The sequence below is a fragment of the Syngnathus acus genome, chromosome 5 (assembly GCF_901709675.1).
Source record: "Syngnathus acus chromosome 5, fSynAcu1.2, whole genome shotgun sequence".
Taxonomy (NCBI): Eukaryota; Metazoa; Chordata; class Actinopteri; order Syngnathiformes; family Syngnathidae; genus Syngnathus; species Syngnathus acus.
Window position 1 is genome coordinate 658,021 of NC_051091.1, and position 275,035 is coordinate 933,055.

Consider the following 275,035-nt stretch of genomic DNA (forward strand, 5'->3'; position numbering starts at 1 on the left):
TGTCGGTTTCAAAAGTAGATACAAACAGGAAACACGGCAAAATGGTTCTTTCTCTGAGGTGAACCAACAGCCCTCGCCGATTTCATTTTGGAAATAGGGCTCAGCTCCTTCATTGATCTCCCAAGTGCTAAAGAAGGGATACTATCTATCAATGTATGGAGGAACCATGACAGTCTGTCCTTACTGATAAGACAACGTAGATGATCAATCATTGGTTGAGAGGAATCAATCGAATTGATCAAGCATATGATGAACTTTTGCAATTAGTTGTGATCTGAGGACCATTCTTTCGTACTTGCTTGTTAACAATGCATATTTCATATCATTCATTCAAGTCAAAGAAGTCATTTGTACATTTCCAAACATCATTGTGCACGGATGAGTCATCATTTAATACCATATCATCTCATATAATCATTTAAATATAAAATAACTGATGACTATCTGAGGACAGTAATGTGGACAAGCAGCTTTCAGTTACGTCTTGTTCTTAATTCCTCTTCACACAGGCTGAAGTCAGCTCTGCTCAGCTCAGCTGACTGACCTCCCTGCCGACCCTTTTGGAACAAATTTGGCTGACATGTTGATCAGATCGTCATGTTACTGCAGCTCACAATGAGAAATGCCTCTACATTTCCTTCGTTTCACAAACATTGTTTGAAACAAAAAGCTCTTATCAGACCTGTGTATTATGGAACGTGTTAATTGGACACCCAAAAAATACATGTATTGTGCATCTCGCCGCTGCGCTGCTGTTAAAACAAGATAAGAACCTGCATGAGCAAATCGGACGGAACAATTGTTTAGAAAGGTGTTTTTCGATTTCTGCTCGTGCTAAATCATACCGTTGCTGATGTGACTAACCTGACTGACCGAGGTGGGTGTCATTCATCAATCGGGACTCTTTTTCCACATTCTCTTTTCCAACTTTGTCGTGATCTCGATGCCTTATTGAGCCAGAATACATTTTCAGTGGCAGGACTATACGCCATTTAAAAAAAAAAAGGGGGGGGGCGGCACAAAGAGAAAACAAAAGCTCAACAGCAGCAGCAGCAGCAGCAACAACAAGTCCTAATAATCCAGTGCATGCTTTTGACAGAAACAAAAGGAAGGAAAAGCAATAACAAAAGACAATAATGGGCCCAACCCAAATAACAGCAACAACCCCAGCTCGCTCAGAAGTGCTTTTGAAGGGGAACAGCAGTAGCAATTGGAGGCCATCATCAGCTGGTGATGTGACAAACGCCGGCCACACCTTGAGCATTTTGTTTGATCCCTTTGTGTAAAGTGTCGTGACCCGTCGGTGACTCCATCAAGTTGCTGATCCTTTATGCTTTGTCCTTTTCTTATTTCATTGGGTCATAAGCCTGATTGCGTAACTTGCCATATAGGCTTGGAATAAATGGTTGCATATTTGTCTGTGTACATCATTAATCACTAAGAACAAAACATTATTAGAAGTCATTTCAGCAAATGTGTTATTATTGTTGTAAAATGCGCTTTATAAATAACGTTGCATTGCATTGGATTGCATTGCATTGCAATGTATTGGATTGGATTGGATTGGATTGTACACCTTACACCTTCTGTATATACGACTGGCACCAATCAGATTTTGCACCTTCTGTGTATACGAATAGCAATAGACAAAGAATTGAAAACACATTTTCAAAGAAATACAATCTATGAGTCATGTAAATAATGTCCTTTTTTGGCAAAGTGGTGACAGAAACAGTAGAACTAGTATGATGTTGGCTTGTTTCCTCCAGCAAAGGTTAAGAAAATAATGAGTCACACTGTGGCAAGTCAGACTGTCTACTTTGAATCAAATGACCAAGTATGTTTGTTTAATTCTTTGTGGTGCTTTTAATGCCTGCTGTCAACTCAGCCAGCAACACCCCAAAAAATGAAGAAAATCACATCATACAAAACCAATGTTATTCAGTGAATCTAACGCCCGACACCCCATTGATATACAGTACACACATTTGGTAGCTTTTGCAAATGAGGCTCTGCAATATGAAAAATACCATTTTTCAACTTGTTGAATTGATGCCAGACAAAGAGAGTATGTGTGCGTGTGTGTGTGTGTGTGTTGCCTTATTCAAGGGCACCATGACAGTTGCTTGGAAGCAATTTTTTCTCATTCATTGCAGGATTCAAACCTTGACTTTTAGAGACAACGACAAGTCATTATGGACGGAATGTTCCAAGCAACTTTGGTACAAAACCTCACTCGCTAAGGGGAAGCCTCTCCACAGCCCACCCACACTAACGGTGCAATAAGAGCATGTTACAATGCTAACACACGCTCAATATTTAGAAACAAGCTTCTGCCATCAACCACAACAGGAGCAGTGAAATAACCATTTGTCTTTCTGGTCTTGGCCGCTTTGTTTTTGTGCATTTTAGCTCAAACCTTTTAGAAAGTGGAAGAATATTGCCATAGGGCATGTTACTGACTCTTTCAAGCACGCAATGAATATCATATCCTGTCCGCCAATGGGACAGGAAACAGACAGTCACTGCGTTCGTTGTCTGCCTGGCTCTGCCAGGGCCACGGGTCAGGTTTGTCAGGTGAAGGTCAAGCAGGTGAGACAGACAAGGGAACAAAGAGTTTAGAACACGTGCGCGCACACACACACACACACACACACAGCCTGCCCCCTTCCCCATCCCGTCTGCCTTCCCCATTTCACTGAACAATCACCAACAGGAACAGGAACGGGAAGTGATGCAGAAAGGAGGTTCAGCTAACTCGGGCACAATTCCTTTGGACGGACGGACGGACGGACGGGTCCATGAGCCAAGTAAAGGTGGGAAAGACAGGTGTGGCCATTAGACTGAAAACAAGATGTATTATGAGTGGTGCTGGTCAAATATTTATATATATACTATTTCAATATTTGATTTGATTCTAAAAGGGATACTGATCATAAAACTGATACTGGTCTTGTTTTATAATGTCTGAAAAAGAATAACATCAATCTATATGTACAATATATAGAGAACAGCATAGCTCCCAAGGGCAACATGAGTACCTGATGTAGGTCAAGTTTTGCTCTCCTAAGTTTTTCCAAACATTTGGCAAGAATCAACTCATGTAATTATGACATGATCCCATTCAATTGCGGGTTTGCTTATAGAAAACACGTACACACCAACTCGGCGGCAAGCGTTGGTTCATAACTTTTGAATCTTCAGATTTCGTCCTGCTTCGGGTGGGGCAATTAATAGCACGGTTCTCTTTGATGACATAATGGACAATTGTGCCCACAATGACGATGATTACCTGCCACGATGGCTGTAAAGGCACCACCCTGTGCATGTTCAAACCTGCTTCCTTGTTTTTTGGCTCCAGGGCTAGTGTCACCTTTTCCGAGTCTTCTTTGAGAATGTGAGCTTGTTGTGTGGCATTGAGAGTCAGTCAGCCATCCATAGCAGCCCTCGTAGCACAAAGCCAAGCATCTGGCGCTTGACAACCATGCCCGATGAGGGACGCGAGCTTCCATAAGCTGCTGCTGCTGCTGCTGCTGCTGCTGCTGCAGCAGAAAGCCTGAAAGGAGACACCATGGCCTCTGCCACTGAGGCTCCTTGCTTCTTTTCTTTCTTTGCACTTGCAGACTCTTGTCTGTCCTCGCTAGCTTATTTCTATCACAGTGTTGCTTTTGAGAACCGTGTGTGTGTGTGGGGGGGGGGGGGGGGGGGGGGGGGGTTAGGCCTGTGTTGTAAGTTATTAATCAACTCCACTCATGGATGACCTCCCTGACACAGTTCACCCAAATGTGAGGTCTGCATCTGCAAAAACAAGAACAGTGACAACTTAACTTGATGCTGCTGCCGTGGCTCTGCTGATATTTTTGTCCACAATTGCAAACTAAATTTTAAATGATATGTGCGTGTGTGCGTGCGTGCGCTGCAACACTGATAGGCCAGCATGCTGCTTTGCTTTAAATAGTAGTTACAGCAAGCATGTGTTTTTATATGATAACGTTATTGCAATAATTCCAACGACAATACAATACAATACAATACAATACAATACAATACAATACATCATTGTTTATATAGCACTTTCACAACAGCTGTCGCTGTAAAGCAAGAATGGGAAAGAATTCACTTTCAAAGCTTCAACAATCGTTTATTGAATGCTGTTTCAAGAAAAGATGATGTAACACGTGACCCTGTTCCAACTTTTTTGGAACGTGTTGCAGCCCAAACATTCTGTTCATGGTTATTTGCTAAAGAACAATCAAGTTGATCAGTTTGAACATTAAATACCTTGTCCTTGTAGTGTGTTCTATTGAATATAGTTTGAAAATCATTACATTCTGTTCTTATTTACAGTGAACACAAGATCCCAACTTAACTGGAATTGTGCTTGTAAATCCAATGTACAAATTGAAAACAAACTTTCCATTTCCTCCTAAATGAGTAGCCTATCACCCATTCATCAATGCCAGGCAGGCTTTTTATACATGTTGGAAAGATCTGTTGCTATTTCAGAATCTGATGTTGGTCATTATTGAGAGTATTGACTGAAACATACTATGTGTGCATAGAAAATAAACTAAGTAACGATTTTAATTCAAAACCCGGGGGTCCTGCTCGTTAAAACGTTTTACTAGGACGGACGGAACTCTATCATGCATCTTTTTTTATTGGGTTAAATGTAGTACTGACCTCCTACAAGGAGTGGCGCTGTTCTGAAACTGAGCTGTCTTTCGATAAGCAACGGAAGTTCAAGCCCGCCATTGACCACAACGCGTGTGATTCGAACAAGGAGCAAGGCCAGTAATCTTCGTCTAACTACTGTTGGAAACGCTGTGGAAGAATGGCGTACCGAGGCCAAGGACAGAAGATTCAGAAGGTTATGGTTCAGCCCATTGTATCCTTTCCCCTTCTTTTTTTTTGGGTGAATGACACGGAACTCCCTCTTTTGTTTTAGCTTTAGCAATTAAGCTAACGCTTTGGTGGGAGATAGCCGACGTTAACCATTCTATTATTTTGCTGCATATTTTAAGGTGGATGGCCTCAGAACCTTTATTGTTGTTATAACATTCAGCTTTTGTAGTGTATTTGGTATACATTAGCATCTTGTAGAATTTCGGATTGCTGACAACTAAAATTGTATGCTCAAATAAATTCGTCTAGTTTTATGTATCCAAATGTAATGTAGTGCATAAATGCTAATCGAGTAGATAGATTGTTCACAACATTGAATGCATGTTTTGAATATATTCGATTGTTCTGCTCTCTGTGATTAATTTGTATCACTCTACTAGTCAGTCAATTCTTTGACCACAACAATCAGAACTTAATCTTCCGATATCTCCAAAATGTAAGTATTTAACCGTTTTCTTGCTCGTCTGTTGGTGGTTTGTGTGAGATTACAATTTGTTTTCATTCATTCACAGCGCTCAAGGATCCAGGTGTGGTTGTATGAGCAGGTCAACATCAGAATAGAGGGTTGTATCATTGTAAGTGCCCCTTCCAACTTTATATACTGCTGCAAGAATTAGGGCTCTGCAATATTAAAAAGATATTGTGTTTCTTATCTGGAAGGGAAATGATTTCGAGTCATAGAGTTAAAATCGTATTTATTTTTCATAATTGAAATGCTGCTATTTGAAAGTGTATTTCCAATGGGGAAAAAAATGGGCATAAAATCAAGCTTCAACTGTATTTGTAATGGCCAATATTTCCGTTCTTAAAATAAAGTACAAATGTACATTGGGTTTTATTTAAAATGTGGAAGAAATGCCACAGTTGCCAACAAAAGACTCTATTTTTGACTGCAGTTTTTGAATGTTCTGTTTGATATGTTTAGGGTTTTGATGAGTACATGAACTTGGTTCTTGAGGATTCTGAGGAGGTCCATATGAAGACAAGGAACAGGAAGCCACTGGGTAAGAGGTTACTTTATTGTCTTAAGGGGGTATCTCATTCAGGGATGGAGGTTTGCATATGTATGCACTTGCAAACCTTCACAGCTCAGTGAGATATCTATATATATATTTTAACGTATGTATAAATGTTTCTTGGATTCTTTTTTTTCTTTTTTCTTTCACTATCAGGGTAGGGAAGTATTAACCATATCCGAAATACAATATTTCCACGATTTGAACCACATGATGCAATTATTACAATGTGTGTTTGGTCAATCATTTCATCATGTGTTCCTGCTCAGCAGTGCAGTGTCATCGTCCATTTAGTTCACAATGCTGTGTTCCACTGAAACAGGCGGAAAGTATTGCATATATCACCTCGCTTGACTTTTCTGATCCACATCTATCTTTCTTTCTGCCTCTTCCAGGAAGGATCATGTTGAAAGGAGATAACATTACCTTGCTGCAGAGTGTGTCCAAGTGACATCAGCACACCCCAACCATTCATGATGAATAACAAATGTTTTTGTTTCCTTTGTTCTAAACCTTTATTGTGACATGTTTATGGGAATTGCCCATTTCTACAACAAATGTTCATTTTGAAAATAAAGTTTTTCTTTGTCATAATTATCTTGGAATTTCTAGATGTCCCCTAATCATTTGGGTCATTGGGTTAGATTGCCATCTTGTGGCAGACAACCGCAATGCATCGAGTATGTAGGTCAACCCACTAGATGAGCAGCTAATCTAGTCCAAACAAATTGCTATGAATTGCATTGGGATTATTTTGTTGCTGCTCTAAAATGGATGATTTTATATTAAAGGGAGGGGCGGTTGTGGTCATGAAGGTGCTATTTGGACTTGAATTTATACACCTTTTTCTACAACTCCGGGGATTATTATTATTTTTTCTCCAATGTTGGTGATCTGGCAGATAATAGGTAAAATGATCTGACCTGTCTGATTAATTATTATTATTTACAATATAAGTAGAATGTCCAAAGTGGAGTCCCCCAAAATTGAATACGGCTTTCTTTCTTTCGCACTAGTGTAGTGTCGTGCAGTGTGTGTCCCTGTTCGGTTGCCTGGGAAGCCCCTAGTACGGAGTGGAGCTGCCAACGCCCGACGCAAAAACACCATTGGGAGATACGGTGAGGAAAAAGTCACCAATATAGACATATTTGACTCTTTCCTTGGATTAACTTGATATTGTTTGAATGATTGTGTTGACGTGAAATTATTAAACGGTGGGAAATATCAGTTGCATCGCTTTGAGATTAGCCCCTTGCTTTGGCTAGCAAGCTAATTTGCGTGAGCACTCGCTAGCGAAGTAAAATGCATCCGTTTCGCCTTTCAACTACTGCAACAGCATTATAACGACTGTACGCGATTTTACATGTGCTTGAATATGTAGTGTCAATTATTTTTTAAATATTGACAGCAAACCGGCCATTTGCACAGAAGCCTATGAAGCCGTTTTATCAGCCGACGCTAGCCTAGGATGTCGTCATTGTGAAACGTTAGAAAGATTTCATCGGAAAGATTGCAGACACGGGGCGTTGAAAATGATAGTCATCGGTTAATCAGTGCGATGCTTCTTCGATTGTATGTATATCAGCCGATGGGGAAGTGAAGTGGGGGTGGGGGCAGATTGAGGCCACACAAGCTTCTGAGGCTAAGCTAAGCTAACCGTTCTCTGTGATCCTTCGCTTGTCGTTTCGTCGTAAACATGGGACATACTGTTTCTTCCCCGAGTCCGCCACAGATTGCATTTGCAATCTGCCTGTGGTGCACATTTCTATTCTTTGATTAGGGATTATTTAGTAGCATAACATTGAGAACTCAAAAGGGTCTGCTTTCAGGGTACTTGGTTGCATTCGTATAGAATAGCTATATAAAAATGAGTCCAGTCTTAGTACTGGGGCTCGGTGCTCTTCCCAAATGGTGTTTGCTCTGGCATGCGCTGATGCACATTACGCACTGCCTTCAGTTTGTTGCTATTACAATTGCACATTCATTTTTTGTTTTTGCTCTTCTAGGTATTGAATGATTTGTGAAGAATGCAGACCATCAAGTGTGTTGTAGTTGGGGATGGCGCAGTGGGTAAAACCTGCCTGCTCATCTCGTACACCACAAACAAATTTCCCTCTGAATATGTCCCTACAGTAAGTATTTGGGAATATGAAAAGTCAATGATTGAATTAACAACACCCGATCAAAATTCTGCTTGATCGTAACCGTTTATTTCTTGGTGAATCTGTGGTTATAAAGTATGCGTGTACTTTAGGATGTGGGAAACAAATGGGTCAATTTCTTTCCATCTTTCTTTTGTAGGTGTTTGATAATTATGCTGTGACTGTAATGATTGGAGGCGAGCCCTACACACTGGGCTTATTTGATACCGCAGGTATGCATTGAAATCATATTTGTTCATCCAGAGAATTTACATTTATTTCTTTAATTTGTATTTGGAAACAGTCTAGTGCAATGTGTAAGGCGTGTTGCAAGAGTCGCGTATGATCTGGTTACATGTCAAATTTGTAGCAAAGGTCTGGAAAGTAATGCATACAGTACAGTACATCAATGAACACAAAGATTATGAGTACCATGTACCTGTTTCCTGTGTGTGGTTCACTCAAACCGCTTCACACAAATGTAGTCCAATATTGGGTCCCGCAAGTCTCCATATTTGGTGTGCTTTTTCCAGGTCAGGAAGACTATGACAGGTTAAGACCTCTGAGTTATCCCCAGACAGATGTGTTCCTTGTGTGTTTCTCCGTTGTGTCCCCCTCATCATTTGAAAACGTAAAAGAAAAGGCAAGTTCCTTCCGCCGCCGTCTTATGGCTGCTATATTGATCATGTGTCAACCTTAATTAGCTAAGAATGTCTTGTTCATACGACAAAAAGAGCCATCCAGTTTCAAGTCCGGATGGGATCAAAATGACATTTTGTGTTGCCAGCTAGATAAACAATTGCCTTTGTGTATGCAGTGGGTTCCAGAGATCACACACCATTGTCCAAAGACCCCCTTCCTGCTAGTCGGCACCCAGATTGATTTACGGGATGACCCCTCAACTATAGAGAAGCTGGCAAAGAACAAGCAAAAACCTATTACTCCGGAGACAGCAGAGAAGCTTGCGAGAGACCTCAAGGCTGTGAAATATGTGGAGTGCTCAGCCCTCACACAGGTAATGTATTCTTGATACCTACGTACACTTTTGAACATTCATAATCCACGCCTAGCAAGAAAATGGAGGGGGGAAAAAAGTGCATGTCGAAATCCCAGCTCAGCGTTTGCACACAATGCCTGAATGGCTTTTTCTTGCATTCTGATCCCCCTCGCCCGCCGTTTTTATCGAAATAGAATCAGTACTCCTCTCTTGAGGTTTTGCCAAATTTGATTGACAACAACGATGACAACAAAAAGATTAGTAAACATGTTTTTAAATCAAAATGCGAGTGCATCAAATCAAACGGAGCCGTCATCAAGATAATGCAATGCATCATGGGCACTGGAGTATAGGAAAATACAAACTTCAACTTAGCTGGTAACAAAACAACCGAGAAGGCCTGGAAAAATCAAACTTTTACATTACAAGTGGTGAAATATGCATTCAAACATGGTAATTGAGCAGCAGAGAGAGAGAGTTTGGAGTGAGTGAGTGAGTGAGTGAGTGAGTGAGTGAGTGAGTGAGTGAGTGAGTGAGTGAGTGAGTGAGTGAGGAAACTTCAGAGTGATCCTAACTTTGGGTCTTTGGAAAAAGAAAAAAAACACTGTTAAAATGTTGCTGCTCAAATGAAGCCTTTGATTTGCAAAACTGCTCCACAAGGGGAAAAAAAATCTCGTCTTGAGCACGAAATCTCTATTGGCACGACCTTTGTCAGTATGCCTCTTTACTGCATTTTAAACACAGAGTATTTGTGGAAATGTACATGGATATTGTCAATATTTGGTTTGAAGTTATTCCTGAAATTGATTGATGGAAACGACTTCACTACTGGACTACGGAATCCTTGTTGGCTGTTTCTTGGGTTTATCTTATGTCCTGGGCTCCTTCAAGGAAGAAAACAAAGATTTGACACAACTCTGCTCTGTGACTATAAATTGGATGGATCATTTGCCTATAAAGTTGTGCTAAGTACACATCTGCATAGCATAGTATCCTAATGAGCATGGGGGTGAAAGCATGGTGCCTGCCGCACCCCCCAATTTGAGAAGGACTCTTCTTCTACTCACACATCTTCTGGTGGTGTAGTTTAAGAAGGAAAGGCAAAGTTGTTGGTATTGTGATTTCCAACAACCTCACTCCAACAATACAGCGGCATGCATTTTGGCCCTGCCACACTCCTTCCTTCCTCCCTCCCTCCCTCCCTCCCTCCCTCCCTCCCTCCCTCCCTCCCTTCCTTCCTTCCTCCCTTCCTTCCTTCCTTCCTTCCTTCCTTCCTTCCTTCCTTCCTTCCTTCAGTCCTCATCTTTGAATGAGTCGTCGTAGTAAAGTTCAAGTCTTTTGGTTTGTGCATGTACCTAAGTCAAACGTTGGCTTCTTTTGTCATGTTCATCCTGCCTGTCCTCTCTTTCCACACCTTTGTGCGCTAACTGAGATATTGTTGTCTTCCCTCTCTTGCCACTGTAGCGAGGGCTGAAGAATGTATTTGATGAAGCTATCCTAGCCGCCCTAGAACCTCCTGAGCTGCAGAGACAAAGAAAATGCTGCATATTTTAAACAATGTGCAAGTGCTACGACTTATGTTGACTGCTAATTGTAGGAATTTCTCCTCTAGAAACTTCTTTAAACCCATTTGCATATTCATATTTACTACCCAGTTCAAAGGCTGTATTGACAATGCTTCACTGCTAATGGTCATTCTTTCTGTCTTTCACTGGTTTATGTTACAAAAGTTGAATACGGACGGCCGCTTCATTCACAGTAGCAATGGGACGTGTGAACGAACCCCTGTTAGCGGCAGCTTGACCACTTGAAATGGAACTAAAACGGACGACATGTCAAATCCCAAACGTACTCGTCGGAATGCTCGCTCGCTCGCCCAGACCGCTCTTGTAAACGGGCCTGGCTGTAGTTTCTGGTAGTACTGAGGGCTAAATCAAGTCACAGCGCCACTTGTGGAAGCCCACCATTCTGCAACACAGCATGAATTACTGTTGGTTTTATGAGAGAGAGACTAGCAGAATATATGTTAGCAGCCAAATTTGACCAGATGGTGATTATTTTTGACAAGAGCTATAATCGGCCCATTTCATCGTCAGAACGATTAAAAAGTCCGGCCCTTATTAAAGTGAACCTATAGCAGGAATTTGGGATGCATCCTTTCCCCGTAGTCGTTGACACAATGACGTTGTGGACGAAACTTGCCATGACTTTGTACTTAATACAATCCTTGAAAAATGTAAAGAAGCATCAAAAATGATATCTTGAGCGCAAGAGGACGTTATGTCTTTTTTTTTCAGGACAAGAGTAGGGAAATTATATCCACGCTATCATATTGAGCTGGTCTATGATGTGTTTCCTTTTGAACACAAAGGCAAAACAATGTGACCTCGAGAGGTAACCAACATTCCCCGTCTGTAACTGGTGACATGAAAATAGTATGGTCGCAACAAAGCAAAGGCATGAGGCACTTACACCCAACACAATCTATCATTACGTGTGGATGTTAGCGTTTTGCAACAGCAAAGTATACTCCACTCAGAATTGGGCCGCAAAAACACCCAACTGTGGCGTCCGTCATGGCTTCCAAAATATCTGTTCACATCAAAAGCCAAGAGAAAGAAAGTGCGTCGGACACAAGCCACATTTGCTGCAAACAAAGGGATAGATAGGAGTGCAAATTAAAACAAGAAAGAACCCATTTCTGCATGATCAAACTATTGACAGCTAATGGATGGAGTCATCAAAGAGAGCTATTGTTTAAATGGTCCAAAACCTGATTTCAGCCTCCAAACAGTCATTATTCGTGAAGTTCTCTAGTGCTTATTGTAAGCAGACTGATTCTAAGAAGACATTGGCAAACATCACCTTTTACTTTGGCAAACAACAGACAGGTTAGGTGCAAAATCAAATGTTATCCTATTAATAATCAATAGCATAGTCAGTTCTAAAAATATTTGATAGTGACAGCCCCAGTCAGAATGACGACGACGTATTTCACCAGCATGTATAACAAAATGTGCAATAGCACAAAACACTGATCGTACATTGTATCGATCAGTAAATGGAAAGACACCTATTTAGATACTCAATCATCTGATTTCAGCCTCTCCGAGGAAAGTGTTGTGTTAAATTCAAACAGGAAGTTTGTAGAGCCCTGTTTTTATTTTGGAACACATTGATGGACATCTTTCCCTTTTTCACTTATGTTCCAGACCAAACCAGTAACTGTCTCGTGAAAAAAGTACATATATGTCGGATTGTTGGATCGAATAATCAACTACAAAAGTTCAACAATGACAGCCCTATTTGTATTTATGATATCATATCTAATTCACATGTCACTTTACATTATGATACTTATCATTCTTAATATTTTTTTTCTTATAGCAGTGGGATATTCTGGAAACTCAGACAAATACAGCGAATCAAACATTGATAGAAACCTCAAAAGGACTTTTTTTTTATTGTTATGGCCCAGACAGAAAACGGGAAGAATGCAAAGAAAGCATTGACAGTCCAAAACAGTGACACTATGCCCATGCCATGGTGAATGTATGTAAACGTTTGACCAGGACCATCTGAAACTATTCTGCAAACCTTTGCATTGCTTTTTGTTGTAACGTAAAGATGTTATTACAGTTGTGTGGAACGAAAAAAACAACAACAACCCAACATATAATAAAATACAAATGATCTACACTTTCTCTGCGCCCATCTTTTTCTGGAGTTTACCGAAACATAATAAATCAAATCTTCTCATGGCGCGTCTAATGGTGTCAAGTATCTGTTTATGGTGCAAATGGAATTGAACTTGAATTCCATACATGGCTAATCAACAAGGGGAAGATGCTTCGACGGTCTGTGATTGCGTTACTTGTCTAAAATATGGTGTTTTTTTTGTTTTTTTCCCTCCCTCCACTTTCTTGTGTTCAATTTGATTTGCCCTGTTTGTGCTGTTGACCTGACACAGTCATGAAAAGAAAAGTTGGCTCCACAAATCCAACATTGCTGTCTGTTGTCACCTTTCTTCAAATGAGTCACCTTATTGTCACCTCGTTTTAGTTTTGAAAACATGCCAGGATGTTTTAGCTAGCCCACTTCATTTTCCTTTGTTTGTCCTCTGCATGTTTGCACTTCCCCCTTATTTAGCCTGTGTATTTGTTTTTGTTCACAGAAAGGCCTAAAGAATGTGTTTGATGAGGCGATATTGGCTGCATTGGAGCCCCCAGAGCCCAAGAAGAAGCGCAAATGTGTGCTGCTATGAAAAGCCCATCGTTTTCAAAGCATACATGTCTAACACGTACTTTTGCATAATACATATTGCCCACCCCACCCCGCCCAACCACCTTTCCATGACTCTGCTAAGGCTGATAGACCTCCAAAGGCACGACTAGAACGATTCCGGCCGACCCAAGTTTAACTGTCTTTGCAATAAGGAGCTTCACCCCTAAGTGGTCTGATTTGGGGGTCGCAGCTTATGCAGCAGGCTTTGCACAGACTGATGGGGATTCAGATAGCCAGCTTATGTACGTGTAGAATTATTCAGCTTTTCAGTAGATTTGTCCAAATGCAACCAGTGTTGTGGCCTGATCTCTCTCTCACTCGCTATTAAATGCCCTGCCCAAGCGCGTTCCGGTAGTTGTCTTCAGCCATGGTGGAGTCCCGCCCCCGGCCAGCCCTTCCTAATTGTCTCGGCACCACCAGAAAAAAGGCTCTCCTTGGTATTCCCTTTGCGGTTACTGGTTGTTTTGGTTTTGTTTGACAACCCCCCCCCCCCCCAACACTTGATAGTTTGACTAATATTTATTACTTGTTCCACACATTTAACCACTAAGGGGACTGTCGGCAATGCAGTCAGTAGTCCGCTCCGAAGTTGAATTCAACGATGTTATCTCACATTATTCACTTTATTTATCTTGAGTTGTTTACGGCGAGGAGACGACTGGTTGAAATCTTGCCACATGAATTTGCCCTTAAATGCAGGGAACTTGAACAGTGTTATGAAACGTGCTCCTCATGCATTTTAGAGTGCAGCGAGAGCTTTCGCCCATGGCGGGCGCTGTAACTGTCACCTCCCACTTGAAATCAAATCCTCCCTCCCTCCCTCCCTCCCTCCCTCCCTCCCCCCCCTCACGTACACAGGATGAACAAAAACGAGAGGTTCTTTCCGCCAACTCCAGCCTTTGAGATGCGGCTTGCCGAGTGTCTGCTTCCAATGTTACCTTCCTTCTGGTGTGGCGTTTGCTATTTAGTCTCCAACATTCCAAAACACAAACATGTGAATTGAATTGAAGACTCTAAATTGCCCGCCCGCAAGATGAATGAACGCGCGTGTGAATAGTGGCATGTAGTCAGTCCAGAGTCCGATGAGCTAAACGCAAAATGGATGATGCTCAACCCTCTAAACTGGCGGTGGGTGAGATGGCAGGCGTTCTATTTTTAGCCCGATATTTTCACCACTTTTGTTAATAGCACACATTTTGTCTCCCATCCATCCCCTCCCTATTGTTTTACTTCTAAATAATATAAACATTATACCTGCCATTCCATAAGCAAGAAAACACTGCTTGGTTTTGCCCAGTAACACCTTTTCGGGCAGAGAGACTGTTTGATTAGGTTGGTGGCTTCGAGTTGGGTTGAAATACATACAGCCCATGTCAGTATCATTACTATAACCTGTTGTTTTGGTGAAAAACCAAATGCTTTTGTCAAAGGTCTTCATTCTTTGTATGATGCATTCTTAAAATTATTAAACTTATACCTTAATTGCCTTTACCACTTTCACTGTCACTCATTGTTGTTACAAAACACCTCAGTCATTGAAGAGCTTTGAATTTGCTCAGTTCAAGGTTTAACAGACCACAAGGTGGCACTGTTTGGCCAAAGACAACCATTGATACCTGAGGCCTGTGCTCTGGTTTTCTGCACAAGCCAGTGGGTGAATTACCAAAGTACAGATAGTGTATTGCTCGACGTAAGTCGGGTTATTTAGCAATGGTAGCCTAGCGAGCCAAAGCCGCTTTGGTTGCGCACCAAAGAAATGGGTCAGGACAACCCGCCCTCGAACTGCGCAATCGAATTTGTTTTTTTGCTGTGACTGAGTATTGTTTGTGAGCAACGTCTTCAATCCCGGCCGGGGTCTGAATGTATGCTGATTCAAATGATGCCATCATTAACAAGGTCACGAGGACATGTGGTCAGAAAGTGGCATGCATGCATGCATGCATGCATGCAGCCGCGTTGAAAGAACAACATCCTCCCGGTGACCTCACTCGCTCTTTCACGGCTCATTCTTCTATTCGACATTTGGTAGTGGACCATTAAAGCCGGACGGAGCAAGTAAGTGGCATTAGCACGGCTTTCAGGCCCGCTGTCTCAAGAAGAAAGTTTCCTCGGAAGACGTCCAATGAGCGCTAATGTGATGGGCTTCCTGTGCCTCGCTCGCTCGCTCGCTCGCTCGCAGCCTGCAGATTACTGCTTTACTATCGACGTCCAACAGAAAGCATTAGTTTGGGGGATACCTCGCTCTGTTGACGGATCATCTGTGCGGGTGGGAAGAGGAAAATACTGTACTTTGGCCCACGGACAACGTTTTCCGCCAATAGGCCTGCTCAGCAGAGTTGAGCCAAATGAATACATTTAGGCATTAAAAAAAAAAAGAAAATCTTTTTTTTAAGGGGGGGGGGGGTGCATCCAGGTTCGATTGGCCCTTCCTGTCATTCCTTAATCACGTTAAGCATCTTATTGAATTTCCACGCTTTCTCACACGGCGCTAAATGTTTTGTATGGATTTTCATCAGAGGCGATGGAGTGAGAGCTTTTGTTAGCAAACTTTCTGAGGGATGAAGAAGAACCCAAGGGCTACAACGGAGGAACAAACAATGCACAATGGCCAGTGTACAAGAGGACAATGGCCAGGCCTTCCTTCAATTCTTTTTTCTCCTCCTTTAAAGCACACTTGAGTTTTGTGTATTCTTTCCATCAAATCCCTGATGCACCCAGCAGGCTAGCTTCAGTGAAGGCTTTTTGAAATTCCCCCTTCTTTTTGTAGCATAGCGTCATCTGTTGTAGTGTCTTGTTCATTTTGCTCTTTTACTGCACCAAATAAGTGTGATTTTTGGCCTCCTGGTACCTCCTCCCCTAGCACCCTAGTGCCTTTATGTGCTTCGACTGTTGTAAGCAACCCCCTGAGGGCAAGCATAACAACAATGTGGCCAGCGATGAAAACAAGTTTGACTCCCCTGCCCTCTAGCGTGGCTTGACTTTTCAGACCGCACGTCCTCCCTCCCTCCCTCCCTCCCTCGTGTTGCCGAATGTGCTTGTTGTTCCTCACCTCGCAAATCTCTCCTCCGCCGGCTCAAACTCCGCAGGACCGGCCGAAAGGAAACCTCAACCTCGGAACCGCAAGCGTTCACCCACCCCTCACCCTTGTGTTGATATTTCCATGATGAGTCCAACCTGTCCAATCAGAGCACCGACTGGCCTTGAACTGAAACCGTATCCATCTTAACCATCCGAGGAAGCCAGCGGGAGGGAACGCAGGCTGCTGCGTTAATTGCATACGCCCGGCCGGGCCTTGTAGTGTACCGAGTCCAATGCATTTAGCGTTTCTAATTGGGGCGGAATTTCTGTGTTTATGTTGGCGCTGGTTGCCAGAGATGGACCCCTCCAGACAGTCACACTAAAGCACCATGGAGGAAGAAACCCAAGCTCGAGTCCTTTGAGCCACAGCCGGGAGCCGGCCGCGAGGAAACCAAGAAAAAGCCGTTTACGCTCGCTCATTGTTTTTAGCATTGAGATGGAAAACCTCCACTGGCCTTCCCTGCGGCTTTAAGCGTCAATTCACGTGACGTGTCAAAAGCGTTTTCGAGGTAAACTTGCTCAGTTGTTGCGAGCGTACCTCTCGCCCCAGCACTGTGCACCTCTTGCATCACATGAAATCCAAAACCATGGAAAGATTACAGCACATCGAAAACATACACACACACACACAGACGCAGAGTAATTGTTTTCTCTTCTCATTCCTTCTCCTGTTGTCTGCTTACGCCCAATTGTGTCAGTTGGAACCGGCGGGTGCCGTCAATTGTTCTGTCCCGAGGAGCTTTGTTGTTAGGTACTACATTTTCACACATAACTTGCGCCTTTGCCATCAGAAAACTAAATGAGGACAATGAATGATTTTTATTTTCATCTGTGGTGGCGTACCAAAAACCACCGATCCTATTACATTCTCCAAAAATCGCCATGACTGAGCCTTTTTCTCATCCAACTGGTTTTTAGATTCTCAGAACTGCGTACACGTATGAAGATGTAGCTGCTCCACTGATCATTATAGTATGTCTGGCAACGGCAGCAGTCGGGTGAGTCCAAACCCCCCCCGTGAATTAAATTGGCCGATTGGAAGACGAGACGGTAAAAATTATTCATCGTAGTAAAGTCAAGAAGTCGACTAATTGGTCGGACTCCATCACCCAGACTTAAGTTGCAGACTTTGTTTTCTGAATTTGTTCCACAACCTTGTCAGCAGCTGCTCAGCGAAATGTATACAACATTTATTAATTTACTGCAGACCCGCACAGGACTTTACAACTTTTCTTTTTTTACACACAGACTGGTGAGATGTGTCCAGGTGGACATTTTTTTTCTTTTTCTTTCCCCCAAGCATCAGCCAGTTTGCGATGCTCTTTTCCACTGCGGCGAAGCAGACGCAACCCGCAGCCTCAAAGCCACTGACAGATAAATGGAGGTACAGTCACCATACACGAGTGCATGCTATATGCACGGAACAAATGTTTATTGGCTGGCAGCTGCAGACTCGCTCACATTTTGTTAGTGTGATTGGACAGCCGAGAGGTTCTGACAGCATGTTGGCATCCGCTGCTGTGGCCCCGGGTGACGGCGACATACCTGTGGCTGCTGCCTTGTGTACTCGGCGGGGCACGTGGTGACCATTAAGCAAACACAGCAGCGGCGGCGGCAGCAGCAGAAGCAGCTGAAGCCTGGAAGAGGCGGCTTGTGCTTGTCGCTTGCCAGCTGCTGACTCACCCAACATGTCCTCAGCAATAAGAGAACACTCGCGATGTACTTGACGACTCTCATTTTTGCGAAGAATTAATTTGTGAGATTTTGTTTTTTTTTCTTCTTCCATCAAGAAATAGCTCACAAGGTGTACTGGAAGCAAACGGTATCTGGAATGTTTTTGTCAAAACACTCCCAAGGATCAGGAATTCTACTAGAGGCTCCTGCAGATGAGCCACTGCTTTTCTCCAGAGCCACTGCAACTAAAATACGGAGTCCCCATAAAGACAATAAAAGCAACGATTCCATTTTTGCTGGCAGTGGCAGCACTTACAAATTGTTAAATTCGACTTGCCAATCACTGAGCGTATCAGTTATCAGCCGCCGGACTTTGAGAACCCTTCATTCACGAATCTCCTTAATTAGCATTGATGTTAAACATGGTGCTCAAAATTGTCATCATGAAGCCAAGAGGTTATTTGGATTCCAGCAATATTTTCCCACTATTTGTTTTTTTGTAGCTGTCACTATTTGAACGTTGTAGAGCTCACAGTCCCTCGTTGGTTTATCTTAAAGAACATCTTTTAAAAACGCCACAGTCGGCAGCACATTTATTCAGTGGCCCGTTGATGTCTCTCCGAGGGCCCTTTGGAAGAGACACGTGTTTATAATCAGGCTGGTTGCGCCTGGCCTTGCATCAAATGTTCAGCAGCGTTCCTTCTGGGAACTGAGGCAGGCAGGCCCCACTTTACGGACGGGGGTAGCGAGCGGCTCACGTCAGCTGTAAATTGTCTTTTAAAAAGGAAGAGAAGGAAGGAGTTCATCACATTGAATTGAAATGAAAATGGATCACAAAGAAAAGAGGTGATATCATACATAAACCGCACTCTAAAGTTCCCGTGTAATAGTATATAAATATCAATAATGCTCAAATGGAGCAAGTCAAAAGTACATATTTGTTGTGAACAAGCCAAAATGACGAGCAATGCCTCTGCGGTGTGTAGGCTGGCACTGGGCTGCCTTTCCCACACCCTCCTTGTTACTCAGCAGCCCAATTAAAGCTGATTTAAGGCTTCTTCACCTGTGTGTCTGTCCATTGGCAAAGCCTCCCCCGGGGGCGTCGCGCCGAGTGTCAGTGATGATGCCTTGATGAGATAATGACACACACACACACACACAGCCATGGGTCTTAGCTGCAGTCACCACCTATGATTGGATGATTGTCTAAGATGGGACCTTGTCACCCTGACAGTCGGATCACTTTGAAGAATGAAGGGTGGTAATGATCATTTAACATGGCTCTGATAACTCAGGTTACAAATGGCATGCTTTGTATTTTCACATGCAGGATGATAACATATCAATTGACGCCGTGCATTTGCAAACAATGCTAGTTAGTATTGCAGGTGCACCTAAAGTTGCGACCAGTGAGTCCAGACAAAAAATTGTCCATTAGCAGAAAAAAATGGCTTCTGCTTTTTGTTTCCGTTGGGTGTTCAAATCAATCGATTGCATTATTAAATGCGCCGGGATGCCAGCGGTTAATAAACCTCAATCACCCTTGGTTCATTCACTCACTCTCTCTCTCGGGTCCCAGAAAAGTCGACGTGTGGAGCGACGCTAAGGTGGGCCGTCGAGGATTCCGAACCCTCTGACATTGGCGGCGAGCGGAGTCGGCGGCTACCAGGCATCGGTCGCTTCCAATCATCGTCACGTCCCACTCTCCGGTTTCACCTCTTGGTGGAGCTCCCTCTGATTCTCATTAACTCGTGTGTTTTGGTCTTCTCCTTCTGCTGGAATGCAAAGGCTTCCTACCCTTGCAACTGCTCAAATCAGAGGGCGAGGGCAGGCAAGGGCAGGCAAGGGCAGGCAAGGGCAGGCAAGGGCAGGCAAGGGCAGGCAAGGGCAGGCAAGGGCAGAGGATCATGTTGTTTTTTTTTGTCTCGGTCTTCTTTTTGATGGGCAATTGACTTTGGGAATACAAGGGGAGTCAGTAAGAGCTGCCGGGCCCGCTTCTGTTGCTCTCATCTTCTACGATGCCTGCACACTGAGTTTGGCTTGGCCGGCGTGGCCGCACTCGATGGTTTATGCATATTAAGCGGTGGCGGATGATGTGCCATGAGGTTCCTCTCGCACTCAATATGTCTGCGCGGTAGTGACAGCAAAGAGGTTCCCAGTCCCGCTTTTCCAAGTGTTTCGCTCCATGTCTTGAGATTGGAAACGAGGACATTTTCAAAGCGGGCCAACACCGCAGTTTGAGAAAACGAAAAAGAAATAAAGCCGCTCCCCGAAAAAGGCGCTAACAGAGTTTGTTTTAATTGGCTTCTACTTTTCATTTAGACGTGTCATCAATTTTCCAGTCTTTTTTCCTTCACTTGCACCCATTACTGTCTTAGAATTTTCTTGTCTACTAAAGCATTTTTCAAGTTAATTACAATACCAGGCAACACAGTAGAGTGGTGGTTAGCATGTCGGCCTCAGTTGAGAAGATCTGCACAGGCCTTCCTTCATGGAGTGGAGTGGAGTGGAGTGTTCTCCTCGGGCTTGCGTGGGTTTTTCTCCGCATTCCTTGCACATTCCAAAAAGATATATGTTCCATTCATCAGATTCTAAATTGGGCGTAAAGGCTCATTTGTCTTTGTCCTATGATTAGCTGGTGACGATTGTGCTGATGCAATAGCACCTTTCTCTCGCCCATTGTCGGCTCGGATCGTCTTCAGCGCAACCCCGACACTGAATTCGGACAAGAAGCTGTATGAAATGGATGGATGGATTTTTGTCCAGTCCAGGGCTAACCCTGCCTCTATAGCCAAGCATCAGCCTGGCTCCAGATCACACAAATGATGACATGTCAGATGGATGGATGGATGGCTGGATGGATGGATGGATGGATGGATGGATGGATGGCTAATTCAAGCCAAGTAGATGATTTAAACGGAGGTGTGTTGATTTGCGGGTCTGCAAAAACTGCCCTTGCCGTACACAGACGCTCACAATCTTGTGTCCGCAGCGCATGTTCATCAATTAACGAGGCACTTATTCAAAAACAAACAACATCAGCTTCTCCTGAAAGGTCCAGTCAAAACAAGCGGCAAAGGCCGGCTTGTCCCACTCTGCTCCGCTCCGCTCCTGCTAATCAAAGCCAGATGTCTAGCCCGAAAACTATTTGTGCAGCCCCGTCCCCCTATTTCTGCAATGGCTGCCTCCCTACTTCTCTTCTCCCCCAGCTCCCTCCCCTTTCCTGTCTGAGACGGCCGGTGTTGGGCGCTGGTGATTTGGCTCTCTTGTCTGCTCTGCTCTGCTCTGCTGGCTGTCCTGCTTTTTTCTTCATCATTCCAGACCACCTCTCCCTCTTAAGCACTTTCCTGCTGCTGAGATTGTTTCCAGTCTCCTAGTTTTCATTGCGTTAAGCACACTCAAGTCTGGCATGATAAGATGCAAACAAGCATGTGATGTGATGTGATGTGATCCTGGTTTTGCCCTGCCTCTCATCCAAGGTCAGCTGTGAAAGGCCCAGTTTACCCGGATCCCTTGAAAATAGATGGTTGCATGGACAAGACCAACGCAAAATACGCTCTTTAGAAAACAAATGCTAGGGCTTACTGCGGAGAGTAGATTGGAAACTTGATTTCTTGCAGCCTTCAAACCTTTTTTCTGTCCTAAATCAAATGATCTGGACCTCTATGGTTCACTTTTTTTTTGAATCTCACCAAAATGTCCCACATCAAACCATACGACCTGTAACTTCCCCTACTGGTCACCAAAAATGATTTTAGTTTCTTGACTTTTTGTACAAGTCTGTCAAATGATCAATAAGCCAAATAGTCTTCACAGTCCCTACCAACGGATCTTTTGTATCTCCACAATCAGCTTCCTGTCAACCTGCGCTGACTCCCAATCTCTGATGGTGAAACATTACACCTCCTCAGCATAGTAGTGCCTCTTGCGGAACCACTTCCACTCGGCCCGTATGATGTCTAGCTTATTTTGTGAAAAGAAAAGACCAAAAAAAGAACGCTCCTCGGCCTGCTATGTCAAGCTAAGCGGACTAACTCTCTGTTTACTTTAGCACAAGCCGTGTCGCCTCAGTTCCACTCTCCGGAGAAGGCAATCTGGCAGCTGTCATCAGGCCACTCTGGGGGTTTTGGCGGAGTCGGGCCGAGCGAGCGAGCGAGCGCCAATGCTAATTTGCTTTTCCATCTTGAGGCTGAGAGAAAACACTTGCTTGAGATGCAAAACAACCCAAGCCGAGCAGAGACTCGCCTGCGCTGTCCCGCCGCAACTTTTGGCCTATTTGAAAGTGAGCCGTAAATAGCCCCCAGTGTTGTTGCTGCAGCTCAGGCGCACATCTCTCTCCATGGCTAAATGGCTCCTTGGAGAGCAACAATCCATGTTCACGTGGCTGTGTGTTTGAAGCGGGACTTGTGACTGCCACTAATTTGCTGGCTCCTTGCCCCATTTGTACTTATATGGCCCATGTGTGGTATTATAGAATTAGCTGCCAGTTGATTTAATAGAAAGTTTAACAAGTCACATTTATTTACTGTGCAGATGCATGAAATGTTTCCCCCTGTTCTTTAGAAACATCATTGCGGATTTGCATCATTTAGAATCAATCAATATAGTTTGCTATCTCATACAGTATGGAGCTGATCTGTGTGCTGTACCGGCCCTTTTCACTCATTGATTTTCATGCATAAATATAAAAGGAAAACGGATATGACGCAGACGCCAAAAAAGGGAAAAAAAACCAACTCAATTTTATTTTTTTTATTTTGAAATAAAATCATCGAGATCCAAATACATTTGAAATATATGGATCTGGATTCAGATGATTTTATTTTGTGCAATCACTTGACAAAAGATGGGTAAGTTCAACACACCATTTTTCAACCTAAAGACCCGCCCGTGCACGCTAGGCCCATTGAGCACGGTGTGAGTGCAAATGGTTGTCCGTACGTGCCCTGCGATTGGCTGGCATCCGATTGAAGGAAGATGATTGAATGAAAGTAAGTGGAGTGGAGGAACATATTTCAGGACCTATGAGGAGAAGAAGCCAGACTTGGATGCTTGACCTTTTGGGCGGGCGGGCGGGCGGGCGGCCGCGCGTGAATGCTGCTTTACTGCCTCACCATGACTGCATGCAGAGATGGAGGAAGGGGCAAGAGGATTCTTCAAAAAGGGCTTTGTGTGTGTGTGTGTGTGTGTGTGTCTTGGAGGGGGGGGGGGGGGGGACAGTTGTGGGAAGGAAAAGACTCTCATTGCAAGGGATCAGCTTGTGTAAACATTCAGGTTAATGAAGCTCAGTGGGCCTAATCCTCAAGCCTCTTTCTCACTCTTCCTTCACCCCGGCCTCAAACCCTGCCGAATCCTCAAGCGTAATCTCTTGCAGGAGTGGGCGCTGTCAATCAAAAGGACCTCAGGGAAGGACACTGCGCATGTGAGTCCACGTGCAGTTACGGTTGCGTTGCCGAGAGGCCGGCCGGCACCAACCACCAAAGTGGCCGAGCTACCTGGGCTGCTTCAAAGCAGATGAAGCTCTGGATGCAGACACGGGCTTGAGGATAATCACCAACACATGGGAAGTGGAAAAGGGGATGAAAGTGATGGCAGTGGGGGCCCATTGTAAGCTTTGCAAACACTGACATTGGAGTGTGTTGTTATGCTCTGCAACCTCTGCAACTGCATGTACGTACGTATGCGGTACACTCACCTGACAACTGATGCCAATGATCAACGTCCATATGAATGGCCCTAGGTGAAAATCAATCTAGTCCTGCGAAGTCTTCAACATTTGATTTGAAGCCATCAATTGCGCAGCAGCTCAGCTCATTAATAGCCAGCACGTGATGCATTCATGTCATGGCTGTAAATACAATCCTTCATTTGTTTGTTTTAAATGTGGCCTTAAACTTCCTCATTCTACCTTCTAAGTGAGAGCGCAGATATGTCCGGCTTGTCTTTGGGAGTTTTTCCGACGCTTCCAAGTGCACAGTAACCAGAGCTATGTTTTGGTTTGTCCTAAAAGCCTGCTGGTGTAGAAAAAGTTAGAAAGCAGACAGACGGGCTTTTGCTACCACAGACGTTCATTTGTCTTTGTCATATAAAGGTAGAGCTGACCAACTCGGCGCTGAAACGCAAGAGCGAGCAGGTGATGAGGTCACGATGAGGCCGTGGATCGTTTTGGCTTTTTCACATTTTTTGGAGGTCACAGTATTTACTTTTTGCAAAACCTGCAATGATAAATTCATTTCAGATTATTTTCTCCCCAAAATTAGGTGGATCAGGTTTGAAGTTTGACTTTGAGCATCGTTTCAGCTCTATTGTCCGTTTAAACTACCGACATGGGCAATTCTACATCTTTTTAGGGAGCATGTCAATTAGTTTGTATTTTTGCAATTCATGGTGACGGTGGAGTAAACCACTTTGAATTTACTTCACTTTTCTGATGACTTCAAATAGCGTGCGACAATTTTCCCCATGTTTTGGACCACTTGACTTGGCCCAAAGATGCATAAATAGCACACGGCCACTTTGTTCTCTGGGAGTTGTTGCAAGGTGCCAGTTGAGTGACTTTCCGACTTGCGTGTGTATGGACAAACGTCAACAATAGAACGGGGGACGGAAGTCAACATGGGCACGTTTGTGCGTTGCTAAAGGGAGGAATGTTTAACAATAGCAGTGAAGAGGTCATTTTCAAAGGGCAGCCGTGGATGGCATGACTAATGGTGGCAGGATTCATTTACGCTCCATATCAGGTCTTTGCTGCCTTTCCACTTTTCTCACATGTCTCCTTTTTCCGTGCTGCTGCTTTTTAGTCTGAATGTTTGGCTCCAGTTTTATGACGCTTGAGTTGACAATGATGATTTATGTGCTACTACGCTTTATTTCTTCTCGTAAATCAATTTGCGGCAGCCACGCCCCTCGTGACCTCAATGGCGACGCCTTAATGTCGTACAGTAGAAGTTCAGTCTACATGCGTTGAATCAAAGCGACTTGACCTGAGGGAAAGAAAAACAAATCAGTACAGGGAATTTGAGCATTGAAAATGTTCCCGAGCAAGTTATGAATACAATGATACAATGTACAATGTTTAAATACAATATTTCTGTTTTCTTGCTTCGGGAAAAATAATCCTATGATAAAGTCAAATGATAGAGTTGACAACTTCTTTTAATCTTGCCATGATTTTGAAGTGCTGACTTAGAAGTGTTCATTCTGCTTGTGTTTGTCGTAACCTTGAGTTGGATGGTCCACCTGAGAGTGGAAAGGACGTGGTGGACATCAAAGCAACTTTCTGGAAGCAGTTTGCAGAGGCAACCCGAGCTGCAGCTTTCACAACATAAAGACACACACAGCCTCCGTAAAATGTCTCCGGAGTGTGGTAGGCAGGGTGAGAAAAACAATCGGAATCATTGCGAGTGTGCTCGCAAAACAAACTAGGCTCAAGGCACAACAGCATGCACACCACAGAAATCAGTCAGCACGAATATAAACATGATGCTAGCCGTCATCCCTTTCTTTATCTGATGCGTTGACATTTCTGGGATTCAAGTTAGCCCTTTGCCTGACTCCAAGTCTTTTTATTAGGAACACAGGCATATTTATGTATCGCTATCATTATTATTATTATTATTATTATTATAAAACACACATGTTTTTGTCCCCCGGCATGTCAAGCTTCAGTGCACACAGCTGTTTCTCCTCAACTCAAAACTGTGTTTTTCTTTTCTTAAGAGGTGCTTTTGCACAATGCCATTCCTCCCCAAGGACCCTTCTACAACTAACTATAGAATATGTGTGTGTGTGTGTGTGTGTGTGTGTGTGTGTGTGTGTGTGTGTGTGTGTGTGTGTGTGCGTGTGTGTGCGTGCGTGTGTGTGTGTACATGTATATGAATATGTGTATATATATTTTTTATATTTTATATATATATATATATTCTATATATGTATGTTTTGGCAGTAAAATTCGAATCCTCACATTAGTTTTTTTCCCAAGCAGTTTTCCATTCAATTCCCACGAGAACACAGTTTGATGACAGACTGCTAAAGTTCTAATGAATCCAGACAAGACAGCGAATACTTAAGTGTCTTTCAACTATGCTACACAGCCATAAATTAGTGTAATCTTTCACATTTGAGCAGCCATCACTTGTAATATGTAATTATGATTGAATATGCATGTGGAAGAGGAACTGATCGGTCACACCAATAGTGGGCTGAAGGAATTACTGGTTAGGATCAAAAACATATTTGAAATAGATACGACTTCCTCCCGGTGCTTGAATTCTACTGGGAAGATTTACGTGCTGTATTTTGGTCGATCATTCATCACACGCGCGCACGCACACACACGCACACACAACCCCCCCACGCAAGAAGAATGTGGAGGGGTTGCTAATAACCTGCTAGTGGAAGCCTGATCAATAGTACGACTCAAGTTTCTCGGCTACATAAGAGAAAGTGCAGCAACAGCAGCGGCAGCGGCAGCAGCAGCAGCAGCAACAGCAGCTGTTTGGAAGTAAAAAAATAGTTGCATTGTGAGATTTCACACATGGGTTACAAAGTCTTTTTTCTCGCATTCCTTTTGATAATTTCTTTGGAGAGACCGTTTGATAATCTTGGCAATGAATGAGCGTGACAGAGAAAAACTTGTTTCTGTGCATGATTTTGAGATAAAGCCATGAGGTTGAAATCAAGCCAAAATGTTGATTTGGCCAATCTTCGAAATATCAATAATTAGACAGTCAACATGAACCTTGAATCATTTTTAGGTCAAGTTTTACGTCACATTCAACTTCTATGGAAAATAGCTTTTGAAATGGCTTGTACAAGGTTTGTCAGAAAAGCTCGGAGACCGCTGTCACAAAATATCATTTTTAGAACCCGCACTGCAAATCGTAAACAGCATTTTCCGTTTTCTCCAGAATTCATAACATTCGTCCAAAACGTCCGCCGGTTTCGAGTTATCTTCTTGCCCGTAAACGATTCCAGCCACACCGGCGCACGATGTGGCGTCTCGTCTCCCACATCAAGACGGAGACTAGCGAAAACATTTTCTCCCAAATTCAAACCATACACCTCAAGCTGCGTTCAGAAGCAGAAAACATGATTCACACACTAAGACACGCAGCCGTCTGCGTTTGCCGATCCCTCAAGGCCCATTACGGTCAACCCCCGAGCCCAAAAGAGCCGCACATTCTCCGCAGCCTTCTCCGAGCGTCATTGGGAAAACTGCTCCTATTTGTCCAAATCACAGTGCGGCTCAGCACGGGCTACGCTGGAAGGAGTGGATGGATGGTGGTGTTCAGCCAGATCGCAATCGGGCCAACTTGACAGCACGTGCAAAGCAGATGGATGCATTTGGTTGCCACTTGTTAAAAACACTCAGCGGCCTCCATCGGCCGCTCGCTCGTCTTTCGTCGATACGGCTAATTGAAAGAACAGCGTCTCTTAAAAGCTTCTTTACTTGTCAGATAATGAAGTAGGGAATGTGTTTCCCCATCACACCTATGAATTATTGATAAGGATTGGGAGTTCCTTCATAATCCATACATCTCCCATCTGGACAAAACTCCATTTTTGTCAAGACCCCTGAGTCAGTGTCATAAATAGTAGGCTGCACAAAAATAAATCTCAGAGCAATGCCCAAAAGTTGCATTTTGGCCTCGTTACGGGGCTTTTTTGCGGATTCGATGACAGTACTCAGTGGCAAAGCCTTCGGTGTCTATTTGTTTGGGATGACAAAGCCTCAAGGAGCCGTGCAATTTGTCAATGTTGATTTGAAGCAGGCGTTTGGAGTCAATTCCAGGAATTTGGATCAAATCAGCCCCATTTTGAAGCATGTGTACAAGATGCCACCAAATTGCTTTTCTATTTTGCCAATGCATCGAATGTAGGCAAAGCATTGCGTCAGTGGCTGTGAGCAAAAGTTCATGGATTTATGTTTTGCTATTTTTCCCACTTGTGTTTATTGTCCTTTGTCTGTGCAAAAACAAGGTCTTGTTCCAGTTAGATGCGGTTGTGCGTCTGTGTTGTTCCAGCACTGGTCTATCCACCGTTGGTGTTTTTTTCCCGCCCCCCCGCATTTCCCTCTCTCAGAAACAAAGAGAAAAGAGAGAACAAATGTGCACGAGGAGCTCAGTAAGTTGATTCAACGTAGAGCAAAGTATTTGGTGAGTTTTGAACAACTCAGCCCAGATGATGATGATGCATGTTGATGTGCTCTGGCCATTGCTTGAAAGTGTCTCTCAAGCTTTAGCCATCTTAGCATGGGATCAAACTCTAGCTGGGGGCTGGCAATGGAGATTAGAAAGTGCTGTGTGCCAGGCTCACTCACACACATTTTCAGCTTGTTTCATTTCACACTCAACTACTTGTCATTGGAAAGTACATTTTCCAAAATATGCCCGAGACAATCTGGCCCTAGTGTGTTATGGTCGCTGAGTATTATATGATCCAAGGTTAACACAAAGTGGTGTTATGGTGACATTAGTTCTCAAGCCAGTGATAGATAGATAGATAGATAGATAGATAGATAGATAGATAGATAGATAGATAGATAGATAGATAGATAGATAGATAGATAGATAGATAGATAGATAGATAGATAGATAGATAGATAGATAGATAGATAGATAGATAGATAGATAGATAGATAGATAGATAGATAGATAGATAGGAGCAGTATTGTGTTGTTGTGTCTCTTTGCTCCCTTGGACAAGTTCTCTTTTGGCGCAGGGTGGGAGGAGTTTTCACACACTTTTCGACGACAAGACAATATGCAACAAGGTGAGGCCACCGTGAAAATCCAACGCCTGGAGCCACGAAGCAAAGCCAGAGAGGAAATGAACACGCTGCTGCTGCTGCTTCTGCTGCTGCTGCTGTTGCTGCTGCTGCTGCTTTTGCTGTCCCCCCCCCCCCGCCTTCACCTGTAGCACACTTCCACGCCTGCACCCCCACCCCCTCTCTTTTCTCACTCATTTACTCGCTCACTCAGCCACCCCAGGCATCAGGTGGATAATCCCAAAAGGTCACCGATGGTCTCCCTTCTCTCACCCCTCCCTTCTATTTTTTTGTTGAGGAAAAAAAGGCAAGAAAATGAGAAGCAAAGCCCCGGGGAAGTTTCACTCATGTACGCACAGGCTAATAAAGTGTGGGAGGTAAACAGGGACTTTCCTTTCTTCATTCACCTGATTTTTGCTAGCAATATTATTATTATTATATATTTATATATATGTATATTTTTTTAAATTGTCTGGATTGTTATTTTTTTTCAACATACTTTCTAGTAAGTGAATCAATCCCTCACTGTTTGAGACCCCTAAAATTGTTTGCACCAAAATTCACGATGCTTGCAAAACTTGGTGAGGTTTCGGCGTGTCCCCCAAAGGCGATTCGTTCATGTGAACATTGAATATAATTGCTGTCTGAGAAATTTCCCAGAACACACTGTGCTGGGACATCATGTGAGCAAATAAAAATGTCTTCACAAGTGGTGAAGCGGCATCGACTGCAGAGCAGGGTACACAAATCCATAAGCCCGTGTTCTGGTGAAGGACAAACATATTGGTGTGTTTGCCAAGGTAATGAATGTTGATTTCTCTTCAGGGTTCGTTGAGGCTTGCAAATGTTGGACAAGTTTGAAGTGTCTTGGTTCTTAAACGAGTTTTCTTTTCTGATTTCCGCCCTCTGGGATGAATTCTCCAGCGGTGCCGTCTCATTCGACGCTGGGCGCACAATGAATCCATCCATCCATCCATCCATCCATCCATCCATCCATCCATCCATCCATCCATCCATCCATCCATCCATCCATCCATCCATCCATCCATCCATCCATCCATCCATCCATCCATCCATCCATCCATCCATCCATCCATCCAGTGGGTTGTTTGATTTGTGTTCTTTAGACAAATGAGACAAATGAAGACGAGTAGCGGTTCTCTTTTGAAACCAAATCTGTGATTTGTCTCCAGCCGCTAAACTGATCTGGACAAGTTGACCTCTAAAAGCAGCTTTTAACTCAGCAGCCAAGTCATCCATTTGCCGTCCTCTCTGGCTATCGGCTTACGCCCTTTCCATTGAAATAATTGATTTCCACAGGTCACCGCTCCAGTTTTGTGTGGGAGGCCTGGGAGTTCAAAGGTCAAGGGCAGGTCGCCCTCCCCCCGCCTATTTCATTGCGGGCTCGATCGATATGCGCCGCCGAGCAGATGGGTAAACCGGCCGAGGCAATTCATCGTATTGGCGCTTACTAATGACAATTAAGACATCCTTATGTACATTTGTTTCCTTTGCATACATAATACTTTATACGGTACATTTTTCTTAAATGTATGTTTCTAATACGTATGGCGTGTCTGTCTTCATATACTTGTGCAACTCATATTCCCCAAATACACCCACTCGTATAGCTATGTGCAGGTACGTATATGTATGTCTATACATTGGAATTTATTGTTCAGTGAGGCACCTGTTGCCTTCTCCTTGAAAACAATAACCCAAAAGACGAAAAGGCACCAAGTTGGATTTAGAAGCCACACAGTGAACTTTTGAAGCCTCTCTCTCTCGGTCATGGGAGCGCAGCTCGGCATTATGCAGCAATGACCTCATATGCTCTGAAGCTGACAAAACAGGCTTGAACAGACTTTAATGACGCACAAGTGTAACGTCACATGTGTATCTTTACGGTGAAAGTGCAGCAGCATAGTATGTGCTCATGAGATGTTTGTCATTAAACGTCGGTCGCTGGCGGGCGGGCGGGCGCTTAAGAAAAGCGGGAATCCCCCTCGTCTGATTGCTTTGCTCGCTTGCGTTAGCGCCAGCCACAACAGCGGCTTGCAGTGTCTCCTTTCACCGCTACACTGGTGTGATTGCGTTTGACAATACTTTGGATTTCAAATCACGTCACCGCAAAGATGATGGAAATTAAAGGGGAAAAAAGATGCAGAACAAAATTTGGGGGAGATGCCATGATGAGATGCATGCAGGCACTTACTTTGGGGTTTTTTCCCCCCACATATCATCAACAGCACTTTGGATGTCCAGGCAAAATGGGGTGATGATGAAGATGAACACGTAAAAGGGGAAGGGAGCTGCCTCACATTTACTTTTATTTTGAAACTGACCAAAATATAGGGAGTGTGATTGGGTGCCCAACATGAGGGAGGGAGAAAAAAAATGCTTTAGAAAAGGATTTCATGAAGTACGCAGGAAACATTTACTTTCATTTTTCCAAACATTGCAAAGCATCAATCAGCAGCATGATCTGACATCCAAGCAAAAGCTTGGCAGGCAGGCAGGCAGGCAGGCAGGCAGGCAGGCAGGCAGGCAGGCAGGCAGGCAGGCAGGCAGGCAGGCAGGCAGGCAGGCAGGCAGGCAGGCAGGCAGGCAGGCAGGCAGGCAGGCAGGCAGACAGGCAGGCAGACAGGCAGGCAGACAGACAGGTGGTCATGGGAACAACACACTGCACGAAATGGATTCAAATCTTTTGATGCCCGCAAGCTTTCCCTGCTCAAGAAGGCACATGTCCGCCCGCGCCTGCCCTTAAGGGACTCCAAATGACTCAGACATGAAACCAAGTTGAACTTTGAAAATGGCTTTTCCTGAGAGGGCAAACAAGATGTGTTTATACGACGCCATGTTAAACATCACGCAGGAAGAACTTGAATACTTTCTTTTTTTTGGTTTTCAATAAGTCACAAAGGTCAACAGGGTGAATGAACTTTTGTCATTCATCAAGCTGCTTCCTGTTCCACACCTCACAAATGAATCATCTTTCAATTTTGCACGCCGCTCGCACTCATTTGACACTTTCCAGCAGACGTTCAGCAGTAAATGAGCCACACAATCTGCACATTAGAAAGTAAAAGATGGAGAGAAAACACATTTTACAACTATTAGCGTAATTGCCGGCCTATTTTTAAAGCCTGACAGCCGTCATTTGGACTCACGCTCTACCCTGTCTGTCTGTCTGTCTGTCTGTCTGTCTTAGCAATGGGAAAAAAGCGCGAGCCGAGTTGACTGAAAGGTCAACGTGTGAAAATATAATTAGGGGTAATTAATTCTTCTCACAGGGGAAGTCCTCAGCGTTCTTGTTTGTCAGTCGACAGGCGATGATTGATGTGCGGCTAAATCGTTTTGCGCTGACTGACACACTAATCCCTCAATTTGAATCTTAACTTGAATCAGCGACTGCATCTTAGATAACTCAGTTGCGATTTCAATTTGGATTTTGGGGGATTTGAAAGTATTTTCCCTGCAGGAAATAACAAACTAACTAACTATACATCTTTTTCAACTTTGTGTGGGAAATAGTAGATGTACGTTGTAGAAAACAACCTACCCACGGCGAGTGGCATCAGCCACCACTGATGATGATGATGATGATGATGATGATGGGCCCCCACCGAGAAAACACGCCTCATTGTGAACAATACAATAGCGCTTGTTGTTGTGAAGCTATTTCACCCCTGCCCATGAGTCAGAGCAACCCAATACTCTCGACACACCTCGTCTTTGTCAGCGGCAGAGAACGTGCCCGTGTTGTACGTCCCCTCGTATTCCAGCCTGCCGTGGGAACGCGCTAAAAAGCCCACAAGTGAACTTATCTCTCACCTCGGGGAGCCAAAGGGCCGCCGAGTGTGTTTTGGCGTGTCGGTTTTGGAGCGCCGCCCCGGTTTCAAAAGGCCGAAAGAAATTCTCCCAGGAGCTCATCCATCATACAAGCGAGGCAGCCTGGCTGAGTTTTTTTTTTTGCATTCAAAAGAGGGATGATCAATCACAGGGCCAAAGCTCTAATCTTCAACCGGAAGAATCTTCACAGCGCATGACCAAACAAAAAGTATCCCTAGATTACACACTACTGTCACAAACGTACTTATTCAGTCAGCCACCTCTGGCAATTCACCCCGCTTGCAGAATGCACAGCATCAACTGCACAGCACCATCTCCAGGCCGAGGAGCATCTTCAGTGTCACATCCAACATTTGACTTCCGTTCTGTCCTTTCAACATGCAGGCTAGTCGCTAACCTGTGCTTTACACAATCAGGATTTTCAAAAAAGAAAAATACGGGGAGGAAGAAACATCTTCCAGTCCGATCCAGTCGATCAGATCTGGGTCAAGTCATTTTTCTCTGTAAAGGCAGCTTCATTGGAATCCGCAGCAGGTTTTTTGCTCTTTAGTCCCTTCCCAACTGCAAAGTGAGTTACACACGAAGCAGGAATGCTTGCCGAGGTTCACGCAGCCACTGCGCGCACTGGCAGACGACATGAGAAAAGGCACAGAGAAACGTTAATACCTGCCCCGAGGATGTTCAATTGGATATTTCCGCGCCCGCCAAACATTCCTTGAAATGTTTATTGCCCCCGGATTACACTTCCTGCATCGGCTGAGAAAGGTGTCAAGCGGGCCGTCCAAAGACTTTCTCACGCTTCACACTTGCTTTACTACGGATGTCAAAACTCACTTTTCTGCTCATTTCGCAGCCGTTCCGATCGCTGATAATAACTTGATCTGGGACAGTATTGGAAACAAATATTGCCCAAGCGCTGTCAGACAGGTACTAACTCAACTTTTGAGCTTGTATTCTGCAAGAATAAGAAGTTGATGGGAAGGTGAGGTGAGGTGAGGTGAGGTGAGGTTGAGCGACAAATCGCACAAACAAGTGAGATGAGAGAAATGTTTTCTGCTGTGTGTTTTCCAGTCTCATATTTAACAGCCGTGGTTGGGATGCACCGTGTCGCGTCGCGTCCCTTTAATATCGCGTAAAATGGAGAAACATTCGTAATATTAGGCCGTATATCAAAGCGACCGACCGGGCAGCGGCCGGGCAGCGGCCGGGCAGCGGCCGGGCAGCGGCCGGGCAGCGGCCGGGCAGCGGCCGGGCAGCGGCCGGGCAGCGGCCGGGCAGCGGCCGGGCAGCGGCCGGGCAGCGGCCGGGCAGCGGCCGGGCAGCGGCCGGGCAGCTCCCGCACCGCGAGCTGCTGAGCTTTCACCCGCCCTGAACATCTGTTGTAATTTCTCTCAAATTGAACTTTTATTAGCTGGTCATTAAAGCTGCTGCGGTGGCGGCGATGGCGAAACCAGATGGCTTCTTGCTGACCTTACAACTACTTCTTTTTTTTTTACGGCTCGGGTGAAAATTGAAGCAAAGGAAGCCGTGCGCTTTATAAAATGAAGGCAATCATTTCCACATTCCAGAGACACGCTGGGCACAGAGTGTAATGCAGAGTAGGGTCTGGTCTGCAACTCAACCTTACTGATCTATTTATGTTCCATAACCAATATGCATGTCATATAGATTTCTTTCTTTTGCTCCTATTTGGACTGGAGACTTGCACAAGCGATACCATGACCCAAAATGACTGACTTCCTTGTTACTGACTTTGGAAATCCTTTATTTGTCTCGTGGCATCTAACTTCCCCTCGCGTTTGTTTCTATGCTCTGGCCCTCCCTTTGCCAAGTGAGCGCTGCCGTGTCACTCGGCCTCGTAACAATTAGGTGAGCTCAGCGCAACATGCTTGGCTTTAAACTTGTGGCATCTTAACACACAATAAATGTAAAGAGAGTGTGTGCGTGCGTGTGTGTGTTTGGAAAGGAAAATGGAGTTGACACGTGGTGTGTCAGCCCAAGTGGCTGCCAGCTGCCCGGATGATGGACAGATGGCCGATGGGAGGAAGAGCGAGACAATAGCGGCTTTTATTTCTCCTGCGCACATTCCACCGTGGGCCTGCGCGCTCTGCACCGACTGCCTCGGTGTCTGGGTCGCGGTACTTCCCCCGGTTTGGCGTCATTTTGTGCACGACTTCTGGAAAACATGTCGTGTGCAAGTCAAGAGATTTCCGCTTGAGCATCTCTTCAAAGGTGCTATTGTGAGGGCCATGGCATGTTTCCAATCATATTTTCAAGTGACCTTTTGAGTGTCAATGTCCCATCTCCGTTGTGCCTTTCTTCACTTAGTGGAGGGCCAAACTAGGACTGAACAATCAATCAAATTCAAATGGATGTCACAATGAATGCAATTCTCAAAACCCAAATGCTTGCCATTCATCTGTCAGTATTGTCCGATTTGTACTTTGCCATCATCTATATTTGATTTGATTTCATCATTATATTTTATTTGCTGAATATTTGTGTCTATCTTTTCTCATTGGCAGCTGCTACAACTACAGATGAAGGAAAAGCATGAAAAATCACCAACTCAAATGTTAAGCCAAAGTGCCAATTGCTAATTTGTGCTGACTCTTACTAAAAGACAAGGATGATATTTCACAAGCATTTCCTTACCACTCATTTGCTCCCCTTTCCTCTTTATTTTCAGCCGAATGCGATATCCCGCCGAAGATGTGCCGCAGCGTGGACCCCCCCGCCCGGGTGCAGGGATGTTAGCCATCCTGTTGTCCCTCTTCTGCTTCCTGGTGAGTGCTAGCAGGTCCAACACACTGGTGCTCATGTTACACAAAATGGCACATCCACGCTACTGGACAAACAAGGCCGAGGGGCCGATGGGCCGAGGGGCCGATGGGCCGATGGGCCGAGGGGCCGATGGGCCAAGGGGCCGATGGGCCGATGGGCCGAGGGGCCGATGGGCCGAGGGGCCGATGGGCCAAGGGGCCGATGGGCCGATGGGCCGAGGGGCCGATGGGCCGAGGGGCCGATGGGCCGAGGGGCCGATGGGCCGAGGGGCCGATGGGCCGTGTCACGCCTCCTCACAATCATGACAGACAGTAGTGGACGAGCTTTTCAGATCTCTGCTTGATGAGCAGTGTGTGTGTGTGTGTGTGTGTGTGTGTGTGTGTGTGTGTGTGTGTGTGTGTGTGTGCACGCGCGACCTGTTTTGGTAACCTCCAGGCGTGTTTGACATCTCCTCACATGTATGCAGGTGATGAGCTCCAGGCTCTCCCTTTCAATTAAATGCAAATTGGTGAAGCATTCAATCAGTCATATCAATGTCCAATTATTTGACACTTTTCAACGGCAATATTTTGTGACAAGAAAGTTTAGGAGGTGAAACTAAAATCTAAACAAACACGCATAGCGACACACAAGGCTTTTGGAATATGATGTCAAATAGCAAAATGAAGAGAATAGAGCACGACAAGATTTAAGCATATCATATCCAATGCCAATTTGATCAGAAATGACAGCACGATTAGACAACAACAGAAATGACAGCAGGTTCAAGCAAAATGTGGCATTTCACAGATTCCGGTGCTTTATAGCATTAGGACCTTTTCATGACGACAACATCGAGAAATAGCAAACAAACGATGCAGCAGTAACAGTAACAATAACAGTTTATTTCAAATCACAGAGACAACAACACTTTTTTAGAAAAACACAACATTCCGAGTGCAAACTACATAACCTTTATAAAAAAAATAGAATTACTTTCATTTGAAAGAAATTACAGCACTTTGATAGAAAACTATTTTCATCAAAGACATTCAAGAGTATTTATAACAAGAGAACGCTTTTAATCATTATCAATGGATTAAATAAACACACACACATACAAGAGACCTTTTGATAGTGTAGTTGACACTTCCATTCCATTGCCAGCACGCGCACACATTGCTCACAGTTATTTATCACAAACTAACAAATCATTCCATCTGGCGTGTGGACGGAGAGCTTTTTGTTTGTGTAAACAAGCAGCTGAAGAGCTCTTAACCAAACAAAGATCCCAAACAAAGATTGGAGAAGAAAAGAAAAAGTGTGGCGAGGATGAGGAGGAGGAGGAGGAGGAGGATGGTGCGCGCGCGCGCACTGAGAGAGAGAGGGAGGGAGGAGCAGCGAGATAAGTGCGTGCGTGCATTTACTTAACGAGACTTCCCTGTCTCTGCCAAAGCAAATACGCTTCATGCACGCACGCACGCACGCATGCATGCAAGCTGCGGTACAAGGAACACTCGGCTGAGGAGTGCGCGCAAGACTGCCACAAATTGCAGCCGGGCGGTTGTAGTTGTTGTTCTTGTTGTTGCTTGTTAAAGCTGTTTTTTGTTTTTTTTGCACATGGATATTCGGATTTGCTCCCCACGACCTCCTCGCGCAAAATGATGGTAAGCAAGCGGCCAAACCATTAATGAATGCTTATTCATGTTTAAGTGTTGACGAAAGACAATGTAAAGACCCCTTCATACTCCTAGATTTACTTTTTCTAGTGTTGCAGTGTGTCTTCCACCAAATGTAAAGGCGACATCATATTTCCACAATTACTACATCATCTTACCTTTGAGCGACATTTCATTGTGGATGTTATTCATTTTCATGTAAACTATCAAATTAATAATAATAATAATAATGATAATAGTAATAATGGTGAATATTATGGTTATTGTTCTGCGTATATATATATATATATATACAGTATATATATATATATATATATATATATATATATAAATGCTTACAAATGTTTAGGTTACTGTAATGGCATCATAATGAAACATCAATGGCATCATTTATATTAACACCTTTTATCGTTATAAATCAGAATGTTAAAAAAGACACAATATTACAATTCAGAACAATGAGCACAAATAACAAAATAGAAAAACTGATTGTGTTCAAAGGTGAAAATGATGCGGGTGGTTTTCTGGGGCAAAAAACATACAAGCGACTTTTTAATGAAAAACGTTGTAAAAGACAGCTTTCTTTCTAGATATTTTAATTTTTCTTTTTGTTATTTTTGTTTTCTAAACAACGTGCTGTGTGTGTGTGTGTGTGCGTGTGCGTGTGCGTGTGTGTGTGTGTGTGTGTGTGTGTGTGTGTGTGTGTGTGTGTGTGTGTGTGTGTGTAAAACGTTTGTGTAAGCATACATTTATGTAAACATTTGAATCTACTTATCGGTTAAAAGGCACTATATCAATTTATATGAATGAATGTTTTGACCCTGTTTTTGCCCTCTCCCACCCCCAATTAATTTTTATTTAATGACTATGTGTTTGGCCAAAGTGCTGATACAGACTCATTGTAATAATCCAGTCCGTATCAAGGGCGGTTAATTTAAGGCCCATATGAGCCACCACCAGAGCATTTGCTCTGAGCGTAAGAAACCTCAGAAGAATACAAAACACAACCCAAACACATACATTCGTTTTTGGAGGAGTGTGTGTGTGTGTGTGTGTGTGTGTGTGTGTGTGTGTGTGTGTGTGTTCACGTGTTGAAAAACTGGACCGACCAACATTTGGCCACACAGAAAATTGCACTCAGACTCATACTTGACACCCGTCCGCTTCCATGCACCGATCTTTATTTAATTAGCAGAGCGTCACTAAGCGTTTTTGTATCTCAACTCCGCAGTAGCTCACTCGCTCTTTATCTTTATGCACTTTACAATTTATCGATATGCATTCACTCATAAGTGTCATTCTAAGTATTAATATTACATTTATTAAGATTGTGGCTTGAAATGTTTTTGTCATCTGCACAGAAATGTTTTAAAAGCAACATACAAGTAGGAGATGTAGTATCTTATAATGAGAATAATACTGAGTACTGACTGATGTAATAACATTTATTTCATAATGTGTTGAACCTTTTTCAGTAGGCTGGGCTGTTTCTATTAGTACTTGATTTGCCTTATTTTACGGCACAAGGGAGACATTGTGTTATTAGGAACTTTTTTTTGAGTGTGATAGAAAATTGGGTGTTAAAAGCTCTTTTTTAATGCAGATGCTGCATTTATTCCATGTTAATCGCTGCCCAACAAAAACCATGTATCTCAATTCTTCAAAACCAAAATATATTTCATAGCCGTGCAAAAAAAACAACAACATACAAAACGTGAAGCTATAATGATGTTGTTTATCTAGCGAATCGAGAGGAGTTTTTCCAAGTTTCAAAAGGAAGCAATTATACAACGGCAGTTGAGCATTTACTTTATTCGATATCGCCGAGTTTCACACGCTCTTATGCACTGGAAGAATGGCAAGGTGACGCTTTTCCCCCACTACTTCTTGTATTTCTGCACACTCATAGGACAACTTTGTCATCCAACTACTATACGAATGAGGCAACACTGTGCACTAGTGCACTTCCTTTATTAGTAGTGAAGTACGAAAAATGTCGTATTAATCATATAGTGCTCATTTTTGTGAATACGAGTGTACTAGTGCATGGACCTTCAACTAATATATACACGAGGTAAATGCTCAAATGGCTTTCCATAAGCGTTTAGGATCACGTTCATCTCGCTGTGACACATGCTCAAACATGAAATCTCCTTGTATACCCCCTTCACATCGTGGTGTGTGTGTGTGTGTGTGTGTGTGTGTGTGTGTAAGGGGGTGCAAGGTGTGCAAATACCAAAGGTGTTAGTCTACCCACTGGCTGCTGTTTGATTTAATGCTGTGGTTTGTCTCCTAATAACATCGTCAGGCCTCAAGTTTATGGAGTCTGTAGTGGGACCCCCCTCCCTCCACCGACCTCCCAGCAATCAGCCAGCTCCGAGCCACACACACACACACCACCTCACCTTGCGCCCCGAAACCCTCCATAAGCCTTCATGGTTCTTATTACTGTCTCTAATAAATTGTGAATAAGCCCCGAAAAAGTCTGCTGCTCTGAGAATTCCCCATCCTGTAAGACATCCCGTCCGTCACCCCAGCAGCTTTAGCCCCCCCCCCCAAGAAAACACAAATTAATTCCAAAGCCCTCTGTAAGCCAACCCTTTGTGGAATGATAAATATTTTCATAGGGAGCTCGTGCTTCCTCATTTCTTTTACATCTCACTTTGCAAATATGACTTGCCGCGTGGAATCGGCGTGACTCATTGCTGTGCATCATACGCTCGCTCGCTCCTCGTTCCCTCTCCCTCCAATCATACGCCATGGTACCTTGAATTATCAATGGCCTAAATTCAGTCATTTTGTTATGAGCATGGTAATGGAATGAAGATACGCATGTATATACGTACATACACAGGTCCCTAATCACTGTATAGGGAGAGAAGTGAGAATTCCCTGTACAGTTCAGTTCAGTAATAAGTCAACAAAAAAAGAGTGTGCTTTTGGAACACTTGTCTTCTATCTCTCTATCTCTCTATCTATCTGTCTATCTATCTATACAGCGCATTGAGAGCCATTCCCAACACAGCCCTGGTGTTAGGGAACACTTCACAGTCGCTCTGTCAGCTCCGACTCTAAATGTGTGAAACGTGTCGTAAAGAGATGACATGTCAGCCGCAGAGCACACTGATTCATGTCTTGTATTTAAGTAAGCAGGGCTGATTCTATAAAAGTGGTAAACGATACACAGCAATTGCACTTAAGATAATATTTGGGGAAAGCATGATGGCTTTTTCAATTCTTTAGCCGTTTCTCATTTACCTGGATGGATAACGCTACGATGCCCTTGCAAATTTGCTTTGATTTATTTGTGCTATTCATTGGCCAATGATAATATGTCGGTCTCAATTGCTATTGTCTAAACACTTTCAGAGGAATTTTGTTATGGTGAACTCTTTAGTTAACAAATCAAGTCAAAAAAAAGTGTTGTATTGAGCCACTTTTTGTTCATGAATTTGTTTGACAAGCGCCCCGCCCCCTCTGATCCACATTGCAGCACCTCCTTTGCATACAAACATTCCCCCCCCCCCCACCCGCATGCACAGATAATAATCTTTACTTTCCACTGAAACGTAATAAGAGGCTGTGGCTGGGGGATTATTTTTTTAGGTGTCTGAATTTTGCTTCAGCGTTTTTTTTTCCTCAACCGTTTTTCCTTCTTGGATTTTATAGACTCACGCATATATGCATGTACTTATTAAATTTTGCTCCACCAGTGTGTTTTCTCTGATCATAAATTGTTGGTACACGAGCTGCTTGTATGATATCATGCGCATAAAAGTCTGAATGGGTCACTACTTACTGGCTCTCTTGAATGAATGAATGAGCGTCAATTAGAAGTTTTGAAAAATAAATGTTCTTGATTACAGACACATTTTGAACATTTTATCGCATTTTTCTGATCAGGAAAATTGATTCATCAATAACTTTTTGAGTATTATTCTGCGTCGTGTATGGCATTTAGAACATCTAATGCCGTTACACGTTTTACTGCAATTTGCCAAATCCTTGACGGCCAATGCAGTGTGTGTGTGTGGGGGGGTGTGTGTGTGGGTGTGTGCATGCGGCTAAGTGAATTCAGGAAAGCGTGCAAGTGTGCGTGCGACCTCCGTCTCTCTCCATCTGAGTGCACCAGATGTTGCTCACCTGTGAGTGGGACCACCATCTGACTGGACTGGACGGGTGGGAGGGGGCGCTGGGGCTGCCAGCTGGTCTGGTACCATTATCACTTAGCCCCTATTTCAGGGATCCTTGTCATGAATGAAACCTGGAAATCAGTTTAAGGGCTTTGTTTGGACGTAGTTTTTTGCCAAGGAACCATATTGGAATGAGTTGAGAATCTTCATCTCCACAAAAGTAGTGCCTGCCTGCCTGCCTGCCTGCCTGCCTGCCTGCCTGCCTGCCTGCCTGCCTGCCTGCCTGCCTGCCTGCCTGCCTGCCTGCCTGCCTGCCTGCCTGCCTGCCTGCCTGCCTGCCTGCCTGCCTGCCTGCCTGCCTGCCTGCCTACCTGCCTGCCTGACCGCCCGCCCGCCCGCCCGCCCGCCCGCCCGCCTGCCTGCCTGCCTGCCTGCCTGCCTCTTATGAGCCTTTTTATTGGGGTGGCGTTTTCTTGCAGATTTTCACGCTGGACTTGTTTATCTTGCTTCAACAGGATTTGATCTTGATTTTTCATCCCTTTGTGATTTGAATTGTTATTACTTGTATTTGTAAAGCAATGTGGATTTGCCTTATTGTGTATAAACGTTGCCTGTAGTGCCAGTTAGCGATTTGATGACTTCAGTTCGAAGGAGACAAAGCAGGCCTAAGTAGAAATGGTGTGAGATAAATTTACACCGGGTTTGTAGCAGGTTCAGCACTCTCCGAAGATTTATTGAATCCAGTCCAAGTTGGGCCATCTTTCCGAAAGCATCTGTCGCCGCGGTGAAAGGCATTAGCGAGCCTCCCTCCCCCCTCTCCCCGCTTGGATAGCTCGAGGAAAAATTTGCGAGTCGAGGGATTTGTCGCCTCTTCAGCTGGTTGCTCAAGTTTTCCTTCATTGCGGGTTGATGTCAATAAACCTTCTGGCTGTTGCATTGCACGAAAAATGCTGCAATGGACCTCAAGTGTCGATGGAACAAAGAATGATGGAACTCCATCATTTAGTAGGATTTAGAACAAAAATACAATTACGCCATTAAACACAAGAGGAACAAGTTACAGCTGTTTTTCTAAGGTTAATGGCTGTGTTGTAAAAGTCTGGAACTCCAGACAACACTGTGCATTTCCATGATATTTGACCAATTCATCATTTTACAAGAGATCAATTCACGATACAAGAATATAAAATTCCAGCAACAACTCGGACCTTAAAAAACCACTTAGTTGTTGGGTGCTGGATGCACAAAGAAAACAGTGGGCAGCAGCAGCTGTTCCACAAGGGACTAGCACACTTGTGTTACCCCTTGTTCTTTGTCTTTCTTTTATCAGGCAAATAAAGAGGCTCTGTGCATGCTGGGGAACACACACACACACGCACACGGGCGCACACACACACACACACACCTCCCCAATGCAGCCCACCCGTAGGGCGGTGTGTCCAAATGGAGGCTTCCAGGTGGGCTTCCATATGGCACAAGCACGGCCCGGCGGGTTCACCTTGTCAGGCCGCTGATGGAGACTTTTCAATAAAAAAGGTCAAAGTATCGATGGGGTCACTGAGGCGTATAGCCGTTTGGAGAGCTGACTCAGCACACGCACGCACGCACGCACGCTCACACATGCACAAACCAAGTAAACACAGTAAAAGATGAATGAAGAATGACTCCGCACAAGAGACTTGGCTGACTAAAATGATGAACTTTTAAGGCTCGCAGCTGAGCAGTGAAAAAAGTAAGTACGTGATTCGTCAGTCAGCTGGGAACGCCTCCAACATATAATAAATTCGCTCATTTAAAATAAAGTTGACGTTTAGATGGCAATGAGCAAGTTCTTCCCAAGCAGGTGCTCTTGAAATGTTACCACATATCAAATCAATTATCCTGGATGAAATGATCCATTGCAGGAGACTTTTTTTTTTCTCGTTACATGTTTTAATAACGAAAGATAGTACCGACATGGTAAAAGATAAATGAAACCTTGTTTTATGTGCACGTAGTCATTCATCTTTAGCCTAATAGCATACTTACCCAAGTCAAATCCATCCGTCCATCCAAATCTAACAAGGCAAGAAAAATCCCTATGTAAGAGCAAAAGCGTGAGACTCAGGTGAACTATTGTGGGACTTGACCTTGTGCCCCCCTCCTTCCCCCATGACCTGGCCATAGCCCTGCTGGGTTTGTTTTAGCTTGAGTTTCATCCTTCTGCCTGCCACGTCTCAGCTGAGCTTCCACTTGTCCTCCCTCCGGTGTTCCGCCGTTCCCATGGTTTCTCGCAGGACTCGCCCTTAAGCAGGAAATGTCTTTTGTGTGTGTCTGTCAATGTAGAGTGTGTGTGTGTGTGTGTGTGTGCGTGCGCATGTGTTACAAAGCGGTGCAGCTGATGTCAAGAGGTTTCTGAGCAGACGTCCCTTACACTTTGACATGTGCAGGGGTCCTGGTCATTTCTCAGAGATTGATGGTTCAAAATGTTCAGATTGACTTTTTGCGCTCTTTCAACAGGAGCCGTGCTAACAGGAGGAAGAAGTGGACCAGGCTATCTCTTTAGACAACAGGTGAGACCTTGCTTGACAAGTTGGAGGCGACAGTAGCAGTTCATTTGTGCCTCCCAATGTACCAGAACAATTTTTTAAAATTTTCTTTTTACAAACTTCATTATTTGAGTTACCCATATTTAATTCGAGTTGCTGATGGTCTAAGAGTGCACTTGCTTGACTTGTGTGCGGGCAGCGTGTGACTACCCTGTTGTCGCAAATGGATGGATGGAATATTGATCTATTTGTTGATTCCTTTGTATATTAGTTTATTTTTGCATTGATCATGTGAACTTAATCCTGGTGTCTTTTGCAGGGCTTCTCATTGTTGAGTGGAAACTCCTTCAAAGCCTCAAGTGGTGAGATTTCTATCAAGTTCATTTCTGTCTCCAACCTCTTTATCATAGCATGGCATGGCGGCAAAGTTTGTCGATCGTCTCGATCCCAATCTTGAGGTTTGACTTCCAATTTCTCCAGCTTGACTTTTATGGGGGACGGCATGATGGCGGCGTACGGACAAACCCAGTACAGCCCCAGCCTCCAAGCTGCCGGAGCCTACAGCCCTTACACGCATCACACGCAAGGCTACACGGTGCCATCCTACAGTGAGTGAAGCTTTCAGGCAAAACAAAATACCCGAGCTGAACTTCAAGCTTGAAATCAAAATGGAATCACCGTCTTCTGAATTGCCTTCAACAGAAAGTCGTCAAGTTCTCTCTTTTGTTGTGTGCGCACAGACATCAAGACAGAGGAGGGCCTGAGCCAGTCGCCAGGCCAGACGGGGCTTTTGGGCTACTCCAACTTCAGCAGCGCCCCCGCCACTCAGAGCATCTACGGCTACTCGCACACGCACGGTGAGCATGCACGCTTCCTCGCTGGCTGCATCAAGCCATCGTCCGAGCTGGAAGTGGTCGCCATGAGCGGCTTTGCTTTGCTTTGGAAACAGCCTCCGTCTCCCTCCTCACCTCTTGTCCCGGTTCGCGTGACCTCCCGGCGGCCGGTCGGCCTCCCACACCTGTTCCCCATTAGCTGCGGTCTGGACTCTTGGCGTCAAACATCTCCATGTCCCCCCCCCTCCCGGCCATACTGAGCCCACCTCCTCCTTTCTCAGGGTCAATCCACGCCCCCGTTGTCCCGCTCAGGCCAACAGCACAACAGGCATGGCGAGGACGGAGGAAGGGAAAGTGAGAAAACAGACAGAGAGGGAAAGGACTGGATGGAGTGAGTGAGTGAGTGAGTGAGTGAGTGAGTGAGTGAGTGAGTGAGTGAGTGAGTGAGTGAGTGAGTGAGTGAGTGAGTGAGTGAGTGAGCGAGCGAAACAAAAGAGCTTCAAGAGGCTCCCATCAAAATGTCGCTCGCATACGCCCTGAGCCCCGAGACTTTGAAAGCAGTGTGAAATTGACCTTATGTGTGACAAGGGGCGTAGCAACAAAAGCGACAAGATGATGACTTCGATTGAGTCATTGCTGGATGACATTTCCTTCCATTGGTCCGTTCATTTTGACTTTGCTTTTTTTCTTTTATGAGTGGCCAACCACCGGCAATTTGCTTTGCCGCGACTCCAAATGCGAATGGATGGTTTGGCAACGTTGCAGATGTTACGGCCATTTGATGAATTTGCATGACTGAAATGTCATATGGCCACATTTGTCCTTTTCCACGTCTCTTTCCTTTTCTTTTGTGGAGGAGACACATGTCAGACATTATGCAGGAATGTAAATATTTCTGTAAACACACAGACGGCACAAAGCCTGCAATGCAAGCACGTTGCCTTCCAAAGCAGCAAGAGACACCAACAAACAAAAATGATGTGTGTGAATATTTGATTGTGTTAATGAACAACATGGTCGTAAAATGCCTGAAATGTTTGCGGGGTGTCTGAAGTTGTCCTTATGGGACTCATTTCTTTTATGTGTTTACGCTTTTTTTGCTCCAAATCTTTTTGGAAGATTGTTGAGGGACTTCCAGTGACTCATTGTTTGGTAGTCATTTGTGAATTATTAAAGCGAGAGTCAGGATTTGAACGAGGGCTGGTGTTGTTAGTATTGCATCCTAAATGGATCGCTATGAGGGAAGACCACCACTAAGTTGAAATTATTTCCAACAAAGATGCCGACAGTCGGGGCCGATTTCCCGGCCCGGCCCGGCCCGGCCTGCCTTTGAGCTTGCAAAACAAAGCCAGCTGCTGTCATAAATCCTCCAAAGTGGCTCCCTGGCTCTCTCACCGTGTGAATCGACACACCTCCCATCACAACGCGCCAGGGTGTACACAAACAAATTCTTTCCATGTGCGGAGGTGAGAAGATTGCAAGAGATACAATCCATCTGAGAAGCGGGAGAGAAAATGAGCTGGGAGCGAGGAACACCTTCCTGCCCTGCCCTGCCCTGACTTGATTAGAGAAGCACCTGCGTGGTTATTGTTGCGTGTCAAACATAAATCACTCAAGAAACTTTTCCCCCCACACCATCAATGTTATAAATGATTACTGATCACAATCTTCATTTGAAACTTGGGTGGTTTCTCAGGTGGAGGCATTTCCCCGGGCATTTTCCAAGGCGGCCACGCCATCTCCACCTCTACGCCATTCAACCCCACGCAGCAAGTGAGTGTGTCCTCCATCTGTCCTCAAATGTCATTTTCCAAAATGTCAAAGCTGGGACGAATCATTTTGCAGTCGATTGTACCTGTTGCAAATAGACGAGATACACGCGACTGTAATTTTCAGGTTCTATGGCCAGTCATCATGTTTATTGACTGGGAGGTTTAATGGAAGATTCTTCGAAACAAATGGTCTTCCTCAAATGGAAAAAGATATCATTTTATCACCCACTTTTAACATGGTGCGTGTTTGTGTGTGTTAATGCTTGGCAGGAGTTTTCAGCGTATTCCAACTACAGTCAGAGTCAATACTCGCCGTATTACAACTCGCATCACTACAACAGCCCGTACCTGAGCAGCAGCAGCAACATCAGCCCCGCCTCCATCAGCACCCCGTTAGCCTATCAGCATCTGGAGCACAGTGTCATGTTACCCAATCACAGCCCAGAGTCTCACACGGGTACGTACGTGTGCTGCAATATACTATGCAATGATACGTATGTATGAAGTGCCTCAGTAGTGTGTCAAGTGAAACTTAGACAAGCCCAATTTGATTTCCCTAACTTTTAGGAGGTATTGCATGTCAGTGTGTTTTGTGTCCTAGGAGAATACCAGCCACCGCCTAGCCCCCCCACTCCAGGTAAAGAGGAGAGCGAGAGGGGCACCGTGTCCATGCGGAGGGGCTCCGACGCCAAGTTGAGGGGGAGGAAAAAAGTCACTGACCCGGCGCCACCTTTGGATGCTGACATTGAGGTAAACATCTTGCAACCAACCAACTGACCTACCTGCCATCTGTCCGTCCGTCCATCCATCCATTCATGCGCAATAAGCCTGGTTGATTTTGAATAATCTGTCAAAACAGATGTCTGAGGAACACGAGGGGGGGGGGGGGTGCTTTTGTTTTTGCCTTTCCCCACACAGTGCACTCTGTTCTTCTGAGGTTAATGCTACAACGTGTGTTATTTCACTGCAGCGGGTGTTTATCTGGGACCTGGATGAAACCATCATTATTTTCCACTCGCTCCTCACGGGGACCTTCTCCTCAAGATTTGGCAAGGTACCATCACAACACCCACCTCTTTAACCAACCCCAGCTCCCTTTTCAAACTTTCCTTCACTGACATTCACATGTGAAATATTTCAGCGACAGTTAGTTGTTGACAGCCCCCCCCCCCCCCAACTGTTAAAAACAATTGCTTATGTGCAGGTGTACAACTAATGATAATCCAAAAAGAGTTTCATAAAATCGAAAACTTACCCATAAATATCAATAAATAGATCAATAAATAAATAAATAGGAGTAGCGAATGTTGGCTATATGAATATCCTGCAGTGGACATTTGTGAAGCGTTTCACACGCTGGCTGGCTGGCTGGCTGGCTGCTTTGCGTTGTTTCTTTTCATAACGCAGCTTGTTTAGCTACGCCGGCTTCCTGCAGTATGATTGACAGCCGGCAGGACGTTTGACATAACACGGGAGCGACCGAGGGGGTGCGGACAGTGGTGCGTTTCTTGCTTTTGGCCCCAAATCTGGTGTTTTGAATTCTCACGGTCCCCGTGCAGCTCGACGCAAGGCTGACGGGAGTTTGACAGCCGGCTCGGTCGGTAATGGCCTCATGCTGCATGCTGTTATTATTATTCTTTTTTCCTCTTCCGTTTTTTTTTTTTTTGTTCCACCTCACCAAACCTTCGGTAGAGCAGCAGAAGAACAAAAAATGGCCTGCAGAGTGTTGAAATGTGACTCGTATTCCAAAAATTCCTGATTAATTCCCAGAGCCCAAAGCCGTCTCCACTGGAACCTGCACCAAAGCCTACTTGGACTCAAGTCAAAACTTTAACGGCAATGTCACTCGGTTGAGCCCCCCCCAAAATGCATCCGTGTACTTGTCAGACATTTGTTAGTTAGTCTCCATGAAGCAGGAGGTATGATAAGAAATCACGAGCTCAACTCCACTCAATTACAATTTGAAAACCAATCACAGCTGGAAAAAAGTTGATTGTAAATAAATAAATATGATCAAATTGAAAACAAATCAACTTTTCCAATGTCTAAAACTACAAAGAGGTGTTTTTTTCAGCAAATAGAAATGAAAGTTCTTACAAATGGAAAAAGAAATAAACATACCTTGTTTTTCTCTGAATGCCATTTCATCTTTTAGCCACAACCCCCTGTGTGTGAGTTTTTTCAAATCTTTCTTCTTCGGGATTATCAAAGAAAGGCTTTTATATGTGTGACAGGGTGATTACGGATAATTATTCCAATGATTAGAGAAGAGGAGCAATCCCTTGTTAATCCTTCAGCTCCGCCTCCTTCAATCCTTGCATTCATCTCTTCTTCTTCTTCTGCATTGTGATGTGCCCTCCCTTAACATTATTTCCATCATTGCCTCTTCATTTGTACATACAGAAGGGCTTATTTTCTAATTGGGTAATTCTTTCTGAGACTTGGCTTGTGAATGTGCTAATCTGGCGTTCACCTTTTGCCCCCGCCCGCCCTGCCCTGCCCTGCCCTGCCCTGCCCCACCCTGCAAGTGCGCCGCACATCTGCGCTCACAACTACTTTTGTCATCTCGGGTGACGACGCGCCCACGCAGCTTTCTGGAGTCAATTTTGCTGTTGTACAAAGTACATGGCCATATTTTACTACGCTTGGCAAACTGTCAATTTGTTGATACCATTTCAGTTCATTTGTCCAAAAATGCTTCCTGCAAATTGACAAAAATGGAGTCAAGTGTACGTCATTGGGAATAGTGTGTAAAACATAAATTGAGATAGCATTGATAAATGGGCAATGTTTAAAGGTGTAAATGAATTCATCCAGGCGCGTCGAGATAACGATAAGAATCAGAGAAGCGTTGAAGCAGATTCACACCTGCCGGTTGACATTCAGCCAATCGACAACAGACCCGACAGAATTTGCGCTCGGAGCGGTGCAGGCAGCCTGCACCGACAAAGCCGGCCGGGAACATTTGTCAAGATGAATGATTGCTCATCCAATCAGATTGAGACCACGAGCGTCGGAATAATGCCAAGGCTGTCAGTCTGCAGATTTATTTGTCATTAAAGAGTGCAGGTGGTTCTGTTTTTTTTTTTTTTTGCAGAAGTGAATCCTCCCCGTCATTTAGCTGCTTGTTGGCTTCCTTCTGATCTGGTTGCAGGATTCTTCCAAAGCGGTTTCACTGGGATTGTGGATGGAGGAGATGATCTTCAATCTGGCCGACTCGCGACTCTTCTTCAACGATTTGGAGGCAAGTTGGGAAGCTTTTCTAAAGAATCACCTGAAATAAATACCTCCAGAAAAGCATTTTTAAAATGATCATCAATGCAAACTTTATTGATCATGTTGCATAGTTAATGTTAATAAAATGTTCATTTAATAATAGTAACAAAATGAATTAAAACGGCATGTACAATCATGAATATTAAATATAATGATAACAAAAGCACATTTAAAGAAAAGTGCATTTCACGTAAGTGTGGAAGGTTGCCCCCCTCTAGTGGTACACAGCTGCACTGAAAAAAATAGACTTGTTTTTATATTTGACAAGCTTTCCATTTTCCTTCATTGTACGTCTACTGATTATTTTAAAATGTTATTTGACAAGATTAGAAAACATGAGACGATTGAGTCCCCATAGAAAACAAGTCACTATTTATTATTTTATTCCTCCTTTTGGATTTGATTGATGCAAATACACATTTTCTTTTCTGAACATCTCATAGTATTGCTGTATAAGCACATTAACCCGTAAACATTGCTCATCACTGTCAATCAAAACTGCAGCAAGTTTTGTTACGTTTAGCATGAGCCGCTAAGCTTCTACCTGTAAAACAATGAATGACTTCATACACATTCAGGTCATGAATGAAGTGTATGAGTGACAGGAACATGAGTGGAGAAGTGACTGAAGGGACGGACGGGAAAGGAGCCAACTAAGCCATTTGCGAACCCGTTCTTCTTTTTTCTCATTGTTTTCAGGCTTGACTTAAATCTCTTAATCAGTAGCAGCAGCAGCAGCAAGTGCCTTTAAGGTGCAATTAGCTGGTCTCTGCCTTGTCAGCGCTCGCAGGCTCATAATCGGGCTGTCACCTGCCGTTTGGCCTGACATTCAGACAAAAATCTTGAATTCAGTTTCAAAGATAAAAGATATGCAATTGAACAATTCTAAATTGCCCTCAATCCAAATGAAAGACAAATACCATATCAAAGAACTTGAAAATTCCCGAAAAGACACAAAGCAACAACTTCAAATGAGAGAACATTCCCGACGAAAAGACACAAAGCAACAACTTCAAATGAGAGAACATTCCCGATTTTTGTTTTGTTTTGTATGCTTGGCTCCAATGAGCATTTCAATTACTAAATGATCAGGCAGGCGAAGGCAAACGAAAGGGGGCGGGATCACTACCACTTAGAGTGGCTGTTGCGTCTCCACTTTCCTGTGTAGTACGTGGAAACGGTAGCGACAGTGCAGACGGGGGTCTCCGCATGGTGGGCGGCAATTCAGTGCCTTGGAGACTTGAGGTATACGTGCAGTGAAGATGAGGTAACGTCTGTCGGCCCACAGTCCCAACCAGCCATGTTAGCGTGTTTGCCAATCAATCACATTCAGCAAATGGATTGTATTTTTACTCAAATGAAAAAAAACTAAATTGCCTTCATATGTGACAATGTCTTCTTAGTGTCAAGGAAAATGAGCTGCCGAACAACAAGACAACCAGAAGAAATAGCTGTTTTGTCTCCTTGGAGTTTGGAGGAAAAGAAATTGAATCAGCATTGTGCTTTTATTGAGATAATATATAGTAAGAAGAATCATTTTTCTTTCCACATTTGTAGGAATGTGACCAGGTTCATATTGATGACGTGGCGTCGGACGACAACGGTCAGGACCTGAGGTATGGACATTTTGTTTATTTCTCTCCACTTATGACTCATTGCCGTTGAGCCTGAAATGAGCTCTTCATTTGCGTCCCCATATGGAACTATGAGGAACTTGCACACGTTTTTTCATCTGTATCAGAGACTATTTGTCACCATCCGTCTCCGTTGGGTTCCTTGTTTTACTGTTGCCATGGTTTGTGTTGGCGTCGCCCCTCCCCTCCCCTCCTGTGTCTGCTCACAATCTATGTAATTGCCGTCACTTGCCTCTCGTTACCTGTCTTGTATTTAAGTCCCGTGTGCGTGTCGCTCCCCGTCGGATTGTTCTCGTCTCTAGTCTCCAGTCTGTTCTGTTCTGTTCTGTTCTGTTCTGTTCTGTTCTGTTCTGGTCTTGTCCCTAGTCGAGCCTCTCGTCTATCTTTTGAGTTCCCGCAATAAACCAAGCTGGTCCAAGCTGCATTCACTTTATGACACTTCAGGATCAGTCTGTGTTAAACATTGCAGTGAAGAAGCAGCAGCAGCAGCAGCAGCAATTATGAATTATTTGTCTCACTTGCCGTTGGAGCGCTATTTATATGAAGTGGCCGGTTCGCATTGCAGCACATACAATTTCACGACGGACGGCTTCCAGAGCCCGGCGGGGGCCGGCTCCCTGTGTCTGGGCTCGGGAGTCCACGGAGGGGTGGACTGGATGAGGAAGCTGGCCTTCCGATACCGGCGCGTCAAGGAGATTTACAACACGTACAAGAATAATGTTGGCGGTAAGGTGTTTGCTTGACTTTGGAATCATTGACATCCACTACGGCTTGGAAAGGCAACGATGACGAATGTCCACAGCCCCACCTTCTCATATTGATGCTTGTACGGTGGTCAGGTTTGCTAGGCAGTCCCAAGCGGGAGGAGTGGCTCCAGCTGAGGCGGGAGATGGAGGTCCTCACCGACCTGTGGCTCACCCAAGCGCTCAAAGCTCTGGCCCTCATCAGCACCAGGTCACTTCACGAACTTTGCCTTTTGACATTGAGTAAAAACGACTTTGAAAGCCTAACCCTAGTTTGAAAGCCCAACCCTAGTAGGAAACCCGAAGCCTATGTATAGGTCAAAGGTCACCTTAATGATGAATTATTTCTCTTTGGTGATGTTTTATATTGAATCTTTATTTCTAATGCAGACTCTGAATTAAATGGAGTAAATGTGCTCTCAGGCCCAACTGCGTGAATGTCTTGGTGACCACCACCCAACTGGTCCCAGCCCTTTCCAAAGTGCTACTGTACGGTTTGGGGGCCGCCTTTCCCATCGAGAACATCTACAGCGCCACCAAGATCGGTGAGTCGAACAAATGCATCCTCGTTGTTTTCTTTTCTTCAAGTGATGACGACGTCTTATTTTGGCAGGCAAGGAGAGCTGCTTCGACCGTATTTCTCAGAGGTTTGGCAGGAGAGCCGTCTACGTGGTGGTTGGAGACGGAACCGAAGAGGAGACGGTGGCCAAGAAGGTGAGGCTCATTCAAATGTGGCACGGAAAGGAATTATAGAAATGATAAAAATGCAATTGGATGACATTGAACCTAGTGGATACATGAGAACGCTTCCTTTGTGCGTCCTTAGAAGAATATGCCATTCTGGAGGGTGTCTTGCCGGGCCGACCTGGAGGCTCTGAGCCACGCACTGGAGCTGGACTACCTGTAGGGGGCGGGCGTCAAACCTCCGGTACAACCAACACCAGAAACTCTTGAACTCTTGAACCAAATAAGACTGATGATTCCCAGTCAGTGGTGCTGAGTCAAGTTGACGGTTGGTAGTGACCAAAACACGTGGCTAGAGGACCAAAGCTTAGCGCTAACCCCAGGGAACTTCTGCAAATGCCTTTTTTTCCTTCTTCGGTGTCTCTTTAATTCAATTCATTTCGGATAATGTCTCTGAATTGGATTTTTCATTCAAAGACAGATAGATAGATAGATAGATAGATAGATAGATAGATAGATAGATAGATAGATAGATAGATAGATAGATAGATAGAGTTTGGGTTGGGGCAGGGGACAGCATTTATAGAGGCTATGAAAAATACAAGCGGTTGATTAAATGTGAGCTATTTATTGTCCGTCATGAAATTGCCGACAAAGAAAAGTGAAGGGAGGAGATATTTCTTCTGCTTCCTTGTTCTGGGATGTAAATGTTTTGAACCCTCCTTTTGTCTCCTTAATGGCCTCTTGTGTAAATTCGACAGACTGTTACGTTCGCCGCATGTGCCTGTCAGCTTAGCTATGATGATGTGTATATAATGCTTTGTGCTCCTTTTGTTTTGACACAAATAGACACATTAAAAAATAAGTTAATTGCACCGTATGAGGACACTCTTCCTTTCGCACCTCAACACAGAGGCAACCATGGAATGGCCGAAACAGGAACCTGTAAAAGCTGCATTTAAACATGTTGAACCTACTTTAAATAATATACTCGTTGAATTTGCCCTTGAGGGGTGACAACTTTATACAGTACAATAATATTGATAATCCATTTTCAAAATTAGGATGCGTTTTCATTACATTTTTATAACAATAAGATACAAAAATATCAGTAAAGGAAACATTCCTGATTTCTACGTCTTGTAAATATGAGTAATATGCCGCTAATTAAATTGGATTCATGGTTTTGAGACTGAATAAATAACAGAAATAAAAAAATGAATTGGATTTCCATACCGTGCTATAAATGATTAAATGCACAAAATAGTGAAGTAGTGTACATATACGACACGTATGTATCTTGATGTCACAGCTTGTCAGTTTAAAAAAGGCTACGTTGTAATTTTGCGAGTGTACAACGGCCGCATTCACATTTGACGGTAAATCAATAAGCATGTTGATTTAAAGAGGGCGGATGGAGATCATCTTGAATCCTCTGACGGTGGACTTGTTGGAGAGGGTCAGCAAAGCCTGAAGCATCTTAGTTCCTGTCATGCTGGGGACAAAGGCGATGCGTTGCTTTCCACTTCCGCCGGGACGCAGCGCGAACATTCTGAAAAACAAGAACAAGATCTCTTGAAATATATCAATCATGTAGTGTTGACTTTAAATTGGATTGAAACTCGTGGCCATAATCAAAGAAAGTATCATTTTATGCTGCTTCACTTGACCCGTCAAAAACTTCACGTGAAAATGTCAAATCACCTGAAGTGGCTGTGGCCTTGGAGGAGGCTGGCGCCGGACACACTCAGCACTCCGCTTACGGGATGCGAGAACGGGTTAGTGAAGGTCACGTTGGCAATCTGCTCCTGGTGCAGCACCAAGTTGTCTTCATCCTCAACCTGAAACAAGAAGCAGCATTAAAGATCATTTCTTAAATACAAATTGTGTGTGTGTGTGTGTGTGCGTGCGTGCGTGCGTGCGTGCGTGCGTGTACCTGAATGATGAGCTCTGGAGTGGCCACATTGAACTCCTCGAAGGCCAGCAGGCGCTCGTGAGTGGCCATGTCCTCCAACACGGCCGCCAGGTTGACCAGGTCGTCCCCTACCGCGTCCTCGTATTGGTCCGGAAGAATTTGCTGCTTAAGGACCTTCACTGGACACACACACAGACGTTCACCGTGAATGATCGAGCCGGTGTTGAAATGATTCAAGAAGTGTCTGGCCTACCTTCCAGGGGGCCCAAGTGTACCACACTCTGGTTTTCCCAGAAAGTGTCTGCAGGGCTGTTGTTGTATTCTTTGATCTGCGCGTTGATGTGGACCTTGAGCATTTTGGCCACGGGCTGCCTGTTGATGACCTTCAGGGTAATGTGGATGACCGCACCAGCCACGGGGGTTTTATCCAGGGTCAGGATGGCAACCAGCTTGCCTGTTAGAAGGAAGATGAAGCCAAGTTGGAGACTTGATTTGGGTGACGGTTCTTCTTACCTGTGCCTCGTCTCAGCGTGGAGCTCTCTGAGCGGCAGGAACTGTTAGAGGAGAGTGTTGAATAGGGGCCTGTTTTGGGAGGAGGAAAAAAGGTGTTTAATATGCAATAAAGGTCTTCAAATCCACAAAAGATAACAATCAGGAATATACTATGGCTTCAATGAAGATGAATGATTCCAAGGGGAAAAGATGCTCGCTACCAAAAGCGGCCTAATGAATAATCCGACGTAGCTTGGCAGATCAAGGCTGAGGATCCGGATCTTACTTTTGCTGTTTTTATATTCCGGGGTGATGTTGTGCAGCCTGGGGTAACCCACGGCTTTGGTACAGATGAGCGGCCCCACTCGCTCCGTGTCCACGCTGCGGCTCAGCACGCGGCCCTGGCTCACCACGCACGTGTGGACGTCGGCGTTCACCTCGGCGTAAACGAAAGGGATGTCGTAGAAGAGATCCACACGGCGCTCCTTGATGGCCTTGACGGGAGCCGGGCCGCAGCAGAACACGCCTGATCCGAAGAGAAAAAGACATGCTCGTCTTTCAGACTTACTTGTGGGAGGTTAGGGCTCGGAGTCTGTGCTATTTTGCTCACCTCTGCTCCTGTGCTGCGGGGTGGGATCCAGAGCCTGCCAGCCGTCCATGTCGCCGCCCAAATCCCGTCGAGTCATCCAGCACTCCACCCACACGTGAAAGTTCCTGTTTGAGGATTGCTCGACGTCAGTGTGTCGAGAAGGTTAGCAAGTCCTTTGTTTAACGACTGCAATATGTCTGATCAATTGTGGAAATGATCTTTTGCCTCGAATGAAACCATTCACCAATAAAGTGACTGCAAACAAAATCCATCATAATAGCTACAAATAAACAACATGGATTTCTCGTAGTCTTTGGGATTCGACTTGATCGAAACAAAGCAATGAAAAGAGAATTCAAGTAAAGCATGAAATGATTTTGTGCTGCTTTCTATGTTTTGCTCTGCGGGATCGTTTGCATGATTTAGTTGAGACTTGAACGATGTGCGTTTGCTTTTGTTGGTGACAAACGCGGAAGGAGAAGGCTCGCTCATCAGTGGTGCTGCAAACGTTACTGACCATATTGAGTCTTTGGTGCTCTTCAGCTTCTTTCCCGTCTCGCTGTAGAACTCCTCGATAACCAGGTTGCCATTGGTATCATGAGCCGAGTTGAAGTTGGTGACGACGCGGCACGGGATTCCAAGGACGCGCATGACTGAAACGACGAGAACGTGGCCATGAAAAAAGTTGCATCGTGGACCGCGTGAGTAAATCATCACCTGTGCACATGACGGCGGCGAACACCCAGCACTGGCCGTACTTGACGGGTCGGTACCCGGACTGAGCCCAGGTCCTCAGGATGTCTCCGCTACCTGTCCACTTGGACGCGTGTACCCCGCCGCTGAAGTCGCCTGACCAGTTGCCTTTCAGCACACCGCGGTCATCCTCGCAGTTGATCTGAGTTGATGAAAGGTCAAAGACACTTGAGGAAGGTCGGGGAGAAGCGGCAAGCAATGTAGGAAGTCCATTTGATTTGCTTTTATTCTAGCTGCTGAGTCTACCCTAAATATCCTTTGTCATTCCTTCTCCTTCTTATTGCCACGAGTTTTCTAAAATACACTGGTTTTTCTTTTTAGTAAGATGGCTGACGTTAGCTGAGCAGGTCGAAACATGTTCTTTCTTTTCCCATAGCTGCTGCGCATCCCCTCGTACTGAAACAGGATTACTTTCCCTTGATTTGTCACATCTTTTCTTCTGGATTTTTGTTCTGCTACTCCGAAATCCATCCATTCATTCATTCATTCATTCATCCAGTCATTCATCATCAATGAACTCATGATACATTAAAAAGAGAAGCTGCTGCACCTACCCTAAGGTGACATTTTCAAGAATTGGTTTTACTGAGTTGACTTTATTTTTTCGACCCTCTGTATGGTGGTTTTGTCACGGTCCGTCTCCGTTGGGTTCCTTGTTTTACTGTTGCCATGGTTTGTGTTGGCGTCGCCCCTCCCCTCCCCTCCCCTGCCCGCCCCTCTCCTCCCCTCCTGTGTCTGCTCACAATCTATGTAATCGCCGTCAGCTGCCTCTCGTTCCCTGTCATGTATTTAAGTCCAGTCTGCGCTGCGCGTCCCTCCGTCGGATTGTTCTCATCTCTCGTCTCGTCTCGTCTGTCGGCGGCTTTCTTGTCTTTAGCTTGTCTTTCTGTTCAGTTATTCTCGTCCCTAGTCGAGCGTCTTCTAGTCTGTCTGTCTTTTGAGTTCCCTCAATAAAGCAAGCTGGTCCAAGCTGCATTTGGTGGCCCAGCTCTATTCCCTTCATGACAGGTTTTATATTTGATCTATATGTGTATAACATTGCTGAAGTGCGCAGGTTTGAAGATGTTTTTCTTCATTTTTCTCCTTTCTCCCTTAAGTTTCTTATGAACGCTTAACCTTATTTTCAGGAGTGACTATCCTGAAAGACATTGTGCATCTATTTCTTTCTGCTTTGTGCCTGCCACTTGCTTCACTTCCTGGCTTGCATTTAAATGAGTTGAATTCTTATTTTTTTTATGCTCAGCAGGTTTCTCCAGCACGCATTGTTGATCTCAAGCAGACGGCACGGCGTTCCCGCTTAATGGGCTAGCTACAGTGGTGTCGTCACTCTAGGTGAGTGAGTGAGTGAAAGGGCATACCCGGTCGGCGGGGGTGTCGCTGGATGATTCATTGTTTGCTCACCATGGCTGAAACTACTCGGCTGATGTAGACTGGGTTGTTGCGGTGCAGGTAATCCGCCCTCTTATTGCGTTGGTGCTGAGGGCTGATATTGAGCAAGTTGAGACACGCTTCCAGGACATCTGGCTCAAACTGCACACACAAAGAAAGACAAAGACTGACATTTGCCCCATACACGCGTGACGTCACGAGTGCACTTTTTTGTCTTCATACCAGGTCCATGGACCAGGGTCTGGACACGACGTTGCTAGCCGTCCCCATGAAGAGCAAACTTGAGTCATTCTGGACGTATTCCTCCCTCTGGTCCTCGAAGGGAATGTACACGCTGTCAGCTGGGAAGATGGGGAAACATTTATTTATTTATTTATTCATTTATTGATATAAAATTACAAGTCATTTATTTGATGTGCTTTGTGGAAAACAATATGTAAAAAACTATCCATATATATCCATACATGCAGGACTGTCTCAGAAAATTAGAATATTGTGATAAAGTTCTTTTAAGTTTAAGGTAAAGTTTTCTTAAGCTGCTTAAGCCATAATCAGCAATATTAAAATAATAAGACTAGCAATATTTCAGTTGATTTGTAATGAATCCAGAATGTATGACATTTTTGTTTTTTTTAATCGCATTACAGAAAATAAAGAACTCTATCACAATATTCTAATTTTCTGAGACAGTCCTGTACATTACAATTAAAAAATAACTGCTATTATTTATTGAAAAAAGATTCAACTGTATAATATAAAAATAAATAATTCAACAATTAGCATGTTTTAGCATCATGATCATGGTGTGTCTAAGACTTTATCTTACTCGTGCAAATTAACAGTAGGGGTGTGATTATTCTGCCAATTCTGATACCCATCATAGATGAGTGAGATTGGCCGATACCTATTCTGATCATATCGATTAGTAGCACATTTTCAAATGTTCGAGCTGCTTGTAAAAACAGTACATTGTCAAATAGACAACGGATGAAATGCCCAAACTTATATTAGGATTCAATGACAGCTTTGGTCTGTCTAATGTATCTACCGTATTTGTTTATTGACCATCATAGTATTATGAGCAAAATGAAAGCTCAAGTGTGACTCACCATGACACCAGGGGTTGCAGAGCAGAATGAATTGGCCCAAAGCGCGTAATTTCACCTTTTTTTGGGCAAACCCCAACACTTTGAAAGTGTAGCAGCCCACCGAGGCCGAGGCAGGGGCGCAGATGAACACCGATGGGTTGCTCACGTCCAGGCTCTCGGGGTCCATAAAGGCCACCCAACGAGATGAAGAAATGTTTTTAGACAGAGTGACGGGCATGGTCACATACAGGCGGCCTGAGGAGAGAAAGTCAATATTGGTTTCAAAAATAACAACAGATTGCATAGCGTTTTTCTACACATAAGTACTTCAATGCATGCACATGTATTTAAGTGCCATGCAATATGAGATGCTTTTTATCTTTGCCTCATTCAAATATAACGCTGAAGGGGATGGATGGATGGATGGATGGATGGATGGACGGACGGACGGATGGACGGATGGGCAGACAGACAGACCGACAGACAGACCTACCAAGCATGACTTTGATCCTCAGCGTGTCGGTGCGGGAGTTGAAAGGGCAATCATTCATAGGCAGGCTGACTCTGAACGGCGAGCCCCTTCGGAGTACCAGAGCTTTGGAGTGGCAGAAGCCGGCCGTCCGGTGGCGTTCCAGGTTCTCCTCCATTTCCAAGTCAACTTGTTTCATGTCCAAATCTGCAGGTAGACACAGGCAATTGAGTATTTCTGCGTTTACAGAAGACAGACTAAGAGATAATCTGACGTTAGTCTCGACGCCAAACACTTTAAATGCCTTTGTCACACCCACAGACAGCATTCCATTCAGTCCAAATTGGAAACACATTGTGTGTATCTGTCGTTTCCAAACAAAACATAGACTGTAACACGTTGGCGCACACGCCTCTAAATTCCCGGAGGGCAACATCAACCACTCACTGGCATGTGTGACTAATCTCACTCACCCAACTTTGCCATATTTCCAGCCAATAATTTATGACGACAACAAACAAGATTTTCCAGCTGCTTTTGCGTCCCACGCTCTTTCTCAAGCACTGCCGCCAATTCATCAGACCTAATCTGACCCACACCCTTTTATTTTGCGCAATCACTTACTTTTTAGAAACGTTCATATATGAAATCTTTTTTGTACAACCATATGTATTGAGTATGCAGTTTTTTTGTTTTTGATTTGAAAAAATGTCTCAACTTTGAAACACATTTTTTCCTATTTTTGTTAGGAAATACAATTTTGCTTTGAGATTTTGTAATACATACTGTCGTTGTGTTGAACCCACATAGCATATCATTTGCATGTGGTGTGAAGTGTACTGTATGTCTTTTTTCTTTTTAAATTACAATCCTTTTTTGACTTTATGTCTTGTTTCTGCAGCTTACCAAATATGGAAATCCATGTGTAATAATTGTGTGTGAAGCACTGTAGAAGTTTGACTTTTGGACTCAACAGTCATCTCACTACCTTTTATGTTTAGGTGGTACACAGAAGTGCTGCTTTCGAGAAAGCCAACAGGCAACCAAAGGCTTAGTGCTTTTATTTATTGTGTGGCATTCATACGTATCACATCAATTACGTATATACATCTTCAATTCATAAATGGCACCGCATCGTGTCCTGCGTAAGTCACGTAAAATGTTCACTTTGGAACAGCTGTCCTGGACTTGTTGTAGATCAAAAAATCCCAGATGTCGTGCCACACGTTGCTGTCGCGGTAGAGGTAGTTCATAGATGACTGCAGCGACGGCTGCAAGGTGTGCGGGTGGTACTCGAAAAGCCACAAGACCACCCCCCACACCAGGGTGGCAAAAAGCGGGAAGGGGTCTCGTTTAGGCTGCGGGATCACTCCTTTTTCCACGGCCAGACGCCAAAGGGCCGACAGGATTCGGGACAGCAAGTACATGTTGATCTGGAACCACAGCAGACCGACCGGATGGAGCAAATCTCTTGGTGTTTGTCTTCTCTTAAATACACGAGTATATTCTGGGCCAAGCGTCAATAGTCAAGTTTGACATCGTTTTGGATTTATGACAGGGTTAAGCGTGGCTAGGTATTCTAGAATTATAAAGTCAAGTGTGGGTAGTTTACTTAGTTCAAACATCACCTGATAAGAATAGTTAATAAAGGCGTTTTGATGGCTGGAAGAAACTGATTAACTTGAGATCATCTCCTACGGGGACAGATTGTGTCCACATTCTTCTGTAATACAATACTTTGAGAACAAATCAAGAGGAATGACAAAAGGCCAGTCGTACCTGACTGTTGATGTTGTTGTTGTCACCAAACACCAACCATCCTCCGACGCATGCGGCCAGGAAGGAGTGAGACTGCAAACTGCGGCCCTGGAATTTCTGCTGCAAGGCCTGCAGTCCCTTGTACGTCAACACAAAGTACGCCAGGTTGCGCGAGTGCGTGTAGGTGGCCTTCCAAATGGCTCGGAATTTCTCCGCCAAACTGTTAGAGGAGAGACAGCAACAGAAAAACAATCACTTGGACTTATGGGGGGGAAAAAAAAAAAGAGAGAAAAGCAAGAAAAAAACTTTTGAATTGGAACCAACAGATGTGCATACTAAAACCAAAATAAGAGCTGCATGCCTGACATGGGGATGAAATATAAATGGAGTGCCCCGTTTCAATGTTCAACTTTGACTCAATTAACTCCATTGTAACACTTTGGGAATATGTTGCTGGAAATGGCAACATTCAACAGCCACACTATTTTCAGTTCATCAAGTGACTTTGGTTGCTGCTGAAGCGAATGATCCACTTTCCTTCGATAAGATGAATTTTTCATGGGATGCCTTAATCCTCTGTAGCAAACACCTGAATTCAGTGATTATTAGGACGTGGAGACCAATGCATTTCATAATGATTTTATATGTGCATTGATGCAAAGCAATACTCTTGATGAATAAATAGCTGTGGTAATAAATCATCATTCATTCAGTGTACAATTTGATTATGCACAACTGGCTGGATCAGTCTTGATTCCAAATAACTGCTTACCTTCCACTCCGGAATAAAAAAGTCATGACAAATGCATGTGGTGCTCTGATTTTAGCTCCATATCTGGGACACACAAATTGGAGACAAATGAAGAACAACTATGACATCACTCGACCGAGCAGCACACAAGTAGTTTGAGGTACAAACTCACACGGCACCATTTCGGAAGCCTTTGAGAATAGCCAGAGCTGCTTTGTATTTTTCTTGTTGCAAAAGGTGATTGACGGTATAAAGTAAAGTTTTAAGCATCTCTGACACCGCCATGACTCTTTATTGACAAGTCTTGTTGGGGGTACATCAATTCACGTTGCACAAGTACAACGAAGGGCGTCACTCTCAAATGATGCCGTCGTGAAACAAATCAAAACAAAACAAAAATCCCGTAACATGCTGACGCGCTCATGATCGTATTTAATCGTAGTCATGTCAAATGTGACTGTGAAAAGTTGAAAATTGTTTTCTTTAGTAATATAGAGTTACATCATTCGGAGTTACAGCCTAAAGTCGTTCCATCGTCGTTATACAATGCCCCGTCTACGTGGTGGATAAATATGAAGTGGATCATAAAATCATTTGCTTGAGATGCAACAGTTTGAGTGATCACAGCTAATCATAGCAATTTAGAGGTTTGTCAAATTATTTTAATGAGTGAGTTCAAACTTATCAGCCACAACAAAGTACACGTCAGTTTCAAATGGCTATTTAAAAAAACAACTTTTGATTGACGTCAGCAGAGTGGAACGGTGTTTGTAGTGGTGTACTGTAGAAATACATCCCACTATACTAAAGTCATATCATTTACCTGATGGTCGGCAAAATATCTCATAAAAGCCGCACAGGCCTACCTAATATTATAGCCATGACAAAATCAAGCATCACGCACAGTGATCATTTGCAACGTTGAAGTTTTGGGAATGTATCGGTAAATTGTAATGACTTTCCCCCCCTCCTTCCTTATTCTAAATAAGACTTGCAAACAGCGTGTCAGATTGATCCTCAAAGGGGAAATAAAGCCTCAATAATGATCATATCTGACGCCCTATAAAACTAGGGCCATCCGTTTTACTTCCAGGTACCAATCACAAAGAGAAATCACTATTTGTGTGAATTTAAACGAGTGTATTTCAATTCCATTAGTCACTTAACACATTAAATACTCATGGTTCCGCTTCTTATCTACCGAAGATCATTTTGTAGACACAAGACTTTGCTACCACTCAGTGGGAATAGAACATTATCTTACAAATTGCAACACACAGGATTGTTCCCACTTCATCAGTAACATTTTTTTTCCAACCAATTACTATTTGTTATTCATCCACAGATTACAAAAGGACCCCCCTCCCCCCCAAGGTCCAACGTATTTACATTACATTGGAAGTGTCCCTTATTTGAGGGACGTTTGGTCCTATGAAATTAAAACGACAACTATATGCAACACATTGGAGAGTGAAGTGCGCACTAAGTAAGTGGAAACATATCCCGTAAAGTGATCAGAAATGATTGTTGGTAGAGTTACAAAACTACTGCACTTTAAAAAAATACAAGATCTCTCTGGGACAATCACACGGCCTTTGCCACTCACAGTTCACGTGCAAACTACGTTCAAGAAAGTGAGCAACTCAAAAGTGACACTTTAGGAAAATGGTGAAGAAAGGAAGTGTGCGTGCTACATCTCAGTCAGTCCAGTCACAACACTTTTGCAGAGATTAAAGAAGAAACCAAATATCATCTGGATTTCAAATCTATTTCACACGTGCACAGGTTGTGATTTCAGATTAGATGCAGAGAGGAGATGGAGAAGGTCTCAAACAGCTCTTGAAGCAGCTGTGATTGCATACGGTCGATGTGGCGTGGGGATAAAAGCAGGTGCTGGCTGTAGAGACGCAAGGAGAAAGGTGCAGCGTGCTGTGGTTACTCCTGCCCGAAACCTTCAGTCTCTTCGATGGCGAGCATGAGCTTCTCCTTAAGTTGCTCGTAGCTCTTGTACGGAGGCAGGTCCAGACGATTAAAGCTTGGCAGAACAATAGAGAGACAAAAATAACTGAAATGGTCGTTGGAATGAGGCCATGAGGAAGAAACAATGAAGTCCCTCACTGGCTGTAATTCACGACGACTCATTATGTACTTTTAAGTAAGAAGGACGAAGAATGGCCTATTGCTACTTTTTGGTACTACTACTTTAGTATTGAAACCCAGCTAAAACAAGCTATGTACATTATGATGTTTAGTATTCAAAGTGTTTTTTTAATGTCAGATGGCCGGCCGGGGTAAGAAGTTAGAATGCCCCAGGTCACAATTGGTCATCATAATCATTTATCTGATTTTGATCGGAAATGGTGGGTGGGGACCCTAAAACCAAATGATCAGGATGTAAATAAGAAGTAAACTGGACGTACCATGTGTGGCTTCGCGGAAGCCAGTTCTCTTTTCCCACCTTTTCAATGCAGAACTTCTGCGGGCCGTTGCTTCCTTCATTTATTCATTAAAAAAAGAATGAGGGGGGGGGGAATGTCAATGAGGCAAAGCAAATTACGGTGTGATTAACAAGGAAATTGCGACCAAGTACCCATGAGGTCAGCAAAGCCGCCGAGGGGAAGGCGACATGTTCCCGTTACAAACTGCAGCAGTCGCATCCTCTTCTCATTGTCCATCTCCTTTGCAAACTGCAAACAGACACGTTGTTGTGTGTTTGTCTGCTGATAAAAACACGTCCACTCCAATTTGAGCTGAGCACACAACCGACCTGCCAGAACCAACATATTTGCTTGCTTGTCCGAGCGTAATTCTTGTAGATGGTGTTCCTCTGCCAGTCCACCAGGTCAATCTCCTGCATGCCACACAGCATCACCTAAAGATAGCAAGCAAGTGAGCAAGACCTTGTGGGATTTCGTGAGCCCTCAACTGCGGCGAGATTCACAAGTACCTCTAGCTCCTTCGCGTCAAAGTATTGAAGGTACTGCTGCGGCAGAACTTCGTTGAAGCCCTCAAAGAAGGCCTGGGTCTGCTCCTCCACACCTCTGGACAGCCTCCACTCGGCCACCAACCTGACATCAGCGCATGAAGTCAGGGTGTGCTGCCCGCCAATCAGTGTGTTTGGAGTGAGAAAATGGCACCTGATGTACTCCTCCTTGTTTTCCTCAGTCACTTGAACGTTGCCACCATCCGGTTTGAGCTCGTGCGTGGTCACCTCTCCCAGGATCTCTTTGTCGACGGAGAAGAACATCTCCAGACCGCACTCTTCTATGTTGTTATCCCTTAGAAAGGCCACAGTTCCTAACATTAGCTAGCATATTAGAACAAAATCCAACGATGCAAAATGTAAACTAAACAAAGCTGTCAAGTATTCAAAGTTAAAGACTCCAACCGACTTGATCCATATAAGAGAGTTGTAAAACTCGGGATCCACAGACTCCAAGTCTTTGAGGGCCAGAGGCTTGTTCAGGATGCGCTTGTAGAAGGGCAACGAGAAACCCGTGTCGATGAACTTGCCATGGAACAAAGCCTAAGATGGAAGAAAACGCGGAGGAGGAAAGTGACTTTAGAAATCATTTGGACTGGTTCAAAAAAGCAGTTTCAGTTTGGACTGAGTTCTCCAAGATTCAAAAACATGTGTGATAGGTCCACTGACGACGACAAAGTTACCACAGGAGTGAAACACAAATGGTCGTTTATTTACGATCGATAATCAGGCTGTCTGTCCCGATATATCACAAATTGCTGTTGTTTTTTTTCTTCCTTTTGTCAATGGCTGCCTGTCCCTGCTTCAGAGTAACAGGACACTGAGCTGCAGTTACCATGGCGATCAAGCGCCCGATGAACTTGAAGTACTTGAGGTGGTCCGGGTTGATGTAGGAGGCGGGGTTGATTTGCAGACAGTAGTTATCCTTGCCGGCATACTCGAAAAGGCAGTACATGGGGTTGAGCACTTCATGAGAGAGCAAGAAAAACCATTCCCTGCAAGGCAAGAATCGATACAACAGAAAGTAAGCAATGCGCTACACCAAGACGAAAAAAAACATCGTTACCTGGCTACACCGCCATAGTCCAAACCTTCCTCCCCAGGAAAAATGATATACAGTCTCCGTCTCAGATCTTGAGGGTGGAAGCTCATGATCTTTGGAAGAAACGGTTCAATCATGATTACAAGAAGTCATGGAGGTTTGGTTTGGTTTGGTTTCATTACCTGTTGGAATGAGTCCTCAAACAAGGTTTTCCTGGACACAGAAATCTTAATGTACTGAGGCATTGACAGTTGCTGTGTGGGAATAAGAATACAAAAATAAAAAGGATACATAACATCAAATCACCCTTGGATAATTCACTCATCATGGAAAAAAGGAGTTTTTGAATTCCTTTTTCTTTTCTTTCCATCAACTCAGCAAATAAGGTATCTGACTTGAGATGGTGTGTCTTTTTTTTAGAGAAGAATATCGCGCTGCCCTTTGCATCAATAAAGCTGCCTTGCCAAATGAGTTTCAATTCCAATGCAAATAAAATCTGCCTCTCTTACCTGACACCAGAACCTGAAGTATTGCACTTTGGCTTTGAAATCCCTGACGTAGGTAATCTGCGGTCCGTTTTCACTGTTCAAACACAACAGCAACTATTTGAGCCCGAGAAAGGCATCTACGACTCCTTAAGCGACAACTCACAGCGAGGATTTGCCCGTGCGAGGGTCAATGTAGGTGGTGGTTCGCCTGTTGTGATCCACAAAGTAAGGGATGCCGTCCACGGTGAACCTCATCTCCCAGCCCTCGGGCAAAGGCTTGTCATTCAGCAGCCTGAAAAAGCATCAAAACAACATTTCAAATATCACTGAATAGGATTCAGTCAACGTCATTTCCTTTCAATTATTTCTTATTGGCCAATCAAAAATCCAAATGACAGAAAATGTATCTGTAAAATGCAACATGATAAAAAAAGAAAGAAAAAGTTGCCCAAAAAATCTTTCCTGCTTTGAAAGGAAATATAAGAGCAAAGTATGACAATAGCGCCCCTTGTAGGTAAGAATAGACCAATACAAAAGCAACAACCCAGCAACTCAAGTGCTACAGAAGATTTCATGTGCAAATTCCTGTTATGTCGCCACCGTATTGATGGAACTGAGGACGCCACATACATACATAGAGGTAAGAAGGATTGTATAACGGTATATACTATCAATGTTATGCTACTAAGGATTTTTTTCTGTGAAAGTCACTTTGGACTTTTCTTTGGCTGCAACGTTTGCCATGATGCCATACCGTTTACCGGCGGTTCCAATATTGCATCGCAGCAAAACTGGTGAGCCACTCATTCAAGGTATCTCCCAATCCCTGCCCACAGTTTGCCCACATCCCTATGCTGAAATCATGCACACCCACCCTTGTGTCCTGGGATCTTCCCATTGGGTCGTTCGGGTCGGGTGATGGACAAAATACACCCTGCCATTTGTGTCCGTTCTCTTTTCTGTGATCACAAGAAGGAGAAAATGTATTCTAAGTGATTTTCTAACCAAACTAGCGCGATACGAAATGGGTGGTATTTACCCCAGCCACGTGGCAGAGGACCCAGTGGATCAAACTCTTTGTTAGAGGTGGCCGCCAACTGGTCCTGAATCTGAAATCACCTTTAATATCACAACTCCTTCAAATTGGGCTTTTGATGGTAAAGGGCGCTCTCCTTCTCACCCCGTAGATGAACCTCTGGTTGAACTGCTGCATGGCTCCCTGCAGCTGACTGCGCTGATGCTGCCACTCCTCGTAGTTGCGTACGGACTCCTGCGTGGGGCGCTGCCAAGTGGTGGTCCTGGTGATGTGGTCGACAAAGTAGACGCGGCCCATGGGATCTACCCTGCGCTCCCACCTGTGCGCACGTTTGCTCGAATGACATTGCTTGAATCAAAGTGCTACAAGTCAAATACACTGGCATCTTCATTGAGCAGTGTAAGCTTCAAGTTCACGTTTTCCATGCAGTGTTCCTAAGTGTGCTTTTTCAACATGTGACGAGTTGAAATCGAGTAGACTGCATCGTTTGCAAATGAGTACTCTGATCACTATTATGACTGACTACTCTGTGGACTCTTTCTCTTGCATCATGGTGAATTTAGCTGCTGCGGGACAAATCCTCTTATGTTATTGTAGTATGGCAAACTTGTTTGTTTTACTCATGAGCAGGAGTACAGCCTTACCCTGTAGGCAGCGACTCTGGCCGTTCCCAGGTTGTTCTCTTCTCAATGTGATCTACAAAGTACATGCGTCCATTCTGGGTCATTCGCTGCTCCCAACTGTACTGAACAAAATGAGACATGTCAGTATGTCAAGCCTAATTGTGAAACTCAAAGGAGAGCATCCCTCATATTTTGTGAGTAGTAGATGTGAGATGTCTGTACCCTTGCGGCAAGGGGCCGCTGCTCATAGGCGAGACTCTCGGAGCGGCTGCGGAAGGTGCTGCCAGGGCCGCTGGCGTGGGGCCACTCTCCGCCGGGGGCCTGGCTATAGCTCCGGCTGACCCAGAATCCACCTGCTGATCCAAACCCCCACTGGTGGATGCCTGGGAGGAGGCGTCGGTTGCCGGACCCTCGCTCATCTCGCTAGGAGAGGAGCTGCTGGAGGAAGCTGGAAAGGTCAGCAGTAAACACTTAGAGCCGCTTTAAAAAATTGAAATGAACAAAGAAGCTGAATGGATGGAGTTCTCGTACTACTTGGTGAGATGGCAGGTCTACCAGGTGCAGAAGAAGGCCGGGCCAATCGAGAGCGAAAAGACCCGCCGGGTCCGCCTGGAGAACGGCAAGGGGAGTTTGCGCCATTGACAGTGCGAGCATCGGGCACGATGACCCACTCATCCAAGTCGCTGGAGGGCGACGCGTCTCTGCTTGCCCTGCAAAATTTGGATGTTTCGATGAGGGTTGGTTATTTGTTTCATGATGTCAAATATGACATCTTTCCCATTGCTTGTGTCATTGGGTCCGATAAGTGTCAAATCAAACAACCGTATCTTCCAAGCAAAAGTCTTCAGTTAAAGTTGACCCCCACCTGTTGCCATTTGGTCTGGCGCCATCTTTTAGGATAGAAGCTGGAAGGAAAAGAAAGGAGACATGATTTAAAACGGAATTCCATCACACTGATAGCTTTTTCTAATATCAGTCAATTTAGCTTCGCAAGAGCGGCAGAACACGCAGTACTGCAAGCCCAATCATCAAATGTTATACTCCACTCCAATCTCCATACACAGCAGTGGACACGTTTTCATGAATGAAAATTGCACTGTGCTCGCGGTAGAAGAATCCTTTCACCATGGTCTCTCTCTGCTGCGGAAAAGGCTTCCGGGTCCACATGCATGCCATCCAGACAGACAGACAGGTCGCCGACGATATCTCGGGAATCTCTGTCAGAACACAGCTGCAGTGTCTGGACCACCTCGCACACTGAGGACCACAGAAACACAACACACGCCTTACTGTGTTTCTTCCAATTATTTTCGTCTTATTACACACTCGGTCGACAGTATATGTCGTCTTCCTGAATGGGCCGGTGGTGTGCGGATTGCTTGTACATTTAGCACATGTAAAATGATAAGCCTTGCTTTAAAAGACAATAACTGTGTACCGTGTAAACTGTAGATGAACGAATACAATACAAAATACTAACTTTTCTCATTTTCCTGACAAAAAAACAAAACAAAAACATAAACTGGGCTAGTTAGTGAAAAAGGAACCATTTACCTTCCCCCCTTTCAGGTAGGACCAAAGCATTCGAAAATATTACCCGACCAAGCAAAGTAGGTGCCATTTGCGTCATGAGTGTGCAAATCCTCTGGCAAAGTTTGAACGCAAGCTGCTGTGTCAACATCGAAAACCACGCTTGATAGATCCCGGTTCAGATAGGTCTGAGCTCATCCCTCACACCTTGGAGGGGAAATACCAACTCCAATGCGCCAATTAATAGCGGGCGCTCACATTTCAGCTCGTTGGCCTTCAGGGTGTCACAGATCTCCAGCGTAGCCATTCCCAACAAGATGTCCGCCTTCAGTGTCTGGTGGCTCCACACGCGGAATATCAGCTTGCTGACAGGTGTCACGATACTGCCAGCAAAGCAGAGACCAGTTAAGTCCAGGCATGAAGTCTGAAGAAGAAAGTGACTAAAAAGGCAGGGTTAAAAGAAACGGCTATCCTACTACTTACACGGTGACAGCCTGCTTCCATTTCGGACTATGCGTATTGTTGCACTTTTCTGTCCGCTTTGATTGGCCGTCCACGGCTACCTCTACGTACGGACTGGGACCGAACCAGTTCTTTTTGTTTTCCTTGAGTTTGGCAGAAAGCACTGAAAAGGGGTACCAAACATCACATTGATATTCGTGCAGAGTTTCTGATAAGCGGCACATAGAGTGGTGTCGTGAGATACGCATTCACAATCTTCAAATGTCAAATCATCTTTTTCGGTCTACATGTGGAGGTACACAATTTGTATCTTTATGTGAGAGCAAGAATTCATGACCCTTGGAATGTTGTTGACAAAAGCTTAGCACGAAAATGTAATTAAAAAACCTGAGAATGTTTTCAAATGTAAAAAAAAAGAAAAAAAATCCACAATATGATACCTGTGACTTGTAATTGGGCCTTCATAGTTCATCCATAACACTGTGAAGAACCAGGAACTGTAACGTAAGATTGAAATGCAGCGTTATTGATGCAAACTGCTTCAAGAGTCATTTGCATGCTCGCCGCTCGCACTTCAAATGTTGCAATATAGTTTGCAAGTGAAAGATTTACATTTGCACAACCTTTTATGCTAACCCTTATAACGTTAGCAATGACATTAAATAAACCTACACTACCCAGACAGTTTTATTGCCTATATGTGGCAAAGGATGAGGTGCTACCACAGAGAACAAACACGAGCTGTAGGAGCACTATTTGGCAAGGGAACAGTTCATTTGGTGCTTACACAGCTAAGAAAATCATTACTCACCAGTGATGTAACAATATAGAAACACTTGTGAGCTCTCATGATGTGAGGGTGTTGTTTTTGCATCCTAACTTTTCAGCTAATAAATGACGACATGCAAAATGGGAAAATGTGTGATCCAGTGGATGTCATGTGTGTGAAAGGGAACCTCGACACAACATGCGACCAGCTCATGACACTGCCTTTACATTAGGTTATGCAATGACGTGGTTGGTTAAGCTTGGCTATTTGGAGGAGTGTGGGAGTCGCTTCTGCACAATAGAAAATCCCACCCTGAGCTAAAGCTACAATGCTCATCTTTTTTTCTCATTAATTAAGAGCAAACAACGACTGTGTTATATTTTGCCCCTTTACGTCTGCTGCCTACTTGGCAGATTAACAAGCTAGTTAACACACAGGCATATCGACGTCAATAATAATAATAATAAATGTTTTAATTATTATGACAGCTGCTTAAATATGAAGAAAAATAGATTCAACATGTTGAAAGAAAGTTTCAACGCCCGTGAATGTACCGTTCAAGATTATTAAACAATCATTAAATGCAGGATTAATGCTAAAGTCGACCCGGCCGGCGCTCCGGGATTTTCGTCAAGGAAATTTGGAACTCTAACCGGCACCACAGCATACCTGACACGGGCAGGCGATAAAGGGACACGGGGCTAGTAGCGTCGTGTCGGGGTTATTGTCACGTTATTGTTGCGGTCTGTATGCCATCATTGCAGACGGTTCCGAGGCTCGCATAGCTAGCAAGAATAGCCATGGTAGCTTTTCCGGTGCAAGATTTTCAAAACAAAAGTAAAAAGCGACTAATTCTCTGGAGGTTTGGTTTGAGCTGTTAGTAAGGGCTGAAACAATATAGTAAAATTAATACTTTATACTTTTTATCCGTCAAAAGGAGATTCGACAATCGCAAAATCGTGAAAGACAAGTCATGTCTTTTCTTTTGAAGGCTGTTTTGGTTTGACGTCATCTTGCAAAAAGCCGAATAAAACCAAAATCGCAACCGCGCATTTAATGCTCTACCCTCTCCCAGTCTGTTAAATTGTATCACACTTTAATTTATTTCCATTTCTATCATAATACAGTGGCATTTCTCGAAGGGCTAACGCGGAAGTACCACGTGTGACGTCATCTCGAGGGGGCGGTTCCTCACGGTTTGCCTGTCAGCTGATAGCATCGTGCAACGCTTCCCCGTGTTTATTATTCGTTTTAACAAACTTTTCAACACTTCCAGTTGAATGAAGATGTTGTCTCGTTTGCTGAAGGAGCACCAGGCGAAGCAAAACGAGCGGAGGGAGCAGCAGGGTGAGCAGAGCTTTCCCGACCATTCTTGAGCCGACTGGCCACTATGCTAATAACAAACAAAAAAAAGTCAACGCCGAATATTTGTGTGCGATGAGCAATATGTTTAGCACTACAGTCCACAACGCCTTGTCACTTCTAGTGATGTGTTTGAACGTTTTTACGTTCAATCAGAACGACGTAGACGTGAAGCCATTAACGCAGCTACCTGCCTTACGGAAGCTCTGGTGGACCATCTCAACGTTGGGTAAGGACGTCTTCATTTATTGCAGGTTTCATATTTATAAATTACAGTCAAAAAGAAGCCTAAATGCAACAGCATGTAAGTGGTGAAAAACGCAAGATACCCTTTGTTTTCCTCCTTTATGATGTAACTTGACAATATGACACTTTACCTAGACAATAAGCATCAAAACGATTGGAAATGTGACTAAATCCACTTTACCATCACACTAACCTTGATCAAGTTTTTTTTTTTTTTTTTTAACCAAGGTGCTTCTTGTTTTCAGCGTGGCCCAGGCGTACGTCAACCAACGCAAGCTCGACCACGAGGTGAAAACTCTCCAAGTTCAGGCTGGTCAGTTTTCCAAGCAGACTGCACAATGGATTAGCATGGTAGAGGGCTTCAATCAGGCCCTGAAGGTAAGTTAGATAACATGTCCTAACAGATGTGACTATAATGAATCAAACTGACTTTATTTATCTTGTAACCCTTTGAGTCTCAAAGACATTTAACCATGGTAAGTTTTTTTTTTTTTGGCATAGTAGGTGACACCATAACAACAGTTAGAGGAGCAATTAGCGTTCTCTCGCTAGTAACTCGGCGATAGTTAGCAGTTCAAAGGCAGCCCCGTGGGTTAAGGTTGTAGTCCCTGGAGGTGGACAAAAAGTTCAAATGAAAGTATAAGATTTGATTGCGAATTGCAGCCACTGTTGGAGGAAATCAACTCTCTTGATTTGAAACTAGGAAATTGGTGATGTGGAGAACTGGGCCCGCAGCATTGAGATGGACATGAGGACCATCGCCACAGCTCTGGAGTACGTGCACAAGGGTCAGCTTCAGTCAGCCCCCTCGTAGATGCTTCGGCAGACGGGTAGCAATGCTACGAAGAACCATAAAATAACTAAAGAGGATACGGAGCACAAAATGTGAAGCCTGGCGGCTTGCTTTATTACACTTTTGCAGCAGTGCAAAATATGTCAGCTCACACGGATGTTTGCTTATTTGTAAAGTTGATGTGTGCACTACTACTTATGTAAAACAGTTTCATCTCTGGAACCATACATGTCAGTAATAATGTTTATTAACAGTGTCCAATGTGTGTCAAGATAGATCTTTTATTCATAAAGAAAAGACCATCGTGAAATAAAATGTGTTGTTGTCTTTCACCCAACAATAATCAAAAGATAAAATTCCTAGCAGGAAGAAGCTCCACCCAGCAATGAAAAAATGGCATAGCGTCACGCTCATGGTCTAAAACACCAAAGAGAAATATTTGCTTGGAGATCAAACTTTGCGGAATGTTGAAAAGAAAGTTATGCCAGCTGCCTCTCAAATCTGTTAAAGCAGTGGAACACGGGATGTAGAATAATAAGCTCTTACACAACAGAGGAGTGACGTGTTTCCATTCTTGGGAGAGAGTTTTGTTTGGTTTGAAATGAAACTTCACATGACTTTGTACTTGTGGCAGAATATCTCCCATTGAAGCAATTCCACTCCACCTTAGCCGTGATCCAAATGAAGCAAAGCGCTGTTGTTTTCTAATCATCAACAATTAAGCTTCAACATTCCGCAAACAAACGTGCCACTCAACGTCGGGCACATGTTTTAATCTTACAAAAGGCTTTTTACACATGGGATTGCGATGACTAACGCGCTTAAATAAAAGCCCCTTTTGGATTTGTGCATATTAAAAGAACACTTACTTAACTGATTCCAGAATAATTTGAAAGTAGGTACTAATGCAATACTGTACAGCAATGAGAAGCTGGTTTATCGAAATGACTTTTTTTGGGTTTTTTTTGTTTCTTTCTTCACATTTTGCTATATTTCTCTTCAAAGGGCACTTGTGCACAAAGCAAATGCCTCGATGGATTTGGGATTAGCAATTGTGGACTTGTCTTAAGGGATAAACTAGCAGCAGCGCGAGTGAAAGCCTCTTTTTGAGCGGCCTCCTTGACTTGAGTTGCATGTGAGCATAAACTGAGGTACAAGGATAACCTGTACACATCCATCACGTCCCCAAACAGGAAAAAGGTAGGTTGAAAGACATTTGAATCATTGATATTATTTGTTTCACTTTCTTTTCTCCTTATTAATCTTAGATTCCCAGTTCTGCTATTACCATGGCTGCAGAAAATTGTTCAATTTCACTGACTTAGTTCTCTTTCGCTCAGGGATGCTACTGACACATAGTGACACGTGAAATCATTCAATGCTAAATGGCAGAAGGGATAAAATGATCCTGTGTGTCTCCTTTTTATGACATTGTTGGTGGTGTGTCAAGGTATGAGATTTTTGCAACATAAAACATGCGTTATGGCTATTAGAGTGTTATCTGTCATGCGTCAACACTTGTCATTTTTTATTGTTCTCATTTTGAATTGTTGTTCAGCTAAATGTTGTTTCATTGGTCATTCTTGGATGAGCTAAAACAAACAAATTCAATGTAAAAGTCTGTCGATAAAGAGTAAGAATTCAAATTTTAATTGCATCATTTAGAATTTGCTTCATTAACTGATTACTTCACAAATCGAATGAATACATACATGCTGAATTTATATGTGTAGTTGCTCCCATTTAGTATTCAACGTACTTCATATTAGTTCAAATATTTGATATTCTCGGTTAGCAATTACTGACATTCATTGGACACATTCATTGAAATCAGAAAATGATGGACCAATATGTACATTTTTAATTAACTGGTTTTCAAAGGGCATACAAATGCTGCAAATATGACAGAACTCTACAACTATTACTCATTGAATGCTCAGTGGGATGGATTAAAAAACAAATAAGCCAATAGCGAGGACTGCGAGCTCGAGTTTGCCGAGCCCAGGGTTCCGAGAAGGTCATGTCAATTTGAACAAGACATTGTTGAAAATGTCACCGTTTAAGCTGTCGGAATATAGAATGATGGTTATTTGTAAGGCTGGAAAATAATTGGCTGCCAGCAGCTGGTAAGCAGCTCTGTTACTACATGTCCACTTGCAAACAATGCAAATGCCTAAAGTAAGACGATTCAGTAAAGATTGCTCATGTGACCCCAAGCAGCAAAATACTATCAGCGAAAATAATGCTGCTACAGTCAGACTTTGACCCATTGCCGATTGAACGTCTGATTTTTGCCACGTTTCATTGTTTCACATAATATTGGATCGCAGGTGACGACCAAGGCCACTTCAGCGCCTGGAGGCAGAACAAACATGGAGTTGGTTTATGCGCTTTTAGGGTAAGGAATACTACATGAGCATCCTGAAATGTGGCTCGCTCAAACGTTTTCAGTATGAAATCGATAACTAGCTAATGATGTAAGTGCAGCCTGGGATGTGCAATGAAAATGTGCCATTCACTAGGGACAACGCTTGGCTGTACATCAGCGGCACCTTTGCCGTGTTGTGGATGGCCGCGTGGCTGTACAGAGACAGCCTGGAAATGGAAGAGGTAGCCAACAAATACGTCTTTGTGAGCGGCTGCGACTCGGGCTTCGGAAACCTGCTGTGCAAAAAGCTGGAACGAAAGGGCTTCCGCGTGCTGGCCGGCTGCCTCACCCAAAAAGGAGCCGAGGAGCTGAAGAAGATGACGGGGCCCTACTTGAAGACGGTGCTGCTGGATGTGACCAGTCAGGACAGCATCCAGAAAGCCATGGAGTGGACCAAGAAGGAGGTTGGCGACAGTGGTGAGTCATTTGACTGCTCACATCAACTTGCGCAGGAATAGACATAGTACGTATGATGCCATTTCCCCCGTGCGCGAGGCCTGTGGGGTATCGTGAACAACGCCGGGCGTTCTCTGCCCATGGGCCCCAGCGAGTGGATGAAAGTGGAGGACTTCCACAGCACGCTCAAGGTCAACATGAACGGCACGATCGGCATGACCGTCACCTTCCTGCCTCTGGTCAAGAAAGCCGCTGGGCGCATTGTCAACGTGGCATCTGTGCTGGGCCGGGTAGCGGCAAACGGCGGCGGCTACTGCATCTCCAAGTTTGCTGTGGAGTCCTTTTCCGATTGCCTGAGGTAAGAAGGCCCAATCGCTGCGTGCCTTGGCTTCACCATCATGGAGCCAGCCATCTGGGACATGGTATGCACTCTTTCATTCTTTGTGGACAGTCTGAGAGCTCTTCCCATTTTCAATCAACAACGGAGGTTATTTTATTATGAGGCCACATCTTTTTGCATGCCAAACATCAGATAAACCTGACCAATCAAAGACGGTATTATCAAATGAGTTTGTGGAGCCCACATTTTCTTTTGGATCTACTACGCCTTGAATTGATTGATGTCTTTCTACACTGCACAGGAGAGACATCAACTACTTTGGGGTGAAGGTGTGCATCATTGAGCCAGGTTTCTTCAAGACAGCCGTGACCAGCTTGGAGCCCATCGAAAGGGAACTGCACCGCTTGTGGAACCAGCTCAGCCCTGAAGTGCAAGCCAGCTATGGGGACAAATACCTGGACAAGTGTGAGTGGTAAAGGTCACCGATGAAGCAATAGTTCTTACCTGTTAGGATGTCACTTACAAGTCGAATACGACTGACTCACTGACATTGCAGACATTAGGATCCAGCGCTTCATCATGAACGCCATCTGTGACTCGGATTTGACCAAGGTGACGAGCTGCATGGAGCACGCGCTGACCGCCGTCTACCCTCGGACCCGCTACAGCGCCGGGTGGGACGCCAAGCTTCTGTGGATCCCGCTATCCTACATGCCGTCCTGCGTGGTGGATATGGGACTCAAGCTTGTTCTGCCCCGTCCGTCTAAGAGCGTGTGACTGGACAGCCAATAGCGTGAGTCATTCTCCCTGTGAAAAAATGGATCGTTGTCCAGAATCACTTGGTCTATCATTACAAAGGGGCATCATGTCCCTCATAGAACTTACTCATCTAATGTGCCTTTTGCCATCAAATGTGGCTTCTTTATGTGAACAACAAAAGGATACAGTTTTCAATAAAAGTGCTGGATGTTCAACTCGCCATTTTCAGAAATGGGCAAATCTGCTTGGTTCTTTCATTTCACTCACACTACTATTTGTATAGAAACAAAGAAGTACTTACCTTATTTCTTATCTTATATGACGTACTAGTATGAAATAACAACAACGACATGGCCTTTTCGAAGATATCTCCAAGCTACTGCATCGTACTGTTAGTAATAATGAACGTGACGGACGGCTATTTTCTTTTTTGACTGAGAGAAATGAAGAAAACAGCAAGCAGCAGTATCATGTCACGTCCAAAGCGCTTGTGCTACTTGACGCTGTGTGATAGATAGCATCATGAATGATGCAACCAACGCTTGAAAGTTCTGCATTGTTTTACTTTTCGACAGTATGATGTCATTATGTTTTTTAGTGAGCAAATTGGCTGTGTTGCATTATTGATGCTGTATCGTGATGACCTCTTGTGCCGCCTGCTCAGGTTTCAGTCAGAAAAAGAAAACAGGCAGAAGTTTTGCCATTCGATACTCCACGAGAGAGAAGGACTGTCGGATATTGGACACCTTTTCTTTTTTGGGGAAAAGAAAATCAACTCGTTTTCTGTAGTCATTCTTAATCCAAACTCTACTCAAATAACATGAGATACATTATATTAGATAAGCATTTCATTTATAGGATTATCATCATTATTATGATTCTTATTTTCTGTTTACAAAATGATACAAATTGGTCATTTGGTTTTAATGTAATTTCTTGCAACCTCAGGTTTTTCACACTCTTGACTTCACACTTTGACAGTTTTTTCTCCATTTTTAAATATTTCTTTCTTTTTCATGACTTTTTGGAGATATATTTATACATATATATTTTTTTTCTACATGTCTTCTCGACATCAGCCAGATGGCGCTGTACGTCTATCAAAAGGATAATAACTGCGACTAAAAAAAAGATTGAAATAACATTTGAAGAAAAATAGAACATGAAATAGAAAAATAATTGTATTTCAATTTTTCTTTCCCAAACTTCCTTCAGAAACAAATTAGCTACTGTGAGGCATTCTTTGGTTAATGGTAGTTGTTTGGTAATAATGCTAGAATGGCTCCCAAAACTTACTAGTGTTAGGTCGTTTTGCTTTGACAAGATCAATTGCTGTCAATCGTTGATCATAGTCTTTAGTTATTAAATGAGTCCAGTGTTGGAGGGCCCCTGTCCAGCCTGTTTTCTGTGCATCCCCACAGCAATACACCTTTTTCAAATCATCCGGGTTTTTATCAGGCTTTTCGAGAGCTTGCTGACCTGATCATTTGAATCAGGTGTGTTGGAATAGGGCACCATCTCTTATTGTTCCGGCTGCCATCATTGGCGCAAAGAATGAGACAAAGGGAAACTGCTAGGGTAGAACATTTTATTCCAATGGACGTGTTAGGAGTTCTTCAATTTCTCTTTTCAGCCCATGATCTGAAAGAAAAAAAGAAAAAAGAATCATCATTATGGTCAACCAAAACCTAAACTGATGCTTAAAGACCACTTAGCATTACGGCACGATAAGGAGTTCATCAGGGTTAATTGACACAACAGATTGAGGAATGGAATACTGACGCCGTTCATCCAGCCGATGTAGTCGGACACGCGGGTGAAGACAGTGGGCTTCCTGTAAGCGTTGCAGCCGGACGACGACACGAAGCTGGTCACGCCGTGCACCACCCACCTGCCGTTCACGCTGCAGTTCAGAGGGCCGCCGGAGTCACCCTGAATACAGAAACACAAGAAAACCAAATGGATTGCATTTCAAATCAATTCCCCCCCCCCCTGAAATCAAGTGAAATGCCATTCACAGTTTGTGCGGATAAGCAATTTGGAAAAAGATGGATGGATGGATGGATGGATGGATGGATGGATGGATGGATGGATGGATATACTGTTCACAGACACAGACTCAGCTCCTGAGTAAGCCTCAGAATGGTCTTGTTATGTATATGCCTGCGAGTATGAATAGCTCGACGTTTGTTTGTCCACAATTTTGGTTGAAATACGTATATGTTGTTAAAATGCTGAAAATTCGACATGAATCTAGTGGACCTTAAGGCAACCGTTGTTTTAAATACGCATGGCTTTTTTAGTCATCGATGTAAACATGTCACTGATATTGGGTCAGAATTGGAAGGAAGGAAAGAAAACGCAGGTTTTACGTCTTTGTTTGATACAGTCGGTGTTTACTTGGGTTCTGTGAATAATAAATACGTCGAGTCTTGTCACCTGGCAACCGGAGTCACTGCCTCCACCGGCACAGACCATGGAGTTCTTGACCGTGCTGCCCCACCATCCATAGCTGGAGCACGTCTTGTGGTCCACCACAGGGAGGGAGGCTTGCTTCAGCTGGGCAGACAGCTGACCTCCAGCTACACCGCACAGTGGGAACACATTATTTCAGTCATGTGATGTCACTGGGATTTAGTGGCAAATCAGAAAATACAAGTACTGTTGTATCAAGTGAACTATTTCCCAACAGCATGAATGTTTCTAGGCAGTACCAAATGGTACTGCTTAAGGCCCATTGAGGAGCAATCTTGACAGAAACATCTTGGAAACTATTACTAGTACTATTGTAAGAAGTCCTGTTCTCAACCTTTCGCTCGCTCGCTCGCTCGCTACTCACTCTGGGTGCGTCCCCATCCGGTGATGTAACAGGCGTTGTTGTGGGGCAGGATCTGACCAGAGGGAGGGAGGGCACCGAGCTGGACGTAAGTATTGAGGCTTGCCTCAGAAGACAGATGCAGCAGAGCGATGTCAAACCTAATTGAGAGGAGAGCAAGGAGAGACAATGTTGCAGCGTGAGAAGCTTCAAGACCCGTTTTGGAGGAGTGCAGAAAAATGAGCATCGCTGACCCTCCGGAAACGCTGTTGGGGTTCCACCTGGGGTGAAGGTGGACGCGACTCACGCTCATGTACTGCTCTCTGCCCTCGTGGCTGTTGATGTTGTGGTCTCCCAGAACCACACGCCAAGTCCTGGAACTGTGGCGGTGCATACATTTGATTCGTATTGTTGGAGCTGGAAAACATTTTTGCTTTCGCACCCACCGGTCGACGCAGTGAGCGGCGGTCATCACCCAGCCTCTCTTAATCAGAGTTCCTCCACACGTGTGGTAGAAGTTGCTGCCAGATTTGTACTGAAGAGAGATCTACGTAATGCAACGCAAAAGGTACACGTGAAAGGTTACAAAATGTTCTCGACATGTCGGTGGGGAAGAAAATCACGAAACAACACACATTTCATCTCTAAACTACATGGGATTCTTTTGTATTTCATTTGACTGTGACCTTTAGGTTATTTTAAAACACATGGCTGTCAATGCATGCCAAATCATAATGAGACCTATTTGAGTCATGTAGTTCATTTGTCTCTCAGTTTTCCAGTTGTCAAATTTCAAAAACATTTTGATTTCGTTTTATTGTTGCATTGAAGTTGCTTGCAAGCACATACGCGATGTTATATTCTGACGTTGTTATTTCCAAAGATTTGTTATGTTGACATTTTTAGTAACTGAACATCAACATGTTTTCTCTTTTTCTTTTAAGCATGTATACATTTGTTCAAGCAGTTATGTTTCATCTCTTGTTGTCTTGTTTATTTTGGAGTTATCTATTTTGGCTTTCTATTGTAAAATTTGAATTGTGAGCCAAAAGTTGCCAGTATAAGAAATATGAAATAAAAATAGGAGCGCTGGCATCGAACCCTGTGGCACACGGCACAGCAAAGCAAATAGTTGTCATTCATTTGATCTGCGTAGCAGTACATACACATACTAAAATCAAAGTAGGACAGGATAAAATACAAAGAGTCAATTACCTGCCAGGGCCAAGAATTGGCTCTGGCCACCTCGCCTCCTACGACTCTCTCTTGGGCTTCGTCATCCTCCAAGAACCTGGGCTGGGGCTCCAGCTCAGCCAGCACTGAGGATTCATCAAGCAGTCAGTCATGAGGCATCAAATGGGAAAAAGCAGACAAATCTTACCCAGTGCGGCCAGAGTGGTCAGCAACACAAACCTCAACATGTCTGCGGTTGCCCAAAAAAAGGTGCTGCACTTGCTTTTTGGGGGCCTTTTATATCCACTGGACGTCAACGTGACATGCTCAATGCCACCTGTGCAGATCACACACTTATCACCATACGGCCGGAACAATCATTTGTAGAAATGCTGACTTGGCGAACAATCCAGTTTCTTTTTCCATGAAGATTCCTGTGTAACTCCTGCTTTTACACTTGTGTTTTTTTTTAAATCTTTTTTTTTAATGGATCTTAACTGAACAGGGTAAACTTCACATGGATCAGACGGTTAATCGGGTACATCGGCTCAATTAAATAGAAGAAAAAGTCTGCCATTCAAAAGATGAATGTATGATCAATACAATATCTTGTCGATGTAACATGGAGTGAGTGCTAATCCAATATTCCATCCCATTTGTGTTTTGTTTTTTTACGCTAACTGCATTCAATGCAGTATCTTCAGTTGTTTTTCTGTAGTTTCCGTCTCGTATCGATTTTTGTGAGCACTGGAGAGATTACTGAAATGATTATTGCCTGGCCAAGTTTAGGCAAAACTTTTCCACTTGCCGCTGACGTTTGATAAACAGTGTTACATAATAGCAGTGGCGTGTCATCAGGACCTTCAAAGCCTCTGCAGGCCCAAACACGAGCACAAGCACAGACCTACATTTACTACCTAAATGAAATGGCTTTTCATTTATTTCCAACAGTCTTTTGTCTTGAATTTTATAGCGTGTGTCTTGGCCGCACAGCTTCCAGTCATTGGCCATGCTCACATTATTTCACCCAACGCCTTCACATAACCCAAATCGCACGCATGCACGCAGGCAGGCAGGCAGGCGGGCGGGCTCAGGCAGGCAGGCAGGCAGGCAGGCAGGCAGGCAGGTAGGCAGGCAGGCAGGCAGGCAGGCAGGCAGGCAGGCAGGCAGGCAGGCAGGCAGGCAGGCAGGCAGGCAGGCAGGCAGGCAGGCAGGCAGGCAGGCAGGCAGGCAGGCAGGCAGGCAGGCAGGCAGGCAGCCTCGCAGGCAGGCAGCCTCGCAGGCAGGCAGGCAGGCAGGCAGGCAGGCAGGCAGGCAGGCAGGCAGGCAGGCAGGCAGGCAGGCAGGCAGGCAGGCAGGCAGGCAGGCAGGCAGCCTCGCAGGCAGCCTCGCAGGCAGGCAGGCAGGCAGGCAGGCAGGCAGGCAGGCAGGCAGGCAGGCAGGCAGGCAGGCAGGCAGGCAGGCAGGCAGGCAGCCACGCAGGCAGCCACGCAGGCAGCCACGCAGGCAGCCACGCAGGCAGCCACGCAGGCAGCCACGCAGGCAGCCACGCAGGCATTCTTCTTTTAGCCAATCTGATTTCAGATTGACTGATGAACGCCTTTTTGCAGGCCTGGTAACAAGTGGCTTTCTCAGTCCTCTAAACAGTTCAGCGAAGTTTACTTTCTAATTAGTTGAGCTCTATGCGCGTCACGGCTTTATTTCTGATAGAGGACGATGTCGGACCATGATTGAAAATTCACTTTCAAGGTGCACGTTTGAAAAAAAAAAAAAACTGGACATAATGAGGCTAGGCCTGACCATCACTGCTGAGTCGCTTGTTTCGATTCAGATTTTTTTTTGTGTGCACACTTTCAAAGTAGTTATGCATGAGTGGAAGCCTCTGCTTTCGCATCTTTGTGACATTGACATTTTTAAATGGATTGTGAACTGCTTTATTGTAGTGTAGAGCTTTGTACTCGTTGAGGTTTGGAATATGAAGACGAAATCTTGGAGCCATTCCTCCTGTGTGCAAGAACCCTTGGGAATAAATTCTCTACTTTTGAAGCCTAAACAAGAAAGACGCCATCGCTCAAAGTGATATGAATGACCTTTATTTTGAACAACAACAGTTGATGCTCTGCTTCTTGGACTTCTGCTTTTGTTTACATCATGATCTGTGAACGAAACAAAAAGGAGAAATATTGCAGGGAAATGAAGATGATGTCAAATCAATGACGGAAGGAAGCGACGTCACCCACTGAGTCCATCCATTCGATGTAGGCGGAAACGCGAGTGAAGACGGTGGGCTTCCTGAGAGCGTTGCATCCGTAGCCGGACACAAAGCTGGCGATACCGTGTACGTAGTATTTTCCACTCACCAGGCAGTTGAGAGGGCCGCCGGAGTCGCCCTGAAGTGAAGCCACAATGACGTTTGTTTTTCTCACCTTAGTTTTAGTCATCTTAGTCTTTGTAACATTTTTTTTCTGGAGGTCACTCACGTTGCATCCGGACTCAGAAGCACCACCGGCACACACCATGGTGGTCTTGATGCTGCTGCCCCACCAGCTGGAGCTTGTACAGGTCTCGCGGCCCACCAAGGGAAGGTGGGCTTGTTTCAGTTGCGGGGACAGGTTGCCGCCGGCTGGGAACAAAATCACCGAGCGTGGGCACAAAAGCGCCAAGAAGTAGGCCAATGAAGCAGCAACTCACTGGAGGTGCGTCCCCATCCGGTGATGTAGCAACGGTTGTTGTGGGGCAGGATCTGTTGGGAAGGGGGCAGGGAGCCCAGCTGCACGTAGGAGTTGAGGGAGGCCTCGCCAGACAGGCGCAGCAGGGCGATGTCGTAGCTGTGTCAGGATAGGAATGGATACTCGATAGTCTATACATTTCTTTAGTGATCTATTTTTGTGCTAGACTAGAGGGTTACATCATAAGGTCATTCTCAAAGTGGGCTATCTGAAGTGGTATGTGAAAAAAATATATCATATATATGAATCATATCATATACGTATATTAATGATGTGATGTATATAATATAAAGTATTTCACTTTTTAAATCATTTCTGAAGTGCTATGTGAAAAAATATAGTTCTGTTGTATTTCACTTTTTAAAGAATTGCAAGAACAGTTTGCGTTCCAACTTTGACATGAAACTATTAAGTCGAGGCGGACCTAATGTTGTGACAGGTGAGTTTCTCCGCCTGGAAGACTTTTAGGGTTCTGACGGTGATGGAATAAAATCGACATGTCGTGTAAAAGTGTCCTCACCCGCCAACCACGTTGTTAGAATTCCATCTGGGATGGACGTAAACACGGCTGACGCTCATGACCTGCTCCCTGCCGCTGTTGCTGTTCAGGTCGTGCTCGCCAAGAACCACACGCCACGTCCTTTGTCTAAAGACAGACAAATACAGGGAGGAACTCAACAACACAGTAAACGCACACGCCAAATAGGGAATTCAGAAAGAGAAACAAAAATGGATAGATCAATAAATCAATCCGATCGATTTGATACGTATTAAAAAAAACAATCAAATGAAGTCATCCCGATACCTGTCCACGCAGTGAGCAGCGGTCATGACCCAGCCTCTCTCAATGAGCGTTCCCCCGCAGGTGTGGTAGAATCTGCTGCCAGATTTGTACTGAAGAGAAATCTGGGAAACACAATATAGTAGGTGGACACAAGCCGTAGCTGCAGAATTGGACCAATTCAGCTCCTGCCTGCGTTGTTTACCTGCCAGGGCCAGGAGTTGGGCCGTGCCACCTCGCCTCCTACCACCCTCTCCGAGGTGTCCTCCAGATACCTGGGCTGGGGCTCCAGCTCAGCCAGCACTGTTGGAGAAAGAACATTTGCCTTTCATTTGGGAATTGAGAGAAGAATGCACTGCGGTTCTTTGACTTTCACAAAGCTTAAAATGAGTGACAAGGTGACAGTATAAGCAGCCTGATGGGGAGAGAGGATCAATAAGGAACATTTCCATAGTGTGTGTGTGATGTCACTCGCTTACCCAGGGCTGTCAAAGTTGTCAAGACCAAAAACCTCAACATGTCTGCAAAGTGTCACCGACGTTTCTGCGGCTGTTTTCCTGCTTCTTTTATACCTACCACTTCTCGACCTTCCCTTTTTTTTTTCATGCACAGATGAGTGTGTGTGTGGCTGTGCAAGTGTGCATGTGCGCTGCCCAGCTATGCACCTGTTGACTATCCCACAGCGCCTTATCAGAGTCGGTAAGGGCTCAAAATTGAGGAATGACACGTAGACTGGATCCGAATCATGACATGATCGTGGTTGTTTCAAGACAAGTAGGAGAAAAATATTTGCACAAGGATGCTGTTCTCCTGATTTCACTTGCATGAAATCAAATCATCAAGATGAAGCAAAAGAGTAAACGTTCAACTTGAGTATGTTTTCTGAAATGTCTTGTGTGTAAAATTCAAGTCACTTTACAGGATAGATTTTGTTGCTTTCATTTTTATGGGAAAAGTCAAGTCGAGTGAAATGAAGCGTGCTCATTTATTTTGGACTTAACTCATGCGCTAATCTTCCAAATAAAGACCACTTTTACTTTCACCTCTGGGGTTAACATGATGAAATGGCGTGCAAGCGTTTGGTTAATATTTACAACACAGCCCTCCCTCATGAGTTTTGCTTGAAAGTGACGAGCATGAGAAGATAAGCAGGGGAAAACGTGGCTGGCCGCCGGTGTCATCTCAGAATACTGTGTGGAGCTGAGCGACAATTTACGTATGTATTATTTGCATCACTACATAGCAGCTGACCAGCTGAAGTCATTTTGTTACCCGTGAGAAGATTTTCTTCCTTGGAGAAAATGGATGCTGCCCCCCCCCCCCGCTAATCCCAACTATTTGTCTACGAGCAATTACAAAAAGTCAATTGTCCATAATGTGTTCCCTTTTCAACAGCCGTTAAGTTTTAATGTCAAAAAGCAAAAGAGTCTCCATAATGACTCCAGCGTGAGAAGTGGCTCCGAGAAGATTTCTCCCAAACTGCTTTTGAATGGTGGCTGGATTAACACATGATGTTTTCACAGCAAAGATAATTGTGTATTAAAGTCAAAAGTTGTGCCGATAATTTCAACAATAGATTTCCGATCAAGCTCCCTAATGTGTGTGGGTGTGTGTGTGTGTTGAACAGAAGACTCTTAATTAAGCAGGAAGTCATTAAAAGGGAATGGATTTGGGATTACTTCCTTATCGGGCCATTTACCAATTATATCCGGCCTGCGTGTTAATTGAACAGGCCTCGAGATGGGAACGAGGATTAAACGTCGCGCCAGTTCTTCATCGACGGGGGACATCTTGTCCACGTCTGGAGTCTCAACCGCTATCGCCGCAGCAACGTCAGATCAAAGTCAGCCAGTGTTGGGGGGATACGTGTTCATTAAAGATGTTTGCGCTTGATACCGCCTTGGTAATGAACGCCACAGTTAGTTCCCATGAAAATGTCACACCAACACCAAGCAGAGGTTGAAAAAAAGAAACCTAACAATGAAACAAAACCTAGTAATGTTGACATGACTATTCCTAGCAATGTTGTCATATTTCTGTCTTATATACGTATGTTTGACTGTTTGCGGGCTGTTAGCCATGAAAACATTCTATTTTGCCACCAAAACCAAATCTCTGTCAGTCATCATCCATCCATTGCATATTATGTTTGCAAATACGTGTGGAAATGGATCTACCGGCTTTTCCGCAAGATTTAATTGCGATTAAACCGCAGTGAAAACAATCAATGTAACCACCGACACCAACATCATCACTTCTCTCGCTCTCTCGCACATTTCTCTCTTTACATCTCCACCTTTGCTCTCGCATTTCCCTCTTGGCTCTTCTTTAAGTCGCCACTACATCTTTGCTGTAAAGGTCCTGTAAAGGTTGAGGGCTTGTGTGGGGAATGCACGCGCACACGCATCTGGGTCGCGGGAAAGATGATATGCTGTGGCCACAAGTGTGTGATTGATTGGAGTGCTGTAGCGGTCATCCATCTTTGGGTTGGAAGAAGCAGCTGCCGCTGCCGCTGCCGCCGCCGCTGGCGCTGCTGCTGGCGCTGCTGCTGCCGCTGCTTTCACTTCATCGTGCACTTTTGCGCTCTCTGGCTTGTGGTGTGGCTTTCCGACTGCAGGAACCAATTCCACAACTTCCCTATGTACCACGGGAGTTTGTGTAAAAAAGAACGACCTGGTTTGAGAGGTTCTACAAGGGTATTGTCCGAGTCAATAGGATCTATTTGAGTGAAGTTAGAACTTTTGAGGGGGTGGCTGCAGGGTGCACGCTCTTCTGAGCATTTTCAGGGATGAAGACATTGAGAACAAGGAAAGAGCACAGTTTTGGATTGATCAACAATTTGTATACATACAAAGTCAATTTGACATTCAAATTTGCACTGTCTGAAAGTAAGCATGTGTTTTCTTCTTCCTGCATCTACGGTATGATGTAATGTGTCAATCACACTGCTGCCAGCCAGACAGCTTCACTGCTGTGTGGAATGTGACTGTCATGCATGACTACTGGCTCTATTACAAGTGCAAGAAGAACATTCATTTCGAATTTCAACACATCATGTGGCAAGTGTCATTTGATGGACAGAAATGTGTGTCCTGGCTGTTCAGCACAATATGCTTTAGGCCACAAAAAGTCGGACATCCAGAGTGAAAGAACTGCTGTGTAGAATCTGTTTTGCAAGCGTTCATTGATTCGGGCGCTTGAGTGGTTGGTTAGAATTTACAAATTGTTATTTAAAACGTTACCTATATGCTTGTGGTGTTTAGAACTTCAACAGCAATAACATTTAATATACCTGAAAAGGCCCAAAAATGCTGGCTTTAAAAACAACCCAACTTGTGTTGGACTGAGCTAGGAAGTTGGATCAATTTGACCTAAAATTGACCCAATTTCATGAGCGGTACCATGGACAGCTCATCTCTCCTGAGCCTCCCTCCCTCCCATTTGGTTGTCACCATTTACAATGATTGGCCTCACCTGCTCCCAGTTTGTTAGCAGCCCGGCCCGGCCTGGCCCGGCTCGGCCCGGCTCGGCGTGCCCTGCTTTCTGTGTCGTCCTTTTCTGGACACTTTGTTTTTGTGTGTTCTTATCTCTCTCAAAGGGGAGAAGGAAGAAGAAGAAAAAAAAAAAAAGAGTCAGGGCAAATTCCACAGCAGGCCGCACCACGGTCTTGTTTGTGGGTTTTGGCAAGCCATGGAAGCACTCAACGGTGTAGGAAAGTGAGTGTCTTTCTTTTATTCACATATGCAATTCCATCATGCATGTGATTACTATTAGTATTGTTAGCAAATAAACACTTACTCAGAAGTTAGATTTTCTGTCAAACTTGAAGATTTTGCCACCCACAGACATAACTCAGAACAGATGAAAACCATTTCTACTCTTTACATGGACTATGTTTCCCCTCTGTGATATTGTTGTGTTATGGCCTATTCCCTGAGTTGGGCCATACAAATATTTCGCAATATTTATACGTCACTTTTTTAGTAACAGAAGACATCTGGAATGTTCTTGTATCCCATCCAACTGTGAAGATGGGTGAGATACAAAACAGTGCAGAATTGTTGTTGCAAAACCTCACATTTCCTCAAACAAAGTTTGAACAGAAGACATCTGGAATGGATGGGATGGGATACAATACAGTGCAAAATTGTTGTTGCAAAACTCTGCAAGTTTATTCGAGTAATATGCTTGAGTATTGTATTGAAATCATTAAAAAACATCATAAAAATATATCTAGTGTGCGATAATATATCATAGTAGATCATAAGTCTCCTATCTTATCCCTGATGAATGATTTTTTTTTTAACCCAGCCAGCCTTATTTCAGTGGGTTTAAAAACAAATAGTAAATTGGGACCCTTCATGTTTGAGTCTTTATGTCAAAAGCACCCTGAATGAATTTATAGTAAGTGTCCCTGTAAAGCACTTTTTATGGGCAGCTATGAAAAGTTACTGCCATCTATTTCATTTTCAAATGACCTTTTCAATGGAAAGCTAATTCCTTTCATGTCATACCGCTCCACATATCTGGAATATGCAGGGGCAGCATGCCATCATGTGCTTGGCTTTTCTCTGCAAGTACAATCAGAAGAAAGAACAAAAGAAATCAAGGGAAGGGAAGAGAAGAGAAAGGGGAGACGGATGTGAATATTTAATTGGCTTTTATGCAAAATAAGGCATTAAGATTAATTTCTCCCGGAGTCAGACGTTAAATGGGGACGACCGGCAACAAAATGGACAAGAAAATAGGAGAGAGGAAATTTGTCAATGGATTCATGCATCAGCAGTGCTTTTTTACATTGTTGATTCTTCCAAGGGAATTAAGGGAGAAGCTGTTTTGTCGCCCAACGAGTGAAAGACCCGTTTGTATGATGAGCAGTCACCTGCTAGTATAAGACTGCACCCCAGAAGATGAAGCCGGCATAAATAGGGGAGCTACACAACTAAACCTATACATAGATGAACTGAAGAAGCCTTTTGGATAAGAGGTGAAACTTTTTCAATCACCCCCCAAAAAAAGTCCATTTTTGCATTGACCCGAGCCACCACGGACGCTTGTGTCCATAAAGAGCAAATCCTTGAAGAACCTGAGAGAATTGTTAGCAGTCGTGCAGAATGAATAAGTGTCCATCCATTTTTCTGCACAAAAGCTCCCTTTGAGATAAGCCCAACTGCTAATAGGGAGACAGACAGACGCCCCTCCTTTGACAGCCTCTTTGTCCTTCATTTGCGCTGATACCAAAGTAGCTTGCAGTCAAAATAGAATGAATTGGGCCCAATGGCGTCAAGCGCTGAGCAGGAGCAGGCAGCACCCGCCCCGTCACACTTGATAGCCAAAGTAAAAAAAGGTTGTTTTTAAAAAGGGAAACTTCCTCCGAGAACAACAGCGATAGCGGGGCTGCTGAATATGGCAAAGTGTAATATTTCTCAAAGTGTGTTGTTTTGCTGTCAGGCGCCCTTGACTGCTAATGATCATGGCCCACTCAGGTAGTATGCAGTTGTCTGGCCGCATTCGAAGATCTAATGACCATCTGTCTGGTGAGACCTTGTCCGTCACCTTTTGATTATCTGATGAGGTCATTTTTGGGACAGGAGCCAGGACAACAGGTGGAGGAATGCAGCAGCTTCTGGGCTGTGTCAGCCCGGTGCACAGCCCGGTGCACCCCCGCCTGCCCTCACAAATGACTTCTGCATTCCCTGCCAGTTTCCTCCCCAAATTGATGGCAATTGAGGTGAGTCAAAGTCCATCTGCGCGGAGCCAAGAAATGGAGGCTTAGCGCTGGTCGGCATTGTTATTCAAATGAAATATCAAAGGTGACAGATTCTTGAAAAACAGGAAGAAATTCGAATTTTCTATGCAAACACGTTAGAGTGAAAAATACTTGATTTTTAAAAAAAACCGAGAAGCCAGTCTGAATTCAAAGTCGTGTTGGCAGTGTCAGAGTTTAAGGTTCTTTACGCAGATTTTTTCAAAGAGAATTTTCCTCCTCTTAAATGGAATGCTAATAAAGCCACAATGTCAGTGTTACTCTGGCTTTAGTGCTTTATAGAGGAAAAAGCCTTCTATTTTTACACTACCCGTACTCCATAATGAATTAAGTACATTAGCACAAGTACTACCATGAAATAACTTTCTTTTTTTCCCCTCAAAAATGCTGTGCTTTCCGAATCATTTTTATATTAGCAACCTGCTTGAATAAAAATGTGCTCATTAAGCTGAACCAAACGATCAAAGGTGGCAATGAAAAAAACAAACAAATCAATACTTTAAAATGTCCTATTTTTATTTCTCCTCATAAAATGTATATCCAGCGTGTGTCCCAGACACATGGTGCTTAGTCAGAATTAGCATGGCCCGGGGAACAGAACATTGCTCATCTACACGGCAAGTGCTAATCGATACAAGAAGCAGACTGTGCGGATGGATGACTGTCTTGTTGTTACACTGTGGCAAATGGCAATTATGGATGGAATTAGGAACAATTTCACGGGTGAACCCCTCTTGCCACTTTGGCAAATGTGTCTGCCATGACAGATCTGGCAGCGGCGTCACTGGCTCCACTCATTCCAGATATAATGACATCCATTTCACGATAGCATAGGTTGGAATGTCATAACCCCTCATTCTGAGTGAAGCCAGCAAAAGAACAAATATCAGAAATATATCAGATGATCCTAATTGAGCCTGTGGTGTGATGAGTGATTTCTGCCTCCACAATCTGCCCAGATAACCTACCTGTTCAGTAGCTGTCACGACGAACAAAAAATGAAATTGTTTTGTTGCTTTCATGATTTGGGTTAAAAAAAAATGGATGGATGGATGGATGAACGGATGGACAGACTGTACAAAACAAAATCCACAAAATAGTGGGATCGTGAACCTTGATGGAGGGGACGTTACTGTACTTGGGAATTTGGGCAATTCATTCAAATTTACTGTTTAACAACACTATGCAGTATGTCAAATTTTATGTTTCAGAATTGCCACGGAAGATGAATGAATGAACTTTACATTTCGTTCAAGGGACAAAGGGAGAATTTACTGCCATCTACTGGTGAATGCAATGACCCAAGTTCCAAGGGCATGCATTTTGAAACATTTAGGTCGCTTCACCATCAAGAAAGTTCAACTCATGTTAACCATGAAGAAAGCTAAACTTATGCTTGGTAATGTGTATTGCATTCCCTGTAAATGACATCGCTGGTGGAAACCATCAGTTTCTCATCAGAGACTCCCCCCCAAAAAAGGCATTTATGAAACCATTAACATTTCATTGTCAGAGACTATTTCTAACAATTTAGCTTGCTCACTATTTGTATAAATATTTCAAAATATGTGTGAACTGACCAGTAGTGTATTTTTATTTATTTATTTAAATATGAAATTTACTAATTGGTGACATGGGAGATTTTGGCCGGTCGCCAGTGCTGTATGGCTTAAAATGGGTTATTTGTGCCTTATCCAAATTGTATTCAGTAGTATGCTAGTCGTCACACATGCAATGGAAGAAATCCCCCTCTTCTTTCCATTGATCAGAGACCACGTCGTCACAGCAGCCTCCGAGGTTGCCTGGGAAGAAGCGGACTGTTTCCTTCCAGCTCTCTGTCTTTTTCTTCCACCATCACCACCAGCAGCAGCAGCAGCAACAGGAGCAGCAGCAGCAGGAGCAGCAGCAGCAGCAGCCTGCCAGGTGCACATCTCCTCCTTATCCTCCTCCTCCGGGAATCTTTGCATTCAAAGCGGACTGATTAGCTGCATTGTGGAAGGCGGAGAAGGAGGGGAGGATGCCAGAAAGCGAGCCGAGCCAAAGCCGATGGTGTGACAGCTCGTCATGATGCAGCTGTTTCGAGAGCCGGGCTGCTTTTGCCACTAAAAAAAGAAAGAAAGAAAAAAAAAAAAAACCATCTCTCCAAATTCCATGATTCAAATCTCCGGGACGTGTCTGGATTACTATTGAGGATCGTTGCGAGACGACAGCGCCTCTTTCTTTTTGGGTTTGGCGAGGTAACTTGCTGAAGTACGAGCCGCGCCGCGCCGCGCCGGCTTTTGTCACTGATGCCAGCCCAGCTCAGCTCAGCCTCGGCACTTTTACTCCTCCAGCGTGGTTCGGATCGAGGGCGTGAACTTGCACACTCGGAACGTTCAGTCAGTCGTCCTTAAAGAAGGCTTGTGATCTCTAAACAAGGCTTGAGCTGTCATTTCTTTTCCAATCCTATCGAAGCACGCATCAGTCTAGTCCAGTCCAGTCCAGTCCAGCATGGCTCTCAAAACGGACTCTGAGGACCTGGACTACGCGAGACCGCCCCCCATCGAAGTGTTCGCCAGTCGCTCCACGCTGCACGGCATCTCGCACATGTTCACGTACGAGCGCATGTGCGTCAAGCGCAGCCTGTGGATCCTCTTCTTCCTGGGCTCCGTGGGCGTGCTGGCGCTGGTGTGCGTGGACCGCGTGCACTTGTACTTCCAGTACCCGCACATCACCAAGCTGGACGAGGTGGCCGCGCCGCTCATGGAGTTCCCCGCGGTCACCTTCTGCAACCTGAACGCTTTCCGCTTCAGTCGGGTGACGCGCAACGATCTGTACCACGCCGGCGAGCTGCTGGCCTTGCTCAACGGCAGGTGCGTAAGTGCCAGGAGAGGAGCGCACAGGAGAGGAGCGCTTGGCGTGCACAGGAGAGGAGCGCTTGGCATGCCAGGAGCGCTTGGCATGCACAGGGCTTATTTGCCTTGACGTTTACTGTCAAACACGGAGCTTGTTTAACACCGTTTAGCCACCTCAGGGAAGTCAACTCCTAACGCAACACCACCGTCTATGTTTAGAAGCCTTCAGAGAACCTGCAAATTCAAATAAATGAGTGTATTTAACAACCCCGGCAAATTGAAACAAGTGAAAAATCTACAAAGCGATGACAAATTAATGAGGCCATTATCGCTGCTCTCCAACACTGTCGGGGTGTCTCCTGAATGCACGCTCAAGCAAATACAAATTGCAATCTATGTACATACCTACGGATATATGAAAATGATGTCGAAAGGGACTAGCAGCCTTCGAACTGCAACACATGCCCTTTGACCTCTCTTCTCTTCAAATATATTGTAACAGCTTGCATTTTGACTCCAGATGTTTCTATGGAGTACTTGCCAATCTATAACGCAGTGGTGATCAACAGGTGGCCCGCGGGCCGAATCTGGCCCGCCGCCAAGTCAACCAATCCGGCCCGGGACTGGATTGCATAAGTATGAGAATGACAAAGAGGTTTAAGAACATACCTTTTTAAAATCCATACATTTTCCATATCTCTCATATATGATCATGCATAATCGGTTTGTCCCTTTGCATCCATTTCCATAGCCTGTTAGTGTACGTCGATGCAGCTCTGGTAAGCAGAATGGAGCTGAAAGCTGCCTATGGTCATGCGTGCGTAGCCTGTTCTTCATCCCCTTCTTCTTCTTCTTCTTCCCACCTCACCTCCAGCCATTTGTCTAGTGCCGAGCAGATCAAAACAAATCGGAGCCACACACACACACACCAAGGTTTTACCTTCAGGGGAAGCCCATCTGTGGGAATTTATTTTTAAAGCACCAAATCTCAACAAAGGTTATCTCAGGATGCATTTTTGCCACCCACTGTTTGAAGCCTTGCTTCTTCTTCTAGTCCAGACTGCCATCAGACAGAACCAAAGCACAGTGACTGCGGAAGTCTTTGGGATCAAGTAGATAGCGTCACATTTTCTGGAGTAGAGGCTAGTTAGATCGAGTGCAGGGCGCCGCCAAAGCCGAGCAATCCAATTTGGATCCGTACCAAAATGTACATTTTCATAGGTGCCTGCATTTTTAACATCAATATTCATGTAGGTGGAATGAAAAGAAAATGCAAATGAAAGCACAAGCAGGATAAAAAAAAGAAAAAAAAGTCTGCTATCAGTTATTGATCTGCGCTTTCATCCAGATCAGCTCAGCGATACAAAGCACACATACTGAGAATGGGGCCGCTTTTGAGCCTGTTGAGCAAAGACTTAGAATAGAATAGATCTTTATTGTCATTGTCACATGTACAACGAAATTTAAAAAGTGCCAACCGATCCGCGCATGCGATAAAAAATATATAGAATAAAAAGATAAAAAAAACAAGCTAAAAACCCACAGAAGAACATACACAGACATAATCATTTACGTTTAGCTGCATTCAATGTGACTACCGCTGTAGGGTAAAAACTGTTGGCGAATCTGCTAGTCCTCGACCTAATTAATCTGTAGCGTCTGCCTGATGGCAACAGTTCGAAAAGGGAGTGGCCAGGGTGGGAAGTGTCCTTCAGAATGTTCTGTGTTTTTTTGAGACAGCGGGTTCTGTGTGCTGCGTCTGAAAGATTATTCTCTGGTGTGTGTGTGCGTGCGTGCGTGCGTGCGTGCGTGCGTGTCAAGTAACTTCAAGTCCTTGTGGCCTTCCTTCAGTGTCGTACAGAAATCCTAATTGACATGGAGTCAAAATGTAGACGACTGTGCAAACATGACAGTGGTTGTTAGTTTAAATGTTAACATTTGCACGACAGGACTGTGTCTGAAGGGATATTTTGCTCGTTGCAAGGTTTCCTTTCTATATTTTATAAGCTGTGTTTGTTTGGGAGGCAAGGAAGGAAGGTGAGTCGCGTAAAATGGCACTGAGTGCAAAGCAATGTTTTGACACTTGTCTCGCTTGCTGCCAGCAACATGGCGCAAACACGCAAAACCTTTTAAGGCTTTTTGGGATCTTGGGATAACCTTTTATCCCCAACAAAAGCCGCCGTCACCCTGTGCATTTTGGGCTTTATTGTGCAAAAAAAATAAAACAATACAAGATGGCAATAAGAGAGCAAGACAACATTACATTTTTATTGAACTAATTCACGGCAGTTCAAAAAGTGTGGCAAAATACTTTTGTAGTATTTGGAATAACCTCACCATAGTGAACACGAAAATAAATAAGATTGTAACTGTAACATGTGACCAATCTATTTTATTTCCAACAGAATTTCTATGCTTTGGTGTGTGTAGGCTGAATTGTATGCGCAGTGCATTGTTGTGTGCTAATGTAGTGATGACAAACAACATGAACACAATATTTGAGTGACAAAACAAACAATGAGTAACCTGAAGGATTGAAGTTGTTTTTCAGAGAGGTACTGTCAAGGTTTCCCAGATTGTGTGATTTCCAAGTTCTATCAAAAGCTTTCTTGTGAAATTGATGGCCCAATGTTGAAGCTGTAATATTGCACCGTTTGTGTTCGTTCCCCAACCTTTTACGAGTACTGCTTCCAAAAATTCGTGGCTCTCCAAGTACTGCCGTCAAGAACAAGATTGAAAAACGCTAGCCTTGTAGTTCATCAAGAACAGATTTCATTCCCAGGAAGTATATATTTGATATTGTTGTAATTTATTGTAATATTATGCACACATTGAACTTTAACGGTGCACTTAAAGTTCTTTTCGGAAAAGTCATTATGACTTGACAGTAGTAAATGATGAAAAAAGAAAAAAACAAAACAATCATTCCTCTCTGGCCCCACTTGGTGCCGCTAATTTGATCTACTCAAAACTGCCGAGTCATTTGATAATTTGCCTCAGTCTTTCCCTTATCTACAGCACAGTTAGGGTATGGAGCTGATTTCAACTCAAAGCTCACCTTCTCCTCTTTGTTGTAGTTTGAGTTGATTTTAGTTCAAGACGTGTGCCTTAGGCAGACCCCAATTTGCAAATCAAAACATTTGCTCCTTGTTTTCCATCCAAACAATGGCGGATGGTTTATTTGTCGACTTGTGTTCTGCAGATTTGTTCATGTCCATCTAAATTCCCGGCCTGGGGTATTTGTCATAGGCTGGCTTTATCTGATGGACGGACTACGGCAAGCATGAAATGAGCTTTGTGATTGGCAGGCCTTCTTCGCATTGCATTTGAAGGCAAGCGTAAAAAACCCGTGTTTCAAGGAGGGAAATCCTATATTGTTGCTTTTGAAATATCAAGAGCCTGAATGTTCCTATCTAGATGTCGAGTAGGCAGAATATTGATAAGCAAATGTGACCAGCTATGGTGGGGTCAGCTGAGGGGGCATCCCATTCCCATCAATCAAAGCAAATCACTGCATCGTTTCTTTCTATAATTTCAATGTTGGAGTGATAAACAATTCAACACTAGATAGAACTCTTGTGCTCCTGGAATCATTGGTTCCAACAACTCATTCATTCTAAAATATCCTTGGGACAATTCTTTACAGCACTCACACACAACAGACACAACATACAAGCATTTCCTATTGTAGTACAAGACAGACATCTCTTGAAGATGAAATGAATTGCTCCGAAATGAGTGAGTCTTGTAAGGGGGCACACAGATCATGTGCGTCCCTCGGGTTACATTTGAGTAGGCAGCATTTAGATGCTACTGCTCAAAGTACACTTGAGTATATGGCAACGTAGAAAAAGCTGTTTGAGCGCTTCCCCTGTTGACGCTTGCTTCCCTTCCCTTCCCTTCCCTCTGCTCTGCCCAAGCCTTTGGTTCATTCTTTTCCTTTCTTTTGAAGCGCGTCTGCTACGCTTTCATCGCTGTCGACTTTGAGCGTGCGTGACAAGCTCCAAATTTACAACTGCCAAGTTTCGGCGTGTTAATATTCTCGTCACGTATGCAGATGACAGTCCTGCTGTACAACCCAAATAGTATCAGCAAAACGTAACGGTATATTTTTAGCTTATTGATCCGCTGCGGATGCCCAAAACGCAGTCGGGAGTGCAACTCCTGCTTACACCCTCGCATGACATAAATCCGGTCCTATTCTCTTCTCGTACGTATTACAGTGTGGCTGCTGTCCAGGAAAAGTAACCGTAGCAGCAATAGATTTGACAAAAACAGCAGAAAGGACGGATTTACTCTGGTAAACCTACATCTCTTTTGACAGTCATTGAATAGCAGATACACGGTGTCCACATCACATGGCACAAGATGCATGCTCTGGTAATGGACTCTATTTTTCATTGGAATCATTTAGAATAGTGGATAAATGACACGTCCGACTCACAGTTTAAAGGTGGCGGGTTGGATTCCTCTTGGTATTCCGGATAGCTCCCGTGTTAAAAAACCCAAACCAAACCAAAAACATGCATGGTGGGCCCCTTGAGCACTCCAACGGTCTGTGTTTCTTTGGCTTTGGCTGCTTTTGCAAGATGAAATTCTGAAAACACAATATTGATGTTGACTTTAGTTTTTTTGCTGAATCCTTTAAACGATTGAGGAGATGATGACTTCCATATGGGAATTTCCCCAATAAATCCGTCCCCTGATATGAACTGCTGCTGTCTGTTTGATGGAGTGGCATACTGCCTCACTGGAGAAAGCCATTCATTCATCACTATGGGGGTGTGTCTCCACAAGATGCCAAAGTGCAATTCCGGTATGTGAAGGGCGAGAAGAGAAAACGTAACCGCTGTCAATGCTGCAATTTGCTAATTAGCATGTGCCTCCTAAGCCGCACAATAAGCTGAACATGTCTTTCTTTATCTGCGTATAATTCGAGCTGTTTGCTAAGATACACACTGATTAACACCGTCATCCTCCTTACTGTTGCCGACAGTACGGCCATGACTCGATGTTCCTCGGAGGAGATGTTTGCTAACTGCTTGTCTGTGCGTGCATGCATGCTTGGGAGTCGCTTCCTGACCTGCTCATTGAGCTTGGAAGAGAGATAAGGGCTGGCTTCAATTGGATCGGTAGATTCCAAGCACATTTCTCTCCAGCTTTTAAATCAAACCTCCGTAGTCTGCAAGCTTGCTGATATCCGACATGCTTGCGGGTGAAAGAAACACTTGGCCATGGCAATTTTTGTTTTGTTTTTTTACATATTAACGCAATCATTGCAAATAGGGTTTGAGATTGGTGTCGTTGCACTCATCTGCCAAGTTTGTCCTAACGTATTCACGAAAAGGAAACCACTAGCGAAAGACCGCAAAACGTCCATCCATTACTCTTGCGGTTTGATTGTTTACAGATGATTTAGCGAGTGTGTACATTAGGCCTGCTATTAGATTAGTCACGAATAGTAGTCGCAATTAGTCGACAAATGGGATCATGATTGTAAATTGCAGCATATCACACCAGCAAGCATATGTAACCATCATTAGTGTACGTATAAATTCAAAATAGACAATTAAGATGGTAGTGCATTCAACTTTTTGTTTTCCAACCTTGCGCTTTTTTTCTTTAAACAATGGTGTGTAGTCAAGACATCCACAAGGATTGGCTAGAGTCAAAAGGTGGCAGGCAGTTTTCCCTCAGGTGGTCCCATTTATTTTCTTTTTGTTTTACAAAAGTGCAAAAAAGTGCAATGGAGGATTGGCATGGCAGCATTGCTTGGCCAACAAAAGCGTGAGTCCTGTCGCTTGGTTGAATGGTTATTTGTCTTTTACGCACCTCTTCAAATATGATGGGAAAAAAGTTCGAATTATTTATTAAACGCTTCTTAATATGCTGCCACAAATTTGTCTGTCATCATACATCATGATGTAGTATTTGTTTTTTGAATAAGAATGAATGTTACCTGTCACCCAGGACACTTTACAAGCAATCTGATTTTGTAAAGCAGTTAGTGTCGTCAGTGGATAATTGCCCTCATAAAGACTTCGTGTTTTTTCCATGCAAGAATAGTACGGGTATGATTGAAGCACCGTGCAGCCAGCCACATGCATGTTTAATATTAGCTTGTGCCTATGCACAATTGTTTGCGTTCTTCCTATAAATGCTTTCCTTCCACGAGGTGATGCAGATCCACCCGCTTTCATTGGTCTCCAACCCTGGAAAGAAATGAAAGTGCTTGTGCCCCGTAATCCAATTGAGGGTCTCTCACCTCTCTCTCTCGCTCTTGCTACAGTGGCAGTGCACGCCGGAGGAGTTTTCTTAAGGGAGCAGACGAAGGGCAATATTAAAAAGTCCAGCGGTATTAGCGAAGCCTTGTGTACTTGAAAGTCTCCCAGCCGGCTTAAGTGCTCTCCTCTGGGTTGCTTCTAAAGCAGCGGCTCAGGATGCGATTCATTTAACTAAAGGATAAAGGAGGCCGTGTCGTATTTCCCGAGGAACTCTAATGATGTTTCGCCCACCTTTGGGGGCAGCTAAAGTTGCGAGACCAAGTCATTGCCATGCCATTTGCAAGGGTTGCTGCCAACATTTTACAAGCATTACTGGCCGCTAATGCAACTGGCATGCAGAATGAATTCTTCATTCATATGAGGCAATTAGTTGCACAATCTAATAGCATGAATATGTTGCACCAACCCCCACAAAAGGCAGTCGAAATGCTTGCAATGTGTTTTTCATGAAAAAAGAAAACACTTGATTGTAAAGGCAGAGCAAATAGATTCAAATAATGAAACCCTTTTCCATCATTGGCCATAAAGGGGCACTATAATACATCAAAACAAAGCACATCTAGATTTGATTGTGAAAAACGAATGATGTGGCAGCTAAGCTGCATTTTGAGTCATTTTTGCAGAGGATATAACATTTCTGTTGGGCAAGGTAATACATTCATTGTTCATTTGAAATGTATCAATACATGCAAAAAGTAGCGGCTAGTCCGCAAAAGACGCTACTAGTTTTTCTTCTTTTTCGAAATAAATGAGCACTCGCCAAGTGGCAGGCTACTGTCGATGAACGCTGACCAAACATGACCTTGTGGAATAAAAAGAAGCTTCATTTTGATTTACTAGCAATTTCTGTTGAAGGGCGAGCCCTTACCCGTGACAAATAACTCGAGCTGACGCCATCCTCGCCGTCAATGAACAATTTATTATGAGTGGAGATTTTTCCATCATCATTTTCTGATGAACTGAAAACAGAGGTGGATGATGCATGAAAAGAAATGACGCTCCTGTTGTGTTGTGTTGTTTCTCAGAAATGGCAGTAATGTGTCTGAGTCAATTTGACCCCGGGCATGTTTAATTATCCAAACAGTAGAAGGAAGTGAAACAAATCCCAGTAAGCAATGTTAACATCTCATTAACGCCTTTCCAAGCACTTTAGTGCATTCTAGAGAATAGTTCTCAAGAAGGGTTCACTTCTTTTTACAATTTAATACAAAACCTGTTAAGTGTTTTAAATGTGCATGCATTCTTTATTCCAAATAACTCACGGCGGTGTCATTCACACAGTTGGTCGGACTGGTCGCACATGATTCTCCTAATTACATTTTAACAGCGCTTCATCTTAACACGTAATTGTTCTGGACAGTCGTTTAGTAGGGAGGGGGGGGGGGGGGTCTGTCTGCCCTCTGAGCGGACTTCCCGCAGGTTAATTAAGGTTAATTTGAATGACTGCAAGCACATGCTTGATAGTGCTCGGCGGAAACTGTACTTCACTTTTCACCGCCGTACTTATTTCACATGAATAAACAACAAATGTTTGGACAGTCTTATGTTGCATGCATGATGCAATTGCCATGGTGTTGACCCAATAAGGATCATCATTGAATTCATTATTCATGTAAGCATGTCGCTATTGTTGCTATTACGAGTTCCTAAATAATGACTGTTAACCGAGTCTCGGTCTTTGCGGCGCAGGTACGAGATCCGGGACCCGCACCTGGTGGAGGAACACGTCCTGCAGGTCCTCAAGGAGAGGGCCGACTTCGACAACTACAAGCCCCGGCCCTTCAACATGCGCGAGTTCTACGACCGGACGGGCCACGACATCAAGGACATGCTGCTGTCCTGCTACTACCGTGGCATGGAGTGCAGCGCCGAATACTTCAAAGTGGTGAGTCAGCCGCGTGTCGCTGTGGAGCGCCAGCCAGGTCAGCAGCGTTAACACAGCTCTTTGGAACATCTGAGCAACGTGGTGACATTTGCTAAACAGCAAACGGGGAGTCTGGATTGTTGTGTTCCTTCGTGCTGCTGAGCATTGCAATTATTGCCAATGGGAAATGCACACCGTCCGTGTACATACATGGCTGCTGCCTTTCATCTCCAAGGTGAAGCAAACCTCTCATGATGGCTTGCTTGAACGTGGCGTGGCCTCTGTGCCAAAATGATGACAATTAGCCTGAGATTTTGCCCCTTGCAAATCTTAATCAAAATAGAACAAGCTTGAATGAAGACGCTAAAGGTCTAGGTAGTATGAATACATACTGTTAAACGTTCCTTTCCTATTTACACACTTTTATTGAAATGAAGCAATAGAATCCATTCTGGATTTTGCATCAACTCAATCAGACAAAAGTGTGGGCAATACTTGACAACTTTGGCTTCTTTGGATTTTCTAAGCCTATAACCCTTCTCTTGCCCATATCCCGTCAAGTGATATCGGAACAGTAATGCAAAATGTATTCCATGTTGAAATATGACTGGCAACTTAAGGTTGTCGAGCACCATAAGCTTTGGCTCCAAATCTTTGGTACAGCTAAAGAACACTTTATCACTCACTTCAAATCATCCAGCCAATCCAGTTTGTTGTTGGATTGCAGCCCTCTGGGGAACTTTCTTTGGCTTTGGGTGAACGCCTACTCCAAGAGTGTTTTTTTTTTTTTTTTTTTTCTTCTTCCCCATAACCGATCCTGTCTGTCTGCAAAGGTAACAATTTTGCAATGCTGCTCATTTGGTGAGCCATAGAGAGATTTGCAATAGCTTAGGTAGGAAGACAAAAACAACAATGCCAAAACGTGATTCCCAATGAATCGGCGCAAGAAAGAAAAATGACCCAATGTATTTCCAAAAGTGGGATGATTGGCTGAGCTGCATTTTGAGGCACAGCAGGTAGTGTGTCCATCAGAGCATGTTCACTGCCCCGAAAGATGCTTACAGCTGGCTGCTGGGAGTGCAGTTAATAGAGTCATTGTGGTGACTGGCGGCACAGTCGATTTTTGTGCGCGCGTGCGTCGGAATACACAGCAACAGAGCTGCACGCTCACTTGCAAATTGTTTCGGTTTGGTTGTCTCACTGACCCCATTTCGAGGTGTGCAAAGTCCAGGTAATTCAAAGAAGCATTTTTCCTCCAGATTCCCTCCTCCTCAACACTCACATGACCTTTTTGGGTTCCTGAAAATTGTTCTTGGCATTTTTACTCCTCTGGCAGTCATTTCATTTCAGCCAGAAACGTCCAGTTCATCTTGTCTGAACCTGCTGCTGGGTAGAATAATGAGTCCAACCCCAATTAGTTTCCCCATTAACAGATCATCTTATCTGGTTATGTCCCAATAGCGTGAGAAGCAAATCAAACCCTCAAAAGCAGTTTCAAATTTTGACAGGAATATCTGGAAATTTCAACAGTAAAGGTCAAGGACAAGGAGCAGCATCTGACAGATGCTCATTGCACTCAAGGTTTGTGAAGAACAAGGGAAGTACCGCAAAGCAAAGCGAAAGCAAAGCGAAAGCAAAGCGAAAGCAAAGCGAAAGAAAAGCAAAGCACATCCTGTCAGTGCAGTCAAGTGATTGTAATGCCTGTGTGTGCGTGTGTGTTGCAAATCCAAATGCTGACAGTGTTTGTTTTTTTGTCATTTCAACCACAGCATCACAAACACAAGCTCGGAGGTCCAGCACAATCCGTCCCATAGTAAATAGAGAAACTGGAATTGTGTCCTTGGCTGCATGATAAGAGGACTTTGCTGTACTGCTTGCAACATTTGAATGTCGCCTGAGAAATGTCCATACTACTTATGTACTGTCAGCCTATTTGACAGTTGACATATATGACAAAAGGTGGACTTTTTAAGACTATTTGACTAGAGTGTATTAGCGTACTTGGGTCTGCAGATGCCATAGTTTGGCATGGCTGTGGAAGGAGAGGTCTGCACAAGGTCTTCTGATGAACATCTGCATTGTGGTCATGGCATGTGTTTACCGTTCCAGGCAGTGCAGTATTTCAGAATTATCTTGGATAATGGCTCACATCATCAACATAAAATAATAAGAGAGATAACAATTGCATGCATCTTTGAACTTATTTCAATGTTATTGCATAAGACTTCTGGAGTTGGGCAAACTCTATTACTTCAGTACAAACATGATTTGTTTTGTACTCTACAAGCTTAATGAGGTTGAAAAACGTCATTTTTAATGATGCAAAATGATTCCAGCGGCTGGCTGGCGGGCGGCGAGCAGGGACGCAGAGACTTTGGAATCATTTTTGTGAAGTCAAGGCAGAAAGTTTGGTTCACAATCAACAAATTGTTGAAGTCATATAGACATCTTATTCAAATCTAAGTTATGCAAAGGCGCTTGGCCTTTTGCTATTGCAACGCAGGATGGATTAGCCCCAGCACAAAGTATTCAATGCGTAGAAATAATTCAATAGAAGCGAATAAAAAGCAAGTTGAGCGTTTGAACGAAGCGCCGCCCGCCTTCAGTATCCGGGCCGGAGCGTGGCGGCAGTAAAAGGGTGATTAACACAGCTGGCAGCGTTGGTGTGTTGATGCTCAAGCGTGACTTGGACCACTCCCTGCTAGTTTGTGTGCGCTCCGCTCCAAGGAGGAGGCGCTGTTATCAGAACATGATCTGATGAGACTGTATTAAGAGCTCGCTGCAGTCCGACACCATGCCTGCATCGGCTTCTTAAAGAACATGATGGCATTTTGAACCCACCTACTCACTCACTGACCACCACTGTACAGTCAGCCTACGCCTGCATATGGTTCACAAATTCATCTGTTCACATATTTTGCCCTGGAATTCATTTTCACATATTCACAGAAAGAAATGTTTTTGTGAATCTTCTCTAACACCCTTAGGGGGGAAAAGTGGTAAGGGCTAAGGGAAAAGTAGTAACTAGTTTCAAGGAAGTAGTTTTGAAACTAATGTTCAGTGATCCTGGTTTGAACTGTTAATATAGTAGCTGTTGATACACATTTGATGTATGAAATTCACTCCTAAAACACAAATATATAAAACAATCAATGGAAATCATTGTGTGTTGTGTGACCAAACTTAATATGTCAGGACAATGGTAACCCAAGGAGCAGAACATAACACTTTTTCCATCCCTTTTCCGTAAATGAAACACAATAAGAACAGAAAGTGCAGTCAATATTTCAGAATTGGTATGGTTGTTCAAATCACTGTCTCACATTGGCATCATTAAATAACCAGTTGATCTATATTTTCTTTTTCCCCATATTTTCCAATGCATATTGTAGCATCTGATTTGTTCTGTCACACAGATGCGATGCCTCTATGGACCAACTTTACATCCTACCATTGTTGTGCTTGTTCACAGCTATTGATTGTGCAGTGTGGGTTGAAGCGACCTCCTTCACTACCGCTTGGTCAAGTGGAATGACACCACGTCACCGGTTGTAATACTTGACAGGGCGCTGCGACATTTAAGCGGCTTCCCATTATTCCTGCAGGAGATGCAGGGATCTGTTCTCGGGGACTGCTTCAGTTCCAGGTAGTATCTACGGAACTGTTTCTTGTACAGTAATAACATGCCATTAGTTAATATTAATAAGCAGCCTATAGCCTGAAGCGTTGCTGCAGAGGATGAAGCAAAGGAACCAAAAAGTGAAACTATCCAAGTGAGAAGAGCGAGACGAGTAGCGGGGGGCTGATTTACAGGCTGCAGCAAAGTCTCTGAATGAAAAGAAGCACTGCAGTGAGCAAAGGACACTCGGCAGGCTCTTGTTTTTTGAGCAGACATCTGCCATTCCCGCCGCAATTTTTAGTGCACAAACACAATCAAATACGGCTCTTCAATACAAGACATCAGCTGGCTGGATGAAGAAAAGTCTGTTGTTTATGCCGCCTAGATGCCAGCCAGCCAGCCATAAATCCACCTGGCTGTAGTGTGTCCTGTGCTACATCACTTATCTCAGATCAACTCGGAGAATTTGTCACACAGGTGAAAGATGCGATAGGAGAACCATAAGTCTCGTTTGCTCATAAAACATTGTCCCAATGGCCCCCTTTCAGATAATCGAGCTGCCAATGACGTCGGGTGAGGTTCTTAAAATGAACCGTCGACGTGGCGGAATTTGTACGATCACATTTTTCAAGCGGGATAAAGGTCAAATATAAAGTCAGTGCAGTCAGTCAACACAAGTTTGCAGACTTTCACGGACAATCCAAAGAGTCACTCGGATACGTAGCCGTAGGGTGGACTTTGCCCACTCTGACCAACCTTCCCTGGTAGCTGCTTGCAAGCAAGTCGGTGAAATGCAATACATTTTAAATGGAAGCCAAATCCTCCACATCTTTTCAAATGAACTTGCTGTAACTCAATAGCCCGGGTGCTGAGTGGGTGGATACCATAATGCCGCTGGTGCATTGCTGCGACGTCATTGCAATATTGTACTCCACAGTTCACATGGTGAGATCTTAAATACAGGAGACCCTCATTCTCCTCCGTCGTCTCGTTTTGACGGATGGGATCGATCTATTTTTTCAGGTTCCCCTCGGTCCTCATTTAAAGTGAAAAATGTTACTGTGCAGTGCTGTTTGACTAGTAGACATAATAATGAGCTATTTCTTTAACGACTAGTCCGGTCCCACCGGGCCTTTTCGGCTCCCTGTTCAACATCAGCTCCCCGATCTGGTGCAAGTTGGACTCTTGTGTAATTACCATGACGGTTCCATTTGAACTATCGGCTTTGTTTCAGCCGTCTATTGATCCTCCCAGTACATCTCCCTGCCCACGTCCTCCTTCCTTCATCGGTGGGAGCGAGAAGCGTTGCTAATGAGAGGCGATCGATAAAGAAAACCCAAGACTCTTTGTTTTAGATCCTGTTGCGCGCGCACACGCACACATACCCATACACACGCACACATACACATACACACGCACACACACACTTTGAAATTAGAATTCATGCAGTGAGGTGTTTTGAAAGGAGACTCTTGATTGGATTTTGTCCACTTGTGAGTAAATTCAGGAATGATCGAGTGATTTGCCGGGCTAATATTTCCTTCTCTGGGAGCAACTTCTTAGCTCAATGGCCAATTAATTGTATTAGCTATTGAACACAATGACATTTGAGCAGGAAATTCAAAACATCCTCCCACCTTTATTTTTTCTCCTCCATTTGCCCACAGTCGCTGATTCCATCAGACGCAGGCTGGATCAATCCATGTGCTGTTAGTGTACAACTAGCGGACAATGATGAAGTCAGTTCAGCCATTTGTTGAGTCATGAATGCTTGCCGGATAAAAACAAGCCATTTTCTTTGAGACAAATGCCGACTGCTTTTCCTTCTTTTTCTTTTGTGTTTGTATTTGGCAATCTTCAAGCGCAACATGAAATGACCAACTTTTTGTTTGTTTTGTTTTCCAAGTCTCAGTAGATAAGGCTGATTGAATATTTGTGTCTGGGGAGCGGTTGTCACGCAATCGTGCAATACAAAGTGAACAATGCACAGTTAAGTGGCCCAGCTGCTGTCACTTCAAATAGCCGCTGTCAATTCAAAAGAGAAGTGTACGCACGTGCTGCCTGTAGAACACAAGTTACTTTGCTCTCATATGAACAAAAGCCTTCTTGAATTGGCCACTAAACAAAAGCGACAGTCTGCGGCAATGCAGGCCGGCGTAATGGCAGCTCATTTAAGGCATGATTTGTTTCCTGACAACACACAAATTACAGAAATGACAAAGCTGATAAGTGGAGTGAGTGACTGGAGCTAATTGACTCAAGTTCGCACGCACGCACGCACGCACGCACGCACGCACAATATTTCTGTTAACCCAGTTGACAGAAATTTCCTGTGAAAACGTTTTTTTTTTTAGTGTGTCATTCCCTCTAGAGGTATATTTTTTCAGAAAAATGTGGTTGGAGTTTGAATCGTATGACTTTAGTGGGGATTCAAATTTAGATTTGATTAGATAGATTGTGAGTGATGTGAGTCACCCCGCTCACTCTTTGTTTGAACTTCTGCCCTCTGGGAGGCGGTACAGGAGCCTGCGCTCCCGCACCACCAGACTTTCCAACAGCTTCGTACTCCAGGCTGTTAGGATCCTGAACTCGCTCCCCCTTTCAGCGTAGCGTCCTGTTCTTGCTGTATGCTCACTGGCTCGGTTTTGCCCCTCGTATTCAATGGGTTATTGGTCTGTTTTTATTCATCGCTCATTTTATTTTATTTATTATTTATGGTTTGTGCCTTCTTGTTTTTGTTTGTGTCGCCTACTTGTATGTCTCGTCACCGTGGGATGGAGGAAACGGAATTTCGGTTTCTTTGTGTGTCTTGACATATGAAGGGATTGACAATAAAGCTGACTTTGACTTTGACTTTGACTTTGAGATGATCCACCGTTGTATCTTTGAGAAAAAAAAAATCTTAGAAAGTCAAATATGTTTATTTTTTCCATGCACAGATGTCATGACCGAAACAGGGAGATAGATGTGTGCAGACACTGACACTAAAGTGATTTTGAAGAATGAATTTCACTACTGTCGGAGAGAGAGAGAGTCTGAGCCAGATAATGCATCCATAAAGAATCAATTATAATCACGGTGACTTTGGAGTCCAGGGGATTGCCAATGCACAGCTCTTTTGGAGGAAAGGAAAGAGCCAAGGGTTGAAGAAGATAAGAACATTAATGTGCGCCAGAGGTGGATTCCGGGTTAGACAGACAGACAGACAGCTATGGCAGAATGAGAAGCAGGCCATTCTCTGCCTAGGCTGTGTTTCTGGTCGCGGAAAGTGGGACACATGAAATTGAGGGCAATCCAGCCACAATTTATCCAGCACTTAGGGCAGGGCAGGGCAGGGCAACCAGGTAGCCTCCTCCCAGTGGGCCGGCCTCTGCCATAAAACGTCTTTGAGGTCCAAACTGGTTAGCGTTAAGCACCAGCCAAGAAGTAGTTTCAAAAGGATGGCAAGCCCTGTCATGCAAATGGTGGTTCATTGCCACCAACTTTCATATACACTCAGTAGTGGTGGAATAAATATATATTCCCAATTGCACGTATGTACACACACACACACACACACACACACACACACACACACACACACACACACACACACACACACACACACACACGTGCATCACTCATCCACTCACCATTCAGGGTCATCTTAATATTTTTCCTGTGTTCACCCCTTTGGTCTTTTGTTTCAACGGGCAGCCTAATTTAATTCTGCCCTACTAGTTTATTAAAGTTTTGGAATTCATTAAAGGAAAATGAGAGGAAAACATGATTAATGGTTGTGGCATTTCAAGTTGGTCCCGATAATTACAGTGGCTGATTGATGAGTGCGAGAGCAACTTTGCACTGTACTTTGGCAGAGGGATGCATTATTAACGACAACGAGGGCTGGTCAAAAAGCTTTTATTCGGCGCAAGGCAGGAGGAGATGCGTGTGCCGTCATCTCGGGCGCAGCGTGACGTCCGGGGAGAGATGAGGTCTAAAAAAAAATAAAAAATAGCAGGGAACACCGCTGGGAATGGGAGTTTTCATCTTAACAGGCATTGTCTTGATTTTCTCTCTTCTCTGTCTCTCGGGTACATTCTCTTTGAACATATGCTGGCACTTTCCTTTGACCTTGCTTTGTGCAGCCTTTTCCAGCCTTTTATGATGGTGCATGTGTCAAACTATGGTGCATACACTGCATATTGGTCAAGTCACCTGTTTAAAGCAATATCGGTAGTGCTGAGGAACTGTTCAAGTGAGTTGAGGAGCTCTTGGGGCAATGAAGCTTTTCATTACGCAGGGGTTTTTGTTATTGTGGCAAGGCTCAGTCTTTTTCCCCTAAGAACAGCACAATAAGTCACGCACTGTCACGGGACGTATTAAGTAATACAATGCAATCATGGAAGAAACATTTAGTAGGGCGTAACGATATGGCCATACACACTGTTTGGTACCTTGGTTGACGTCAGCGTTCAGTTCACACAGGACGAGGACTAAATGCAAAACAATGCTGCTTATATTATAATTGACTTTAAATTCCTCCTGATAAGTTCTCCAATCAATCCAAGCTTCTTAAAAAGGTATCCTGTAATGTAAGAGCCATTCACGCTTAGGCAAGCGAGCCTTTGCGCCAATCATGGAAAAGCTGATGTCAGTGACAACTGCCCAAAAAGACGATTCATTCGAAATGAACTTTGCCAAAGATTTACTTTTTCAAAAAACAGGCCATTTTGAAAACAGCAGTAAAACCAGCTCCCCCCCGAAAATACCTGAACAGGTGACTTTGCGAATAGTGCATTGTGAATCGGCGCCTTCCAGTAGTATATATTTTTAATAAGGTTTAACCACTTTTATTCTATGCTTCTTAGGAAAGTAGAAAATCAATAGTTTATTTGCTTTAGGGAATTTATGATGCAGATAAGTGCAACGGGAACACTTGCGACACACTGGATTATTGTGCTATAAAAACACCAATGACATTTCTTATTGCTTTTGCCTCGTGTGGCGAGCCCCAAGAGGGTGTTTAAAAGTGGCTGCAAGTAACACTAGTTTCCTTTCAAAAGGCCTGGCCGTGCGTGACATCTGCTGCGTTCCGCTGTCTTTCCATGCGGAGCTTGAATATTTTGCATCACTCTTAGCCTATTTGTTGATTGAATTAGGAAAATAAAACCAGTGCCGGATTCCTTCTATTTGGGGGGGGGGAATAGACGTGTCACTCAAATCTCCAGCAACCTCTCAGCGCCCTTGTTATCATTTCTTTCCAAGCCAAAGCCTGAAGGAAACAGCTGATCCATTGTTTACAACCTTCACCAACAGTGTCCTCGTGCAAACCTTTTGCATGCAAACCTCATGGGACCTGGAACAAGTGATGATATTTGTGGTTTTGTTTTTGCTTTTGTAGCTGACTGAGGGCAAAAGGTTCAAAAGGAGACGCTGAAGATTTACCGTAGAACAAAAAATGGTTTCTATTTTGGAATGACAGTCTTGTTTTGTTGCTTGGAACTTTACCACATAGCAAATGTGAACATTTTGAAGTGCTAAATTTCTTTCATCCTTGAACAGGTTTCCTTCCATATGGTATTTCAGTTTAGAATACCAATTAAAAATCCTGCGCTGTCAGTCAATGCGAGAACAAAATGTGCATTTCAATACTTCTTTCGGTAATAGTAAATGTTATTTTGTATACTACAATGGCAATCATCAACCAAATCACTTTTTTAAATTGCATTTACTCCTGCAAAATAGTCTCCAAAGTTGAGACTGCTGACGGTGCTTTACTCCCTTTCAAAGCTTGGTCACGCTCTCGCCTTTAATGCCATAACACCAAGTTGACAAAATTAAAAATGGATGTGCAAACCGGCAAATTTTCAAAGAAACAACATGAAAGCATTAGTAGCGGACAAGACACATACATATCTTGCAACACGGTATAAATATTTGTTCAATTTGGCCGTCTTCCGGTTCCATACAAATATGGACTTGGTGTTACTACGGTAACAAATGAACCACACCAACTGACCTTTTCTTAAGGCATTCCTTATCCCGAATCATATTTATTCACCATGAGAACTGAGTTTCCAGTGCTTTGAAGAACTTGCAAATGAGTTGTCAGCAGTCGGGTCCAAGCACGCTCACCAGCTCAATTCATAGCCGCCCCGCGTTCCAACATGAAATATGCGCTGTCGTCCGAGCGTGAGAGGAAACGCTACGCTCAAAGGTGCGGCAAATGATATCTTTTCATTTGGAAGCTGAGGAGGCTGACCTGCAGGTGTTTTTTTTCAGGCAAAGGCAAAACTATTCAGGGCTTTACCTCGGCTGCTGGCAATTTACGAGCGAAAGGAGCATACGCCACCTCCGAACAAGCACGCTAGTTTATTTCTACATGCTATCAGACATTGCTCATCCTAAACGTGAACTGATTGTGCAGGTCCGACAAGCTCTCACCTGAGGTGGTCACCGCACTCTAATGTGAATCGTGTCTATCCCCCAAGCCAAGCGTGTTTTTCAAGAAGAGATGAGGCCCGGTGCATTTAACAGCAGCAGCAGCAGCAGCAGCGTGGAGACATTTAGTAAACAGCCATTACGATGCGCCGTCGCAGTCTGAACCTCGGACGCATTAGTGTCGTATGATGAAATGTTGGATAAGGCATCATTTTCTTGCAATGAAGGGGGCCTTAATGAACTCTCCACCTAACCAGGCAGTGAGCCATGAGGAAGCGTGGCAAAGCTGACGGCTTTTGTTGCCGGCCGACCGACCGACCGACCGACCGACCGACCTTTTTGTGTCACACCCTAGAGTCGGGCCATCACATTTATCTCGACCAAATGTGGAGTATCATTTATTTGATTGATTATTGTTTGTAATGTTGTTCACATTTATGCTGGTGTCGAGATGATAATTGTCGCTCCCAGACATTCAAAGATGTAGCACTTGTTCATTTTTGATCTCACGAGAAACCAGAGACAAGTTGAGGGCTAAGATGATAACAAAGTTTTATGATATAATGTCATCCATCACTATTAGCGAATGCCATCATTCAAAGAGCACACTGCCTAGACTCTTTGCTAGATTCCGACTCAAAGTCATTGTTGGAACAAAATCGATTTGAAGCCCACTGAAAAAAATGTCCTATTTTCTTTAGCCTTCACCAAAGCTTGACGAGTATAAAAGTCTCTCTCCCAAACTCCATCTCTTTACGATTTACTTGCGTGTTGGACGTGAGGTTACACAGATCCATGCTTTTAATCCCAAGTGAGGGGAATTTCACGTCCAAAAGTGTTCTAGAAATGCACGCGCTGGGTTTTTGCAGCGTGAACTGTTGCTTCGATTTTATACTAGCAGCCAATTACATCTTAAGAGCACTGCGAGAACAGCTAAATGGGTAATGGACAAAACGAGTGAAAAACAATCAGCTTTCAGCTACCGCTTTGTGACATTGTATTTAGAAAATGGATAGCAGCAAGCCACGAGAGAGGCTGCAATTGTTTACGTACTTCTTTTCGAACTCTATTGAGCAAGTATCAATTTATAAGACTGTCTTTAAAGTCTTAACGCCTGATCCCAATTGACTGGTCCCATTCCCCTAGAAGGCCATTTCTTTCAAAGTCAGTCACCCAGCAGTCACAGTTTCAATCCAATCTGGAGGGGTACCCGAGTTTGAAACATTTGTTTTACAATTTGAAATCATTTTGAAAAAATACATTTTTATCAAATGGAATTTGGAAAACCGTGTTGAAACAGCATCATTTTCCTGGTTCATTGACTGTTGTCCTGCTTACCGCGATTCAATGATGATGATGATGTGAATTATAATTGCAGCATACGCACTTCCACATGATGTCAACCTATTCAGCGATGGAGAACATTCCTTCCACAACAATGCTGGTTGAACATGTTGCACATGGCTGTCAAATGATCCTCGCCCGTGACAGAAGCCTTTATCAAGTGTTGAGCGGTGTAAACGGGATCCAAAGCGCACATCAATAGCACTTCACTCAATCCCCTTGGGAAGGGAAATACCCGTCCGTCCCTTGTCTTCTGCAAAGATGCCATAATAGGCCAATTAATAGGCCAATTAAAAGGCTCAACCGCCGTCCGTTTGCCAAACAAGGCCGTTAAGGAAGGCAAGCGCTTTGAGGTTGCTCTGTTGGAATGATGCCAAAGTCCATGTGAGTGGCAAATGGTGCTTTTTCAAAACACTGCTTGTTTGATTCACTTAAGATTATATATGGACATCAATTGAACATGTAAATGCGGGAACAACCACGGATCCGTAATTTATGGTGATGCTTCGGGCCTGATGATGAGGTGCAAATCTAAAAGACATTACACCTCACTATGAGTTCTATTATCGCCGGGGACTAATAATTGCGTCCGGGCCCAGACGAAAGCGCCCGCCACCTTTTCTTTATGGCACCTCGCCGATATGATCTGGGAGCGCACTGGTGCGAAAATCCTTGGCTTTTTATGCCTTTCTATTGTGTGGAGCGGCCAGACTGTGAGATAGCAAGAAAAAGAAGGACTTCATGTTAATTAGCTGACGAGCAGGCTGAGAATGAAATCAAACCTCATTCATGAGAATGGACTGTGCCGCTGCTCCTGTTTTTGTCCCTCCTTTTAGAAGAGAAGGAGAGGGATGAGGCTGATTTTACTTTTAAAAGGCTTGTCAGCTGAATGGGAATTCAGAAATTTGTTTTTTTGTAAATTTGTAATTTGTTTTATTATTCATCACTAATTTAATGCCGTTATTACCCGTATAAGTGGGGATTTCATCTTTATTATTCACTGATATTTAACTTTGGATGTGCTTGTCCACACAAGGAGACGTGTGATGCTTTCACCCGAGGCATTTTCTATTCCGTACCAAAAATAATGAGACCGACAGAGCATGGCTCGGGAGATTCTTTCTTTCTTTATTTAACATATAAACAAGGCTGAGGAAATCGTTTGTTTATTTATTTAACATTTAAACAAGTAACAGGAAATATTTCAATAGGAAATAGACAAAAATACTAAAAAAAAAACAAAAAAAACACTTGGTTTACATATTCAGAAGGGAGTACAAAAAAGCAAAAAATTTGTTTTTTCTCAATGTCTGATCGAGGCACACGTGCGCACACATACACACACACACACACACACACACAGGTAAAAGACGTAACATTACATGGCAACATGGTGCTTGCTCAAAAAGGGCTAATGTGTTTACAAATGAAGAGTTGTCTGTATAGCACAAAGGGTTGTTCAAATAATAGCACATAATGCAGGAGCACTCTTTGCTTAGCAATATAAAGGTGATACAAATGAACAATCCTGGTACAAAAATAGCTGAAAGGAACCAAAGCAAAAATACGCACAAGCTTCGTAGTTGAAGCGTCCTTGGAGCAGACCTCACTCGTTTAGCTTTCCCTGCAGTTCTACTCCAACATTAAAAGAAGTTGGGAGCATTTCCATATCATTTGTCATATGATCGCACCTTTTATAGGAAAAGGAGTTGATCGAAAGTTGTGTCACACAAGATCATCATGTTTTGTCACTTGTCAAAGTGGTGTGTGTGCCAAAAAGCTTAAATGACTCTATTTTGCTGAAGATAAAAAAAAAAAAAAGAAAGAGGAAAAAAGGTGCATTTCCACCCATCATGACTTCAGAGACTTGGCCGTCCGTCTCATCCCTCCCTTTCTTTGCTCGCTTGTCTGTCAGGAGCCGCCGGGCTTTGATATTCATTGGGTGGCGCCGTTGAGATGCACAAGAGCGTGTTAGCCGGGTCATTTTCATCTCTTCCTCTCGTTTTCTTGCCTCGTGCGCTCGCCGTTGGGTTTCAACTGGCCTCGCATGGTTTTGAAAGTGATGGTTGTCTTCAGTTTGCCCCCCTCCCCCGCTGTCCATCATCAATCTGCTCTCTGCTCTTCTAGTGTTCAGTAAGCAACGGATGTTTTTCTTCATGTATTGAAATTTCAAAGTCAAAGGCAAGGTCAAAGTCTGCTTTATTGTCAATTACTTCACATGTCAAGACATCGAAATTACGTTTCCCACTATCCCACGGTGACAAGACATAGTTTATGTTTACTTGTTTTGAATTTCTTATTCCGCATAAATACAAGCATTTCATTATGCGTGTCGTTTTTAAACGTCCTTGTGAATATGGATTGGTCTCAAGTTGTGGCAATATTCAATAGCCTTCTCTTGATGCTGGATTTTATCTTCTCATAGTTTCTTTTTTTTTCTCCTGGGCTAAGCAGTTGCTGCCTTGTTGGTATGTTTAACAGCATCAGTCAGTGCTGTTGAGGAGCCTGGGAACGGGCTTGGCTGACTGCAGCAAGAACATTTGCTATGCACCCTCAGAGGATTGTGTCAGCACACTCTCAGAGGTCAGCATAAGAAGATGAGCCCACTCCCCACCAAATTGAACAAATACATCACTGTTTTCTTTCATTACACAACAGAAAATGCGTGACGCATCAGCATGTTGAGAGCTAAAAATAAGCGAGTGTGTTTTGGTCATTTTGGATGATTGTTACCTGCACGTGTCACTAAAAGCAAAAGGCCAATGTGGCTTCAAATCAATGCCTTCACAAATGACAGACGATTGCTGCTCTTTTGGTTGTTTTATGTTTATTTTTGGTTGGCGACCTTTTTTTGGCTTTCTCTTTTGTCATTTGTGTTTTTTCTTCCCCAGGTCTCCCATTTGCAAATTTGCTTACATTGCGTTTGTGTACATTTTCTCCAAAATGCATTGTGTGCTGATGTCATAGATTTGTTTGGGACAATAATCAAATACATACAAATGTACGTCGAATGTTTTCAGGCAGCGTTTGATATGTGGAACGTGTGATCCTCATGACAAAATTCTAAGATAGTATGTCCCGAATTTGTGTGTTCCCCTGGTGTGGCGCGTCTGTTGGAATGACAGTGACACAAGTCTCCAATCCAGTGATAAAGGAGATGATGGAGTAAGTGTTGTGATCCAAGTGAAAGGTGTGCGTGTGCGTGTGCGTGTCTTGCTTTTTCTTTTTTTTTTCTTTTCCCAACTCTAAGCAGACATATTGAGGTCAGCAACTCAACACTTTTTAACTTATTGATGTAACTAAAAGAAATCGTGACATATTTTTGTGCTTAGCTTCTCAGAAATCCTCCATTGAATGCCAAATTGTTGGTACACTCGCGTAAAGAATAGTTAGAAAGTATGGCGGCAATTGTGGCTGGAGAAATGACTGGAGTTCAATGTATTCCTCAGAAAGCTTGGAGCAGTCTGTCAACAAGATTTGCAGCCCAGGCCAAAATACAAATGATTTTGAGTTGAGTGTATCCAAACAGGAGCAATCAAAGTCCTCCAGTATTTTGTGCCGGCCGGCTGTGTTAATATTTGCTCAGCTGTGCAATGTTCTGTATGTTGAGAAGAACAGGTGTTGTTTGACTGACTGACTGACTGACTGACTGGCTGGCTGGCCGGCTGGCTGGCTGGCTGGCTGGCTGTCAGTCACACATGCCCTCCTGAAGCCAGTGTAGCTTCAGCTTCAAAAGTGCCAAGATGTTCCATTTTAAATCATGAATGTGCGAAATGAATAATAAATGTCAAAGTTTAGCTGAACAGGTGCAGACCTCATTTTCACTTGAGCAGCTCACAAAGAGGAAACTTCTCCCTTGCATAGAAGAGACAGTAATTAGCAACAGGAAAATTGTTTACAAATAGTCTGTGGAGCGCCTTTGTGAAGTGAATCAACTTTCTATTTCAACGGGCCCAGTGACAGGTGGCTTTGCAGTTTGGACACGGAGGGTAAACTTGTGGAAGAAGTCTGAGTCCAGAAAAAAAATCATCTCTAAGTATATATGCTCATGGCTTTTTAAAACGACAGTGCCTAGAGAGGTCAGAAGAATTGCCAAGTTGGCTGCACTGATTAGCAGCTCGCTCGCTCACGATTGAATTCTCAACTAACGACGACAAACGGCGTCCCATGTGAATTCTCGAAGCATTGTTTTCTGTATCAGGGTGGAAGTTTTTTTGAACATTTTTTGCGCATTGCGATTGAGGACCCTCCTCAACTTTCACTGACATTCTGCCTAGTCATTGCACCTAAGAACTTTCAAGTCTGATTTGATGTCTGCACAATTGGACCGTCTCGGAATCACCCGTCCGTCCGTCCGTCCGTCCGTTGATCGGCGGGGCATATAACATTACTCTGCGATGATCACTTGAGGGAGGGAGGGCGTGCGGCCACCGAGCGTTCACAGATTGAACTTCATTACAGTGCAGACGATGCCAGCGGACAAAATGACAGAAGTGCTTCGAAGCATCTCGAGAGAAAATGGAGACGCAGATCAGAGGAGTGTGCTGTGAGGTCACACTTGTCTGCTTCAAACTTGAAAGAGGACCAAGTGGTGAACTTTTAGCAACTCCCTGTTAGTCTGGATTGACACTAAGGGTGGATTTAGCCTGCAGGTCCAAGCGCCCAATTGGGATTTAAGCCTTATATCCGATTTTCTTTTTCCCCTATTTGAATACTTGAAGTGACACCTGCCAGATGGCTGCAGAACTTGAATCTACAAGCGCCTTTTTGAAGAAGTTCTGCAAAGAAATCAAAAGTAGATGATTCATTTTGATTCACCACTTTCTTCATCTGCGCAAATTCAAATCAAAAGACCACCGTTAAATTCTGCCTGCAAACAAAAGGCCAAGGAAACATAAACTCCCTCCCTCCCTAATGAAGATGTCGCCAGTGTTTTAATCAAGGCTCCGAGAAGACCACAGAGATGTTCTGAGGAACTTCTTATTCTTCACAATGGCATTTGTGTGTGTATGGGGCTAAAGTAGCATTTGCTAATTAATCTGCAATCACTCTGTTTATGAAGGCAGGTAATTGTTTTTCCAACTTGTGGACGAGCAGACCAATATAGTATGGACATGTATTTGCATGCAGATGAGCACTAAAATGATCCCCTTTGACGGCAGACCAATGAAGGCATGAAGGAGTAAACAGCGCAAGCTCATTTCAGTCAAATATGCCCCAAGTCGGGGGCTGCTTTATTTATCTCGGTGGGCCGAGATTAGGAAGTTTGGAGGAAGTGTGCGGCGAATCTATAAGCAGGTGTGTGTGTTTTCCAGAAAGTCCAGCAATGGATTGATTTTCTTTGCATTTTTGCTTGTGGAATAGGGGCCACGATCCCTTGCCATGAGGAGAAGAATTACAAACCCGATTGAGGTTGAGCAATTACCTTTCTTTTTAATGGATTTGCGTGGATCCTTCAATCAATTGAAGCAGTCTGTTGGCGAGGGGTCTCATTTTTCATATTCACATGTCATGCAGCATTACCAACGGAAGCTTTCGACATTTTCTCTAATCGGCGGCTTGCACTTCATGCGCAGTATAAAGTATACAACAGCTGTCAAACTGTGCCACGGATTTTACTTTCCGCATTTGACACCTGTGAAAAAGTAATGAGCGCTCATTTTAGGTTCGTTCTAAAATTTCACCTGGAAACTAAATATGCATAACTTCTTGTGCATAATTATAAATGGGGGGGAAAAAGTTTGACAGTATGTTCGCTTTTCATTTTGGTGGCGGTGTTTTGGGCCTCTGGTGTGGAAAAAATAAGAGCTTGCTGGAGACACACATGAGGCAATATCTACACACACTCACACAGGCGTAGATAAACAAAGAGCACTCGACCACAACAGGTGACATCCAAACACCATAGCGTGCATCAAGAGCAGCACACAAACCCTCCAGCCGTGCAGCCTTCACCTTAGGACCTCAGCAATCTCAGCAACACTGCTTCCCCATGTACACCATTGCGTCTGCTCGCATTGCATCATTTCCTCTCCCTGACATTATGTTGTGCAACTTTCTCATCTGCCTTCTGCTCATCTCCCTCGAACGTCTGCTTGCTTGCTTGCCTTCCACCACACACACATATAAGTTTGATACCGTCAAAAGATGTTTCTGCCTAATGCTATGGAATAACCAAAGGTTTGCCGCTTTAGTGTCGCCCATCGGCGGAAAATACGTACCTGCTTCTGACTGGGGCCCATTGGAGCAAAACTCTCATCCATAAAAAGGTTGCGTCAATCTAAAATAACCGATTTATTGTTCACTTCCAGTCTGTATTCATGAGACATTTTCGGTGAAAATGTCGCTAATGGTGTACGGGGACGTTCGCTGGACGAGTGCGGGCAGCGTGGAATCGATTGGAAGCGCTACTTTTTAAGGACTTTGAAAAAACACATTATACTGAGGCCCCTAAAGAAGAGCAGCATTTGTCCGAAGATGAATGACAAACAAGCGTTCGGAGACGGCCTTCGCGCTGCCGTTTCTCTGGTGATCATTTTGAAGGCTCCTTTTTATGGCAGGAGACATCTGTTTGTTGGGACGTTAACCTTCCGCTGAACCTGTTTTGATGTTTATAAAGTTCACAGTGGTTCACACAACTTTTCTTTGCTTGCACTTTGTCATTTCATTTCATCTCATCTCATCTTCCGACTCCTTCTCACTCAGCTCACCTCTTTTCTCCTTTTGGACCAAATTGTACCAGAATGACGGGAATATAAAAGCATGGAGGAAAGGTGATCTGAAGCATACCACATCATGGAACTTTGCACCTCTTTTGCTATCTACGTATGTGAGTTTTCAGTGCAAGTGCTGTGAGTTGACCACCCGTTTGTTTCATTTGCACAGGTTGAAATGGTCCCGCAGCTCTTGGACTCCACCTTGTTGTGACAGTGATTGATTGGAATGCTGATACTGTGCAACCATTAGCTTTTTATCATCTGTCCCCTAGCCACACATGCTTTATCAAAATACGTACTCCTTCTTCTATATTTATCTTGAGCATTTTTCCCTTCCTAACTCAAAGGCCTCCCCCGAGACACGTGAGAAGCTGTAATCGAATTTTTCCTGTCGTCAATCATGAAAGAGGGGCGGTGAAGGAGGTATTCCTCCCGCGGAAAAACACTTATGGTATGAACCAAAATCCTTGTAGGGAATTTGGGGGGATTTTGCAATTGAAACGAGAGGACCTTTCAATTTCGGGAAAGGCGCAAGTGATGGCACATGCGATGGATTGGAATTCAAAAGACACGCCAATAGTCCTCCATCCTCGTCGAATTAAGAAGCAGGAGGTGATCAAAAATCCTCATCTTTGCTTTACTACTGCTGTGTAGGAAATTTGAAATCTGTGAGCCTCGATTGTTGTCTTAGCTGGTGCCAGGAGGACAAAGCAGCAGCAGCAGCAGCACTCACAATATTGTGAAAAAACAATTGCATCCATCCATCCATCATCCAACCATCCATCCATCCATCCATCCATAAGGGAAGGCTTTCAACCCGGTAGCCATCATCATCATTGCCAGGGATTTATTGTCCGTCTTTTATCAAGCGCCACTTGCAGTGGGTCCAATCCAACATTGGCAGCGCGTACTCTCCAATGGCTGCTTTTGCCGGTGTCTGTCCACCTGCAGCAGTATGCTGCCTTCCGATTCAGTCTGCATTAGCCACTCGGCTACAGCGACCCCTTGTTATAACTACCTCCATCCACACTTTGTGTCTTTAGTCGTGACTTCACAGGTAAGCTGGGTGCCACTTAGCAGATAGCACTGGATAAAAGAAGGAATCAAAACCAAAAGCTGCTTAGGCTGCTTTGAGTTTAGTTGGATCAGACTCGCATCAGGTAACTCACCTTTTCTTTTGCTAAACACTTGGAAAAATTGCCAACTGGGTTTGGGATGCATTTGCTTGGCGTGTTCTCTCCGCCGCTACGTTGTTCTCAACACTAATTGACAAGAATACAGTGGACCAAGCACAGCCGCAAACTCACAAATAATTTACATTGCCTGGAAGAGATTATATTGGCCTTCATTAATAGTTTATTCGTCCTAGCACAAACGATCACCCAAAACTCTCATTGCATTCTTGAGACGTTTATTTTGCCATGTAAATTTTGGGGCAAATGTAGACTTGTGATATCAGAGTTCTGTTTGAAATTCCCATTTCCTCTTCAATACATAACGAATTGTTCCTTGTTGTTGACAGGAGCAAAGCAGTCTGCATATTGTCATTGTGGCATTTCTTGCAGTTTGTGTCTTCTCTTTTCCATCTCGCAGTTGTTCCCCCATGGGAATGGCTGTTTGGTTTGCCTCCCCACCTGTAAAGTGTACAGATGCTGCTTTGACAGGCAGTCACTCACTCCTGCAGACGTTTGGCCATGAGGCGGCACTCCGTCTGCTTCACTCTTCATCTCGGAAAATATTTTGAGAGTGTGTGTGTGTGTGTGTTTTGACAAAACTGTGTGTGTGTGTTTTGTGCTGCGCGCGTGTGTCTGCCCGTGTCTGATTGTCTGCTCGACCATGTCGCAAGCAGGCAGCGGTGATGGATGGTGCTACGTAACTGATGTGATTAATTACCCGGCCGGTCTCATACTATGCTGTGTGGTGGTGACGTAGCAGGAGTTGGAGTAGCAAATTATCATCTGCAACAAATACATGCAAAGGATGATGCAAGGTTTGTATTACTTCTGAAATGTAGAAGGCATCAATCTGGTAATTAGGATATAAAGTTGGATCTGCACGTTTTTTTTTTTCTTCTCAAATTCTGAAACTTCTGTAATGTGTGTGGAGGGGAATAAAAAGTTCATCCATTTTTGCCGTCAGGATTGACCTACTTTATAATTCATCCAATACATTTATTGACAATTGTATTGTATTTACAAGCCATAATTGGTCCAATCGCATAGGAAACAACAAAAAGACGCTTTTGTGGCTTCCTCTATCTCTTCTCTTCCCAACCATGGAAGCCAAGCGATTGAAAATGATGAATAGCATTCAATTAAGGCTCAGCTTTGTAGAGCGCAATGTGTCATGCGCGCTGAGGTACGTAGTCTTTGCATTTCTTCAATAAGGGTGCAGCAATAGAAAAAGGGAGGGGCGCCTTCCCCAAAATGGCAGGTCTTGGAGAGGGCCCCTAGATAATTGTAATTTGTCAAAAGCCTCTTGAATACTGCTCAGTGCGATTGGCTTGCTAATGAATGTAATTCTTTACGACAGAAGGTTCACTGTGCAAACAACCTTGGGCCCATTCTGGAAGGACAGGACTTTAGTTTGTTCATTTGCCTGCTTGGTAGTAGTTGAATTTACTTTTTTTTTTTTTTTTTGCTACCCAGCTCAGTTCCTCATTAATATGACTCTGTGCAAAGCCGTGCGGGTCACCTTGAAGAGAATTGCTTTTTTGCAACGTTTGATTTAGGGCCCGCTACGTCTTTTAAATACCCCAAAGCTCTCCATCAACCTGGCTGGGAATGACATTTCATGAAGCGGAATGAACGTCATGCGTTTGATGTCGTAAATAAATACCGACGAGACTGACGGCTTGATGTTTGGTGTTGGCTCCGCTTACTTGTTTTGCCCAAACCTTTCTGAATGCCCGAGGCCAACAACGGGTGTGTCGGGATGTTTGAACTGGACCACCATTGTTTGGTAACAATTTGAAGTGATAGATATGTGACAGAGCTGAAGCATGTTTTGTTTTTGTTTTTTTGTTATTTCTATGCACGAGCCTCTACTCCTGCTGAGAGGAGCCAGGTGAGGTGGCTCAGGCCTCTGATTAGGACACCTCCCCGGTGAGATGCATATCCCACCGGCAGGAGACCCCAGGGATGAGCCAGGACACGGCGAAGAGACTGGGTCTCCTGGCTGGCCTGGGAACACCTTGAGATCCTGCTGGAAGAATTGGCTGGGGAAGTGGTCATCAATGAGGCCAACCTTCTTTGGTGCTGTTGCGAAAACAAAATGAACAGCATAATGCTTTGAAGTGCAAACCTCCAAATTGATACCTGAAGGAGGAGTGGCTATTTGCTTGATTGTGAAAGAAAAAGACCTTGGACTTGGATCCCAAAGCTATCGGGGGTATGGAGCGTGCCAAGTGGCTTGCCATTTACTTGCTATCACGCTCAGCAAATGTCCCACCGAGAGGCGACGCGGTGTGATTTCACACTTTCCAAAAACACTCACTCCAACAGCAATTTATTCAAGGTTTGTCTTTATTCTCGCCTCATCAGAAATGTGTCGGTCTGCGAGATCATTCCCCGTCGCCGAGCATTCCATTATTTTGGCCTCCATTCTAGTTGGTGTCATATTGATTTAAGCTTTGCCCACCCGCTCTTAAGTGTCGCCATCCAATTGTCTTGACTTTGCACATATCGCGCGTGAGCTTCTCCCTGGCAGAGTTGTTGACCTTTTTAAACATATATTCATTCACCCTGCAGGCAGTCATGAGCGCCAGAACATGCCGGACCTATTAGCAGGCTTACCGAGCCCTGGCAACACCAGCAAAGCATTGCACAAATGCAGCTATCAGGCCACTGAGTCCATACTGTCTTCCCCCCTCTATCAGAGCAATCTCATGTTTGGAAAAGAGTTACCATGCAGAAGCTTCTGGGAAAAAAGAATCGCGCCTGAACTGCGACCATATGTAATGGGGGAAATGGACTTTTTAATTGCTTGTAAGCAAACAGTTGCCTGCCCATCCTCAAGTGTGAAAGTGAACAACGGATTGTCATCTGCACAGTTCTGAAAATGTGAGTGAGCTTTTCTCGATGGTTTGTGGTGGGTGTAACAGTGGGGCTCATTTGCACAATAATGTCCCTTTGACTAACTTTCCAGTCAAGTTGACACAAATGAGCTAACCTTGATCATATCAGTTCTGATAACTTTGTTGTTATTCTAAAAAGTGTTATTTGAGTGAGACTTAGTGAGGCATAATGGCTTTATCAAGTATCAGTACTCTGGTGAAATAAGTGCATTCCTGTTCCTAATAGACCTATCCAAGGGAGTGTCGTGTAGTCAAGTAACATAGTTGATTTTGAAGTAAGCTCATCCCTTTTTTTCCCGCAGATCTCTGCCCACTGGCTCAAACTATCTGTCTTTAACATGCATAGCGCTTCACCGCAATGCATACTTTAGGAGCAATTCAACCAAGAAGAGAGTTGGACTACAAACTAGCATGAAACATCACACACACACACACACACACACACACACACTGTTATGTATGGCCCATTAACACCCAGTAATAACCTTGGATCATCCTTTTTAACTGCTGTGTTGCATCTGCTGCCTCTTTGCTTTGCAGTCGGTTCTGGCCATAACATATTTCCGATGTTACACCGCGTTGGTTGTATGATGTGGCGAGGAGGCGGGTGGACGCTTGTGGTTGGTTGGTTGGTTGGTCGGTTGGTTGGTTGGTTGGTTGGTTGGTTGGTTGGTTGGTTGGTTGGTCGGTTGGTTGGTTGGTCGGTTGGTTGGTTGGTTGGTCGGTCGGTCGGTCGGTCGGTCGGTCGGTCGGTCAGTGAGAGAAAGTAACAGGTTTTAGCCATTCCCTGGGGACTAAGCCACATTTAGTTTGACCATTGTTGTCATCAGGCTGCGCAACGGCAACCTGCTGCCTTGGTGCTATGGCAACACACAACGGGGCTAAATAGATGCTTCCTCCCAAATGGAGATGATGTCCTCATCAAATGTTTGCTGCGTTTCTGCTCAATACTGCCTTTGAAATATTGCGGCTCATTTGCAGCTGAGAGTGAAAGCAGCTCAAATGAATCTGGCTTGCTTTACTTCGAGGTCAAGGATTCTCACACTTTTTGGACCAAATCCACCTCAAAAATACGTTTAGTCAATGAAATGTCATGAGCAAATCTCATTCAAACGTTATCATTGTGTGTTGTGCTATTCCATCATCATTGTGTGTTGTGCTATTCCATTTTGTTGCCTCCCTCCTCAAATCTTTTTGGCCTCCTTGAAGCTGTCTGTCTATTCATTGATTTTGGCATTTGAGAAATGAGCCTCAGCCTTGGCAAACCCTCTTTAAATAACAATCCTTTCAAGTCCCCGCGCCATATTTATGACTTTATTTATGAGTCTGTTTATGCATTTTATACTACTCATTCCTCCATTTGCCTTTACTCATCTCATTTTTAATCGAATTGTCAGCGCCGAGTGGCCGTGGGAGCTCCCATAAGAGCAAATAAACGGTGTCCATAGCGTGATAGTCAGCTTTGTGCATCAGATGCGGATGTTGTATTTTGCTTCAACAGGCTTAGCATGCTGGTCTAATCATCTGCATTTCGCTGATATTCATTCTTTGATACATACAAGGCTTGCCCTCTCATCATTTGCCGGGGAAAAATGTGGATAACCACGCAATGGTCTTTCTCAGACGTTTATCACTTTGGCACTCGGTCACAGATCAGACGAAGGATTTCATTTTATTTACTATAGGCTGGCAGAAAGGCCGTGAGTTCATCCACTTGCTGAATGAGGGTATTTTCTATATACTATTTACCTTGCGCACAAAACGCCCCGCATCATCCATCCATCCATCCATCCATCCATCCATCCATCCATCGTCGGCTCCATCAGCAGGAAGGCATTTAAGGTGCAAACGCAGTGGTAAAGGCTTTGCATCATTGGTGCCTGCAGAGATGCTTTACACAACACATCGTTTACTTTGACCCTCCGGCGAAATGCTGCTGGCCGCTCCAATATGTTTCAAGCAGATGGGGATGAAATGGAGCTTTTACTTTATAGCTCTGATCTCACTTTGAGGTAAGACAATCTGGTCAATGGCCAGGTGATCCTTTCATAACAAAAAAAAGGTGTTCAAATGTTTTGAACAGTGAGGCCAGTTCTATTATTTAGTTGTAGACTGAGCATTTTGCCCAATAATGTTGAAGCCCTAACCCAACTCTCATATTTTCCTCATCTGGCTAGGCTACGTTCAGACTGCAGGCCAATAATGATACACACAGAGCGGAGCAACATTTGACTTCAAACACAGTAAGAAAGCAGCGCACGGTTCGATCTTGGGAATGCATTTGTGAGCGAGCGAGCGAGCGAGCGCCCCACGGTTCAAGCTCCAGCCGAGCGAGGCTGACCTTATAAAAACGCCAGTCGTCGACGCCAACAATGATCTTTTATTGGTGTGGGTGAAAAGGCCAGGGAGACAATAACAGCTCACCTGTTGTGCCAATAACCACATCACAACACATCTGTAAAAGTCAGCCGACTGCGCCGCTCGATACTGCTCCCACCCAGGTGCCACTTAGCCAGCCAGATCTGCTTCCGCTGGCCCTGAAGACAGCCACCACCTGCTGAAAGGTCCTTTGGACTGGGACTGGGACTGCTGGCTTTTAGACTGCCATTGATTTCTGAGCAACTCCGACAGCTTCAAAGAATGTATAGCAGCTCACAGCTTTAGGAAATCAGGCCTAATATTAGCATTTTTCTCACCTTTGGATGGACTTTAGCAGAGTCCACATTGTGGCATGTCCATAAGAAAATATCCTGTCGTCTGGTGTGTGTTAAGCGAGATTTTTTGCTTTCCCCCATCTGCTCGGAAAAGTGATTGAGGCTGGCAGAAACATGCATGTGTCCGTAGAGATTAGTTTGTGGGGGTGGTTTGCTCATCTGGAATAAATCACACACCGTAAGAGCATCGAGACCATATTTGTTTGTTTGTTTGTTTGTTTGTTTGTTTGTTTTTCTTCCTTGTCATGCGTGTGGTCTCTGACAGTACAGTATGCACCCTGCTATTGAATTCCAAGGTCAATATTGCCTTTCTCAGAAAAAGTCTGTTGGAAAATGGAGAAAGAGTGTCGTGGATTTCGTGTAATTCAGTCACGTCTTGACATTTTTGCTCGTATATAGCCATCAGTTTATTCTGCGCGACACGTGGAGAATACTGGAGAATGAAAACAAAACAAATAAATAAAAAGACAATGCAGAACTAATTACGATGTGGCAATCTGCCCAAATACACAAAGTGCAAATGACATGTTTCTTAATAAGCCTAATCTCCATAAACAAAGCACATTATCGCTCGCTGCTCGAGCCAAATGAGGTTTAGGAAAGGGAGGCTTTTCTCCTCTGCTGCCAGCCGGATGAGAAACATTCTCCTGGTTTTCATTAGCAGACAACACACAAAAGTGCCTTTAGGGCTCAGCCGCATTTTTGAAAACTTGTTGCCCTTTTCTCTGCATCCTACACATTCATTATAGAGTGATTCTTTCACCTACAAGTTTTTGGAGTGAGGGTTTTGTTTTTTTGCTTCGCCAGTTTTAGACAGTCCATTCAAAACACTCCCAAGGAGCTGGGAGCAGAGGCTAACAGCACAGCCAAGTAAGCACATGGTCAAGCTGGAGTCACAATTCCTGACGTCCGTTGCTCGGATACGCTGCCTTGAAGGCACGCAGCAACACAAATAAACACAAACACTTTGACCAACACGACGCTTCGTAAAAGACTTTCTTTTCTGTTTTGTTTTTTGCAGTGCTATTTCTATTTTAAAAACAACAACATTTTGTGAATTCTTTTGCAGGGATTTGACACATTCATGGCAGTTGAATTCATTTCAATTGGAAACATCCGAGTTCATTTCGTCAACAAATGAATCTCTTAAGTCACTTAAGGCACCATTATATTTTGTGGGATTTGCAAAACAAGTAGGGATGAAATATCCATAAAATGATTGGTCCTTTTCTCATTCACCTGCCGCGCTTTGTTGGGATTTCTCACTCCTGAGTGTGGCTCGCATGATTTTTATGCTGCGGCAATCGTCACTGTCAGCCAATTAATCAAGAAAAGAGCTCCGCCGCTGTTCTGGTGTGTTTCCTGACCCGTCCGCTCTGCCTTGTCCTGACTTGGCCCTCCCTCATATATCAGCGCTACTGCCGGACACTGACAGCGACTGGGTGGGTGGCTCCAGAATTAAGATGCGTGTCGTGCCAAAAGGTCCCGCTGCCAGCAAAAGCCACATTGTCCGGGCAAACATTGTTTTTTGGGGTTGTTATTTTTTTTAAATAAAAAATGTCATTTTAACATTTCCGAATATTCAACCACAAACTATGATCACTCTATCTTATCTTTCATTCTGAAGTAAAGGTCTTTTTTTTCATGATGCGATTGAATTGTATGTCCATCTGGTCGTCTGAGTACCTGATGTCGCTTTCATTTTTGTGTGTACAGTTTCTATTGCTGATGAAGACAAATGTAGCGGTGAGCAAGGGGTGAAAGGTGTTTCCGCTCGATCTTTCCAGATGAATGCCTTGTTTAACCATCTGATAAACACACACAGTCAGTCTCCCAGCGTTGGCTTGTATTAAAGGTCATCTGCGCTGAGAGCTTTCATTGTCATTTGTCTTTGCATGGCAAAAGGTCATTGGCGGATCAGTGTATGGATTCGCAGTTTAGGCGGGCGGGCCCACTGACCCATTCGTCTTCATTCAAAACTAGTTTGTCACTTGTGGCGTGTGATCAAATCTAAGTGTCATCTCCACTTGTAGGGCAGGCATTTGCTTTTTGCAAGATGAATAGTGGCTGAAATAACTTTGGGCACACGGGCCTGCTACCTTGCTCCAATGTGAATCAAAGCGGAACACCGTTTGGAAAAGATGATTGTCAATGATTGGCTATCTTTCATGAAGTTACATACGTAGCTGTATCTTTTGACCAAGTCTCAAAATCTGACATGCTACTCCCGGCTTGACGTTTTACTCGGTCTTAAAACCTTATCTAATCTCAGAATACAATTGTCAATCCTTGATTGTAAACTTGAAGTGCTCATTTGAAACACTCACCCTACCACAGGCGTGTCAAAGGAGTTCCACAGGGCTCGATTTTAGAGCTCCTGCTGGTCTTAATTGATTCATAGTACTGGATCCATTAGCATGGTCTTTTTCATATTCATGTATAACACGTTCATAATGTCAAATGGATTAGAATATTGTGTTGACAGGCTGTCGGTCATGTTTCCATTCCGTTGATTACCAAGATACCAGGAAGGCATTATCTCCTACTTATCCGAATGGGGAGTAGCCAGCCGTGACTCTGGTTGCAAAGTAGCTTCTTGTATTACTCCGTATGGTCTGCAAAGCTAATGTTTCCACAATTCCAAGTTGAGATGTACTCCCGATGTAAATTGTGTGCGCTTGCGGAGCCTATTTCTACGCTAAGAGTCGCGCATATTACTTTGACGAGCGTCATCCGTAAAGCGTGAAGAAAGTTGACATCATCTGACATGAAGATGCACTAATACGGCTCTGATTGGGATGGAGTACCAGGCCATGTGATTACAATTAGTCGCCACTGGTGTTGCATTAGCGCGTGTCCTTTTGATTGAACGCTCAGATGGATGATCACGTCCATGTTTTCAAGCGTGCAGAGAGGCTCCACGGCTGTGGATGCTTGCGTTATCGTGCCGCTTTATTCCAACCTTTCAAGTATCAAGTTTTCATCCTCCGTGCAATCATAACAATTTACATTGTGGACATTTGTTGTGTGCACTGTGAGCCTGAAGGTCATGGAAGAGGAGGGGAGGGGAGGGGAGGGGAGGGGAGGCATCTATTTGTGGGGAAGCTATTATCTGGAAGCAATTTTGCAATAATATTTAGCGGTAAATTACCATTTTCTAAGTATAACTGATGGTCTATTCAGTTTTTTTTTTAGCTGAAAGTAAAATTGAAAAGTGGCATCCATTTAGTTAGGGCGACTATTTGAAGAAATACTGGATGTATTGCATCCTGCTGTGAGCAGACTTATAAAAGTATTGGGTTTGGTTTTGTGTCTTGAGAAAGTACATTGATTGCATAGCCAGTGAAGGTTTTTCCGCTTGGATTGGCTGCGGCTCGAACAACCTTTATCCTCAACTTGTCCTTCGCCAACGTGCTAAACCATTTATTCAATCCGAGCACTGTTGGCAAAAAAAGAAAATAATGCACAGCAGTCTTGGCCATCAATGAATAGCCACGATGGTGACATTATTAAACACCATCAAAGTGGAAGATCACTGAATGCAGATAAGCTCACGGTTAACCTTCTTTTTCGTTGCATTTTTGTCAGTCTTTAAATTCCACACTCGTCTGCTGTGTTGCTCACAAACTATACATGCAAGAAGAACACACGTTTCCTCTTCAACAAGGAAGCACCAATAACATGGAGTCTTTTTGAAAGGTGTTCAGCTTATCCTTCTGATTCACTTGTGACCATGTGTGTGTGTGTGTGTGTTCACTGCAAATATCACAGAGCCTGGACTTTAATTATGTTGGAATGCGCTGCTCATTATCTGAGAAGCTGTCAGCGTTGAGAAATTTGCCAAGGCACGCCACCTGCTGTGAGATAGAGGCAATATTTGTCTTGATCGTCAGCACACCGGCGGCAGCGACAGACGAGAAAACGATGGCCACTATTTCCTCTATAGTATGTAAATGCGGCATAGTCGGCATATTAACTCAACGAGTAGGACAAATGAAAAGAAGAGTCCCCAGCTGAGATGTGAAGAAGCGTGTGGAAACGTGAGCTCGTGGAAGCCACAGAGTAGCTGCAAGGGCCCGCCGCAATCGATGGCAAAAGGGCAAGGCGTCGTGCTCCCACTTTAATCACCGTCTTAACCTTCAGCGTCTGCAGACCTGACAGCCTTACCTGCATGCCTGCAAGCTCCATCTTGTTTGGAGGTGTGTCTTTGTGAAAAATCAATGACTTGATGGGCTATGATAGATGATCAAATAGGAGCTCTTTGTGTATGCGAGGGAACAAAATGGAATGGGATCAAACGTAAGCACAATAGTCAACAACTCAAACAAACACATTTCTGAGGTTCAAATTTGGAATACCCCATTCCATAAAAAGATGGCCCACACTATGTGGCCCCAAGTTCATTGAAATACATTTCAAAAAATGAACTGGCAGAGTTTCCTTTTTTTCCTACCAATTTTCCCAGGGAGTGCATTGGCAACTTTTGATATTGTGACCATAAATATTTAAAAAATGACTTGGGCAATTATGCTAATGCTATATTTGATTGTAGCACATCTTTAATTGTAACACATTCCAACGTAATGCACTTTTGTGGAGTTTTAGTGAGTGAACATTGTTACAAAAACACACATCCACTCTGTCACACTCTTAGTTTGGCTGATTCATAAGTTTGAATGCCATGAAACATTTCTCCTTCCAAGGGTTTCCCCTCCTCCGGCCCGCTTCCATTTGTCTTGCCCTTTTGTTGTTGTTGTTTCTGGTCTCTGCCCCGGCAATCATTCTTCCTCGCAGAAGCGAGCGGCCCGGCCCGGCCCGGCCCGGCCCGGCCGCCATCGGGCTGCGCTCGCTCATACCGTCCTGCCGTTTCGAGAAGACGCTATTTAATGAGCCCTGCGTCTGTGGCGCTTGGCCCAAGGCTGTCCATTCCCTCCCTGTTGGCATTTCCGTCGCTCGCTGCCATTATTCCCTTCTCTCTCTTTTATTTCTTTTTTTTGTTCTTCCGTCAAGCTTCACTGTTCACTCTCCATCCGGCTGGAGACATGAAGTGGCAAGTGTTACTTACTTCTTTTTCTTTCTTTCTTTCTTTCTTTCTTTCTTTCTTTCTTTCTTTCTTTCTTTCTTTCTTTCTTTCTTTCTTTCTTTCTTTCTTATGATGCGTCATGGTGTCTATTGCCTGGCTGAAATTGGCCAACAAGTCAAAGTGGTCTGAAGACCTCCGGCAGCATTTTGGGGAAAATGGCCCATCTGGCTTTAATAGGCGGACATTTTATCGCTGGACGCTACTCCATCACTTCAGTGATGACCTTTTGGGAGATGTCAGAGCCACTCATTTCAGAGGAAAAAAAATACAATTACAGTGACATAATAACACACCTAAAGCAGGATGTACAGTCGGGCCAAGTTTGAGTATTTTCCCTCCATATGCCCAATTATGGCACGTCTAAAACCAAATATCTTGAAGATATGTATATACCCTGTATCATTTTTCCCCGATCTGCTGGAAAAAATGATCAATTAATGTTAAACGTATTCAATATTGATCATTTTCCCTCTTTGCCCCATTGTATGGATTCCGGGAATTGGAAGAGGGATGATTGATGTTTTCTTTTTCTTGTCTCTGTGTTCTTTTGGCTCTAATAAGTGCATCAAGAGGTCTAATGCAAGCGTTAGTTTACTTTGATTGAACTATCGGAGAATAAATAATGACTGGATCTTTTCTTTCAATGCAGGCTAGGCATACCTATGATCTAATTAGTCTCTGCAAGATTTTCCTCAAAAAATTGGTTTGTGGTGTTTTTTGTGTTCAGAGTAGAGTAAGAGGTGGCTTGTTGGTCTTTTTTTTTTTTTTTTTTAACCTATCTTACTGGCTCATAAAACAGTCTGAGCCTGTGACGGGTGGCAATGTGATTTGACGTAAAAGCCTCGCAATTAACGCTGGATACGTCGCGTGTGTGGTGTGCTCGGTCAGAAGTTTCAGAACTCTGTCAAATGTTACTTTCATGAACTTAAAGCATACAAGTGCACTGCCACAGTCAGCATATTTTAGTGCTTAATTGGCCCTCTCTCTTTTCTTCTTTTATGAGAACCGACGTGGATTTGGTGTCTGGCAATTGTGTGAGTATACTGGAAAATGAGCCATTAACCCTGTTTTGAAATATAGTCTGCTTTAAGGAGGACGGTTAAGGTTAATTACGTCTTTGTACAAGCTCGAACAGCCCTAATTTTGCCCCAGAAAAGGTGAGCTGCTTGCCTGTAGGACATTCAGTGCATGCATGATGACTTGTGCTAACGAGGCTCCCCTCCCCTCCTAAGGGAGCATATCAAAGAAAGCTTAGTAAATGCATCATTTTCATTAGGTGCTTTCCACTGTGCTCAGCAAGCAAAAAGACTTTCGAGAAACCACCAGCAGCAGCAGCAGCAGCAGCAGCAGCAGCAGAAGCAGCAGCAGCAGCAGCAGCAGCAGTAGTCTTCTTCTGTCCTGGGTGGCAACTTTAATAAGACACAAGCAGACCTGTGTGTGATCTAACACTTCCTTTAATCATGGCTGAGGGAAGTAGCACAGAGGCTCATTTGCATAACGCCATAAAGCAATCTGGAGGATCTGTCTCTCGAGACAGGCATCATAACATCGGTACGAGGTCTCAACATTCCAGAAAATTCAATATTTTTGGAGAACAAAAACATCTGTTGGTTGCATGAAGCCGCGCCAACTTTCTTGGTTTGAAGTTTGATCACGGAAAATGTTGCCTTTATAGTTTTGTGTCTTTCTCTCACTCTTAAACTTAGGAAGTATATGGAGAAATAATTAGCTGTAGGACGTCAACAATGATCTCAATGTGTTAGCTCACAGTTTCAACAACAATTGTGAATAGCAAATTATAATCGATATCCCCTTTACGTTGACACAATTTGACGGTGTTCATTTTGAGTATTTTAAGCATAAAGCTGGCAGGTCTGTTTTGCCCACCTAAATTGAATGTTGTATGCATAAACTCAAGTCAGCTTTTATTAGTGCAAAGGTTTGTTCAGTTTGTCTTAGTTCAGCTGAATTTGGGTTGGCACATGCTTTGCATCCAAGCACTTTGTTGACAGTTCAGAACTTGCCAAGTATCTTGTCATGGGAGTTGTGTGCCAAGTCCCGATTGTTATCCCGATGCCGTCACTGATGTCTGGATTTGTTTGGCTGTGCTTCTTATTGGAAATGCCGCACGGTCTGAATGACAGTAGAACAAATTTAGCCAGGGAGCTTCGATCTACTCGGCACTTTGTGTTTGCGCACCAAATCTAGTCAAGTGGAGCTAAAAAAAAAAAAAAAAAGAGACGCGGGCAAGCGGAAAGCCTTGCAGGCGGACGACTAAATGGAGACATATTGGTAGCACCGGCGTGCTACTCCACTCGCTTCTTAATGAGGAAACGTAGCCACGGGGCTCTTGCTATTAAATACAACAACAACTGAGAGAGATGGCTTGACCATGAGGGCTCTAGTTAAGAAGTTGGAAGAAGGAAGATGTCCTTGGAGCAGCTCCATCTCCATCAGAGTAGGCCGCTACATCCCCGAGGTGTGGCTGGAAATAGGGATGTCGGTGAAGACGAGAAGGAATGGCCATGGAGAAGAAACCGCAACTCGGTGCTCGCATTCACCTCCTGCAAAATGACTTTTTTATTTTTTATTTCACTTGCTCTGGAGAGTGAGGGGGAAACAGTTTAGCGTGTCCTTGTTGTCCCACGTTGATCGGTACAAAGTCACCGCGACCATTAACCCTCATTGATCTTTGTTAAGCCACAGTAATCAGGATTGATTTGCTGTCGGTCGGCCGGCCGGCCGGCCGGCCGATTGGCTCGTCGGGTGTACGTGAATGGTCAGCAGTCCAACGACTTTGAAGTCGATTGAAGGATATTGACAGCGAATCATTGCATCATTTGCAAACATGAATCAATGTCCTAATGACCATTCAGTCCATTGAATCATGTTGTCTTCACATCATCATGTGAAGACAACATGCTTTGTGGTTCTTGACCATCTCTTTTAAATTGGAGGGTTGCGTTAAAAAACCATCAAGTTGTTCGTTTATTGATATTTTGTGAAGGCTAATGAGTAATTAGCGTTGATTCTGCAAGTTAGGCATATGCTTATTGATAACCGTTATCCAGTCTTGTACTTATGAAGACCACCCATTCATCATTTACGTGCGTGCAGTTATTGATCATTACCGTATCATGTTATTTCCAATAGGTATTAAGTTGCCCATTAGGTTATTGATAATGTTATCACATTGTGAAGGATCATTTCATTGTTGTCAAATTGTCCAGCCAGCTGTTTTGTCCGAGTCCTGCGGGAGCTCCAGCCAATCCCCTCCCTCTATCTTTTTTGGAGTGAGAGTTGCCTTAACTTGTTCATCTTCCAACGTGCCACAGAAAAGGTTGGCGATACATTTTTCTACGCCTACCTGTTTGCAAACATTGACAAGTAACAGGAATGTACGTTACTGCCAATAAACCTTCCAGATAAAATAGACCGCAGGGAATGACGACCAACTTCTGACCATGACGGGATATAATTCTGCTGGAGTCATCCCCTTAAGTGTTGAGTTATTGATGACTACTATTCAGTGATCACAATATGTCCGGTTGAATTGATTTTGAGCTGTTATTATGCCACCATCATCAAGTTCCTCGTCCGAACACCCATCCTCACCTTGGTGCTGCTGTCAAGTGGTGAAAAGGCGAGAAGACGTAATGCATTGGTGCGCCATTGATGGTCAAAGCTCCCGCACGAGTCAGCGTGTGCTGATATAAAAGCCAGACACCCTGCAGTGGCAGGCGCTACTTGAGAGCTCATGCTTGCTTGCTTGCTTGCTTGCTTGCTCGCTCGCTTGCTTGCTTTTATTCTCCCACTCCTCCCAGCGCCGCTATCCCTCGCTTCATCACTCACACTCAGTCACCCACCCGGTTCATTGACTCCAAAGCGGCCTCCATTCCTGTGGTGATTGATATGTTTATGGTCATTACTGAAGTTGACTTACATTTCTCTTTTTTGCCTCTTGCGTGAACGCTAAACCACCCCCTCCCCTCCCTTCCCCACCTTTCGGAAGAGCCTCGCCGTCATGTGTGGAATATCAATGACACTCCTGAGTCTCTTCTGCAAAAAAAAATAAAAAATAGAACGCATGAAAGAGTACGAATACAGCAGTCAATAACAAAATAGCAGCCATATATTCATAGTAATATTTACGATGTATAAAAGTTTGCGCCATAAGAGATAATCAGATATGTGAGATGTAAGTAAACATAGACAGTTCAGCCAGACTTTGGACACTCCTGCATTAAGATTGTGAGCAAATAATCAAGTGTTTATTTCTTGGAACGATTTGTGTTGAAAATCAACCTGTTTGTTTTCCATTTTGAAGCTTAATTCGTCAAAGGTTCAATGGATGCCAAGCTGGCACGTGGCGGGCGGGCGGACGGTAATGGCAGCGCTGATAGGAAATCTAACATTAAAGGCTAATCTCCACTGACGTCTGTGAAAGAGCGGTGACCCAATCAGATATTCATGCATGTTTTATTCAGCATTCAAGTCTTGCATGACTTTTTGCTGACATTTTACAAATGTTTTGGATCCTCGCCAGGTTGCAGGTCAATCCTTCTTTTTGTTGTTCCACCGCCATTAAAAGTGTTGATTTGACCAAGGATGTACTTTACGGGAATTTATGTTTGAGGAGATGTAATCTGAGGCAAAAGCCGCTTTTGTATCTACAGGAGATGAGGAGTCATTGACTTTTGTGATTCATGCCGCCTTCAAGATGTCTGCTCACTTTTTCATTAAGGGGATTTTTCATATTTCTTCCCTGCTGTAGCAGCTCTCTTGCTCTTTCTCTCTCTATATATCTGCACAGTCCTAATGAACCTCAGTAAAAAAGGCCCCCGACCTTCCGCCCGCCTCTGAGTACAAAGCATAACCAGGCAGCATCAAAAAGGACAGGCACATGGACATGTGTTCAGTTACGAATAGAAAAGTGCATACAAAGAAAGGTTGCATCCATTCATTTGCACCCAGTACTTTTTTTTTATCAAGCAAGGAATGCATAGACGTGGACACCGCTGACGCAGTGAAAGCATCAGATTTTCTTTCCATATATTAAGACAATCTACAATTTCTTTGTGGAAAAAGTCACAGATGACCACAGTCGAGGCCTAATAGTATGTGTCCTGTTGGGAGTGGAAATCACACTCGTTTTCTGTAGATCCGTTTGTAACGATCACCGACTGTACTGGATATCTTTTGGCTATTATTCTGAACGAAATCGAGGAGAGCATTGAAATGGATCTTGCCCGGCATGTGAAACAGATATCCATCCCTGCATCAGACACTATTGGATTGTTGTGAATTTGAGATGAGCACAGTTTTTGAAATTGAAAAACATGAAAACAAAAATGAGCAGGTAAACGTCAACTTTTTGTGCCGATTATGAGCTATGACTCAAAAAGGCACCATTTTGTAAACCAGGTTCATAAAATTGTTATTGATATTTTAAGGAGCCTTCTAAAGTCATACAAATGTCAGTACATTGAGTTCAAAAGTGAAGCGCAGTGAGTCTGTCACCAAACGACACGAGTGCAGTCCATGAATGAGGTGACTGTTGCTAAGAGCCTCTCAAATACTATAAACACTCACCTAATTATATCCAGCAGTATTATCGCAAAGCTGCGTCGCTAAGGCCAACAGCGGGTGCAAAAGATTTTGTCGAAATCCGGAACGGTGTAACCCCAGAGTGCGAGTGGACGGGTATGAAAGGTTTACACAAGACCTGGCTGCTGTTAATACTGAGCTCTGCAAGCCCCTCTGTCAGTGATATTCATGTAATAAAATCCAGGCATATAACCAAATTTAGGCTGTCAGATCCATTATTCATCACGGCTTGAAAAATAAGGAGCTTACTCTTGAGGCAGCGTATGAGAGAGAGAAAAAAATAAAAAGAAGTTGTGCTTGTAGAAGAAGAGCGTCTTGTGTTATCAGCCAGATAAGAGGAGATGGCGCCGTGTTCTCGCTGAGGAATCTCTATGATGTAAATATCATGTGGCGTGTAAATTGGGCACACATTGACGCGAGCGAGCGAGCACTTTAAGCTGTCAGCCACCCGCAACCCGCATCCTTGGGCCTGACTTTAATGAGTGCTTCTTGTTGACGCGCACGCTCGCTTGGCTTTGCTCTTCCTAATACACAAACTTGCCCGTAAATCCCAGCCAAGCCTTTTGAAATCCCGCCATGTGTCTGCATGGAGAATCTGTGAGTGCAAGTTTACATTTTCACGGCAGATCCAAGTGGCCCAATTCTTTTCCCTTTTCCAGGTGCAATTCAATTGACCAGGGTTGGCAAAAGTAATCACACCCTACCTAGGTAGAAACAAAGATCTTGCAAATTATGACAATCATCACTTGAACCATGGCATGTAAATCCAGCCCGAATCAGAAAATAATCTTTGAGATTTTTTTTTTTTCCTCCTCTCCCACTCCCCTGGGTTAGGTGCAGCAAAAAGAGAAGAAAGGCAGAATGAAGTCGGCAATGATGAGGGGTTCCCTTCCCCATTCCCTTCCCATTCCCGTCCCTTCCCTTCCCTTCCCTTCGCTCTCATGGTGTGAGCAGTCCTATCAGGCGGAATTAACTTTGGCCATCTTCTTTGGCGTGCACGACACACGCCGCGTTCCCCCACGTCTCCTCATGCTTATTCATTTCCTCCAGCGAGATGCCCTAAATCAACCCTTCTTTTTTTTTTAACTGAAGTAAGCATGGGAAGCGGCAAGTCCTTATCGATTTGGCCTTGTTTCATCAGCAGCCAGGTCCTCGTTGCGGGACGAGCCGATGGTAAATCTCACGTCGGCGCTGCAATCTTCACACGTTGATGGCTCGTCTTCAATCGGCGAACTCCTCCAGAGCTCGTTAAAGATCGATGAATGGAAGCGGCGCTCTCGGAACGTTATGGGAAAAGTCGTCTCGCGGATTCGCTGCGACAAAACAGCATGAAAGACACTTGTCTCTTTTTGTTTGATCAAAACAAGCTTTCCCATTAAGGTTGAATGATCAGGAAGTTGCACATGGCCTGCTTGCAATTGCGTACCTTTCACGCCAACTCCCCAAGAGGATTTCAACAAATTATGAGCACGGGAAATTGGCGACATCAAAGCAAAATGGCTGACTTTCTGTTCAATTTTCTGTGAGTGAGAAAATGTGTGGAGTCTTCTTCTTTTTTTTCTTTAAGGGGACACCAGAATGTAAAATTCTCCATCGTTTTCATTAGTGCCTTGTAGTGACGGCATCGACCAGATTTGTTAGGGACACGTCAGACAGAGGTGTCGCGTAAATTCCCCAAGCAACCGCTTGCTGAGACCGCACGGCTGGCTTTAAATCACCAACAGAGCACTTGTGCTTTTGTGACGACAAGAGAAAAGTTGTCTCAATTCCGCGAGCCTGGTCTTATTTTAGAGTGGTGCAAAATTAATGACTTGGACCCATCATAAAAAAGGATTCACCCACAGCCCAGACTTTGCAGCTGAATTCATAATATCTCTGTGAAAAAAGGGTCCTATAGAGAGCGTGGCTGGAAAAAATAAAGATGTCACGGAATGATTCGTCTGTAGTTTTCTGAGAAAAAAATTCAAACCAGCACATTTTGTCTTCTTTGTACAGAGATTGTGTCATTTGAGCTCCGTTGCCTCTTAAGCAATATTTTAAAGTTTGTGAATGTTTACATATCTCAGCCATGTTTATCGAAACGGAGGTGGAAGAGAGCTCCGGAGAATGACCAGGGGCGTAGCTAGGAAGGGTGGCCGGGCCCCATCAAATGAAAAAAAGGTCAAGAGCAAAGAAGAGAGGCGACCAGTCTGTCATGGATCGGCCCCAGCGATAATCACATTGACCAATGAACTGCTGCTGGCCCTCAGAGGCAATCGGAACATCCGTCAGCGAGACGTGAGCGGAGATCCGCTCACATTAGAGACCTTAGACATTAGGGCCTCTCGTCGCTGCATCTCCGTCGACCATCCTCGAATGGCGTTAACCTCCAGTCACAGTAACGCCGCTGCTGTCTTTATCGTCTCTGTCGCTGGTCTTGTTGGAAGTGAAAGCATTATCATCATCATCAGCAGATGAGCACGGCGACACTTTACCAGCCTGTCGGGAATGGGCGAAAAGCGCTCGAGACGCACAACGCGGCCTTTAAAAACCTTTGCTTTCCTGTTTTTGGAGCAGCTTTTTAGGCACTCGCAGGCCACAACTTTAGGACAATCCATTTATCGACTAGCGTTGACCTGGACTGAAGCAATGATGAAAAAAATGTATACCCCAAATATTTTGATTTATTATTTTCTCCATTTCCTTGCCCCCAAAAACTAAAATTATCAAGCTTGGTAGAATAGTCACTCATGTACATATAATATACATGTGTTCATTCAGTGTTGAGCAATAGTCTTGGTCTCGTGCCAAAATGCGAGCAGCATGATGAAAGAAGAAAACATGGCAATTGTAATTGCATTGAGAAATGCATGGTTAAAATGTGATTTTTCCATTGAGCGTTCTGACCTCTTTTTTAATGTATTGAATGAGCTAGCGTCCCAACTTAAAAAAAAAAAAAGCCACCAGCACTGATGAAGCTGTTGTTCAACAAAGTGATGACAAGCGCAGTTTAAGGGACTTAAAAAACAGTTTTCTCGGCAGCCACTTTATTCCTACGCCGGGTGTAATGAGAATGAAATCTCTGTGCGCTCACTAGATTCATTGTGTTTACAGGCTCTCTGACTCTTTCCAGTTAACATTCCAGTCAAGAAATGGCCGCTTAGGTAGAGATCTGTCGTTTTGAGTTTTTGCTGCATGTGGGATAGATTTTGATTGTGATGTATTCCAAATCATTAGCACAGCCAACAAGCAGAAGAGGGTCTGAAATTGAGCAATAATAACAGCGGATGACTTTTGGGCATTGGGCTAAGCACCAATTACTAAAAGGGGCAGAGGAGTGCTTTGTCCCCTGAATTTCCCGCGACGCTCTAAATTTTAAAAGCAACCGATTACCTCCAAAACTAATTCTTGTTCATTTTTAAGTCGGTTGTTTTGTTTTCACCATTTTCGAGACTACAAAAAAATGTTTGACTAGTCGGCAGAGCATTGGGTAGACAAAAAAAGAAACTGAAGTCAGCCATTTTGATGTCAAGTAAACATGTTTGGAATCATGCGTACTCGATGGGCGACATGAACTTGCCAAGCTTTTTGCAGTCTGCTTTACCATTTGTGTACTCATTCTTCAATTTGGCCTTCACGCTGTTGATGGCAAGCTCCTCTAAGATGAAGAGCATTGGCCAGCATCTGCTCCTTTTTCTCAAGTGTTTGTTCTCCCAATCCGACTATAAGTGGTGTGTTCTCGCTCTCTCTCGCTCTATCTGTCTGTCTGTCTGTCTGTCTGTCTCTCTCTCTCTCTCTCTCTCTCTCTCTCTCTCTCTCTCTCTCTCTCTCTCTCTCTCTCTCTCTCTCTCTCTCTCTCTTTATCTTGAAGCTTCTCTGTACTTCATGTTTTGTATTTTTGGGGTTCTGGCTGTGCCATTTGTAGGAAGGCGAGGGTTGCATCTGACTTGTTTTCCTTCCTCCACTGCATCTGTGTGCTTGTTTCCTCGTGTCCTATTCATACGGCGCCCAAGCTGTAATAATCTCCGAGCATGAGCTATCGATCGCCTCGAAGCGAGCAATACGGTAGCGGCGTCTGCGTGCTGTTTGCCGATCTTTATTATCTCGTGGCCGGAGCCGCGCGCGCATGTGCGTGTGACTCGGATGCGCGGTAATGAGTCGCTCGCATCCTCTGTCTCTCTTGCACTGGCAGCTGGGATGTAACCATGGCAACGGCAGCTTGATCCTGGCTGCAAGCAAAGGGACTTGAAAGAGAAGGCTTGAAGCTCTCCCTTCATCTGCGCTCCACTGTGTCTGACCATGGCCAAATGAGTGAGTGGCCTTGCAGAAATCTCACCTCAGGGTTGGGAGGGGGGGTGAAGATGCACAGGGTAAAGTCAAGACCCAATGATTGTCACGCGCACACACATCTGGGTGTGGTGAAATTTGTCTCTGCATTTAACCCATCCCCTGGGGGAGCAGTGAGCAGCAGCGGTGCCGCCGCGCCCGGGAATCATTTGGTGACCTAACCCCCCAATTCCAACCCTTAATGCTGAGTGCCAAGCAGGGAGGCAATGGGTCCCATTTTTAGAGTCTTTGGGTTTGAACTCACAACCTTCCAGTCTCAGGGCGGACACTCTACCACTAGCCCACTGAGCTGTTCAACGCCTTGTGATTTTTAAATGGCAACACTGCCATCTTTCGACTTGAAATTATACACCAAGAAAGACATAAATTGTTGGATTGAAGTCCGGATTTCAATCAATCCCAAAAAAAAGGCTACATTCACGTAAAAAAAATATCTAAATTCTTTAATCATGAATTACCAGACATTTAAAGTAGATTTGCCTATATTACCTGCAATTTTTGAACATTTTGACGGAATTTTCAGGACCTGCAATAAAAGAAAGAACAGACTCTTCTTTCTTTAAAAAAAAGATCGTTTCTGGATTTTCTGTTCTTTAGTAATCAGGTACAGAACCTGGGTTGAGTTTCATTACTTGGTTTGTGCTTTTGTGCTGTGCGCCTCAAACTACAGTATAAAAGAAGAAAACAAACTTTTTCTCGTGGCAAAGGTATCTGCAGAACAAATACGTCATGTGTAAAGTTCACAAGGAACAATAAGACTAACTGTGTCTCAGTTTAGCAACACAACCAAAGCAATATGTCAAATATAACAGTCAATATATGTCATGTAGAAATGAACATGCCAACTGCTGTTGACATCATTTCAAGTCTTTTTGCACATCAAGATGCCGTCACGTCAGATTTTGACCCTTGCAATTCTGCATTACTGCTGCCTCCTAGTGGAAAGAAATAGGCATGCCTTTTGACCATGATTATAAAACACAGGATGTGGTAGCTTGTCATTAAAAAAAAAGTTTTAGGTTACGGTCTGGTAGATTTTTCAGGTGGGGTTAAGAAATTCAGGCTTTAAGTAAGGGAATAATTAGGATTCAAGATAAGGCTTAGGGCAATTGGCCAGTGCTGGGCAAATACGAACTTAAAATGTGCTACTAGTATTAGTCACTTAATATTATGAAAAAGGTCATTCAAGTAACTCAATTAGGTATTTTAAATATAATGACTTAAATGTTGTACAGAGGCTGAGATCAAGCGGAGTCAAATTCCCTGTTTGGCATGCACAAACGTGATCAATAATGCTGATTCTGATTCTGCATTTCAAAGCCCAGCTGACAAAGTAGAAAAGCAAAGCCCAATATATCCTGGATTTCCCTAGTTCAAGTACTCTCTTCACTAATCTCTTTTTGTTTGCTTGTTAATCTTCCATTTTTTCTTGAATGCCACAATTTACTGTAACTGCGGCTTCTTATCCCTCCATCGGATCAACTTGGAGTCAAGTGCTTTTCGCGCAAGTTCCTAGCGAGATGAGCCATGCTCGTAAAGTTGAATCTCGTGGCACCATCATGTTTCTGAAAGTAATCCGCTGTCGCTCTAATGGAGGCGCAGATCAATACAGATGGATTTTGCGTTTGCTTTTCATATCACGAGCTGCATGTGAGTCCATCTTGGATTAAGATCCATTTGAGGTGTTTCTTTCTCTTCCCCCCTGGGCCACTGCTTGGATTTGATTTCACTTGATGTGATTGAAACGGGGCTGTGTGCGGGCCATTGTGTTGGCAAAATGAGTCATTAGAGCGCTCATAATGAGCAAATGGAGGCCTTGATTTCATTCCTTCAATTTCTCTCCTCATGAGGGAGAAACAGAGGTTGCTTACAAATCGGACGCTTCCTTCTTGTGGACGCTCACGTCTCTTTCCTGGAGGTGCGATAGATAATGCCGTCATCATCGCAATCTTGAAATCAATTGCTTCGGTGAAAGGCCTTGGCATTCTTTTCCTTTACCTGTAGCCTACCAGCAAAAAAAAAAAAAAGGATGCCTTCAATTAATTTAGCATATTGAAATTCATTTAAATGTCCATTTATTTTAATAAAGAAAAAATTCACATGACTATAAAAAAATAAAAATACAGCATTTTAGAGAAATGAAAAGAGAATGTAAGAATAGTGTTGTAGTATTTTGCTTGGATGTGACCACTTGAAGTAACATCTGGAGCTGGAGTTTTCTCGCCACATTAGCTTGACGCTTGCTTTTTTGTTACTGAACACCGGCTGCCTTTCTCGAACAGACAGTGCAGTGCGTCAAGGCTTTTTTTTTTTTTTTTTCTTCCAGTAATCGGTGAAACTCTGCCCTCCATGGTGACCTGCCCCCATCCCCTGTGGGAGTATTGGGTGTCCTCATAGCGATTCTTCCCTCCTCCCTCTCCTTCGTCTTCATCTCTTTCCAACTTGTTTCAAGGGATGGGGGGACCCAAGGGCAAAGCATCTCCGTCTCAGTTTGCACTTGAAGTGAGGGGTGGCTGATGATGCGCTGATGCTCACTTTTACCTGCTTACGGTTGTCGAACTGCTGCCTGCTTGGGATCTCGAAGATTTGAGCCCTTTCGACCTCATAGTTTGACATTTTAAGACCTTGTCAATTCTCCAATTCACAATGCCGATGAGGATCATGTGCACCATCTCCTTCTCCGGCGATGACGAAGACAAAGGTTTCAGCAAAGAAGGATTTGACGATCATTACAAAAGGGTGAAGAGGGATTACGGACACTCTCGGGAGTACCTGGACGGGCTGGACGACAGCGAGGAAGAGGAGGACGGCTCGGGCAAGGTGGACGACCTGGCGACGTTCTTCGGCGGCTGCTCGCTCCACGGAGCCAACCACGTGTTTGTGGAGAGCAAGACGTTTGGTGTCCGGCAGAGTTTGTGGGCAGCCGTCTTCACTTTGGCGCTGTCCGCCTTCTTGTTCCAGGTAGCCGACCGGATCATCTACTACCTCCAGTACGACCACATCACCATGCTGGATGAGAAGGTGGCCCAAAACATGACCTTCCCAGCAGTCACTTTGTGCAATTACAACTTTGTGCGCAAGTCGCAGATGAGCTACAGCGACTTGATCTTCATGGCCCCTCTGCTGGGCTTTGACGAAAGCATGGCGCCAGGGTACACGCTGGCCCCGGAGCCCGAGCGCCCGACGGGCTCTCGCTTCAGCATCGACGAATTCTATAACCGCACCCGGCACCGCATTGAAGACATTCTGCTGGAATGCAACTTTAGGGGCTTCGAATGCGGCCCGGAGTACTTTCGAGAGGTAGGTCCCGCTCTCAGACACTTGGGCATCCAGTCAGGTTAGAGTAATAATAAGAATGATAATAATCCTAATGCTTGTTTCATTGGCAATTGTCTTTATTTTCTTCGACAGTAACAGCATTTATTTTTCCATCATGGAAACATCCCGGCTGCAATGATCCATAGGATCTATTGTGTTGGTTTCAAATACTTTGCGTTCTAGATTTTCTTTTATTTCGTTTCATTTTATTTTGCCCAAAACTATTGTGAATTCCCCGGATGGCGGCAAGTGACTCAGTCCCTAAGCAGTAGGAAAGATGCATCCGCATTATCCTTCATTCTTCTGGACAGCAAATCAATCGAATGTATTTATTTTGGGTTCCACGGCCATTGGCGGTGTCAGTGTAATTCCCGCTTGTGACTGTTTATTACCTGGGCCTAAAAGCCGCTAATGGCCCCGTCCGACTCGATTGTGTGGATTCAGGCAAATGGAGCAGGGATGATTGATGACTTTTTTCCCCCTAACACCTCTTTGTCATTTCCTATTAGCTACAAGTGACATTAAAAGAGCTCTAATGCAAGACAGTGAAGATTGATTGAACGACGGGAGCAGTACAGAGCCACGTGACTCTTTGTCGTAAGCAGCAGCCACATTGGGAGAGTCAGCACTATCAATGACTAACAATGGAGCACAGCGACAAAACTAGCATCAACTACTACTAGCATCAAACTAGTTTGTATAGTCTGGCAGCGCGACCGACCGTCGTCAACGACAAAAAAGTCTTGTAGTCTGAGAAGGACATCAGCCAAGATTCAGCGATTTTATTTTATTTTTCTTCTTCTATGTTTTTTCCAGCAGTCTGGATGCTCTGTGGCATCATGCTGCCTCTTAGTGGTCAATCTTGGGGTTGCAAGAAACATAGCCTTGTTGGAATTTGGAAGAAAAGTTCAGCATAAATTGTCTCAGGTTGCCTTAGTTTAGTGTCCTGGGGCAGAATATGAGCCTCTTCTCTATTGAGCCACTTCCTGCTCTGTCCTTATCCCTTCACATCGGAACTCTCCTTTCTCCCGTTGTCATCAAAATCAAATTTGTTTTCTTTGTACCATGGATGGATGGAGGGAGGGAGGGAGGGAGGGCAAGCTACTTTTCTCTTCGACAGGGCCTTGACAGTGCCATTGCATGCTAGTGTTTCAAACAGTGTTGTCCAGAGGCCCAACTTGTGGCTCTCAATCTTCACTCAGCCTAATTCACTCAAAACAAACGGCTGCAATTTGGAGGTGCTACTTGTGTGAATGAGAAGGCTGCTGCTATGTAACAATAAGCCATTTTCAGAAACAGGCGTACGTACGTATAAAAGATTTACATCACTTGCTTATTTCATCTCCCACTTGAAGTGAGCCAGCTATTTGGATACAAACAATCGTTTCTTTTCTGTCAAATGTGATTCCTGTTTTTGGGGTTCATGGAGGTGTTCTGAAGATTTGCAGTATTGCCTCAGGAGAACAATGGTCACTGATCTTGGGAGTTCTAATCTAGTCTCTGTTTAAGACACTCTTGAGTGAGTGCATCAAGAAAAGGGGAGCGAACAGCTTGTATTTGTGTCTCTATTCATAAATAAATGAAAACTAACAGGATTATGCGTGCTGCCGTCACACTTCGGTTGGGTGTTAAAGTCAATTTGTTTCTGTCACGTTCTTTTTACTCACAAATGCAAATCCGCCTCATGAAAGTGTCGACGCCCTGGAGGAAGGGGAATTCAATCCGGCGTTTCTTGTTTCCCACGACGTCTTTTTTCATCCGCTCACATAGCGTCGTCTCTTTTCCGACGTCTGCCTCTCGTTTGATGGGTGTGCCTCCGATCCATCAGGCGACAACAAGAAAAACACATCTGGGATGGCCGTGCTCCGTCTCGCTGATGGAAGAGCGCGAGACGAGAAGAAAACGAAGCTACTCGGGGTGCAATGGAGAATGCTTTCCGAATTTTTTCTGTGTGATGCAGAGAGACAAACGTATAGTATTTGTCACGACTCGTCCCCGGTTGCTGTATTGTCTTTATGTTACCATGGTTTCTGTTGGCGTCGCCCCTCCCCTCCCCTCCTGTGTCACCTCAATCAGTGTCATCACAGTCATCTGCCTCTTGTTACCTGTTTTGTATTTCAGTCCTGTCAGCCCCTCACTCCACTTCCTGTCGGATCATTGATGTCGCTGTCGGTCAGTTCGGTTTCAGTTGTCCAGTCTGTCGGTCAGTCCAGTTATTACGTTGTTGGGTCGTGATGTTAGTTTGTCCGTCTGTTCCCCTTCATCCTCCATTCCAACTCCCTTTTCCCTCGATAGATAAACCAAGCATTTGGTCGCCCTGCTCCATTCCGTTCCGTGACAGTATTTGATAAGGAAGTGTAATGGTTGCACGTTCTAGCCATACTACCGCTATTTTTTAGACCAGGGGTCAGCAAATTTTGAGAGCCACTTTTTGGAGACTAATTCATGTGAAGAGCTACTTGTTTGATACGTCTTGAAAGAAATCACAAATGACTTTTAATGGGTTGAATTTAGGGTTATGTCCCCTCGCCGCTGAGCTATTTATGAAACAAGGCCGAGGGCTACTCCTAGTCCGAGGAGGCTACCTCCTGGCCGCAGTCACTCCGTTGGTGGCCTGCCTGCGCCTTCAACAAATTCAATGCAGATGGGCTTTATGGCTAGCTTGCATGGTGCTTCAGGCATGATATCAAACTCATGGGAAATGGCACCACGTCCATTTGAATATCCATACAGCATGGGAGAAAAGATTCCGTACTTCCATGATACTGCATAAGTTGCAAAGACACCCGGCAATCATTTTTAGTTGTGACAAAACGTATATGTCTTCTTTAAACGCAATAGTTACCATTACTATATCGGATTGGATTGAATTAGATTGTGTGTTTTACCTTCAGCTTAACATAGTATTATACTGGCAAGGTGTGGAAAAAAACGTGTACTAATTAAAAGCCTGTCTTCCCCTTTAAGTCACCCTGTGTCCTGAACTAAACATGCTGAATGGATTTGAGGTTATGCTAATAAGCTTGATTAAATGTCAGGTGGCGATCAATACGTGCTCGCCCAGCGCTGAAAAAGTGTTGGCAACAAGCATGAAGTATCCATGTGTCCGTGTGAGATACTAACTAGCCGCTGTCAGATAAGTGTACAGCTGTTTGAAAATGTCATTTGTGCAGACGTTTCTAGCCATCAGCATTCAAGTGGAAGATGAATGCATGAATCATTATTAAATCAATTCAATCAAAGGAGAACAGCGATGTTCAATCAACCTGTAAAATGTGTTTTTTGAATTGTTTTATTTATGACAAGTCAAATACCACAATATTTAATGGGATAAAGGACTGATTCTATTTTAATCAAGCCCTTGGGTTACTGCTACGTAAATCGATGTCACCCAATGTGGACCATACTTTGCCCACACCGGCTGCTAAACACACAATTAAAAAGTCCATTTTCCATAACACTGTATGTCACTTTTAAAGTTGTTTTATTCACTTTGCTCGGCACAAAAGCGCAGCTTCAGGTTTGAAGTAAAAGGTCTACTTGTTCAAGCTGGACTACAGATTTTGCTTTTGCTTTTTTTTTTCTTCATAGGTTTAAGCTTTCTTTGTGTTGGAAGGCATTGAAGGCCGGGGCACATTTGCTTGGCTTTCTTTCCATGGCTACAGAAGTCAAGTTGCACATCGTTAGCCCAATAGACTCATTGTTATTTTGTTATTTAATATTGCAGGTTGTACATTTTTACTGAAGTACAGAGTGTGAGTACTTGGTGCTCATTTGTAATCAGTGGCATTAATGCGAGACGAAAACATTCACTTAAGTCACTGAACATTGATAATGAGATGAAAATCAGTGGAGCAATTAGGTACAGATGAGATGCGTGACAAGTGTCTGGCCAGGACCGGCAGCCATTTTACCAGTTGGCTAAATAGGCTGATTAGAGTGCTTAATGGCTTCGTGCAAGAGTGTACGACCAAAAACAAAAAAAACAAAAAACATGCTTCTCAAAGCGTGAAGAAGTATCACTGAATCAAATGTTTAAACTGCGCGTATTGTTAGAGTGCCTTCAGCTTTTTTTTTGTTTTTTTTAAAGCCAGTACAGTCCAATAGTAAATTACAATTTAGTGGAGATTAGTTTTTAAATTCACCACGTTTGCACTTAATCTGGTAGAACTGTTTGTTTTAAAACATTTGTTGCTTATTTAACTTGTGCACCATACATTTGCAAGCGCTTGCTTCTCGTTTGTTCAGCAGGGGGCACTGTTACTTCACATTACTCCGTCTATCTAGCCAAAGGACAGAAAATAGTTTTGAATTGAAGCCTTCCCGTTTTTTTGCATTTTAGAAAAAGAACCACGTTTTCAAATTGGACCCCACGAGTTTCTTTTTGACATTTGAACTCAAGTCAATCACGTGAATTGATATTATGAATATGATGTCAGGGAATTTTCTTCTATCCAAAAAGTCAAGCTTCGTAAAGTGCACACAAGGCTTATTAAATCGGTATTGTCATTCATTTTGATTGCATTTTGTTATATATTTGTTTTTCATTCTTTTTTCAGATATTTTTTTTAATTCATTTTTAGTTTATTTATTTTAGGGATTTTACATACCGGAGTAATTTATCAAATCAATGTGACTTGTTTAACCGGATACACACACGCACACACTTGTTTTTTACGCTTCTTTGATGTACATAAGCATCTCTCAGTTGAGATTTAAAGAAACATATGGCATGCTAATGAGTTTGTGTTGTTAAACCAGTCAAGTGATGCAAGTGAATGTAGTAAATGTGTCCAAGCAGGTTTTCCCTGAGCTGCTGTTAATCTTGAATCCCCTTTCCTTTGACGGAGCAGCAAAAACAAGTGCTGCAAAGCTAAATAAGGCTGATTCATGTCATTAGTCCCTAGGACAGACTGCACATTTGGAACAGCAATAATAGAGGTGGCGGTTTCTCAGCTCGTTAGGGGGTGTTAAGCAGCCAAGCAAATTAACAAGTCGACTCCATCGCAATCAAATGGAAAGAATCAAGTGACATGTTCTTCTCAGTGAATACAATGGAAATCTGAAGGACACCTCTTGCTTGCAGCCACGCAGGCAGCCACGCAGGCAGCCACGCAGGCAGGCAGGCAGGCAGGCAGGCAGCCACGCAGGCAGCCACGCAGGCAGCCACGCAGGCAGCCACGCAGGCAGCCACACAGGCAGCCACGCAGGCAGGCAGGCAGGCAGGCAGGCAGGCAGGCAGGCAGCCACGCAGGCAGCCACGCACGCAGGCAGGCAGGCAGGCAGGCAGGCAGGCAGCCTCGCAGGCAGCCACGCAGGCAGGCAGGCAGCCACGCAGGCAGCCACGCAGGCAGCCACGCAGGCAGGCAGCCACGCAGGCAGCCACGCAGGCAGGCAGGAGCAGCTTGCCAATTCCTTCCTAGCAACAAGTGCATGTGCCAGCAGAGATAATAATGACTGCGTTTTATAGCTTCTTCAAAATACAATTCAATTGACTCCACATGATGTATACTGTCTCTGCAGTGTATAATCTTGACTGTTTTGATTTCAAGAAAGAAATGCCCTCTGGAAGTGAGAGAACATTGCAATTTTCCTCGTCTGTAGTCTACTTAAATAGTGCATCAACATCACATGTCCAACGGTTGCAATAAAAAGACTGACTCCATCAGTAAACATCAAATGGAAAGGGGAGTGTTTATTTAGCAGAGAACCATCCATTCATTCTAGAAGCGTGAGACCCCGCAGGGACTGAGTAGTTGACGTCATTTATCGCAAATCCCAGACGTTCCCTGGTTGACGCTGCCTTGATGAATTGTCGGCATCATCCAGAGTTTCCTTGCATCCATCCTTGCGCGCACGCATGGTTGTAAATGGAAAGATGATCGACATCTTTTCAGATGAATACAAATTTTAAATTTACTTTATTTCTTTTTTTAAATATATTTTTGCTTTCATCGGTTTCATTTTTAATCTATTCAATTTTATTCTTTTTCCGTGTGGTAAGTTTTATTCTGTTTTATTGTATTTCTTTTATTGATTATAATTTTACATTGTTTATTTGTGTAAATAGCCATTTGAGTTTGGAGTTTATATTTTGAATCCAAAAATGCATGTTGCGGGCATTGCATTTTTGCTCGCCTAGGCAAGAGTGAGGCTTTTTGTCGGTGCAATTTCATTCTAAATGTGTGTGAGAATATTGGTAGGCTGGACTATGTGTATGTCTTCCACAGAGTTTAGCGAGTTTTTAAGAAAGCCTTAATGATGATGGTGTTCTCTCATGGCAAGGTCAAATCCCCACCCACATCATGATCATAAAGTGGACATGAATTTCACATGGGCCGTGCCCCTGCTCATTTCATTGCGGTTGTGCCGAGCTTGTGACAAAAGAACCTCATTCCCCTTTTGCAGCGGCTGAGCTATTCAACTCTATCTGCTTATTAGAAAAAGCCCATGTTGTGTTGTAACCACAACACTTTCATTTCGACGATCCAAGGACGAGAATTTGTCGAGAAGTCTTTATGTGAATCTCTTCGGCTCGTTGCGCCTCGGCTGGACTCTTGCTCACCCTGGCATTGTTTTCGTGGTAAAGAAATGGCTCATGCACTTCTCGTCTGGACATGTGTTTCTGTTTTTGTGTGAGGTGGGGGGGGGGGGGGGGGTGACACTTATGGCTGGCGACACATTATGGATGTAATTATCTCCTCAAATGGTTCCTGCCAAGCGCCACCTGCTTCTCTGTCGGCAAACAGACCAGGCATAGCTTCATTCTGTCTTGCGTGACTGTATGTTACATTCCAATAGATAGGCTGATTTATTTATTGAGCCCAAGCGCCCATTTGTTTTCGATTTTGGGCCTAGAAGTGATTGCAAATGTTTGCTATCATGATGACTTTACTAGACTCGGGCACATTCTTCCTTCTTTTGAAATTTCAGTTGCGTAAATGAACACTGGCATCAGAATAGATGCTGTATTCAAATAGTGTCATTGCTTTGTGAAGAATGATCCATTGCCTGCTTTTCTAGTTTGGTGCAGTTTTGACAGGCTTTTGAAGCCGCTAGCTACCAGTGACTGTCACTGTTGTTGCTTTCATGTGTCGTGTTTCAGCAGGCTTTTGCTATCTATGTCTTGTGCATTTTATCATCTATATATGTATATACGTATATATGAAGGCTTATCTGAAATCCCCAGTCTGCGCTACATCCCTGTGTTTTTTCTTCGCTTTAAATAGGGTCATGAATGTTTCATTCCTGAGAGAACCGTCGGAATATATTCAATATTAGATCAAGGAAATTTCTTGGGAGTGACTATCACCATTTCCAATAAAGCAGGGGATTAAAAGAAGGCAATGTGGTGCAACTGCGCTCCAGACCTGCTCTGACACTTTGATGAACTGCATGCACAGTGTGTCCAATAGACAGATTTTTCAAGTCTAAGTGTACTCTATGCAAACAACTCTACTATTAAGCTAACAAGCAGGTAAATAACATAACGGACATTGAATTAATAGTCAATTCCAATTCGACAAAGAAAGAATCCATTTCCATTATCCATCACTGGAGACTATGTAGCACCTTTGGTCCAAGGCTGTCAAGCTACCATTTCCTACCGACATCCAAGTGTAATAAAACACTGGCTCGGGACTAAATTGTCCTCCAAAGGAACATTAAGGCTGACACAGTAATCATCCAAATCCTACGTGAACCCTGAAACATGAAATGAAATTGCTGGTGGCTGAGTGGCTAATCTCTGGTTACTCCAAGCGCAGGGCCGACTCATTAGACAGGGACCGGAAAAATCTACCTGCACTCAACAAATGTAGAAACAGGGGAGAGAAAAGAAAGGATGTGTACGCCAGTAGGAAATTGTACAAATCATGGAAGTGGACGTACGACAGACGCATCTCAATACATTTGGATAGAGTGGACATTTTCATTTATTTCAGTCATTAAATCATTTAATGGATTGACTACAGAGGCTGAAATGTTTTAGGGTTGACTTTTTTCTCATTTAGATCATTAACATTACAGGTGATAAAGCATCTAAATAGGAATATTGCATGAGCAAGCGTCCCGATGATTTCTAAATGACATGCTAGCTAGCAATTGGCTTCACTGGAAACGTTTTCCTGTCTAGTCAATGTGAATAATGCGTTTCACTTTTAAACTTAACGATGGAAATCAACATTTATTCAGATGCATCTATATGTCAAAAGGTAAAACTGGTTCTGGTCACCAACCAGTCCAATTTGTCTAACATGCATGTTGTTGAAATGTGGGAAGAAGTCAAAGTACCTCAAGCATCAATTGGAAATGACATTCTCGGAGCACTTTTCTCCATTCTTTTGCTGATGTTTCTGTCCAAATCTACGGAGCCGCTGGCCAATTGAAGCGCTGGGATGTGTCGTTGACATCTGCCAGCAGATCCCTGAAGACAAAGACAAAAGGAATATCCTAATGAGCACTACTGACCTTCTGTTATTCTGTGAACTTTGTGTGACCTTGGTATATTCAGGAGGGCCTCGTTATTCCGCCGCTTCTTTTCCAAACCATTTTCTTTGCAGCCCTTTTCCCCACGGTCACGCAACGCTTCACAGTGGAGACTTGCAAGTCCACACCGAGTGGTTGGGGGAGTTCAAGAGTCGCTAGGCTGCATGGCGCCCGGCTCCCGTTGGAACGCATTTTAGACGATGAGCACCCACCCGAGCGAGCATGAAGCACCACTTAGTAAAAACTCCCTGAGGGCGTGATGGTTGCACAAACTCCTGCAAATTCCTTGCTGGGTCTGCTAGCAGCCTGCCCTTGTTGGCCGCCCTTGAAGCTTTACCACATGCCTGCTATTTTCCATTTTTATAGTCAACCCTTTCACCTGCCCTTGAACTCTGCTTGTCTATCAGTGGACCATCAAGTTCCTTTCCTTGAACCCTTCGATCTCGCTTCCTGCTAATTTAGCGGCGTAGCAAGACGACAAAAAATGCGGCCAGCGACAAGGAACACTTTCATCTAACTACGACAAACTCGTCTGATGAAAAAATTGCTTTTGCAACACTTTTCTGACATGAGTTGCATTCCAAAGCGTATTTGTTGTTTTCATGACTTTAAATGGGTTAAATAACAGCCGAAATAGGGATGGACTATTAGTATGGATGTGTCAAAAAACATGAATTTGACGATATAGTATCATTTCCTATGTACCTGCGGCGAAAAAAGCCAAGCGTGGAGAGTCTCTGCTGCTGAGCAAAAGTCAATGAATGGCAGCCCGAGCAGCCTTCCCATACTGTCTTTTAATCTCGCCTATTTCCTCTCAAATAGGAACAATCCACTTCCTTTTAGACAATTGCCATGTTTGATGTTCAATAAAAAAAAGAAAAAAAAAATACAGCACAGCACATCAAAACGTTTTCCAATCAAAACTCCAGGGTTCAAAGGTTTTCCCGTTGCAGCGTGTCAGAGAGCGGCCGATCGTAATTGCTTCATGATTGTTCAGTTCAGTCACGTTTGAGCGCGTTGCTCAGTGTGCGGCCGGCTGCCCTGAGTCAGTCCCCAAACAACCCCGTGAAGGCTTTTCTGGACTTTCCTCAACAGGTGAAGAAAAGTCGTTTTGAAACCTATAGCTTGGTGCTGTCCAAAGTCATTTGCCATAAATCATGTCTTAGGGAACAAGGAGGCAAGCATGCCCCCGCCAATAAACAATTCAATTACTCCTTTGTGCCTTAGCTTTGAGACAATTAAAACCTCGTTGTGAATAAAGCTGCATGAGTAAGCTTTGTTTTTTGTTTAAACAAATGTGCTTTTTGTAGTTTTTCAATAATGGTCCTATTTTGATTTAAACATAGGCATCTTTGATCATTTCTCCAAAACCATGACCATGTGAAAAAGCAAATAAAACAACAGGCAACAGCTTGTCACTCACAAAGTAAGGGGCAAGCAAAGTAAGTCAAGACACCATTATATTGTACTTACCTTGTTATCTAGTAAATCTTGTGGTATTTTAGAGTGATGCGATAAGAGCAGAAAACTGCAAGTAGGTGAGTTTTCGGCAAACACCAAAAGAAAAATCAATAGGAGCTCAACTATGCAGGGATGTGCAGGTTTGTTTTCTCTGCGTGTTATTTATGTGTCTAGTCATGGAGTAGACTTGCAATCCATTTTTTCTTCTTTTTCTTTTAAAACCTCCCATAGTGTAGGTGGGAAGCTGAAAATAAACCAACTCCTCTGCACAAGCTGCAGCTCTCTCTCTCTCTCTCTCTCTCTCTCTCTCTCTCTCTCTCTCTCTCTCTCTCTCTCTCTCTCTCTCTCTCTCTCTCTCGTGTTGCTCTACACAGTCAGTCTCTGTGCTTCAGCATCACCTATCCATCCGTCCATCCGAGTGCGCGCATTCGAGCGAGCGCTGGTTGCGCACGATCATCAGCCCCAGCCCCGCACGCACGCACGCACGCACCCAAGAGAAGAAAAGATGTGCCAATGCGATTCGTCCGCCTCCAAAGTGAAGCCTCCGGGTTCCCTAGCCGACGCGGGCAAGCTTTTCGTCAGGCACAGCACCCTGCACGGCCTGAGGCACGTCTTCGGTGGCGGCGGCGTCGGCGGCGGGGGGGGCTCGTACCCGCGCCGGGTGGCCTGGCTGCTGGCGTTGGTGGCGGCCGTGGCTCTGCTGCTCGCCTGGTCGTCCAACCGCGTGCGCTACCTGCTCTCGTCGCCCGTGTACACCAAGGCGCACATGGTGTACGCCAAGCGGCTCGTCTTCCCCGCCGTCACCATCTGCAACCAGAACCTGCTCTTGCCCAGGCGCATGAAGAAGACGGACATCTTCAGCGCCGGAAGGTGGCTGGGGCTCCTGGGGAGGAATTGGCAGGTGTCTCCGGCAGCCAGGGAAGCTTTGGCGGCGCCTTGGTCGCAGCAGCGCACCGAGCCGCCTTGGTCGCAGCAGCGCGCCGAGCCGCCTTGGTCGCAGCAGCGCGCCGAGCCGCCTTGGTCGCAGCAGCGCACCGAGCCGCCTTGGCCGCAGCAGCGCACCGAACCGCCTTGGTCGCCGCTCTCCCGCATCCTGGACTTCAACCACTTTCTGCCTCCCCCGCGGGAGTCGCAGCCGTCCATGAGGCAGCTGCTGGACCGGCTGGGCCACCAGCTGGAGGAAATGCTCTTGTACTGTCGCTACCAGGGAGAGATGTGCGGCCCGCGCAATTTTAGTACCGTGAGTGTGACCACCAAGTCCTTTCTTGAAAATAGATGGATTTCTTTCTTTCTTTCTTTCTTTCTTTCTTTCTTTCTTTCTTTCTTTCTTTCTTTCTTCCTGTTGCTGTTCATTGTTTGTGAGAAATATCATTTGATTCTTCCACCTCAACCATATATGGTTCACTTCCCAATGATATTTTGTTTTGATTCATGTATATTCTCATGTTGGTTATGCTGGTTGCTGAAGAACTACGTTGTTTTTTTTGTTTTTTTTTGAGGATGTACTTGGGTTTTGCAAAGCTCCAGTTGTAGTAAATGATTTCTATGCAATGTCGACAGTGTGCTTGAAGCATGACTGTGGCCTGCTCTCTTTGCAAAGGTACTACTTCCACATAAATACACTTCAAGAGCTTGATGGGACAAATGAAGGCAGCCTTATGGCGCTTCCTCTCTGAAGGCACTCCTAAGACAAATGTACTTAGGTACACTAACCAAGGATTTGGTTACTTCTCAGCAATGAGCGTGATATCTTTTTCATGTCAAATACGTGCCTTGTGTAAAGTTGCCTGACACCACCACATTTATGCCTCAAGCTCATGTTTGAGTGACACTTGAGACTTCAAAATGCTTCGGCGGTCGTCTCCTGGTCCTAAAATATTCTAATGTGGCAGGGATGCTTTGCTGTGGCATTCCGAAGGGTGACGAGGCCTACTTTGAACCCCTAACCCTAGTTTTAAACCCTACTTTGAAACCCTAACTCTAGTTTTAAAACTACTTTGAAACCCTAAACCCCAGTTAAAATCCTACTTTGAAACCTTAAACCCTAGTTTAAATCCTACGATGAAACCCTAACTCTAGTTTAAATCTGATGTTGAAACCCTAACCCTAGTTTTAAATCCTACTTTGACACCTTAACCCTAGTTTTAAAACTACTTTGAAACCCTAACCGTAGCCCGAACTCTAACCCTAATCCTAGCCCTAACCATAGCCCTAACCTTAACCCTAGCCCTAACCCGAACCCTAACGCTAACCCTAACCCTACTTTGAAACCCAACCTAAACAGAGGAGGGGGCCATGTTTTTTGGAGGGGGGGGGGGGGGGAGCTGCATTGATAATCGATGAAGCCTGCGTGGCCTCCGGGCGTGCGAGAAAAGCTGTCTGCATAAAATAGTCAGTCGCACTTGAGAGACGAGCCATTTGAGGAGGACGTATGCCCCCCTTTTTCCGTCATGTAGTTTTCAGGATGTATTGAGTTGAGTGCACAGACGGCGGGGGGGGGGCTGTAAATGTGATTTGCTGGAAGTTATTTCCAAGAACATGCCCATTGCACGGTGCCGCTGTCCCTGTTTTTGTGTTTAAGACCTAGGTAACTGAATTCTATTTATTCCGTAGTTGCTTTGTGGCTACTGCCTCTCTTTGATGGATGATTTCCCGTCTGTATTCAGCCATGCTACATTAAGATGGAGAGACCCCATAGGATACTTTTTCATTTTTTTGAAGTACACCTTTGTAGGGTCTGAGCAACCAATCCAGTCACACGAGCATAATGGATGTGGTCAAGTTGTGCAGGATGGAAATGAGTTTTTTTGTTTTGTTTATTTCTTTACAAAGGTGACGTTTTTTATTCGTAGTCCCATAAGAAATGTTGAGCTTATAGTAATCAAATTCTTCCTTGCCAAAATACTTGTGATGTGTTTTTAAGAAGGAAAATGGCATTATAATTGTTTACATAAATTAGGAAAAGATCAATCTCACCATCCTGAACTGGAAAATTGCAGATAAAAATTGATGGACAGCTAGTTGTATAAACATCATCTTTCTCTTGTGCGTGTGCAGTGAATTGATCAAGGCCATGCAAATTTGTGTTTTGACCCAAAATACCACGTGGGACAAGATAGACGAGGCTGATGATTTGCTCTCAACAGGTCATCAAATCGGGTCGAAAGGCTTTCTTCATCAGATGACTTCAAATCCGGACATAGCGGTCGGTGCTTGATTGCTTTGTGTTCTCATTTGACAGACTAAGTATCTTTCCTGTGATACATATTTCTGATTGCTACTCCACAAATAGTATCACAAGCTTCAAAACAGTTTCATTTGGACTGACCTTATTTATCCATTTGTTTTCTATTGCACTTGTCCTTATTAAGATTGGAGGTCAACTCCAGCCTCTCCCGGCTGACTTCGGGCAAATTGATCATATTATCATCATTGCATATCTTAACATTATATTTAGCTTTTATCACATTGGGAAAAACTGTTCAGCGTATGTGGCATACCCATTGTTTTGCACAACTGCCGTTTCATGATGCTTTCCCAGCTGAATCTCCATTTTCACATCGTAACGCTTGTTGGCAAATACGGCGGGCCCCAGATGCTGCACAAGAACTTTCCCAAGTTTAAGATCAGGGGATGTTTGAGAATATTTGCCATTTTTCACATGTCCTGAGTGTTGTTAGTCACCTAAATGTTGAACAGAAAGTAGGCCAAAGTCCGAGGGAGCGGCGGCCAAAAGGGAACGCAATGGGTTTTGAGGGCATGCGCAATGTACTAGCAGAAGCATGACTTTTAGGGTTGTTTTGAACTTTGCGCTCCACTCTGGTGAAGTCCCAGAAGAGAAATTGCAAGCTTCAAATAAGGTCCACCGTTAATCACTGATAGGCACTGCTTATCATCTTAAAGGTTTACGGTGTTTGCTTTTTTTTTAGCCCAACATTAGTATTCAACTGTGGTGGTGCTTTTCGAGGTCTTTTAACAACCTTATAAATAAAAGTGTAATATTCATTCTATTTAACGGCCCTGTTTTCTTCCCATGGCTCCTGTGGGAAATTCCAAAAATGTGATTCATTGCCGAGCTGCTCGTCAATAGCTTCATGTTTATTATCTTGTTTTTTTTTAACAATTAAAATAGGAAACGTAGTAGTAAATTTATTCTGATAATCATCTTGTAAAACAGTTGTCCGATCTTTATGGTTTGGAGGAATGGAAAGGGGAATACACATGATGACTACAAAATAAATTGGAGCGCCACATTGTGGGATTTTTGGATCTCGGTGTTATTCGGGAGCTTGGTCATGAAGTGCTTTTCTCCACCAGTGAAAATACAATCCACATGTCTTTTTTGGAGTAGCCACCCCACTTGAAATTTAACAGTGGAAGAAGATCTCATTTGCATGAGAGAGGACAACGCCCTGAAAACGGACTTATCCGTATCAAATGTTTTCAAATTGAAAATAAAACATTCAATGCGTTGATCTGATTCATTTGCGCAACTGGGTGCATGACACTGGATGAACTGACACCCACAGCTAGGCACCGTCATATGTTCTCTCGGGGGTGTTTTTTCTAAGTGCTAAGACAGGGATGGTGGTTCCTTGGCAACTTTATGTCTCCATGTGGCGCTCGCAGAGGGACTGATCCATCGCCCAGGGCGCGCGCTCTCAACACTCTCAGGCTGTCACTCTGTCAATTATTTAGCCAAGATGATACGTTTTATTTATTTCTTTTATTTATTCGTTCGTAGGTAGGTAGGTAGGTGGGTGGGTTGGTAAGTAGGTAGGTAGGTAGGTACTTTATTGATCCCCTCATTTATTTATTCGTTTATTTATCTATCGATTTATTTCTTTTTGCAAGGACGCAAATAGGTCAATGGTTTTTTTTTGCACTGTCGGGCTCCATCTGATAGATGAAAGGCGAGCGTGCAATGTGACTGCAATATGGGATTGATAAGCAAAGCTTCTTAGGGATTACAAATATTTGCTCAACTTTTCTGCTAAATAGACACGAGCGCCAACTCGATTCTTAATGAGATTTTCTTTGGATATCACCTATTTGGTATCAAGAGGAATATCACACACTCCTTTGGTTTTTCTTTTAGAAAAAAAAAAAACCCCTCTGCTTTGACTCAATAGGCAGACGTGTTGCGAAGAAACCTCGACAAAGTCCCAAGGTCAGCGCGGGTTCCCCCTCCCTGTGCTGCTACACCTGACTCGATGCAGACGGTAACCACAGCAACTCGGGCTTACCCTGAAGTTATCGACGTGTAGGTGCGGGTTGCCGACCGGGATATGGATAATCGTTTATTTGGCCCACAGTTGGTTAAATGTATCTGTTATGGCAGCAAAGATGATGCTGTGTGCTCAATTCTCTCAAGGGGATAAATAAGAGAAAATGAAACTTTCATTAATTGCACAGAAAAAGTTTTCTTGCATGTATAAGATGATTCCAGAAATGAAAAAAAAGGCCTTCCCTTCCTTATTATTTGGATGGTAAACAAACGTGTATGACCGCCAAAGGTTCCTTCTAATTTAAAAGCACGCATGTCCGTAGTGTGAAAAGACTTTTGCTATTATTGCCAAAGATTTGCATCCTTATTGGAAAATGAGGGATCTCCAGCACTGCTGCATGTGTTGGAGCCAATGTTGATGATGGATGGATGGATTGATTGGCACAACACTCACTGGCTAAGCCCATTTGAGGTTTTTGTGGGTAGCAATTGCTTGTTGAAAGCACTTTCAAAATGAATCGATTTAAAAGCCAAACCAGAAGCTTTTTTTTTTTTTAAACCCAATGCTGCCTTTTATCTTTTATTTTCGTAAAGCATTTCGGGGGCTTCTATATTGTCTACTCTATTGCACGCATTTTCTAGCATTTCTAATCTTGTCAATAATCGTTTTATGATCAAATTGTAGCCCCTGACTCATAATTGAATGGTGAAGGGCCCAAAGATGTCTCTTTCTGTCTTTTTGACAAAAGCAGCAGCAGCAGCAGCAGCAGCATTATTGTCCTTGATAATTGTTTGCTTGTTAAACAAATGAGCCGTTTGTTCGGGATGGCAGCCGCTTTTCATTGCGCTCATCCCGTTGTAAAACATAATTAGCAGCTGAGGTGCTAGCAGATGTCCTGGCGCGATATCGCAAAGGGCGGGCGGGCGGTCGGGCGATGATGAAGCGCGATATGATGAAGGTGAGGGGAGCCTTTTGAAGGATGTTCAAATCAATTTGGTGTCCCCCCGAAGAGTCAGCGTGGTGCAGACACTCCGAATCCACTTGAAAGGTTACAACTCCTATATTTTCTTTCTGAATTCTGTCTCAAGCGCTCTCGAGTGTCCTCAGAGGGTAATCTATGAAAGGGCTTTTGCAATTGGAGTAGTTTGTGATTAAGCAGCGTTACTTTGAGGTTTGTACAGATGCAGGAAGGATGGGCGGCGTCCATGAATCCTAAATGATCATCAAACAAGCAACAGAAGAGCACTATGGGGTTAAAGGTTTAGCATCAGCAATGGGTCTGAAATACCTTTTCAACAATTTGACAGGAGGAGTTCCAACTCTTGAATTGGCCTGAATGGTTGCTTCAAACTAAAATGGATACCTTCCTGTTGGATTTCAGACCAGGGTATTTGATGCCTTCTGTCTTGTTAGACATGTCCATCCATCCAATTTAGTTTGCAATGGTAGTACTGAGGGACATTTTTGTCTGCTTCTCCAGGGCGCACCACTGAATGAGAGACTTTGATTTGTTTTTACTCCATGTGAATGTCAACATGAAGGTTAACTGATTAGTTAGTGAGAGTGGATGCCGTTATAAGAGGCTGGATGCAGGCCATGGCTTTCCATTTCCTAATGTCCGATACATTCAATTATAGATCCATTAGTTGACTGGCAGGCATTGTTGGGCCAAAAGGTCACAGCCGAGCTTTTCACGGTGGCCACTCGAACATACGTATGTAGCCTTTGTTGCTTTATACGGATTCACAATGTATACATAGAGTTTATTTTGTCTTTGTCAGATCTTCACACGCTACGGAAAGTGCTACACCTTCAACTCGGGCCAGGACGGTCGGCCTTTGCTGTTGACCATGAAGGGCGGCATGGGCAACGGTCTGGAGCTGATGCTCGACATCCAACAGGACGAATACCTGCCCGTGTGGGGAGAGACGGGTAAGAGTACGCCTCAAAAAAATCACATCACTGCAGGAGGTTTGATAAAATGGCTTACACCCGCCAATGGCTGATTCAAAATGATTCCAGCCATTTTTCCCTTTAAAAAATATTATGAGCATTGTAGTACAATGACACGGTGTCACGTTTTAGAGCACTAAGGAAGCCCCCCCCCTCAAAAGTCCGATCTCGATGGAGAGTAGCACCGTGTAATGCAAGTGGTAACCTGGACTCAACTACCATTTTCCGTTCATGTTTCTCCAAATAGCATATAATATTTGAAATGGAGTTGCTTTTTGAGACTGCAGCTGTGGCCGATTAATCGAGGACCAAACGGAATAGCTGATGTCTTTCTTTCGTCTGGTCTTGTTAGCGATAGTGTTAATTCCACTTGCTCCCTAAAATCACAAAATGTTTGCACAAGCTGTTTTCATTTAATGTGTTGGCTAAATGGAGACAAATGGATCACTGGATTGCATTGCACTACAACTTGATCAGTGGTTGCGCGCTATTCATCAGACAATCAATAGAGGAGCCATGGATCGTCAAGCTCTCATTAATTGCCTTGCTTGGTCATTCGCTTACTTTTCCAGATATGCTCCGAGCGTTGACCATTCGGAAACTCTGAATGCTGCTGTGTATATTTATATACGTGTATATATATATATATATATGTATATATATATGAGCTGAGCACTATTATTGAAAGTAGCCTGGCACTTATTTCAAAGGCAGTAATGAACATCAAAATGCAGCCATCCTACACATGAATGAATCTCAGCTGTTCGTAGCAGTCAACAAATAAATAAAAATCCACAGTGCAGTGCTTCTTGCTATAAATGTCTCCATAAAAAAATGCTCAAACAAGTGTTATATATGCATTGTCCCAATGAGGAATCATGGCTGTCAAATGGAAATCCAGTAAATAGAGCCAAGCAATGCGGCAAATAGTGAGTGACAAATAGTCATTGAAAGTGCTCCCTAAAAATGTTCATTAGCGCATATATGTATGAATAGTTTGAATTGTAAATATAGCACAAGCTACTATCCCAAAAGGCTCTAAAGGCAGGGTAAAGTGAGCCCAACATTGGTACTTACAGTATGTGCTAGAACTGTATTAGAAGGTGAGCGTAAAATCCGCACTTGTGAAAAATCGAAGGTGCGCTTTTGAATAAGGTCTACCTTTTGTGTGGAGCGAATTCCCAAATGTGTCAATGTTGTTGTGTTTAAACAGACGAGACATCGTTTGAAGCAGGCATCAAGGTTCAGATCCACACGCAGGAAGAGCCGCCATTCATCGATCAGCTGGGATTTGGGGTGGCGCCAGGCTTCCAGACCTTTGTTTCCTGTCAGGAACAACGGGTAAGTCTTTCCTGAGATGAGAAATAGGATCATGTCTGCTTGGTTTATCAATTTTATTTATTTTTATTTGTGAGCTACTTATTTCACCAACTGTTGTTGGGTAGTCAATCAATTGGTTGGTGTGTCTGTTTGATACTTCGTTAGTTTCATAGCCAGATTTGGGGTTTTGCTTTGTTTGTGAGACACTTGGTGAAACTATTCTGAAGTTGTCACTTTGTCTTGTTTGTGTCCGCTTGCATTTGGGGCAAAGTGAGGCAGTGACCCAGCAGCAGTTCCAGAGGATTTTCAATCAAATGACTCATTCGACCTTTTGGCAGAGATTAAGATTAAGATTAAAGTCCCAATGATTGTCACACACACATCTGGGTGTGGTGAAATTTGTCCTCTGCATTTAACCCATCCCCATGTGATTTTAATCCATCCCCTGGGGAGAGGGGAGCAGTGAGCAGCAGCGGTGCCGCGCTCGGGAATCATTTGGTGATCTAACCCCCCAATTCCAACCCTTAATGCTGAGTGCCAAGCAGGGAGGCAATGGGTCCCATTTTTATAGTCTTTGGTATGACCCGGCCGGGGTTTGAACCCACAACCTTCCAGTCTCAGGGCGGACACTCTACCACTAGGCCACTGAGATGGACCTATTTTATCAACCGGTTTATTGTCCCAGCCATTACAGCGGTGATCAATTTCAGGATTCTTTTTGGGACGCAACTCATCAGACAGACGGGCCTGGCGGGGGTCCCAGAATCAATGGCAGCGCCTTGCACCCCCACAAGCTCCCTTGCCACGCAACCATCTGTTTGAGTCGTTCAGCTCTTTCCCCAAACCGCATAAGACTTTTTGCATTTAACATGCGCTCATACTCTCCGTGGCTTTAATTACAAGCCAAAGGCATTTCAAGCATATTTAGAGCGACACAAGGTGGTGGTATTTGACACTTATTAAATCTAATACAATACAATTGCTGGCTGTCAGGCAGTGAGGGAGCATTTCAAACGGAACAAATGAGAAAAAGCAAAGAACCACTGGTCCTGATACTTTTCATCAGTGCTGCGACGAGTGGCAACTGTGTCTGTCTCACTGTGCCAATTAAAGTGAACATGTGGCAACAAAAGAAGAAGAAAAGAATTGAAATCAAAAGCGAGCTAGCCACTGTACAGCAATACCTTGAAGCAACAGTTTGTAATTGCACCCCCCTCCCTCCACAAAATGCATGGTATAATGGTACAAGAAGTAGAAGAGCATAGATGGTGTTGCCATAGCAACCCTGTATCATCCTGCCAAAACTCTGGCGTACGAGTGCCAAATGTCAATCAAAGCGATCGTCATCTTCCGAACTGAACTGGAGCTGGCAACCCACCCGGATGCCCGAGCCGGAACACATGCCAATCCGGAGGCACTGCGGAGGTGTGTCAACCAGGAAAGTCTTTGATGAAATCTGGGTGGATTCCGCCACCACGCACATTTGAACTGAATCAACCCCAGAGATATGAGAGCCCACCTTAGAGTCTTCAGACTTCAAAGAAGGCGTGTCGGTGGAATTGAGGTCTTCAAAGTATTGAATCCCCCTTGAATCCCAATTTCCAGAGCATCTCCATGATACGCGGTCTTCGTGGTGCTCTGTTGTTAGATTCCATTTTCCTCCAAGTTGTCACTCTCCACAGCCTTATCAGACTCCTCCCACGACCAACTACGTATTTGGAGAGAAGACATTCAAAAGTCACTTTGCCATAAAGTGTCCCCTTTTGTTGCTTTAATTCCTTCCTCCTCTATATTTCCCCCTGGAATCCGACTCTTATTTTTGGGGTGTTTTATGACCCAAATTGTGGCGCATTTAGCGGGTTCCAAAGCCACGGGGCTCGTAGCGAACCATAAGAATGATCCGAACCGTCATGTGAAATGAAAGGGGGAGCTTGTCGGTGTAAAAATGTCATTTTTCCGTAGCGCTCAATGCAGCGGAATTATACTGTGGAAAAGGCCACGTCGGCCGGCGCTGTCGACTTCACCGTCAGCTAGGAGCCCCGGATAATGATTGCATTAATAACCGCTATCCAAACGGCACCCATTGATTGCCATTGAAAAGTAGAGCCGCTCCAACTCGGAAAGAGACTTGTTTCCATTCCGCAGTGCGAGTGTGGAAGATAATTAGCTTCTCACTTTGGACTACCTGACTGTGAAAAGATCATGACAATAAAACACCACGCTGCAAATGGTAATGTCAATACAACACGGGTTAATTGGTGCTCGCGTTTACTTTCCCAAAGTCATCATATCAGTATGTTTGCTCAATTGTATGGTTGTACTTCATTTACCTGGAATAAACACTTATCGACAATCAGAAAATTGATCCTCGGAGATTGTATTTTTCGGCTCTGAATGTCTCTAAAGACCTGCTTTGTCAGCACGCTCTGGGAGCTGAATATCAATTTCCACATCATAAGTGGACATCATTATTAAAGGTTTAATTCGGATGAACTGAGACAAAACAAAAAGTCCTTGTTTGGAAAACAAGACATTGACCCAGCGCTGATTACATTTCATGCATATTTTCTGGAATGTGCCCCACTGTAATCCCACATGGGACTTTTAATACAAAATTATAAATCACACGGCGCCTTGTAATTTACTGCCTGCCGCCGGCCGGATGAATTGTTTGAAGCCATGAGATGGAGGCACACACACACACACACACACACACACACACACACACACACACACAGGTTGTTTATGTCCTCCTACTTCATTGAATGCATCACACAGTCAGGCAGCTGAAGTGTAATTAATTAGTGTTAATATTTAATGGCATGCAAAATAGAAAACACTCACATGATTTTTCTTTGCAACCACACCGATAACACACTTCTTGTGAGTTTACAGTAATTCAGCTTTTTGTATGGAGCTCAAATTCTAAAATGTAGTATATGTATGGAATTATATGGATAAAGTTAGATATTATGTCGATAAAGTGGATCATTTTGATGCATTAGCTTCTGGAAGTGTTTTAATTCGACGACGGCCTTTGTAATCAGTTAGATGAGTTATGTACATCCGTCCATCCATGATAGCTACTTAGCGTGCTAGGCAAATAGAATGGATGAATAGCAGAGCGTAACGGCTTGTGTCACGGTGTTACGATAAAGAAGACGTTAAGTTGGACACATTTATTCGGTGCTTGTCACTACCTGTGCTGATACCGCCATCAAGTCATCCCTGTAAAAGAGACTGATGGTCACTGTGATCACGCACACACTCGCTGGATAAGCAGAGATTCATAAAAATGTGATCACTCTGCTAGACAAGTCATAAATATGTTCTATCATTTGATATACGACTACATTAATCTGAGTGCGATGGTTTTTGGCCCACACTTTATTTACTGTTCTTGTCACTGGCTTTGGCGTGTCTGCAAAGTTGTGGTACGGAGGTCTAACTTGTCGTTATTGGACGCATGTAAAGCTGACACAGTTGGCCAGTTTGTTCATTAGTGCCGTGGCCCAATCTACTTGGTAATCAGAAAGTTTTCTTTGAATATAGTACGTATGTCCATGTTGTCACGACTCGTCCCCGATCATGTCTGTGTGCTCGCCCCTCCCCTCCTGAGTGCTCATGTCCGTGTGTCTGTGTGCTCGCCCCTCCCTCCCTCCCTTCCTGTGTGCCCATGATTAGTGTGATCATATTCACCTGCCTCTTGTTACCTGTCTTGTATTTAAGTCCTGTTTGTGTGTCACTCCCTGTTGGAGCATTGATGAAGTTTACTGCCATGAGGTTTGTTTGGTTCCTGTCTTTTGTCTCGCGTCTCTGTTCGGTTCCTGTTGTTGGTTTTGTTAATCAGTTATGTCAGTGTACCGAGTCTGTTAGTTTGAGTTCCGGCAATAAACCCTGGTCCAAGCTGCACTTGGTCGCCCTGCTCCATTTCCACACTCCGTTCGTGACACATGTCATTGATGAATGCATTTCGATGACATCAAGCTTGCATATCGGGTACAGCCAATCTGCGTTTTGTGCTTCACAAGCATATCCGATATGTGCCATGTATTATTGAAAGACGTCCATGTCACTTTGTTTCCATGCTGTACCACAGATTGTTTTTTGTGTGTGACCATATTCACAAAGGAGCGTTTAATGTGTGTGTTTAATGCATGTGGGAGGAGTTCATCGAATATGCAGATTTAAACTGCAGTTTAAATCCATCCTAACAAGACACAAAATGGTCTCTCTCTCTCTCACTCAGCTGACCTATTTGCCGCCTCCGTGGGGCGACTGCAAGGCCACCCCAATGGACTCGGACTTCTTCAGCACGTACAGCATCACAGCCTGTCGCATTGACTGCGAGACGCGCTACCTGGTGGAGAACTGCAACTGCAGGATGGTCCACATGCCTGGTGCGGACTGCTGATTGCAAAAGCAGCACTTTTGACCACAAATCATCTATTTTCTTACTCGACTAGTTCCATCATAAACTTAGCTCCCCACCCCCCATAAAAACAAAGTTCATCCCCATATGAGATAATATGTGTATCATTGCAACATAGTTCAATCTACTCTTACCTGGTGTTGATTTCTTGGAATTCTTTGCGCAATAGTTGAGTAAGGCAACCATTCAAAAACAAGGCTTTTGTGAACCACGGGTTATTACTGTGAAGAAGTGTAAGGTTTCCAAAGTGAAATACCTCAGGCTGCTTTCCGCTATGTTCAGGTTTGGTAGTGTAGTGGTTCAATTTCGCAAGGCTCCATTCCCGCTTTCCGAGTTGTTTGCCAGTAATTGGTATGGCAGGCGACCACTGCGCAATTTACTTTGCCTTCCTTCCACCTTTGATGACCCTGAACAAAATAGGCAGCATAGGAAACTCATAAACGGTGTCTCTATACGAATAGAACTGGTCATCTTGTCCTGAAGCGCCGCACAACTAAAATTCCGAATGTCCTACATTTTGGTCCTTTGTGTCCTTTTCTTTGTTGGACTTCAAGGACACGTGATCATCCATCCATTGACTTTCTATAGTGGTTGTCCTCATTAAGCTTGTAGGTGAGGCTCTCTATCTATCTCTATCTATCTGTCTATCCCCACGACACCTCGTCGCATTGCGCATACTGGATGTCGCCAATTTCCAATTACATTCACATCTAGGGACGATTAGAAGCCCTCAACAAACAAACTGTCCTCCTCTGAGAAAATACTTAACCTCATTTGAAGATTGCTCATGTTTTTGATCCCCTAATTTGTTCTGCAGGAGATGCCCCTTACTGCACCCCTGAGCAGTATAAGGAATGTGCAGATCCAGCCTTGGGTAAGAAATAAGCCACATTGTTGACTGACTGCATGCGACCTACACACCCATTTTAAAACATCTCAACTATTTTTTAGAAAGATAAGAGATTCCATGCAATATATTGGCGAGGACTGGAAGTGAGTGATGATAAATCCACGCTTGACATGTCGCCCCTCTCTAGACTTCCTGGTAGAAAGGGACAACGACTACTGCGTGTGCGAGACACCGTGCAACTTGACGCGCTTCGGTAAAGAGATGTCTTTCGTCAAGATCCCTAGCAAAGCGTCGGCCAAGTATCTCGCCAAGAAGTTCAACAAGACGGAGCAGTACATTGCGTAAGTCTTCCGCCATAGCAACATTTTGCAAGCCGTGCGCAAGTTGCGGAGAGTATTTTCAATATATTGACGTCGTCGAGGAACACACAAGTTGCCGCAGAAAGAGGACGACAAAAATGCTTATATTGAAGAAAGGGACTAATGTCATTGGATTGAGCCGGTGACGCGAGTTTGCCTTGCAATTCGTCTTTTTCACTACAAGCTACGTATATTGTTGTCAATCTATTGTTAGCTGGTGAAGAGGCAAATGTGGAGTTTTCATCTGCTAAAAGCTTCTGTTCATTAGATGGGCTATCATTTGTAACGTTAACACCACTGTTGCATCCTACATAATGTGGCCAAATTCAGAAGGACTGAAATGGGCCGATCACAAAAGATGTGTGATTTCAGACATGATGGGTGGGCACTGCAGGCACTCCAGAGACCCAGTGTTTGTCCATAAGCTATTAAGAAATGCCATTTTCTATAATAGGTCCATAATATAGCAAGTGGTCTTGTGTTGCTGGCTGCAGAGTCGCTCTTGTGCATAATTTCCAATTCCCAGGTGAGAAGACGACGAGTTGAATTGGATTATTCCGCCGCCCATTGAGCGTTTCCATGCTTAAATGATTCAGTCACGTTATGAAGTAGTTGCAGGAAATCGAGAAGAGGTTGAAGTAACAGTTAAATCTTTCATCTACGATTCTCGGCGGAGCAATTCAGGACAGGATAATGACAGCAGTTGCTCCCAAAGTCACTCCTTTCTTTCTTTCTTTCTTTCTTTCTTTCTTTCACTTCAGTGTGAATTCAGCCGCCTTCGTTTTGATGTTAATCGCTTGAGCGTCCTCGGGGACCGATGAAGGAAAATATTCATGGGAGGGACGGCAAGATTGCAGGCTTTAGGCAGCGTCAAAATTCGCACACACAAACACACCGAGAGTGGAGTTGGAATATTCAGTGACAGTTCTGTTCAAAGCCATCATCCTGCAAAGATGCTGCTGCTGCTGTCTGCAGGCCATCAGGACAAATTCATCAGCCAACTGTTGGGGCGTAACCTAAACTCCCCATATTTGCCTGGAATTGAGATTGAGCCCTGCCGTGAATCGCAAAAATATCATACTAATCGATGCCCGCACCACATTATTATGCCACAAACATTTAAATGTATCATTTCAAAGTCACTTACCATCACCCATAAATCAAATTGCTTGCAAATGATTTCAGAAAATGCACACGCAACAAATACGAAATGAGGCTCTTCCTCGAAATGTCTTGATCTCATGTGAACAGCATGATGATGAGCAATCCCAATTCCAATTGGACCACCGAATGTATTTTTATTCCATTCACCATTAAAACACCTTTGTGAATGTTGACATTTTATTCTTTGTGAGAGAAAAATAAGCTGTGCAAAAAATACGGAGGCAGTCAACATTTGGAGAAGTGCATTGAAAAGTTCGGAGAAGGTGAAATGAAGTTCCCCTGTCAATGTTATAGTCTCGTTTAAGTTCAAGCTGAAATTTCAGCATTCTCTATCCATGTACGTATGTGGGCTGTGTTGTACTCGCTGGTGTAAATGGCAAGTCTCTGGTAGGATGGGAATGCATGCGTGGAAGTCACAAAGAAGCGTAGGAGAGAAGCTCCCACGTGGCTTTCGTCACTCTGTGGAGTGAAAACGAGATTCATTATTTAGGTGGGCATGTCTTGCTTGGCAGGTGGCAGGCTCTTCCGTGCTTAGTGATGTCCAAGGCAAATTCTTCGCATGCATGCATGCATGCAAATATGCAAAGTGTGGGAGAGCCAGATCATGTGAAAGCTCCAACCTCGCTGCAGTTAGAAGAAAACACCTTTATTCTATTGATGGCTACCTTCCGGCAGTAGAGCAGGGGGACCGCCAGGGCGAAAGATGCTGCTCATAAAGAGACCGGATCGTACGTATATAGAGAGGCGGTCCGACCAGTCAGCCATGGTTTGCCCACCTGTTCCATTGCCCTGCAATGAATAAGAAAACGACTCAGCGTTTGGCAAAAGTCAGGAAGAAAATGCTTCAAATTAGTCGTCATTTGGCCCGAAGTCACTTTGGTTCAGCCGTCAACTTCATCAGAATCTCTTTTGACACTGACGGCACATTGCGTCTTGTGACTGTAATTCGATTGAAAAAAACAACTCCAAATGGAAGCGCAAGCCCGACATGTTGATGTCCTTTTATGTTTTGTTATTCTGAAGTAAAGCCACAAGGACCTTGCGCCAACGGACTTGTTAGTTATTGACACCATTGAGGTCCATAAGGGCCTTCTCACTGTGCCCATGTCTGTCCACAGAGATAACCTTCTGGTTCTGGATATCTTCTTTGAAGCCCTTAACTATGAAACCATCGAACAAAAGAAGGCCTACGAGCTGGCCGGCCTCCTGGGTAAGCGGATGACGGACCCAAACAATACGCTGGCTGCACGCTTTTGTAGTGGAACAACCTCTGAAAGGTTACGAGTGCTTGTATGCAGTACGTCTTTTTCCTTCTGCCTCTCAGGTGACATTGGTGGTCAGATGGGCCTCTTTATCGGAGCCAGCATTCTTACCATCCTCGAACTCTTTGACTACCTCTACGAGGTAAAGCAGCCATCAGTCATCAATGCGCAAAATAGATTGGAAATAAAAAGTGATGATCAAATAAATGTTGTCTATACCTCTATTTAGCACACCCCGTGTCTGCAAATGCATCGTACTTATCATGAAAGTACTTCTTTTGACGCACGCACGCACACGCACACACACGCAGTCTGGAATGCATTAACATTTCAGCTGTTATATATTTGAGATGAGTCAGAATGTCCGCTCTCATGAATCAGAGAGAACTATTGCGTGCTGAAAGCGAGCTTTTCGCCTTCAGCAAATCAATGTACCTATATTTGTTTGCTTTGCATGGTCAGTGGGTAAACGTATTTTCAGCGGCGTCCAATCTCATTTCATCCTGCCAAATAATGTGGCTTGTGCTCTGATGACACGTCTATCTGTCTGTGCTGTGCCTGGCTTCGCAGGTGATCAAGTATAAGCTGTGCCGATGCGTGAAGAAGAAACATAAAGGGCGCAGCAACAACAACGACCGGGGCACTGTGCTGAGTTTGGACGATGTCAAGCACCATGTCAGTAAACCAGAGGTGGCAAACACTGCTCAAATGCCGTGGAGATAGACAGATAGATACGGAGATAAGTAGATGAGACGTGTGAGAGCAGATTGAGCCGAATCGAGGCAATGAGTCCAATTAAAAGCTTGCAATCAGAGCTGACAGTTCACCTTTGCCTTCAGAAGCCACTTCAATTGAAAATCAGTGCAAAGTCACGGCAGTCCTCTTCTTTTTCCATCACTTTTATTGATTGAATCTTGGATTTCCATCCCTTGGACTTCAATTTGAACCTGAAAGGTCCACTCTTGAGCTTTATTGGCCACTCCAGACACAAAAGCACATTTTCACTTGCGTTTCTAGTTTGAGTTCAAGTGAACTTTTATTTGGTGAATGGCAGGAAATACAGAAAGTGGATTTATATTGCATCGTTTGAGTGAAATGATTCCCATTTGTAGCTCTGAAGTAGCACATTTGAGATAACGTCCTCGGCAGCATGCATAGAAGAAGAAGTGAAGGATCAGATATCACATTCGGTTGTTTTTTTCCCAAAATCTTGTATGCATTGGATATCTGCCATACACGCAAAGCAGATAGTATTCAGTTACCCGTCCTGAAAAATATATATTAGAGGTTCAACCGTTGTATGATTTGTATCGACAGACAGGAATTTCTTAATCAAAGTAGGGAAACGCTCAATGATATTCATACTGATGTCACTTTTTGATCCACCTTTTCCGGTGTTTTTTTCCCCTTCCCGCTAGGCTCCATGCGACAACCTGCGCACACCGTCAACGTACCCGGGCAACATGCTACCTCATCATCCGGCCCAGGGAAACTTCGAGGACTTCACCTGCTGAGCTGAACGTGACCCGAGCTTGTGTGCGTGCGTGCGTGCGTGCGTGCATTGCAACCAAAGTCCAAACCAGACAAGGAAGACTATCAGGGCGAGGACCTGATGCCAAGGCCAAACAAAATGCAGTTTTGTATGCGAAATTCAGAAGGAAAAATGGGAGGAAAACTGTCGCCCCAAGCTTAAGGGACAAGAGAGTGCACCCCGGAACATCCATTTCACCCAGGACTCAAATTTAGTTCACTTTCTGGATCACTGCCACAAAGGAGGCGCCGACATGAACCGTTTTCTTACAAGAAAGGTCAACTAGAGTCCCCCCCAAAAAATAAAGAGAACCCACCCACCCACCTTCATATGCCAGAGAGTCTGACATCTTTGCTCAGCACATGTAGCGACATCATGACGTGTGTTGACAGAGCGAGCCTTGGCGGGAAGTTCAGGTCTCACTGTGTACTGTAAATGCATGCTCATATTTCTCCATTTGCATGCCTTAATGGTTGTTTTTTTTTTTGTTTTTTTAAATATGCGGTATATACATATGTACGCATCAGTATGAATACTATTCAATAAGTACCTCATTGTTTGCCTCATTCAGCAGGGGGAAGATCTCATGTAGTATATTTGTGTGCGTGTGTAAATGACGCAAAAGATGCCTCTCGTCACAGCACTGACATTCAAATGTGATGCCTTGAGATACAAATTGCATTTGTTTCGTGAGGGCAATCGTAACTTCTTTACCCAGAATTTGTGCAAAGTAAATGGAATGTAGAGATTTGAACAGTTTGTGCGTGATGATTAATTAACTGCGGTTCCTTCCAAACGACAAAGACTTTCACAATCACCGAGTGACTTAGTGAGATGCAGTAATATTAGTCTTTTCCTACGGATGATAAACAATATATGCCTCCGGCCGGGTATTGTTCTATTGTTTGTCCAAAAGTGTTGCTTCACTGTTTGTGTTCAATAAGCTATTGCTTAAGATGCGCGTTTCAGGTCGTTTCACATTATGTGTTCGCTAGCATTAAGCCAACAACATGAAAGCAAACAATCAGAGGACAACTCGTATCTCCAAATCAGCTCAGTGGCCTAGTGGTAGAGTGTCCGCCCTGAGACGGGAAGGTTGTGGGTTCAAACCCAAAGACTCTAAAAATGGGACCCATTGCCTCCCTGCTTGGCACTCAGCATGAAGGGTTGGAATTGGGGGGTTAGATCACCAAATGATTCCCGAGCGCGGCACCGCTGCTGCTCACTGCTCCCCTCTCCCCCAGGGGATGGATCCGAATCACACGGGGATGGGTTCAATGCAGAGGACAAATCCCACCACACCCAGATGTGTGCGTGTGACCATCATTGGGACTTTAAAAAAAAAATAAAAAAGACCTGCAAGGTGGCTTCACTCGTATCTCAAGGCACCACTATATGATGAAAACTTCCAGGGTTCCTTATTGTATCTCACCCCAACAAAGGTATTGCTTTTGAATGTTACATCATACAAAAAGGGCCAAGGTACATGATGTTAAATGAGAGGCGGTTCCTTCAGCCTTTTTCGTTGCTCATGTTCAACCCAGCTCCTTTTTTTAAACTTGCAGTGTTCCATTCGCTGAGTGACAGTAAGAACCCTGTCGCTTTTCTTTTGAATGTGATCTAAGTCAAGAGGGCCACGCTCGCTTTGCATTTTACTTGCAGCCTCTCTCTTTTACGGGTAACCCTGTTAGTCTACTTGCAGGGTTCCTTTTTGTATGTTGCTTTTGAATGTTGTACAATCCAAGCAGTCACATTTTCCCTTTCCTCTCTAAGTCGACCAATTCTCAACCCAATGGCCCTTTTCAACTTCCAGGGCTCCTTATGCTGTGTCACGGGAAGATCCAAATTGCCTTTGAATGTCATCCCACCGAAGTTGAAATCATTTCTTTCTCTCGTCTCACATCACTTTCTTGGATCTTTCATTTTGAATGTTACCAGACGTCATATCTTAAGGTTGATCGCTTAAAAGTCGACACCCCCCCATTTAATGTTTTGTGCTATTAAAAAACGAGATAAAAATCAATCCTTTTCAAACTCTCTACCATTAATGTGACAAATGACCTGCGTGACAACATTGGAAAACACAATCTTCTTTGAAAGAAGTCAAGTATCCATGAAATAAGATGGTTGCACAAGTGTGCACACCCTCATAATGAAACGTCTTCAATGGGAGACGGCATCGAGTTTTGAATATCTTTTTAGATATCACAACGACCTGTCGTTTGAACCAGGGTGCGTAGACATTTTTCCTCCACTCTATTGCTTTTGTTTTTCTGTTCATTTGTACTCATCCATCCATCCATCCATCCACCCATCCCTGCCTGGAGGGACAATGTTGGGGAGTGGACTCCTTTGGTGTTGTGGGGCTGTTGAACTGTTTCCGTATCTGTGTTCTTGTTGCAGACGTCTTCTCAAAGCACAATACCACCACTATGTATGTAGAGCTAATGTAAAAGAAAATGTACTCTTCTTCTTCTTCTTCTTCTTCTGGATATATGTCATATGATTACTATCGTGCCGATCTGACTGTTTTCTTTTGCATTTCATACGAAACGCGCTTACACATCGCCTGATAATCCTGTCTCCATCTACCAGGCAATGGGCTGTTTTATTGACTTACGTAGCCCTGCATAAATAAAATGTAAATATCATTTTGGAAAATGGCTATTCTGAGATTGTATTTTTAATCGGAATGAATCTTTGAGCTTGTTTGTCAACCGGCTCGGAGGGATGAATATGAATTATGGCTGCTTAAGCCGAGCACAGAAATGCCAACAATCGGGACAAATTTGAGATTTTTTCTCCCTTGCCAAAGGCCCACTTGTTGAATGTCTCTGAAAGAATAACCAGTCGTGTTATTAATCCTCATTCATCTGCTTGGTTTTGGTGTTGCCGGACACAAACAGAAGAGCAACACTCCCAAAACCATCATCCGAATAATATTCAATATCTCAAGTCGAGGCAAAATGTGTTTTGTTTTCAAGGCTTATGTGACTTATTTGCTAGCAACATCTAGTCGCTAAAAATGTGTGACTGCTTTTTAAAAGCTACGAATTTGCAGTGAACTTGTTGCGTAATACTTCTCATGACTCTTTGACTGTAATAAAAATGACAAGGAGCTACCGCAATGCAGTCACCAGATAAGATGACAGTTAAGCTAGTTTCTTCCATTTCTACTCCAATCCTCAAATCAGCAAGTTATCTTTTCGTTCCGTGCCATCTTTGTAAAATGAAATCCCTATCGGCGATATGAGAGTAGCAGGGCAAGAGTCAGCCATTATCTATCTCCATCTCTCTCTTCTTATCTTCACGCAGCTTTGATCCAGGCGAGCCAAACATTTGGAAACGCAATTACAGCTTCAGCTGCTCTGCCACAAGACTGTGCAGATGAGAAATATGCGACCCAAAAAAATGGGATGGGAGGCGTGATGGGTTATCAAGCTTGTCCAGCAGCAGCCACATATTCTGGATGACTTCTGCTGGATTGTCACGTGCATCCAGCTCTGCCGAGCAGCTCTATTGTGAATATTATTTGCCAACATTATCTTCTCAAGCTTGTTTTCTCATACGCACAAATTATTGCCAATTTAAAATATTGCCTGATTTTAAAAACATTCTTAACTGTTATAAAAGTAAATAAAACGGTGTCATACAATGAAAATGAAATCAAACCTACACGTAAGTCGATGTTTTTGGTGTGACATTTGTATGACTATAGAATGGAAGGTGAACAGTAGCAAGTATAGTCAGCAGTTTTTCATGTTTAAAACAACAATTCCTGTCTTCACGGCAAACAAATCCATTTGACGCTCCCTAGCAATTTTCTAATTGCCTATAGAAGCCACAAGGTGGCGGTAAAGCACTACTTTTGTCGAAATGACATCCTCGTGAGGATAAGCAGTTCGGAAAATGGATGTATGGATGGACAGATGGATGGATGGATGGGGTTAGATAAGTGGGTGGGTGGATGGGTGGATGGACAAACGGACGGATGGATGAATATGCCACATGAGTTCACTCTCCAAGATCTCAGTTGTTATGCATGCCAAAGGTTTGAATTCCCAAGTTGTAGTGGGTTTTTCTTTGTGAATTTTGAGGTCATTTTTTTTCAGAAAAGTATCCAAAATGTGCTTCAAGTTTCAGTAGCGGGCTCTCGGGACAGAAGTCCTACGGAAGAAGCTCGCTTGCATCCTGCAAGATGGCCGCACAATTATTTATAAATAGTCTCTGCTGTGACTGTGCACACAAAGTATATTTTGGGCTAAATTGCAACAAAATCATGATCCTTTGGTGACATTTTTGTTGGTGGTCTGCCATGAGATTTTGCTAATGTCACATACGTGCATTGGCTTCAGAATGTTTGGGAACAGCTGACCCAGAAGCCTCCCGCCGCTGATGGGCTTCTGCTTACTTGTTTGTTCACCCGGGAAGCACAATAATCATCTCTGTGCAGATGGAGCCTCATGCAGTAACACACCTAAATGAGGTCATATCCATGTGTCACACAGGACGTACCGCATTGCAAGATAGCCAGACAGCTAAGAATAAAAATCATAATACAGTACACATCAAATGTAGACATTGGCGTCTCTTCATCTTTTAACGGTTTCGTATTCCTTGCCCGTTGTCAGACAGTTTCCGCCTTTTTTTTGCGCAAACACATGGAGGGAGAGTTTTAATGCAATTTACAGCCTCAGGGCAGAGACGAGCCTGAGAGTGAGTGGCCGTGGAATAGGAACAGACGACAACCTTTGCAAAGCTTTGCCTGAAGCGCACACTTTCTTTTTTATGATAAGTGAGGCTGAATTGAGACACTGCAAGTCCTGTCTGCCCCTCACTCCCGTCGGATCGTTGGTGTCTTCTCGTCTCACGTCTTGGTCGGTCAGTTCCGTTTCTGTTATCTAGTCTGTCGGTCAGTCCTGTTGTTGGTTTTGTTCGGAAGTTATGTTAGTTTGCTGGTTCTGTTGGTTTGTCCCCTCATCCTCCCTTCCAACTAGCTTTTCCCTCAATAAACCAAGCTGGGCCAAGCTGCATTTGATCGCCCTGCTCCATTCCGATCCGTGACAGACAGCTGATTTTAAGGTTGATGTATTGTCCTCTGCAATAAGTTAATTAAAAATGCTCCACTCCAAGAGTTGGGATTAACATAACGCAGGCCCCGGTCTGACTGACATATCTATAATGGAGTCAACCTTGCTATTAAAAGGAGACAGGACAATGTCACTGCACATTGTGACCAACGTGACAGTTTGGTTTCCAGCTCCTTACTCAAAGTGATTGGCGCAGACGTAGAAATGCATTCATCAGTGCAGACCTCAGCAGTGGTGCCTTTTAAAAAAAAAATTGAATGCAAATTCAGCAACTCAGTGAGATGAGACTCAGATTCGCAACATGTACACAATTCACTGAGGGCTGGACAAAAGCTGCATAAAAAAGAACTGTAGAGAGACTGTTCTTACATTAAAGTCTTTTTAACAGGTACTGCTTTTTTTCTTTTGCTTTTCTGACAATCCCCAGTCCAGGATTTGCTTGCATATGTGTGTCCACAGAAAATTGTAATTTTAAAAGTATAATAGAAGCAAATGTCTTTTCTGAAATGAATGACATCGTCCACCTATCACTTAAGCCTGCAGTACCGCAAACTTCCATCATAAGCGCTGTAACAATGTAAACACAAGTTCTCGCTCTCTCTCGCGATACCTCAGTGCCTGGCTCTACCGGCGCCCACACAGTCGGAGAAGAGATGGCGACCAGAGGGGGCTTCCAGTCGGCACCCACGAGTGGCGGAGGCGGTGTGATGGGTCCCGGACTCCCGGTACCGGGCGCGGGACAAGTCATGGGCCCCGGTACGCCCTCTGGCAGGATGGGACCGTCGCCGGCCTCGCAGAACCACATGTATCGCTCCCCGATGCCTGGGCCTGGGTACCCGGTGAGATATCGCTCCATCTTTGCTTGGCGACGCGTAGCTCGTCCGCTAGAACAAAGCCTCGTTAGCATCAGCGCTTTGTCACAGGCAGCTAACCATTAGCCGCGACGTGGGCGACCGCCACGGGTTATAAACCACCGATTAACGGCAGCCGAACGAGGTGTTGCTCCGATTCGCTTCAGTCTAACTTTTAAACGATTCAATTGTCAATCTCCTCTGAATCATATAGCGTTGGCTGGTCCACTAGCCACTAGCTAAGCTTAGCACGCTAACGTGGCTAGCTGGTTGCCGTGGCAAGAATTCACTTATAAATTGTCGCCGATTTTCTTTTTTTTTCTTTTCCGAACAGCAAAACTGTCCAACTGACGTTTCGATACCTCGACGTGTTGTTCTAGCTTTCTCAAATGTAAACGATGAGCCATGTAAGAGTGTTTTTATGAGTTAGCGAACGAATTGCGCGTGAAACATTCTGTTGCTAACTCTTCCAAAGCGGTCGGTCGTCGCTGCACTTTGACTTTCATAGCTTTTAGCATTTAAATCTCCCTCCACCCTGTCTTATTTGGTCGTCTATTTGGTATTGGGCATATTCATTTTCCTACACATGATGGTAACCTCTCGCTTTGACAAATATAAACTGGATTGATGACTCTTTCACAAGGGTGTTAATCGAAAAGTTCTACTTTTTAGTGGCGTTCAATTGCACTGCAACATGCTGATTTAATTGTAGCCCATAAATTGTTGAAAAAAACGTTTTTTAAAAAGTGAACCGTATGTCTTATTCCTTCATTCTGCAGCAGCTTTGGTGTGATTGAAAACCAAAAACCGAGATCTAGATGTTGCTTGTCGGTATTGGTTTGTAATAAATGTAATGAACACTAGTACCATTATCACAAGTTGGAAACGAGGACCCTGTAATTGATGGTATATTGGCGGAAAATGGCTATCGCCCCAGTTGTTGTAGTTGCAACAATGAATTAAAAAAACAATGTTCAAATCCATCTTTTAACCTCTCTTTTAACCTCTAGCAAAATTCACATATAATTGACATGCATTGAAATGCGTGAGGTTGGGTCGTTATTTTATGCATTAGGATTTTTTTTTTTAATGAATCACCCAATGAGTTGGTATTTTCTTCTCCTGCCCAAAATTGGCATCAGGTTAAAAAGAAAATCAATTACGGCCAAGCCTTAATCATGAAGTTATCCAATTCACCTTTTCAGGCTCAAATAATGCAATTTTACAGTCACTGTCTCTTGAGAAGACTCTTTATACATGCAGGCACCAAAGATTCTCTATCCGCCAACGTATTGTCTCCTGCAAGGATACATCTGTACTTAAAACGTTAATGGAAATATTTGATCACTGGCCCACAATTGTCAAGAGTGTGGGTTGCCTAGCGACAAGCGACTCCGCTGAAAAGATTGTGTTTTTTTTTTTTCCCTGCCCAAGCATCCTTGACTGCTTTCATTCATCCTGGCAGCTCAACGTTGGCGCGCCGAACTCGCTTATTCTCGTGGACTTCAAGGCCGTGCAGATGTGCGTGCGTGCGGTGCAGTGTAGGCGGTCTCTGTGTGTGTGGTGGAAAAAAGGCGGCGCATCATGATAAGCCATTATTGTTGACGTGAATTTGTCGTCTGACGCCACCCTTCTGCCAGAGGACAGCAGCAGCAGGTTCTGTGCTCTATCGCGTCGTCGGCCGCCACGCTCTACCGCTGCACTCATGCTGTCCGATACCAGAAGTCGGCTCTTTGAGTTTTTAGCGCACGGCTTGGTGAGTGATGGTTGTTGTTTATCTTCATACTTATCTGACTAAGGGATGGGACATAACAATAGACGCGAAGGCGGCTGCATTACACCTGCGTAATGTAACTGGAATCAAAAATAACGATTCCCCGACAACGAGCCGGACATCGCCGGTTGGTGTCGCGGCGGTAGGCACCAAATGCCGTCCTAAAACGAGGGCCTGCTTTACTATTGTTTTGCCCTAGTGGTAGGCTTAGACCGTTACAAACCTCCAACCGCCACAAAGGTTTTTGCGAAAACTGTTTTAAATCAATAGCTGAAAAACAAATCCTATTCTGGTGTCATTTTTTTTATTACCTGCTGCACTCCTGCCAAGCGAAGGTGTAATGGCACTGGATCATTTTGGGCCGTCTGCCAGCATTTCTTTGAGGTTGCCAATTCAGCAAGCACTTTATTTTTTTGTGGCCCAATGCAGAGACCAGGCATGCCTCCATCCAGTCGTATGACCCCGCAGGGACCCGCCATGGGCCCCCCGGGCTATGGCGGCAGCCCCGTGTCCCGCCCAGGGATGCCCGGAGTGATGGACCCGTCTCGCAAGAGGCCCGCCCCACAGCAGATCCAGCAGGTTCAGCAGCAGAGCCGCAACCAGCAGTAAGCAGCGAGCGAGCGAGCGATCGATACCTTCACAGGCAGATGCATGGTTTAATGAAAAGGCTGGCGTTTAAAGGTGGCATTAGATGATGTCTGCTCTAATCAATACTCTTTCACGAATTGCACTCCATAGCTTGGGAAACACTTGAAAATGAAACTAGCCGCTGTTGGTTGGTTGGTGTTCATGGAATGAAATCTGTCCAAATAAAATAGCAACTAATGATAAAGTTTCTTTCTGACTTACGTGTGTTTGTACAGTACAAAGAAGAAGAAGATGGCTGATAAAATTCTACCTCAGAGGGTGAGTAGAAGGAATCGTGTTCTGCCCAATTACCAGCACTCACCTTGTTCCATGACCTTGTTTCAGATCAGGGAACTGGTCCCAGAGTCTCAGGCTTACATGGATCTACTGGCCTTTGAGAGGAAGCTGGACCAGACAATCATGCGCAAGAGGCTGGACATCCAGGAGGCCCTCAAAAGACCCATTAAGGTTTGATTTTGGCTTCAGAACTACTCGAATCAATCTTTGCTTTGATTCCAACAAAGGTTAATAGAAGGTTTTTCCTCAATGTTTATTTCTTTTCTTACAGCAAAAGCGAAAGCTTCGTATCTTCATATCAAACACATTCAATCCGGCCAAGCCCGACGCTGAAGACGGTGAGGGCACTGTTGCATCATGGGAACTCCGTGTGGAGGGGCGTCTACTGGAAGATGTAAGATTCTTGTTACATCATAGCACTCAGCACCGTTTGGTTCAGTGAGACATTTTTCCATGGCAAACAATTTTACATCACACATTTACTTTCCAGACGGCCGTATCCAAGTACGAAGCCACCAAGCAGAAGAGAAAGTTTTCTTCCTTCTTTAAATCGCTGGTGATAGAGTTGGACAAGGACCTTTATGGTCCCGATAACCACCTTGTGGAAGTAAGAAAAATGCTTGCTTTATTACGGCTCCAAAGATGTGCTTTTAAATGAGTCAAAATTCACATTTTGGGCCTCAGTGATACGCCAATGTGCACATGGGTGGTTTATAGCAAACGGCAGAGCTGCCGTATGTTACAGAAATCACTGAGTGCTACATTGTTTCGCTCATAACACATGGTTGTTCTGAAGATTAAAAAAAAAAAAAAAAAAAAGTGGCAGCCACTACAAAGGGTTTGTTTGTTTGTCCCTCTATTCTCTCCATCTGGGACTCTATAGGCGGTGAATGCAGCAGCCCCAGTGGGTCCCTCATGTTTTGTTTTTTTTTATATGCAAAAAGCTAAGTTCAAGTCCATATTTGTTGAAAAGTCCCCTACTGGAAATGTTCAGCATTGGCACAAAATCAGTAATTGATTAAATAAGGTTATGGGCCACATTTGTTGTGGAAAATGTTTTGAATTGATTTGTCATGGTCTCCTTTTACTAGAAAGCCTGACATTTGAACAGGGTTGTGTAGACCTTTTATATCCACTGTATATATGTATATATATCCACTGGGAGCCACTTATCTTCCATTTGTGAAGCATTTTTACTGCCTTCAAAAATAACCTGGCAAAAGGGTTTCCATTTTTTTTGAAAGGTTGTCTTTGCCCCATTTTAGTGGCACAGGACCGCAACCACACAGGAGACTGATGGCTTCCAGGTCAAAAGACCTGGCGATGTGGGCGTTCGCTGCACTGTCTTGCTCATGCTAGACTACCAGGTACAAAAACAAAACACCTTCACGTCACTTCAAACTAGATCAGCTCCATTTTAACTGTGTATGTGTGTGTGGGGGGGAACAGCCCCCGCCACTTCAAACTAGATCAACTCCATTTTAACTGTGTATGTGTGTGTGGGGGGGAACAGCCCCCGCAGTTCAAGCTGGACCCTCGATTGGCTCGCATGCTGGGCATCCACACCCAGACGCGGCCCGTCATCATCCAGGCTCTGTGGCAGTACGTCAAGACTCACAAACTGCAGGACCCCCACGAGCGAGAGTTCATTAACTGCGACAAGTACCTCCAGCAGGTGGGCAGTGTTCCATCCCTTTTTGGTTCAAGTGAAGGCTACATGTCACGTGCAGCAATTTTGAAAATGATAAGGAAAAAAAACATGATCAGTCATTATGTCGTGTACTCAAAATCACATTTGATGGTTACGTGGGAAACGAGCTCAAGTCAGTCAATCACTCGCAAAAATGGCATCCTAAATATTGAAAAGGCTTAACATTTACCATTGTACATTTTTTGGAGTGGGAAGAAATGCGCGTCACAAGCTAATTGTAATCTCATAGCCCGGACAGCCCGCAATCAGGCCTTTGCTGCCTTTAAGGTGAAGTTGGGGAATCTTGGAAATCTGTTTGAATGTAGCTATTTTCCTCTCCTGTCCGACAGAGACTTTCAGTGTGCTCCAAAAGAGCTGTCGTTTCCAACAGTCATAACATTTGAGATTGTGCAGGCAGCACACTTGTTTGCCTCCTCCTGTCCTTGATTGGAGTCCCACCACACGGCAAATTCCCGAGACTAAACATGACTGCCGCTTCAATGTCATCTTAACAAAACAAAAACAAAAAAAAGAATGCACCAAAGTCTTCCTGGTTCATATTTTTCCAGATTAAAAAAAAGATTTTGAACTTTTATTTCACACATTTGAACAATTGATATTTACCAATTTGTGACAGAGAAGATTTCAAGCTGGGTTATGCTTGTGTTCCGGTAAAAGATGTTTGTTTGGATTTGAAAGCATCCCCAACAAGGTCCTCCAAAAGTAGAAGCCATGAAAATGTACACGCGGAACCATGAGGAGAATGGGTACTTTGCCGAGCTGCCAGGCACCCCAAGGTGACTTCTGAAGTCCACTGAATTGCCTTTCCTTCATCCTGTAGATCTTCGAGACCCAGAGGATGAAGTTCTCGGAGATCCCTCAGCGCTTGCATGCACTGCTGATGCCTCCCGAGCCCATCATCATCAACCATGTGATCAGGTAGTGTTACATCGGACCTGTTGCAGCTCAGGAAAAAAAAAACATTTTGTCCTGAATCTGCTCTGTCTGTGTCATACCAGCGTGGACCCCAATGACCAAAAGAAGACAGCGTGCTACGACATTGATGTGGAGGTGGACGACACGCTGAAGACTCAGATGAACTCCTTCCTGCTGTCCACCGCCAGTCAGCAGGAAATAGCAGGCTTGGACAACAAGGTCATTCATCCACGGTTCCTTGCCATTTATCAACCAAATTTTTGGGATTTACTCTGTCGTGCAGGAAAGACTAAACATCACACTGGTAGCATAGCGCCTATTGCGCAAACTATTCAGCACACTCGGTGAGTGAAGCACGTGACTCAAAATTTGGTTTTAACGCTAATTCAAATTCAAAAGGGTAAAACCAACCGTGTTTTTCAGTAGCCAATTTCACCCCTAACTTCGCTCTTGCGCTCTGTGTACCTAATGCAGTGTCCAGTGGGTGCGTTACAGTAATGGCAACGATAACGCACGCAGTGCAACGGGTAGAATGTAGACTACGCCGCCAGTTTAAATGTGGCGTGAAGGCACGGATGGCTCCATTAAACACACGCACTTGTTACAGCTCCCGATGTGCCCAGCACACGGAAGCCAATTTCACACAAATGTGCTCCTGATGCGAGTCAGGTCAGGTCTACTCTGCCTCCCACCAGCACTCATTACAGTCTAGTAGGGGGGGGGGTATTTTCAGGCTAGTGACTCCTGCTGGTGGCTGCAATTCTTTTTTTTTTTTTTTTTTTTCCCCTCGACCGCTTTCTCAAGATGACCGTAAAGGCACGTATCGACAGGTTCACGCTAATGGTCTCGTCGCCCGTCGGACCACAGCTGGCTCCTCTCAAGCATGTGACTAAATGCGCCCCGTAATCTTCTCAGATCCACGAAACCATCGAGACCATCAACCACCTCAAGACCCAGCGAGAGTTCATGCTCAGCTTTGCCAGAGACCCTCAGGGCTTCATCAATGACTGGCTGCAGTCGCAGTGCAGGGACCTCAAGGTGAGTGCGTGCACAGAAACCTCCAGAGGTGTTCTCCCTGGAAATGGCCCTCGGAAGAGACAAAGGCACACGTTCCCAGAAAGGCGCCTTCATGAAGGCTTTGATCTATCCGTAGACCATGACTGATGTGGTGAGCAACCCAGAGGAAGAAAGGCGGGCTGAGTTCTACTACCAGCCGTGGGCTCAGGAGGCCGTGTGCCGCTACTTCTACTCCAAGGTAAGCGCCGCCGCCGTCCTCTCTGTCACGTATCTATACGTCACCAGTTGAAAATGCACCTTTTGTTTGTGCTACAGGTGCAGCAGAGGCGACAGGAACTGGAGCAGGCGCTCGGAATCAGGAACACCTAAACTAATTGATTTTAGGATGGTCATGTAGGATGCTGACTTTTACGACCACACATTTTGTTTCTTTTTTGAACACAAATTTTCCATTTAACTTTCTTTTTCCCCATGTCTTAACCTCCAAACATTCCTGTCCTCATGACATAACGCACCAAAGTAAAAAAAACGTATCCAAAAGAACAAACACAAATAATTTTTTAAAGAAACACTCGGCCCATTGGGTTCCTCGTTGTAACCAACCACAACATCACGTAGTCAACCTGTTGATTTGTCCAGCTGCCAAGTAGTCCTAACTTTGTTCTTCATTATCTTTTTTTTATGAATTATGTCTAATATCAATGCTTGTCTTGTTAGCTAGTACAAATGATGACCAAGGAAGTAGCTGATTAGCAGTACTTTTAGCCCGGATAGGTTTTGTACATACTGAGCAGAAGACTGATGTGAAGTACCCCTTTATCCAATCAGATGTTTGTTTTTTCAATGCTCAGATAGATGCTGTCTTTAATAAGAAAAAACAACAGTCAGCGGCAATTATTAGAGTGCATCAACGCCACAAATATGTTGATTGATGTGTTGAAATGATACAATTGGGGATGTGTGGCGTGATCGCTGAAGTAATTATTAGATTTTTTTGATGGACCAAAACTATTTTTCTGTATGTTCTTACGTCATAATAAAGGATATGTAAATCTTAGTGCTACTTCTCGACATCCATTTTGGCAGTAGCTGCACATGTAGTGATTTGCGAAAACATACGTTTTACAATATGGGGAGAATGACGTCATGACGACACGAACGTGACGTCATGACGACACGAACGTGACGTCATGACGACACGAACGTGACGTCATTCAAGAGCAACCCCATAGACTACCGCGCATTACGTCATCACAACGAAGGCGGGACCAGGCGGGCGGGTGGCGCGCGCGCGGGCACGTGCCCGCTATTAATACAGGCAGCGCGCTTCGTTCATCCCCGGTGGAAAGGCAACGATGGCAGCTCCCAAGAAAGTGTGCGTGGTGGGCTCCGGAAACTGGTAACTTAAGTTCGCAACTTCTGTCATGCAAAGTTTGCTTCTGTGCGAATGGAGATTTTGCTGAAAACTAAAACTGCTTAGTGTGTGTGTGTTTTTTTTTTTTTTTTTTTTTGTCCCAAGTTCATGCGCGCTAGTTGACATGAATAGGGTCCGTTTTATCTTTGGCCATTTTTCATAATGAAAAATAAAGGTTGACCGATGGGATGGATATTTTGCCATGTAGAGCTTCTACTTTGGGGGGCCCCTTTGACATTTGAAGTGCAGCACTGTGTGTTCTGCTGCTTGTCTTAAGTTACAAAGGCATTTTTGACAAGCAACATGTATCGCCCTTTTGTCACCTGGCAAGCTTGGGGAAGGGGGAGGGGCTTAAAAAGGAATATATTCCTTAGTAAACAAAACTGCCATAAGAACAGGTTTTCTCCAAACGATTGAACAATGCTCTATCTACGACGTTAAAAAAAAAAGACTTATAGTTATGGAATTTCTTATTGCAAGCTAAACTTACTAATAAACACAAATGTAGTCTAAATAACTAATAATAGCTGATTTTTAAGGATAAAATGCTAGGGAAATGCTCTTAAATAATACCTGGCAGAACCAATGTCTTGGCAAATACCAACAAGCATATTGGGTTTTAAGTTCTATGAGTCACGTTTTTATGTGTGACTAAGTCTTCAGTCATACTAAAACTATGTCGATGCTTTTCTTATGTAAACATACTGTACATGCTGCCATAATAACAAAGCACCCAAAACACGCAGCAACCTTTCCACTCACATTTTGACATGCTGACTTTGTAAAGTAAGGAACCCACCACTAAATAATGTAACCATATTATATTTGTACAAACACACAGATCTCAAAAGATATACTTGAGTGTTTAAAAAATTGGCCATATCGTATTTGTACAAATACACAGTTCACAAAAGAAGTGCTAAAGTAATCCATAGGTTTGTCCGCTAGCAGTTAAAAATGAAAAGAATTGTCTTAAAATGGATAAAACGTTTTATTAATTGTTGGATATGTGCTCCATAAACGCACATAATTGACAAACGGCGACCTCCATCGTGTGTCCCCAGGGGCTCGGCCATCGCCAAGATCGTAGGAGCCAATGCGGGCGCCAACGCCAAGTTTGACAGCGTGGTCAACATGTGGGTGTTTGAGGAAATGGTGGATGGACGCAAACTCACCGAAATCATTAACACGGACCACGAGAATGTCAAGTACTTGCGTGGGCACAAGCTCCCTCCCAACGTGGTAAGCCACAAACATATCTTTACAATCAAACTAATACTCTTTTTCATCGAGCAAAGTAGCCCAAACGTTGGTTTGATTGCACATGTAATTCATACAATTTAAAAGATGACTTTCCACTCCATTTAAAACGGGAAGAATAGCATTTGTTCACTGCCTGCGCTTCTGAAAATTAGACCTTACCAAGAAATAGAATAATTCAAATATTGTATTTGTCTTTGTGTGTTTAATCTTTTTAGCACAAGAAAATACAATTTCGTGTCATTTCACACTTTCGTCATGTCCGATGATTTTCCCCTCAATCGGCTTGACGTGCTCGTCATTGCGGTTAGGTGGCTGTTCCGGACCTGGTGGAGTCTGTGAAGGGAGCCGACATCCTGTTGTTTGTGGTTCCACACCAGTTCATCATCCGTGTGTGCGACACCATCAAGGGCCACATCAAGAAGGACGCTCACGGCGTGTCGCTCATTAAGGTACCCCTTCTCAACGTCTCCGCTGAAGTACGTCTTTGTGCTGACTGTGCAAGTGTCTAGGGCGTGGACGCCAGTCCGGAGGGTCTGAAACTCATCTCCGAGGTCATCCGAGGGAAGCTGGGCATCGGGATGTCGGTCCTGATGGGAGCAAACATTGCCAGCGAGGTGGCAGAAGACAAGTTTTGTGAGACGACCATAGGTAGAGCACCGCATTTTGACAAATATAAATGGAATTAAGTATTAATTGATTCATTTTGACACTTTTTTTACAATCAGACTTCTCACTAAATATTTTTTTTTACTAGCAAAACGTTCCGTGTCAAAAAATCTAAAATTGCGAACTTAATCGTCATGTTTTTTTGGGGGGGGGGCGTAGGATGCAAAGACAAAGCACACGGGCCCATCTTGAAGGAGCTGATGCAGACTGCCAACTTCCGTGTGACTGTGGTCCAAGAGTCTGATGTGGTGGAGATCTGCGGGGCACTCAAGGTCTGTCCACTTTCAAGAAGTTGGAGAAAGGGACTAACGTTGTGGAGCTAAATCAATACGACAAAAGAACCACATCAGATGGGCCGCACTTTCTCCACCCTGGTTTAGTCCATCTTTGCAACAAGACAATGAAGTGGTAAGAATGGACAGCATCATCTCTGGTTTCTGCAGAACATTGTCGCGGTGGGAGCGGGCTTCTGCGACGGTCTGGGTTTCGGCGATAACACCAAGGCGGCCGTGATCCGTTTGGGCCTAATGGAGATGATCGCCTTTGCAAAGCTCTTCTGCTCCAGCGGGACCGTCTCGCCCAGCACGTTCTTGGAGAGCTGCGGGGTCGCAGACCTCATCACCACCTGCTACGGCGGCCGCAACCGTAAGATCGGCCAAGAGTTTGCCAAAACGGGAAAAGTAAGGAGAGCGCTTTGTTTCCCCTCCATTTGAGTCTCTTGTTGGTCTAAACGTGAAGAAACTTTGTCTTCAGACCATTGAGCAGTTGGAGAATGAGCTATTGAATGGTCAGAAGCTTCAAGGTCCGGCCACTGCAACTGAAGTCCATCAAATCTTGAAGCAGAAAAACATGGTGGAAAAGTGAGTCCCTTAGTTTTCCAGGCATTTGAATTCAATATTAGACCAAGGATCCTCATCGGTAGTGCAGGAGGATCTCCATTCACCTGTGACTAACAGATGAATGCTAAGGTGTGTCAGTCCTGTGATTGACAGGTGATCAGTACTCGAGGGATGGCAACCATTGATTTCTCTGTCGTCCATCTCTGATTCTCACGGCTCTCGCTTTGTGCAGGTTCCCTCTGTTCACCGCCGTCCACCAGATCTGCTTTGACGGCCATCCGGTTGCAGAGTTCATCAGCTGTCTGCAGAACCACCCTGAGCACATGTGACGGTCCATTTAAGACTTTGCTTGCCGAGATGCCGTCGTACGGTAGCTGAGCCGGATGGTGAGCGTTTTGGAGTCTCTCGCCAGCTCCTCCTGTTCTTCTATCGGCTCTTATCACGTTACGCAACGCTGTGGCCTTTCACGGAGTCGAAAAGGCGCCAGCAAGCCACGTCGTTGCATAAATCGTCCAAAGAATCACCCACCGCTGGTGCATAAACGCAATGCACACTTGCACAAAGTGGAAAGTTGACACAAGGCCCATTCATACGTTTCTGCGCTGCCTTCGTCTGTCCTTGATTTGATTACTTCTTGGGGAATAAACCACATCAACGTCGGAGTCGTGTTGTTACTGAGCCTTCCTTCGCTTGCTGGCAGGCAACCTTGCTGTAACCTGACCTGGGAAGAGTGGAGGCTTTGGTTTGCCACTCTATAAACTGTTCACCTTTACCATTTGACACAGGGCAGGGGATGTCCGCCTTCCAGCGCTCAAGTTAGAGGTTTGCATCCGATTTGGAGTTTGCCTCTTCTACACACGTTTGCGTGGCTTTCTTCTTCATTCCAAAACAAGCATGTCAGGTTCACTAAAGACTCTAAATTAGGCCGAGTGTTGTCTTGAATAGGACATCTGCACGTTCCTGCGTTTGGTCCAGGGTGTTCCTCACTGCTGGAATGTACTTGGGTTCTTCCGAGATTGTTCATACTGAGAGTGGATACCTGTTTATGTGCCCTTAGATGTGAGTGTGGATGGTCATTTTTGATTTCATGGCAATTGGCTGGTGACCAGACCAGGTACCCCAATCATCCAAAATCACATTTTACAGGTGACCAGTCCAGGATGCTACCCATGACCACCCACAATGAGGACAAGCGTGATCGAGAAGTCAGAGTCCAAAGCATCCGTGTGACTTTTCATGATCTTGGAAGGGACACGGTGGTTTGAGCATCCCAACTCTCTGAAGAAGCGGTGTTACCTAACCTTACATTTTAGCTTCGAACTGGATTCGCTCTTTAAGAATCCTTTGCATAGTTTTTGAGTCAACTGCCTTAGCAAGATTTCTAATTATATCCCCTGCATGCAGAGGGCTAAATGTCCATCTAAAATTAGACGGACTGCAGCTCCATCGTTTTAATAGCCTACGTAAATAGTGTTGCGATCCAGTAAGTACTCCAACGTGAGACTCGTCAACCCTCCTTTTCGTGTTGAAATACGTCAATGTCTCCCCTCGAGGCGCTGCTTTTGGAACGTTGCAGGTGTAAAAGAGTCAACGCAAGCCTTGACTTGTTAGGTGCGTCATCTCTGCAGCTTTCTTTGCTTTTCTCTTTTGCTGCAACAAAACGAGTGGCCGCTTGGCTGTGATGTCGTGCCACAAACAGGAGCGCATCCTTCTCCACGTTCCACGTCCAAGTCTTTGTTCGACCCCATATGATGGGCGTCATAATGCACATCATAGAAATCATTGTGTGGTGGTCAAATAAATAACAATCATAAATCCCCGGAGGATGTCATGAGAGTCATGTCAATTCCGTTTCACATCTTTAGAGGAGCAAAGTGTCAAGCTCACCGAGCACACCGAAAGCGGGGCCTTCCAACTAATCTGCATCAAATCAATCATCCACATCGAGCCGCGTTTGTTAAGATGCAATTGAAATTGAGCGAGCGAGTGTAGAGCTGTACTTGATGTCGAAATGTTTACTACTCGTGTTTGACTCGCAATGCAACTTGACTCTTGAAATAGTTTGGGGTGAATGTCAACAGTAATAGAAAAATAGTTTGTATGGCGGAATTCTTCCACATTGACATCCGTTTTATGATGGAAAACCTACCCGGAAAAAGCACTCCTGTCGTCAACGTGAAGGCGTGAACTTCATTATCATCCTCGCGCTCGCTCGCTCGCTCGCTCACGCACGCACACACCGTCGGAGGAAGGAAGGGAGGAAGGAAGGAAGGAAGAAGGCGCTTGAACACGTTTCAAATCTTATTTGTCATCACTTGAACAAGAGTAGATTTCTCATTTGTCTTTGCTTTGGTGGCCGGCCAAAGACTCGAAGCGACAATGGCTGCTCTTTCAGCCTGGTTCTGGAACGAGAAGTTCTGGCTGCCGCACAACGTAACCTGGGCGGACCTTGCCGACCGGGCTCCCGGGGTGGAGTATCCCAAAGCCAGACACTTGTTGGCTGTTCTCCCGCTGGCTGCGGCGATGTTCGCCGTCAGGATGCTCTTCGAGAGGTTCGTACTAGGCTTTCATCGATAGCCGTTAGCTGGCTGAAGATGCCCTTGTCACTTTGTCCTCCTCCTCCGAAAATGTTGTATGCTGTTTCTTTGCTCACATCTTCCACAAGAATTCAAATAGACACATTGGCATAACTTTTCATGACGCTTTAGTCCATTTGAGTGCTAAAACGCCAAATGACACCACCAAAAGTTCTTCATCCATGTTATGACCCTTGTTTGGGGCCACGCCCCCTTGAATGTGAACAACACCAAGAAATAGGCTAAACCTTCATTTACACATGATAGATATTATGGCAGGTTTAGTCACAGAATACTCTGTATTCTGTTGCTATGAAATGCTTAGTCAGTTTGGTTTTGGTTTCCTGGGGCACTTGCATATGCCATGAAAGAAGTTTCTAAACCATCCCAAAAAGTTTCTGGGCCTTGCCTGACCTTCTCATTGAACGATGAAGACAATATTGTTCATCTGAAATAGCACAGATTGGAGAGGAACTCGAGGCAGGGAGAAGTGGAGATTGCTTTATGGGAGGATGACATGTGGGCGGAACAACCTTTAGCGCCAAACGGAACATTTGATGTTTGGACTCTACTCAAGTCATTTGGTTGCGCTTGAATTGTCCTTCTTTTACTTGGCTCAACTTCTTTTTAATCTTGAGCTATTTTTAAGGCCTTGAATACACAAACGTCTCCATCTATGCCTTTTCTGTTGCAAAGTTGGGCTCCAGTGTCACATTTGAATTGTTCAAATGGACAGACAGACAGATAGATAGATGGATAGATGGGCCATTGGTAGGGAGAAGAGTTCAATTACTATGTACTGTCGCTCAAATCGTTTTTTGACCATGAAGAAAATGCTGATGCACCATATGAAACCGATAATATCCTGCTTTGTATGGATGATACAGATAAGCGAAAATGAAATGATAAATGATGATTATTACATACTATAAATGATGATGATGCGCACACAATCTCTTTATTCATGGTGGAATGGCAAGTCACAGGAATTCCTTCCCTCGGGCGACTGGCGCAAAAACGTGTTTGGCTTTGATATGGTATGTGAGTGAAGCTTGTTGTGCTTCAATAAAAAGAGAGTTGAGCCGCGTCGCGAATACAAATGACTGGTTTCATCTAAAATGATGATTTTTGTATTTCCTTTTCACACATTTACCTGCTGTCAAAAAAATGACAGGTACTGTCCCATGAAAAGATGGAATCAAATATTGACGTGAGTTGCTTTGCTGAATATGCATGCTCCTTCCTTCCAAGTGCTCCCAACATTGATATGTCGCTCGGTGTGCTTTTCACCAACCTCTTCTTAACAATGGTGGAAAACCGAGATCTTGTTAATCTGGCTGCAGGAAGGAGACAATGAAGAGTGCAGAAGATGAGAAGGGTGAATAATGCGCTGCTTACGTCACACCAAGGCTTGTTCTTCCAGCTTGCCTTTCTTGTCCCCTCGCCTCTGCTCTGCTCTGCTCGCTCTTGCTCAATAGCCCAACAACCAAAAGAAAAACTCTTAGCATAGCTGGCCAGTGTTTATCTTGCACTTCTTTGTGTGGAATTCAAGGTTTTAAGCAGAAGATGCTGTTGAAGAAACCACAGGAATGCCTTTTGTTGAACTTCCTCTAATAATTGACTGGGGTCTTTTTGGTTGATATTCCAACTATGTCTTATCATGATATCAGACAATTATCTTGACCGAGAATGTGGAGCAGGGGTGAGCAATTCACCCAATTTGTAAAGGAGTCACATGACATCCTGGAATAGCTAACCTCAACTTGATATTATTTGTAATGGATTGAGAAAAGTATGACTCGTTGCTACATGTGCACCTACGGTATGCATTGTCGTAATTTTAGTTTTTTGACCTCTGACCCTTGCCACAGATTTGTTGCCAGTCCATGTGCGAGAAGCTTCCACATTCACCCCAATGTGGTACAAAGAGCTCAGCCCAATGCAGTGCTGGAGAAAGTCTTTCTGTCCCTTACAAAGGTCTCTTCTCATCATTTTACATCCAGTTGTTTTTGCCACACTACATGTATGTACTTAACGTCCGTCTTTCCTCCGTCAGAATCCCGACGCGCGCCGTCTGGACGGCTTGTCCAAGCAACTGGACTGGGAAGTGCGCAAGGTGCAGCGCTGGTTCCGCCAACGCAGGAACCAAGACAAACCCAGCACGCACGTCAAGTTCTGCGAGAGCATGTAGGTCTACGCAGCATGCGCCCACGTCTTTTTGCCTCCGTCTGGGTTAAGAAGGCAGAAATGTGCAGGGGGAGGGAGGGAGGGAGGGAGGGCTTGCTGTTTAACCTTGAATTAGACTGAAATGAAAATGAGATTTTTGTCTTTCAATGTGATAGGAATGGCGGTAACATGTCTGTGGATTGTCAATTTCAGGTGGAGGTTAACCTTTTATGCATGCATATTTACCTATGGCTTCCAGTTTCTCTGGCAGGTGAGCACACCAGACGGATGTAGTCAAAAATCTCAACGTATCATATAAGGGTTTTCTTTTAGGTAAATTACGAGGCTGTAGTGTTATGACTTAGCGTGTGAAATTGCTGGCTGAATGTTTGTGTGTGCTCTTGCTCATGGTTTAGACCCCTTGGATGTGGGATACACGCCACTGCTGGTATGGTTACCCCCATCAGGTATGTCAAGGAATATTTATGCTCTAATGTAGTGGATTCATGTTCATCAATCATGTCCTTTCCTTTCTTTTGATATCCAAAGGTGTTGACACCTCCTCTTTACAACTACTACATGACAGAGCTGGCTTTCTACTGGTCACTCATGTTCTCCCAGTTCATTGACATAAGAAGGAAGGTGAGATGTGTGCGTGTGTGTGTGTGTGTGTGCGTGTGTGTGTCCACTTGAACAACCTAAAGAATGTTGAGTTCATCCTGGAAGGTCACATGCTTTGTTTTTTTCTTTCACGTAGGTGGGCACGGGTGCAGCTAGTGCCTGTAACTGTGTGTGTTGTGTGCATGGGTGTAGCACGAGGGCAGCAGGCTGGCATGTGACTGTGCAAATTCCAGCACAAATTGGCCAAATGTCTCAGCCTCTTTTTGGCTTGACTGCAGGACTTCCTGGCCATGCTTGTTCATCACCTGGCGACAGTGCTCCTCATCAGCTTCTCCTATGCCAACAACATGGTGCGGGCGGGAACTCTGGTGATGTGTTTGCACGACGCTTCCGACATCCTGCTGGAGGTGGTTGACATGGATAGAAAGGCTTACTGAGATCACGAGATATTGCGGCTTTATAGTAGACATTCTTTGTTGTCAGGCAGCCAAACTGGCCAACTACGCCAAGTATCGGCGTCTGTGCGATCTCCTCTTCATCGTATTTGGTTTGACCTTCTTGGTCACCCGGCTCATCATATTTCCAATGAGGTGAGTCTGAAAGTGGTTTGAAAACGTTCAATCGGCAGCAGTGCTTGCGTTGTGTGTCATTTTGCGAGCGATCGCTCTCAATTGCACGCTATATATTTCTCTCGTCAAAGTCTGTCCGTCCCGCAACCCAAATGTGCACACATGTTCCATTCAAAATGAACGGTGGACACGGACAGTCCTGGTAAATTGCCTTTCCGTCAACATGGAGGCTGACGGATAGGAAATGGATGAGCCTGGCCGCCCGCCCGCCCGCCGTAACGTGATCGTGGCGATTCAGTTTCAGTGTTGGAGAAATGTATACCTGTCCAATGGGGCGGGCTCTGATGACAATCTCCTGCCAGTCACTTTGAGCTGAAAACACAATGAGGTCAAATCATGTTGACTTCATATCTATATCTATATATCTATATGTTTTGATGGTGCCGTGCACCGCAGGATCCTGAATTCGTCCATGTTTGAGAGCTGGCTCATCGTGGGTCCCTTCCCGTCGTGGTGGCTCTTCAACGTGCTGCTGCTGGTGCTGCAGGCTCTGCATCTCATCTGGTTTTACCTCATTGCAGGCATCGCCGTCCAAGGCGTCCTCAAGGGCAAGGTGGGTCTAAAAGTAGGAAGGAGGCGGCAAGTAACCAAATACTTGAAGCGCTTCTCGGCTCGCTGCACTTGGTTCCATTTGATTTTCTGGACTTGAATGAGGACTTCTGCTTTTTTCCCCATTGTGTTTGTTGAAGTATCTTTACATGTACTTTCAACCTCAATGTATTTTTGTGTGTGTGTACGTACGTGCATTTCTATGTCGTCTTGTCGTCTCTGCAGAAGCTGTTTGGTTCTGTGGACTGACAGACTCCATCTTTCTTTCTGTTTTTGTGCTTTGAGTGGTCTTTCTCTTCTTCTTCTTTGCTTCTTTGTGTCCTCTCGCCACGCCTTTTGACGACTTAACACTTCTTTCCATTGTTAGAAGATTTGCGTGCGAAATGTTTTTGATCTTTTCATTCCACCGAAACTCAAAAGGCAGCCAAATGGTAACCGGCACGCTACACCATACGATCAAGACTAAATTGGCCGACATTTTTTGCATCGTATGCTGAGCGCACGACAACAAATTTGGGTGATCATTTGAATTTGGACTCGCTATAGTCGCCAATTGCAGCATTGATTTGTCGGCTTGCTCTCTCTCTCTCAAGCTGGGCAACGACGTGCGTAGCGACGTGGAAAGCAGCTCCGAGGACGAGTCGGCGACGGCGGGGGACCAAAGCAGGACCAAGATGACCATGCACGTGCAAAAGGTTGAAAACGGCACCAACGGACACTGTGCTGGCACCAGAAGCAGACCACACGCCGCCACGCTCACGTGACCTCATTAATCTTGCTTTTTGTTTTACGGCCAGATGAAGTCCATTAACGGCTCACACTGGATCTTATTGTTGATTTGTCATATGAGGCAAAGCACCCCATTCCAATGACTTTAATGTACTACACTGTGCAACTTTCTTGTTTACTTCCTGTGAGAATAGGAATGGATTTGTCACTGTTTCTAAAGCTGTATTGAGCCAAGCAAGGCACACTGCCAAACCAAAATGTCACAAAAGATGTTGATAATGCCAGACTTGGTCGGCCTCTACTCAGAGATGGCAAATCCAGGTTCAGAGAAGTAAATACCGTGCCACACTTTGGCTTCCGACGCAGAGCAAAAAAGACAAACCGTGGCAGGCTATTTTCTTCATGGAGCCGGATCTGCCATATCTGCTCCACATTACACGCACGTATTTCCGGCTACATTTGTGACTACAAATGACCATTTTGTGCAAACATACTGTATGCAGAAACCAAGATCTCATCCCAACTGTGGCCCTATATAGTTGTACACAAAGCTATGACACTCTTCTGTTGTACGAATGAAACCAGGTGCATACACAGGTTAATATTACCTTCTGCCACCTAGTGGAAGTACATTTAATTCTTTAGTCCTTTTGTCTCTGGCATAGCTACATGAATGAAAGTACATTATTTATAGTAAATAAACACATTTCAAACCATTTCAATGAGATTGGATCATTTCCCACAATGCAGTGGTTGGGAACCGCTGCACGAAGACCAAACGATTAGTTATCATCGTTCCTTGTCGAAGATTTCATTTCACACCGACAACTCCAGCATACAAACTCGTGTTCAAATGTCCCATTGGGGGTGGAGGGATTACAGTCCATCAGTCTTTTATCATCTCTGGATCCTGGTTTTCGGCAGCCATTTTGAGTTCCTTTTGCCTCTGCATAAAGCGGTAGCCCCGCATGGTGCACAGGTAGCCACCGTAGAGAGTCAGCAACATCATGGAGGCCGAAAAGGCCCGGTAGCCCATGTTGGCCAGATGCTTTCCAGTAACCATGGTGACAGCCTTGTTTTGAAGGAGAAAGTACAGATTTTCACTTCACAAGCTACTAACTCAATCTCAATTAGTTCACTGCATAGAAATGAGCATTTTTCACATTTCTAAATATTAGAATAATCCCTTGCTATTTACATACTATAATCGGACAATTAAAAAGTGACCAATATTGCAAATCGATCCTTACTTTTCAAGAGAGAGAGAATATCTTTTATTTGTCATTATACATAGTATAACGAGATTGGAGCTGCCCAACAGCGCAAAATAAAAACAAAGTATATAGAAAAAAATTAAGTATAGAAAAATCTGATAGATGTTAAACTAGAGAGATAGATAGATAGATAGATAGATAGATAGATAGATAGATAGATAGATAGATAGATAGAATGTAAACAAGGTTGCAAAGTGACAAATGCACAGTTATAGTGACCAAAGCATAAATATATTGAACGTAGAAGGAATTGTTATTGGTAAAGAGAAATTTAAGAGCTAATTAAAGTTCATTAATCTTTTGTCTTACTGAGATAAGTGCAAGATAACCAATGTGTCAATGTACAAGAGTGACGTTTTCTAATGATTAACATGCAAACAAGTGATCGCGTAATGGGAGTCTAGCTCGAAATCCAATGCTACTGACGTCCTCACCTGACTTTTCTTCACAATGTTGTAAGTAGTACGTTTGTGGTCCTCAATGTCAGCACGGTTAGCATAAATGCTAAGACACAATTTCGTAAGCTACGGAAGGCGAGAAGGTCGGATACTTGTTCACCGCTTCATTTTGTCCGTACACAAACAGCGCTATGTGATACTGCTTTCCTCGAGTTTATTATCTTAAATTTACTATGTCCGTGCTATGTATTTAGAAAATCTCACGTCTACTGCTCAAGAGTGTGGTAATTACAGACACAGATATTTTAATGTTAATCATCAGGATAACAGTATTGTTGTTGAGATACGCTCTCAATGTCTCAGTGAAGACAACTGTGTTATTCAAGTGGGCGTGTTTAATAAAAAGCCTTCCTGCATGCTAGTGATGTGCATTTCAGTTCTTTTAAGTGAACCGAATCGTTAGAATCGGTTTACTCAAAAGATTTGTTCAAACGGATCGTTCAACGAATCGTCCCCCCCACCCACACACTGAACCTTTTTTTTTTTTTAAACCTCAATAACACACACAACTAAGCAATACACGAGACAAAAAACAATCAAGTAAACACGGTAATGTCGAGAACGGCAACGCACACATTTTTCTCTATATTACAACATCCCGTGGGAACAACATATACATCAAACAATACAACTACCCCCCCCCCCCAAATATAATAATAATAATAATTGGCTCGGGTAATTCACACATTTCTTTCTACACGAGTGTTGGCTCGTGAGTGAACGATTCGTTCAAAAGACCAACTCTTTTCAGTGAACGAGAGTGAACGAATCACTTTAGGAAGTGATCCGTCCATTTTGAACGGATCGTACACTCACGAGCCAACACTATATTGCATGCTGGTCACACACACTATTCACTGCAACTACTGCGGCAACAGCTAGTAGGTAGGGCTGTTGCCGCAGTAGTTGCAGTGAATGAATGATGTGCAAACAGAGTTGATCGTGCTCCTCGTCTTTCTATATTTTCTTACACTGAGTTCGGTGCAATTGGGTTTTTCACAAGTACCTGCTGCTGTATGGCGACTCTGCCAACAACTACTGCGGCAACAGCTAGTAGGTAGGGCTGTTGCCGCAGTAGTTGCAGTGAATGAATGATGTGCAAACAGAGTTGATCGTGCTCCTCGTCTTTCTATATTTTCTTACACTGAGTTCGGTGCAATTGGGTTTTTCACAAGTACCTGCTGCTGTATGGCGACTCTGCCAACAATTGTTTACAACTTTCAACACCATTGTACTTGTTTCAATGTCACAGGTAAAAATTGAAAGGTGTTAATTTGACGACAAAGCATTGAATACACTTGATAAATGTGTCTTCTTCTCACATATTTTTTTTAAATCAAAAGTCGGGATGCGTAAATCCTCAAATTAAAAAATACATTTGCTTGATGAAACCGGAAGCTCGAGCATGAAAACAAGCATGGCCGGCAGCATTTGAGCGTCGCACCAGGCTGTCACTTTGCAATGGCAGCCTGCCCCAACGGCGGTGATGCGAATGAGGACGTCTGCGATCCTGGTGCGGCTCCTTATGGAAACTTTATCAATTATTACTCTTTTAACCCACCAGAGAACCGATTAAGTCTGATTCCCCGCACGCTTCTCCGGGATTTAGGTTACAACGACAGCCGTCAAACAACACTGCTGCTGGACGTGGGCTGCAATTCGGGGGTTTGTCATATAGCATCGTTCAATAATAAAGCAAATCACAATTCGCATCTTATTGAGTGAAATGCTAAACAGTAGGGGTGTAACGATTCATCGATACACATCGATTAATCGATATAATGCTCTACGATTTGTTGGCATGCCATCGATGCTAAACGTAAACATCGATCTATATCACCCGTTTTTGACCTCGGACATTAGACGCGACTTTATTTTGAAATCCAGTTCATTGTTGCTTGCTTCCTCTTTCCGGGAGCAGTACGCGGCGTGTTGTGTTGTGAGCAGAGCAGGCACGTGAAAGGGGAACCGACAACGACGCGGCTCCTGGGCTGGTGCTATGGCTAGTGTCCAAGAAGACGAGGAAATTCGCTCCCCTTTGGGCTTCAAGTCATTCGTTTGGAAGCACTTTGGATTCCAAAGAAAAGATGGCTCAACGGACAATTAAAATTATTGGAAATAAATAGTTCAGTAATGCACTTTAAAGTTAATGGTATTACAAAAAAAGAAAGAATATTCATTTTTCTTTACTTATATGAGAAAAAATATAGGAATTTGATCAAGTTCAGTGTTAAAATAAGCACTTTGTATACTACAATACTCTTGTAATTTCCCAAATAAAGTTTGCAGTACCTTGTTGATTTTGCGTATGAATTATCAATCAGGATATTGTTCTATATCGATCGTAGAGCACTATATCGTGATGTATCGTGAATGAATCACAGCAGGCTTTAAGATATCGGCAAATATCGTATCGTGTTTCTTCGTATCGATGTATCGTGACAAAACCCGCGATTTACACCCCTACTAAACAGTGGAAGAGCTTGATCAACTCTATGGAGTAAAAGTAGATGTAATTGTTTATTTTTCCCTCCTCAAATGTCAGCAATTAAGTGTATGTAGTAAAAGTAGACGTAAATGTTTATTTCCCCCCCCCCCCCTCAAATGTCAGGAACTAAGTGCAGCTCTCTACAAACATCTGGTGGAGACACCAAGCAGAACCAACGTTCACCTCCTGGGCGTGGACCTGGACGAGACCCTCATTCTGCGAGCCAGAGAGAACAACACTCTCCAGGACGGCATCACCTTTGCCCCGCTGGACATCACTGGTGACTGTGTTCCGCTCCGGGAGCACCTGGCCCGACACGGGTGCTCTGTCTTCCACCTGACCCTGTGTCTGGCCGTCACCATGTGGGTCCACCTGAATCACGGCGACGCCGGCCTGCTGCAGCTCCTCTCCCGCCTGGCCACGTTCAGCCGGCACCTGCTCCTGGAGGCCCAGCCGTGGAAGTGCTACCGTTCGGCGGCCCGCAGGCTTAGGAAGCTCGGGCGCTCGGATTTTGACCACTTTAAGAACTTGAACGTGCGAGGGGACATGAGCCAACACGCCAGGGAGCACCTGGAAAAACACTGCGACATGGAGATGGTACGCAGTTTCGGCAGCACCACGTGGGACAGGAAGTTGTTGCTCTTTAAGCGGAAGTGACTGACAGTGGAAGTGCCAGTCTCCTTCAGTACCACCCAAAAGAACTCAAATGTGTTTTCAAATAAGAAACATAGTATTCGACAGTATTTTACTTCATACAATAAAAGCATTAACATAATTAAATGAATTAATTTACCGTATTTTCCACACTATTAGGCGCACTTAAAAAAAGATAAAAAAATTGGAATGCCAAGAGCATTTAAAAACTTAAACGTGTAATTGAAATATTGAAACAAAACAAACAACGAAATGTAATGTTTTAAAGCTGTAAATGGTTGGATCAGTTTGTCATCTTTAATTACTTATAGCTGCAAAAAGGCATTAATAAAAAAGTGATAAATTTTTTTTTTTTTTAAAAAGCAAGTTTAATATTTAAAGCTGCAGGTTGTTTAGTCATTTTTTTTCTTTCTTTTGCTAAAGGTTATTGTCTGCAAATTTGTGCAGTGAGAAAATGTCACCAAGCTCCGTAAAAGCAGAAAAAAGATTTTCATCATTTTAATTACAGAGTACTAAAAATAACATTACATAAAATGTCTTTTTGAAAGAAACCATTGAACATTACAAAGGTCTGTAAATTTTGTAAAGTTAGGATATAAAATCTTTGAACAGTGGTGCATAATTGAGAAGAAAAATAATTTCCAATAAAATGTACAGTATATATTAACTGTTCTACTACGTAAAAAAATGAGATGGACAACAAAACACTTGACATACGAGATGAGTCAATTCCGCCATTATCGCCATGTGCACGCACACAATTAGCTCTCAAGTTAAGTCAATGAATGTAATCATTAAAAAAAAAAAAAGACATTTACAAGGACCGACAAGGGCAACCCAATAATCAAACCCCTCACTACACTGGCCTTGGTTCCATCACATCATACTTTATCCACAGGTTGTAAAACTGTACACAAAATGGAGGCAAAAGCCTGAAAGGTTGATCGTTCCGCCACAAGGTGGGAAGGGGATGATGAGTCTTTTACGCTACTGTACAAGCGCTCAATCAGATCCACTGACAGCTCAGGGGAGAGACGCACAAAAAGGGAATTTGGGGGGGGGGGGAATGCTTACAATGTGCTCCAGCCCTTGCGGACCATGCTTGTTATCAGCTCACCAGAAGGAGGCCGGCCACTTTCAGGAGGTATTTTGTCGTCACATTTTCTGTTGTTTTGGTAAACGGAGGAGGTGGAAGATGAGGCGTTTGGGTCCAAAATGGCGGCGTGTAGCTCGAGTCCCCCTGAGTTAGTGCGAGCGTCAAGGCCGACGCCGCCTGCTCCTTCCTTTAAGATGCTCAAAAAGGAGCAGAGAAATACAAAAACAATCGGCTGAATGCAAAGCTCACAGTTAGCTTTCGAGAGTCAAGCTTGTTAGTGTGGAAGGGAAAACAAACAAACATTTGAGTCCCGCTCATTTTCTCCAAACTGCTTTTGTGTGCAGCAGCAGTAGGGTGTGTGCTTGTTTTTTGAAGTAGTTGTGAGGTGAGTCGCTTTGTGTGTGTGTGCTGGTAAAGGCGGGAGGCCCTGAGGCTAGATGAGGGGGGCCGTGTCCATGGTCAGGCCTTTGCTGGGATCCAGGCTGGCGAAGAAGCGCACGTCCCTGTCCTTGTCCGACTGGAGCGCCATCACCGTTTCCTCCAGCTCCTCCAACGAGGGGCAGCCCGTCTCTTTGAAGTAGGCTGACAAGAGGGTGATTGACCGACGGTTAACTTAATTTAATGAATTATTAGCATCCGCGCCAATCCAACCCGCAATTTCAAAAAGATGCGACCGGTTCGGGTGTTCCCGTTTTGCGTCGTACCTTTCTCCATGACGCTCTGTCGCAAGGCCTTAGCCACCAGCACGCGCACGTTGGCCACCGAATCTGACGAGAGGCTGAGCAAGCTGGGCAGGAGGTGTTGGCTGAACTGATCCATGGGCATGCAGTCCTCCTCCACCACCGCCTGGAAACACGAGTAGAAATAAGGGAGAGGACAAAACTCCAAGCGGTGGCGGCGGCGGCGGCAGCAGCTTTGATAGCTCACTCACCTGGCAGATGAAGGCGAAGGCTTGTCGTCCCACCCACTTGGGACAATGGCAGAACCTGACGGTGAGCTCGTTGATGAAGTTCACGCCCAAATCGTCGGCACCGCTCGAGTACAACTTCTGGAGGATCTCCACCACCTGACAACAAAAGAATAGGATGATACGAGGAAGTTGCTGGATTTATCCATCTCGCTATCAAGCACCTATGAAGCCTTAAGAAGCAACGCACCAGCTTGTAGGAAATCCACCTGACTTCTGAGACTTTGTCGGAGCAGAGCGTGAGCGCGATCTGCCTGAGGTAGTCGTACACATCGTAGTGGCTGTACAACTCGATGATCAGGATCAGCTGCCTAGAGAGGGCAGAAGTGAATTAGTGGCCAAGTATCAGAGCAGGATTGGAAACGTCAGCCAAACGCACTCTGCCAGCTCGTATCGGAACCTCCAGTTGCGACTGTTGTCGGTCACCATGAACTCCTGCAGCTGGTACAAGTATTCTCTCCGCTTGTCCGCGTGAAGCAACTGTAAGCACAAACATCTTAACATGGCTATTCAGTACACCAGCAAATAGGGTTAAATAGGGTCCGGTGGTACCTTGAGGAAGTCGTAGAGGTGCTTGAGAACGCCGATGCGGACCTCGTCCAAGTCCTTGAGAAAGCCGTTGAAGATGGGAACCAGATCTGCCGCCGTCAGCTGGTCACCCAGGATGACCGCCAGTTCGTGGATGGAGAACGCCAGCGTGCGCCGCACTTTCCACTAGGACAAAGAGGTGAGTGAGCAGCCCGTGTAAGAGGCACAATACTGGAGCCAAACCATCTGGACTTTGCAGCAATAAAATCAACGGTATAAATTGGAACAGAAAGCAGCTGTCAAAGTCGTGTGCAAAAAGTGTTTGTACAAAAAGAAGATTTGAGTTTTTGATCTTCAACATAAGAGGTTTGATCGAGTGTGCCTACCTGGACATCGGTGGCCAGCGTTTCGTACGTGTCCTTGAGGCAGTGCCAGTTCTGCCGGCCCAGAGTGAGCGCCACGCCTGGCAGGCTGAAGGCACAGTGCTTGGCTATCTCCGTGTCCACCGTCTGAGCCCGTGCCGGGTCAGTCATGGAGAGGTACTGATCCAACAGCTGTTGGGGGATAACATTCTGCCGGCCAGCCAGGAAGGAAGATGAGTTAGCACTTTAGCAGCTCAGACCGAGCACTGCTTCCCAAGCACCGACCTGGACTTTAGGCTTGTCTTCACACACGGAATCATTTTTGCCCTCTTCCTCCACACTCTCAATGAGTTCAGACACCTGAAAAACAACACTATGCTGTAGAACCCACCCGCAGGAAGTATATACAGCTAGAAGCTCGCCCCCCCAAGACCTCATACCAGAAATGGGGAGTCAGGTGGAGACTCTTCCCGATCCACCTGGGGGTCCGTTTGCGTCTCCTCGTCTCCTCGCTCCTGGACCGGACTCGTTTCGGCGACAGAGCGCCTTTCCGTCGTTTGCGCCTCCTCCGCGAGACTCTCGTCGGCCTCGGTCTGAAGCTCCACTGATTTGCTCTCAACGAGCGGGCCGTCGGCCGGCTGGCTTTCCGTGGGACTGTCGTCTGACGGGCTGTCCAGCTGAGCTGCCTTCAGAGCCGCAGACAATACCTGAACTTGAGCTGGGGAGAGAACGGCAGAGCTCACTCAGCCAGGAGAGCGACACAAAGTTGCCCCGCGGCAAATGATGCAATTTCACTTCCGTGGAAAATGATCTATTTGCTCAATAAAATCAGGGTCCAGCATGAATTGTGCAATATTCTGTTGAATATGTGCTTTGTCTGACTAAAGGCTGTGCTATGTATTGTGCGTCCACTCACCTTGTACATCTGGGTCATCCATGTGTGGCTGCAGACAGTCCAAGACCATCTGGATCTGGTCGCTGGTCGTCTTACCAGAGCTGACCTTGGAATCAGGACGACTTCCAAGCTCTTCTGCATCTTTCTGTTCCTCTTTCCTCTCCTTCTTCTTCTTCTTGTCAATCATGTCCCCCATTTGACAGTTCAGCAGCTCCAGTTCGCCGCTGATGTCTGGTAGAGGAGGCCTCCAAAAATGGAAGGAGTTAAAGTTGTCATCCGCCTGCGTGGTGTCTTTAACGTTTCTAGCGTTGTTGGCGGAAGGCGCCGAGCTGTCGAGCGTATCTCCGTGAGCAAACACGTGGCCGTTGTCGTCGTAGTTCATCTCCTCGGCCGCCGGCACGTGCTCCGGCGACGGCGTTGCGCGGCCATCTTGGTTAGGAGGCGTGTGAGCCATTGCCCTTTCCGTGCGACGGCAGCTGATGTCGGTGCAGTTGAGGGAGTTCAAGGAGCAGTCGCTGAAATGGCAAATAGGGATGTTCAGTGGTTACAAATTGGCCCAATTGACCTGTCTGACCAGCACCTGGTCACATCGAGTAGCCCTCCGTCTTCTCTGAAGTGAAGGCCTGCGCTGGTTGGGTTGGCAAAGGTGGAGATGAAGCGGCCCAAGGACTGAAAAGCAGCCTGCCGCACCTAAATAAAAAGGTTGAACATTTAGCTACTTTATTATTACCTACAATTGGTGAAATTGCGGCAATGAAATGTACTTGAACGTGTTATTAAATACATAGCTGAAGAGTGCAGGTTTGAACCTGCGCAATGCAATGCCTTGTGAATGGGCGCTAGATGTACACTACCGTTGGTTCAAAAGTTTGGGGTCACTTGAAATGTCCTTCTTTTCCAAATCAAATGGCTAACATGAAACCAATCAGGAATACACTCGATACATTGTTAATGCGGTAAATGACTATTTGAGCTGCAAACGTCTGTTTTTTCGTGCACTCTAGCAGGAATACAGGTTGGTGCGTGGGCATCTTACCCAGCGGGATTGGTCGCTGATGAGGCTGATGAAAAGCGGGGACAACTTTGCACGTCGCACTTCAGGTGAGGTTGAATTGGAGACCATCATGAAGCACTCGGCGCAGGCTTTTCTGATGCCCCACAGACTGTCTGAGCACAGGTCGAAGAACTTGGGAATCTACAATAATAGCAGTAAAGAGAATGCCGAACGTGAGAAGGGGCTTGTATACAAATACTTTCGACTGAAGAAATGTAAATATTTGATCTGCCTTTTTCTGAAATTAGTTTGTGAATGAGCCATTCTATTCTATCCTACTATAAGGATAGGCTCATTGACATAATCATGGAATGTCCTCTCATGATCTGACCAGTCATGCCATTTCAAGTGACGGCACCATTTTGATTGGTTAGGTTGTTGATGTGATTAACGCACTGGAAATCCAAAATCAAAACAGTCAAATTCCATGCTCGCACTAAAAACCTCTTTCCTTACCAGTAGTTTTTCTGTGGCTTCCTGGCCTACAATTGAACAGAACTCTCCAAAATTGGCTGCGCAGACCTAGAATACAAGAAGTAGGGGTGGGTTAAAAAAAAAAAAAAAAAAAAAAAAACAACATCTTCATGCGTATCCTTTCAAAATTGGCACCGGTCGTCTAAGGAATTAACATTCAGCAGGAAAAAATATTGGGGATTTCAACACCCAGCTGATGCACTAAACAGAATGAAGTCCAATTTGCATTTGTACAACAACAACTCCTACTGAACAGATTGGGTTTTTGAAAAGCGCTATACAAATTGAATGAATTCTTCTTATCATCCCAGAGTAAAATGTAAAAAGCAAATGACGTTACCTTGCGCACTTGAAAGAGTCTGGCGTCACTACACAAGTCGCAGAATCGCGGCAGTAAGAGATGCTCCACTGTGTCTTTGCTCAGCATGGTCACCACTTTACACATGATCTGAACACAGAAAAAGCAAAAGCAAGGCAGTGGTTGATTACAAATCAATACAGATAAAGTGGGACGGACACCACAGAACCAAAATGAAAACACTTTTGAGTGTCAAAGATACAGCTATGAAGCAGAAGATTCTCTAATCATCATCATCATCATCACATTGGTTAGCTGACTCAAGACTCTTGGAGACGTCATTGGTGAGCATCCTCAAAGCCAACGTGGTTGACCTTGGAGGGATATAAGCTCCGAGAGCCTCCGTGAAGATTGTGTTCAAATCACTCACAGCAACCGCCTCAATCTTGTAATCGTCATCGCTGCTGGGTTCTGTGAGGTCTAGCAGAACCGGACAAACTTTGGTCTCCATGTCGGCCTTTGAGATGAGGCCCTGCTCCAGCAGCACGAGCAGCGCCGCTTGGCTGGTCTTTCGCACCTGGAACATACAATCCACAACAATAACATGAGAAACATTTGAATGATTGAGACACCTGTGGTCTGGAATCCTACCTGGTTGTTGGGATCCGTCAGATAGCGGACGACGATAGGTACTAAGTATCTGGAGAAAGCGGCGGGAAAGTTGGGCCGGCTCTCGTGTAAGAACATGGCGATGTTCGGGACCTGCTCCATCAGCTCGGCTCGCACCGTCGGCTCTGAAAACACACCGCCGTGGCAAACCAGGCTCGCATTTTAAGATCCAAACGGCAGGTGCGGGCGGGTATAGCCTGAAAAGGGAACCATATCTACCTCCATCTTCGGACATTCTGGCAACCGTCTCCATGACGCTGATGAAGTCATTTTCGTTATCGCTGAACTCACGGAGCACATCGAGCAGCCCGCGAGCCACGATCTGCCTAAAAAGCAGCAACAGGACGGTCGGGTTAATTTGCCTGCCTGCCTGCCTGCCTGCCTGCCTGCCTGCCTGCCGACAGACAAGCTGCGAGTGAGTGAGTGAGTGAGTGAGTGAGTGAGTGAGTGAGTGAGTGAGTGAGTGAGTGAGCGAGCTCAGGCAGTGTTAAACGCTGTCAGGCACATTGCGGGAACACACACACATTGCGCAATCAAATAGCCAAGCATTGAAAAGCTGGTTTGCAACAACTAAAAGTTGATGCTTGGAACAAAAGAGGATTGTTTGGGTGGGCTTTGCGTTTTCTAACCTGCACGATATGAAAGCGTAAGTAAGAACTGGTGGCCATTGTTGCATCAGTCAACAATTTCCACCCAGAACAAACCTACTAGCGTATTACATTTAGAGACTGCTTATTGTGTGGACCGTGTACAGGTATGTGATGAGCACTCACCCAAGAATGCCGACATTCACAAGCGGCGGGCGGGCGCAGCAGCGCACACTTGGACGCCATGTCAATTTGGAGTTACAAAACGAGGCAACGTTAACTTAGCAGCGATTCATTCGTGAGCCAAATGATATTTATTTGGAAGCCAAATGTGCCGTCAAAAAATGTAAAAAAAATCGGATCTCTTTTGACAGCGAAGAGTGAGCTGACAAGTTGACGTGAACTTTTGATGATATTTCCTGCCAGATGCGGCACCACTTTGCAATCAGCACACTGACGCCATTTCCTGCGCCTAACCGAGTCAAAACTCAGCACAGAGAGGCAGGGCACCAGATCACAGCTTAAAGTTAAACTGAGACGCAATGAGATCATGACAATGTTGGATTGCGGGATGAGCTGATGCTAATGTTTGGTTTTTTTTCTCTCCTCCAAACTCTTACCTGTTAAAGACATTTTCACTGAAGGCGTACTTTTCTAGCCTTCCAAGTGGCGTCAAGTTGTCCTGGCCCGCGTCGAGGAAAGCCGTGATCCGGATGCTATCGCACTCTGAACCGTAGTCATCAAATCCAACTGCAAGATCAACATGAAGCGTTGCTTTAGCACCAGAGATCAAGCACCAGTCCAGTACAGTTCACAATCCAACCGGATTTCATTCAAGTTCGGAGAGGTGCTTGCTATAAACGTTTGAAAATGCTGAAACGGTTCACTACTACTGTAAGAATTGGGCAATACAATCACGAGAATATAGTCAAAATGGTACGATATTGAAGAGGCTATAATTGTGATTTTACATTCTCATAAGAAAGAGCAGCAGGGCCACTTGAAAAGAATCAATTAAAAACTTTGAAGAACTTGAGAATTGTGAGAGTGAAATTAAAATATTGAAATAATACAACTGAAATATTGAAGAAATCAGACTAAAAATCATCAAAATACTATGAAAACAGTCGTCGTTTGTCATCTTCTGAGAACAGAATTAATAATTGATTGCAACACATTTTCCTGTGAAAAAGCTACTCTGCTCTTGTAATATTATAACTTTTCTTTTTCTTATGTACTCACAATCGTCGAGATCGTCATGGCCATCTTCGAAGTATAAAGATAGACCTGCAAAGAGAAAACGTGAAGAAAATCACTCGATGCACCTTCCGCATCACACAAAAAAAAGCGACTCGATCACATTAACAACATGGGAACAAAGTGGCCCTCAGTGAGAGAAGGTGACTCAGCCTGCAAGAGCATCACTTTGTGAATGCAAATGACATGGTCAGGGTACCGGCACGTAAACAATCTCTCACGCAAATGGCATTTGCCAAAAGTCAGAAAGCTAAGTGGAAGGCCTCGGAATTGTTCAGACAGCGTTTATTTGAAATCAGGCACCGTGGGTGGACTGGCAAGAGAAGGACGCGTCAACATGACACCACGGATGCCTGACCTCCCTCCAGTCGACAAGCACATCCCCAAACTCAGAAAGAAGGTGTTGGCAGCAGGGTTAGGGGGAAAAGAAAATGTGATCATGTAGTCCAGCAGCAGCTATCTTAATTTAAATAGCATTTCCATCCTGAATATGTTGATGTTACCGCAGCAGAAGTCTTACCATAACATGAGCGTATGATGTAAATGACTAGGAATGTCACACCCCTCGATGGCCTCTAATTCTGCCTAATTAAGCGGTTTAAAATAACACCGTCAGACGGTCTCATGTGATCATGACACATGGCAGCGAAGCCTGGTGAAATATTAATTTGTTGTGCAAGCGATCACTTGCATCCCCGCAATGAAATAGCAATGTTTAAATGAGCTTTAGAAAGATGAGATTCAATTAATTATATTGGTGAGGTTCAAATAGAATGACAGAATTAATTGTTCAAACCGCGCATCATGTTACAGTTGCCTAAACGAGTCAGCAGTACATTTAACAGAATCACTATTGAAGAGCAGTTTGTATTTGTCCCATATTTAAGCGCAGTCTTGCCATATTGGAGTGGCTTAGGCGAACAACAATATTGAGTCTACATTTTAGGATTCAATCTGCCTCATTTGACAATAATTTAGGTGTACCACGTCATTGTTTTATAATGACAACAAGTTTTTTTCCCCAGAGACAACAAGTCGATAGATTGCTGGAGCTTATCTTTTTCCACACCGGTGAGGGGAAATTAGTTTGCTACAGCAGCAATACTCACACAAATACACATGTGAATAATATCTAAACAAATACAGATTTAAGGTGGATTTATAATAAATGTATGTCATCTAAAAAAGAAAAAGTAGATTTATTGTGGGCTTTGACACTGATGGAAAAAGCAGAAAGTGTCAAGCAACGTTTTAATGCCCGTGTTTACAGTTGGTCATCGCAGGGAATGTGCTCGCTTGGAAGAGGAAAACAACTCCGACAAGATTAAACATTTAAACGCGGGCTTTCCTACGTTAGGGGGGGTTTCTTCATCAATCCCACGGAGAATAAACATAAACGGAAAAAACAAACATTCGCCTTGGTTTTGGACACATTTTTGCAGATTTAATCATTTTATGGCTGCAAATGACTTTAGCATTCAGGCTAACGTTAGCAAAGTCGACACGCTAGCGTCTGCTATGGCAACAAATTGGTGAAAAATGCAACATAGACACACGAAACTATTAGTCACTCTTGTTTTACTGTGATATCCGGGTGTATAAATTAGTTGTAGTAATGAACGCCTCCATAAAGTGAGAGATTTCGACATCCCCGGTTAGCTTTTGTTAGCCGACTGGCTAGTATTGTTGCTAAGTTTGCTAACACTATTCGGTCCAGCGATTACGCTCCTCCGAGAAGCCCACCGTAAGCAAGCAGAATTTGGCCATTTGTAGTCACCAAATTGTAGCGTTAAAAAGCAAGAAGACACAAAACATCAAGTTACACAGTGGTCCATTACCTGCCATGTTGCGTATCGGCTCGGCTCTGCGGGCTGCCGTCCCGTGTGCTGTGGGCTGTCACCAGGCGCTCAGCTGTCACTCCAAAAAAAGAGAAAAGAAATAAAAAAAATAAAAAAGCGAAACCACTTCCTGAATCTACTTCCTGTGGCCGATCGATGTTGGTCGTTTGAACATCGATTTTGATCATCAGCTTGCGAGCAAAGTCGACATTACTCGGGGTCGAACCGGGGGGCTTTTGTGATAGTGAGGAGGGAGGATGTCGTAGAGAAGGGAAAAAAAACAAAACCATATAGCAGGGGGAGTCACGTGACCCCTCGCCGTACTTCCAAGATGGAGACCAAAGTGCAATGGGCGACTGTCGCTACTTAGCCTGCCTGCTTTTCACAATCATTATTATTAGGACCTTTAAGTAACACTGATTTACGTCTTCATTTGATATCCCACTCTTCCGATGAAATGAAGAGGAGTCGTCTTTGAAAGATATTCCCGAGAAGTTCGCTAAAGGAGAAGTGAGGTGAAAACAAAAGTGCCAATGAAGATCAAGTTGATGTAAAACAGAAAGCAGCCATGTCGTTAAGAGAGTTAAAAGTTTGTCTTCTTGGGGTAAGTTGGCAGCTATGAATCAAACCTCCTCTATTTCCATATGTTGTACACATTTCATCATTAAATGGCCTTCATCGGGTTATGCAATCAATTGCGATCGAAATGGAGTTGTCTATTATGCTTATTGTAGATATTTTAAGGTTACAAGAGTCGCACAGCACAGGAGATACCATGAACGAATCGTCCAAGTGTAGATCACCTTAACAGCATCCGGTTGCATTTTCTACAGTAGAGATGCCAGAACTCCTGTACAGGTACAGTCAAGTATTAAGTGGGGATAAAAAATAAAATAAAAAAAAGAGTGAATACAGAAATACTCAAGCAGGGGTAAACAAACAAACTCAGAAGACGCAGGACAGAACCACACTTTTGCAGAGAGAAGGTCACCAACTACTTTATTAGTGTGGTGATGGATTTTATTGATGGTAGAAAATAAGAAGCGGGAATATTGTCTACGTCATGACATTGTCACTGCTTTCCTGTGTTGATATTCCAAATCATTACAATGCATACAGAAGTAATCGTCTTCTCACACACACACACACACACACACACACACACACACACACACACACACACACACACACACACACACACACACACACACACACACACACACGGGTTATTCCAAATGTTTTAAAAACCGGAATGTGGACCTTAATGCGAATATTGACGGCATATAAACATTGTCATGAATTAAATACAAATTGCACAGGTACATAATCCCAATCGAATACAAAGTGAGACAGTCAAGTCTGACTGGAATGCCTCCTCAAACGAATACTATGTCTTTTACTGCATCGTCAAAAGCGGGTAATGGAAGTGCTTTGCTCAAATGAATGTGCATTCCACAATTTGGGAGCAACGCTCTATCACCGTTCTTTTAATCTTGTGCAAGGACACAAAAGAGGTCAACAGACCGCAGTGACCTAACACGACAAAATGTTTTCAAATGCTTCAGACAAGTAAGGCCATAGGTATAGAATAAAACAGCCAAGTGCACGCTGTGTGTGTGTATAGATAAATAGATAGATAGATAGATAGATAGATAGATATATTGGCGCACATTTGACTTTTTGTGCATGGTTACTCTGCAGGATACCGGTGTTGGCAAGTCAAGTATCGTGTGGAGATTTGTGGAGGACAGCTTTGATCCAAACATCAACCCAACTATTGGGTAAGTTGTACATTACAAGATCGATGCCACCTTGTCGTGATTTGCCTTAGCAAAAGAAAGTTTATTTCCACTGCAATGATAATTGAAAAGCTATATAATGCTGTATGTGTCTCGTCATGTATCACCAGGGCATCTTTTATGACCAAGACGGTACAACACCAAAACGAGCTACACAAGTTCCTCATTTGGGACACGGCGGGACAGGAGCGGGTTAGTAGGCCCTAGATTGCTTCTTCTTTTTAATAATCCAGTGGACATTTCAGGGGGTGAATGAATGAATCAATGAGATCAGTAAGCACACAAGTAAGTGTATGTGTGCCTTCTCCTCAGTTGCGGTGTTTGAAATTGACATGTGCTTTAGTATTTCGTGTGTTTGCTTTGAAGGGCCGTGGCTTGCAAAAGTGCACCTCTGCATTATTACTAGCAGGGGGCAACATTTCCTTGTCTGTAAGTCAAACATTCCATTTGGAATGCCTTCACCAGAAAGATGTGACAAATGCCATTAGATTTGCAATCTTCACAACATGCATATGGAAAAAATATCATTTTGCCGCTGAGGACCAAGAAGTAAGGTAAGAAAGAAGCTTTTGAATACGTTCTATTTCTGCAAGTGCCCTTGTCTTTCTTGTCCTGCTTGGGAGCCACCGTTGTCCTCTCCTGAGAGGTGAGATAAGAGACAGCTCGTCTTTTATCCTTCTCTTTCTCCACCTCCTCCTTTGTGGTCTTCAGGGGACAGAAAGAAGATAAGAGGAGAGCATGAAACCTGAGCTGTCACGTTTGTCGTCAAAGTGGCAGTGCCACTGACTTGTCCGTCGTCTCTTTGATTAATGCTCAGTTGATCGTGCAATGCATGTGTAGGTTTTCTCGTTTCCCAAAGTTAGTTGGCGTTCCCTGTCTGTGTTCATCCCCGTGTGGTCTCTGACACGTTCCCAAATGGCTCTCCAGACTTTTCTGGATCAGCTGCTTTGGCGCGCATGCTTGTCAAATACATATATATTATTCTCAGTTTACAATGAAACGTTTCATAACTGGATTGTTACGCTGCCAAATGTTTCCATTCCCTTTCTGAAATGAATCAACTTAATGCTCTTCAGCCCGTATTCAAATTGATTTGCAAGCGCCTGAATATATATTTGATTTGGTTCCAATTTGAAGAAATGCAAGCGACTCCATTGAAATCATTGACTCTCTCCAGAGAATTTGCTTTCAGTTGTGATGAATTAGGGATCAAATGTACGCTCTGTTCCATTGAAGTCACATTTGTGGCAGCTCTCCTGACATTCTGCTCATCTTTCTCCTGATAACTTCCACATGTTTGAGGTTCTTTTGAATTAAAACGGCTCCCTTGTATGATGTGTGCTTTTAGAAAAGGCCTGTTGTGGCATTTCTGTCTCAATTGTTTTTCTTTGTTTCAACGTGTTTATTGAGTACAATAAAACCACACTGTAATGTTGAGTCCATAAGGGATGAGCGAGAACCCATAAAAGTAGTAGTATGAGAACAATAAATGGCAGTACAGATAAATACGAGTGATTTTCGCCAAACATTGCATATTGATATTGTTGTCCTCCCTCCCTCCCATAGTTCCGGGCTCTGGCACCAATGTACTACAGAGGCTCTGCAGCCGCCATCATTGTTTATGACATCACAAAAGAGGTATTGTTTGGATTCTGTGCACAATTAGTCTGTGAATAACACCTGGATTTATAGACCCGGTTCTATGCTACTCTTTGTTCTGATCCATTTTGAGATCACCTTGGCTCAGGTCAGCCACTGAGTGCCACAATCTTTCCGCAGCTTTAGTTCCTATTTCTGTCCAACACTTTTGGAACGTGAATCCTAATGCCTCTCATTTGGTGTGTCTGTTCAACTCTAATGTTTCAGCCAGCAGGTAATGATCATCGTTTTAGTCTGCAAACTGGAGGCAAACTGCTGGCTTAGCTTTCTCCAACAAACTGTCTTTTTTCAACAAACCGTGACATTAGGTTGCGTGTAAAATTGGGATATACAGACAATTCATTCATACAATTGATGAAACAATTCCATCCATCAGGAGTCCTTCCAAACGTTGAAGAACTGGGTGAAGGAGCTCCGTCAGCACGGCCCTCCCAATATCGTGGTGGCCGTTGCCGGAAACAAATGCGATCTGTCGGACGCCAGGTGAGCCTCTGAGAAATCCAGATTCCGGTCGGTAGTCCAACGCAATTTGTTACGTGATGCTTGTCTGCTTCCAGTTGGTTTGAATTTGAACCCCAAAGAAAGTTCCTTTTGCTCTTGCTACGCAATTCATTTGCTGATCTTTATTCATATTATTGTAGCCCTTGAACAACTGAATCCTTCTTGATCATGGAGTTGAACAAACCCGAATGTGTTGAAACAAAACCATTTGTGCATGCTCTGGTTGCAGGGAAGTCTTAGAAAAGGACGCCAAGGACTACGCCGAATCCATCCATGCCATATTTGTCGAAACCAGTGCCAAAAACGCCATCAACATCAATGAAGTTTTTATAGAGATAAGTGAGTGTTCCGACTTCCGGAGAACAAAAAGATTCAGGTTCATGAATTGGGTTACACCGGTACCGATGATCCAATAATATCAAGTGGGAGCGATTTTAGGGCAGTTATTATGATGTTGGTTGTTAGTTGAGACAACCAATCATTAGCGTATTTTCCGCACTTGGCCATGTCTTAAATCAATCTTCAATGATGGACTGCTGTCCACGTTTGTGGTTTCTCCCCACAGGTAGGCGCATCCCAGTCGTAGATGCGTCCGGGGGAACGTCGGCAAAAGGTTTCAAACTGGGGCGGCAAGAGTCAGAGTCTCGCAGGACGTGCTGCTGATGACGACGACGACCACGACCACGCTTGGCTGGTGACTATTTGCTCATTCTTCTATTGTACCGCGTGCGACCAACGCAAGCAAGCAAAAAAAAAAAAAAAAAAACATTGCTCACAATATGGATTTTGGAAGTGACAGACAAGTAAGCTACAAATAATCGGACTAGTGTCGAAGGTCTGTCATCTCCGTATGAGTGTGATTATTTTTGATTGTGTTTAAATGATTGTTTTTAATAATGATTTCTCTCCATCATGAAAATGACATTTCTTTGCAATCCGTCATTTTGATGATTGATGCCCCATGTTGAAAAAGGCACATGTCAGCTGCAAAAGTAGAAACTGATTCAATTGTGAGGCAGACAGACAATGGCCCTTTTACATGACTTCTTTTTTCACTACTCAAAACAAGTTAGTTAGTTAGTTAGTTAGTTAGTTAGTTAGTTAGTTAGTTAGTTAGTTAGTTAGTTAGGGATGTTGGCCTTTGGGATGACATTTCAAGATGAGCCTAAAAATGCACAATTGCCTTGACATGTCAACTCAATGTGACCTCAATCAATTTGTTGAATGTTTCAGTACTTTTTGCACACCTTGCTGTTCCCCAATAAGGTTTTGTTAGAATTTGTATTGAAAGAGTCCTCATGATGCTGTTGACATTTTGACATCACAAGATCAAGATGACAGCGTTCATTCCAGTGTCCTTTATTTGCGTACATGAAAACTCTCTTGTAATTGACCTACATTTAAAAACAAAACAAATATTGAGCTCAAGACGCTAACGTGGCACTACATAAAAACACATTTTGAACCCTGGATGAACCTCTGCCTCTGATCTACTTTCACTTACTGCATTTGTTCATCTTCACTGGCCGTTTTTTTAGGCTCCAGCTCATCCACAATACAAATGAGGACAAGTGTTAGAATATACAAATGAAGGGACGTAAGTGGTTTTCTTTTAACTGCTTGCTGGCTGCATCGAGACAGTGTTTCCCATATTTGAACTCTATTCCAGAATGTACATAGACCAGTGGTTCTTAACCTTTTTCCTTGTTCGCACCCCATTCAATTCACCAACCGGTTCTCGCACCCCTAACCCTAAATGATTATCATCATAATAATTGGTTTACTTTACAGCTATAAGGCTTAATTAGCATTATCCCTAATGCCAATTAACACAATGACTTCGTGATTTCCAGAATTTTTCACTTTTTTCGGTTACCTGACCATTATCCCGGAAAAATTGTCAATTTCCCCCAGGGTATCCTCGCACCCCCTAGGAAGCACCCCTGGTTAAGAACCACTGACATAGACTGTAAGTTTTTTTTTTTGGAGAAAGTAAAGCCTTCTGATGCGCTTTATTTGAATGGTTTAACGTCAAAATAGCATATCTGCGCTCAATTGTGGGCAGTTTGATTGTGAAATTGCGATTGCGACAGCTAATTAATTCCACTGTTGCCGTAAAATAGTCTTGGGCTGGCCCTGGGAACACGAATGGCCAGTGTTATGTATAGTTTACATCATATGACTTTGCATTGCACAAAATCCAACGACTGTTCTGTATTCAAACAGTTTAGTGACAATGCATTTTAAATTATATCGGCACTTTGGTAACAATATTCAACTTTGGATTGTTTCATATTGTCTAAATGGTTGTTAAAAAATGTTAGCAGTGTATTTCCAAGTGTGTACTAAGGGAATTGTCAAATTCTTTATAATTAAAAGACTGAAAAAATGTGCATCCTCTTTTAACACACTTTTATTGTACTCATCGTTTTGTTTTAATGGCAGACATAAAACTGGAGGACACAGTGCACCCTTATCAACTTGGTAATGTATTTAGTTCGAAGCAAGACCAATATTTAACATGGTAAAAACGTTTTCAGTAGGAAAATGCCAGACAGGTAAGTGGAAAGCCAAGTTGATAGGTGATTCTATTTGATAACACTTATAGAAACCTACATAGTGTGTTTTTCTTCCTCTATTGTCTTCATCTGGACTGTGTCCATACTTGTTCTGTTCTACTTTCCAACAAGTATCCATCTCAATACAAACTATATCAGGAGTATGATGTAAACATCCACCATACTAATTGACTCCAGCTGACTTGCAACCCTGATGAGGATATGTAATATTAGAAAATGGACGCATACTACTGTGTAATGAAATTATAATGAAGTTGAACTACTCTCCCTTTCAAGATGTCTGGTAACAATTTGCAGTCAGTCTTTCGTGAACCTGCATGATGGATGTTTGTGGAACAGGAAACTATAGTATCTGAGAAAACCCTAGCAAGCATCTGGAAAATGTGCAAACATCACACGGGATGGCTGGAGCCAAGATTCCAACATAGAATATCTCCACTGTGAGTCAGGCTGACAGCATTAACAAGTATTGAGAAAAGTATCATTTTCAGATGTCAGAATTGGGCCAATGATTTAGGCAATAGACTTTGGGCTCCAAAATAAAGGAGATTGTTCATTTTGGCCAAGATCAATGTCAAAATAATAGCACACAGATCTGGACAAATTCAGCCTGGAAGCCACATGCAACTCACCCGCAACATTTATTTGAGGGGGCCAGGCCGCCTCTTGGCCATGCCTAGACCCGGCTCTGGTAAAACATCTGATGTGGATGGACCTATACATTTTTTATACCAAATTTTGCACATTCTTATCATGTAGCACCCCCCCGCAGAGCTTCACCCAACAGCACCCAGTCCGTCACCCTGTCACCCTCCCCGCTGGGTGGCAATGCAGAGGCAGTGACGTCACCGGCGGCCTGCCTCTCACTCCCTTCCTGCCGCCGCCGCCGCTGCCGCATCACTACAGCCGTCGCTAGCTCGAGGTGACGGCGGGGGGGCCGCCTAGTGTTGTCGCCGAGTCCGTGACATACAAGATCCTTCCACAAGTGGGTCTCCCGCCCCGATCGCCCCCGCTGCAGCTCGTTGGGTCATGGCCAGGCCGGAACAGGTTCTGTTTTTGGAGCCTCAACACGAACTGAAATTCCGAGGTGAGGAGGAGCGGGGGAGGGCCCGCTGGTTGGGACGGGAGGGTTAGTTTGGCTTAAGTTTGGCATGAAATTCTTCAGTGGTCCATTTTTGATGCTTTTGAGGAGAAGAAAAGAAATTGGTTGCTTCGCGAGGGACTGCGGGTCAGGTGACAACAGCTAGCCAAGAAGCTAGCTGGATTAGCATTTGACGGCTAATATAGTTACACAAGGCCCCGTCGCACATTTCCCCCTCCGGGAGCTTCCATTTATAGTTAAAGGCAGACATTAAATGTTACAAATTCCACACCAAAAGATCGAATGGGAGAAAGGTGTCTAAAAGGGCTTGGCATCTGGTGAATTTGTTAGTTAGGACATCTCGAGAGCAGGTGTAGCCGGCTAACATTAGCCCGCCCTCTGATTGGCTGGCTCGCCCTAGTCAGTCGCCTTGACACTTAACAAGCTGACTGACACTCGTTATTAAAAGTCTACACACCCCTGTTCTAATGCCAGGTTTTTGTCATCTAAGGTTAGTTATCTGACAAGATTTCCCACCCTTAATGTGACCTATAAACGCTCCTTAAATAATAATAATAAAAAAGATTGTGTGAGCAATATAACAAACTGAACTAATGTAGCGTGCACACTCTTGCAACTGTGATGTATCTGTGTTCAGAATTCATTTGCATCTAAGCCGATGTAAAATGGGAGTCTTCACACACCTGCCACCATTTAAAGTGCATCCAAAAGTTCAACCTTAATTTTAGCAGACCGCATATTTTCCCCGCTGAATTTGAGAGAGTGTTTTTGCACATTTTTAAAATACCACCAACACATGGCATTTGAACTGAACATAGTACACAACGAAACATCAGACTTTGGTGCTAAGGGGCCACACTTAGTTGATTGAAATTTCATAAACTAACAGTTCAATGTGAAGTGCAGACCATTTTTTACTCACACGTATGCACGTGCGACAACAGCTGCATTGCAACATGCGACCGAGCCATGAGGTTACGCAGCTCCTCTGCAGCACATGACACGAAAACATCTGAATTGTTGCTGCACGCGCTCATCTCCTCTGATTGATCCAGATAGTCACATGCTGGCTTCCCTCGGGTCTGTTCCACAAGGCCTCTTTAATCGATCGTAATGTATTTGTCACCATGGGGGAGAGGATCCGCACCACGTAGCTTGTTGCTGCTACCGCCCCAAAGCAAGCTAGCTTGCTCGGTAAAGTAGCTTGCTGTGTAAAGTCGCCTAATCAGACACACATACCACCTACGCCACTGCCGCCTCGATTGATTAAATGCCTAATTTAGTCCCAACTTGTGCTAGTAGTTGTCATTTTACTTGTTCAAAAAATAAAGTAAAAACTGTGACCAGAATTGGTCCAAATATGGAAGCCTGTGGCGTCCGAGCCAAAACCAGCTGTAGCGCCGTATTCCCAATTGCTAAAGAATTGTTTTTGACAAAATGTGCGTACTCGATCGAGGACAGACACTTATATGCAAGTACTCTATGATTGTTGCTCCGATTTCTAAGATTTCATGTTCCTATTTCTTGACTAATGGCGCAGTTCCTGTCAGGTCTGTGAAGCCGGCCCGTACTCATTCTTCGTGGCCCCTCACTTGACAGAAGGTGACTAATATACTCAGCAGTTTTAGCCATCAGGATATACATTTCACCTGGCACCTTGTGGAAATCCTGTAGTCTTTTCTCAGGTTCGTGGGAAGCTGTCAGACAGAAATAACCCAGTGATGATAAGTGATGGGGGACTGACGGGCTGGCTTCCAGCATCTGGCCAAGTCCTCATGTCTTAACCAGGAGCATGTCAAGAAAGGCTCAGTTCAAAGACCAAATTAAGTGGTGTCCTTTGAACATGATTATTAAGAAACAAAAGTATCATCTATCTCTATCTCTCGGATGGATGGATGGATGGATGGATGGATGGATGGATGGATGGATTGGATTGGATTGGATGGATTGGATTGGATGGATGGATGCTCAAATAAATATTAACCAGATTTTTTTGAAAAACTGTAATGCAATTTTGAATGTCAACTTGTTTTGTGGAGTTGGATATTTTGAAGGAACCAGTGAGCGTTATGTTTGGCCACACATTGAGTTCCTTGATGATTGAATTCTGTGTCTGTAACCAAATGTCAGCAACAGCTGCTTCACACGCCCGTCCGTCCTTTTCTTTTGTAGGTCCATTCTCTGACGTGGTCACCACCAATCTCAAACTCGCCAACCCTACGGAGCGAAATGTGTGTTTCAAGGTGAAAACGACTGCTCCACGCCGGTACTGCGTGCGGCCAAACAGCGGAATCATCGATGCAGGCACATCCATCAATGTCTCTGGTAATTACACGTTCCTTTCATGAATATCAGGAGGATTCAAATCGACGTTGACTATTTGATCTGAAAATACCAAGTGTCGTTTTGCAGTTTAAAATGTTTGTTACAAACAGAAATATAATTGCACTTCCTGTAGCATTGATTGAATAAATGTAACTAACACGCATCTTTTTTACAAGTACAGGTAAAAATGACTTCAGCACTACCTTCTTCAGGCTGACACATTGTAATTGCAGACATCAGTCAGCAGTGGGCGACAAAATGACATGGTCCACTTTGCGACTGAAGTTGCCCAGTGTCATCATTTGTCACCCCCTTTTCTAACTGTGTGATTTTTCAATAAATTGAAGTATTCTGGGAATGTTCATGTCAGATAGAAAAAGATCAGATTGATGATTTGAGTTGCCTTAATTAGGTCATGTTGCCATAGTAACAGACATCTTTTTCCAGACACAGCCTCAGGCAGGGTTTCCCCCAACAGCACTCGTGCCATGCTGTAATTGGTTGGCTCTGCCACTACGTACATCTTCCTGAGACCTCGCATAATAGACATACAAAGATATGAAAAGAGTCAAGAGCGATCACTTCACCGTACTTGACACCAATGACTTACTACGTTCCCTTTAGCCTGGCCTTTGGTGCCATCTTGTTGTGAATTCCTGAATAGCTTGGTAGTATAATGTTAAATGTAACCTTCACCTCAGGAATGTTGCTGCGCGCGCTGGAATGGATGTTATGTAGTGGTAAAATATGTGGCGCCAATGTTTGAAAAATCTGTGTCCACAAACACTGGGATTCCTCAGGGAATGTTCTTGTTTGACATTCCGAGACGCGCCAACATTCCCAGTGAGGCTGAGAGTGAAATAATATGCAGCGCTATAAAATAACAGTTGTTTTACTGCTCGTTAGCTTGTCGTTAGCACAACAAAGGGTGACCCACCGGACTGCAGGCCAATTCTTTCACTTAACGTCCTGTGGGCTGCGACGAATCCACGCCACGCTCTTTTTTTGTTTTTTAACTTTTGATTTCCATTTGGACGCGGTGTACCCACGAGAGCACAATCAGGGGAAAGCGATCCTTCTCGGCTGAAAGGCCTGAACATGAGTACATATTGGAAGCCTTAGTGCAAGGGTTCCCTATAGACTGATGATTCCGCTTCACTTCACATCTCTTCCCCATGGGACCAGCCTTAATGACACAAAGCCACCTATTACATCATTGTAATTTGGATGACGTGTCTGTTGTCAAGGCAATAGTCATTCAAGTCGTGACAGCGGAGACTCAATTGACATTGTCGAATGTGGTTCATGCTTAACTTTTGATAAGGTCAAGGAAACATAATACAGTTGCACAGAAGTCACATGAAGCTAATTCCTGCACCGCTGCTGTGTTCTCTCTCATAGCTTGTCCGTCCGTCCGTCCGTCCGTCCGTGGTTAGTGCGGCATGGCAGTGCTTCACGTTTTGTTGGATTTCCTGTTAGTTCTTGCAAGAACACTGCGAGCTCGGCAATTTAACAACTCTACAGTAATAACTTGGTTTTGTTGTCAATTATTTTCCTTGGCCTGTTTTTTCTAAATTCTTTTTATATACACGAAAACTGAGCAACCTATATACCATCCTGCTTCCCTTGTTAGCTACAATGAACCTCTTCGCTTTATAAATGATGTACCGTTGTGCGGTAAAAACACCAAATCGTACGATTAATCAAGCAATTAGCAGACGTGTTTTTTATTAACCTGTGTTCAAAAGCGCTGCATCAAAAACATAAAAAAAAAATATCCCAACCACTCCTAATCCCCCCCCCCCTTAGGGGTTTGGCTAAGGACCTTTTAATGTGATCCTGTGTTACCCAAAGAATTTACACGCTTTCCTGCCTCCGTTCTCCAGTGGCGTCCCCTCGGACCCAAGTTGGATTGCTTTGTAAATTGGACCTGATTGAAACAGGACGTTCCCAATCTGTTCATGCTGTCTTGTTTCTGCTTGTGATTCTGAGCCGCCTCCATGGCTGTAACGGTGCGTTACATCTCTGATCAAGGGACAAACGCCATGTGCCAATAGTAAAAACTTTCTTGATGGCTGTGACATTAGTAGGTCATTTGATTTGAGGAAAAAGCCACAGAAGAGGATTTCTGGAATTGGAAGGCGCCAATGTCACAATACGTCTCTAAATTACAACCACATTTGAAAAAGGAGAAATGAGCCCCCATTAGAAAGCATTTGAGCCGTCCTCTATGCACAGAAAAGGATCATTGTAAATCATTGGTAAAGCTTTAAAATACCTTCTCAGTCGTTGGAACAGCATCAAGTAGCGTACCAGCGACTGATGTGGCGGTGGAAGTAGTATACCAGCACAACACCTGCTTTTTGTTAGCCGGATATGTCATGTTAAGAAAGAGTGGGGGGGAAAAAAACACGCTTGGAAGCTGTTAGAACCATTAACCCCGCAGGGCCTTTGTAGATCCGTCACTGTTCCGCCGTCATGGTAACATTAACATGGAATTAGATTAAAGGTGACAGTTTTTTGGGGGCCTCACGTAAGCTCTCCCCTATTTGACTGTTGTGTTTTCATACATTACAGACAGCCAAAAAAAAAAAAGGCAGCCAAAGATATCAAATGGGCACTTGGACTGTCTCTCTCCTATACAGAGTTGAATTTCCGGTCTTTTTTTTTTTTTTTTATCCCCTCAGATTGGTTCAGGCAGGTTGTGTTTCATTTTCCCCTGTTGTATCTTTCAGTCATGCTGCAGCCTTTTGATTATGACCCCAACGAGAAGAGCAAACACAAATTCATGGTTCAGTCCCTGCTAGCGCCCCCAGACATGACCGACATGGAAGGCGTGGTAAGTCATCATCATTGACACAGATGGCTTATTTGACAGTTCACCTCATCATTCAATTGATCCTGTCTTTTTTTCTGCCTTGTCCTTAGTGGAAGGAGGCAAAGCCGGAGGAGCTGATGGACTCCAAGCTGAGGTGTGTTTTTGAGATGCCGGTGGAGAACGAAAAAACAGTAAGCACTATATTTTTTCCCTTCACCGCTTGTAATAAGTCACTCGCTAGTAAGTAGCATAATAGGAACGCGAGATAACTTGAATGCTAATTACTTTTGGATTACTCTAATACCATCTATGGAAAGTTTTTTTCCCCCCCCATATGTACGTACGCTCGGGAGGGAGCTTTCAAGTACGCTTTTGCTCAACTTTGAAACAGACCAGTCGACTTAGCCAAGGTGGTGGAAAATATGAAGTTGCAAATAAATACCAGTGGGTTGCTGGCGCAAAACCTTTTTGCTACAAATATGTCAGGAGAAGCCTACTAGAATCTATTATTCGGTGTCAGGTGTGCGCCGACTCCCATTCAACATGATTTTGACAATTGGACGGGTGACGCCCGTGGTGAAGGTTTGACAGGCGCAGTCACGGTTCTGAATGTATGAGCAACAGTTGACTTACCGCTTGTCTTAACTCTGTCGAACCAGCACGACATGGAGTCCAACAAGATGATGTCGTCCGGCTTACTGAAGTCCGAGTCCTCTTCGCTGCCGCCCAAGTCGATGAGCTCCACCCTGGATGATGGCGAAGTGAAGAAGATCATGGAGGAGTGCAAGAGGCTCCAGATGGAGGCTCAAAGGCTACGAGAAGAGAACAAACAGATCAGGGTGAGTGAAATTCATTTGAAAAACGGAATCATTCCTTCAAACAAAAACCTGTTTTGTCATGTATGTCCATTCAATTTAAAAATCAAAATTCAGCAAATTTCTACTCTAAATAAAATATACAGGTGTGGACAGTGAAACACCAAAGTTAATCAACTTGCAACAATTTGCGTTGTCGTTAGGTCGCAAATGTTCGGTCGCCAGACGTTCGGTAGAGGTTCGCCTGGATTTTTCTTGTTGCAAGGGAATTTTGAACATCAGATTTGCTCGGTCGCCGAACAAATATCTTCATTCACTATTGCGTTTCATGACATACTACGTTTTAGAGGTGTCAATGAGCCGAAATGAGGCAAAGGTGGCCGTCTTCCAAATGTATTTGCTGGAAAGCGCCCCCAAGTGACAAAGCAATCATCTCCCTTCTCCATTTCCACCATTCCATCTCCTGTGGAATCCGGGCCTTTGGTCACTCGTCCAACAACCTCATTTCCTGGTGTGCCATCCTCAGGAGGATGACGGTCTGCGGATGAGGAAGAGCAACCTCATGTCCTCCCAGCACTCCTCGGCCGGTCTGAAGAAGGACGAAGGCCTAAGCGCCCGCTCGGCCGCCCTCATCATCCTCTTCTTTTTGGTGGGCGTCATCGTGGGCAAGTTGGTCTTGTAGAGCGCTGCCGTACACGGGTTTGGACCGGCCGAAAGTTTCCGCAGCATGCTTTTTTTTTTTTTCCTTTCTTTTTTCTCTCGGGGGATGAAATCAAACGCGGGGCATTTAGGATCAGAGATGCCATATCTGCTGGGAAGTGGGGTCCTCGTTGAGAGCGGGGCGTTTGGCTTAAGCCTCATTTATAGGAAAATAAATAAATAAAAGGTCATGTATGGGTCACAAAAACAATATATAGATAAACGATTCACCGTCTTCTGAACAAGCTTCTGCAGATCTTGCCTGATCCCTGCGTTCAAGTCATACTTTTTTGTGAGGGGCGTAGAGAGAGAGAAAAAAAAAAAAGGCTTTTTTTTCCCCCCCCGTCAATGACTAGAATAAGCTCCCCAGCACACCACTGCAATTGGGAGGACAGATTTAGCAGATATTCACCCAGACAGGACAGACTCACAAAAAAGAACAACTTGATGTGCAAGAAAGTGTATCCCTTTTAGTTACCACTGCGGATCCTTCATTGCATGTGTTCACAGCTGAATGTTGCATCTGGACATTTTGGAATCTAATTTAATTTTTCTTAATTGTGTCATTATTTGGCTGTAGGTTTGCACAGTTCTGATCTTTTTATTTCCTTTCATTTGTGTTTCATTATTATGTTTTTTTTTGGGGGGGGGGGAGGGGTATTGTTCTAAGAGCGCATTTAGTATTTAATGGCACAGCTTCAGATTTGGTGATGTTTTTGAGGGCGTCTGCTGATATTCACCAGGCCAAGGCTTTGCCCTGTGATCGGTTGGCGCTTTTTGTTTTTCCTCAGGCCAATACTACAGTACACATACTACATGTATGCACATAACCCACGCCTGGAAATATACACACAAGTGCATGCAGAAATGATGGGCAAAATTTTCCTCATCTTTTCCTACTAAGCCATACATTTGTTAAGTGTCCGGGCAAATGTATGTTAGCAAACGGTGTCATGTTATCAGACGCTTTCACTTGATTTGTTTTTTTTCTTTTCTTTTTTCCTTTCCCGTATTGTCACTGTATCAGTTCCATCGTGGTTGTTTGTTCACACGTTTGTCACTTTTGAAGTTGTGTTTAATGCACTAAGGTGAAGATTGTGATCTTTCTGTATTGCTAAATATTTGTACATCTATATCTACATAGAGAAAGAGCCAAGGCCTTGAGGGACCACATAATGACAACGTACTGTTCTGGAGCCAGTGGTTATTTTCTGACTTACGAATAAAATGGATGAATTACATTCAAAATGGTTTGATCTCCTAAACTTCCATTAAACAAGGAAAGAAACCAAATTTTCCCCTCCAAAGAATTTGCAAGGCGTGCGTTCCTAAAACTGTATCTGTGCTTATGTGTTAGTTTGAGGATGACTTGCTGAGGGGAGGGCAGAGCAGACCTAAAATCAGCTTCATAATTGCAATGTCGGACCTGCATCGTATTGTATTTGCAGAAAAATGTGGTTTTCATTGAAGCATGGAAACAGCTGACACATGAAAAATGCTCCAGTTTAACCAAAATGTGAATAAATGAAATAATACTCATCAAAGTGTACCACTCTTATCCTGCCATGACGCACCAACCACCATTTCGCAAATAGGCCAATTTTACATGTAAATACTTGTTGATCTAGGCAAGACACGACAGTAATCATCACCTGAAGCAGCTGAGCAACTGTTTTGTATGTACGTATGTAAACAAATAAGTATATCTGAGAAGAAGAAGAAGAAAAAAATGAATATTCTTAGTCAAGTAGTCTCTCTGGTGTATAAAAGCAAAATCCCACCTGGTTGGACTATGTAGCATCTTAATAAATGAAAGGAATTCAAGTCCCAACTTGGCTACGTGGAGTCATTGTTTGCGTATGAGCTACGGAGGTCAATTTGGTTTCCTGTGCTCACTTTCAAGTGGACACAATGCACACACGATGAACTCGTGCAGCAAAATATTTCTGTTTAGCACCGTGTCACCGAATATGTAAAAGGGGAGGGGAGGGGTAAATACTAGAAAACAGTTTTGGCTTGAGTTGCTGAGGCTCACATTGACCCGTGAAGACTTTTTAAGAAAAGTACATACCCTAACAGGAGTGTTAAGTAGCTGACAGGAAATCAACACTGCCTCAAGCGTGTTGTACATCTGCCATGAAAAAAACGACCATCTCCCAGTAATGAGCGTTTATTTTCCATCAACGTGATGAAAGTCAATGTCGATTTATTTTCGAGCGTCCTTCAGGTGTGCTCCGCATAAATCACAGAAAAGGATCAGCCACTTTTGGTTTCTACACTTTCCAGTTGAAATGACGGAAACAATGGCTGTGGCTTTAAGAAAGCTTGGAACTCAGACAACTGGCACAGAGTGATGCAGTCTGGAACAGTTTGCAACAAGAAACCTTTTCAATCCTTTAAGTGGGTTGATCGAATGTATTTGTCATATTAAAACCTAAATCCAACAACTGTGTTTAAGAGGTTGTCCATCACAAATGTTTTTACATGTCCATTTTGGGCTTTTCATATTACAATTGGATTGGTTTACTTGTCCAAACTTTATGCTGTATTTAATTGATTGTATATTTTTACTAAGCCGCTCAACCAGCACCATGATTTTCACGACTACACTTTTCATACTTTTTTCCCAGTCCCTCGTACCAGTCTAACATCACAAAGGGTCAAATTAGTTTTCTGTTTCATTGATTTTACCATATAAATGTGCTTCTTGAAATACATACTACATATTTTACACAAAATCTCCGTGTGCTTAAACGTCCAAATTAATGGAATACTTTTATAAATATTAAATTATAACCAAACGGTATTCAAAACTAATCATTTACCCTCCTATAAGAACATTTACAATATTTAATTCAGCTACAAATTTAGCATCTCTTGATAATAAATCAAATATCTATCACTGCTTGTGTGTTCCTTTTGATTTAAAAAAAAAAAAAAAAAGTGTTGTGTTCTACAGTTGTTGAAATCAGTCTCCCCCACGATATTTAGGAGGGAAATGTTTAAGCAGAAAAGAAATGCATTTGGCAGAGCCAGTCATCTCAAGGCCGATGATGTCTTTTGTGGCGCAGCTGCAGCTCGTATTTGTATTTAAAAAAAAAAATATTGTTTTAGCAGAGTCTGAGATTTGACTTGAGCAAGAGTTTGGACGTTAACCGCACAGCTCAAGTGATGTCATGTCAATTATGTGTGTTTTATAGGAAGGCGGGAGATTGGGGGTAAATGTCAACCGGGGGGGGAAGCATACATATGCCGTGTGTATATGTGCCGTCCAAACATTTGATTTGATTTCTTTTCTCTTGCCGGAACATTTGTTAGCTTCAACCACCAAACGGATTCAGCCAAAAGAAAACTCACCAGGGCTTCATTTCTTTTTCTTTTCACAATTTTGATCCAGTTCAGTGGAGCTTTGGGAAAATCATCATTTTACCTTCAAGAAAACATGTTATACATATTTTTCCACAATCTAAAACACTTTCCAGGTGTCTTTATTTGTCTGACACGTTTTTGTCAAAATATCCCAAGGATAAATAAGTAAAAGACACTTTCCAATTGTACAGCTTGAATGCGGATGATTCTTGAAAATCTCATCAGCGTTATGATGAACTTTCCCCAAATGCAGTCATACTTTGCTGTTTTGACGCACGTACTAAATCAAGTCTGTTTTACGTTACGTTTCCCTTGTTGAATGGACTCACTCAGCGACGGCCGCCGCGCCGTGAGGCCTGATTGCTAACAGGCCGCCGAGCGAGCGAGCGGCGAGCGCGCCTTCCTGCCCCTTGACGGCAGCCGCAAGAAAAGACAATGAAAAGCTTCTCAACGGGGGTGGGACGATATCTGAAGGTTGATTCCAGCCGCCCCCTCCATCCCTGCCTCCCGCGCAAGCCTCTGATCTTCTTTTTCTCTTGATCTGTGCTCGAGCTTTTTGGTCTTGGGGGGCTTCCAGACTGATATTTCCCATCCAAGTTTGAAGGATGACCTCATGAGGCTCGCAGCTGCCATTGCCATTCTAGCACCAGTTAATAGGAACAGTATGGTGCATCTGGAAAGGAATACTTTGCACTTTCTCTCTCTCTCTCTCTCTCTCGTCAAATCTTGAATAATTGTGAAGATTGGGAGGATAATTAGTGTTTCTTCCAAATCCACATCAGAAACATCATGGGTCCATGCCCATCATCTTTTGGAAAAAAAAGTGTTCATTTTCTGAACTGGAAGCCTGGATTATTTTATGGTCTCAGGTGTTTGCCAAGCAGACAATATGGTTCGGTGAATTCCAATGCTTCACCTGCTTCAGCCATAATACATCTTTATAGCTTCTTTTTTTCAAGCAGTTGGTCAAGTATTTGTTGACATTGACATGGTAGGAATCAGTGTAAGACACAACACATCACAAATGATTGCAATGATTAACCCCAACCTGGTCATCTTGGACATCACCAGAGTGCGAATTTGACCTCCTGTATTCTAATGTCATGAAAGTCGCCTTTAGCTTTGAAATGTGAAGCGTCATGAAAACACAAGTTTTGGAAAGCCACTTTTAATGCAAAGAAATGAATGAATACTGCTTACAAAAAAATCGTACAAAAATCTTTTAAATAACTGACAGTATAACAGTATATACTGTTTATATGGTGATCAAATAAATAGTCACTGGATGCTTAAAGGCTTTTAAAAGAAGAGCAACGTCTTATGCCACAATTGGACCCATAATGACGGTAGGACTGATTACAAATGTCATCTTGTTGGCTGCTTTTCTTTCCAGTATAAACAATGGTCTGTACAAAGTGCATTAGTTCTATCTACTGTGTCCTGGCTCAAAGAGCGAGCGAGCGAGCGCTCGCTCTGCAGACCCTTCTCTTGATTTGTCATGATGGCAATACATAAAAGCAGCCTTTTCCACAAAATATGACAGTAGAATCTTTTTGGGCCATACAGTAATGACTGTGTTGGTGAAGATTAGTTTGAAGTCAACCTGGATTTGTATCTTAGAATCTGGAAAGTGAAGGTCCAACAAGTGGAGTGGGGAAGAAAAAAAAAGCATTAGTCGGAGCACTTCTGAGTCAAGGCACTACTGAACTGTCTATTTGGCTACCCTAAATGTCTTGTAATGAGGGAGAACCATGTCCGTCACTGTGCCAAGTTTTCTAAAAAACACAACTCCAGCTGCATAGGGCAGATCCAAGGACCATCAAGAGGCACGGTGTCAGGCTCCCGGTCCCACTGGTCTTAGTTTGGACTTGTTTGCTTTTAAAGCCTAAACCATAGTGACTGGAGGGCTGTGTCTCTGCGTCGCTGCAAAGCATTAAGGGAGCCTGAAAGGAAGTGGCCCTCCTCATCGGACGGTCTGGGCTGGAACCGTCCGTCGGCCTTTCCCCAACATACAACAGCGGGTGTCCCCTGTGGTCCAGCTCAACCTTGAGAAGCTCATATTCCTTATGTGGCAGCTTGAGGCCAAGAACCGTGCACCCGTGCGTAGAGCTCAGGGCCTGTTCTTCTCTGACCTTCCACTCTCCGGCCTGCCCGCACTTTCCTGGCTTTGTCCTGTTCAACAACTTTGCTGTGGACTCATCTTCAGCCGTCACTCTCACTTCGGTCACCTTAAAGACAAACTCTGTGGCTCCTGGTACCTTGACTGAAGGGTTTCCCTGAGCATAGTGACCTGAAGCTCTCAAGGTGAAGGTGTTCTGGGAGCAAAGGGGGTCCGAATAGTGGCGGTAGATCCCCTCCCACGCTTGTTGGTCGGGATCAAAGTGGAACTCTCTGGTGAGGAAGAGAATGGTTGGGCGAGTTTCACATTGCTGGCTTGACCAACGTCCGGCCAAGGAAATAGGGGCTTGCGTTTGACGGGGCATAGCTGGGGGACGTTGTTCTGTGGAGCGGTACACCACGGCACACGCTGGGCAAGGATGGATATGATGCTGAAAAGATCAATTGCAAAAGAATTAGTGTGTCACTTCCGGATGCCAGACATACGTACGTATGTAAAACCTTTATACATACGTAGCTCTCACTAAAACTCACCAAGGCACTCTGCAGTGGCTGCTGGTATCCTGTTGGTCTATAGTGAGTTCTTTGGGTCCAATCAGTGTGTATGTCCCCCAAGAAGAGCTCCTGGAGTTTCTCCCCATGGTTGTGGTGTTGCGTCTCCACCCGAACCAAATCCAGCTCCATCATGGAGAAGCCCAAAGCCGACAGGCACTCTCTTCCCGCACGGGTATTGTAAAGGTCCTGCGGCTTCCCGGGAACCAATCGAGCCAGGCTCGGACCCACGCAGGACGGGGCCAGCCTGGAGTTCAGTTTCTGCTTGGCTGCCAAGCTGTGGACAACGATGGTCACCCCGCTGAGGTGATGGTCGGCTTCGGTGGCTCCGCGGGTGATCCAGGAGGCCTGACGGAGACGGAGCTTGCCTCGGATTGCCAGGGAATAGGTGGGATTCTCGCACCGGCTGTCGGCATAGTAGTGCTGCAATGCCTGGAAATGACGAGTCGGGTGGAAGGTATAGGAACGGGTGAGGAACTCTGGGCCTGGACGCACTTCACATCTGAAAAGAGGTTATGGAAGTGAATATATTCAACAGTAAAAGCCACACACCAAACAGCTTCATGGATGCGGTGAGGGAAGACTTTCAGATAGCTGGAGTTAGAGCAGAAGATGCAGATGTGTCTCATTGGCTCTGGCAACTCCAGAAACGGGTCAAGCCCAAAGGGAACAAAGACCTGTTGCGTTTACACTGGACAAGAGCTGGAGTGAAGACAAGCCAAATATCCCTCGCCCGCCACCCAGATCAGATAGATTCCTGTAAGGCAGACTTCTGGAACATACAGGGTGTTCTCAGTGGACAATATTTGTTCAATGAACTTGTCTGGTCTGTCGTAAGAAGACGTCCCAACTGCGTTCTGTTTTTGTCTTTGAAGTATTCTCTGTTTGGCAAAGGTTTACCTGGTTGATAACCAGGTCCCATCCAGCCTTGGTGGTATTTCTGCTGTGATTTTCACTCTTTCCTGATGGTGGCGGTAGTGGCAGTGGGGCTGCCACTGCAGGCTTTCCATGAAGCTGGAGGAAGTTGTGGGCACTTCCCAGAGTTTACTCCCCGTTGCAGTCATCAATGCAACTAAAACACAGAAACGATAGCAATTATTCATCTGATGAACACGTGAGCTTTGATACACGCCGTCGATAGAGTAGTTCTAATCATGATTGATTTGAAATGAGCTCACATTCTTTTGTCCCAGCACTCATTTTGAGGTGCGGTATAGTTGATTCAACCTGACGTTTTTTTTCTCCTTGAAATGTTATGACCATTATTCCGGCCGGCCAACCTAAAACTGTCAGGTTAATCCCCGTGCAAATAGCAATGGTTATATTGTTTGACTTGCGCACATGTGCTTCATCTCGCCGCATCGGCTGCTGCGTGCTCAAAGGTGCGTCTTGAGACCCAAAGCCAAGATCAGATTTCGGCCGACAAGGATTTTCTGATTGCGTCCTTGTGATTTTGCAACAAGCGGAAGCCGCAAAGTATTGCAAGCATGTTCTCCCAAACCCTACTGTGCTTGTTCTCCGTGCGCAATGATGATTTCTTTTCGTTGTTGCTGCCGATTCCGAGAGTCATCATTGTGTGACACTTTTATGCCAGCAGTTCCCTCCCTCGAGCCTTTGCATGCACTCTGACCCACAATGAGCTGACAAAGTGTCAACTGTAAAATCCTTGGATGAGTAGCAGATCTTTTTACTGTCTCCTGGGATTAAGGAATATTGAGACGTTTATGATGGAGACTCACATTTTCCTCACACGCGATGTGTGGAAAATTCCAACTGGAATGCAGATTTTTGTTTAACACTTATTTGCACGCTTGTGTTTTCAAATATGGATTGCGAGAGAGAGAGAGAGAGAGAGAGAGAGAGAGAGAGAGAGAGAGAGAGAGAGTGAAGATGAATGCAGAGTACAAACTGCATTGCATTGCTTTTTGCAATAAATCCTATTAAATTCATGCAGAATCGAGAAGAGTCATTTCAATGGAAGCCGATCTGCTAAGACTACAAAACAAAACCCAGAATCAAATTCTTCATCCGGCAGGTCTGTTTTGTGTTATCAATTGTCTGGAGCTGCTTGCCACATAGTGTTGAATGGTGTGACAAAAAGAAAAGAAAGCGACGTGTCGTCATGTCGGGCTTTGCCGTTGAAGTGTGTTGTTTGCGCCAAAAGCACAAAGTTGTACGGCGCGTTTCCCGAGGTCACGTGTCATTCCCTCGCTTGGATCTTTGCTGCGCCGCATATGGTTGCATTTATAGCAAAAGAATCAAGAAATGGACTCGTAAAAGCAAAGAGCTTAGGAAGGCAAAAATGCTCATTGAGAGTTTTGAAGTATTCCTCTCCAAAGAGCGCCTCGCTCAACCACAAGCGGGATGACGACGTAATGCGACTTCATATGGAGACAAAGACAACGTTTTTCACTTCATTTCCTACTCAGCCAGTCAACCAGCATTAGACTTGATTTGCATTTCTACTCCATCTTTACGTGCCCGTCCGTCCGTGTTTGATTGAGCAATCAGTGACTGGTCTATAAATAAGTCTTTCCTGCTGTGGTTCAGAGGTCAACATGTGATACAGGTGCTGTCTTTGTGGAGGAAAATCAAACAGCTGCAACTGTCGCTTTTGGTATTATGGAGGAGTTTTGAAGCCACACAAAAAAGGGAATCATTATATCTGATTTGTTGTTGACAAAAAAAAGTTGTAGCCTGAGGAAACTCAGCTTGTATTTTTAGAGTCAAAATGGTGCTCGGTTTTATTCATGAAAAGGTTTTATCGAAGAAAAAGAAAGTCATACTCTTCCCCCCAAAAGAATCCGATTGAAATCAATTCTAATATATTACAAATCTCTTCTTTAAGAGAAAAATATTGTTCCAGATTCCTACAGGAAGACTGGACAACAAGTCTTCTTGATTATGAGATGACATCTTTTATAGGGGCAGATATCACACAATATGTACTATCTGGTCTCTTCTTCTTCTTTGAAAGCAATTGTGGTTTGTTCTTCACTTCCTCAAGGGGAGGGAGGCATTGTGCGTGCACTGGAATTGAGCCAAATCTGTCTATCTTGAAATGGTTGCTTCCAAATGTTGCCTTGATGACGTGCTCCCATGTTTACGTCTCGTTGTCTCCGCTTGGATGTCAAAGGCTGGCTTTTAGCTTTGTTGCTCGTTGCCATGTGTGGAGATGAATGTGTGCGTGCGTGTGTGTGTTTTCTCCAGATAAGCATTTCCCACCTTTTTGTTGCGTGTGTGTGTGTGGTGTCTGCTGAGTCGTTTCTCACCGTGCACAGGCCAAAAGAAACAAAAGCATTATTTGTCCTCATTGCTTATCTTGCTATTTGTTACAATTATCTATTGGGGGGCTTTTTCCACGACATAATCTCCTATCTTAACCCTTTGATCCAAAATCCTTTCTGGAAAGTTTTTTTCTAGCCTTTTAAAATGTGAAAACAACATTACATAATTTTTGCAGAGAATAATAATAATAATAAGAAGAATTTTATAGTGTAACTAAACATCTTATCTGCAAACCAAAGTAGACACTTTGGACTTGTAATACAAGCGGTGCCCATTGTCCTCATTTGTGTAAGTCAGGCCGAGGTCAAGTTGATCTTTTCAAAGCGCCGCAGCTCGGCGTTGTTATTCTAACTTGGGTCACGTGTCCGCCGGGAGCAACGGCCGCTGTTGTCTTTTCATCATCACACTTGAATCCCCAGGTCTGCTTTATTTACACCAGCGATCAGTGCGGCTTTGCCCGCTGGACGTCAAACTCTGGCTCCTGATGGCCACCAGACAAAGGCTTTTTCAAACCCCTAATGATTTTTCTCCTCCTAAAATTCTCATTCATAGGTTGCCAGTAACATGCTAGACTCTGCGGACAGTAAAATGACCACATTATTTTGTAGTTATTTCAAAATGTTCACAATTTGTATTTTCTCGAGCGTCTGGAGGTTGTGACCTCGTTTGTCTCCTCCACGATACGTGTGCAGCCCCAAAAGAAAACACTCTGCCAGCCATCATGTTCGGGTGGGGGCAATCTTTTTCGTGTGTATGTGTGCACCTGGGCAGATGTCTCCTGCTTTCCACCCTGATGTGCAGCGAGCGACCCAATGTAATGTCAGCCTCCTGTTATTCCAACCATTAAGGCAGGTAATAGCAACATTAGTTCCAGGGCCACGCTTGCCATTGTCAGCTGCCAGAGTAGCAGGAGAAGAAGACGGCTGGCTCTTCTCGCTCCTCCCTCTTGTCCTTTGAAGACACAGAGCCACCATTCACTACTGCCAGCTTGTGTTTTGCTTCCACCGGAGGCTTTTGAACGCTGACAAATTGCTTCCTTGCGATTAACAAGTGGCTGCGTGTGACATAATCCTCACCAGGTTTGGGGGGGCCTGACATGTTTGGACTTTCTTTGTTTACACACAAGCCCAATTTTCACATTTCTAACGGTGGAGCCGTGGCTGGAAGGATTCACATATAAAGCAGAAAATTACTGTATTCTGTATCAGTGACAGTATGACTATCTTCAGTCATCCATCCATCCATCCATCCATCCATCCATCCATCCATCCATCCATCCATCCATCCATCCATCCATCCATCCATCCATCCATCCATCCATCCATCCATCCATCCATCCATCCATCCATCCATCCATCCATCCATCCATCCATCCATCCATCCATCCATCCATCCATCCATCCATCCATCCATCCATCCATCCATCCATCCATCCATGCCAGCGACATATGCTGCCAGGCAACAATTCCATGCTCTTCCACTGGATGGCAGAAGGTACAATTAACCTGTTTCCACCTGCTGCCATTCAGACAACAGAGTAAATTTTTTTGTGTTCAACTCAGCAGGCCTAGATTTGACACAAAGTTAATCATCCAAGTTAGTGCAACTCTGGTCTTTTGGGGATGTACTCACCTTGCCAAATCAAGCAGACCGCCGCAAGCACGTGTGCTGAGCGTCCCTCTGACATGATCGCTGCCTTTCAACACACAACTCTTTTAGATCCCAGAATTCGAGAAGCTCCCGTCAGCAGCAGATGATCATATGTCCTGTCACCGTGACACAAACATGCGTGAAGTGCTCGTGTAATCCTGCACACGCTGCCGCCGCTGCTGCTGCTGCTGTGTCTTCTTTTATGTCCACTTGTTGGCTTCCATGCTCTGGTTGCAAAATTGTCAGTGGGCATGCAGCATCTCGCCACTGCTGCTTTCCTCAGAAGTGTGTAGCACACAGTGGCTGGCTTCCACTCAATGCGTGTGCTGCAAGTGTGCGTGTGTGTGTGTGTGTGTGTGTGAGGAGGAGTATAATGCAAGGGTGGGAGGATGTGTGTGTGCATCTGAGGTTGCGAAAGACAGAGGAGGAGAGAAGCAAATCATGGGGCATTCAGTGTGTGTGTGTGTGTGTGTGTGTGTGTGTGTGTGTGTGTGTGTGTGTGTGTGCGTGCGTGCATGCGCATGTGCTTTCAACTTCTGTAAATGAAAAGCTCAAGGGAACATTTAGGTGCTAAAACGGCGCTTCAGAAACGGCACTTAATGTTTTTTAACCCTTCAATGTTATGTTTTGTCACTCTTCACATCTGGGAATGTATTTTTTGCTAGGTTGGAGAATGCTTGCACTTTTTCACTCCCTTTTTCTAGCCTGGTTGAAACTAGCCTAAGAGGTAGTCCTGTCTCAAGTAAATGTGCAACTGCTCACCATGCCACTTCTAAAACTGTAAGTTCAAAGGGTGTACGGTGCGTGTGCTCCACTAAAGACAGAAAGAGTTTGGCTTGTATTTTCACTCATGAAGGCAGCACTTCATCACCAAGCCACACGACAAAACATAAGTACATGGAGAATACAGTGTGTGGGATCCTTTTTAAAATCAACAAATATGGTTTCTCACTTGTTAAAAGAGGAAAAAAAGCAACATGGAAAAATCAATGTGAGCTAGCCAAACTTTTAAAAAAAAACATCTCACAAAACATGTTCAGATGCAGAGCAGGCGTTGTCCAGATGAGCCAGTTCCTCCACAATCTGCAGTTTACATTGGAGTGCCCTTCCTGCAGAGAGAAGTGTTGACGATGAGGTCTGCGGCTCCCTGGGCGCGACGGGCGGGCGGGAGGTTGGGCAATTCTCAAACAAGATGTCGCTGTTCAATTTCTTTTCCTGTGACGTCTTAATGCGGCCGCCAGCCACGTAATTGGTCGCCCATTAACCAAGGCCGGAATCGGAGATGTGGCTATCTTTACCATTTTCCACCTCAAGTATGGTCACATCATCTTTTTATCAGGAGGACTTTCCCCTGTTTCATACTTTTGAATTGAATGATGTCATAATGGCCTTCCATTTTTCTTGACGCTGCCATCGGAGGAAAAGGTTTGGACAAGCCCACAGCTGCACACATCCACATATGGCACCTTATTAGAGCGCCACATAAACGCCTCAGTCACGTCGATTGTGTTGACTCTGCTGACCACTGGCGTGGAGTTGAGGAAGGCCCTCAAAAGGGAGACTTGGAAGCACATCTACTGCGGGTGGGCTGACCGCAGCGCTGTCAAGGGGGTCCGTCCGCCCGCCCGCCCGCTCTTGCACACACAACGCAACACGTTTTTATTTTTAAGACACTTTTTAGATTGCCTCAATAGCAATAAGCTCCATGACATTATCATCGATGTGCATCCGCATTGATGGCTCTTTTCTTTCGGGCTGTCGTCCGTCTCGCTGTTTCTTCTTCTGCGTTGTTTACGTATTCCGTCTGCTCCGTGTTTGGAGACAAAATAGAGATCCTTGGCCCAATCATCCCACAAACATGGAACTTTCTATAAGCAACTCATATAAACACCACAGTCACACAAGTATGCTCGTATTTACATCAAGGCACGTGAACACAACAGTGACTAATGTGATGATGGCAAAAGTCGACGTTTGAGTTTTTATGCCAAACGCTTTCCAGATTTTTTACATCAACTGTGACACATTTCTCAAGGGGGCGGCCTGTTCTCTCTATAGCCAATTTCAAACGATTACTTATGCACTAGCCAAGTGTTGGAGTGCGTTGACACAAAGTTGTTAGGACTCCAGGCAAGCTTCATCTGCACTGCCAAACAACCTTTTTTGTGTGTATGATGTCCTTTTGCTTGCTGCAACAAACAGCCACGAAGCTGCGGGCATCCTTAAAGATCAGCATTTCCTTTGGCCAACATTTGAAAGTGCTTGAAATTCACATATGTTTTGTGTGTGGTGACGAAGCGCTGCCATGACAAGTGAAAATACAACCAGGCCTTGCAGTTTTTGGGGGGCTCACAGTGACGATTGTTGCACACTGACGCTACGGTATAGTGGTGGCAGGGCGAGCCAGCCGTTGGACAGTCCCATCAAAGTTTTGCAAGATTGCAAATAGTTTCACACATCTGAAAATTGTAATTCCCCACTTTGATGTTGAAAATAAGCAACAATAGCTCATCAGGACGGCACTAATCTGATTGTTGATCGGCCCCTCTGGCTGAGCTTTAACTGACTGTGACGGACCTCACAGAGAGAGGGGAGGGGAGGGGAGGGGAGGGGAGGGGAGGGGAGGGGAGGGGAGGCTTGTGGGATGAGGTGCGAGGGTGGTGGTGGTTCAAGACTGCTGATCTCTGATCCCAGATCTGACAGTGGGCTCCCTCAGGATGACATTGCCAGGGGTGTCAGACGCTTTGATCCACTCTGGGTCCTCTCTGGAATGTGCACACATACATATAGATAAATACGCGCACGCACACACACACACACACACACACATCTTAAAGGGTTGCCACATAAATAGCTGGCACAGGGAACGCATACAGTCGACAGCCCGCACTACTTTATAATCAAATAAATCTCCCCAACCTGTAACTAATACCTCAGTGTGGCCAACGACTACGGTGGCCTCGCTCTGTGTGTGTGTGTGTGTGTCAACGTAGTGGGACAATCACTTGAATGTACACACACGCTTATACGTAAACACACATTTACACACAAACGCGCACATGAATTGACACTTACCAAGCACAGGTACAAATTCAGGTAATATTACACTTTTGGACACGCAAAGCACAGATTCCCATCCACGCAAATACACAAAACCTAAACACACTAAATCGCTCAAAGTCAGACACACACATGCAAACACAGATAGATACACATACACTGTAATATTCACATCTGAAAAGAACAAAAAAAAAAAACCTCAAAACAAAATGTACATGTATAAACACAGATACAAAAATACAGTGTGAAAACACAAACACAAAAAGTCACCAAACAACATACACCACTTTATCGTGGCTTCATTCCTATTTCTCCTTCCACCGTTGCTGCTTTCCTCTGCAAAGTTATCTTTGCCAAGTATACTAGATAAACAGCACACATGTGCACAGACACACACACACACGCAAACACTCTGAAAGCGAGCCAGCTGTAGACAGGCGAGGCGGTCCATGCTTTAATCACCCCACATTCACATCTCAGCTTCTTATCTGCAAAAGGCAGGAAGCGTCTCCTATGGTTCACACGTTATCCTTTTGGACCGAGGCCCACAATGCCGAGCGCGTCAGTCAAGCGCAACCGAGGTGCGACCAGGTGAGGTCTGATGTGCTGTGTTTGGATTCTGTTTCCATTCTGTGTGTGCTGATGAGGAGATGCAGGCTACGCTAGGCGCTCATCCATCCTTCAATGCCTCACTTGAACGTTTTGATGAGCCATCCAAAAAGTCCCAAATGACCTGTATCCCTCCTTTTTCCAAAGCGTCGGTGCTTGAACAGCTGACCTTTATTTGCGGTTAATCAGAGGCGCTTCAAACGGTGGCAGTGAGTGACGCGCTGCTTTCCATTTCTCAAGAGTTTATTTGAACTTTTATTCTCAATTGAATCGAAAGTGAAAGAAGACTCTTCATATGCATATGACTTCTCTGTCTGAGATAGTTTGGAACGAGGGGGAAGACATTTGGAAAATGTACGGAAGGATGTTTTGCAAACTTCGAAACGGTCTCCTAGCAGACGTGTTTGCCTCCTGTCGACACAGCGAATCTCTTTCCATACGGCACTTTCAAGCTATTTGTTGTGACATGTTTGCATCAGAGCGATAAGAAAGTCTCTCTTCTCTCCGTGCGCAAAGCGTACCGTGCTTATTCTCTGTTTGTGCGTCTTTATGCTTTCAATAGGGAAAAAGTCAACATGTTGCGGCAGGTCCAAGAGAACCGTTGCAGATGGGGAAAAATCAGAACGCTGACGAAAAAGTCATTGCCGGTCGGCTTGAAATAATGTTAGCCTAAGAGAATAGATCGGGCCATCTTGTGTTGTGACTTTTAATTCTTGCAGAATAATGCCTAAAATTAAAAAAGAAAAAAGATTGCACGAAAGACAAAAATCAGGTTTCAGACGATACTACCATTTGTGGCATTTGTGAGGGCATGAAATGGAAACTATTGTGTTATGGAAACATTTGACATGACATACGTGATAAGATCAAGTTGTTTCATGCGAACAGAAGAGAAGGCTCCACGCCAAGGTTCCCAGCAGGCTCGACATCAGCTCTCACTTTACTGTCTCCAACTAATCTCCATTGGTGGGACCAAGAAGGGACCCCCGTTCAAATCATGAGTCAAAATCACATTTTTTTGGAACAGGGCGATAAAATGGAGGATATGAGACACAATGGTAGCTGACCCGGCCGGTCGCTTGAAATACCGGAGGTGTGTTTGATTTACGACACGGGGTCTGATCCAGCGCAAGGCCCGTTTTCTGGGAATAAATCGGCAAGGCTGGAGTTCTCCAAACGCTTTGGAGTGCAGCACTCATAATCACGAGCCACTCGGGGCTACTTGGCGGGAACCATCGCTTTCTCGTAAATACCCGAATGCAGCATGATTTTTTTTTTTTCTTTTTGTATGACAGGACCTCAATTAGGAAGGTGGAGTGTGATTCTTGTACTTCTACTTGAGAGCAGATGAACAGCTTGGTGGAAGTATGCATGCTTGTATACAGTGTGTGCGTGTGTGTGTTTGTTCAAGTGTTCCCTTGAAATGCTTCATCATCTGGCTTGTCATCTAAAGCAGCAGTGAAAGCTGGTGGGGTGCGGTGCGGTGCGGTGCGGTGGGCTCGTATTTATTGGCAAGATGCAAGGAAGAGCCAAGATGGTAGTTGTGTCAATCTCACCCCGATGTCCCAAGCCCTCCCCCTAACCACAACCCCAAGTAACCCTCTGCGACCAGATGTGACTCGTCATTAAAAGTTCCATGCACTCATTTAGGACTGAATGAAGCCTATCCCAATTGACAAGTAGGATAGAGCCCGGCCGGATTGGGCTCATTTTGAGTCTTTAACAAACCTCACTTGCCCGAAACAGTGCCGTGGAAGATCTTTGCCATTTTTTCCCCCTTTGCATTGCGAGATTTTCTCACGGTTTATCAGACTATCCTTGAGGGGAAATTTGGAGTCCCGCAGGCTCAAAGGCGTGTACACTATGGTTCAGCCTGCGGTCTACCACGAATGCCATTCTGTTCCCTACCGGCCCGTCAAGATGCCAAGGGGCCCCTCGCATTTTACATGGAAACATAGACGTCGGCTAGCAAATGACCATCGCCTGGCGTGGCTTCACATTCATCGTCGACGCTGTTGCCGCTCAACCAAAGTTTGGTTCGATGACTTTTCTGTCTGTTGCTTCCCGTCCCCGCTTCAAAGTTTTCATCTGCTCAGGTTAAGTTGAGTTCACCTCGGTTTTGCCGCAAACGAGGTGAACTCGTCTGGAATGGAAGGAAGGAAGGAAGGAAGGAAGGAAGGAAGGAAGGAAGGAAGGAAGGAAGGAAGGAAGGAAGGAAGGAAGGAAGGAAATTCATTGCACATTCACAAGTACAGAGCAATGAAATGATGTTAAAAGGAGAAAATCACCGACACCTGACCAAACCATGGCCCGATTTTCATAGATGAAAAAGTTGAAGGGGAGGGCGGGAAAAAAAACAAGTCCTAAGCTTTGCTCCTTTGCAAGGTTGCGGCCCAGTTGCAAGTCACCTCCAGCCCGCCCCCCTCACTCAGTTCTTCTTTCCAATTCCTACTGGCCGACATTTTATGATGCTTAATTTATGAAGACACTGGAGCATAGCCATAATTCGCCATCTGTGACGTCTTACAAAGCCCGCGTGTATTTACGACTCCGACCTCTTTCGATTTTCTCTCCTATTATTTGTTGTCTGGCCCCCTGGAGACACGCAGCCGCGATACGGGACGGGAGGGAGGGAGGGAGGGAGGCATGCGGGAGGGAATTAAATTACACAAATTTAGTGATCCTTCAAGAGAATGCCTTTCATTGTGGGACCCTGTTACCCCCATTGCCCTTCTTCTCTTTTTGAAGAAAATGGCTGCTGGAGTAAACGGCTTGATGGCGCAGCGTGACAGCGACATGTTGACTCCTGCCTCTGCCTACTCTACTCCCCCCCCCCCCCAAAAAAATCATCCCAGGGCCTAATGACACGTTGAGATGATGCCCTTTGAAGGGAATTCTTGACCATGAGTAACTGAAACGTTCGCCTGACCTCTAGCACAAAATCGCTCCCCCCCCCCTCGTTTATTTAGTTGGCACCATTTTGTTGAACTTCAAATTAGCGCGTGCACACACAAATGTTTTTGATTGATTTTGATAATGTGGGCCTGAAATAGAGGGATCACGAAAGAAAGCAGAAGAGGCGTGTTCCCGAGATCACACGGAACGCATAACAAACACGGGATTGGGAATTCTTGAAATGCGGCTTATGCATACAGCCATTCACAACACCCGCTAAAGTCAATTCATACATTTGTTTCGAAATACATGACACGCTTGAAAACATGACAATACTGATGGCCATTTCTTCAATTGTGGAGATATGACAATCGACTGAAGTGGCGCTCCGGGAATGTTCAAAGCGATTGCGCCCCAACACATTCCACACTCCACTGTGACCCCAGCAATGTCAAATTCCGCTGGGTGGGCTAAGCTAGGTAGCTGGCGCAATCGCCGGAGCCACGTGCCTGGCGGGGCCACACAAAGAGCTACTGTGGAGACCACGCAGGCAGACGGACATTTGGGAAAAACACCTTCCTCGCTCCCTTCCTTTGCTCTGGAGCGAAAACCGAATGGCTGTCAAGATACACATTTCAACCAACCAAGGCCAAACAAAAGAGTACTCGATAATATTGTCCAAAAGGTACAAGAATGACTTGAGCTCAATATCTGCCTCTAAATCACAATTAGTTTTTTGTTTTGGCACACGTCATTTCGAATCCACTGATTTTGAACAAATCCAAATTGTAGATGTCTCTTTTTCTTTCTCCAAGCGTGAACGAAAGCACGGCACAAGAAGACCATGGAACATTCCACAAGTGGAGAAGTGTATAGTATTTTCCTCAAAGCCCTTTAAGGTTTTACAGGCTTGTATGAAATGTTTGGATTGGAAGCCTAAATGAGTTTGCTTTTGCAAGAACTTGAGCTAGCTGCTCTTTAAGGCCCGGCCCGGCCGTCTGGAAGAAAAGGACGATTTTGAAGGAGAGGATAATGTGCTGCCAAGACTGCATGAGTGAGCTCATCACTGAATCAGCACAGAGCTCAGCTATCATAAACATTTCATTAGGCCCAAACATTGTTGTGTTTGGAGACCACCAGCTCCCATGTTCTTCTTTTCCGCTTCTCACACATAACCTCGTTTTTTTTTTTTATGCTTCCATCCCCCTGTGGCCTGTTCCTCCTTCTCCTCCTCAGGTCAGGGATGAAGAACCTTCGAGGACTTGGATAAAAGTGTCTGTGGGAGTCAGAGTGGAAATGTGGTGGGAAGGTGTCCAGGGTCAGCCAAGCACAGCAGATGTTCAGCTGTGGCTTTGTGGATATCAGTCTTCTTTTTGTTGTTGTTGTGGGTGTCTTACCTCCCTCTGCTCCTCGCTCATTAAACAAGAGCACAGATATGAAGCAAGTGTAAGCTTACGTTTCGAATCCTACTGTCGTTGTCCACCAGCCAGGAAGTAGCCTGCTAAAACACTTATCAATATTAACGAGTCATCACTAATTCTCGGAAGAACAGTCAAACATTAAGACTTCTTGAAAAATGAAGGGCCATGAATCTCTTCTTACGTTTTTGTATGTGAAAATATAAACACATTTATGGAAAATGTATTGCACAGTGCACATGATGGATATCATGTTTCCATCCTGCGTGTGTTCGCACCTACTGAAATGCTCAGAAACAAATCGTCGGTGAGTTAAAACTGCGTCCAAAGAATCCACCGCTTGCCTGCCCGCCCGCAGCAAAGCAAAGCAAAGCAAAGCGAATGGAAATGATTAGGAGTGATTGAGAGGTTTGGCTGCTTCTTGTCTTTGTGTCTCTGCGCTCCAACATCAGCCGGCACATTCCAAAGAAGGGATTACGGGGGCCGCCCGCCCGCCCGCCCTGGATAACACGCAGGTGGCTCAGAATCTGTCTCGGTCCTTGATTCCTGCTCCTCCGACAACGCTGTACACACAAACATCCACGGACACACACATACACAAAGGCTTCACAACTCGGTACGGGCGGAGGATGTTTACTGGGGGGATGCGGGGATGAGGGAAATCTCCCAAATAACATTCCTCAGCATGAATTTCCAATGTTACCGTCGAATGCCACTCCGACTCTCTGATGGTGCTCGTGGCGGGGGGGCTTGACGTTTATGGATGGTCTTTTTTACCACTTGTCTCCAGCAGGGAAACGCCACCCCCACCCACCCCTAACTCTCACCCTTCTGAGTAGGTCATGGGACAAAGTGCACATCCATCATGGCTTAGCGGCATGCATTCATAATGTTGGAGGAGGTGGATGTTAGGATTAAGGAAGTGGAGTGGCTTGGCTTGGCTTGGGTTGACTTGGGGTCAAGATTCGGGTAAAGTCAGCGAGGTTGCTTCAAGATGAGGAGGTGGGAGAGTCATGGTGAGTGGATAAGACTGCTTAGAAGTGCTCCAGATATGTCTGCATTATTAAAAGAGCATTTTCAAGAGCAAGCTTTCAGTGGATTATGCCCAAAGGAATTTGAATGAACAAGGCTACTGCTACTCCGGCCGGCTTCCTCCCATATATGCATGGCTCCGTGTGTACATAGATTGACGATAAAACAGAAAATAAATGAAAAACAATGCCAAAGTTGAAAAATAATAAAAACAACCAAGTCTCTAAAAGACGGACAAAGTTGAATGTTGGAGGACTTTTTTGGTTGCTCTACTGCACCACCTGTAGTAAATGTGTGTTATATTAAAGTAACATTTGAAGAAATAGAGCCAACTTCTTCTTCGTATGGTTGCCATGCTACTGAGCGTGCAGTGCACAAAACAAACAGGACCACTATATCGCAAATGCACAATGCTTGCCTTCGTGTGTCTTCCATCCACTATCACTGAGGCAATACGTGAGTGTGTGCACGTGTGTGTACGTGTGCGTGCGTGTGTGCACGTGTGTGTGCGTGTGTGCACGTGCGTGTACGTGTGCGTGTGTCTTTACTGTTTTCACAGATGGAGCTTTGACATGGTCTGGATAACTGAGATAAATTACTCACACCACGACTCCGCAAATGGGGAAAACAGCGCCGGGAAAACAGCGTCTGCACGCACGCGCACATGCACACGCAGAAATGTCTCTCTTTTTTTTTTTTTCTTCGAAGATGTTACCGTGCGGGGCAAAAAACAGCAGGTGGACTTCCACAATTCCTGGTTAAAATTATCCTCCGAACTTTAACTGCCCCCTTGTGGACAGAATGGTCATAGCAGGTCAAGGCACGTGAGAAAATAAATCTCGCAAAAGATATATGGAATAATTCATACATAAGGTGAATTAGAAGTGGACAGCACACACACACTCTTATCAAAACACACTTGAAATAGAATTTATTGCACATTTAAAGAAAAAGAAAGTGACACAATACCCATTTCAATCAAATTACAAACAAAATGAAACGCTCACCTTCCTGTGGCGGCCGTGACGTCCGTTTGAAGTGCATAGTTTAATTTAAAAAAAAATCAAATTAACATTAAAAGCAATTACATCGCGACATGTTTGAAATCATGGCACACGTTTTCCAATCAGACCTTGGCTTTATTCACACATCCTATTTTTTCCTCCTCAGTGAGTCACAACAAACACAAAAAAATGAAGGGGGAGGGAGGAACACTGTTGTTGTTCTTGGAACTTTAAGTCAAGCCCAAATTGTGTTGTCTATATGGGTAAAAAAAAAAAAATACAGTAGCATCTCATTAAAACCTCCTCGGATCACATTAGGTAGAAAATACTAAACAATAAGCCTCAGTTGGATAAAAGAGTACAGTAATTACTTGATAGTCACAGTCAGACGATACTATTTACATCTTTGACCTCATTATTTCAAAATCTTGTCCAAATACTTGTGGGGTTGCAAATTCACCTCGGGGTGGGTAACCTTTTGCCAATTTTTGAAGTCTGGCGCCATTGATGAGATTTCTTTATGTATACTGTATTGCATATATCTTTTGTTGTTTAAATGATCATTTCTTTGATTACATTAACAACATAAATTCATTATTTTGTAATATCGCTCCTCATTTTGTAAACAAAACATTAAATGCAGAAAATCCCTTAACGAATGTAACTAATATCATGAACTCTCTAAAATGTTTCAATAATGCCCCTTTTAAATTTGAAAAAATAAAACGTGTTTCAAATGCTACTGTAGGCAGTAGGTTGGCCACCCCTGAAATATAGAAAAAGGTCCCCTGTTCAAATGCCACGTTTTTGTACTTGAATAAAAACAAGACCAAGTTGAACCATCTCCAAACATTTTGAGAAAACCCGGATATTTCAACAGGGGTGTGTATCCTTTTATATTCACTCTGGGTCTGTTTGTATGAGGACTCTTATTGCTGCTTCTGTCATTGTTATATAGGTTGGCAGCAAACTGATTTTATCTACTGATTAAAAAAATTCAGTGAGTGACAGCCAACATAAATACATATCTGCCATTATGATACAAAAGCAACGTTTGGAGTGCTTTACTATGTACAGTGGATGAGATTATATGTAAGGGAGTCGATGGCATCCACGTCGTAATTAAACACAGCGTGGTCAATGTACAGCAGAATTACAAATGCTTAACTGCTTTCCAAATCAATCCCATTTTCTTCCTTTTAACAGAATGACCTCATTTCCATAAAAGCCACACGCTTGCATATTTCCTCTGCAAATTTGGAACAGGAAGCTAACTAACTAACCGGGGATTTATTCTGAAAGCATATGTCAGCTCCCTCTCCGAGTAAACGGATGGACAGCACTCGTATTCTTTTGGCACAGATGCAGAGAAATAAATGCTCAAATGACCTTCCGTCAAATTGTTTTTAGAGAGCAGAACCTCCAACTTCAAACAATGCAAAAAACGAGGGCAACACACATTCTTGGGGAGTGTGGCAGGAGGACTGGCGATGTCAGCAAGTCTAGAGCCACTTCAGCTTTGTCAACAATGAAATGATTAAGTTCAAAAAGTTTGGGGTGAAGAAAAAGAAAGGGAATCGTTACAAATACCAAATTTCAACTTGAGCTCGTAAAACGGCAGTTTGGGAGTGACCGTGGGTGGGACGACCAGAATGCCTCGCTGGTTTTGGCCTGATTTGAACAACCTGAGCCAGCTTGGTTCAAGCAAGCATGCTTAATGATTATCATGACTGCGATCATCTCCACGTAAACACGAAGGAGTTCGAAGAACAATAAAGCAGCAGCAGCAGCAGCAGCAGCAGCAGCAGCAGCAGCAGCAGCAGCACTTAAAAAGTGGAGGGACGCGAACAGGGCAGCCCGCAAAAACGGAAGATGAAATGCATCAGAATTGCTTTTGACACAACAGGAAGGGAGAAGTGTTCTCCAAACTTCTGTCCTATATAAATACGAGGAATTTGGAAACTTCCTTGGGAAAAAGAACTTTATAAAATTGAAGGTTGTTTTTTTTTCTTCCAGTTTGCCCAGATATGAGCTCAGTTGATTTTTTTTGCAAACAAGCTTCAGACATGCCGCCGCTTAAGTCAAGTGAAAAAAAGAATTGGAGCAACGAAAGGTACCGTGATACATGAAGACTCCCAATTTACTTTGATGGAAGTTTTACACCCCAGATATGGCTCTGGTAGCAAAACGCCCGGTAGCAAATGTTCACCTCATTCTGGAGAAAAGTTGCCCGCTTTTTCAGGGAGCGTAAAATGGGCTCTTGGGCCCAGTGTCTTTTGCGGGAGGGGAAAAAAGTACAGTAAGTTTCATCAGACCTTTTCTCCCCTTGTATTTGGACCCTTTCACGTCAGTCTTGCACCTCGCTCCTCAAAGTCTCCAGAAAGAAGCTTCTCTGGGTCCATGACAGCACAGAGGCTTCCTCACAGGATTCTGTGTTCCTCTGAGGTGTTTCGAGTGTATGTCTTTGAGTGTGGCAGTGTGTGTGTAAATTTCCGCACATGTGCGGTTCTATAGGTTCTCCCCAGGCTGGTACTGGGGTTCCGTGGAGGTGAAGTAGTCCTCCAGAAAGCCCTGTAGGTATTCAAAGGTGGGCCTTTCTTCGGGGTCCTTCCGCCAGCAGGAGAGCATGAGCTCGTGCAGGGAGCCGGGACACTCGGACGGGCACGGCATCCGGTAGCCGCGCTCTACCTGGTCCAGGACCTCGCGGTTTACCATGCCTGCAAAGGGAAGTGACCGGTAGTACACGACGGCCTGTTGTATGTTGGGTTTATTAGTTAGTCATTTTGCAGATGACTAGATACCAAATACTGTACGTGAAGGGTCGCAATTCTCACGTTCCACACCTAGTATGTACGTATGTCACTGATGTACAGTCAAAGTACTTTCTGCAATAAAAACTTACTTGGGGCAAATTCAGGATCATCTAGAAAATCTTAAAGGGTTTACTTGCACCTCTGACAAAAAAAAAGGAAGCAACATTTTTTGATCATTATCATATGAACATTGTGTTCTTTCAGGAGCGCGTAGCAAACCAGCAGACTTTGAATTAATCCATACCAAAAAGTACATTTCAGTTTCCGAAAGGTTGCTGACCCAGCTCCAAATTCCGCATACATGCGAGTGTGGCTGTCGGTGTAAGGCTTTACCTGGATAAGGAACTCGGCCTTTGGTGGCCAGCTCCGTCAGCAACACCCCGAAGGACCATACGTCCGACTTGATAGTGAAACGGCCGTAAAGCGCCGCCTCGGGCGCCGTCCACTTGATGGGGAACTTGGCGCCTGATGAATTATGGGGAGGGGGAAAGAAAACATTCAGCCAACCAAAACATTTGGTACCTGTAAAATTCCAAAGTCAGAAATCTGTAACATTGATGACTAAAAGGACCGAGAAGAGTTTTAGATAGGAACCTCTCGCAAAGCCACAATGTGTGTTCGACGCAATTTCATTCACATTGCATTTAATAATCCTCCATGTGACCACAGCCGTATCTGATGTCTTACTTTAAATGTACATGGAAAAAAATCCCAATTGAAATTGGGCAATGGACTTGCAGTTTTAAGCCATCCTACAGGAAATGTACAATTGATGGAAAAAATAGGCAGGAGTCTGTCCACAAACGAAAACCAAACTAAAAGAGCACGAGACGGACGCACCCTGTCTGGCAGTGTACTCGTTGTCTTCAATGAGTCTGGCCAGTCCAAAGTCGGCCACCTTGCACACCAGGTTGTCTCCCACCAGGATGTTGGCGGCACGTAGGTCTCTGTGCACGTAGTTCATCCTCTCCACATACGCCATCCCCGCTGCGATCTGGTGAAACAGAGCGAATGCCGTCCGTCTCACGCCTCGCTAGCTATCACATTTTGGGATGCGGCCTAACCTGAGCGGCCATGTCCACCAGCTGAGGCAGTCGAAGCATTTTTCCCGCTTCTCCTTTGAGGAAGTCCAGTAGGCTGCCTGCGGGCGGGGCAGAGATAAACACAGCCTTTAGAAAGCGGCAGACACTTAAAAGGATCCAATTGAGTCTTACTCATTGGCCCACTATATTAGACGGAATGTTACTCGAATTGGAACAAGAAGAATTTTGGATGCCCTCGTTTTACGTACTTCTGAATATGTACCTGAGGAAATGGCCAATGAATGAAATGTACGTTTTATTTTGCACTTTTCTTCATTAGGGTCAAGCGGGTGGGTCTGCTGGCGCCTGTCCCGGCCGGCTGACTTTGGTCTCCAGCCAATTTGAGGAAAGTTATAGTCATAAAAAGAGAGGAAAAAAATCACCTTGGCTCATGTACTCAGTGACGATGTAGATGGGTTCCTCGGATACCACGGCGTAGAGCTGAACCAACTTCTCATGCCTGAGTTTCTTCATGACTTGCGCTTCCTGCAGGAAGGCCTCTGGTGACATGGTGCCCGGCTTCAGGGTCTTGATGGCCACCCGCGTTGTACCATTCCACGTGCCTGACCAAGAAAAAAAAAGGCTGGGGGTGGTTAGGGTTACGTTTCTTTTTTTTCTTTTGTACAAAAAATAATTTCCCCAATTTTTTTAAAGTGGACGTCGAGTCATTTTTTTCTAATATGTGTTCTGATTAATATTGGCGGAATAAGAATGAACGAGATGAATCCACCCATTTGGATCCATTTTAGGGCGCAGCCATTTTGACAGGCTACCATTCTCAGCTGCTGACTGGAATTGACATCAAAGTGTCCTCGGGCTCATATTGGGAATGCCACGCAGAAAACAGGTGAGATGTGCTTTAGTTAGAACTTAAGAACTTTAAAAATAGCGCATTGCAGTACAGTACAGTGCGGTGCGGTGCGGTGCGGTGCGGTGCGGTGCAGTGCGGTGCAGTGCGGTGCAGTGCGGTGCAGTGCGGTGCAGTGCGGTGCAGTGCGGTGCAGTGCGGTGCAGTGCGGTGCAGTGCGGTGCAGTGCGGTGCAGTGCGGTGCAGTGCGGTGCAGTGCGGTGCAGTGCGGTGCAGTGCGGTGCAGTGCGGTGCAGTTCTTACCCATCCAGACCTCTCCGAAGCAGCCCTGGCCGAGTTTAAGGTCAAGCCGGAGGGACTCTCGAGGGATCTCCCAGGCATCGCGAGCCAGTCCCTGGGTCTGGGGCTTAGCCACAGGGCACACATCAGTCAGGGCGTGGCACAGCCCATCAGAGTGCTCTTTAAGACAATGCGAGGCGTCAGCAATGTTTTCACGTTTTTTTTTTCTCCAGCGTCTGGATACTTACTGCGATAATGGAAGACGAGCTGCTGCAGACTGGTAAACTGCGTGCGGGACGTGATGTAGAAGCCGCCGCTATCCAGCTTCCTGATCTTGTAATGTTTCACATTCAGCCCTTTGGTGTTGTCGTAATCCAGCACCGAAAGACAGTAAGCTCCTAGGAAGAGAAAAAAAAAAATGTATAGACAATAAGAATGTGTCAGGCGTCTGGGACAGCTGCTCGGTGGCATTTACCAACAGCTGTGCTGGGGCAACTCCCTCCCTCCCTCCTCGCTGGCCCCTATAGGAGCCCCGGGAATGCGCCATTGGAGTAGCATTTGTCCTCGTTTGCGCTTAACCCTGTGATTTATGAGAATGTCACTTGACTCTTTTGCCATGACTTTTGTTAGGGGGCTAACTAGAGATTCACCAATAGTCATTTATTTGCAACAAAGACTGAGTACCTACTTTGAGGTACCCAGAGCATGTTGCATTTGGTAGGAAAGAGTCTTTCCACATACATATCTAATTTTTTTAAATTCCAAAAGTAAATGCTTTGTGACAAACTGTCTTTTTTTTTTTTTTTTAGAAAGCAAACTAGTCAACTCTCAATTAATAGCACCCTCTTGGTTGTCGTACACTTGAGTTCCACTCAACTGGAAATTGTTCTTATTGCAACATGAAAATGGATTAACATTTAGTTGTTCAGCACAAACACTATTTGTCATTTAAATATCACGAGGCCCATTCGGACAATGCTGCCTCAGGCGCCCACCCCAATTCTGGGCTCTGCTCCCACTAGTACAAGCCACTCTAGAAATGTTCAGGCCCTGCCGCTGGTCGTCATGGTAATAAAAACTAGACTTGCCATTGGTCCAGTACTGCGTATAGGTAAACTGTCACTCCTGAAAATCATTGCAAAGTGTAAGAAAATCCTTATCCTTGGGGTATTTTGAAAAGACTTTGTCATAGACGTGACATTCAGACACCTTGGGAACTGTTTTGACAAAAAGACCTGGCATATGGGCAAGCTAGTAAAGGCCCGACTCACCCTTTTGCAGCAGTGGTTGATGTAAACAATGACGCCGCCAGCCACCTTTTTGAGGTGAGTCATGCATCTTAGTCAGTCTGACGCGATTCACACAATGCGACACACTTGTCATCATGGGAATCACATTTGATCTAATGAGATCCCCCGTCCCCTCCCTCTATAGATCATGCTCCCCCTTTCACTCACATGGTGAAGTGGGGCTTGTAGCCAGGAGAGAATTTTGCAGCACCCTTGTAGGATGACCTACTTCTGACACTGTGATTCACCCCCAACACAGGCGCTTCCTTCAAAAACAAATTCCCCCACTCACTCACTCACTCACTCACTCACTCACTCACTCACTCACTCACTCACTCACTCACTCACTCACTCACTCACTCACTCACTCACTCACTCACTCACCCACCCACCCACTGTATGTCACAGGGAATGAATGACAAGGCAGTATTTAGGGCTGGAGAACAAAGGCGCAGTGCCTTCAACTGACGTCATTACGAGCAAGCTAGCTCACGTCCGGTACAAATTGGCTCAATTAACACTTTGGTAGCTTTGCGTCCACAGTGACACACGCCGGGGATGGTCAGACGTCATCACTTCCTACTTTGTCATTATTGAAATGCCCAGCTGGGGCTGAATAGGAAGCTAGCTGGCTTTTTAATTGTGGTTGTCATTAGCAACATTGTATTCACAGAGCTTCCTTTTATTTTTTTTCTCCACGTTTTATGTTGCAGCCTTATTCCACATTGACTAATTTTTCCCCTTGAAATTCTGCACACAATCCCATACAGTCTAATAACCATGTGCAATATTATTTTCAGTAAAGAACATTTGCTCTACTGCTTTTATCATCAATGTGAAAATGCAATTGGCCAAATGCTCCAAAGTCTACACTCATCTGGTCAATATTGGAATGAGGCTGAAAAATGACAAAATGTGAAAAGAAATGATGCACTGTGCATATTTTCCACATGCACTATACCTCCTCCGAGGCTTACATACATTTTTAGAAACTTGTTAAAACGTACTGATACTTCCTCACATATTTCACAATAACATTTCCATTGCTCAATTTGCTCAGCAGTGTCTGCTGGCGCCTGAACACTCCATGAAATGTCCCTTTAAACAGTCTGCAGTCTCACAACGTGCCAAGACGTGGCCAACAACCAGTCGATGAAACTTGTGTGGAAGTGATTAATACCAATGTGAAAAGGGCAACTGTCACTTCAATGACCTTTCTTTTCACTTGATTACACCTCTTCAGGCAAAACACTAAAGTGCTTTTTTTTTAATGAATGAAAAAGGTAGCCTTTGAATCAAACAACAGAAACATACTAAGAGTGTTGAGAAATTTTGAAATGTGATTGGCATTTCGGAAGGCACGGCTACTCTCTATTGGCCCCTAACTTGTCGATTTCCCGCCATTTGCAAGGCCAAAAGGTCAGGGAGAAGCCCGCCGTCGTACCTTTGGTGGTTTCGCTCTCCCTCACCAGGAAGGTTCCTCGTCTATTCTGTAAATTCAAAAGGATCCTTTCCGAGTCTCGCCGAGTTATCTTCCCAAAATACCACCTGCCAAAAGTAGAAAAGTGGGCCAGCCACAGAGGTTAGTTGAGTTTGCGACGCCTTACAGTGCACTACACCACGTATTAGGCGGGACGTACTCTTCCGCTTGAATGGAGTCGGACGGCGCCACATAGTTGCTGGGGATGTAACCGCTCTCTCCGGTTGTCAGGGAGCGAGCTAACCACCAGTCCCCTTCTCTGTCATGGCAACCGCAGACGGAAAAAAAAAAAAACAGAATTAACAGGTAGCTCACAGGGGGCTCCAAATTTGATGACAGTCAGTGTGGATTGAATAGCTTTTAGGTGGCTACAAAGGTCACTTGTGCAGACAGAACAGGCTGTCGGGAGTTGCAATACACATGATTTATTAGTCTTATTTTTAGAGTAAGCTTAACACTGTGTCATAGCAGAAAAGGGTTATCTGATGAGAAGGAAAGACAAAGCCCGAAGCTTCGCACATGCTGACCCACTGAAAAGAAATGGATTGACTGGAGCCCAATTCTTTATTGTTATTTATATGTTAAAAATGACAGCCACCCAAATGCATTTTTTTGCCAGTCAGTACTGCAAACGTTGGGGCATTATTGGTTGTACAAAATGTACAATGACTGAGGAGACACCTCATTCCGTTGACAGTCATTACCGACTATCTTTGGACACTATGTCTTTATTGTCTCGATACAAACGGGTGTAGTGGATCAGCATTAGTGCGGATAAAAAGATAGCCAAAGATTTCTCTTTTATTGCAATAAGGATACTGACCTGAAGCTGTACTTTTTCCTAGGAGAGACCATGAGGCGTGAGAGAGCGAGATAGGGAGAGAGAGAGAGAGAGAGATAACAGACACAGCAGACACATCAAAACACAGCAAGGCGAGGCGAGGCGAGGCGAGGTGAAGCGAGCAGCACTCAGACAGACAGACAGCGGAGGTGGCCAACACGCTGTGGGACGACACAGCAAAGCCGACATACTACGTTACATCATTTGAGTACAGAAGAACCGGGGAGCGCCCTGGCGGTGTACATTTTCCGATGGAGGATGCTTAGATTTGTGGATGCACTTGATGTTTTATTTATACACATCATACATTAAAGATTCATTTTGGTTCAGCCCTACTATGTCGTCCCAACCACCAGTAAAAAAAACATGGCAGGAAACTGTGAGAGGAACCCAATAGAGGTAGAGGTGGAAACAATTATTTTCATTTTTAGGGATTTTTCCTTTGGGTTAACAGCTTATAATGTTGTACTTTATAGAAAGAAATGTCATAAAATAATGTAAAGCCCAACTATGGCATTTAATTTATGGCATAACGCTTCGTGGGCTTTAAATGCACCAAGTAGAATACTTTTTTCTTTTGTGTTTATTTTGAGACAAAACATCAACTAGGAGTGACACTAAAAAGCTCCAAGCCTCTTTTTGAATTCGCTAGCTGCCAATGAACCGACGACGAGCAGTACCTGGAAAAAATGGAGTCACTCGTATCTCAAGACACCACTGGATTGTCAATACAAATCAAAACTTTCATTTGTCATTTTTGTTACTACACAAATTGAATTGTCGACATCCTTGACATTTACAGTTTGGTGCGTTTACTGAAACATGCATGGACGCATCTGTTAACATGAAACAAATAATAAAATAAAACACACAAGGTGGAAGGTGGGTTCTTACGTGTTGTTGACAATTTGCAGCCGGTCGCCTTTCCGAAAGGTCAGATCGGACGCCGTCCGTGACTCATAGTCATAAAGCGCCACAAATGTGGTGACGCCTCCTGCAAGAAAGTGCACAGCAATATGTGTTCAAGTTAATTCTATTGTCATCCATAGGCAGAGGCTTTAGGTAAAGATTGAACAATTTGTCATGGTCATTTCATGAGAAATATTGACATGCAGCTTGCAGGTGTGGAAAGGATACATCTATGTATCTTTAGTGGGGCACATTCATAGCATTGTTTTGGGTTTTTTGCAAGCCTACACGTGACAAGAGAAACAAAAATCATGCGAGGTTATAAACTCAGCACATGGCACCACACTAGAATTGTCACTGTTTGATATTTTTAGAATTGATTACTTCATTGATTATTCAGATAATCCGATACAAACTTTCTTTATCATATTTTATTATTTGTATTGATTTATTTTCAGTTATTCTTGAAACATCCCACACAGCAAGATGACCAGGAGAGGCATCCACTAATCTGCCTGTCACGTTTCGTCCCCGGTTGTTTTATTATGTGTCATCGTTTCTGTCAGTGTCTGTGTGCTCGCTGGCCCCTCCCTTCCCCTCCTGTGTCTACTCTCAATCTATGTACTAATTAATCACAGTCACCTGCCTGTGGTTACCTGTCGCGTATATAAGTCCTGTCTGCGTGTCACACCCTTGTCGGATTATTTCTTGTCTCATGTTGTGTCGTCGCTAGTTTCTTGTGTCTTCTTGTCCCACGTCTGGGTTAGTTGGGTTTTTGTTTGCCAGCCCTGTCAGTCAGTCCCGTTGCTATTTGTTAGGCCATTAAGTTATGTTAGTTTGCCGGTCCTGTTGGCTTGTTCCCTTTATCCTCCCTTCCAACTACCCGTTCCCTTCAATAAACCAAGCGGGTCCACCGAGCTGCATTTGGTCGCCCAGCTCCATTCCGATCCGTGACACTGCTGACTTTGATGGAAAAACACTCATTATGGGTATGTAGCAGCTTTGAACTACTTCCTTGAAAAGATGTGTCATCCCAACACAAATGCTGACGATTATATGTGAGGAGAGTGCAAAAAGATGGAGCAACATTAGTTCAACCATCTGGCCAGTCTAGACACATTAAGGCTTAATGTCAAGTCTGCAGAGCGCTGAGCAGCCTTTTAACGTCAGAGCTTTCAAGTCTATTTCACAGGCGAAGGTTGGACAGGACAGGAGAGGAGAGGAGGGGAGGGGAGGGATGGGGGGCTACTTCCTCCTTCCCTCTTGACGTGACTCAACATTTCTGTTGTCGGGGAAATTGTCTCAAAACTGACATTGATAAGAGCAAAATACATTTTCTCTGCTGTTTCTTTGTGAGCACAATGGGCAAGCAGGAGCAACCTCACAAACCATTTGGGTGGTCTGACAATATTTTGCCATTGAGATTCCAATGTATGACGATTAGTTGGTGCAATTGTGAACAAAAATGAATTTGAGCAATGGGCAAGTTGCAGATGCAGATGAGCACTTAGTGAAGGTCTGCACTCCGCTGGGTGCCTTCGTCATTAACCGGTTAATTGTTTTATTCTTGTCATTAAATTGCTGGCAAAATTGAGTTGTTTTTTTATTTTTGCGCAAGACATATTTGCATCCAAAGAACCAATATGTTGCTTCTATTGATGTGCAATATTTGCTGTTGTGCAATGTACTAAGTGGAAACCCTACCCGCCAAAGGTCCTCTCTGAGGTGACGTGACAGCGCCCGTGTGGTCAACTCCTCCGAAGAGAGCCATTTCAGGAGTGTTGGTGGGCGCGTGCTGGTATCCCTGGTATCCCCGCCGGCCCGTGCCCACCGCCGGGCTCCTGTTTGGGGTTTGGGTCTGCTGGGCGGGACCCAGGTGGTGGAAGTGTCCGCTGTCGGAGCCCGTCCCGATGGTGCCGTCCACGCTCATGGAGCGCTGGCCCGGTTCCTTGGGCTTGCTCTTGCCCGCCCCCATGTGCAGACCTGGCTGGGATGAGAGCCAGTGATGAGTAACCAGTATGGATGACTGGTCTTCACCGAGGATATAATAATAAAACCTTTGGTTGGGCTCAGGTTTACATTTTAAAACTGTTGTCTCTTCCTCAAGTGAAGCAAACATTTACCAATGTAATGATTCCACACACCAACGGAACAAAGCCCAACTAAAACTTCCTTAAAACGGGGTGAACGCTTCCCTTTTTGTGCAGCAGTGCTCAGTGATTTAAAAAAATCGAGGCCTTCAATTGACTGCCCTATTTAACTTGCCTTGCACTATGCTAAATAAGTCATTTGTAATCAAACTGTCAAAGCACCTTTCACAGTACGTAATGAACCCATGAAGTGACATCAGCGCATGCACTACCCAGTCACCGTGACGGAAAAATACAGCAGCCTGAAACTTCAAACATTCCGAGGGACTCTCCGTCCTTGTAAAGGCAAACATTTTGACAAAGAACGCCAAACAGAAGCCTTGGAGGGGCTCCAGGTTCTATCCCAACTGTTTGACAGGCAAACGGGGCGAGCAGAGCAGGACACCTTGACAATGTCAACACACACAGACAAAGTAGTTTGCGGTCTGTCCAATCAATTTGGATTGAATCAATGCGCATTAAAGAGAAGAAGAGTTGTGCTATGCTGAGCCAAGCTACTCCGATACAACTTGGCGGCTGCCAAGCATATGATGTGCTTGTGATTCTGTTTGCCAGGAATATTTTGACTTGTTCATTAGCATAATGATACTGGCAAACTTGCTTCTCTGCGATTGTTTGGTTTGGGTAACGGAATATATTTTGTGTTGTCGCTATGTTTGCTTGTTTTTAAGCATCACAACAGATTTGCACCCACTTTCAACAAGCTGTGTGATACATTTAGGGGAGGACAACGCTTGTGAATCCAACATTATATTTGAAGGAAATCAATGTGGATTCAAGGAAAATGGCTGACATCTTCTCCTTGAAGTATTTGGAAACAACTTTGGAATGCGCATCACTTCCAGGACTGCCACCGACACAAATAATCCACTAAAAGCCCCGTGATGCTGCAGGGATGAAAAAAGAAAGAAAGTCGTGTCAGTTACCTGTGCTGATTCCGAACTAAAGATGAAGGTACGGATTTGAAATGTACACACAGGAGTAGCCGACATAGTATTATTCCACACCCATTTTAGAGGAAGTTGAGCACTTTTAGAGAAATCGTCAGAGGTAGGAGGGGATCGTCGCCAAACGTCTGAACGACGCTTCCCGAGGGAACTTCCATCCCCTTTGTGCATCGATAACAGTCAGCGGAGAATGGCGGCATCGTGTCGACAAAGACAAGTTAAGTGCATCCCCGGAAAGTTGTGACATTGTGCATGGTACGTGTGTACATGTGTGTGTTGGCAGCACAAGTGCAGACCTCCCTGTGGGAAGCTGAAGATGACTCATTGCGAGACCAGCTATTTCAGGCGGCCTGAAACAGAGACAGTCACACACGCATGAAAACAGCCTTGTTCCTCCTGTGGATGGAGGCACTCTCAGTTCCAGACAGCGCGCACCGCCGTGAGTGCGTATGAGCAGCTGTTCCCGAGTCCCTGGGAAGCTCTCGCGCTCAACCTCGCGAGCGTCTCACATCCTTTTTCCGACACATGGGTTGTTGTTGTTTTTTCCCCGAGTCTGAGGAGGCTATTAAAAAAACGGGGAATGAGGAAGTGCCAGTGGCCCTAAAAAAAGAACGTGTAGGTGTTGCCATACAGATGGGGCTCAGTAGGCTTTCTTTAGATTGAAATGTGACATGCAGGTATGGCTGATGAAGGCATGTAGGCGTGAGTGAGGTCACGAGAGCTTTAATTCTACTCTCGCCAAGATCTTGTCGCGCTTGGGGGGGGTGAAGGCGTCCTTGTGGTGAGTCACGCGGCCACAATATTAGGTCTGCGGAGAGCGATGGACTGGAATGTGTTAAACGCGTCAACAATCAAAAGCTAGCCGTCCAGTTTCTGTATCAGGGTTGCCTATGAGATGGAATACTTATTAGAATCTTGGGAGCGGAAGAGCCCACCTAAAACATCTCAGTCTGCATGCAGTATGTAAACATCTGACCTTCCCCTCATATGGGCAAACTCGTATCAAAATGTGCAGACACGCCGCTCCGTCCATAACGTGGGTAAAAAGAAATGGAGTGGCGAGCATTCGTCAGAAGAGGTCAAATGAAGACAGAAAATGAATGACGGGTGGAGTGGCAAAGAGTTTCCGACACTTGTGTAAAAAAAAAATGTGCCCGAACCAGACTTTGCCACTCAGAACAAATGATCAGTGAAGACACCTAAACAGTGGGAAGGAAGGAAGGAAGGAAGGAAGGAAGGAAGGAAGGAAGGAAGGAAGGAAGGAAGGAAGGAAGGAAGGAAGGAAGGAAGGAAGGAAGGATGGAAGGATGAAAGCTGTGGAAAATGACTACTTGACTGGTACTCATGCATTACATATTGCTGCAAAATCACTTAATATCTACTTATACTATACTTAATATTGGATGTCACAGTCGAATTCAAGATGACCACAAGTACTCACTTTTACAGAAGAGCATTCTATTATTCTGATAAAGTGGCATCTGACATGTCTCGGAATCTGAACGCTTGCAAATAGCCTTCAACTTTGGAAAGTGGATGAAATTGTACATTCAAATGAGTTCTATTTCAATCATTTCCTATACATAAAAAGTGTTTTTCAAGTATGACAGGCATGCCAGGATGAATTGCGTTTGGCACTGAGAGTTTCAAACACATGCTACGTTGAGTGTTTTAAAATATCAAGTCACCATGACATCGCTTCAGTTCTCTGACGTGTCAAGTGAATGCAATCACCAATGTAGCGGCTATTAGAATGGCAAACCAAAAAAAGTGCAATGTAGCTCTATCTGGTTAAATTGTGCTGTGGACTTCTTTATCCCCCTCATTCAATAATTATTGTATAATCCCGAGTTGAACATTTGGCCGTGACAAATGTGAATGAGTCACAACAGACGGTAACAGTTGCTGCAGTGAGGGAAGGGAGGAAGTCGTCGCCGCCAATGTTTAAGTCCAATGAGAGCATCACAGGCCGGAACGGCTCATCTTTGCATTTGCTGACTAGGATTGCAAATGATAAATAAATTGCTATCATTTGGCCCGACCGTCAACGCATACGAGTCAAAGAGAGGCCGTCGTCTATTCGGGGCCAAAAACAAAACAATGCACATCAAGTGCTTTCCAGTCTCATTTCGTCTGCCAGCCCCGAAGACTTTTTTTTAAAGTTCTATCTCGCAGCCTGTCAAGAGGTGGAAGACAGGCAGAGGATGCTGGCATTTGCCTGATTAAAAAGCACTTCCCTCTCCGCACATCTGCGAGCGCTGGCTCTGGCTGTGTGCAATGTTTACTAATTCGGCAAAGGAGGTCAGAGGTTGAACGCTAGTTCACTGCGGAGGTGCTGCACTCTTTGTAAATGAACGACGGCATGTTAATTGAGGTGTCAACAGTTGACAGGATTTGTTAAGAAGCAAACAAGAATAGAATGAATCATGCCTTACAGGCAGTGAAAAGGGTTGCACCGGGTTGCACCAGGTTGTCACATTTCTCATACTACCTGTGAAGGCAGAAAATTGCCAGGTCATTTTGGTGCCCCGCTCTGTCGGTGGCCTTTACGCGCAATAAAGAGTGTGTTTACAAGCAGTGTAAAGACAACTAGACAGGTGTCAGCCCGCCTCGGATACTAGGTGAAAAATTGCCCCGGATTCTGTGCTGATGCCTTCTCTACTCGTCAGTCTGACACTAGAAAGAAAGATACATTGTACTGTGTATACTTTGAAAACCATTGTTGGTATAGAGGTTATCCATAAATCGCTTGAATTCCTACTGAAAAAAGATCAGATGGCAGCTTATTTACATAGCACTAAATCCTTTTCAAACACGTTAATGACGACGGATGCCTAAGGGCTCAGGTAACAACTGCTCACTCATAAGTTAAGGTTACATTTCTTGATTTGAAAATTTGGCATACGTGAATTCCAAATTCCTGCCACAGAACATTTTTCACTTGACTTCCTCTTTAAGCAAAGAACACTTTATTATAGCAAAACTAGTTTGACAGTAAACTTCAACAAGGAGTGGCAGAGCTTGAAGCTGCTCTCTTTTTTTTTTTCCAAGAAATGTTTACTATGTGTCACAATCAAATAAAATTGTCCAACCATTTCTCATACCATGAAAAGTCGAATATCTCGAGGCACCATTGCATATCTTTTGTGCCAACTTTTCTGTCATCATTTTGAGGACACAGCTCATGAATTTGTGGTGAAAATCAAACAATACATTGATCATGGGGGTGGGGGGTCTGACATATTTCTTTTGAAATGATCATTGTTTGTTCACTACTTTTCAAGAAGCCTTGTGGGATAAATAGAGGACACTAATAACGAGCAGAATAAAATCAATCGGCTTTACATGAATGTTTGGGAAGTGCAGTTGTTGGCTGGCTGGCTGGCTGGATGGCTGGCTGGATGGATGGATGGGGTGCGCGCTGCCAGCCGGAGTAGCAGCTGTCAAAATGACAGGGGGTGGGTTGGGGGGAAATAAAATTAAAATTAAAAAAAAAAAAATTACTATGGACAAAGCATTCCGCAACATGTAAGGGAAACGGCTTAAATGACCCTTAAAAAAAAAAGGAGTGAAAATGTTGCTGATCAGGCTGATTCGCCTATAGATGAGTCGAAACAGGTGCTGCTCCATTTTGAATTTCAATGAATTCTTGCCTTTTTCTCTCTGGTTTCCCCCGTGATGTGTTTTTGTTTTTTTTGTTCCTTGTGCCTTCGGCTAGTAATAAACGAGGGAGCCTGGGCAAGCGTGATATTTTGCCCGATGCGCGTCGCTTTTGTTGTGTGTAAGGTTCGGAGAGGAGAGGGGGTGCACGATGCACGACAACAAACCCTCGCTTTACTTGAATGGAACCGGGCGAGTGAATGGACGCTCTCACCACCACGTTTGTGGGGGGAAAAAAATACGCAGTGGCTGGCTTTTTAAATAAGAATTGATAATGGCCCAAATGATACAAATCGACTCACCTTTTTCCTTGAGATAAAGCCCAACACAAATCAGAGACGGGTTAATAAATCCTCTCGCTCGTCTTCATAAGTGCACGTTGCTGTGGAAACGCTGGTGAATCCCATTTAGCGAATTTCGATACAATCAGATGGAGGAGGAGGAGGAGAAGAGGAAGCTGAGGTCATGGCGGGGGGTGCATCTTCTTCTCTCCGTCTGGGTACAGTACACGCCGATTGTCAGTGAGTAGGCCGGTGGTCCGGCGGGCGGGCGGGCGGACAAAGCTGCCTCTTCTACTACGTACTACGGCGAGGAGCCCTAGCGGCGCGTCCGTGTGTCGACGCGGTAGGAGGAGGAGGCGGCAGGCTGACTGGAGTGTGGAGCAGACATCATGTCATTCGTTCTAGCTGTGTTGGGATTGTGCTAGACATACATACCCTTTGGAATTGAAGCCTAAAATTCAACATCACTTGACATTTTACACATGCATTTGGGAGTAGGTTTGTCTTTTGACGCTTCTTATGCCTGATACATTTGAAAATGAGATCCGTCGATACTGCGGCTCCTTTCTGGTAGTATTTGATTAGCGATATGCAATCGTAAACAAAACAATTGTATAAACAACTCCATTGAATCTACAAATATGTATGCTGCGCAATGCCGCGGAGTGCACAAATGCAAGAAGACCCAATTTTCACGCAAAAATAATGTTCATAGTGAGCATCACTAAAAATAGCTTGCCTTCTGTAAAACAATCTAATCCTCTGTTGCAACAATGGTAAAGCGCATCAGGAAGTCACGCCATTCAAAATGAGTCAATAGCTGTGTCCCAATTCATTTGAGGGCCGATGACATCATCACAGCGCAGGTTCCTACAAATGCTGCCTCTTTTTCCAAACCCAAAGCTTCTAGATGTTATTAGAATGCTTGATGTTAGTCATGCTGAAATGTAGCCAGTTAGCATTGTGACACAAAGTGAGGATGGGAACATGTGACAAAACCAGGAAGGACAGCCATCCATCACCAGAACAACACGACATCATATTAAGTTTACTGTACTGCCCTTCAAAAGGTTGGATTGTGCCCAATAACAAGGATTTTCTTTCACATGTCTTTGAGGGTTTTACCTTGATTGGGAAACAGCTATTACAACAAGTCAGGATATTACATCACCACCTGCAGTAAAGTAAGCAGTGTCATTAAAAAGACGCGATCATGACAGTCTATAAATTGAATTGCCAATGTTTATTTTTTAAAAATGAATGGAGATCATAGAAAAAACAAACAAACATGGTTGTCTACACAGACAAAACAAGATGTCAACTGCAGTGTTGCATATACTTCTTGTGGCTTTGAAGAGCAATAGTGACTAAAACAGGACAAGGCTCCATTTCAACGCACAGCTATCGCTTCTTTTTGCTCTCCTTCTTGGATTTTGGCCTAATTTGAGGCACCGCCGCTTTGAGTTTCTTTGCATGATCTGCTGCCTTGCCATTGGTGGACTCGGCCTCCTCCTAAACGCACAGAACACGAAGGATTTTATTTTAAAAAAGAAAAAAAAAAGTTGAGTGCCATCTTCAGTTTTTTTCCATCATAATTGCTTTTATCACCAATATTTAGTGGAAGCACTATTGAAAAACAATCCTGAGCGAAATCCATGTTTCCATGTAAAAGACGACAGGCGGCTGACGGCTTACCTTTTCATGCCCTTTGGAGGTGGGCACAATGATTGCCAGGATGCAAATGAGCTGGAAGATGGCACCAAGGAAGAGGCCATAGCGCAGCAGGCTCTCGAGAAATGTTGCTTCGGGAACTTCTGGGGGAGACAAGTCCATTTCTGCAGACATCTTTAGGAACCTGAGGAATACGTAAGAACAACTTGAAGGATTTCCTAGCATACATATGTAAGGTCAGTTAGACATGTTCACTTTAGCACTTACGCTCGTTTCCTTTGACGTTGTCCTGCAAAAACGACTTTAGGACGCTGCCAAAAATCCCTCCAACGTAGCCAAAAATCCCTCCAACGTATCAATGCGCCGTGAGGCTACCGTAAAAGACAGCACAACGTAACGTAAGAGGCTACCGAGAAACAACCAGTAATGTTGAACTGTACATTGCTGACCTATTCATATTGCAATCGAAGCACAAAACCAAATGCCACAAACTACATTTGCATGCTTACATATTATTGCTAGTTTACGACGCTGCTAACAGTCCCATGAACGCAACAAAACCGCAGCCGAGAGGCTGCATAAAAACCCCAAATAAGACATACCAGAAGTGTAAAACCCGTTCTTTGTTCCAAATAGATCGTGGATGAAAAGCTGCTTAGGTATAACTCGTACAACTAAAAGCAATTTCGAGAAACGTTGGCACACGCATTATATGAAAATATAACCTTTTACAGGAAGTGGCGTATGTCTTCGTAATGTATTTCCGGTTCCTAGGTAGCGACTTTGCGGAGTGTCGTCCTCTAGCGGTGAGGTGTGAGCATCGAACTGTGCCTTTTTCTAACCTGATTGACTTTGGTCATTTGTCATGTTTTCCAAAGTAAAAGCATAAGTTTGCAAATGTCGATCAAACACGAGTCTGCTTTCATGAATGACGATGGAAAGCTGGGAGTAATTATTGTTGAGGCTGAAATCACAGAATTTACAGAGGCTTCTAATATTTATTTGTCCATTCCATACCAAAAAACTACTTATTTACATTGCAAGAATGACGATGGAAATCTGGGAGTAATTATTGTTGAGGCTGAAATCACAGAATTTACAGAGGCTTCCAATATTTATTTGTCCATTCCATACCAAAAAACGACTTATTTACATTGCAAGAGATTCAATCACCCGTTAGGTTCATGTTAAAAAAAAAGAAAAAAGATATTCGTGAAGTCGGAAGATATCAGAGTAGCCATGGATGCCACAGCATCTGCTCGAGCGTGCACCGTTGAGTTGGGTCTAAACTCAAGCACAGCCACAAAAAGTCTTCACAATCTGATAGGAAAAAAAGCAAAATAATGTTAAGGTTGCAATGATTTGTTGGAATATACATACTGTTGAAGGAATGCAAATGATTCACAAAATCTCACCTTCAGACAAATCCCTATTCAGTTTAAGGCCTTCAGAAAGGAACATGCAGGTGTCAAATCGTTGCTTCCCGTCCAGCAGTTCAAAGAGTAGCGCACCCAGGTGCCACACTGTGGTCGGACCAGCGCAATACGGACGCTTGTGGGTATACTCTGGAGGAGCGTATTTCAAGGTTCCTACAAAAAAAAAGAAAATGGCCAGAGCAACAATGACTCTGTCAATTGACCCGCATCAGGAGTGCCAGAAGCTTAAGATCAGCCTCACCAAAATAGTCATGGTACGGTTCCATGCTAACTAAGCAGCTACAGCCAAAATCTATCACCCGCACTCGAGTGACGCCGGGTGAGGCCTCCAGTAGAATGTTTTCCTGCTTTAGATCTCGATGGAAGATGTTGGCAGCGTGCATTTTGATGGCGGCGTCTACCAGCTGCTTCATGATATACTGACGATGGACAAGTTAGAACAAATCAACAATTTCAAAGTGTGTACGTGGTGTAACGGCGTTCTTACCTTTGCCTCATCCTCCTCAAGGAGTGTCCGCCACATCAAGTATGTGGACAATGCCACCGAGCGGACGGGCCTCTCCATAATTAGAACAAGGTCTTTCTCCAAATCGCAGATTTCCAGCAGTGCTATGACTGCAGATTTCCCATCTGAATTCTTGATACTGGATGCTTGCAGCATGAAGACGGCCTCCAAGGGGACTTTCTGCACTTTTCCATTGATGCTCTATGAGACAGTGGAAATGGATGAAAACACAATTCAGCAGGATGAAGGCAAATATGGCGTGTACCACTCACTCACCAACGGGACATTTTTGACTTTTGTCTTGGGGATGTATTTGATCGCCACCTTCAGGAAACATTTGGTTAGCGTCGGGAAGAAACGTCTGAATGGTGCAAAGTGCCTACTTACTGGATTAGAATCGGTTTTCCTGTGACCAGCATAGACTGAACCAAAGCCCCCTTCGCCGATCTTGGCAAACTTCTCATATTTGGTCTCAAAGGTGGCTGCGCACAAAGACATCAGGATTTACCGGAACAAAAGTGGTGGGAATGCGAAACCTTACCTCTGCTTGTTGCACTTAAGAGAATGGTTTTCACTTGGTCTACCAAGAAAGAAGTCTTTGGTTTCAGAAAAGCTGGCACCACTGATGATTTGTCTCCCAAACCTCCTCTAGGTGGCACTGTTTTCTCACACTGGCCTATTAAACGCTCCGGTTGGGCCGCCGCCGCCGCCGCACATTGTTTGTTGTTGCCTCTCTTGTGCACAGTCTCGACTGAAACTTGATCTTTGATCTCCTGCTTCCTTATGAAGGCCTCTGGGTTTGGCTCGTCTTTAACTTCGGTGGCCTTGGCCGAGACCTGAATGGCTTTGCCTTTGCGTTCCCTTTTGACGCTTGCGCCAGATTGTCTGCTGGCGCCCTTTGCAAGCCGCTGCCTCTTTCTGGTGGCATCTTGCCTTGTATCAGCCATCCGCTTTGTCTGGGATGGGCGGGCTTCTTGTAATGTGCCGGTCATTTCTTTAGCTGGCCCAGCTTTGACTGGCAGCTTTTTGCCTTTGACTCTTTGCTTTGTTGTTGTCTTTTGCTTTGAGCCCGATTGGAGTTTGCTCCCTTTTGGTGGCATTTCGGCAAGTTTGACCTGGCGCTTCCTTGTGTGAGTCTCCGATTGGATGGCAGTCTTTTGCTTTGAGCCCGATTGGAGTTTGCTCCCTTTTGGTGGCATTTCGGCAAGTTTGACCTGGCGCTTCCTTGTGTGAGTCTCCGATTGGATGGCAGTCTTTTGCTTTGAGCCCGATTGGAGTTTGCTCCCTTTTGGTGGCATTTCGGCAAGTTTGACCTGGCGCTTCCTTGTGTGAGTCTCCGATTGGATGGCAGTCTTTTGCTTTGAGCCCGATTGGAGTTTGCTCCCTTTTGGTGGCATTTCGGCAAGTTTGACCTGGCGCTTCCTTGTGTGAGTCTCCGATTGGATGGCAGTCTTTTGCTTTGAGCCCGATTGGAGTTTGCTCCCTTTTGGTGGCATTTCGGCAAGTTTGACCTCGCGCTTCCTTGTGTGAGTCTCCGATTGGATGGCAGTCTTTTGCTTTGAGCCCGATTGGAGTTTGCTCCCTTTTGGTGGCATTTCGGCAAGTTTGACCTCGCGCTTCCTTGTGTGAGTCTCCGATTGGATGGCAGTCTTTTGCTTTGAGCCCGATTGGAGTTTGCTCCCTTTTGGTGGCATTTCGGCAAGTTTGACCTCACGCTTCCTTGTGTGAGTCTCCGATTGGATGGCAGTTTTTTTCTTCATTCCTTTAACTTGCACAGCCTTCACAGGTGACTTTTTGGCTTTGAGTCTTTGCCGAGTCTTTTGTTTTAGGCCAGAACCTATCCTGGTGCTTGTGACCTTCATGGGTGATTTGGTAGCTTTGCACTCGCGTTCCCCGATTGGCGTTTCAGGTTCGGTGCAAAACGTTCCTCCGGTCCCATCAGTCTTCACTGGTAACGTTGAACCTTTGAGTCTCTGTGTCCATCTGACGGCATCTCTTTTTGTCTTAGCGTTTTGTTTGCTTGCAACTTTGTTGGTGTCTTTGACTTTCTGGTTTGGAGGCGTGGTGTCAACCTTCCTGTTGGTCTTTTGAGCAGGTGCAAGCTCAAGTGCCATCTCTGTTAATTCACTGACCTTTGAGGTTATTTCACACGCATCGTATGTTTTTTTGAAACATTTGCCATTTCGAAGTTTCCCTTGAAAATTCCTCAACACATTTTCTTGGTTCTCTGGAATGGATAGAAACATATTCAAAGCAACTTACTTATTCAGTATGAGAAGTTGAATCAAACCCATGTGTTAGCTCGACATTTATTTAACAGCCTCATATCATTTTCTCATGTCAATTCGAGACAGGTTTCGGCTCTAAAATCAGATCTCCTGGCAGAGACAAGGCCAATCTGAATTATTTATAGTTCACTGGCAGGTTTATGCTTAGCTTGATTCCATTGAAACTAGTTTTTGGAGCACTTTAAAGCAACCCTCCATATTTCCTTTTGAGTATACGCACCCAAATAGTCGTCACGGGATGGGAAATGAAAGAGGCCAAATTTGTCCATGGCGTTTCATGTGCGAGGGGGAAAAAACTTATTAAAATCACAGAAATGGTTTTGCCATTTGCGACATATGGCACACAGTACTGCATCTAGGCATTATTAGGAGTTGAACGCCTATTCCTTTATACATAGTACACACACACACACACACACACACACACACACACACACACACACACACACACACACACACACACACACACACACACACACACACACACACACACACACACACACACACACACACACACGTACATAATCACAATCACTTGAAAGGTACAACTTGTAAAAGCTGACTTAAAAATCACTGATGACATCACAAAGCAGTCAATGCAAAAGCCGACGATGTCGGTGATGAGCGGGTTTGATTTTTTTTCCGATTATGTCACGTTCTTCTTGGAGTCTGGGTGGCCTCCAGCAGCGTCACTGTGATGAGCTGTCAGGTCTCTTCGTATGATGTCATTCACTGCAGAAAGGAATGAGTAACTTTACCATTCAATACTACAACCTCATTTTTTGTTTTTGCGGTACTGTATTTCTCTTATTGCCCAAGTACATTCGACCTCAAAAGATGCAAAAACAGAAAGAAACCACAGACACCATGGCTTTGTTTGACACTGCCTCGCCTGCTTTTATTTGCATACTTATTTGCCTTGACTGTGGCCTCGTTAAATATTTTGCTCCACATGAGCTCGCTTTGACTTTTCTTGACACCTCGACAAGAGTTTGTTTGCAAGTGAAACCATTGGTAAAAGTGCAAAGAGCAGAAACCGGAAAGTAAACAGAAAAGCTCTCATAATGAAAGCCACAAGTGCAAGCAATGCGCCTGCTTGTTTTGCAGGCTGACACGTAAGAAATCTTCACCTCGGGCTTTGTCGTTGGTCTTTGCCAATTGCAACCGCACAGACTCCATTCGGATTATCGCTATATAGTGTCACCGCAAAAGACGTATTTACTCACCGTCTTCAAGGTAGACACAGCTAAGGTCCTCCTGTTTTACTGCAACCCTCTCATGATGAGTCTGAGATTCTCGGTCGGCGCCGCTCGAGTCCGTCCGGGGTGAAGACTTCCCACATGTGTCACTTTGGACCAATCTGGAAGACGCCATCTTTGCTTGCACAAAACTTTGAAGTCTTGTCGATGAATAGGCCTGAGGAACCTGACTCAGTTTGTCTGTTGCCGTTAGGACATTGGAACCCCGAACTTTGCGGATGCTGGTAGCATTGCTTGGATGATAAAGCTGGTTTGTAGGGTGTAAAATATCTGGCTCATTGATGAGACCAGTTGTCCTTGACTGGTAAAGGACTGCGTGGTAATTCCACGGATCTGATGCGAGCACACTGAACGGTTGGAGACTTCTCTCCTTCTCCGGCCGACGGAAGGGTGACTTTGTTTGCGTGTCGGACCGAGGGTGGGAGTAGTCACGCTCTTGCCACCCATCCAGTGGCTCTGTTTTAATGTCTGGGGTGCAAAAGAAAAGCTGGGAAATAGATGGCCGGCTTTTTCACGCGTGCTCCGATAAATACCTATCACGGGGGTGTAGATCAAGTGGCGAGGCTCACTGCGCTTCTTCTTCCCATTGATGACATAGAAGTTGACTTTGGCCGGGTGACAAATGGTGCCATCCCGATACGGAGGCACCAGAACAATCAACATATTCTGGAAGAGACAGTGAAAATGTTAGCTGTTGAAACAAACGGAGGCTATGGAAGACTAACTCACAGATTGTTTGTTCTCTCGCTCCACATTTGCCTCCACCTCCCAGATTTGTTGGCCGTCTGAAAGAAGTGATCGTACAAAGACTTCAATGGTGACTTCTGCTTTGTGTGGAATGTTCACCACCCCCACTTGATCGCTCACCTGCTTGCTTGCTTTTTTTTTTTAAATCTAACTTTAGCCTTACCACATCCTGTTGACTTCAACCCATACAACCACCATTTAGTCATCAACAGTAGACTGGTAACTTCTCACAGGTTAATTCTCCCAACATTAGCACGCAGAAGCAGACATTTCCATCATGTCAAATAATACACGTTTGATGAGACGGGCTACAAGCCATTGAATCCAAAATATACGACAGTCTCTCATTTAGAAGAATTCTGGTTTGACGGTTAGACGCGTTTCCCGTGTCTGTGCTCGGTGAAAAATGCAAGGTACTTTCTGTTTCTGTACATCCTTAAGACATTTCTGCTTGACGTCAAACTCTAACCGTGTGCCTTCTCTGAGAACATCACTCTGGCGTCATAACTGAAGTTCTGCCCGGTCAGGATCATTTGTTGGCCACCAAGTACGGAGCATCGGTCCAGGTTCTGCATCTTGACCAGAGGGATCTCCTGAGCTGAATGCTGGGCTGAACAAACACAAGTTCAAATTGAATGGAGAGGAATAAAAACAAACAATATTAGCATTGTTCGGACGGATGATGGTTTGCTCCATCCGTACAGCATTCGATTGGATGAGAGGCCGCTTGGAGTGACACCCATTGGCCTCCAGGTTGCGGTACGTGAACACGAAACACCAAGCGCACACGAGTGTTTTTGCGTCCGACGTCGGTCTCGCCGTTCCGCAGCTCGATGTCAATGTTTTTCCGCTTGAGAATTCCGACGCAGTCGACCCTTGGAAACGCGACATAAGATCAACAGTAAGACAGGAGGATTCTTTCTGGGACCAACCAACCAAGCGAAAGTAGCCAGTGGAATTGTCTCTCATCAGGAGGACATTCTCCACATTCGGGCTCTACTCACACCACTGTCATGTGGTTGTTTGGCTGGAGAGGGATTTCTAACACTTTGGTCCCGTTGAGCATCCTTTCCGTGCAGGGCGTGGTCACGGTCTTGCCGGTGATGCGGTGGGCCTGGTAGAAGGCGTGAGCTTTCATCAGCCTTTCGTCGGCCGTGCCGATGAAGACCTGCAGGCCGAGCGGCGCCGTGCCTCTGTAACCCAGGAGCTGGTGGGTTCCACCAAAGCGGCTTAGAATCACACTCCAGTGCTCCGCTGACAAACACGTTCATGTCAGGCTTTCACTGTGCCAAGGGTTTTCACCAGCGCATTGCAACTGCTCATTAAGTCCTCTTCCAGACTTAAGGAGATTAGGAATGAGACAATATGTGCATTTCATGTGACCATACCTGCTGGCCACCTTCAATAGGTCATATGATGGACTTTCTGGGATCATTTGAATTTGCATGACTGTCTCTCTTAACGTTTTGCAGCAAAAGGGTTTGTTGACGAGATCAAATCAAGTACCTGGACTTCAGGGTGTCCTCCGGTAGGTGTTTTGACAGGTCCGCGGCTACCCTCTGTCTCGTAGTGAGCTCTGTGGTGAGACCTGGGCTGGGACTTGATCACTAGCTCGTACTGACTCGTCCGGCTGGGTAACGGCCAGTCCAGAGAAGGTAGAGGTGCCAAGGATAGACCTCTTCAGGAGAAAGAAACCATAAGAGGAAAGAAACGTGATATTCTTGACTCTATTTGAGATCGAAAAGCCACGCACCCGAATGCTCCAAAGTGGACGGGATGAGGAGGAGCCCATGAAGTTGGGAGTACACGGAAGCCTCCAAGTCTGGCTTCATCTTCTAGCCTGCCAACCCTCTCCAGCTCGTGGTGACCCTCCCTGTACACGCAAGCTGGCCTCTGCCTATTTGCACCTAACGCCACATCTTGAGAAAAGATGCGGCCGCTCACCTTGTCGTTTAAGCACAGCCCGGAGGCCTGGCCTTGGCTCTGGTGCTCATCCGGAACCTGGCTGTGATGGAGGGGGTAGGAGCCGTGCAGTGGGATAGGACTCGGGCTACGGGAACGTTGTTTGACAGGAGTGGCCCCCGGACAAGGAAGGACCTGCTCGTGCGCGCGCTTGCCTTGCGGTGACGCAGAACGGCAACGTCGGTGGACAAATAGCGAGGGGGGGACTCGGTGCTCAGGCAGGAGAAAGAGCTCCTCGCTGAAGCTATTGGCAGGAGAAGACTGGGCTGAAGATGTTTGGATATCCTGAATAAAGGAGCAGATATCTATGGTGGAGTGCTCCGTGGCACAAGCTCCTCTGTTGGAAGGGGAGATGCATGGCGATACTGATGGAGAGCACCCATCCGCTGTTAAACCTGCGGAGGAGTTGCTGCTCGCGGGGCTCGCGCACTCCCGGTAGGCTCCAAGGGCTTTGAAGCCGGGGCTTTGCTCTAAGGCCTGAAGGGTGAAACAGTCCCCCGCCGATGGAGTGATCTCAATCCTGGGACCGGGAGCCGGAATGAGCTCCCGTCTTGTTCTCGGGTACCCGGAGCCAAATGCCACCTCTGATGAGCTGTCTTCGGCTGGCCTATCCTCAAGTACGGCGGGTTGATTGCCGTCATCTGTCAATAAAACCGGTCACACTCATTTGCACTCAGATTTGATCATTAAATACATTCAGATATTGATGGAAAAATATTCATCAGATTAGGAGAATTTCATAGGTCAAATACTTTCCTTGCCAAATCCTTGACAAATAGAAAAGCCATCCCCATTGGAGCTATGCATTGGAACTGCAAATCAATATTTGGTTTTGGTACGCAGAATTATGTTTCATGGCCGCTTACCTGGGATATAGCCAGCAGAAAAGTCCTCGCCAGGTGCATTGTAGAGAAACAAGTCTGAAAAGTCCAACTCTTCCTGACAGATGTCAGATGCCATCTCCTCACTCTCATATATATCTGATGATATTATGATTTTCCAAAGAATAAAGCCCTCAACGGCAACAGCCGACCCACAATGTGAAAGAAGTATTGTAGTTTTGGGGAAGTGCTCGACTCAAACAATGAGCTTCCTGTGTGTGTAGGGGGGGGCGGGGGCGTGCGTGAGTTTGCGTCTGTGTTTGTGCGCATATGCGCTTTTAATTTTGACTGGATTTGCACGTTTGATTGAGGATGACATTTTTCAGGGGGTTATTTACATTGGCTCTTAAATGGCGGATGTTGACCCTTAATGATTTTTTTGAAGGATTCAAATATTCCCCTGCGACGAGGGCAGCATGACACAATTTCTTCCCATTTTATACGGCTGATTTGAGAACTCCCCCTTCCACAATGACTGATGGAAAAGAACAAGAAAGCTTTGTTGTATTGAGGTTTTTATTTTGGTGAATACAATGTCGACATAAAACAATGTACATTGTCATTGCACTTTATATACACAATGAAAATAAACATCTTAACATCTAGGACATGAATAAGTTTCCAAGACAGCTGCCTACACTCAGTTTGTACACAATAACTGCTATGTTAGCCATCAACAGTCTTGAGTAATACTTTTAAATAGGTTTGAGGTATTCATGGCATGATTACATAGTTAGCAATTTGACGTCTTTCTATTTACAGAGCAGCAATACAGGGAGTCAGAGGTCCAGCAGAGGTACCATCTTTTCATTGGACGAATACAACACCTGGAAGGCAAAGAAGAGGTCACAGATTAAGTAAGACACACACTCCTGTAACAAATTACTATTCACGTCCTTTTTGTGAAGACAACGATCATGTCTGACAATCATATTTTGTTATTTATAAGAATCTCTGCCAGTGTTTGCATTTTCAAATGATCACTTTTACATGGTCTTAGAAAATCACAATGTCTCGTCACAATTTAGCTACTTTTTTCAATGATCACCTCATCTCTTGATGAAGGCCACTGGCAGTTCTCTG

General features: G+C 44.3%; 25 protein-coding genes and 5 long non-coding RNA genes across 49 annotated transcripts in view; 13 read left to right on the forward strand and 17 right to left on the reverse strand.

Moving 5' to 3' along the window:
• The first annotated feature begins 4,712 nt into the window (after nt 1–4,712).
• Nucleotides 4,713–6,518, forward strand: snrpe (small nuclear ribonucleoprotein polypeptide E). The gene is made up of 5 exons (XM_037252753.1): nt 4,713–4,888; nt 5,315–5,341; nt 5,418–5,480; nt 5,831–5,909; nt 6,317–6,518. Exons 1-5 carry the CDS (start codon nt 4,835–4,837, stop codon nt 6,370–6,372), a joined length of 279 nt encoding a protein of 92 aa, XP_037108648.1. The 5' UTR covers nt 4,713–4,834; the 3' UTR covers nt 6,373–6,518.
• A 414-nt stretch (nt 6,519–6,932) lies between these two features.
• Nucleotides 6,933–14,834, forward strand: LOC119123559 (cell division control protein 42 homolog). 2 transcript variants are annotated; one of them, XM_037252752.1, is made up of 6 exons: nt 6,933–7,039; nt 7,928–8,053; nt 8,223–8,295; nt 8,596–8,705; nt 8,880–9,077; nt 10,524–11,656. In XM_037252752.1, exons 2-6 carry the CDS (start codon nt 7,949–7,951, stop codon nt 10,611–10,613), a joined length of 576 nt encoding a protein of 191 aa, XP_037108647.1. In that variant the 5' UTR covers nt 6,933–7,039; nt 7,928–7,948; the 3' UTR covers nt 10,614–11,656. The 2 variants fall into 2 exon arrangements, with proteins under 2 accessions (XP_037108647.1, XP_037108646.1); XM_037252751.1 differs by lacking the exon at nt 10,524–11,656 and adding an exon at nt 13,234–14,834 and having other exon boundaries at nt 6,934–7,039.
• Nucleotides 14,835–18,673: 3,839 nt separating this feature from the next.
• On the reverse strand, nt 18,674–22,410 carry LOC119123396. The gene is made up of 2 exons (XR_005098046.1): nt 21,919–22,410; nt 18,674–18,869 (listed from the first exon to the last, which is right to left on the reverse strand). It is a non-coding gene; the product is annotated as an uncharacterized LOC119123396 (long non-coding RNA).
• Nucleotides 22,411–36,862: 14,452 nt separating this feature from the next.
• eya2 (EYA transcriptional coactivator and phosphatase 2) lies at nt 36,863–53,238 on the forward strand. The gene is made up of 16 exons (XM_037251137.1): nt 36,863–37,144; nt 43,789–43,841; nt 44,137–44,179; nt 44,298–44,425; nt 44,558–44,674; nt 46,347–46,423; nt 46,693–46,879; nt 47,024–47,172; nt 47,393–47,476; nt 49,577–49,666; nt 51,256–51,314; nt 51,898–52,058; nt 52,172–52,286; nt 52,499–52,620; nt 52,689–52,789; nt 52,902–53,238. The coding sequence occupies exons 4-16, from the start codon at nt 44,308–44,310 to the stop codon at nt 52,980–52,982; spliced, it is 1,461 nt and encodes a 486-aa protein (XP_037107032.1). The 5' UTR covers nt 36,863–37,144; nt 43,789–43,841; nt 44,137–44,179; nt 44,298–44,307; the 3' UTR covers nt 52,983–53,238.
• Nucleotides 44,685–45,561, forward strand: LOC119122676. 2 transcript variants are annotated; one of them, XR_005097932.1, is made up of 2 exons: nt 44,685–45,061; nt 45,131–45,561. It is a non-coding gene; the product is annotated as an uncharacterized LOC119122676 (long non-coding RNA). The 2 variants fall into 2 exon arrangements; XR_005097931.1 differs by having other exon boundaries at nt 44,685–45,057.
• Nucleotides 53,239–53,367: 129 nt separating the features above from the next.
• tgm5l (transglutaminase 5, like) lies at nt 53,368–59,797 on the reverse strand. The gene is made up of 13 exons (XM_037251136.1): nt 59,479–59,797; nt 59,007–59,240; nt 58,120–58,238; nt 57,910–58,038; nt 56,473–56,650; nt 56,273–56,408; nt 55,777–55,880; nt 55,453–55,692; nt 55,188–55,256; nt 54,928–55,128; nt 54,696–54,853; nt 54,464–54,600; nt 53,368–54,311 (listed from the first exon to the last, which is right to left on the reverse strand). Exons 1-13 carry the CDS (start codon nt 59,780–59,782, stop codon nt 54,161–54,163), a joined length of 2,160 nt encoding a protein of 719 aa, XP_037107031.1. The 5' UTR covers nt 59,783–59,797; the 3' UTR covers nt 53,368–54,160.
• A 702-nt stretch (nt 59,798–60,499) lies between these two features.
• On the reverse strand, nt 60,500–62,294 carry pxmp4 (peroxisomal membrane protein 4). The gene is made up of 4 exons (XM_037251138.1): nt 62,136–62,294; nt 61,985–62,047; nt 61,234–61,432; nt 60,500–60,887 (listed from the first exon to the last, which is right to left on the reverse strand). The coding sequence occupies exons 1-4, from the start codon at nt 62,246–62,248 to the stop codon at nt 60,618–60,620; spliced, it is 645 nt and encodes a 214-aa protein (XP_037107033.1). The 5' UTR covers nt 62,249–62,294; the 3' UTR covers nt 60,500–60,617.
• A 632-nt stretch (nt 62,295–62,926) lies between these two features.
• itcha (itchy E3 ubiquitin protein ligase a) lies at nt 62,927–71,704 on the reverse strand. Of its 3 annotated transcripts, none has more exons than XM_037251134.1 (24): nt 71,566–71,704; nt 70,568–70,624; nt 70,149–70,290; nt 69,924–70,048; nt 69,261–69,392; nt 69,001–69,040; nt 68,670–68,845; nt 68,358–68,583; nt 68,157–68,252; nt 67,657–67,831; nt 67,516–67,591; nt 67,351–67,435; nt 66,640–66,768; nt 66,498–66,570; nt 66,171–66,242; nt 66,013–66,101; nt 65,782–65,941; nt 65,356–65,489; nt 65,101–65,241; nt 64,911–65,031; nt 64,731–64,835; nt 64,554–64,650; nt 64,384–64,456; nt 62,927–63,998 (listed from the first exon to the last, which is right to left on the reverse strand). In XM_037251134.1, exons 2-24 carry the CDS (start codon nt 70,590–70,592, stop codon nt 63,899–63,901), a joined length of 2,592 nt encoding a protein of 863 aa, XP_037107029.1. In that variant the 5' UTR covers nt 70,593–70,624; nt 71,566–71,704; the 3' UTR covers nt 62,927–63,898. The 3 variants fall into 3 exon arrangements, with proteins under 3 accessions (XP_037107029.1, XP_037107030.1, XP_037107028.1); XM_037251135.1 differs by having other exon boundaries at nt 67,516–67,585; nt 68,667–68,845; XM_037251133.1 differs by having other exon boundaries at nt 68,667–68,845.
• A 225-nt stretch (nt 71,705–71,929) lies between these two features.
• On the forward strand, nt 71,930–73,634 carry bloc1s1 (biogenesis of lysosomal organelles complex-1, subunit 1). 2 transcript variants are annotated; one of them, XM_037251249.1, is made up of 5 exons: nt 71,930–72,100; nt 72,173–72,243; nt 72,415–72,487; nt 72,750–72,882; nt 73,208–73,634. In XM_037251249.1, exons 2-5 carry the CDS (start codon nt 72,177–72,179, stop codon nt 73,316–73,318), a joined length of 384 nt encoding a protein of 127 aa, XP_037107144.1. In that variant the 5' UTR covers nt 71,930–72,100; nt 72,173–72,176; the 3' UTR covers nt 73,319–73,634. The 2 variants fall into 2 exon arrangements, with proteins under 2 accessions (XP_037107144.1, XP_037107145.1); XM_037251250.1 differs by having other exon boundaries at nt 71,930–72,078.
• Nucleotides 73,635–73,927: 293 nt separating this feature from the next.
• Nucleotides 73,928–77,410, forward strand: rdh5 (retinol dehydrogenase 5 (11-cis/9-cis)). Its single transcript, XM_037251237.1, has 6 exons — nt 73,928–74,497; nt 75,628–75,695; nt 75,820–76,142; nt 76,221–76,479; nt 76,763–76,926; nt 77,018–77,410. Exons 2-6 carry the CDS (start codon nt 75,670–75,672, stop codon nt 77,236–77,238), a joined length of 993 nt encoding a protein of 330 aa, XP_037107132.1. The 5' UTR covers nt 73,928–74,497; nt 75,628–75,669; the 3' UTR covers nt 77,239–77,410.
• Nucleotides 77,411–78,787: 1,377 nt separating this feature from the next.
• LOC119122729 (elastase-1-like) lies at nt 78,788–98,300 on the reverse strand. Of its 4 annotated transcripts, none has more exons than XM_037251238.1 (10): nt 98,289–98,300; nt 96,378–96,380; nt 81,417–81,481; nt 81,251–81,354; nt 80,482–80,582; nt 80,290–80,415; nt 80,060–80,196; nt 79,660–79,802; nt 79,003–79,152; nt 78,788–78,861 (listed from the first exon to the last, which is right to left on the reverse strand). In XM_037251238.1, exons 3-10 carry the CDS (start codon nt 81,454–81,456, stop codon nt 78,850–78,852), a joined length of 813 nt encoding a protein of 270 aa, XP_037107133.1. In that variant the 5' UTR covers nt 81,457–81,481; nt 96,378–96,380; nt 98,289–98,300; the 3' UTR covers nt 78,788–78,849. The 4 variants fall into 4 exon arrangements, with proteins under 4 accessions (XP_037107133.1, XP_037107135.1, XP_037107134.1 ...); XM_037251240.1 differs by lacking the exon at nt 96,378–96,380 and adding an exon at nt 85,295–85,299 and having other exon boundaries at nt 98,289–98,293; XM_037251239.1 differs by lacking the exon at nt 96,378–96,380 and having other exon boundaries at nt 98,289–98,299.
• Nucleotides 83,280–85,281, reverse strand: LOC119122730 (elastase-1-like). Its single transcript, XM_037251242.1, has 8 exons — nt 85,198–85,281; nt 84,924–85,021; nt 84,743–84,843; nt 84,458–84,583; nt 83,900–84,036; nt 83,689–83,831; nt 83,449–83,598; nt 83,280–83,364 (listed from the first exon to the last, which is right to left on the reverse strand). The coding sequence occupies exons 1-8, from the start codon at nt 85,235–85,237 to the stop codon at nt 83,353–83,355; spliced, it is 807 nt and encodes a 268-aa protein (XP_037107137.1). The 5' UTR covers nt 85,238–85,281; the 3' UTR covers nt 83,280–83,352.
• Nucleotides 92,131–173,032, forward strand: asic1b (acid-sensing (proton-gated) ion channel 1b). 2 transcript variants are annotated; one of them, XM_037251231.1, is made up of 11 exons: nt 92,133–93,337; nt 101,293–101,488; nt 161,650–161,800; nt 163,035–163,162; nt 167,391–167,541; nt 168,391–168,447; nt 168,611–168,764; nt 171,065–171,156; nt 171,271–171,350; nt 171,779–171,883; nt 172,627–173,032. In XM_037251231.1, exons 1-11 carry the CDS (start codon nt 92,976–92,978, stop codon nt 172,720–172,722), a joined length of 1,572 nt encoding a protein of 523 aa, XP_037107126.1. In that variant the 5' UTR covers nt 92,133–92,975; the 3' UTR covers nt 172,723–173,032. The 2 variants fall into 2 exon arrangements, with proteins under 2 accessions (XP_037107125.1, XP_037107126.1); XM_037251230.1 differs by having other exon boundaries at nt 92,131–93,337; nt 171,065–171,350.
• Nucleotides 125,462–126,498, reverse strand: LOC119122737. Of its 3 annotated transcripts, none has more exons than XR_005097942.1 (2): nt 126,341–126,498; nt 125,462–125,687 (listed from the first exon to the last, which is right to left on the reverse strand). It is a non-coding gene; the product is annotated as an uncharacterized LOC119122737 (long non-coding RNA). The 3 variants fall into 3 exon arrangements; XR_005097941.1 differs by having other exon boundaries at nt 125,462–126,198; XR_005097940.1 differs by having other exon boundaries at nt 125,462–126,258.
• Nucleotides 134,025–135,210, reverse strand: LOC119122738. The gene is made up of 2 exons (XR_005097943.1): nt 135,057–135,210; nt 134,025–134,808 (listed from the first exon to the last, which is right to left on the reverse strand). It is a non-coding gene; the product is annotated as an uncharacterized LOC119122738 (long non-coding RNA).
• cers5 (ceramide synthase 5) lies at nt 165,864–197,189 on the forward strand. 4 transcript variants are annotated; one of them, XR_005097937.1, is made up of 12 exons: nt 165,864–165,882; nt 191,464–191,755; nt 193,651–193,756; nt 193,836–193,966; nt 194,159–194,216; nt 194,362–194,412; nt 194,495–194,587; nt 194,845–194,973; nt 195,050–195,156; nt 195,592–195,748; nt 195,970–196,175; nt 196,338–196,454. XR_005097937.1 is itself a non-coding variant. In XM_037251233.1 (12 exons), the coding sequence occupies exons 2-12, from the start codon at nt 191,583–191,585 to the stop codon at nt 196,614–196,616; spliced, it is 1,182 nt and encodes a 393-aa protein (XP_037107128.1). In that variant the 5' UTR covers nt 165,864–165,882; nt 191,464–191,582; the 3' UTR covers nt 196,617–197,189. The 4 variants fall into 4 exon arrangements, 2 of the variants coding, with proteins under 2 accessions (XP_037107128.1, XP_037107129.1); XR_005097938.1 differs by having other exon boundaries at nt 195,970–196,106; nt 196,338–196,451; XM_037251233.1 differs by lacking the exon at nt 195,970–196,175 and adding an exon at nt 196,542–197,189 and having other exon boundaries at nt 196,338–196,439.
• On the forward strand, nt 178,449–186,078 carry smarcd1 (SWI/SNF related, matrix associated, actin dependent regulator of chromatin, subfamily d, member 1). Its single transcript, XM_037251232.1, has 13 exons — nt 178,449–178,668; nt 180,884–181,059; nt 181,318–181,360; nt 181,427–181,549; nt 181,650–181,772; nt 181,869–181,985; nt 182,644–182,745; nt 182,892–183,053; nt 183,910–184,007; nt 184,088–184,223; nt 184,920–185,042; nt 185,158–185,259; nt 185,337–186,078. Exons 1-13 carry the CDS (start codon nt 178,483–178,485, stop codon nt 185,388–185,390), a joined length of 1,545 nt encoding a protein of 514 aa, XP_037107127.1. The 5' UTR covers nt 178,449–178,482; the 3' UTR covers nt 185,391–186,078.
• LOC119122727 (glycerol-3-phosphate dehydrogenase [NAD(+)], cytoplasmic-like) lies at nt 186,265–189,863 on the forward strand. The gene is made up of 8 exons (XM_037251236.1): nt 186,265–186,420; nt 187,500–187,677; nt 188,007–188,147; nt 188,208–188,346; nt 188,524–188,636; nt 188,808–189,044; nt 189,118–189,224; nt 189,436–189,863. Exons 1-8 carry the CDS (start codon nt 186,377–186,379, stop codon nt 189,530–189,532), a joined length of 1,056 nt encoding a protein of 351 aa, XP_037107131.1. The 5' UTR covers nt 186,265–186,376; the 3' UTR covers nt 189,533–189,863.
• LOC119122735 (cytochrome c oxidase assembly protein COX14 homolog) lies at nt 197,093–197,545 on the reverse strand. The gene has a single exon (XM_037251251.1). The coding sequence runs from the start codon at nt 197,534–197,536 to the stop codon at nt 197,360–197,362; it is 177 nt and encodes a 58-aa protein (XP_037107146.1). The 5' UTR covers nt 197,537–197,545; the 3' UTR covers nt 197,093–197,359.
• Nucleotides 197,546–199,288: 1,743 nt separating this feature from the next.
• On the forward strand, nt 199,289–201,469 carry LOC119122731 (pre-miRNA 5'-monophosphate methyltransferase). 2 transcript variants are annotated; one of them, XM_037251246.1, is made up of 3 exons: nt 199,289–199,718; nt 199,815–199,870; nt 200,817–201,469. In XM_037251246.1, the coding sequence occupies exons 1-3, from the start codon at nt 199,667–199,669 to the stop codon at nt 201,348–201,350; spliced, it is 642 nt and encodes a 213-aa protein (XP_037107141.1). In that variant the 5' UTR covers nt 199,289–199,666; the 3' UTR covers nt 201,351–201,469. The 2 variants fall into 2 exon arrangements, with proteins under 2 accessions (XP_037107141.1, XP_037107140.1); XM_037251245.1 differs by having other exon boundaries at nt 199,291–199,870.
• Nucleotides 201,470–201,765: 296 nt separating this feature from the next.
• Nucleotides 201,766–211,495, reverse strand: ppp4r1l (protein phosphatase 4, regulatory subunit 1-like). Of its 2 annotated transcripts, none has more exons than XM_037251229.1 (20): nt 211,373–211,495; nt 209,520–209,564; nt 208,898–209,027; nt 207,910–208,016; nt 207,673–207,815; nt 207,452–207,598; nt 207,064–207,171; nt 206,706–206,771; nt 206,232–206,390; nt 205,776–205,885; nt 205,217–205,710; nt 204,741–205,018; nt 204,586–204,660; nt 204,325–204,510; nt 203,963–204,124; nt 203,790–203,890; nt 203,601–203,721; nt 203,375–203,509; nt 203,148–203,289; nt 201,766–203,025 (listed from the first exon to the last, which is right to left on the reverse strand). In XM_037251229.1, exons 1-20 carry the CDS (start codon nt 211,377–211,379, stop codon nt 202,877–202,879), a joined length of 2,865 nt encoding a protein of 954 aa, XP_037107124.1. In that variant the 5' UTR covers nt 211,380–211,495; the 3' UTR covers nt 201,766–202,876. The 2 variants fall into 2 exon arrangements, with proteins under 2 accessions (XP_037107124.1, XP_037107123.1); XM_037251228.1 differs by having other exon boundaries at nt 205,761–205,885.
• Nucleotides 211,496–211,842: 347 nt separating this feature from the next.
• On the forward strand, nt 211,843–217,724 carry rab22a (RAB22A, member RAS oncogene family). 2 transcript variants are annotated; one of them, XR_005097939.1, is made up of 9 exons: nt 211,843–211,976; nt 213,074–213,153; nt 213,282–213,363; nt 214,738–214,809; nt 215,207–215,313; nt 215,561–215,670; nt 215,897–216,025; nt 216,870–217,013; nt 217,321–217,724. XR_005097939.1 is itself a non-coding variant. In XM_037251248.1 (7 exons), exons 1-7 carry the CDS (start codon nt 211,941–211,943, stop codon nt 215,992–215,994), a joined length of 585 nt encoding a protein of 194 aa, XP_037107143.1. In that variant the 5' UTR covers nt 211,843–211,940; the 3' UTR covers nt 215,995–216,076. The 2 variants fall into 2 exon arrangements, 1 of the variants encoding a protein (XP_037107143.1); XM_037251248.1 differs by lacking the exons at nt 216,870–217,013; nt 217,321–217,724 and having other exon boundaries at nt 215,897–216,076.
• Nucleotides 217,725–218,766: 1,042 nt separating this feature from the next.
• Nucleotides 218,767–227,500, forward strand: vapb (VAMP (vesicle-associated membrane protein)-associated protein B and C). The gene is made up of 6 exons (XM_037251247.1): nt 218,767–218,997; nt 221,185–221,337; nt 224,073–224,176; nt 224,266–224,346; nt 224,815–224,994; nt 225,497–227,500. The coding sequence occupies exons 1-6, from the start codon at nt 218,940–218,942 to the stop codon at nt 225,650–225,652; spliced, it is 732 nt and encodes a 243-aa protein (XP_037107142.1). The 5' UTR covers nt 218,767–218,939; the 3' UTR covers nt 225,653–227,500.
• Nucleotides 227,501–230,190: 2,690 nt separating this feature from the next.
• On the reverse strand, nt 230,191–237,049 carry apcdd1l (adenomatosis polyposis coli down-regulated 1-like). Its single transcript, XM_037252298.1, has 4 exons — nt 236,629–237,049; nt 232,609–232,780; nt 231,691–232,210; nt 230,191–231,587 (listed from the first exon to the last, which is right to left on the reverse strand). The coding sequence occupies exons 1-4, from the start codon at nt 236,681–236,683 to the stop codon at nt 230,814–230,816; spliced, it is 1,521 nt and encodes a 506-aa protein (XP_037108193.1). The 5' UTR covers nt 236,684–237,049; the 3' UTR covers nt 230,191–230,813.
• A 9,521-nt stretch (nt 237,050–246,570) lies between these two features.
• LOC119122928 (proto-oncogene tyrosine-protein kinase Src-like) lies at nt 246,571–263,583 on the reverse strand. 3 transcript variants are annotated; one of them, XM_037251624.1, is made up of 13 exons: nt 263,225–263,583; nt 257,870–258,148; nt 256,151–256,250; nt 255,239–255,256; nt 254,576–254,674; nt 254,380–254,483; nt 251,895–252,044; nt 251,671–251,826; nt 250,943–251,122; nt 250,542–250,618; nt 250,318–250,471; nt 249,811–249,942; nt 246,571–249,381 (listed from the first exon to the last, which is right to left on the reverse strand). In XM_037251624.1, exons 2-13 carry the CDS (start codon nt 258,138–258,140, stop codon nt 249,173–249,175), a joined length of 1,650 nt encoding a protein of 549 aa, XP_037107519.1. In that variant the 5' UTR covers nt 258,141–258,148; nt 263,225–263,583; the 3' UTR covers nt 246,571–249,172. The 3 variants fall into 3 exon arrangements, with proteins under 3 accessions (XP_037107519.1, XP_037107518.1, XP_037107520.1); XM_037251623.1 differs by having other exon boundaries at nt 257,870–258,152; nt 263,225–263,582; XM_037251625.1 differs by lacking the exon at nt 255,239–255,256 and having other exon boundaries at nt 257,870–258,152; nt 263,225–263,581.
• An 836-nt stretch (nt 263,584–264,419) lies between these two features.
• manbal (mannosidase beta like) lies at nt 264,420–265,635 on the reverse strand. Its single transcript, XM_037251626.1, has 3 exons — nt 265,477–265,635; nt 264,899–265,058; nt 264,420–264,715 (listed from the first exon to the last, which is right to left on the reverse strand). The coding sequence occupies exons 2-3, from the start codon at nt 265,046–265,048 to the stop codon at nt 264,605–264,607; spliced, it is 261 nt and encodes an 86-aa protein (XP_037107521.1). The 5' UTR covers nt 265,049–265,058; nt 265,477–265,635; the 3' UTR covers nt 264,420–264,604.
• Nucleotides 265,636–265,982: 347 nt separating this feature from the next.
• LOC119123304 (serine/threonine-protein kinase pim-2-like) lies at nt 265,983–268,067 on the reverse strand. Its single transcript, XM_037252302.1, has 7 exons — nt 267,357–268,067; nt 267,203–267,297; nt 267,092–267,139; nt 266,798–267,016; nt 266,552–266,729; nt 266,290–266,463; nt 265,983–266,194 (listed from the first exon to the last, which is right to left on the reverse strand). The coding sequence occupies exons 1-7, from the start codon at nt 268,012–268,014 to the stop codon at nt 266,103–266,105; spliced, it is 1,464 nt and encodes a 487-aa protein (XP_037108197.1). The 5' UTR covers nt 268,015–268,067; the 3' UTR covers nt 265,983–266,102.
• A 311-nt stretch (nt 268,068–268,378) lies between these two features.
• LOC119123305 lies at nt 268,379–269,511 on the reverse strand. The gene is made up of 3 exons (XR_005098029.1): nt 269,324–269,511; nt 268,525–269,042; nt 268,379–268,425 (listed from the first exon to the last, which is right to left on the reverse strand). It is a non-coding gene; the product is annotated as an uncharacterized LOC119123305 (long non-coding RNA).
• Nucleotides 269,512–269,628: 117 nt separating this feature from the next.
• On the reverse strand, nt 269,629–274,147 carry LOC119123303 (nuclear factor of activated T-cells, cytoplasmic 2). Its single transcript, XM_037252301.1, has 10 exons — nt 273,938–274,147; nt 272,863–273,712; nt 272,616–272,787; nt 272,114–272,316; nt 271,812–271,984; nt 271,579–271,719; nt 271,092–271,147; nt 270,896–271,028; nt 270,330–270,830; nt 269,629–269,835 (listed from the first exon to the last, which is right to left on the reverse strand). Exons 1-10 carry the CDS (start codon nt 274,029–274,031, stop codon nt 269,750–269,752), a joined length of 2,409 nt encoding a protein of 802 aa, XP_037108196.1. The 5' UTR covers nt 274,032–274,147; the 3' UTR covers nt 269,629–269,749.
• Nucleotides 274,148–274,449: 302 nt separating this feature from the next.
• The window catches only part of LOC119123320 (1,25-dihydroxyvitamin D(3) 24-hydroxylase, mitochondrial), a 6,384-nt gene continuing 5,798 nt past the window's right edge, over nt 274,450–275,035 (reverse strand). The window contains exons 11-12 of the mRNA XM_037252318.1: nt 275,001–275,035; nt 274,450–274,779 (exon numbers count right to left, since the gene is read on the reverse strand). The exon at nt 275,001–275,035 is cut by the window's right edge and continues 77 nt beyond it. Of these exons, the coding sequence (XP_037108213.1) occupies nt 275,002–275,035 (34 nt within the window). The 3' untranslated portion in view covers nt 274,450–274,779; nt 275,001. The remainder of the gene's footprint in view (nt 274,780–275,000) is intronic.

Excerpts from the sequence above, each read along its gene's own strand:
- snrpe (XM_037252753.1), top strand. The coding sequence starts at position 4,835 with ATGGCGTACCGAGGCCAAGGACAGAAGATTCAGAAGGTTATGGTTCAG. Across the intron at positions 4,889-5,314 it reads AGGTTATGGTTCAGCCCATT|AACTTAATCTTCCGATATCT; the intron begins GTATCCTTTCCC and ends CACAACAATCAG. Across the intron at positions 5,481-5,830 it reads GAATAGAGGGTTGTATCATT|GGTTTTGATGAGTACATGAA; the intron begins GTAAGTGCCCCT and ends TGATATGTTTAG.
- LOC119123559 (XM_037252752.1), top strand. The coding sequence starts at position 7,949 with ATGCAGACCATCAAGTGTGTTGTAGTTGGGGATGGCGCAGTGGGTAAA. Across the intron at positions 8,296-8,595 it reads GGGCTTATTTGATACCGCAG|GTCAGGAAGACTATGACAGG; the intron begins GTATGCATTGAA and ends TGCTTTTTCCAG. Across the intron at positions 8,706-8,879 it reads TTGAAAACGTAAAAGAAAAG|TGGGTTCCAGAGATCACACA; the intron begins GCAAGTTCCTTC and ends TTGTGTATGCAG.
- eya2 (XM_037251137.1), top strand. The coding sequence starts at position 44,308 with ATGGGGGACGGCATGATGGCGGCGTACGGACAAACCCAGTACAGCCCC. Across the intron at positions 46,880-47,023 it reads CAGCCCAGAGTCTCACACGG|GAGAATACCAGCCACCGCCT; the intron begins GTACGTACGTGT and ends TTTGTGTCCTAG. Across the intron at positions 49,667-51,255 it reads TCTTCTTCAACGATTTGGAG|GAATGTGACCAGGTTCATAT; the intron begins GCAAGTTGGGAA and ends CCACATTTGTAG.
- tgm5l (XM_037251136.1), bottom strand. The coding sequence starts at position 59,782 with ATGCTGTCTGTGGGTGTGACAAAGGCATTTAAAGTGTTTGGCGTCGAG. Across the intron at positions 59,241-59,478 it reads GAGGATCAAAGTCATGCTTG|GCCGCCTGTATGTGACCATG; the intron begins GTAGGTCTGTCT and ends TTCTCTCCTCAG. Across the intron at positions 55,129-55,187 it reads CACGCTGAGACGAGGCACAG|GCAAGCTGGTTGCCATCCTG; the intron begins GTAAGAAGAACC and ends TCCTTCTAACAG.
- pxmp4 (XM_037251138.1), bottom strand. The coding sequence starts at position 62,248 with ATGGCGGTGTCAGAGATGCTTAAAACTTTACTTTATACCGTCAATCAC. Across the intron at positions 61,433-61,984 it reads TTTTTATTCCGGAGTGGAAG|TTTGGCGGAGAAATTCCGAG; the intron begins GTAAGCAGTTAT and ends CTCCTCTAACAG. Across the intron at positions 60,888-61,233 it reads ACAACAACATCAACAGTCAG|ATCAACATGTACTTGCTGTC; the intron begins GTACGACTGGCC and ends CTGTGGTTCCAG.
- itcha (XM_037251133.1), bottom strand. The coding sequence starts at position 70,592 with ATGAAGGCCCAATTACAAGTCACAG. Across the intron at positions 65,942-66,012 it reads GACTATGGCGGTGTAGCCAG|GGAATGGTTTTTCTTGCTCT; the intron begins GTAACGATGTTT and ends CTTGCCTTGCAG. Across the intron at positions 65,242-65,355 it reads AACTCTCTTATATGGATCAA|GGATAACAACATAGAAGAGT; the intron begins GTCGGTTGGAGT and ends GGCCTTTCTAAG.
- bloc1s1 (XM_037251249.1), top strand. The coding sequence starts at position 72,177 with ATGAAGATGTTGTCTCGTTTGCTGAAGGAGCACCAGGCGAAGCAAAAC. Across the intron at positions 72,244-72,414 it reads CGAGCGGAGGGAGCAGCAGG|AACGACGTAGACGTGAAGCC; the intron begins GTGAGCAGAGCT and ends ACGTTCAATCAG. Across the intron at positions 72,883-73,207 it reads GCTTCAATCAGGCCCTGAAG|GAAATTGGTGATGTGGAGAA; the intron begins GTAAGTTAGATA and ends ATTTGAAACTAG.
- rdh5 (XM_037251237.1), top strand. The coding sequence starts at position 75,670 with ATGGAGTTGGTTTATGCGCTTTTAGG. Across the intron at positions 76,143-76,220 it reads GAAGGAGGTTGGCGACAGTG|GCCTGTGGGGTATCGTGAAC; the intron begins GTGAGTCATTTG and ends CCCGTGCGCGAG. Across the intron at positions 76,927-77,017 it reads GGACAAATACCTGGACAAGT|ACATTAGGATCCAGCGCTTC; the intron begins GTGAGTGGTAAA and ends CTGACATTGCAG.
- LOC119122729 (XM_037251238.1), bottom strand. The coding sequence starts at position 81,456 with ATGTTGAGGTTTGTGTTGCTGACCACTCTGGCCGCACTGG. Across the intron at positions 80,197-80,289 it reads CCCAACAGCGTTTCCGGAGG|GTTTGACATCGCTCTGCTGC; the intron begins GTCAGCGATGCT and ends CCTCTCAATTAG. Across the intron at positions 79,153-79,659 it reads GCAGTGACTCCGGTTGCCAG|GGTGACTCCGGCGGCCCTCT; the intron begins GTGACAAGACTC and ends TTCTGTATTCAG.
- LOC119122730 (XM_037251242.1), bottom strand. The coding sequence starts at position 85,237 with ATGTTGAGGTTTTTGGTCTTGACAACTTTGACAGCCCTGG. Across the intron at positions 85,022-85,197 it reads GACAACTTTGACAGCCCTGG|TGCTGGCTGAGCTGGAGCCC; the intron begins GTAAGCGAGTGA and ends TTTCTCCAACAG. Across the intron at positions 83,832-83,899 it reads CGGATGGGGACGCACCTCCA|CCGGCGGCAACCTGTCCCCG; the intron begins GTGAGTTGCTGC and ends TTTTGTTCCCAG.
- asic1b (XM_037251230.1), top strand. The coding sequence starts at position 92,976 with ATGGCTCTCAAAACGGACTCTGAGGACCTGGACTACGCGAGACCGCCC. Across the intron at positions 168,765-171,064 it reads AAGACGGAGCAGTACATTGC|AGATAACCTTCTGGTTCTGG; the intron begins GTAAGTCTTCCG and ends GTCTGTCCACAG. Across the intron at positions 171,884-172,626 it reads TGGACGATGTCAAGCACCAT|GCTCCATGCGACAACCTGCG; the intron begins GTCAGTAAACCA and ends CCTTCCCGCTAG.
- smarcd1 (XM_037251232.1), top strand. The coding sequence starts at position 178,483 with ATGGCGACCAGAGGGGGCTTCCAGTCGGCACCCACGAGTGGCGGAGGC. Across the intron at positions 181,773-181,868 it reads AGGGGCGTCTACTGGAAGAT|ACGGCCGTATCCAAGTACGA; the intron begins GTAAGATTCTTG and ends TTTACTTTCCAG. Across the intron at positions 184,008-184,087 it reads ATCATCAACCATGTGATCAG|CGTGGACCCCAATGACCAAA; the intron begins GTAGTGTTACAT and ends GTGTCATACCAG.
- LOC119122727 (XM_037251236.1), top strand. The coding sequence starts at position 186,377 with ATGGCAGCTCCCAAGAAAGTGTGCGTGGTGGGCTCCGGAAACTG. Across the intron at positions 188,347-188,523 it reads GTTTTGTGAGACGACCATAG|GATGCAAAGACAAAGCACAC; the intron begins GTAGAGCACCGC and ends GGGGGGGCGTAG. Across the intron at positions 189,045-189,117 it reads AGTTTGCCAAAACGGGAAAA|ACCATTGAGCAGTTGGAGAA; the intron begins GTAAGGAGAGCG and ends CTTTGTCTTCAG.
- cers5 (XM_037251233.1), top strand. The coding sequence starts at position 191,583 with ATGGCTGCTCTTTCAGCCTGGTTCTGGAACGAGAAGTTCTGGCTGCCG. Across the intron at positions 191,756-193,650 it reads GTCAGGATGCTCTTCGAGAG|ATTTGTTGCCAGTCCATGTG; the intron begins GTTCGTACTAGG and ends CCCTTGCCACAG. Across the intron at positions 194,588-194,844 it reads TCATTGACATAAGAAGGAAG|GACTTCCTGGCCATGCTTGT; the intron begins GTGAGATGTGTG and ends GCTTGACTGCAG.
- LOC119122735 (XM_037251251.1), bottom strand. The coding sequence starts at position 197,536 with ATGGTTACTGGAAAGCATCTGGCCAACATGGGCTACCGGGCCTTTTCG.
- LOC119122731 (XM_037251245.1), top strand. The coding sequence starts at position 199,667 with ATGGCAGCCTGCCCCAACGGCGGTGATGCGAATGAGGACGTCTGCGAT. Across the intron at positions 199,871-200,816 it reads ACGTGGGCTGCAATTCGGGG|GAACTAAGTGCAGCTCTCTA; the intron begins GTTTGTCATATA and ends CTCAAATGTCAG.
- ppp4r1l (XM_037251228.1), bottom strand. Across the intron at positions 209,028-209,519 it reads CCATGACGATCTCGACGATT|TTGGATTTGATGACTACGGT; the intron begins GTGAGTACATAA and ends TTGATCTTGCAG. Across the intron at positions 207,816-207,909 it reads CAGAATGTCCGAAGATGGAG|AGCCGACGGTGCGAGCCGAG; the intron begins GTAGATATGGTT and ends GTGTGTTTTCAG.
- rab22a (XM_037251248.1), top strand. The coding sequence starts at position 211,941 with ATGTCGTTAAGAGAGTTAAAAGTTTGTCTTCTTGGG. Across the intron at positions 211,977-213,073 it reads TAAAAGTTTGTCTTCTTGGG|GATACCGGTGTTGGCAAGTC; the intron begins GTAAGTTGGCAG and ends GTTACTCTGCAG. Across the intron at positions 213,364-214,737 it reads ACACGGCGGGACAGGAGCGG|TTCCGGGCTCTGGCACCAAT; the intron begins GTTAGTAGGCCC and ends TCCCTCCCATAG.
- vapb (XM_037251247.1), top strand. The coding sequence starts at position 218,940 with ATGGCCAGGCCGGAACAGGTTCTGTTTTTGGAGCCTCAACACGAACTG. Across the intron at positions 224,177-224,265 it reads TGACCGACATGGAAGGCGTG|TGGAAGGAGGCAAAGCCGGA; the intron begins GTAAGTCATCAT and ends CCTTGTCCTTAG. Across the intron at positions 224,995-225,496 it reads AAGAGAACAAACAGATCAGG|GAGGATGACGGTCTGCGGAT; the intron begins GTGAGTGAAATT and ends TGCCATCCTCAG.
- apcdd1l (XM_037252298.1), bottom strand. The coding sequence starts at position 236,683 with ATGTCAGAGGGACGCTCAGCACACGTGCTTGCGGCGGTCTGCTTGATT. Across the intron at positions 232,211-232,608 it reads GGGACCTGGTTATCAACCAG|ATGTGAAGTGCGTCCAGGCC; the intron begins GTAAACCTTTGC and ends ACCTCTTTTCAG. Across the intron at positions 231,588-231,690 it reads AGCCACTGCAGAGTGCCTTG|CATCATATCCATCCTTGCCC; the intron begins GTGAGTTTTAGT and ends TGATCTTTTCAG.
- LOC119122928 (XM_037251624.1), bottom strand. The coding sequence starts at position 258,140 with ATGGGGGCGGGCAAGAGCAAGCCCAAGGAACCGGGCCAGCGCTCCATG. Across the intron at positions 251,827-251,894 it reads GCTCGTCTTCCATTATCGCA|AGCACTCTGATGGGCTGTGC; the intron begins GTAAGTATCCAG and ends ATTGTCTTAAAG. Across the intron at positions 249,382-249,810 it reads AGGCCGAGTTCCTTATCCAG|GCATGGTAAACCGCGAGGTC; the intron begins GTAAAGCCTTAC and ends TTCCCTTTGCAG.
- manbal (XM_037251626.1), bottom strand. The coding sequence starts at position 265,048 with ATGTCTGCAGAAATGGACTTGTCTCCCCCAGAAGTTCCCGAAGCAACA. Across the intron at positions 264,716-264,898 it reads CCTCCAAAGGGCATGAAAAG|GAGGAGGCCGAGTCCACCAA; the intron begins GTAAGCCGTCAG and ends CTGTGCGTTTAG.
- LOC119123304 (XM_037252302.1), bottom strand. The coding sequence starts at position 268,014 with ATGCCACCAAAAGGGAGCAAACTCCAATCGGGCTCAAAGCAAAAGACT. Across the intron at positions 266,730-266,797 it reads TTGAGGAGGATGAGGCAAAG|TATATCATGAAGCAGCTGGT; the intron begins GTAAGAACGCCG and ends GTCCATCGTCAG. Across the intron at positions 266,464-266,551 it reads ACCGTACCATGACTATTTTG|GAACCTTGAAATACGCTCCT; the intron begins GTGAGGCTGATC and ends TTTTTTTTGTAG.
- LOC119123303 (XM_037252301.1), bottom strand. The coding sequence starts at position 274,031 with ATGGCATCTGACATCTGTCAGGAAGAGTTGGACTTTTCAGACTTGTTT. Across the intron at positions 272,788-272,862 it reads GTCCACTTTGGAGCATTCGG|AGGTCTATCCTTGGCACCTC; the intron begins GTGCGTGGCTTT and ends TTTCTCCTGAAG. Across the intron at positions 269,836-270,329 it reads CTGTGTCTACCTTGAAGACG|TGAATGACATCATACGAAGA; the intron begins GTGAGTAAATAC and ends TCCTTTCTGCAG.